This window comes from Paramormyrops kingsleyae, chromosome 15 (genome assembly GCF_048594095.1).
Source record: "Paramormyrops kingsleyae isolate MSU_618 chromosome 15, PKINGS_0.4, whole genome shotgun sequence".
Lineage (NCBI taxonomy): Eukaryota > Metazoa > Chordata > Actinopteri > Osteoglossiformes > Mormyridae > Paramormyrops > Paramormyrops kingsleyae.
The window spans coordinates 21,370,523-21,651,591 of record NC_132811.1 but is presented as its reverse complement, the minus strand read 5'-3'; the positions used below and the strand labels follow the sequence as shown (position 1 = coordinate 21,651,591).

The 281,069-nt window shown below is 44.4% G+C and overlaps 5 protein-coding genes and 1 long non-coding RNA gene across 9 annotated transcripts; 1 reads left to right on the top strand and 5 right to left on the bottom strand.

Moving 5' to 3' along the window:
• Positions 1-45,444: 45,444 nt before the first annotated feature.
• efna2b (ephrin-A2b) lies at positions 45,445-150,970 on the bottom strand. Of its 2 annotated transcripts, none has more exons than XM_023795795.2 (4): positions 149,618-150,969; positions 61,226-61,518; positions 55,451-55,516; positions 45,445-49,100 (listed from the first exon to the last, which is right to left on the bottom strand). In XM_023795795.2, the coding sequence occupies exons 1-4, from the start codon at positions 149,755-149,757 to the stop codon at positions 48,976-48,978; spliced, it is 624 nt and encodes a 207-aa protein (XP_023651563.1). In that variant the 5' UTR covers positions 149,758-150,969; the 3' UTR covers positions 45,445-48,975. The 2 variants fall into 2 exon arrangements, with proteins under 2 accessions (XP_023651563.1, XP_023651564.1); XM_023795796.2 differs by lacking the exon at positions 45,445-49,100 and adding an exon at positions 49,769-50,623 and having other exon boundaries at positions 149,618-150,970.
• LOC111835454 (uncharacterized) lies at positions 149,643-166,477 on the top strand. The gene is made up of 3 exons (XR_002836226.2): positions 149,643-149,733; positions 164,763-164,819; positions 165,336-166,477. It is a non-coding gene; the product is annotated as an uncharacterized lncRNA (long non-coding RNA).
• A 6,870-nt stretch (positions 166,478-173,347) lies between these two features.
• Positions 173,348-177,856, bottom strand: fam174c (family with sequence similarity 174 member C). The gene is made up of 3 exons (XM_023795797.2): positions 177,443-177,856; positions 176,022-176,150; positions 173,348-175,629 (listed from the first exon to the last, which is right to left on the bottom strand). The coding sequence occupies exons 1-3, from the start codon at positions 177,691-177,693 to the stop codon at positions 175,626-175,628; spliced, it is 384 nt and encodes a 127-aa protein (XP_023651565.1). The 5' UTR covers positions 177,694-177,856; the 3' UTR covers positions 173,348-175,625.
• Positions 177,857-179,847: 1,991 nt separating this feature from the next.
• On the bottom strand, positions 179,848-198,947 carry ptbp1a (polypyrimidine tract binding protein 1a). 3 transcript variants are annotated; one of them, XM_023795785.2, is made up of 16 exons: positions 198,842-198,947; positions 197,671-197,724; positions 196,066-196,096; positions 188,788-188,860; positions 188,529-188,701; positions 188,291-188,437; positions 187,198-187,353; positions 186,532-186,642; positions 186,228-186,408; positions 186,064-186,144; positions 185,824-185,972; positions 184,298-184,331; positions 183,321-183,413; positions 182,923-183,139; positions 182,760-182,837; positions 179,848-182,678 (listed from the first exon to the last, which is right to left on the bottom strand). In XM_023795785.2, exons 1-16 carry the CDS (start codon positions 198,847-198,849, stop codon positions 182,546-182,548), a joined length of 1,719 nt encoding a protein of 572 aa, XP_023651553.1. In that variant the 5' UTR covers positions 198,850-198,947; the 3' UTR covers positions 179,848-182,545. The 3 variants fall into 3 exon arrangements, with proteins under 3 accessions (XP_023651553.1, XP_023651554.1, XP_072555627.1); XM_023795786.2 differs by lacking the exon at positions 197,671-197,724 and having other exon boundaries at positions 198,842-198,927; XM_072699526.1 differs by lacking the exons at positions 196,066-196,096; positions 197,671-197,724 and having other exon boundaries at positions 198,842-198,930.
• Positions 198,948-205,265: 6,318 nt separating this feature from the next.
• On the bottom strand, positions 205,266-210,724 carry LOC111835452 (solute carrier family 46 member 2). The gene is made up of 5 exons (XM_023795793.2): positions 210,308-210,724; positions 208,932-209,888; positions 208,392-208,475; positions 206,664-206,820; positions 205,266-206,232 (listed from the first exon to the last, which is right to left on the bottom strand). Exons 1-5 carry the CDS (start codon positions 210,366-210,368, stop codon positions 206,142-206,144), a joined length of 1,350 nt encoding a protein of 449 aa, XP_023651561.2. The 5' UTR covers positions 210,369-210,724; the 3' UTR covers positions 205,266-206,141.
• Positions 210,725-210,805: 81 nt separating this feature from the next.
• Positions 210,806-258,751, bottom strand: palm1a (paralemmin 1a). The gene is made up of 13 exons (XM_072700092.1): positions 257,833-258,751; positions 243,718-243,763; positions 241,695-241,775; positions 238,197-238,324; positions 237,316-237,424; positions 235,250-235,271; positions 232,627-232,692; positions 230,615-230,746; positions 228,643-229,172; positions 214,631-216,779; positions 213,636-213,871; positions 212,785-212,823; positions 210,806-212,605 (listed from the first exon to the last, which is right to left on the bottom strand). The coding sequence occupies exons 1-13, from the start codon at positions 257,835-257,837 to the stop codon at positions 212,516-212,518; spliced, it is 3,633 nt and encodes a 1,210-aa protein (XP_072556193.1). The 5' UTR covers positions 257,838-258,751; the 3' UTR covers positions 210,806-212,515.
• Between the last annotated feature and the right edge of the window lie 22,318 nt (positions 258,752-281,069).

The following is a 281,069-nucleotide window of genomic DNA, read 5'->3' as shown; positions in this document are numbered from 1 at the left end:
CCTCAATGCATGTTTTTGAACTACAGGAGGAAAGTGACCTGGGGATAACATGGAAACTCCATACACACAGACTACATGCATACATCATAAGAAGTTAGCTATCCGGTATAGAATTTCTTCTAAGCTTCCGCTGTGTGTTACAATAAACTATAATTAAATAGCTGTATTTAGATTTTTTTTTGTTGCAAACTTCATGATGGACGATGACCCACTACGCGGTGTACAGACCAGGAAAGTTTATTACCAACTGAACTCAACAATAAACAAAAAGGACCATGAGGGGTCTAAACAAAGGCAGGTAGGCACTACAAGAATTTAGCAAGGCTTAACTAAACAAGGGAACATACTGTAGACAGAACACATGGATTCAAAACAGGGTACTTAGCAGGGAAACATCCAACAGAATTATGTTTGGGTAACAGACACTCGCAGGTAACACATGCAATGACGAACAGAGGAACAGGGCATGGGCAGACATGTATATTCACAGAGAATGACGTCTAAACAAGAAACAGGTCAGGGTCATTGACAGTTACTCCAACACTAGGGACTAGGAGCTACCGGAATGACAGGAGATACTGTACAAGGATTACAGGATGTAAGCTATAGAACTGAAAACAGGGAGGAATAACCAGGAACAGATGCAAGGACCTATACTGAAGTACATAAACACAAATAATTAACATGGGGTTTACAAAAACCAGAGCCCAAGACTGAAAATGTCCATGGTATGGGATGCAGTGTTAATAGCTGCACGCTCAGCCCATCCAGCCATGTGGTGGTCCAGGGAACAAGCAAAACACTGAGAGCTAAGACTGGTGTTAAAACTAGAGAAACACAAAGAAAAGAGCGAGATGATCAGCGGCATCCGCTGGCCAAACAGAGAAACGTGAGACAGAACAGGACAAGGCAGGGACTGATCCTGATAGTACAGAGGAGCATTTACTAATCCAGCAAATGTGTTTGAAATCCTGTTAGGAAAAAACTGTAAATCCATGTTCCAAAAAGTGAGGCCAAATTGGTTAAGTATAGTTTGTTTACTTTTTATATAATATCTGGGGCTGGGAGGAAAGTCCCCTGAAACTACAAGGGTTACAAGCTCTAACACCAAGCAGAGTATCAGAAGAGTCAATTGGTGTTCAGCCAGCAAAGAGAAAGAGCAGAGCTGAGTCTGAGAATGAATACCTGAAGTGACAACAAAATGTGACACAACCAAGCCACTCCAGATGCTAACAACAGTCATTGTGAGGCTTGTTATTTTAAGGTTCAGCTATGGAAGTGAAAGAATAATCCCAAATCAGGTTAAAGACCGGTATTAACAAATACAGTGTCCTCTCACAGATCCTGTATCGTCTACTGGTCTATAAAATTTGAACTGCTTTGAAATGAACATCAAACATTACATCTTTAGGCTGCTCAAACTGCCTAAACTGAAATGGATACAAATCGTGACTCACAACGTCTCATAGTGATAGCAAAGACTAGATTAGCCTTACAGAATCAAACACATAATCTAGACATTATACGACATTCTACTTAATCCATGCAAGCTGTTTTTCTGGGGTGAAGTCAGTGAATCATTACCTGGATGGCTGAATGCAAGGACACTTGAGGACATCCTCAGCAGAAACCCACAAGCTCAGTTCTGCTGGCACCTTAACTGGGTGCTGAAAGCTCTATCTATAGTGACATTAGTCTACCGTAAGCACATCAGCCCAGCAAGACCATTATATTTGTCAGAACAGCTACTGCCCAGAGCTACAACAGGTCTTCTGGTGACAGCAACTGAAGGCTGACCCTAGGAAAGCATGTTAAGCTCACAGATGCCATTTCAGCGACTACACAGAGGCCAGACATCATACTCTTGTCAGAAACAACTAAGCACTCGGTCTTGCTGGTAGTTACTGTCCCTTGGGAACACTGAATGGAAGAGTTCGGCGAGAGAAAGGGAGTCGGATTGAATGGCCTGGCGGGGTAAAAATCATGGTCTGTGCCCATCAAGAAGAGCTGTAGATGGTGTGCTTGAGAAATCGCTCTGCAGGGCCTTTCGCTTCCAGGGTGTCACTAAAACTAATAGATTGAAGCCCATGAAGTCCATCACAGGCTGCAAAAATGCATGTAGAAGGCTCATGACCAAGAGCTTGGTCACCTGGCTGTCTGATGCTGGCAATTGAAACACCACTAAACTGGTCAATTATATCAAAAAACATATCTTACAACTATTGAAATAAAGAATGATATCCATCTTACAAGCACTTAGCTTGAGCAGGTCCACAGGAGAGCCTGGAGCTTATACCAGGCAGCACAGGGCACAAGAGTATGGTACACCCTGGATGGGATGCCAGTCCCTCACAGGGCACAAGAGTATGGTACACCCTGGATGGGATGCCAGTCCCTCACAGGGCACAAGGCTATGGTACACCCTGGATGGGATGCCAGTCCATCTCAGGGCACATACACTACATGGACGATTTAGGGATCCAGATAGGACAGCAACATATCTTTGGGTCACAACAGACAACTTGCCTGTTACAAGGAGGACTCGCGACCCCCACCACAGAACAGAGGCGGGATTCAGCCCAGGAAGTGCCACAGCACCACCCTCTGAGACACCAGACTGCCTTTAAAAAAAAAAAAAATGTATACATTTCAATACAAGTCAATGGTGTCCTGATGGTTAAAGAAGTATATTTGTGATTGAAAGATTGTTGGTTCAAATACCTGATCATACCCTGAAGAAGGTACCACCCCCAGCACATTTTGTTGTGGTGTGCCAACAACTTTTTACTATATTTTTAATGAATTTGTCTGGTAAAATGATCTTTGCAGTTTATTTCCTCACAAATAAACAAAATACTGATAATAATGTTGCTGAGTGAGCAGTAGTATTCAGATTAAAGGCGAGGATTGGGAACCTAATGCCTTTGGCTGCCTTAGTTAGCTTTGTTTCAGGCACCTATTTAAGCCTAAGCTGAAATGTCTCTTCGTTTAAACGATTTTATTTAAATGCTTACGATCCCTTTTGCTTGATGCCTGCACTGGAAAGTAAATCAATCCGTTGGTTTCACAATCCTACTGTTCTGTGCTTTTCACTACTGCTACTGTGAATTGTTTATAAAATACTCTGTTTATCGAGCGTAAGATATTATGTGAATTTCTCTGTTTGAGTCCTGTCGTTTTTTTAAAAAAAAATTATTAGTGAAGAAAAAGGTCAGACTACACTTGTATTTCTGTTTCATAGTCAATGAAATACAATCAAAAAACACTGCCACCTTATAATTAGTACTACCAACCGTGCCAAAAGATAAGCAATAGCTTATATGAGAAAATAATATGCACATATAAATAAGAATGAAACATGAGTTTGCTTGGCCACTATAATTTGTACAATACGTATGTATCTAGTCCTGTAATCATAACATACTACAGCTATGCTTTTTCAGACAATTTGTCTCAGTAATATATAGCCAGTCGAGCATTTAAGAAATGAACCTAAGATTCTTTCAGTAAATGAGAAGCCATAGAAATAGGGTAAAATTCGATACTTGGAAAGCAGCATTAAACCAATGCATCCCACTATTTTGAATATATTTCTGTCTTACCACCAGAGGTCAGCAAATACAAAGAGGAACATGATATGTCTGGGGCATCTTTAAAAAAAAACACACACACGCAATTCAATATTGAGATTCAGAAGTCTGTCTTTCATGTTTTCCACACCAAAACACAGAAATGCTTACAGGCGTTAGCAGTATAAAACAAAGCATCTGCGCCCAAGTGAGTTTCAATGATGCATGTCAGAATGATGACGGCCTTTTAACATTCCTGTGTCTGGTTTCTCTGCTTGGACCCTGGTATTAAAGTAATCCCAATTTTAATCGTATGCATTTTGCAAGCTAGTAGTTACAAGACCATTAAATTGCATACACAACCACATCATATGTTTAATACTTTAACTAAATTAAAGTAAACCTTCTGTATATACTGTATTAGACAAGTAGGTGAGATAAGTAACAGGCCATGTAGGGGGATGAGATTCAGATGAAGACTTGTCTAAAAGCAAATATCCAATACACAAAAATATGAGTCTATCTATCTATCTATCTATCTATCTATCTATCTATCTATCTATCTATCTATCTATCTATCTATCTATCTATCTATCTATCTATCTCTTCATTACTGGGATTCATTTAACAACTTTTGCTGTATAATAAAAGCCCTCCAGACAATATTATACAAAAATTAAAATATCATGTATTTCATACAAAATTCCATTAGAAAGTAGACACACACACATATATAGATACATAAAATGAATATAATATTTCCGCTTAATTTGACAGCTGTTTGAGATTTCGTACAGCGGACTGTATAACAGTCCACAGGGACTGGTAAAGCATGTCATCCATTATCTCTGTACCGCACTTTCCTTCCCATACTTACCAATATGTTATAGTTAACAGGATTTTAGCGGTTCATTAATAACTGTAATTGACTCCGATGTATTATGGAAGTGCACTCCCGATTCGACTGTCATGGGCCCATCAGAACTATCTATTGCAATTATCCATCTGTTTGGGATTCTCTGAATTAAATGACTCCATTCTGGACAGCTATAAGTGCCTGGAATAATGCAGCTTAATTTGATGTAATGTAGCTTATCTAAGGGTTTACAAGGATGGACGGTAAGGGCAGCATGGACTTGGTGGTCATATCATTAAACAGGCAAATTCCAAACTGGGCTATTTTCCATTACTTTTATATGTGCACATATTTATTAACAGCATACTCATTTTTGCGTGACGAAGCTGGGTGAGATGTTAATCCACTGGACAGTCACAGTGCTGCTTTGATGGGAATATAACCATCCAAAAAATGGTATTTTGCACCAATAAACCCAATTTAAAAACAACAAAGGATTTTCTCACCATCCATGAAGTCGGAAATACAGGAGAATATTGAAATTTTATTACCCACAGATTGCAAGTATATGACTATAGTCTGTCTATGAAGGTATTCTGTCAAAAAAGTATATTATGCATGTAATTCACATAATCAGAAACTGCACCACCACAAATAATAATAATAACAATAATAATAATAATAATAATAATGATAAACTACATATAATATCCCAACAGATGTCATGTTTTTACTCCAAGTAATGAGTAATCAGTGAGACTGTCTCCCATTACGGTACTGAGTCTTGCCCCTTCAGTACAGCTGGGTCCAACTGTATTGCTTAGAGTCTGAGGTTTCGTGTGGTTATTTGGGTGTTATTCTGACCAAACTAGACTATTTGCATATCTGATAGCCCCATCTGTTTGTCTGCCGTCAGGGAGATTTCTGCTTTGCCATGACTTTCATGGAGCTGTGTGTATCAGAGCCTGGTCTTACGCCGCACAACTGTGACTAATGAAGCGAGTGCGGTAAGACAGACCACAGAGCTTCTGGCTTTCGTCAGACCAGCATCCTCTGTCACGGACTATTTTCTAGCCAGGCTGACATGGTCACCTCATGCCAAGCTGACAGAGTCACTGCAGGTCATGCAATCTGGCTGTGTGTTTAATTCCCACCCACCCGCCTGTGTCTGGTGGTCTTCCTCCATTTACTCCAGTTTCCTCTCCCAGTCCAAAGACGTGCATCTGAAAATGCCCATTGTATATTCCTTGTGACAGACCGACATCCTCCTCGGAGTGTACCCCATACCCTCTGTGACCTTGTCCAGGATAAGCGTTTGGAGGTTGGATGAGAGATGGTACGGGGCCAGGGATCAGCAGAGCGAGAATTAAGATGCCATGGTCTTATCTATCAGTTAATCTCAGATAATGGGGTGGAGTGTCTGGCTAAGGCTGTATTTCGGGTTATGGGTTGACTTTATAGTGGCTACACCTAAAATAAACACCAGCCTGCCAGTGCAAGCCGTCCTCGCACGGTGGGGAACTGGAAGGGTGATGGGATTCTACACAATCACCCTAAAAGCCCGTCTACCCTATTAGGCCGTCACATTTTAAGGACCAGCGACGTTTGTTGTATTTTGCATCAGCGTTCCATTCGGCAAGGATTTTCTGTTAGCGAAACCTGTGACTAGAGATGCAGGAGGAAGACCTAACAAAACGCACACAGATCTACTATAATGATGGCGTGTTTTTGTTTTTTTTAATTCCTTGTGAAAAAAACAATCTGTTAAATAAGTCATCTGCAACAATGGGGGAGTGCATCAATCTATAGGAGAAGAAGATTCAACCTGGTACCAGGAGAACTATTCAAATGAAGATCAGTGCAGATAATCAAGCCCAATTGTCAGCTGTTTATTGAGGCATCCTTTGCGCCTTCGGAGGAAATGCGTGCATATTGACCTCATAACTGGATGTTAAGCAGCCGTGCGCTTGCGTCTCTTCAGGAACTCCACCATTGAATTTTTAGGAATTTATTAATTACAGCCTCCAATTGACTGCCTTGCGACGACACTCACCTCTTCCTCTTCGTTGGCCCATGCGGGAAGGCGAATGCGGTGAGAGCTAATTAAAACCCACAAGTGTTTCATGTTTTATTTCAGCGCGTTTAGGCTCGTCGGCTTGGCGAATAATGAACAACGCAAAGCAAGGAAATCAATTTTCCAGTTACGGGAGCAGAATAAATAGAGCGAGTGTGTTAAACTAAATTAAACACAGTCACACCTGAGACCCAAGGATAATAGGCTCCGAGAGCCATTAGAAATGCATTACATGTACATCCTCCCGACCGCGCCTCGCATCCGGCAACGCTGCAGGCCGACCTGCCCGTCATCGCTGCTGTCCTGGCTGAGGGCTGAGCCGGCGTCCGCCGTTCCATCGCTAACCTCCGCTCTCGCAACATGCAGACACTTATTTTTGGTCCGGCGTTAGCTTGCCCAGGGGCAGTCAGTTGACCTTGGATTCCCAAAGATTTATTTTTCTCTTCCTATAACTCACAAGAGACTTTGCTTTCTGTCTTCTTGTAGTGCAGCTTTTTAACCCCTTACATTGTTGCCACTGTGTAGCTATAACTGCTGTTACGTCCCCTGATGCTGTTGTCGCTTAATATACATACATATTATAAGGGCCGGGGGGGAGGGGGGTGCACTTATGAAATTGAAATTAATGCTACCAACCCCTTCATGGTGCTATTCTTTAACTAGAATGATTAGCAAATATATCTAACAAACTATCGAACATATATATATATATATATATATATATATATATATATATATATATTAAATATAGACAGTAGCACAAACAAGGATCGTCCTTTCATATGATGATTTGAAAAATTGATATCTAATGAAGCACATTAAACACTCTTAATATGTAATTATTCCACCTACAATATCGTGTTGCAGTTGAGCGAATCCCACCTTGTACCATGAATGCATAGCAAACACTCACAGATTCCTCTGTTTGAGATATATGAGTGGTTTCCAGTACATTTTGGCTGCTTGTATTCTGTGCTTTTTTTGTAATAAATAAATAAATAAATAAAAAGATCAGGATTACTAAAAAGATCCCACACAGTATCTCACTCTCCTCCATGACCTTTACATAAATCTTATCAGAGGCGCCACTGTCTGAGTCTTACATGGGTAGATGCTGCTGGAGAAGGGGGTTAGATAAATACTGGTTTCCTAAGTCAGTCAAGTAAGCTTCACTAAGCTCCGGGAATAGGGTATAATACACTCCCTAACATTACAAGAGAAGAGAGCGAGCGAAAAATCAATTCAGCCATTTAAATTGTTTTAGATTTCCCAGCGACAGGCCACCTAACTAAAGACTTCCATCCTTCTGTTTAGGGAAAGAGAGAGAGAGTGTGCATTTGCATTTATATAGTTTCAGCATAAAAATCGCACAACACATTTTTATCTTCATTAGGAGCTAATAAAGAAAAGCTATCAAAACAGATCCTGCATATTAATACAGATGTGACAGCTAGCAGAGGGGTGAATTAACCGCTTCGACAGTCTGGACCTCATGAACTGACTCCGGACTGACTCCTCACAAACTGCTCTCGTGGTCTTTCTCTGGACGTTCCACCCCTCATCGACCTCAGACAACAGCCAGAGCATGGCTGTCACCGTCTGTTTCTGTTGGATACGTCTCTGCCATATTATGGGGATTTGCAATGCTATCATCTCTCCGTTGTTCTTCAATGAATCTTTTATTTTATGTGTTTTCCTCTCAGTGGAACAAAAATCGCCCGCTTAAGTGGCGGCATTATAATATGCTCTCGATCCGTTCCCAAAGCTATACATCGTATGTTACGATTCATCTGAAATCCGTTTCCCCACCCTGAGAAGGTTTTTCTTGGCCTGCGACAGCTGGGTGTTTGCCTTGTGATCGCAGTTAAACCTGTTTCCAGACATGCACACACACACACACACACACACACACATGCACAAACATACACATGTACATATATTGTGGGAGTTCCCACTTGTTCTGTTCCACAGGTGCAAAGTAGAAACTGGGACCTTTAAATAGTTGAATAATATTTTTTTTATTGTATGACAGATTCTGTTTACAAGGAAAATTGCTTTATCTGATTACATATAAGATTACATTGCTGTGTGTTACTGAATTTAATATATTCACTATAAATGTCATACATTATACGGACAAAAGTATTGGGACACCTGGCCATTACACCTACTGTACAGGAACTTTTTATAACATCCCATTCTAAATCTATAGATGTCAATATGGAGTTGGTTTCCCCTTTGCAGCTATAACAGCTGCCACTCTTCTGGGAAGGCTTTCCACAAGATTATGGAGAGTGTCTGTGGGAATTTTTGCCCATTCATCTAGAGGAGTATTTGTGAGGTCAGGCGTTGATGTTGCAATGGCCTCGCTCTTCTGGTTCATCCCAAAGGTGTTCAGTGGGGTTGAGGTCAGGGCTCTGTGTGGGCCAATCAAGTTCTTCCACATCAAACTCACCCAACCATGTCTTTATGGACCTTACTTTGTACACTGGGGTACAGTTATGCTGAAACAGAAAAGGGCCTTCCCCAAACTGTTCCCACAAAGTTGGAAGCACAGCATTGTCCAAAATGTCTTGGTATGCTGAAGCATTAAGCATTTCCTTTGCTAGAACTAAGGGGTGTAGACCAAACCCTGAAAAACATCCCCACCAAACTTTACAGTTGACACAATGCAGTCAGACAGGTAACGCTCTTCTGGCAACCGCCAAACCCAGACTCGTCCATCACACTGCCAGACAGAGAAGCGTGATTCATCATTCCACAGAACACGTTTCCACTGCTCCAGAGTCCAGTGGCAACATGCTTTACACCACTGCATCTGACGCTTGGCATTGTGCTTGGTGATATGAGGCTTGCATGCAGCTGCTCGACCATAGAAGCCTATTTCATGAAGCTCTCAGCACACAGTTTTTGTGCTGGTGTTAATGTCAGAGAAAGTTTGGAACTCTGCAGTTACTGAGTGTTGGCGTCTTTTACGCATTATGCGCCTCTGCACTTTGTGACCCCACTCTGTCACGTTACATGTTTCTGTTGTTCCTAAACGCTTACATTTTGGAATAATACCACTTAAAGTTGACTGTGGAACATCTAGCAGGGAAGAAATTTCACGAACTGACTTAATGCAAAAGATGGCACCCTGTGACAGTGCCACACTGGATTTCACTCAGCTCTTCAGAACAACCCATTCTTTGGCAAATAAACCTGACCTCTTGACTAGGTGCTTGATTTCACACACCTGTGGCAATGGGTCTGAATGAAACACCTGAATTTAGTGATTAAAGAGGTGCATCCCAGTATACTTTTGTCCAAATAGTGTATATATAATGCCAAGTGTGTGTGTTTATGTGTGTTCTTTACTATTTACAAATATAAATAAAAAAAAAAATAAGCATAGAACCAGAAAAAATATTCATGTGCAGGGTAAAATTATATTTTTTTAATTGTAATGCGTGTTACTTTTTACTTCACAACCATTACATGTGAGACTGAGTGCAATCCCCCTGCCACTGATATATCTATTTGTTTTGTGCTTTGGAGTTTGGCCCTGGGAGGTTTGGCAAAAGGTGAGGGCCTTATTAATGGCTTAGCGGGCTACCGCAGTGCCTGTCAGGGGCTGGGGTGACAGGAAAACCCCAGTGACAGATCATCGGCATCGCTCAGCAGCCCAGACGCGCCCGGGGGATACGACCGGATCGAGGTCGCCACCCCTGACGGGTAATTACACTGAATTTGTCACATCCGTCTACAGAGGATAACAATATTAGGCTCATTTGTAGGGGGTTCTGGAAACCAGGGCCTTTTCCTGTAAGATCTACTGTGTGTAACAAACACTAATGTACAGGACAGTCGGGGTTCTGACCTCACAGTTCATCGTTTTCACCTTACAATTTAAAATATGTCTACTACTAGCGAAGCCCTAGCCCCGTCAATTCTAGAATCATCCGGATTATTCTGTTTATGGTTGTAACTACTTCAGCTGGAAGACCCAGAAAGGAGTGAACCACCAATTTTCTAACAAATCCGCTCATTTTGCAACCGTCCTCTACCGTCTGTCTCTTGTCATCAGGCCAGTGGTTAGTCATTAGACTGTCTGCTAAAAGAAACTCGATTTTCTAATAATCTTTTCTCTGACAGGAATTTGCCTACCGACTGGTGCTGTGCCTTATAGTTCACACAGGCACAATGAAACAAATCAGCTGTAAGGCATGCAGCATGCGAGAATCGCCATTCTGGCAGATATTCGTCGTCCAGAGATAAATTCCACCCATCCGTCTTCCTTAATCGCTCATCCAGAGCAGCATTGCGGTGAGCCTGAAGCCTATCCCAGGATGCACTGGGCATCAGACAGCAGACACCCTGGCTGGGATGCCCAGGGCACAGAGTCAGAGTTACCCATTTGTCTAACCACATGTTTTTGCACTGTGGAATGAAACATGAGTAAACATGGTCAGAGCATGCAAATAGGGCAAGTAAGTCGAACCTGCAACCCTGAGGTGTGAGGCAACAGTCTCCGAACCCCCACGCCTCCCTCATCACCTTTCTCATTTGTTCCTTTATAATTTATTTGTAGTTTGTCAGACAGTCTGGTTCTAGTGGTGATTTCGAATTGCAAAAAAAAAAATAATGCTGGTTTCATAGCCAAACCATCTGAAATGGTCCTTAAAAAACTGGCTTCTTACTGCAAAACAATCTGGCACAAAATAATAGAATTTAATTAAAAAAACAACAGGCAGTAACTCATCTGGCACCATGGCATTTATATGAATGTAATCTCTAGTACAAAATGCACATGGCCAGGTTTTTAAATGTCGGAATCAATGTAATTAGAAAAAAATGCAATTGTAATTGTAAAAAGACACAGCAGAATTCAGTGATCGTGGTCTCAGATGTACATTTTTGTGTGTTCAGCAGTGTGAGAATTTGCAGCCAGGACTTAAAAATGGCTGTAACAGCAAAAGTCCCCAGCGCTTCCTTCATATTAAACAGCCTCAGAGGCCCTTTGTAGCGCAGGAGGGAAACATCATATAATCAGGCCTGTTTTGCATTCGGGCCAGAGGGGAGGCGGAGTGCCGAGTGCAGCCGGGCCCCATAACACAGCCAGGTCACGTCTTTTGTCTCCTTCCCCATCATTCCCCGGTAGGTTGGTATCGATTGCAGCGTTTCCACAGCATCCCGTCCTCCTGCCTTCACGGGGTGCTTTATACACGGACCATCATCTCCAGCTACGTGCTACATGCTAATATATTAGTGAATCTATTGATTGTCCAAGGTCTTTTGTCAGTTAAACCGTGTATTCCGGTTTCCTCCTGATCGAAAGACCTGTAGTTAGGTGAACCGGTGTTCCTGCGATGCACCCGTCCAGGGTGTCCCCTGTCTTGTGCCCTGTGATTCCTGAAATAGGCCCCAGGCTCTTTGTAACCCCCTATACAGGATGGGCAGCCATGGAAGATGGATGGATGGATGGATGGATTGATGGACAGACAGATGATTACTCGTGTTAAGAAGCAGCGCAGGGAGGGCATGTGACCAAAGGAAACACGCCCTTTGCCCGTTTACAGAGTCCGTCAGGGCTGGATGGATGATCCCATATGAGGCCCCCCAGACGAAACCAAAACACCAGATAACAAATGAACTCCAAGAGCAAGCGTTCAGGGAGCATTCCGGGGCCTTCCACAGACTTTATTTATATGACCGGTCTGGCTCACAAATGAACCTGAACATCTAAAATGTAACACGTCTCTGAGACGATATCTGAAGTCTTTAATAAGTTTAAAAAAGGGAAATTTCTGTGTGTTTTTTTAGCACATTTACTGTGCATTTACTGGATAATAGCATAGACATTAATTCATGTATTTAATATTTTATTTATGTATAATATCTTATATTAATGGGTTGAGTTTCTTTCTGGTGCCACTACAAGTAATTAGCTGCTCCTGTGGTCTGATCACTGTGATCAGTTTGATATTGGGGCTTTGCGGAGAGTAGAGTGGAGATGGGTAAACGGTTCCGGGGGGGGGGGGGGGATGGAGATCGGCGGCCTGCGAGCTCAGCAGTCGGGGCCTGTCGCCACATTGCTGCTACCAGGTTCTGTATCTGTACCCTGGTGTCAGAGAAGAAGTACAAGAGCAGGCCCACAGTGATGATGATGTGTTGCCCCCCCCCCCCCCCTCACCTAGGGCCAGCCGGAATATGGGCTTCACTTTCACAATTGTTTTTGTTAGATGACCACCTCTTAGCTCCAGTCCCTGGGATGGGAGGCAGCAGAGTCCCGTTTCTCCTTGGGGAGGGCCATTCATAATGCTCTGGGTGGCCGTTAAGAATCATATCGTAGTGCGTATTGGATCTCATCCCCTTCTGGTGACTCACGGGTAAGGGAAGGCATCACGGCGTCCCCTCCAGCCTGTCAGTGAGGTCCTGTGTGGCCTGGATGGTGACGGCCCACTTCAGGAGCTTCTTCCATGGGAGACCCCGGTGCTCCGCTTCCCGTACCCTAGCGGTTACCCCCCAGTTCCTCCGCGAGTCGTCTTAGCGATACACGCGGCTTCAGATACCCAAATTGTCTTCCATTTTAATGCATTCTGTCAACCGAAACGGGCCACTCTCCGAGATGTATCGACCGGGTGGGCTTGTTTTTCCCTGCAGACATCATCTTTTTTATTACATTTTGCCCCAAATGGGAGTCTGTCTCTGAGCTGTTGTGTACTGTCCCTGTCTCACAATCCAATATGGCTGTGTGCTTGTGTGGAGTAATTGCTGTTCGGACCTCTGGGACACTGTACGGAGACAGGACTATAGAATTGAAATCATTTTTCTTCATTCTCCACCCAAACCTCCCTCCCTCGGTACAGGGACCAGCTTCTTTCTTCCTGTGCAGATCTCGACTTGAAGGGGAGGGGCCCAGAAAGTAACAAAGGATACGAGGGTCTCCCCGGACAGAAAAGTAAGGAAGAGTAAGACAGGCCGTATTCCCTGTGAGTGATGTACAATGCCGCTCCCTCCCCGGAAACTCACAGTAACTAAAGCAGGAAACACTGTACATACAGACAAAGCACACGAACAAATCACATACAACTCCTTCAGTCATTGAGGAGTCTGTGTATGTATCAGATAAACCGATTGCTATCCAACACAGAACTTTAAGTCCTCTTTCTCCTTAGCAAAATCTCACGTACAACTAATATTTCCCATCCTGACATCTAATGCCAAATTCAACAGATCTTGAATATTAATCCGAGACCGTGGTTTACACAAATCCAGTTCAAACAGAAAGGATACAGTGCATTTGGCATTTATTTTAATTCGTGTAAGATGAATGTTAACAAAGAAACAGAATCGGCACAGGAAATAGAAATCCGGCTAATTATCGCGGCTTAACGTCCGCTATTTACAGGAAGACACGTGAGCTGCAGAGCGAGGTGATATGAGGATCGTATCTCGGCTGAGCCTCGTTTTAGCAGCGGTGACTGGCTCCCAGACCTCCGCTCTCTGTTTATTGACATAAAAATAAATATCTGAATGCATAATGAGCCCAGCGCTGAACTCAGAGTAGGCCGGCAGCCCGGTGCCAGGCTAGACGCGCCCAAAGGAGGCCTTCAGAAAGGCGCAATTATGCCAGTGGAGGGCAGGGCCCCCCTCCCCGTGTGACCCACGTCCACGGACCTGTGGGGTGAAATACGCAGGTAGCCGTAGTAACTTTTGGCCACATAGTTTCTGTATTATCCTGAGTTATTTTTAAAGACACATTTTGTTCGGATTCCGCTGTAGACTTTGTCTCGGCCTGCCGATAAGGGGGAAGCCGATGTTCCCCACCGACGGTTTTAGCCCCGAGTCAAGACGCGCGTGTTTGTCATGCAGATACAGACAGCAGCCCACCAAGCCGCGCCAGAAACGCGGCTCCCAAACACAGGCCTGGAGAATTGATATCGATAGGCCGGCATCCATTAAAAACGCTCGGCCATTTGGTGCTCGTGATTATATTGAACCGTGACGAGAGACGGCAAGGAAGCAATGGGATCTAACGTCACCAGTATCCCCAGAACGGAGCGTGCTGGAAATGACGCTGGGCGGCGTGTTACCACGCAGCGCATCACAGCTGAAGCGCCTGCCCGCCTTGGGCTCTTCCAGCGCATGTATTTTGCATTATGCATAGTCTACATTGCATCAATAATTCAGACACTACATCCAGATTTGCTCAGGCCCCCGGGACCGGAGCCCCTGTTCCTTTAGTTGACTGAACATCCAGGGCAAAGCCTCAGTCGCACCTTTGGAGGGGGAGAGAGGGACTTTGTGGGTTTGTTGTGGAGCTGGGGGGGTGGGGGGTGAGAGGAGTCCGGGGGCCTTGGAGGCACTCGAAAGATGAGGTGTCCATATGCTGGTTTCTTCTTTTAGTGGGAATGCTCAGTTCTGGGCAGGCGCTGAGCTGTTTTGAATACGTTTTTCAGCACAAGTGGGAAAAAAAATACCACAAATTAGCATCGGGAAGGAATAATGATTTTTCCTAACGCGGTCGCCTGCATTTTGGGAAAGCCTGGTAATGCGTCTCCGGGCTGAGCGAGATTTGCCATTCATCAGCCCCCACCCCCCCCCCACCCCCCAACCCACCCCTCCCGCCCGATCCTGCCCGGAGATCCGGCCATAATCCGCGAATCAGCTGCGAGCTTCGCGGCAGCGCGGCTGGGGATCAGACCGTGGGGGAGGCAGGCTGTCCTCGACGTTTACGTCGTCACGGAGACGGGCCGTTTTAACAGCCGGCGGACCAATTAAAGCCAACAGCTCGGGGAAAAAACAAGGGTGGTCAGGGGCCGGCGTTCTGACAAGCGGCATCGGGGTCGCGTGCCAGCCTGACACCTGCGCCGGGCCATGCAGGGAGGATTAGCGATGCACGGGAAAGGGGAACGGAAAAAAAAACGCAGGATGTATTGTTTGACCGCTGGCCCGGGGATGAGGCCCGATTATTAATGAGCACAGGCAGGAGGCGCACCTCTCTGTGCCCCCCGGGCCTCTCTGGAGACCCCGCTACACGTCAGGCCTTGTTAGGGAAGCGCCAGCCAGGGGAAGGAGAGCAGGACGGCGGTTTTGGGAGCGGGAGCCTCAATCAGAGAGGCAGGGATCCCCAGAGCAGGCCGCCGGAGAGAGAGAGAGCGGGAGAGAGCGCAGTGACTGCGCGTCATATGCGAGCCTCTGCTCCCTCGCAGGTAAACTTTAATTGACAGGTTAATGGGGGGGAAACACCAGATGGGGAGCAGTGCATCGTTAGGAGGGCCTGCTTATAATTGCGCCCTGTGATGGGGGGGGGGGCAGGGGGGGCTGACACTTGGGTTACCGTTCCTTAAAAACAGAGACCTGGAGGCACTTTCCTGACACGGTGCGGTTTACAGGAGATCGCCGCACGGCCTGTGGCTGGTCGGGCACTGAACGCACACGCGGCCGCGCTCAGACGCCATCCTGCCAATTTCACCAGAATTTTTTTCTCCCCAGTTCTTCCCCCCACCCCCCCAACAAATTTTCTTGATGAGGGTTAGGTCCACTGCCCCAATTTACACTGGGATTTTTAAATATCACCCCCCCCCCCAAGGGGTGAAGGACAGCGGCTTGGACACCAGGGATATGGGTGTTTGTTTCTCTGCCATTTCCCGTCGTTCGGGGACGTTTATCGACACTTCCCCCCATTAACGAGGCGCGCTGTGTTTTTACCGACAGCCTGATGATGAGGGACCCTCCAATGAAAAGTACCGCAGGACTAATTCTAATATATCTCAGCTTGCAGCATGTTCTTCTGAATAAAGGTATATGCTAACTAAATAAGAGAATAAATGAATGCTAATGCGCTAATGCGTGTGCCAAAACGTGTGGGCGCCACGGGCTCCGCGTCGCTGATGAACCAGGCTGCGGAAGTGATGCTGCTGCTGTGCTATGTGCAGAAAAGAAATTAACTAATGAATTAAATTAGGAACAAACATAGTCTTTTTGGAAAACTCAGGCAGTGGCTGTCTTCCCAGTGGACCCCCAGAATATGTGGGAGGGGTGAACGTTGCAGTCAATGCGGCATTTTAGACAAAGGAGCTGCCCAGCTGGCGCCCCCTTCGGGAGCACAGGAGAACACCTCCGCCCTGTTGGGCAGCCTTCAGCTCTGCTGGTGGAGTCACCGGTAATCAGGCTGCTGGTTTAGGATCGAATCCATTGTGAGTTCGGGACAAACTCAATATCTTTTTAATTTGAAATAACTAATATCGCAGGACTGCACTTAATCATCCGTTTGTAGGATATTACCGTTAATCGAAGACTATGAGTCTTAATAAAGCTAATGCAATCCTACCGTCCTGCATAGTCATGAGTCATTGTTAATGTACGACATTAGCTAAATCAATAGTCTTTGCTAATGGCTTGTGGAGGGAAGTATACAGAGCCTCCGAAAACACAGAAACTCTGGAATCCTTTATAGTAGGCCCTAAATCCACTGCATCGCGTTACCATTTCCATCTATTAGCTATGGTGAAACAGCTGGTCTGGGGTCCTCTTCCAGAGGCACACGGAGGAAAACGGAGGCCCTGGGTGTGACGGAGCCTTCTCCCCCCGCATTCCGATCGCAGGTCCAGGGCCTCCAAGGATGCAGAAGCCGGTTGCTGGTGCGCCGTGCCAGCTCGAGCCCCCCCAGCCAACTGTGAGCTGCCTACTAAATGGCTCATCACAGCGCTTCCTCCTTTCCTCATGCTCTGCCGGTGGCCAGATTGCATTACCTAATCATCCCCCCAGACAGGCCGCCTCTCTCGGGTGTGGCGCGGCCTTCAGGATCAAACGAGTGAAAACGCTTCGCTGGGGTCCTCATTAGACCCGCCAACTCTCCTGGTCCCAAAGACACTAATCATTACACTGAGTTTTTTTTTTGTTATTTAATTTATTAGATGGTTTAAAGTCACTGAAAGAGAACTCAAAGATGTCCAGTCAAGGGTTAATATCAATAAATCTAAGGGCCATAGTGAAAATTTAACACATTTTAATTTCTACTAATATTGCTGCCTACTGTTTATTGTGTGTGATTATCACTATATGTTACTTGCTTAATAATGCAGCCCAAACATTTTAGCACGACTGAATATTAATTGAATTACTAAGTTATTTACACTGTGATCCTGCATAAATGGTTACAGAGGATGGATGGAAACATATTATTTACTTATATAGTACTGACAGAAAGTCTTGGGATGCTTAATTCAGTTAAAATATTTCAATTTTATTGATTTTATAACCAAAACGAATACTTTATTCATTTGTTTACAAAAAATATATATCACATTAGAAACAACCAGCAGTTTTATGTAAAATAATAGTTTCAAGTGGTAATGAATTGAAACCCAAATTTTAGCTCTAAAGCAGCTGTTCTGAGTTAAAAAGTTCATTGACAATCAGACTCATTTGTTGTTTCTCAATTAGTAACACCTTTGAAATTACATAAAACACCAAACATTTCTGTTTAGTATTCCTTTGGGAGTCAGGGACTACAATTGCAATTAATAGCAAAATGGCAAAAACAGGACTGAATGAGTCAGTTAAAAAAAGTATGACTCTTAATAAAAAGAAAATGTCTGTAGGGAAGACATGAGGAGATATGTTAAACATTTATGTTAAACATCGCTTGTCAATGGACTTTTGTTATGAAGGCAGTAAATTTGCAACATTTTTAGAGCTAAGCAAGTTTCCCAAGACTCTCTGTGAGCAGCGTATTAGCAAAGACTACTAACAATTTACTAACTATTTTTAATGTGTTTTACATCATCAGCGCTGTATTTTGGGCAATAAACCTCAAGGCCAAGGAGCACAGTTTCAGTCAATCTAGAACAAAGACTCGAGTCAATATAAATATTTAATCTGCGGCCGGATGTACCTCGGATGCAGAAGCCTGGTCGGACGGGGAGCAGAGAGCAAATTCTGGAGGTTTGTTTCTCCACATGTTAGCATACAGGCCTCTTGGAATGTATCCACCTTTACGCTCTCATAACCAGCAAGGACGCGTCAGAGCACATGGAGAAATGGATAAATCCTCACTAGTGATTTCAGATCAACTTGCAGCTGTAGATTCCAATGTGACAAAATGTGATTTTCGCTGAATAAAAACATCAAGGTCTCCTTTTTTTTTTTTCATACGGTCGTCTGTTCCAGAGACGCTGAGTGCTGCTTCAGTTGAGCACCCTGTCTTTTTCTGAAAGGGGCTGATTTATTTAAAAATGGATGGGATAGGTCATACCCCCCTGAATCTGCACTGCTTTTTAAATAAGAAACATTGATTCAGGCAGTACATTGCTTAGCCTTTATTCATTTCCCTTTTGGATCACATTTGACAAAGTTAGTAAAATAACAGACTTTATTGACTCTCACAATATTTTACGGCTGTATATTTCAGGCACATTTTCCAAGAAGTGTTGTTCCGCAGCACCTGCTGACAGTTTCCTGTGACGAGAGGACACATTTGTTCGATGTAGATGTCTGATGCTGATTTGTTGCTTAGTTGATCTTAATAAAAGCAGCCCGATCTTCTAAAACAAAAAAACATCACTGCAAAGATCATTGTATAATTTTCTATGAATTGAGTGTTTAAAGCAAAGTACATATCCTCATTAAACTATTATTGTTTTAACACTCCTGACAGTATGGGACAATATTGCTCCTTTAAAGAATTCTCCCAAAATATAAAATATATAGTAATTAAAATTAGCTGACTCATGTCCATTGGTTCCACATAATTGAATATATTTCAGCAGAACAAGCACCAGAACTAAAAGTGAAAATCCATGCGTCATATTTAGTTTCACACAAGTATTACAGAAGACTTCAGTCTCATAAAAAGGCGCAAGTACTCAGTGACCAACCAGCAGCATTTACAGAAGCTAAACAAGTGCCATGCCACCATCCATCCATCCATCCATCCATCCATCCTTTCTCTAACTGCTTTTCCAGTACAGAGTTGCTGTGAGTGCGGACCCCATCCCAGAAGGCACATGGCACAAAGCAGGGGACTCCCAGGATTTTATATGCCATTCAGTCTTTTATATGAAAATACTAAAGCTGTCTTTTGTTTTGCTGAATCTGGTAGAAAATGTCCCCAGTAGCTTAGCCAGGAGGAGACTGGAAAGTTAATACATTTTGATATTTACTTTGTTAGATTTTCTGCCTTTATAAGCATATATTATTTGCCAAATATTTGTTAGCAAAACTATTAAATAACCATGAAATTATATTTAGGATTCCTTCTCTCTGCATTTTAATCTTTTTAGATGACGCAGAGTGAGATTAGAGTGTCCGCAGACCTTGTAGGCGAATCGTACATACAAGCACACCGGCTGCACGGTCTGGGAGTTTCGGATGAGTATGCTATTTCTGCCCTGCTTCCTGAAAAAGGAAACAACATTTCAGGATTGTTCTAGAATACTTATGGCACACATAGGCATGTGAGACACATCATGGGATGGCATATAGACACCATTATATGGGAGCCTCTTAAATGACTTATTGGGCGTGGTAATGATTTTAGATTAATCCTGGAATAATCACTATACACTCATAAATAACGGGACAAATAGGAGAGCGCTGAAGTGTGCCTCTTTTCTGGTTATGTGCCATGAACAATTTTGGAAAGCTTTCACATTTTCAGAACGGTCTGGGGACACGATACATACACTGATTTTCGAATGTATTGCTTGGCAGAAGCTTCCTAAAAATTTTTGTTAGAGTTCAAAGAATTACAGAAGATGTATTTTTTTAACCATGTGACTCCTTTGTTCTGCCAAAAATCTGTCGCTTCAGTACATTTTTGAGTAATGGGTTACTGGGCCTGTGCGCAGACCTTTAATGCTGGCATGTACAGGGTATGAGCTGAATATTGTGCTGTTTTGACGGCAACCTGCAAACAGTCAGGAATAGTTTAGCAGGAAGCGGACAGAGGTGTCCTCAGTGCCGCATCCTGGGGTGGGAAGCTGGGGCTGCCCCCCCCCCCGTGGAGCCACATTAGCTGTCGGCAGCGAGGGGGCCCAGCGAATGCAAATTGGCCCTTGTTCTGTGAGCTGCGTTAGACGCTTGGGTTCCTCTCCCCCCACCCCCCCCATCGCCGTATGCCCATGTCTGCTGTCAGCTGGGCACCTACGGGTCCGTGGGAGGAACCGAAGGTGCGGCGGGCGCGCCGGGGCCCGCGGAGCAAGCGAGAGAGAGAGAGGACGCGGGTGGGTGACAGCGGGAGCCTTGGGGGGGGGGGGGGGGGACTCCGGTGTCCCTCCTGAGAGCTGGCACAGGTGTCGCGCGTCGAGGGAGAGACGAATGATGGGATTAATTGGCCGTTCCGAACTGGAGGCGATGCAAAAACAAGAAGATTAAAGGGTCAAAACATGAATCAATTACACACTACACCCAGATTGTGTCCTGATGGCATTCTTAGTTAGTTTAAACTTATCTTTACTCAGATTATTCTGCTTTGGTTAAACGCTTGCTAGTCTGGCATTTTGAAACGGCCGTCAAAGACATATTTGGTTTCGTAGCCCAGTCCCGGATGGGCCTCCTGCGGTTACCAGCCCAGAGGAGAGCTCGACACCTCCTCCCCCCGCTCTTCCCACCCCCGGGCTCCGATCTCGCCCTTCTCCTCTTGCCGGCGATGCGACGCCCTCTCCGTTCCCCCGTAACGCGCCTGTTATTACACCTCCCGTGGGAGGGGTCTCCATATGCTCTAATATAAACACATTTGCAGCTGGAGAAAAAATGAGACCAGTATACAAAAATAACATCCACGGAGAACCCAAAAAAATAATAATAATAAAATAAAAAAATGATCCTGTAACCTGAGCCAAGGAGAACAGAGAGCAGTGAGACATGTACAGTGAGCATCCCTGTGGTGAGGCTGCAGTAAGAACAGGGCCTATCCCCCCTGCCTCCCCCATAATGGGCTTTGCAGACTAGCTCTAGCATATATATATATATATTTATATATATTTTTACTTATTAATTTTCACACAGACTGGCCCTCTCCATTATTTGGGGCACAAGGATCATTCCGGAGGTATAACTAAAGAGCGAGCTTCATTTCCGAATCACACGCTTGCTTTAATGCGGTTGCACAGGACACGTCTGGGCAAATTCTGGTTTCCCCGTCGCTGCGGTTTCTCGACCCGTCGTCAAGGAGCTAGAACTAATTACTCCAGGTAACAAGCACCTTGGGTTCATGTTTTTACAATTGGTTTAAATGGTGCACGGCGTTTGGCGAAGGAGTTCAACCAGCAGGGCCCCCGCACGCAACCCCCCCACTTACAGATCGGGTTTGGACCGGAGGTGACAGCGCGCAAGGGCCTTGATGATAATCTTGGGAGAAGCCGGCGCCCCCTGTCTGCCCCGAAGCCACGGATGGCACGGATGAAAATGAAGTGGAGAAATCTCATCAGTTTTCCCTGCAGACTGTGAGCGCACCCCGAGATAACTGACAAAACGTGTAGGGGGGAGGAGCATGAAATGTACCCATGTTTATGAAAAGTCCTGAATATACGACTGAGACCGGAACCCAGATTCCAAAGTATCATAAACAGATTAATTATGATAAATGATGCCCATTTTTGGTATTTAAAGGACCAATAAACTAAATGTGTGCATGTGTATGTATAATTCAGCCTAAATAACTGAGAATAGCATGTATCAATGGCTGCCCTCAAATACAGAAAAAATATGAATTCATCTAAAGCGTAGTACATGACCAAACACTCATGGAATATAAATATGAATCAGAATATTACGAAAACAAAGTCTAACTCCAATATAAGCAGCGAGCTTCTGTCAGCTTGTGTTGCAGATGTGTTTTAATGGGTTCAGTGTGTGATTTCTGCCAAGTCCACCACTCTACACGTTTGTTCCCCTGCTCGTCTGGTCGGGGAACGCTTGGACGTCTATGCAGACGTGTCTGGCGTCCAGCCCCAACAAAGGAGATGGGGTGGGCTCACGGTCAGGCCCACAGGAAATGGCTTCACTCACCAGCCAAGTGCTGCAGGGACACTTTACTGCGTGTGGGGCGATCAAAGCATACAGCAGAGCCTGAGACCCAGTAAAAATAAATAAGTACCACCTCTGACGAAACCCATCTGGCGAGGAGACTTAAGAGAGAGGCTGAGCTGGGAGCTGGGAGAGAAATGGCCGCCGCAGCACCGAGGGCCGGGGTGTCGGTTTGCGGCCGGTGTGCAAGAAGAGAGAAGAACGTGGCGTGGCCTTGAAGTGCGCAGGAGACCTGGGGGGGACACAAAGGGCCCCACACAGGAGACCTGGGGGCCGGGAATCAAACATCCGTCTGCAGCTTCTCGGGATCTTTCAGCATGTCAGTTTCCGTCACTCATTTTGATGATGCCGGTTTTAAGGGGCCACATGGACACGCTGTAGGAATGTGAGGGTCAATTCCAGGCTACCTCAAGGATGGAGCCGAGTAAAAATAAAAAAAATTATGGTATTTAAAAATGATAAGGAAGAGTGACATCCGAATGCTAGCGGTATGGCTGGGAGAGGCGGTGGAATCTTCTCCAATAAGGATATGGGTGCTATGGAGCGAGGCCCAAAATCGTAGCCCTCTTCCTCCACCAAACAGCCCACTGCTATACCACGGGAAAAAAAAAATCTCAACAACAAACGTGCAAGCATAAATATTAATCCCTTCTTAAATATTAATTTTTCAGTGACATTTGCATCATTCTTTGATCATATTTGTCTGACACCCCTTTTTTGTTCTAAGCCTCTTGCCTCGTGTCACTAAAGCCAATGAAAGATTTATGTCGGGTCTCTCCGGAGCGTCCCGAGGCAGAGAGCCCCCCCACGAGAGCGCCAGCCATCCTCGCTCCGAGGCTCGGTCGCCTCCCCGGTGACTGCCAGGCCGGCAGCTGACACCGGGACCCAACATGCCGCTGACGCCGGCCCAGGTTTGCACCGGCACCACCATCACCTGCCGGCAGGTTTTGATTGGTTGGAGGGTGTGGCCCTCCCCCTTCCCACATCTCCAGGCTGAAGGGTAACACATCGCATTGACTCCCTCCCGTCCTGTGCCAGTTTCTCTTGCCGAATCTCTGATGCCGCCCCCCCCCCCCCCCACACCGGCTGCTCCAGACTTCCAGCTGCCCTTCATCTGGCACATCGGTGTGCCACAGAAGCCATAAACAATCCAGCAACTAATGATGAGACTACCTGCCTGTTTTTCTCCAGCTACACAGTGCACCAATTTTCCCTCCTGGTTCCAGCGGCGGCCCTAATTTTCTCCCATGAAGCTACACCCGCGACTTCCGCACTTTAAAAGCTGGCCGGCTGCCTGGCATCCCCCCCCCCGGCGAGGCCCAGCTCCCAGCTCTGCGCTGCCCGCCTTACAGAGTGGCGTTGTGCTCTGTCTCTCTGTGCCCTAAATTAAGCAACATATTTTCTCAGTCCCCAAAGCTCTAATCATCAGACCAAAGGTACCCTTCCTTCCCGTCCCGGACAGTCCCTTGGCTGCGCAGGAAGGACCGCAAAACAGACGGCAAAACAAAACAAAGTCATGGCGTTTTTGGGTGGGATGTAACAAAGCCAGCAGCCAATTCTCAGGCTACAGGAGTCCGTGTGCCTTATTGTTGGAATATAGAAGTATGAGACCATACGCATGCATCGTGGCAAACCTATATTAAAATCATCAAGATAAATATAGCAGTGTGTTCAGTGTTCGTTTTATTCATTTGGAGACATTTTGTGGATTTATCAGGATCGCATATAATTTATTTTTACGTAACGGGGACATGCTATATGTTTGCTTGACGTAGATATTTTGCGAATTTACCCATCGCTAAGGTATACATATAGCTGAGCCGATGAACTCACATGTCGGATTTGTCTGACTTCCGGTGATTTCTATGCCGGCTAATTAGCTAACCGTGGCATAGCGCCGCAGCGGTCGGCCTCCTTCTTACCGAACGCACATGAACGTAATCACAGTTAAAGGGGAGGCGGGTTGTGTGGCGTGACACAAACGGAGAGCGACGGGATAAAGTGGGAGTGTGGCGTGGTGCCAGGGCGGCCCAACGCCGGGCGAAGCCGCCTCCCCTCCACGGAGATGCGGCCTTCAGTGCTTCCATCTCAGAGGCACCGATCCACCCCCCCCCCCCTTCACCCCCCCCAACCTCCAGCACGGTGCTGATAGGACACACACATAGGTGGAGAACTCAGGTGTCGGAGCAGGCCGTGCGTGTCGCTGTCTTCGGATCATGTTCTGAAAGCATATCTGCACCCCCCCCCATCCCCCGCCCACCCCCCCTGCCAAGCCCCTGTGTTTCCTACTGAGGAATGTGCTGGGCTCTGTCACAGTGAATAAACACCGATACTGTCCGCTTTGGCAAAGCTCGCTCACACTGGATGCAATTAAGCAGGTGATTGACACCTACTGTCTTCTTCTGCGTTCTGCTGACTTCAATCACGTCAGGACCGAACACAGCGAGTTATGTTTAAAAGAAAAAAAAAACAAATTTACATTTCCTTCCTCCATACTTTAACCCTCTGTAAACCCCCACCCAGTTATCCTCTTATTCAGCAGCTGGGTGGGATTATGACGGCCCACTGATGCCCCCCCCCCACCCCACCCCCCACCCGACAACGCAAATTGGTTATCTAATGTTAAACGTCAAGGTTAAACGTCTCTGTCTCTTGTGGGGCTTTCAGTCTCCGAAGGGAGCTCCACATTAACCAACCGCGCCGCTGATCTCTCTGGCTTCCCATCGATCGTCCGGATTTTCTCCCGTTTTCATTTTATTTTCGCGGATATCTCGGCATTTAGCGGCTTCATCGTGCGTCCTCTTTGGTGACAGGACGGCCTTGAAAAAGAGAAAGAAAAGAAGAAATTTTTTAATTGTGCCTAGAGAAATGGTAGAGAAGTCGTACTGTGGCTTTACACCAGCAGGGGTGTGGGTTTGAATCCAGCCTCGGGCTCTGTGTGTGAGAGGAATGGGTTCCCTGTGTCTGTGTGCGCTTGCTTGCAGTCCTGAAAACGTGTGGTCAGGTGAACTGGTGCCGTAAGCATATGCCTCATGATGGACTGGCATCCCGTCCAGGGTGTCCCCTGCCTTGTGCTTCCTGGGATGAGCTCCAGGCTCTATTTGACCCTGTCCTGGATATGGAAGATGAATAACCTCAGACTGAGTTTGATTTTTCATAGAATAAAATAAATTTTGAAATCTTGGCGGCCAAGAGGTAGGGGAGGAAAAGCATCCAATGTGGGTCATGAGGAGGGCGGGGCAGTGGGAGTAATGAGGGGGCGGGGCATGTTTGAACTGCACCAATGGGAAGCCTCGTCAATGTTGGTGAGCTGCGGCTAATATGCAGGCAGCAGCGTTGCCCTCCTGATAATCAACGCTATCGACGGGGCAAGAGTCCTCAGGGTTCGAACTTTGTTTAGCCCCAGACTTCAGTGGGATCAATAGACCAGCAATGAATATCAGTACCCCCCCCACCTCCAAGCCCACCCACCTCCCCCAGACACCTGAACCCAGTTCAGTTCAGTTCAGAAGCCGAGAATAAACAGATCAATGCTTCGATGCACAGTGGTGTTGTGACACAACGTCCCACTGTCATTGGAACAGCAGACTGCACCAGCGGGGTACGCATGCCATGCGCTTACGAGACCTACTGCATGCTTCTACAAAGCCGGTGGCATTGCCCAACATGTTCACAGCAGGAATTAGCAGCGAAATTAGACCTAAACTGCGTGCCTTGCTGTTCTATGACTTCACTGTGGGGTGACGCTTTTTTCATATCTGCGGGAAAAGCACGCATCAACACATGCAAATAGTTATGCTGCGAAATTCCTTCCACTATAATCAAGCGGAGTGTTATCTTATTCCGTATGCTGAACGGAACATTCCGGAGAATATTGACAGAAACCTAAACCAGACCTTAAGTCAACCTATTCCTGCCGTTGGCTTCAGTGGCCAGCTGTACCAAAACTTTCTATTGGATCCCTGCGGTTCTCCATATAACGTTAGGAGTGACATTCCGATACTCTGAACCCTTCAGTGTCATGGGAGAATAATTTGAAAGGATATATAAATAAATATAAATAAAACAATGCTTTGTGTATATGGGAAGCAGGGGTGGGAAGGCTAAGCAGAGGAGAGAAGGCGCATGTATGCACATATAATCGACTGAGTCATTTAGAAAAATTGCATTTTTTTCATTTTAAACATAGAAACAAAGAAAAATCCTAAATGAAAGAACAAAAAAAGCATCCCAAACTCCCAAGTCAGTGTTTAATCACAACTTCAAAGAGTAATTGGGCTTTTCATCCGTCCCTGTAGAAAAATAATGGTAATGAGGTAAGACAGGTCTTAAGATTAATTGGGTTTCCTTTAAAGTCTTGGCTTGTCCTTGGTAGGCCTTCACATCTGTGAGTCATTACCCTTGCTGGTTCTGAACCTGACTTTGGGGGCTCTGAGTGCTTTGCCCGGGACAGACGACCGTGGCATTCCCAGTGCCCCTTTCACCGATGATGCCACACAGCCCCGGTCCCCTTCCGAGGGCAACGGGGAAATGCCAGGCGGATGCCGGATAATTACCGCCCACCATCCTTGTCGTGTAAGTGCACGTTCTGCCGAGGCAGGGCGATGGGGTCTGAATTCCGTCACTGTCCACTTCCTCGGCGCGGCTGAGAGTCATATCGAACGCCGGCGGATCAAATTCTCAGCCAGCGGATTTGAGAAACTTGGGGAGGATGAAAGTCAGATCCATATTATTCGCAAATGTGCCCCAGTACTCAGCAATGCAGATGTTTTCCAGTAGCACAGAATAACTGTTATCCCATTAATACTATTGAGGAGGAGTGTATCTGCTTGTTTTGTTGCTGAATAATTTATATATTGAACCACATGCTCATATTCACCATGTGGCAGTGATTCTGAAGTTGGATTGGTCTGGAAAGTTTACACGCTGCTCCTACTGGATGCGGCGCTAATCCCCACCCCCACTACACCCTCAGACCCGCTCGATTGTTTCAGCTTCCCTGGTCCTTCTCTGTCGTCTCAGTTTTCCATACTTAGCTGTGTCCTGATATATTGGTGCATAACGGATTCAAACTGCCGTCTGTCTGCCTCAGACCATTAACACAATACCTCTTAATTTTTTTTTTGGGTCAAGTACCCCTTTGAGAATCTGATGAAAGCTAAGGACCCCCACCCATAAAACACACATACACACACACACACACACAGAGGTTTGTTATTATATCTTTGTGGGTACTCTCCATTCATTTCTATGGGGGAAACTCTAATCCCAACATGACAACCTTAACCTCTACCCAACCCTAACCTTAACCATAAAGAACCAAACTAAATATGAGACTTAGTTTTTTTATTGCATTCACAGATCTTTGTGGGGACCTGAAAATTGTCCCCACAACGTCATAATAACAGGTTTTTATTACATCGTGGGATGACATTTGGTAATATAAACCTAACCCCCCCCCCACACACACACACACCTAAACAAACATGTGTGATGTTATACATGCAAGTGATTTTGTTGCAACTGGTTCCCTATAAAATGAACAGCACTTGCCTGAAATAAAACAGTATCTTACTAGCACAACATGGTATAAGTAGATATTCTTCATGCAGATGGTTTATTAGAAAGAAATAAAACAGTTTGCAAGCTCACAGACCTTGTGACGCCAATCCACGGACCCCAAATTAAAAACTCCTGCATTAGCATAATGACATCAACAAATATGTTTTTGATGCTTATATTTCACATTAAAAACACATGCATCTGCACTAACAAGATGGGAAAACAACTTTATAAATGCACTTTATAAATGTTTACAAGACTATAAATGTTTAAAATACTAATATGTCTGTGATGTTTCAAAAAACAGAAAATCTGCAGTGGAGGGTTAATTACATGTAACTGCTGACCTACAATCTATAAACAAACTGAAATAGTATTTATAGTAATTATTATTACATGCCGTAAGGCAAAAATATCTGTCTTCTTTTTTCTAATGTGAATAATTTATAAACCTATAAGTTTATACATTTATGAACTGTAACCTAAACCTATAATTTATAATCTTATATTGTTTAATTAAGTATCATATATACAAATATTTCATACTAAAAAATGACGGGTGGTTCGCCTGCTTCTTGAATATCTGTGATAGAATATAGAATACTTGAAATCGACCGAAAAAGAGGGGGGGGGGGGGAGGATGAATAATACCCTAAACATCAAAATGATTGCAGGCCTCAGCTGGATCCGGGCCCCTGTAGGTCTCCAAATAAAAAAGAGAAACGGTCTTGGAGCCCCGAGGCACTCGTCTTCCAGCTCGGATGCAGACATCCCGCTCGCACGCGTGTCACTGAAAGTGCATCACTCATTCCGTCAGGAAATCGGTGAGGGAGAATGAGGTAAGGACAATTGCACTTTTAGGATTTATAATGGTTAGATGCCCATTGTTCAGCGGTTAAAAAAATGTGTACCCTGCCCAAGCTATCTGGAGGTGGGGGGGTGGGGGTTACTTGCTGGGTGGTCAGAGGAAATTACACCCACCATGTGGTCTGTGGTTTAAAACTTTGCGAACACTTATCTGCAGGAGACCTACTTCACACTGCCTTCCATCTGAGGGGCACAACCCCCCCCCCCCCACCACACCCACCATGGACTCATAGAGCTCTTGACATATTCTGCACACTATCACTCACCCTGCCCTGTGGAGTCCAGTGGTGCCATCACGTAGCACGTGGCTCGCTCTGGGAAGCTTTCCATTACCAGTCCTCCTGCCTACTTCATTTCCTCAGTGGAGTCCCATGCTGTCCGTGTTAATTTCTCAAGTTTTTCCTTGTTTCCTTCCCAGTGTCTGAGATCTTCGCGCCATTTTTGGCCCGGCCTGGTGCCATATTTGGTAACCTTGCTCTGATCTTGCTTCCCCAGGGTAAAGAAATTCACAGCCTACCAGAAAGTTGCACTATTGCCGTTGTCTGGGGTTTTTTTTTTAAAAACACCTAATTCTGTCTTTCCTCTCTCTCTTCAGCCAGATGAGCTCTGCATAGCTAATGTCACTGCTTCAAGCTGCAGCGGCCAGGCAGTAAATACTCCAATAACCACCCACCTGTACGCATACAGGTAAACACTCTATTCTTCTTCCTGTTCATCTGCCAGATCATCTCTTTCAGACCTCCTCCACTTGGTGACTTTGGTCACTAAGGCACTCCGTCCTGCAATATCTTGAGGTTCAAAAACTAATGGTGAAACTTTTGGGAGCATCTTCAAAAAAATGGTGATGCATGGTTCTGTCCTCGGCCCCAGTAAAGTTTCTCTTTTCTTCATATTTACCCTTTTCCCCTGGCACTTCGAAGGCCAACGGCATCAATAAGCATTAAAAACTGAGCTTGCTAAGATTTTGAAGATTCAAATTCGAGTCAAATTCTGGTTAAATTGTTTTTTCTTTTATTTTCAAAACATTCGTATTAATAATACTGCTCCGTACCTGAAAAATCATTTTGTTTAAAATTGTTTAAACATTTATCTGAAATGCCTTCTTCTGATAGTACTGTCTGTACTAACTAAACTCATACTTAATTATTTGTAGCAGTTTTTAAGCACATCCATCTTCCAAACAAGAATAATTACCTAAGTATATTTTTCTCATTTACAATGATAAAATATAACAAAAGACAAACAGTCGCAACTTAATATTATGGAAGCTGATATGATAGCTAATCAATGTCAGAACATCCATTAAATGAAATTTAAATTGAACAGTTCCCTGTCAGAAAATATAAAGTGCGACTTTCATTCATGATAAAGACACTGGAATGCTCTACCAAGGCAATCAACACAGGTGAATTTATAACTTTAGTCGTTTCACCGATCATTCCTTGTTAATGGGGGGTCGATGCCAATGCCGACCCCCGCGTCATCCTGCCAACCACGCAGACCCAACACCTGTCGCAATTTAGCGTGTACCAGTGGGTTTGTCTTTCACCAAGGTTAGCTATTGGCCCATAACGACGTCTGTTCACAGTCTGTTAATTCTCTTTATCACCCAGAGCTGCCAAGCGAGGGAGGGGTTTTATCTCGAGAGCTTTCATCAGTTAGCGAACATGATGGACAAAAATGACTCCAACCATTTTTTTTTTTCCTGGGAGAAGGGTACAGGGGCTTCAGTTACGGAGGTATGAGCAGCAGACCTGTAGAGGAGGTCCCCCCGGCACTGATCGGAATAGTAATCAGCCAAGCAGCTTCTCCTTAGCATTGAAAGAGTGATTGGAAATTCAATTGTTTTCTGTGGAGAAAAAAAATGGCTACCTTGTTCCCACTGCCTGCTTGTCTCTGCCACTACCGTCAGAGGACATGATCCAAAAAGGCACTCTTATTTGTTTCCTATATAAATGATTAATTTACCTCCCTATTTGTTGTGAGACCTGTTTCAAGAAGAAGGGTGGGTGGTAGGGTGGGCAAAGTGGATCATTTTGCCGGTAATTATGGAATGACCCCATTTCTGGGAACTCCACCAATTATTCTTCCACAGAGTTATTCCTCATTTGTGAGCGGTCATATTTTCTGTTTAATTATTTCTCCAGCCGAACGGTGCAAAGTAATTACAAAAATGCTAACGTGACATTTAATTACAATAATTGGATGTTAGGAGGGAAAGCCTACGGAACTTGTCAATACGCCATTTTTACCAGCTACGGCAGTTATAGACAGTACCTTACACGGGTTCCCGAAAAGCACTCTAACTACACTGAACAATAGCCAACTAATGAAGGAATTTGCATAAGAGAATAAAAATGATTAAATTTTTTTTCCTTCACCATTTTATACTGCCGACTGGTGAACGCTTACAGCATCTGAGCCTGAACTTTTCTCATTTGGGGGTCTGAGATGATCGCTGTTAAGGGCAATCCACACTGATCACACACAGCAACCTGCTGTCTGTTCCCATTCCCAGACTAATATCAGGGAACTGCTGCGAGCGCTTCCACTATCCGGGACACTTTTAAAATCTAGGTTATTTTATTTGAGTTAAAAGATAAATTTAATTTGACCAATTCTGACACGAGACCCTTGACAGCTCTTCAGAGGGGAACAGCCCAGGACAAGGCCCGTATCCCGGAGTGGGCCATCAAACAGCCTCAGCAGGTTGTGACCTCTCATGTGATCAGATGTCAGCGGGCCAGCCGGGAGCAGCTCGGAATGAGTGGTAAGGAGGTTCTCGGGTGAACGGTGAGAAGAGCAAGAGCAGGCCAGGCACATTAATCCAGCGCTGACCTGACCACCTTTACTCACGACTCCCACCAGCATTTGAATAACTGTCAAACATAAATATATATGCATGTATCTCTGTGCGTATACATATATTTCTTTTTAATATTAATTTAGGAAAACCCTGAAAGTGCCTTGTAAGAATAATTTTAGATTCTCCTATAAATATGGATGGACTGAGCATAACTGTATGTGATATATATATTATTCCCCATTCTTGCTTTAAAATCAAATGAAGAATTCCAAACATGCAAAACTGGGTTCTTTCAAGCCCAGAATATTAGTGTACAGAAGAGGAGTGAGCGTTTATTTGAAGACTGTTCCCTGCTACACAATGCACGTAATTAATAATGGAAGATCCTCAGAAAGTTAAAAAAAAAACTGGCCAATTTGGGCTTCAGATTCCTGACAGAGCTCTTAAGAAACAGTTCACTCATAATCTATGACCGTATCACTTTTCAGGAACGGTTTTAATCAAATTTAAATCATATATAAATATTAGCTGTATTCCTTAACATCTCTAGTATATACAACTATTTAAATGCAAATTTGACTCCCGCACGAATATTTTCGCGCTATGTTTGAAAAACACTTTCCTTTTAAATTTTGCTGCTGACGGCTGATCTGTGCTGCAGTTTCTACATGCCTCGCATGCCGATTTAAGTTACATATCAAGAGCCTAATACTCTATAAACATAAACCATTGTACTCTTTGCTTAAACAAGTCTGCAATCCACACCAAACTCCCATTCTGACATAGTGGGGCAGAATGATACCTTTTCCTCAAATTTTGGGAGAATCCCTGCATACCATACAGAAACAGTGAAACACCGCGGTTTGTTAATGCAAAGTAGTTGAGCATAGATGGTTGTTCAGAAGTAATGAAACAAGACAAGGGGCAAGAAATAAAAATATATTCAAAGAGGCTTAAATGACAAAGCCCCTGTGAGCATTTGATTCACATTTGGCCGCTGCTCTAATTTAACTCAGTATTGAAATTACTTTATAATTATGCAGAACTATATTAATACACCCCGAAGGAGCTTTGCGGGTTAAGCACAATTTACTGGGGAAAACAATTATGTTGAAACTACAACGCGTGGGTTCTCCGGTATAGTTAGCACTAAAACACATACCTGATAATCAATTGCAATTTTTTTTCCTGCAGGTTTCAATCATTGGTAGTATCAACTCGTGTTGCCCCTACAACATATTTAACCCGAAGCATGAAATCGATTTACAAGCCCTAATATCAATTATGACAAATATAACTTGCTAAACCCTTACACGTTAAACCTGACAGGGTGGGCGCCGATGAAGCAAAGCAACGCCCATTGATTCAGCAGTTTAGTTGTCCTGTTCAAACTATGTCAAACCTTGTGTTATATCTTTAAAAATAAAAACCTGTTTAGCACGGCTAACATTCAACCCACAGATCAGGTTTCTGAGCCCGAAGCGCCCTCATTCATTAAAGTGAATGAGGAAGGGGGGGGACATCTGCTTGCACTTATAAACGAGTTCTTCAGTTCGCATAAAAGATACAGAAATAAATCGTGGAATTCGTGGAAATAAAAGACTCCAGGGGAAAAGGGATGCAAAGAGTCCTCTAAATAGAGCAGAGCAGCCCCATAGCCCGCTTCAGACGAGCTGGATCTAAACGCTGTCCGAGCTTCACCTCCTGACGTTTATGGACAGTTTATCCACGTTAAACACTGAGGTCTCGATCGATTTATTTTTTAACTCGCCCAGTCCTCTCTCTCGCTTGCTCAGCTACAGCACAGATGGCTTTCATTAATAAAGCAAGCCGAGCCCATCACCCTCTTGCGTTCAAGAGAGAGAGAAAAAGAGCGAGCGGAGAAAAAGGGCGCAGTGAATGTGAATCAGCTGCCTGAACGCAGAATCAATTAGCAGCAGATTGTCTCGCTCCTGTTAATTATGCTAAAATATGTGTTAAACGAAAGAAATTAACATTGCAAACAGAATGTATTGTAACTGTTTACCACCAGCTACGTGTTCCGAATTTCAAGAAAGGTGCGATTTCTTGTCCTCGAAATTAAGCGTTGCATTAGTAAAGGTTGTTAAAGTAGAGAAGTAGAAAAATGAAACCTTTACTTCCTTAGTGTGCAAAATATCTATAATTAACGAATGTGGAAACGGCGAGTGATCGTTGGTTATCCCCGCATGTTAAGAGTAGAGTTTCGCTAATTAATTGGCCCTGTCCTTTCGTAAACTATTACTCAGCCATAGGTAGAATGCGATTTATGATAACAGCTGCTACCGTGGATTCTAAATACGCATAAAATATTTTAGCTGCTCATCACTCTGTCATAATTCGCTTATGTTTTAAGATCTTAAATGCAGTTAGTTAAACTCTGAGCACATGAGCTGTACTGTACATAACTTCAAGAACAATTATTTAAATAGAGGGGTCTACAAAAATAAGATCACTTGAAAATATGTCTCACTTGAAATATGAAAAACAATTAGGCATTAAACAGCTACACACTGAGCCAAATCAGTGTGTAGCTGTGGGCCCACATATTTGCAGATGAGGCATTCCAGTGGTTGGATAAGGCATGACCAAAGTTAGAGCCGGCCATTTGGTTGATCATGAGCTACAGTCACCTCAGGATTAGGAGCTGAAGATAAAGCCAAGAATATCAAGAACGGCTTCCACAGGTCTGCCAACCATGAAACTTCTTCACTGGGACTGAGAAGGAACAGGTGCAGGATTGAGAACCACGTATTAAATAGGAAAAGTCCACCATCTCATTTTGGAGACCTAGGTCTTAAAGTTTAAATCCACAAAGACTTGCTATTGACCTTTCTTGTTGTTATTGTTGTTTGTCTAAATCCCTACTGTGACAACTAAGCTGGACCTACCCTATGGCACTACATCTTAGGGCGTGTGAATTGCGATTCTACTCTTTAAAATGCATTACTTCCTGGGGAGCTTCTCATCACTGTGTCTGATGGCACTTTTATGTTCATTGAAGTGAGCCTTCAGCTGCCTGGAAATGGTACCTGCATGCGCTTTCGTCACGGGGGGCATGGCAATATTTAACCAACATCAGTACTGGTAAACCATGAGTTGTGCAAGATTCAATAAAACAGCATCCACTCGTCATGGTAGCTACTGCCCACTGTATTCCAAATTTTTAAATGGCCAATTTCCATAAATAGTGCTGTATTTTTCTGTGACAGAGTGCGATCTTTCTATTAAAGCATGAACTGCCAATAGAATCAGATGGGCTTCTGAACTGGAAATTGCACGCTTGTTCATCCAAGCCGCGGCTGCTGTTGCTCACAGCTCTAAGAGCACTTTATGAATTCATTACCAGTCCCAGAATACCTAAGTCGAGTCAGTCTTCCTGAACCTCTCGAGCCAAATGTATGGATCTCGGAGAGATGAATCTGCCGGGAAGCCGCACGTCAGCATTGTGAATTAACACTCGTTAATGTAGTAGAAAAAAAATCCATGAATATATATAAATAATAATATATAATATATGCTCGTTCCACTACGGTGTGCTAAGACCTGCCACTGGGGATCTTTTCTGCCTTCTGCCATCAGGCAGTACAAGCCCCCCCCCTCCCAAAATGCCACCCTCACCCCTCACATGCCAGGACAGCCTTTAAAACAGATAATGACACCCCACATAATTATATGTTTATCCACATCAAATGGCTAACCCATATCAATTTATATTTATTTATATTTTCTATTCATTTTTGGACTTTGTATACGTTTGTATCTGTGTACTTAATGTTCCTTTGCTGCTTTATGCAAATTAATTTTCATTGCCGGGTCAATAAAGTATCTGTCTATCTGTGTGTCTAATACACTTGTGAATTAATTTGAAAAAGGGCTGAATTAAAATGTTTCAGGTCAGTCTTTAAACATTTTTACCTTTAAACAGCAGTTACCACATTTACCCAATACATGTGCAACACTGTACAGAAATACGTCATGAAATCCTGTGGCCTTTGACCCCAGATCAATGCCGGACTTATTTAAATGCTAGAGCTGCAGGTTGCAGCTATTTCCCCATTCAAAGCAGTCTATTTTCAGCATCTAACCATAATAATAAATTTGTTTAAACTATCAGCTAAGAAATGTCTTTATGATTTACAGCTGCTGGTTATGATTGGTTTATAACTCTTTGTGAGTTTTTTCCTGACACACAGCGGTGTCCTGAAGCATCCCTTTGGAAAAGTTAAACCAGAGAGAAAGAGAAATCAAAGCTATTTTGTAGCCTATGCTATTTGTGGCACAGAGCATTATTTAGCGATATTGTGTTGTGGAGCTGTCAACAGGTTAGGGTGTAGACCGTGAGTCACGATTTTCGGTGAATGAGCTATGATAGCAGGCTGTTTTATCTTGTTAGGTGGTACCCGTGGTGCAATCTCCTGGAAGCCCACTGCAGGAGACGCACTTCACACCGGGGGCCTGATAAGCCACAGCTGTTGGGCTTTTGATTGCGAAAAGGTCAAGCCCAGCCTTGTAGTATTGGACTGGGGTTCTGCTGCTGGTGCCCACACAGGAACACGGACGGGTGTAGCTATGACTGAGGAGGTGAGGCAGGAAAAAAGAAAGGGTTAGTGGGACACCTTCACTGTTTTCCGTCCTTCAAAAGGTGGACTTTGCGTATTATGTGAAATTTGGCATCATGTTGTTTCACATAAAACTAATCAACTCGCACTTCCAAAATCACCTCAGCTGATGAAGGAAGAAATTCAGGAGTTCATGAAATTCACACTTGAATTGATGAAATTCACCCAGCTGACTCCCAGCTGCTCATCCAGTAGCGGGTAACAGAGGGCCGGGAGCCTGTCCCAGGCAGCACAGGGCATGGCCAGGGGGCACCCTGGACAGGATGAGAATTTATGAAATTACATTCAGTTTTTTTAATATAACTATCTATGGTTTATAATGGTGATACTTCACTTGACGGGGCACAAATAATATAGTACTGTACTATTATCTATGTATTAATTAACCACAAACTTAGTCTTAGTTACATACTGATCTCATGTTAATTGATTATTGATCAATCGTGATGCACATTTTATCCCAAGCAATTGATATATATGCTACTATATCTGTTAATTCTGTAAACCTTTCCGAACTACTGTGAACTACTGAAGGAGTAAGTCATGAATAGCACAAATGTAAGTCATATTTATCCATCATTAATAAATCATAATTTATCTTTCATCCCAAGCAGTTACTTTATTTTTTGCTATATCTGTTAATTCTTGAAACCTGAACTACTGAAGGAACTACTAAGAAACTCCTAAGGAACAACTAATGAATAACACAAATGAAATACTGATCATGTTTGTTCATCATTAATGAATTTTAACATGTTTTATCTCAAGTAGCGACTATATTTGTTCATCATTTGCAATTCAATAGTTACTAAGTACAGACGCTCCATCTTCTGAAAATCTATTACAAAATCTGTATATTTTCAATTAGTTTCATTACCTACCCACCCAAAACAAATATTTGCTACACATTTGAACTTACAAGGTAGTATAGTAAAGTGTAGTAATAGTATAGTATAGTACATGTTTGACTTGCTTTGAGTGTCTTGACTTACAAGCACTTCTTTACTTCCAGTAGTTGCATCAGAAATGATAAAAGAAGATGTCTGTGGCTAACACAAGTCTTCATACCCTGTCTATGACAGAGAATTTAAGTTTAAACAGGTGTAACAGATCGGAAAATACATTTTGACGCAACTTTCCATTAAACAGCTGCAGTTTGAAGTGTTGCAGTAAGCTGCCAGCAAGGATGTGACGATATATGCCATAAGAGGCAAGCACTTTCTTCCTGTTTCATGTATGTGCTTACTGTAATTCATATTCATGTCATGGCCAACTGACCTATCGCAGTGCATTTCAGATTAGAATACAGAATTATAATCAGTGGTCCATTATCACTGTGCCTGTTCTGTAGGGGCTATTTCTGCAATATCCCACATCTAAATATCTTTTAATTGAGAACAGATGAAAGACTGAGGGGACATGGTTATGCTGGCCAATTAAGCAAGTAACCAAAGACAGTAAACCACTGAGAAATTGCCCCGAAAGAGCTACATTTCTCTAGGTTAATGTTCTCTAATTGAATTATTAAAAAGATGGATTTGCCAGAGTTTCACCCCCACCCGTGTCAACATCTACATGAATTAGGTGACAAGTGGAAGGTGAGACCTTCTGTCAGTTCAATTATATTTTAAAATACTGATGTGCTTTATAGCAGCCAAGAATGTTACATTTCTGAGGTCAATTTTAAACGATTTTGGTCAAGTTCAAACGCTTTTCCCCTATGAGAATAAACCCCATTACCCACGGTGAGCGAGAGCTGTGCTTGATAAAAACGTGTGTTTCGTACGGTTGAATTAAACTGCGCTCTGTTATGTGTCCTTTTTTGGTATAATGTCAACTAATTCAACCTCCTGTGTATTTAAAATAGCTCTAAATAATTGATTGGATAGCTAGATACGGTAACTGCTGCTCACATCCCATTTCACCTGGACCACTGCGGACCAGCAGCTGTGTCCCCTGGAGGGATAAGAAAGCCTGTAAGGTTCAACAGTTCAAGAACAGCTCAAGAAAATAGGCCCGCTTTTCATTAAGCTTTATTTAGAGAAGCTATGCACTTGTGCGTGCATCAGTTTCCGTATATTACAATGTAAGGGAGAGCGGAGTGTGCAGTGTGACTGGCAGGATACTACCAACATCTCATCTGCGGACCCAAACGTGTGGTTTGTGTTCATATAAACCAGTGTTTCCCAACCAACATTTTTGCTCCCTCCCAGCTTCCTGCCAGACAGTCCATATTTTTGCTCCCTACTGGATCAGAGAGGGAGTAAAAATGTGGACTGTCTGTCCCCGAAGACTGGATTGGGCAACACTGATATAAAGCATTGAAGTCTAAACTAATGACTAAAACATTCATCCGTCCTCCAAGTACTTCTCTAGCACAGGGTCAAGGAGAACCTGGAGCCTATTCAGGAAACTCAGAACAGAAGGTACAGCGCAGCCTGGATGGGATGCCCGTCCATCACAGAGAACATACACACTATGAAAGACTTAGAAATGCAAAGTCTGTTAAATATTTTTAGACTTCAGGGAGAAGCTGGAATACCCAGAGGAAAATACACTGGACAGAGGGAAAATATGCAAACTACACTCTTGTAGTGTGGTAGACCCCCAGCCTTGCAATAGCAGTATCCATTAAGTCCCTGGGTCACCAACAGACACAAACATCACCCCAAATCCACAACACACACAGTTAGGCAACTAGTATTAAAGCATTTCTGCACTGAAGTGCTTGAGATTAATGGGGGCTCGTAAAATCCTGCGATTTGTGAACTGATCGCTGTTCAGAGAATCCCGAGCTGAAGAGAAGAATGCTAAGATTGTTAATTGCTAATTGTCATTTGCTTCATGGGGTCTGCGTCACGAAGCCAGATTTCTTGCTTAGCCAGATAATGTAGGATTTAAGGTGGTCTGGGCTAAATGTAAGTGAACAAATATGACGTCCATTTATACTGGGGTTCCTTAACAAGTAATATCTGGCTAAGCAAGAAGCCTGGTTTTGTGTAACAGGCCGATGACCACAGTCCGCGGTCATGACGTCAGCAGGTAACCGTGCAAACAAGCATGTCTGTCTTGCATAAACAAATTACTGAACTAATAAGCAAATGGAAATCAAGCTAGTAGTAGCCTTCACTGTTCATTCACCTATAATCTAGTTAGAATAACTCTGTCTTGTTCCACTGCAGAAAAGTAATTTTACGCCTTTAATGTCAGCTAACCGTGCTAATTGTGCAACAAAGACATTACTTTTAAGGTCCTGCATTGTGTAAAAATAAGCATGGTTTGAATTACATATCTCAGGTATACTTTTTTAGTCAAAGGGCATGAATCAGATTGTGAGCAGATGTTATTTTGCGTTTTTAATACACGTTCACTGGGAGTTTTGAAACACTATCTCTTGGACGGAATCGTTGTCTGGACGTGAACTTTATTTTGTTTTCACGGCAGGAGATTTCGATCGGTGCCTGCCCAAATCGAACGGAAACATGGGGGAAAAGTAACCCCAGTCTCTGACAGACAGCTGTTACATTTAAACGAGTGTAACTTTGGTTAATTATAGCCTACTGATATATAAAAAAAACACTACCACTGTGATGAAAGCGTTTGTTAAAGGTCGAACAGCTGCCTATATATTTTGACTTTACATATAATACATGGGGGAAAACATACTAACTTGCTTACTTGCGTAATTGTTCCTATTTATCAAAAACAATAAGGAAATCTCTTTGCACGTTCTTCCCCGTGTAGCCCGTCTAGTAATAGTGAGTGGAGCCTCCTTTTGGTATAGAATGAACAAGGGGTCGCTTAGCTTTTCACTGTGAACATATTTGGCTCAGTAAATGTCATCCGTTTTTCAATGGGACAGCGGAGATGTACAGCTGAGGCAGCCAATATCTCACCCTGACAGTGTTTTGTTGAGTTAAAATAATGATTTATGTTTCTGTAGCGCTCATTTTCCTGTGGGTGCAAGTCCCCGCCTATCAAAACGAGCCAGCCAGAGAGCACGGTGTTACTCGGCTCCAAGCTCCATTTCCTTAAGATGTATATTGGTGTTTTAGAATCAAGAGGCCCAACGCTTCAGCAGATACGAGCTATGAAAGTACATTTCATTAGAAAAAGCCTGGAAACAATTTTAGCCCTTTATTTCCATCCATGAGTACCCCCCAGGTTTGCACCATGTAATGTTGCCTAGTTTAAACACTCATCCACGTGGCCACTCACGGGAGAGCCTTGTTTGAGCTGTTCCGCCTCGGTTACTGACAAACTGAGATAGCCCGGAATTTTCTGACACCGAAGTTACACCATAGGAAAACCACTGTCATTGTGTTGATTACTGATAAATGATGTACGTTAAATGGGAAACTGGAATTGCAAATGCTCAATGTCTCAATTAGCAGTATAATGTGTAAATTGTACTTGTACATTTTTGTTTTACTCTGAGAGCCTATACTGGATAAGCAGCAATAGGAGATATATGGATGAGATTTGTTATATGTAAATGTGGATTTCTTAAATGCAATTATTGTGTAGTATGTATCTTATGTAGTGAGCATGATTCTTGTTGACACCAAAAACAAGCCTTGTAAATTAATTGTGAAATCCCCTGCGGAAATGGAAGTTTACTTTTGTGTCTGTATTAACATAGTTATTATCTGCGGTCCGAGGACCCTGTCGCCCACATTGGGACCTGTGCTGATTTAATCAAATTTGTTTTGCAGGTGGGCGGCCGGCTGAGGGAGGCTTTCAGTTCAGCGAGCTGCCAAATGCAGTGCAGATGCCCGTTTCTGACGACAGCAGAATGTGTTTCTTATCACAGCTCTGTCTGGTGACCAATTGTTATAAAGCATCACTCAGATCGAAAGCCTTTGATTTCTGATTTAATGCACAATGTCACATGTGCATAGGTAGGATGGCATTGAAGTTCTGGCAATATTAAGCTGCATAATAAAACGAACAAGATCGCAGGCAAAAACAGTGGGTTGGAAAGGCGGCCGAGAGGGAATTATGACCACGGTTAGTGTGTTCTGCGACCATCTGCGATCTGTGTGCGAATGCAGACATGGAAATCGCTCTTCAGCATCATATGCATGCATCAGCATCACACCCCGCAGCCTCATGGGCTTTTTTATGTGAAATGCGCAGATGACGTGAATCGTCCGTATGAGCGAAAAAAGGGAATTTTCATGAAACCCAGTGACTGCAGTATGATTTTGCCATTTTGTCATTGCCAGGACAGTCGCATCCAGAAATGAGTTATATTACACCTCTGCATGTCGCGTCAGTAATGTTGGAAACCAGGAGTGTTACTTCCGCTGACTTTACAGTATCAAATTTAGGCCTTGTGAAGAGTTTTCAAAGGAAGTGACTGGGACGCAGATTGTCAGCAAACAGACAACAATATCAGACTTGTTCGGTAATTATAGCTTTGATCAAGTTTCGACTGAGTTCAGCTGATAATATATAGAAAGTTGGCGGTTCATTCTGTTTAAGTACCTTCCTGCCATGCAGCACAGAGATGTTTCAAAATATTACAGCAAATACTAAAACCATAATTTTATTTTTTGCTAATTTCAATGTTTAATCATTTATAAAGCACTACATTTTCCCTGCTTTAAGAATGAGTTTATGTTAGATTTTTTTCCCGCGGTTTTTTTTGCAGCTATTCTTCATGCTGTCAGTAGGACCTCATTGTGTATATGAAACAATCGGTGTGTCTTAACGGTAGGAGGAGTGCAGCTTTCAAATCCGGAGCAGCTGCGATCGTTGTCCGCTGTCAGTCACTGCCTGATGCGGCCCACCTCCCTTTGTTTACTTTATTAGTCACTAATTGTGTTATCAGTGATTAACAGCGCATGCTAATCACGCCCGCGGTGGGTGTCGAGGCCTCACCCCTCCCTGCAGCGGTGTGCGTGTGCTTCTCTCAGGAGGTGTCCTGATGTTTCTTTTGCCTGCATTATTTCAGCGCACCCTGTTGACAGGGAGGAGGATGCATGTCCACTCTGTTCTTTTAGCTGGGTGACAGTGACACCAGGCTGTTCAATGGGATATAGTTTCCTCCACATTATTCCCAGCATTTTCATTAATGCCAGCGATGTGGGATCAGAATTACCAAACACAGGAAACTTTACTCTGGAAGCCCCCTGGAATAGGTGAGGCTGTAACCATCTTCCTGTGGCCTCTGGTGAGCTTTCTGCAAGAATATGGCCAAAGAAGGTCTCTCCTGGGGAAAAGAATACCTGGTCTCCCTGGAAGACGTGTGGCACAAGCCCCAGGTGGTTAAATTTTTTTTTGCAGCATTAGAAATAGAAAGCATTTATTGCAATTTTAAAAATGGCAAAAAAGAAAAATCTCGCGGGGAGATTTCCAGCATAAAGAGTTCACATTGACAGCAGCTGCTAGACTGCCATCACCGGCAGCTCTCCTGCCTTCTCTCCCTCAAAAGATCGCCTGGCGATGTCACATTTTGGAACTGCCTATCATTTTCAGCTCACATTATTGGTGGTACTCCCGTGCGTTCCGCAACATCTCTCGCCCAGGCTGGCAATGGAAAGCGTATGTGGTGCACTTCTTAGAGTAATGTAGTATTGTGCTAGCTGCAGCAGCTTCTGGGCCGCCAATCGAGGCTCGTGGGAGAGGAGAAGGCCGGCTCTCGCGTGCCACCAGGAGGGAGCCATTATGCATGAACACCAGGCCCAGACCCCAAGAAGGCCTCAGGGAGGCACTGAGACCCATACAACATGATACCCCGACGTTGCCTTGAGGGTAACAGTCCAGTTTTACTGCGTTGGCTAAGCCACCTGAAAATAAAATTAAACGTGTTACTCGATAACTACTCAGATATGTGCATCTTGGAAATGTCATTAAAACTAACAAATGTCTGACAGAATTCTGAAATGCTTGAAGATTCAGCAATTTTGCAATTTCCTAAATGATTCAGTTGACTTTATGAATTTAAACACAACCCTCCCATCATTTTCCAAACTATTAAAAACTCGCCGAATTGATGCTTATATCTGACTCTTACTTTTCTAGGCCAATCTTTTTAGTTTCTCCCTTCTCTTCCCATGAATGTTCTTAAAGTGTATCTTGATTTTTTTAAGCGCTTTTTCTGCCATTATCATGAAACGGTAAGAACTGTTTACCTTTCTCAGTTTTTCCTAATTTTTACATGGGATGATTACAAATAAAAATCTACTCAAATCCTTGCTCCTCTGGGATGGGGCAGAGCTGGAAGGGGCAGGCGCCCAGCTGGGACACATGTGACGCCATCTTCTGTAAATAATATTAAATTTGTCGTCCAATGGGAGATGAGGCTGCAGGAAAAGCCACAGGAAGTCCTGTATGTGTGCACTGATGGATTTCCTCTTGGGTGTTGGATGAACATTCATACCTCTTTACTAGTGGTTTTTATAGTTGTTACACCTGTGTAATAATTGGTTATATGATTAGTAATTAAATTATGTATTTGGCTACTTATGGTTACTAGCTATTCAGTTTGACAATTATTTTAATTCCATAGCAGCAGGCCGATAGGCGTGTGGAGGAGCTGACTGGACGCCAGTCTCACACATTTCTTCTATTTCTGTTTGCACATGGGCTGCAGTTACAAAGTTCCACATAGAAGTAAACAGTCTTAATGATCTTCTCATCTTCTTTGGAAAATAGCAATCGAAATTCCCGAGCCGCTTCTAATTGGCCAATGGATGCAGACGGAAGCTGACGAAGATTGCTTCCCGTCAAAAGTTCAGCTCCGTTAAAATTTTTAAGCCTGCAGAAAATATTTGGCTATCCCATCTGATCAGTGTAACACATAAATATAGTACATCTATCTCAGGGCTGGACTGGGATTAAAAATTGGTCCTGGAGTTTGGTTCCTGCACAGTAAATTATGGTGATCAGGCAGGTTCTCTACGATAAATTTTCCCAGACGTTCCAGCTCTGGTATATCTAGAACTAGGGATATATTTAACTTTTGACAGATAAAAGTAGGTCACAGCGTAGGGTAGCATTTAAGATGAAGATTCCACTTTAGCACAGTACCGGTATATTCCAAAATGATCTAATTTGTATGACAACAGTGTGCTGCAATAGTTATTTTTCACATTACAAACTATTTTTAAAAGACTGTGAGCATTTAAAATCAATACTGCAGCAGTAATAAGAACAGCCAAAGATAATTAAAAATAAAAACTTGTAAAAAAAAATGACAACAAATGTGTTCAGGAGTATTTCATATACAGATTTTAAACACAATTAAAAGTAATAATTTCATATACTGTTACACTGCAACAAAAACTTACCTACTTGAAAAACAAAGTTTCCTGACAGACTGTGTATAAAAAACAAAGTCAACCTGGAACAACATGTGCATGCAAGGTACTTTTTTAAATGGTTGAAATTTAGCTGAGTGTTTTATGGAAGTTGATGCAATGTAAATCTGTATAAACAGTGGGATACTTGTTAGCACTGGGGTTAAGCAAATGGACTTCTGACCTGTGGGTCAGTGGTTAGAATCCCACAAGGAGTGCTGTGTTGTACCCATTGTTTTCATAATTTATCTGAAAAGCAACAGGACATTTTAAAAATATGTGTCATTCATACAAGCATTTCCTTTTAAAAATAATCTCAAAAATATACTGTTAGGATTAAGCAGAGTCAGATCAATCACTGAGGAAACAGATCATGTGCTTTTGATGTTGTCTGTAATGAGAGTGCTAAAATATATGCATTAGATTTGTTTAGTCATGTGGACATGCAAGCAGAACACGTGAAATTCCTGTAATTTCCCACTTCGGGACTAGATTGAAAGCCAGCCATTTATTTTTGTTTGGCCACACTTATATAAACCTCTGACATTAATCTGGTCATTTTTCCGCTTAAATATAATATTGTATAACATTACATTTTCTCACGCTGGCCACTGGGTACCCCTGCCTATATCCTTACACTGGTGGTTGGAAGACAGATGGATAGATGGATTAAACTGTCTCACAGCTCAGTCCTGCAGATTATGCCACAAGCGTACCTGAAAAAATGTAAAATACAGCTTCTGATCTGAGTGATTATACAATGGTTTCGTGGTGGCTGAGGTATACCTTTATTATTATGATGGGTCACAAATTTCAAATTGAAAACATATTCAGAGTAAGCAACAATTCTAGGGGTCGATATGGATGATTAATCATCCTGATTCATTAAAGTAAAAAATACCCTTCATACCCTTTTCAAACTAAAATGTTTGACAGAAACATAGGACAAAAAAGAACATTAGCACACCATGAAATAAATATTTGCTGTTTGGCTATTTTTTCCCCCCTTTTCGCATTATGCATTTTTGCTGCAAATTCTTGCAGGTTGATATTCTACCGGAACAGAAAACGAAAAATTTCACAAATACAAAAAAGAAAAAGGTTAAAAAAAGAGAAAACTTTTTCAGTTTTTTTTTTTTTGTTTTTTGAGAAAGTCAGTACGAATTTTTCTGCAGAGATTTTAGGGAATATTTGATAAGACGTTTGTGTATGTTATTCCTGCAGCGGCTGTGCTGGAGGACCGTAATGGTACTCCTTGCTGCCAGTCATCAGCTAACCCATTAGCAGTTGCAAAGGACCATGGGGGTTTATCTGGACACAAACAGCGGGGGCCGCCTCCATCAGGGAATTAAGGAGAAAACACCGCCATGAAAACATGTCCTTCTCTACGGCCAATTATCCCACCTCCCACTTTCCAGCCTCCGAAGGTAGCGGTTGTCCCCACAGGTGGATCCTTACAGAACTCGGAGCCATCAAACCTCATTTCCTGATCTCGATTCCTTTTACACGGCAAACATCTCTCTCGTCTCTCTTTAGACGTGAGTCTCCCTCTCTCTTAAGGCTTATGCTTAGCTAAGCTGACACATGAGCCAGACCGTGAAGTGGTATTTCATTGCATCTGCTTCTATATTTTATTTATTTTCTGTTTTTTTTTTTTCTATTTTTGTCATTAATCTCCCAGCTTGGACTCTTATCTGAAAAACCTGCCCCAGCTTCCATGGCAGTGAAATATCGATCCTTTGAAATCGCTTCTGCGAGTTTCTGCAGATATCCCCTGCACGGTAAAGAGTTTGACACACACACACACACACACATGCACACGAACAAACACACACTCCTCACTCCAGTGACGGAATGACATGAAGTAAATCAGATGATATCTCTGTGATTCCGAAGCTGACATTAAAAAATCTGTAGCAGCTACTTTTTCAAGCCTAGAAGGATCTATCTGCACAGGTCCATAAGTACAGAAACTGATTCTCAGATTTTTTTTTTCATGAGATCCAGCTGGTAACATTTGCTATTTAATTCATATTTAAACTTACCCACTGTGTTGCTCAAGTTGTTGATTCTGGCATAGGCCCCTACAATTAAAGCTAAAGTCTTTAACAGTATTATGATGGCGTGCTTAAACCATCATTTTCTTAAAATATATATACTCACAACAGATTTCATTTAAATCAAACTGCCACATGTGTCCATACATCATATGATCTGACAACATAACCTTGTAATTTGACCCATTTAAATACATAAGAAAAATGAAGACACATATTTTTATGATTGTTTGCGACAGCTGTTTTTAACATTCTGACATAGTATAATCATTTTGCATTTTCTAGGAACAGATGCCCTAGGCACATGGTGCAAAACAGTTTTTACTGCTATAGACAAAAAGCTTTATTTGTGTTTTTCATTTTTCCCCCCGTTGCTTTCCTTTGCCAAAACAAAGACATTTTATAGGAAATCAAAACAAGTTTTTACCCCCCCCCCCAACATGAACAACTTAAAATGAATTATTACAGGACTACAAGTACCAGAATGCATTGTGACACAAGCAGGATAACAACGACAATAGCAAAACAGTTGATTTCTCTAAACTTCAGAGACTGCGGAGACTGGATCCATCATCACTCTAATCATTCAAAGGTCTACATTATATTTTCATATCACATATGAATAATTATGAATAATTTCTCCTGTTTTTTTTTGAAAAGTAAAAAGTAAAAAATAACAGAATAAAGCAAAGTACAAAAATTGTATTTAGGTAACTTTTCATTACATTTTTGTTTGCATGTTTTTCTTTCATTATATCGGCGTTGCTGTAATCATTCCACTGATCTATGTTACAGAAGAATGTTTGGTCAGAGTCCACTTTGCCTCAGTCACATATAAATTCGCAAAACAGGTGTCCATTTGTTTAGCCGAAGTGCTACAGATATTCAAAACAAAAAAAAATGAAAAGCATTTTTGTTTGCCTGCCTTACGTTCCCAGAGAGAGGGCTGGGTCCCTCAGTCCTGCACAATTACCAGCAGCTCATGGGCTTCCGGCTGTCGCCGAGTGACTCTGATCACCCAGCGCCAAACACAGCGCCGGACCTCTCGCCCGGGACTGCCATGCCAGCTTGCGGGTGGGGAACGCGAAGCAGGGGCTGCGTGTGAAGGCAAAAATTCCACATTCAGAGCGAGAGAGAGGAAAAGAGAGAGCGAAGAAGAAGAGAGAGAGCGCGAGCGAAGGGGAACGAGAGAAAGAACAGCAAGACCTATAATTCACAAAACACTTCATCACCACAGGATGTCCCCCTTCCACCTGGCACTGCAGCTCGTGACAAATAGATTAATATCTGATTCAGCACCAGTGAAAAAGGCAATTTGTCGAATCATTTTTAACTAAACATTCTTTTTTTTTTAATATATGAAAAAAAGATCATTAAAAAAACATTGTCCTTTTTCTGCGAGCGCTGTGCTGTGATTCTGAACGTCCACAATGCTCTCTGGCTGAACGGGGCAAATTACCCCCACCCCCTACCTCGAGTTTAAAAAAAAAAAAGGAAATCTAATTGGGCGTCTTTGGCAGATTTACACAAAAAGCCTGTACTGGAGGGTGAATGTTCTAATTTTATGGAGACATTTCAGTGAGTAGGTAGGAGGGATAAGGGCTCCACCTGCCCAGGCTCAGCTGGGATCACACGTGAAAGATCGAGATCTTATCCACGGCAACAAAACTACACTACAGGTGGACACAACCCTACGCTAATTAAAACATCACCACCTGGGCTAAAAAACATGAGAAGAACAAAAGATGCTCTTTTACGGGACTCTTGGGGAAGAAAAGTAAGTACTGATGGTGTGAGCTGACCATCGAGACGCAAGGGGAACAGCAGAAAACTGAAAAACCCTTAAACTGAAATGACTTGTATTTCTAGCTGAATTGCACAGTTATCCATCAAGATGACAAGAGCGGGGATGCTGGGCGTGGTCACCGCAGGGGCTCAGTCCCTCGTAGCTCTGCGCCATCATTCCGTCCTGCTGGCTGCTGCATGGACATCCAGAGCTGACGGGGGCATCAGCTGTCCTGCGGCACTGAGCAGCGGTGACAGCAGCGGGGGGGGGGGTGGGGGAGGTGCTGTGAGTTAGGCCAATGCGGGTTTGCGCTGTCCAGATGGCTCCTGAGGAGCTGGGGGAGTCCGGAGGGGCGCCCCCTAGAGGTGGGGGCTGGGAGGCAGGTGCGGAGCTGGTGATGGGGGTGGTGGGAGGAGGGTGCAGGGTGGGGTAACGCTGCTATGAGTAGACGAGCAGCATCAGCAGCATGGCCAACATGAGCGAGAGGCAGGGGGCGGCGGCAGAAGAGCCACCCGTGCTGTCGTCTGTCAGGAAGGGCTCCGGAGACTCGTACACCGAGTCATCTGCAAGCGGGAGGATGAGGAAGAAGAGGAGCATGTGTGAGCAAAAGCACGCAGCTCGGCGGATAGCTCGAGGGCTCGAGAGCACCCCCTCCAGGGGACAATGTTATATCACCGTTCCTCAAGCTACCATAGACCTGAAATTTCGCTAAATCCATTCCCGAACGTCCACCATCACCCGCATGCCAAAATCACAGCCTACATTCTAGAAAATGTATTTGGGTTGTTTAGGGTGGATCGTCACCAACTTGATGGTTTCAGCCTAGACTCCAGATTCTGCTTTTGGTAGATATTAATGTACATCAAGCAGAGAGCCAGGAGAGTCAATGTAAACTCTTGGAGGCTAATGTAAGGATGAAAAAAAAATATTCTAAACTATGAGTGAAAACTTAGCGCTATGTTATGGTGAGTTTACGGGCAGAACTGGGGAGACCAGGGTAAATAAAGTAATTATGCGCACTGTACATCTTCAAAGTGAGACCTCCATTCTCTACGGCACATGGACTGTAAATTCCGGTTAATAAATACAAATATCCTGATCAATACAGGACACAGGGTACACCCCTGGGAATGGGACAAAGACCATTTTCCAAACTCAATTGGAAATCACACAAAATCCTAAATAATCACTCAGCATTATAAACTCGTATTATCGGTCCCACTGGACTTACCTTTAATTAAGCAGGGTGGTTTTTCATTATTGGTATATTAAGGGACCAATCTATATAATAAATTAACATAAGCAAGTTGTGCATTACTTCTGTGCTAAATTAGTACATTTGTTTGCCGTGTATTTTTTTTTAATTCCTTGGAAGATTTTATTTAACACCTTTAGGGTTCATGCTTTAAATATAACCCTAGAGTCTTAAGAAGCAATTAAACATTTGCACTTTTTAATAAACCACGCAATTACTGTATTAGTCAATGTTCAAATTTCATTTTATTGGTGCTTAGGTGAGACCTGCACTCATTTATACACAGGCTTAGCTGAAGACTGCCAAGGCGTCATAGGAAAGGTGTCTATAGCTAGTCGTAATTACAGCTATATTTATAAGTCACTATCATTAACAAAAAATTACTCTAATCACAGAGTTCCTGCATACAGCGATATCCATTACAAGGCATTACTAATAAACACATTGTAATTTCCCTTTGGCCCGTTAATAAACTACATTGAAATATTAATCTCTACTTGGGAGGCTTACAAATACCACACATAAAATTTAACTTACTGTACATGTAATTGCCCTGTGGGCCCCATGCAGTGCCTGGCAGACCTATGGGAATAACTCTATTCTAAATAACACTATTCTAAACACTAAACACAAACCCGCACTACAGCGGGACTGCAAAGATGGAACACCTCATCCCCACTCGCTGGAAACTCCCTGAATATCTGGTTTGAGCTACAGAGTCACCCGTTTCCAGGCCGATTACAATTTCTTATAGCCCCTCTGCTTTATCCTGCCGATGTGTTAAACTCCTGCTTACAGCTTGGCTCTCCAGGTACCTCCAACCCTAAGTGACTAAAATATGAGTAAATAAAAACACAACACCGTCCTGACAACAGCATAAAATATTCCTGTATCGGCTGTGAGCCAGTTCAGCATCTGTGGACACAACATTAGCCTACTAGTGTTGCATGCTGAGGACAGTAACACTAGCTAGCGGTGGGCGATATGACGATAATTTATTGTGTCCGGTTGCAACTTTGCCCATGATAAGTGTTTCAGAGTAATAGAGAGAATTGCGATAACTATATTTACTTTCATTTACCAGATGCTTTTGCCTAAAGCGACACAGGCCTACAAGACAGTGGAATAGCACATTATGCACATATAGCTGTGGAAAAAATTAAAAGACCAATCTATATTTTTAAACAAATCCGCATTTTTATACCCTGCTTTAACTATAGTTCTGCTGGCAGAAGGCTATGCTGAGCAACAAGTTGATTCAAGGTTAAAAATTTCTAAGACCGCAATACACAACAATAAGGTGAAGCAGGAGACACTGGGAACAATCAGAATCCAGCCAGGTAGAAGGCAGAAGCGACTTTCTAATGCCAGAGATGACTGTCAACTTATCCAACAGTTTGTCATGAATCATAGGATGACATCAAGTGACCTTCAAAAGGAATGGGAAACATTAAGTGCAGGTGTGAAGTGCACTGCTAGGATCCTAGAAGCAGGACTGAAATCCCATAAAGCAGGGAAGAAGCCCTTCATTATTGAGAAGCAGGGAAGAGCCAGGCTGGAGTTAGCAAAACAAAAAACGTATATCATTCACAGACGTTCACTCATAAATTGAATAATGAGTGAAACAAAAAATTGTGCTGTGGCCTCTTCATTTTTCCGCGGCTGTACTGTATGTGCTGTGGAGGAGTTACCTGAGAAAAGTGTGGCTGCGCTGAGCTTCCATTGAAGGCCCAGTTAAGAAGGCCCTACTGAGCGCTATCATTATAACGGCAGAACAAACCAGCAAGACACAACGTAATAATTTTAAATAAAAGGATCAATTTATTGGGGGGATGTGTAAAGCCAAATTAAATATTGGGGGGTACACGTCCCCCCCGTCCCCCGTGGTTCCTACGCCACTGCCTGTAACAGTACTGCAGACAAAAATACCAATGTGAAACTAAGTAGCTTCAGCCTGCGTCTATATTTAACTTCTTTTTCAATTTCTGTCAACTTGTGACTAGATTGTGAACTAAAAATGTATTTGATCTTTTCTAATCAGTTAACTTAACGTTATCATCCGAAAAAAAAACGTTATCATCCGACCGCTAAAAATATTATACTCGTGTCACGCGGTAAACAAATTAACATTCCATAGCTAGGCAGTCGAATAAACAGGGTGCGAATGAAGAAGAATTGCTTCCAAAAAAGGTTCTACTTCGATTGTGTGGAAATGGTCTGGATTTTCAAAATTCAACGTAGACCAATCTGTCGTAATTTGTAAATTTTTTAAAGATACCATTTGTCCAGCAGGGGGGTATTCCAGAAAGCAGGTTATGTGACATACCCGGGTAAGTTTAAGGGTAAGTTAGTGGATAACCTCAACTTTCGGTTCCAAAAACGGAGGTTAACTTTCTGGGTATGTACGTAACCATAGCAGCTTACTCCCTGAAGATAACCTGCTCAGTAGCAGGTTATGTTCCAGGGTAAGTTTGTTGCAGAAGGTTACTGAGCATGGCGTGCCCTTTTGATGACGATCCTGTGAACGTGGAGGCATAAATTATACAAGGTTTTTTTCGCCGGGAGAGAGTTATAAGACCGCGTATTGATGTCTTGTCATTTCCTAATGATTATTTGAAAAAGCGTTATCAGTTTTCAAAAGAATCGTTCATTTACTTAACATCTCTTGAAACCGCATATTGCAAATGTCACAAACCCAAACCGCGGGTCTGCGCTTAGCACAGAAAACATTCTGTGCATAGCACTTCGGTTTTTTGCGTCAGGGCATTTTTTGTACAATATGGGCGACGCAGAGCATATAGGAAAGGCAACTGTGTGTAGAGCCGTTCGCACAGTATGTCTGGTACTTAACGCTTCTTACACACGTTTGTACAGTTCCCTGTCCATAAAGCTCTGCGTGTTATTAAAGAGGAATTCCACAGAGTGGTAGGTTTGTCCTTTGTAGTAAAATCTATGATGCATATTTAATATATAGTCATACTATTTATATCTATAGCCTACATGTATTCATCCTGCACACACACACTTGATGCTTCCCTATATGACTTTCTATTTCAGGGTTTCCAAATGTAATTTGGAATACATGTAATACATGTATAGTGACAATAAAAGGCATTCATTCATTCATTCATTCATTCATTCATAATTGGGTGCATTGATGGCACCTACATTCCTATTAAAGCTCCTTCAATAAATGAGGGAGACTATGTTAATAGATAGATAGATAGATAGATAGATAGATAGATAGATAGATGTCTTTATTGTCACTATACAAGTACAGCGAGATAGCGGAGGAAATCTAGTCATAGTATCAATGTGCAGGTAACTTGATTTTGTATCCTTAATTTTTTGCCTTGTTAAAATCATCAAACTCATTACTTTTTCCACTAACTATAGGTAATCAATTATCGTGTAATCAATTACCTTTTTGCAGAATGTTTTTGTGTTTCATTTTGACTTGGCTCAAAGTTCTTCTGTCTCCAGAAGGATTACACCTTATTAAATAAGAAACCATATATTCCTAGTCGATACACATTGTTATTTTAACCTAAAGAAATGAATGGCAGGAAAAGTAAATGCTTTCATAGCGATTTAACAGTAAAAAGGATGCGGAAGGGTTATGTGTTTAATTATTTTGCATTATAATAAAAGGGGAGGCGATGTCAAATTTGCAATTTAATACACACGCATTTACTCTGTCCGTTATTTTTTGCCAAGCCAACTCTTTCTTTAGCCGATGCAGCCGTATTGCTTTTTTTCATTATTATTGGCTTGAATTCCTCATATGCGTGCATTAAAACTTCCAACTCCGCCTCTGTGAAGTATGCCGCTCTCTTTTTTTCACTTTGATTTTCCATTTTGACTCATGAAATCGGCGATCAATTGAAAGCGTCTTTATGTATGCACGGTGCACGCGCATTAACTCTGGGTAACCAATAGGAGGTTGATTGAACTTACTCTTCTCAGGTGTTTTGGAACCGACATACTCATGGTATGCGGGTTTGGGGTATATCAACCCAGAGGTTAAGATTTACCAAATGGTAAGTTAACCAAGCTTTCTGGAATACCCCCCAGGTGGTTATATATTATTATTATTATTTTGCATTTGTTGTGAAATGAGTTCAGAAGTGTATGTTCCATTTGTATGCAAAACTTTTGAAACGTAAAAAAAATTCAAATTTGCTATAATGAGTCAGTTTCTTTTACATGTGCAGTATTTAATGTACCTTAGTGTTATTATTATATTCTGCAAGGAGTGTTTCTCATAAGCACAGAATTTCTGCTTAAGTGGTTAAATGGTAAATAACATTTCTAAACGTATTACAATCTGGCTGATTTGTAAACAAACCGAAAAAATTGTTATCTATATCATGGATCGTAATTCTAAACACAAATATTGTGCTCGTATTTATTATATACATACAGCTCTTGAAAAAAATAAGAGACCACAGCATATTTTTTTGTTTCACTCATTTCTCAATTTATGGGTGTGTGTCTGTGTATAATAGATATTTTTTTGCAAACTGCAGCCTGGCTCTTCTGTGTTTCTCATTAATTAAGGGCTTCTTTCTTGCTTTATGAGACTTCACTATTACCTATTTTTTCAACTCAAGATGTTTAAAAGTGGGTATTTTATTGTATTTTACCATGTCTTCTTACTGCTTATTTTGTGTCCTTATTACCTTTCCTGGCTTTTAATTATTTCTCTTCTTTACTGCTGACTGTGTTTCTATGTACCTCTATTGTCTGTTTGTGTACTAATAGCAAATAAATCTTCTGAATCTTGAATCTCCAGTCCTGCTTCTAGGACCCTGTTATGAACTGTCCTAGCAGTGCACTTCACACCTGCACTTAATGTTTCCCTTTCCTATCGAACGTCACTTGATGTCATCTCTGGTATTACAAAGTGGCTTCTGCCCTCTACCTGGCTGGTGTTTGGTTATTGCCAGAGTCTCCTGCTTCACCTTATTCTTGTTTAGTACTTTTTAAGAAATTATGAACCTGGAAGCAACCTGCTGATCAGCGTAGTCTTCTGCCAGCAGAACCAGATTTATACCAGCATTTTAAAATGAAGTTTGTTTTTCAATATAGAGTGCACTCTTCATTTTTTCCAGAGCAAGATAGATAGATAGATAGATAGATAGATGCCATATTGCCCATTCCCAGCCCTAGCCTGTCAGCTTTGGATGTTGAGGGTACAGCGTTAGCATTTTGACGGTGGATACTGACTATATAGCAGTAGTGTCTTCACGTTGGACGCTGAGGATGCAGCATTAGCGCTGAATTGCAATGCTTAGCCTAGGATAACCCAATACATGAAAAGGCATCGTGGCACAACACCTACAGCTGTAAAAACTGACCTGAAACACTGAATCTTCCAATTAATGGAACGATACTTCTAGTGCTAGAGAATTTTCCCTGGAAAGACAGGCCTTGGCCCAGAGAAAATGGTCTGGATTTTATCTCGGACATGACAGATGGACGTGTCCCCCATGACCATGCCCTGGGGACAGCACATCCACACCTAGCCCTCCTGCCTGAAAAGGTCAGCTCTCCCTAGGTTGAGCCAAAGGCTTGACGTCGCGTGAATGATGCACCAGACAACTGCAAATATGGGGATGAAAGTAGACAGCCGTGAGACGGAACGGCATCACTTACTTGTCGGCTTGACGTACACTTTCAACTTCAAGCAGGGCTTTCCGGCAAGGTTGGGGTGAGGAGATGCTGGGGGGTGGAGAGAAAGATGAGCAGCCATTAACAGTGATTTCAGTTGGTGGGAACTTTGTTGGTCAATGCCCGTTTCCTCTGGCACTTTCTCATCCCTTTCAGAATAATCTAAGAGTGAACCAGCCAAAACATTCTTGGATGCACATGAAATCAAGGTACAAGAGGTGGACAGGTAGGAGTTCCAAGTCGGCCCTGCTGCTGGACCAATAGATGGTCCTGCAAATATCTAGCTGCTTGTGAATGAGAGCGGCTGGAGATATCGGCCTGAAATCCCCTGGATGCCAGAGTCAGCCACGCGGCGCTGAGGGGACAGCTGCCTGCTCTGGTTCACCGAGCCCCTCCCCCCGTCTGCCGGCTTGGCCTGGTCACCCGTGACGAACCGGCCCGGCTCGGCAGGGCCGCCACGGGAGCTGGAGCACCGGACCTGACCCGTGCGCTCGACGGGAACGTCCGCGCCGCTAATCGCTCATGTGGGCTGGAAAGAAGAGGACCACGGCGTGCTCCGATCCAGGCCGGCAAGCATGTCCGTGCCCCACGAGGAGGCAGGAGAACCCTTCCTCCGGCTGAGCTGACATCAAGCCGACAGCAAGGAAGAGGAGGCAGGCAGAGGGAAGTTTCTCCCAACAGTTAAACCCTTAAACCTAAGAGATCAGGTGGGTTTTCTCTGTAAAACTTCACTACGTTTTTTCAAATGGTAGAACCAGATGCCATTTATAAATTAACTCAACAATTAATTAATAAAAGCAGATTTGTGAAGTTCATTTTTTGACAGCTTCTCTGTTAAAGGCCTTTTATAACAGGCGGGTCAGAGAAGGAGCTGTATGAAACATGGATGTAAGTTTGTACTGTTTAAAAGCATGTTTGAATGCATTTGCTCTGCTGTTCGCTGCAGACGCTCTTCAGGTCTATCCCACCTTCTATCCCTTCCTCTGATCACCCTATCAGCCCCCCCCCCCAAGCCCATGCGGCATGAGGTCACACCCAGCAGCAGGAGTTTAACGGGGAAGCTGTCAGACCGTCATCAATGCCCATCAATGTCATCCTGTAAGAAGCTAGCAGGGTGGGGGGGGGCTGATCTTTTGTCCCCGGGGGACCGAGCTAAGCCCCCTATCCTCCCAGAAATCCATCCTTCCCTGGTACCCACCCCGCCTCCCTTGCACCAACACCCCGGGGGCTGTGACAGCAACAATATTGGCAGTAGCCAAACATTTCTAAAAGGGGGGAAAAGAAAAAAAGGAATGGGGGGGGGGGTTTGAATAGCAGGCCAAAAATGCTTCCCAGCCCTGACCGCTGCTCTGGACAATAGGCTGTTCACTGTGGCGTTTGGCTGAGAGCTCTGGGGCGGAGTGCATTAAAACAGCTCACCACGGGAAAGAATCACAATCCTCAATGCAACCTTTGAACTTCTCCCCCTTTTTATTGCCTTTTCACCATGCCCCCCCCCCCCCCCCCCCGCCTATCCTTCCTGAAGTGACAACAGACAGAATAAGCTCGCCCCCCGCTGGTTAGTAGAACACGGTCGCCTCCCAGCTTTTTTTTTGCAGTTTAAATACGCGGCTGGCTTGACAGGAAAGCACACTGTGCACTGGACATGACTGGCGTGTGCGTGTATCGCAGTGACGGAGCCTCGCACGCCCCGTGGGGGGGTGGGGGGGGGAAGCGATGCACTGCCCACAGGTGCCTCAGTCACGTCTGAAATCCCCGTTTCGCTCTGCGGCCCCTCTGTGTCTCGCCTTTCTCAACCCCCCAAATCCCCAAGATTGTAGAGTGGAAGAGATCCAGAAAATAAAAGACACACAAGTTTCAACGGGACTCCGATAAGACATTAAAAACCAGATGGGCATTTCTGGGTGGGGTCTCGCTGCCATGGGAAGCTCTCAGGCTCCTGCACATCTGCCAGGGACGCTACAGAAGAGCTGCTATAGCAGGGGTCCACTTGGGGTCCGGCTGGCCAACCCCGGAACCGGCCCTTGGAAACGGCGAATGCTCAGCATGGCTAGACACCATTCTGATACACTTCGATTAGAACCTGGGCTCTACCATAAAAGCTGGAACATATTATTTGCTCTGTGACAAATTATCAATAGACAGCGAGGAGACCCTCAGCCTAAATCCAGAGGATCAGCTTTCGCTCAAAAGATGAACAGCCCATTTTCTTGCAAATCGCATCTTTTAAACTATCTTGTGTCTGTCATTTCTCGCTGGGGATTGAGGGCCCCGTCACACCGTGGGTGTCACTTCTCTTCTTATGCTGTCGATGAACGACGGCCTCCTAGCAACGGAGGGACAGAGAAGGGGATAAAAAAAACAAATTGCACCATTGCGGTTAATGAGCTGTATTAATTTAAGATGAAAAGCCTGATTCATTTTTTGGAACTTTTTTTTTTCCTCTCAATTTCACTAAAGTTAAAAAAAAACAGGAAAAAAGGGAGGGAAAAGAGAAAACAAAAAGAGGTGAAATTGCCTCATTAATGCAAGCGGCACGCTGCCCCGAGCCCCGTCTCTGCCTCAGCCCAGCGGGGGACCTTTTCATCAGGCCAAAGGACACCTTTCACAGGGCCATTAGCAAAACAGGGACAGATGCACCCTGGCAAATTCAGCCTCTCATGCGCACGGAGACACAGGGCTGGCGGGAGGGGTAGCGTTGGGGGGTTAGGGGGGGGGTGGTCCGATCGGGTGTGCCGTACGTGGTGACCTTGAGGCGGTGGGTGTGGAGCACCCGGGACGTAAAGTGCCAGGGCTGTCGGGAGATAAACGCCCAGAACCCTGAACGCTTTGAGGTTAATGGATTTTAGCTGTTAAAATATTGCACACAAAAAAAATGTATATTAATAATGGATACCAAAGCCAGGAGGACAATACCGCCGCCATCAGGGTTTCCTCCGCTAAATATAATTTAGCCAATCAGCGCAAATTGGCGCGTTCCGCATGGCGGCGCCGGTAACTGGGTTTGCGCTGATCTCGCGCTGGGAGGCTAAGTACCCGGTTGGCGACATGCTAGCCATTTGACAAATTGACATTTTCATTCTGGGAAAGAAATGGAGACAAAGGACGAGGGGTCAGTTGTGCCTGCCCACCTGCCCACCCACCCACCTGTATGCAGCCCCCGAAAGACGCAATAGGAGCTGTGAGGCCCTGCTGTCCCTCTCGACTCTCCTTGAGTTGGTCTATTGATTACGTCCCAGTCTGTTATGGCTTCTGCCACACTAATACAGTACATTCTTGTCATTCAGGTATCTGGGCTCTACTTTTTGAGATCATCTGCTACCTTTGTACAAGCGGGTGACAATTAAACCATGGGCGGAGAAGGACTTGCAGGGGATACTTTGGGGTCTCACGGGGTGGCAGACGGTAGACTGACTTCTTAACTTCTTCATAGAAACACCAAGGATGTGTCACACGTGAACCAAGCAAATGCTAGAATAAATAGCTAAAGTCGCCCAGACGTTTCCAGCGTGTGGGTGTCTCATCTCTCCTTTAGCTCAATATTTTCCTCTCGTCTTGAACCCAGTCACACAGGGCCAATTCTTTAAGTAAAGGCATTATGAAATATTGCTTTTTGATTCTGAGACAATGCGTCCAGACTGTTAATCCCCACGCTAACCCAAATGCCAAATAAAACCATGGCAAAGCCTATTAATTAAATCCCAAATGTTACTGTGCTAAGTGCCTCTCACTCCACATAAATATAAATATTCTCAAAAATTCCAACATATATATAGATGTATACTTTTTAGACATAAGTAACACATAGCTTTTAGCTGTACATTGAGGGCTATCTGAAAAACACATATACCCTTTAGCTGTACATTGAGGGCTATCTGAGAAACACATATACCCTTTAGCGATACATGAGGGCTATCTGAGAAACACATATACCCTTTAGCTATACATGAGGGCTATCTGAGAAACACATATACCCTTTAGCGATACATGAGGGCTATCTGAGAAACACATATACCCTTTAGCTATACATGAGGGCTATCTGAGAAACACATATACCCTTTAGCTATACATGAGGGCTATCTGAGAAACACATATACCCTTTAGCTATACATGAGGGCTATCTGAGAAACACATATACCCTTTAGCTCAGGGGTCACCAACCTTTTTGAAACTGAGAGCTACTTCATGGGTACTAAGCCATACGAAGGGCTACCAGTTTGAAACGCCCTCCTAAATTTATCTAAACTTCATACATAATAAACATATTTTAAATGCTTTATTTTAGATATTGTCATTTTCAAATCTATATAAATGCAAATGTGATTAAAGAAGAATAGCAACAGGATAAAATTCAATTTTAGACGCTGCTCACTGGTGAGTTGTGCTATTTTTAGAACAGGTCCGCGGGCAATTCATGTGGTCCTTGGGGGCATCCTGGTGCCAGCGGGAACCATGTTGGTGACCCCTGGTTTAGCTATACATGAGGGCTACCTGAGAGACACATATGCCTTTTAGATATATGTGAAGGCTATCTGAGAAAAACAAATACCCTTTATATATATGTGAGGACTATCTGAGAAACACCTATACCCTTTACATACTAGGGATGGTAAGATTCATCGATTTGCATTGCACCGGCATAAAAGTTCACAATGCGATTGCTCTGATTAAAAATGTGTGCACCGGATACAATCTGGGATGGATTTGCGATGCATCATTTTCAACATCTTTGCATTGGTAAAATCCAATTTATTAATATATAATTCTTTGTAGAGACCTCTGCCCTTATTATTTAGAAATGTGACCAATAATTTTATATTTAGATTGATTCCTCCCCTCTAAACTGTTTCTTAAGCACACTGTCTCATCTCCAGTTCTCCATTGCTGTCAGTGGCCAATTCTTGTCAAGTCTCTCAGCCAAGTCTCACGCGAATTGGTGCCGTGTCCGGCGATGCATCGCATCACGTTGAATTGCATTGTGGTGAATCAAATCATGTCGTATCGCACTGCATCACAATAGGGATGAATCATATTGAATCGCATGAGTAGTTGCTTCATATTTATGTTTAATCGGATCATTGGCAATGCATCGAGAAGTTTATCGCATCGACCTCAGTGATGGAGATACACATTCATATTATGTATATCTGAGGGCTATTTGAGAAACCCATACACACTTTATTTATACTGGAGGGCTATCTGAGAAGCACATATACTCTTCAGACATACGTGAGGGCTATGTGAGAAACCCAAATACCCTTTAGATTTACATGAGGGCTATGTGAGAAACCCATATACCCTTTAGATTTACATGAGGGCTATCTGAGTAATACATACACCCTTTAGATTTACGTGAGGACTATCTGAGAAACACATATATCCTTTAGATATACATGAGAGCTTCCTGAAATACACTAAACATGACAGTAGGGGTGGGCAACCCTGTTTCTTGAGAGCCACAGCCAATACATATTAATTAGCACCTGAGTGACAGCTGAAACACCTGAGGGGGTGAATTACTATTTAAATAATTACTTCAATAAGGTAATCATGAGATGAACTGGAGTGAAAACAGCACACCCTGCAGCTCACAAGCACAGCAGCTGTCCAGCTCACATCCAGAATGAGCGAGCAATGTGTGAGGAGATAGTCAATGCTGGAGAAACACTGGGATGGGGGGTGGAGGCTGTGCGTGCAGAGTGTATAAAGGCAAAAGCAGTGTATAAGAAGAGCTGTCTACGGAGGCCACGGCATGCTCACAGATGTAGTAGTACTCGTGCCCCGGGCGGAACTCGAAGCCCAGCGAGAAGGGGGTGAAGAGTTGGAACTTCTCTGAGAACTTCAGTGGCCCGTTGGGACTCTGGGGCCGGTTGCACTCCCAGCGCTTGAAGCCCTTCATGTGGTGGTCGCAGCTGGTGTAGCCGTCGTAGTTGACCATGAAGAGGATGTAGCGCTCCATGCGCTCCTGCGACAGGGGGTCCTCGTAGTGCGGGCAGTAGATGTCCAGGTAGTCGTTGATGCTCACCTCCACGGTGTACTCCCCATGCAGAAACCTGCAAGGAGGCCACAGGACAGAGAAGGCCATCAGAAAAATGCAGGGGCCGATCTCCAAACAATGTGGGTGATGTTTCTCTTTAGAGCAGCGCTTCCCAATCCAGTCCTTGGGGACCCTCAGACAGTCCACTTTTTGCTCCCTCCCGGCTCTCTAGAGAGCAAAAATGTGGACTGTCTGGCAGTGAGCTGGGAGGGAGCAAAAACGTGGACTAGCTGGGGGTCCCCGATCACTTGGTTGGAAACACTGCTTTAGAAAGAGACCAGGTGGGGTTTTTTTTTGGCTAGTCTGTTGATTATTCCATGGATTCTGACAGAGATCTGAGAGTCACTTTGAATTATCCTGCAATATACAGACTCAGGTTCAAAGACAGCTTCTGTGAGTAAATGTTTCAAAGATGAGAAAATGAGTAGCACCGTGGCGAAACACTCCAAAGGATTTCTCCTTTTCTACAGTAAACAGTCATTCAAAATAACGTGATCAAAAGATACAAGAAATGTGTGACGCCATTTTGGGGAAGGATGTTCTCATAGTGAGGATACCATTTGAGCGTATGCCAGCACAGGGAAATGGGCTTGGTGGTCAGGACAATATAGATACAAATCGAGCACCTACCACAGAATGAAGAAACAGCCACAGTATGAACCGGATTTACTTCAGTAACTCTTAGCCAATAACTCTGGCCTATGGAACATCGTTTCAGTTTCACGGTGGTCGAGGTCACGCCACGTCGATTCCTCACTCTTTCAGAAATCCCGTTCCCCATCTCTGCGCTGCATGTATTTTACTTTCACACCATTTCCCACACAATCCACAAAAGTGACGAGTCATGTTCCTTCCAGGAGTACCTTTTAATCTTTTCCACCAAGCACATATTATCGGGATGAAATGTGACGATTCCAACTGGGAGACCTGGAGCGGCCTTTTATCAGCTCTGCATTATGCTACTTTGCGATGCCGTTAAGCTGTTGCTGTGGCAAAGCAAGTATCAGATATGCAAGATATGTAAACACGGTGATGGAAGCAGAGAATGTGGCTATTTCAGGATGGCTCATGGGGGATACATCACTTAGGCTGCTTTTCTGGTATTTAGTATGTGCAAGAAACTCAGAGGACTTGACATGCAAAGAAATTTTATATTTAGTTTCAGTAGAATGATGTTAATTAGAGGTGGTGCGCGGTTCAGAAGGTCGGAGCCCCTAAGCAAGGCCCTTAACCCCTAATGGCTCTGGGGGGGTGGATGCTGGCTGACCTCGTGTCGGGACGCTCAAACTTGTATGTGTGTCTTAGCTGGGATAGGTGAAAACCCCATGGAGATCAATATAGTGTCACTACTCTATAATTACAGAATCGTAAAATGAGACAAAATAGTAATTATTATTGTTGTAATGTGTCTTATTCCCCCCCCCTGGGTGCTGAACAGTTGCTGACTGGAGTTCAGAGCTACAACTGCTGAAGAATCTGAAGGATGAGTGATGGGAGAGAGAGAACACCCGGACAAGTCAGCTACTTTGTCCATTGGGGGGGGGGGGGGCAGGAAAGGCATCAAATAACAGCTAATCTGGGTGTGCAGTTACCACCGGGGCCACGTGAATCATGGTTCCAGCAGCTGCATGAGGATCTTCGCCACAGCCTGGAGCCCCCCCCCCATTTCAGCCCCTCCGCCTTCTCCTTCAGCCTGACGCTCATATCTCCCTCCATCATCCCCACACTCTCACGGTGACTCATCATTACCCTTTCTCTCAGCCCCCCCATATCCCCCCCCCCCCAAATGACCCACCAACCATCGAAAAATATAATCAGAATAAAGCCGGCCGGATGCTGGTGCATGAGATAATGTGCTTTTAAAGAAGAGCATTAGCCCGCACTGATGTGGTGAAGATGGCAGCAGGCCAAGGCGTTTTTCCATTTTTATTCTTCCCACCCCTGGTTTTTTTAAGCGTGGCTACAGTCCGGCCACCGCATCTCCTTATGCGGAGGATGAAGCCGCGCTCCGTTCAAACGAGACCCAGCGCTAAACACAGCAGCCTGCGGACAAAACGTGCGTTGGGAAGAAACCCTACCTTCCATTTAAATTAGGAAGGAGCACCAGGTCCACTGCTACAGGCCGTCAGGCCCCGGTGGGGGGGCAGCGGCCACAGTGCCTCATGTGCGTTTTCATTCAGATCTTCAACACACATGATATTCGGTTCCCTTATGGATGGGAATAAAAACATACTTCGGTAAAAAAAAAAAAACCTCTCACTGATAAACTGGATGAACGATATGCCTTAAATGTTCCTCAGCATCTGCTTTCATACTCATTTCAAGGACGTACGTATTCCCTCAGAACCATAATTACTTTTTCCCCTCATGGCGAGAGGTTACACAGTTATAAACGGATCGGGTTCGGGTAAAAGTCCGCATCGGCCTGGACATGGCAGCGGTTTGAAGACTGATTTACTGTCTTGTCATAACGAGCTGAGCTTGCAGTGCGGTTTCTCTCCTTAACCTAACGGGGGAGATGTTTGACCGTGATGCTCCTCGCTTCAGGGGGCGGCGCAGGAAGCGGGATGTCGGAGCCGAGCGGGCCGTCGTCACGGGGCGGAATCGGTGATTTATCACGGCGCTCAGTGTGCCAAAGCCCGGCCGCCACTACCAATCACGTGTCGGGTCTGCCAGCTTAACGATCCGCCGTGACTCAGGCCTTTTTGTTGGCCTGTACAATCGCTCCATTGAGATCTGTGGGACACCTGGGCAGCCAGGCAGAAGAAGGCAGAACTGCTTGACCCACCGTATGCTTTTTAAATCTTTTTTTTCCTAGTTCCCAGAAATCCCAGTATATGCATGTATAAGCATGGCAGAGCCCTGTGCTGCCCCCTACCACCTGTGCCCCCCCCCCCCCCCAGACATGGGGCTCCAGCTGGCTGTTTATCTGTGCAACACGCCATACAAGATAAACCAGCTCTAAGGTGGAATAAATCAGCGTGTGCAGGCCGGGGGGATGCCTGCGTGGGGGGCCACTGTGGATGTGGGGGCACGACGGGGCCCAGGCAGAGTGCGCCCCCCCCCCTCATCAGTACTGGCCCGGCTGCATTTTGACACGCTTTCGAATACACGAGAATGCTAATGAGTCTGCTTACATCTCGGGGAATTCGGTAAATATGTCAAAAGTCTGCGTCTGAGCATCGGAAATGCGACTGTTTTAAAATGCTGACTCACAGCCAAAACAAGCGGGTAAATTTATTCTGCAATTAACCGACGACCCAGAAGTGTTGGCTTAATATAAACAAATCAAGTTAATAACCTTTCAAACATGTTTTTCATCAGAATCCGAGGGTTATATCATCTTAAAGATTTCTTTAACGTTTTAGAGATTCCTAGGCACAGCTCTGCGAAACCGCCTGGGTGCTGAACTGTCAAGATTTCCGAGCTTCGCGAGTCTGCATCTGGAAGGGCCACAAGTAAGAAGGCAGCGGCACGTGAGGCAGCGGCACGTGAGAATGGGCCATTGTGCCGCGGCCTGTCTGGAAGCCATTTCCCCGAGTGCACCCTGTACCATCATCTGGAGCCCAACTCACCCCATGTGGAACATGTTTATTGTTCTTTGTGTCAAGCAGGCCTACAGACCCTCACCCCCCCTCATTCTCCCCCAGCCCCCCGCACCTTTTCGGGTCCACTTGTTATTACAACTCTACATGGGCAATTTTCTTATCAGGGCGTTTATACAAACTTAACCTCCAGCCGATACTTTAGCGACACGAAAGGGCAACTTAAAGCCAATAAAAAACAAACAGGGCGGAGGAATTTCGGGACCCCTTTCGGCGGGGACGGGGAGCACAGGCGCGCCGGCGGAGATCAAAGTCTCGGATCTCCCCGTCATTCCTTTCCAGGCCCCTACTTTTATTTTATAGCTGGAAAGGCCAGGAAGTAGCATGTATTATAACCAAATGCGTCAGAATACGCTCCACATTCCGGCCAGATTCCCAGGAACAGCTTAGATTCACTCAGATGAGCATCAGAAAAAAGGAAGAGCTGAAAATCTGACCAGGAAAATTTACATAATAACCATAAAAATGGGCAAAAATATGCAGAAAGCAAAATGTATAAACTATAAAATATCAGATCCCTCACTATAGATATATTTTTATTCTAATTTATAAAACTTTTCCCAACAATAAAAGGTGCACTAATGTCAGAGATATCAGATATTACAATAACTTAAAAACAGCATGAAGGAGAACTAATCGCATTTTCTAGAGCCAAAAATATACCTATGAACGAGGTGCTTTTGGTTAAATAGTCGAGACCCAGTTTTGCATGCGATCGCTGGACATGCGACGAAGGTCTGCTGCTAAATGAGCTGCTTTCGGAGGAAACGCCTTCAGGCATCTGTTTAGGAACCATGACGGTTTCACATCCTTCTCTGCACATGAGGAATAATTACAGCACTGACAGAATAAAAAAAAAATCAACATTTATTTTCCTGAAAACCCCCAACACAAAAACAACCAAAATACACAAAACACATCTGTGTTGGTGGGTTTTAAAATTTTTTATTAAATGAAACCTAAAAGTGGCCGGGTGGGGGGGCTCCGGGGGGGCTAACCGGAGACGCTTGAGCATCTTCAGAAGCAGGTGTAGTCGCCACATCCTCCCTATAGCTGTCTATGCTTCTCGTCGACATCGGGCGGTTCTGCATCAAACGTCGCTCTGACAGTCATCGTGATCTCTGCCTCCCAGAATAGAACTGTGGTCCACGCTGAGGAATCATTAAACAGGAAAGGAAGAGGGCTGGCGAACGCACGGGCGTTTCGTATGGCTGGGGCTCTCGGCGGGGGGACGGCGCAGTCACCGAGAGTCACTCAGCGCGGCCGCCTCCTGACGGCTCTGTGAGTGTTTAGCGTTAGCGGGCCTGCAAGGCTCCCGCCAAACACACAGCGACACTCAATAAGGCCGCTAGCTTTCATATATGTGAACACAGAAACCGAACACAGAAAACGAACACATTTCAGGGCTTCATAAGACTTCAAGGGAGGGTCTTGATGTAACCAAGCTCTTCCCTAGGCATTCCCAAGGATTCCATGCATTATCTCCCCTGATGTTTTTACCACAACCCCCCTAATCTGATTTATACGCCATCATCCCGGTCCTGGATTACTGATGACAAACCAGCCCTGGAGAATTCACACGGCTGGCTAATCTGGTTCCCGTTAGTAAAACTCTAAAACTTTATTACGCAGGCTCCAAGTAAAAAAAAAACAAAAAAACAAAAAAAGTTTTTGTGCTGGGTATTTAGTTCGTATTTCCATACATAATTTCTTTTTTATCGATTAACAGCATGTTTACATATCAGTTGACCAGCCGAGTCCAACAAGCCAAAACTGCTGACACATCTTGGTCATGGCGTCCCGTCCGGGGTCTCGCCTACATTTTGGCCTGTGCGTTTGCTGTGAGAGCATGGGGGTTTTTCCCGGTCCTGTACAGGATAAGCGGTCAAGGAGGAGGGATGGATGGATGGGTTTCTGTTGTGCGCAAAAAGAACTAGGTCTTCAAATTCATAGCAGTTCACAGAACAGCCGTGGCACGAGCATCTCCAATCAGTGCCGCACAGCTGGGTAACTGGTTCTTACTGGGATTTTTAGCTTCCTCCTAGCGGCTTGTTTTGCATATTAACACTGAGTAGTAGCAACTTCACTCTAAGCGGCTGCACTGTTGGATCAAGAAGGACTATCTAAAGAGCGAGAAAACCTACTGCGGCTAGATGCTACGGAGGCTCCCTGCTGATGCCACATTCGTCTTTTTTCACCACGTCGTTAAGATTTTATTCTGTGTAAACAAGGCTGCATTATTCAACATGCTGCACGTACGCATTTTACCCTGGGTGGCAGTGTTTGATACATAAAATGCAAATGTATTTTTAAGTATAACTTTTGCCTTAATAGTATGAGCAGTAGTGATCACTCTAAAAAGTCATTACATCCTGTCTTCAATTTATCAGCACATAATTTACATAATGGCCTTGCATGTCCCATGCAGAACTCATGGTAGAAGATGGACTTTAACCACCATACTGTCGTCTTCTTCGACCAGAGAATTTACTGTTGCTGTTGCATGGCAGCTTTTTTTGGATAATTGTATCTACCTGCTAATCGCAAAAAGCTGGCATGGATGCATCTTTTAAAATGATCAAGAGACCGTAATGAGCGGAAGACTAGCTGAAGTTAGCTAAACTGTCATCGATAATGTGTTATGTGAACTGCGGGACGCCGGGCAAAGCCAAAATATAAGCGGCTTGTTTCTTAGTTTTACTATCAAGTTTGACATTCATTTTAATATTCAAGGAGAATTTATTTGTATAAAACCAAAGATGTACTGTGAGCAATTTTGAGTTCAAAGGCCTAATTAGATTTCAGCAATTTTCGCGTGATATCAAGATACTAGTATAATCTACTAAGAACATGAAGAATATTTTTTGAACTTAAATAAGGTCATTAACATAAAAGAGGTTCATTTTCTAAAATGTTAAACATCATGTTACTTCAGTTGAAAGTTTACAGTATTTCAGTCCTCGATTTATGCTTTTTTATTTTGTATTGTTTTACAACACAGAATAATCACGAGTCACTGAGCATTGTTCCAAATGCTAAAATATCCTTATTATTATGCCTTATCAGTTAATATGAATATTGTTTTGGAATTATATAAAATGGTGAATGTTGAGACCTACATTTCTACTGCAATTTTTCCTACTCATTAATGCCATTTTAGCGGCTGAAAGATGGATAGATTTTATTGGATTGGCATAATTGAAATTCAATAATTGAACTTAATGAAAATATAAGTAGGAAGGAATATCTTTAAGTCTATTGCATGTTGCAATTTTAAGAAATAAAGCAGTATTTGTTTGTATCTTTTTAAATGAGTAAATGAAAATAAGTTGACAGCTGCGTTGAACTTCATTTTACTAAGTTAATGCAATAAAAGCATGAAAAACAAGAGTTCATATTTATGTGTCAACTGTTTGGAATTTTACTTAGGAAATATACCTTGTAGGTTTCCCTACAAAAAACTGTTAACAAAATTTTGACGTGCATAACTATATATAATATATACAACTACACATAACTTATGAACTCATATATGTACTGTAAATCACTAGGCAATCTGGCAACTAGATCTTAAATATTTGGAAAAAAAATAAGTATAAAATTCATTTTATATGGAATATTATGTCCTGAAGTTGTTCTTTTTCCGATTAATTTGACTGAACAAGGTTGAAATGAAAAATGTGTGCATGCGTGACACAATATAGTTGCTGTGCAGCGTGCGTGCGTGACACAGCACAGTTGCTGTGCAGCATGCGTGCGTGACATAGCACAGTTGCTGTGCAGCATGCGTGCGTGACATAGCACAGTTGCTGTGCAGTAATGAATCAGCTGTACCTTCTCCACAGTGTTGCCGCTTTACTTTTACTTCCTGCGTCTGCAAAGTTTAAGGCTTCGTGGCAGGTTATCGGATGAAGTGGATCTGAAAACTCGGAATCTGGAAGCATTCTGTGGACATGCCTCTAGGGGGCTCTGCTGAGACCTACAAGGATCCACTCTCACAGAGCGCTGAGTATCTGCTCTCCCACGAGCCACTGCACCTGCTTTACTAAGGCAGCACGCACACCTGCTCAACAAAGCATGTGAACCAAGGTCCAGAAGTGCAGGAAACACACGCGACAGACGGACGGCAACACAGACGCCCGTGGGACACACTTCCGGCTGGGCGAGGCCCTCGCCGCATGCGACGAAGTGTTGGGGCGTCCCGGACAGTGCCAGATGGAGAAACAAACACGACGTGAAGTCCACCCCCCCCCCCCACCCCATCTCTAACCTGTGCTGTCGGCCGTCTCGAGTTTCTCTCAGCGCTTCGCTTCACGTGGGAGGAGAAGCATTAACGGAGAGATGAAAATGACGATGATGGTGCACTCAAGTAGCTAAGTGAATGCCCCCCCCCCCATTTGGCTCGCCCTTTATGTCTTATTTTAAACACCATTAGTGAAGTGCTGAGTAATACTCTTATACCCGCTGAGGGTCCGCGGCCTCGAAGCTGCCCAGCTCTGTCTCTGGGTAAACTTCACACACTCACTTTCCCCACCTGAGAATTAGCAGAGGGGCTGCTGGGGCTTCTGCACAAATCATCATCATTCCAGACACAACGTACTGGCCAGTCATCCATCACGTGATCACGTGACCCGGTCGGGTTGATATGGCGCCTTGCGGTAATCATCTCGATGTAGACGGGGGCCTTGGCATGAAGCAGTGAGATCTGAAAGATGGCTTGGACACTCTTAGGACATCTTGGGTGTCGTCATGACGATACGCCTGTGTTTTCCCAGGATCCCCCCTCCCCCCACCCAGAACAAGGGTTGAGAAAATAATCGTGGGCCTAGATCTACGGAATCACACCCTAAAGAAAAACAGCAGAAGCACAATCCCGCTGTGCCGTTACAGCGGCACCCAAACGTCGCTGCTCATGAGCCTGAACTACATGGATAGAACCTCCCGGATCTGTATACCATGGGCAGGCGGGCGCCTCCTGGTGTACTGGGTGCCCGGCAGTGATTAATGGTGAGGTCCGTGGATGTCGCTGATCATATCGGTTAAGATTTTGGCATCCGCAGACGTCATCGGTTAAATTGTCAGAGGGATCAAACGTAGGGATCAGACCCCACGGCTGAAATTTGACGACTTGACGTATCATATCGCTGGGAGCGATAGCCAAGGCCTGCGCTCTCTGTCACATGACCCTGCGGCCAAAATGCCAGTGGCACAAGGCAGCGTGGATGCCAGAGTGTGTGAATCGGGCTCACCGGGGCACGGCGATGCGCACGCACTGCTGGGAAAAGCCTGACCCAGAAATGACGCTGTCATCCATCTCTCAGAGCTCATTAGCGGGCCGGGCCGCCTATCAATAACCGCGCAGATCGCCTTCCTGCCTTACGGGAAACGGGGACAAGCTCCCACCCGCCACGCCGCAGTAACCGCCCCGGCAATTTGTAAAAGGCTAACAAATACTGTCACGGGGAGCCATGTTCCCAGCCGGTTAGCTGTCAGGTGTAAGGTAAGCCACCCACGAGGATGCAGTGGGTCCCACCCAGCGCGATCCGCCGCCGCCGCCGGCCGCCGCAGGCGGAGCTTCACACCCAGGCGGGGGCCACGATGCTCCAAGGGCCGCCCGCCCTGCCCGAAAGCTGATACTTGTCGTGACAAGGACGAGGACAATGGCGGCAGTGTTGGGGCAGTGCTGCTCCCAGATGCGAGATAAAAGGAACAAGCAGGAGGACAAAGTTATCAGCCGCCCGCATCGGGTGGCAGGCCCAGGAAACGGGATCCCTCTGCGGTGGCGGCGGGCCGGCGTGTCCCGGCCGCCCACGGGGGCAGCAGACGGTGACAGAGCAGCACGGCCCCCGGCCCGGGAGGCAGGGGGCGCCGGTAACCTGAGCCCCCTCCTCTGCCCCTTTCCCAGGCCACCCCCCCCCCACCCCCGTAGACCTACTTCAGGTGTCTGTCTGGGCGCGCCGATATGGCGATGTGACGGCAGAGGCCTCATATGCGCAGCGGGCATTTTGTCGCTCTCCGAAGGTTTCGGGTTTCTCGGCTACCCCCCCTGCCCCCGCCCCGCTCTGACAGCCCTGCCGACGTCCCCAATGAGCGATGGCTTTGCTGCTGTTAATCAAAAAGGCCTGAGTGTCCCGCCGGCGTCATGGCTGCTGAGGGCCACAGCACCTGCTCAGATCCCAATCATCCCCGGCAGCTCGTCTCCCAAGATTAAAGCCCAAGTCGTGCAAGAGCCGCACTTCCGCCACCTGCCCCCCCCCCCCCATAGTGTCTTGGTCTTGCTGCCTGGACTGCACCCCCCCCCTCCCCCACCACGAAAACCCTGCTCCACTGTACCAGCTCCTGGAGCGGTGCTTGTGGGGCCCGGGTATCAAAGGTGTACCACATCAAAGGCTGGGGGGGCACGAGGGGCAGACAGAACAGGAGAGAGGGAAAAAAAAAAAGGAAAGAGGGAGGGGTGAAGTGGACGAGGCGCTGAGATAACTGTCCTCACCGCAGCCACATCTGAAGACACACCAGAAGCGTCTCTCTGATCCGTCTCTCAGAGGGAATCTCCCCAAGTGTGATGGAAACACCCCCCCGTCTGTGTTGGTACGGCCCGCTCCAGGTCGGCATGTCGCCCCTGCTGATCAGGGCGCTGCCCTCATCCATGGGATAGCCGCAAACAGGAAGTGTGAGCGGTGCTGGTCCGGGGATGCCGGCGGGAGTCCGTGTGACAGCGGCCCGAAACCTCGCAGCACCTCCGTGTAAGGGGCCGCATTAAATATGCAAACAGCCTTTTTTAGACTTTTCTTATTAATTACCTCTTGTAAACTCTGGGAACATTCTCTTATTTTATACCATAAAAAATGTACATATAAAAATAAATACACGGAAACAAATTGTATGAAACTGGAATGAGCTCCGTTTCTTTCTAATGCAACCAGAATGTATCAAAGATTTGTAATTCTTTGGTCTCCTTACTACTTCATTTATCCATCCATCCATCCATCCATCCTTCTTCCATTGGAATAACGTTGTAATTCTGTTGTGAAAGTTCTTCACTGCTCATAGTGTATAGGGGATACATCCAAGTTTAACAGTAAAGCTCCGAGCCACTTTATTGGCCAACACAGCCCCGTGAGTAAGACCAAAGAAACGCTGGAGGTAAAGTGGCACGCAAGGCTGAGGCCGGGACAGTCATGTGACATTTAAGATGGATTCCAGACTCTGGGGATGTAGTCGTCAGCCAGGGCCTGAGGACGGAATCCATCACTGGGCCAGACGGTCTCTGCCGGGCGGATCAATGAGAGGTCGCGACCCCCAGCCCTCACAGTCGGTGCTGCCAAGACAGCTGTGATTGGACCATCGATCTGGACAGCCTTGACGGGGCTGGTAGGCGAGGCCGTTGGGGGAGGTGCTACTCGGGAAGGGGTCTCTGCAGAGCCAATGTGTTAATCAAGGGAGACAAGGGCACAGCCAGGCTAGACCCGTGGGTCAGGGACGCCGAGGGGCTCCGCTGAAAGCCCTGCCCCCTCCTCCTGCTTCCCCCCAGGGGCACGGCAGAGAAGCAAATTAATGACAGGGGTTAAAATGCTCACGCTGGTCCGATGGCAGTGAGGGGCTCTCAACGAGGCTATTCATTCTGCGCTAAGGGATCTCCTCGGAGTGACCCCTGACCTCCATGGATTGCTGCTACACGCACGTCCGCGCTGGTGCTGGAGAGAGCCTGCGGTTAGCGACATGCTCAGCGGCTATCAGCAAAAAAAAAAAAACACCACAGCCATGTCGTTTGCCTGCTGCTAAAGTACACGCACTGGGTCTCTAGCCTGCCGCTAAAACACACACTTTTAGCTTTAGCAGCCCTGCAGCCTCATAGAGGTTACAAGGGGCGTCTGTCGATATCAGAGGTTAGCTGAGAGGTGCTTTAAACGGCCCTGATAAATCGACACGGCCCATCTGTCACCGTCCCCAAATCTGTCATTACTGTCTGTCACGGTGAGCTCAGTGCGGCCTGGGTTTTACTAGCTCAACAACGTCAGAAGGACACCTCATCTAAAAGCAAGTTAAACTACGTTAAATACCCCGAGAGTTTTCTCTGGAATGCCTTTGTAGTAAGTAGCAAGGAAATAAGTAAGCAAATAGTAAGTCATATAACAGTGTGTAATGTTTTACAACCTGCCGATTTCGACATCGCACGGTGCTGGATACACACTAAATCAAACACAAAGGGCATCTGAGACGCGTCTCCGTCACAGCACACGGCCTCTGATTAGCTAATACGGGACAATGGGAAACAGATGTGCCAAGTCCAGCCATCAGAGTTGCGGGGTGTCAGATGTTAATCAGCCAGTGTGTTGTTTTAAAAGAGCTTCCCAGTGACCAACGAGCAAGTTTCTGATTCAGTCACCATCAGTTATTCTGAAATAGTTTTGTAGGTTTCTCTTTTTTGTTTGATGTACTAAACACTGAAACATCCCCCCCACCCCCCCACATACACACCTGCAAATAGACGGGTGGAAACCGAACCTTAATGGCTGAGGAATCCATAGCCCAAGGTTCCCAAACAGACACCAGCCCCCCCCCCCCCCCCCGTTCCTGTGTGCTTCCTGATTGGATTCAGCAAAGTGTCTCCGGACCGAGACGGCAGCTGCTCTGTGTGCACTTTCCGTCTGAAAGCAGATACCGGCCTGCTGTGGACAGCTCCATCTATTACAGGCCAACGAGGCCGCTGGAGGGCTGGGGAGAGAGTGGCGGGGGAGTGGCCAGGCCAAGCGGACTGCGAGCCGGAGAGCGCACATAATGGACAGATTGTTCAGCACCTTCTCCTATTTAGAGATATCTGTTGGCAGGATTTGTGGCTGGCCTTTTAAAATGACGAGCAGGACCCTGTATTCAGTTTCTTGGGGGGCTCAGAGGGATACGAGTGCATTTTGATACCCAAACTCAGTCATGGGCTGAGTGCAGGTAGCCCTGGGAGAGATGGTGCTGAGAGCGGGACACACCCCACAACCAGGTGCTGAGAGAGGGACAGACCCCACAACCAGGTGCTGAGAGAGGGACAAACCCCACAACCTACCACTGAAAGAGGGACAGATCCCACAACCAGCCTCTGAGAGAGGTACACACCTCAGCTGCCGAGTCTGAGGTGCACTCCACAACTAGACGCTGAGAGCGGGACATACCCCACAACCAGCTGCTGAGAGAGAGGCAAATCCCACAATCAGCTGCTGAGAGAGGAACAGACTCCACAACCTGCTGCTGTGAGCAGGACAAACCCTAATACCAGCCACTGAGTGTGGAACAGACCTCACAACCAGCCACTGAGCATGGGACAGACCCTACAACCAGCTGCTGAGAGAGACACAAACCCCACCACCAGCTACTGAGTGTGGAACAGACCTCACAACCAGCTGCTGAGAGAGGGACAGACTCCACAACCTGCTGCTGAGAGTAGGACAAACCCTACAACCAGCCACTGAGTGTGGAACAGACCTCACAACCAGCCGCTAAACGTGGGACAGACCCTACTACCAACTACAGAGAGAGGAACAAACCCCAATACCAACCGCTGAGTGTGCGACAGACCCCATAAGCAACTGCTGAGAGCAGGACAAACCCCACCACCAGCTGCTGAGCACGGGCCAAACCCCACAGTCAGGTGCTAAGAGCAGGACAAACCCCACCACCAACTGTTGAGCATGGCCCAAACCCCACCACCAGCTGGTGAGGGCAGAACAAACCGGACAAGTTACCCATTATTCTCATCTCTGCAGACACATATTCCCATTCATCTTAGCTGCGAATATTCAAAACTCAATTTTTTTCCAAGTGACACACATTCTAAGGACTCCACCGCTCAGCACAGCCGGTGTGTTCTTGGTGCGTTCTGCAAACCGAAAGGCGCTCCCGTACAGTGCCGAGAACCCAGAGGCGAAGCAGGTCCAGCCCACCAACGCGCCCCACTTAGCGCACAGCGATTTTCGGCTCCCAGGAGCCCGCTCTGCCTGGTGGGGGCTCGGCCCACCACGCAGGGAGCCGCTGTCACACAGAGGAAGCCTTCTGGTGTTGTGTGCCTTTCCAAAAAATATCTCAGCCTGCCTGCCTATCTGGAGACGTTTCAGATCCTCCACAAACTGTGCCGTTTTGTAGGCAGTTTAAAAGCGATAATAAATGAACTAAAACCAAAAACATCTAAGGCTGCAGCTCCCGTCCCAACATACCAATGCTGATTAATGTAAATATTACTTATAGTAGTATAATATATATAAGGGCAACACTGTGGGCTCAGCAACCTGCAGCGTTGAGGGTTCAAATCCCATCCACACTCGGTGTGTGTGGATTTTGCATGTTGTTCCTCTGTTCATGTCTGGTTTCCTCCCTGTGTGTGTGTGTGTGCCTGTGTATGCGTGTGTGTATGCCTTGCATGGATTGCAATCCCATCCGGGGAGGTCCCTGCCTTGCGTCTGAAGCTGGCTCTAGGCTCAGCCATGTGCTGGATAAGCAGTTATGGATGGTCGGATGGATGGACAGAAGAAAACAGGAAGAATAAAACATGACAGGAATGGAGAGGCTCTCATTCTGTGCATTTATAGCAGGCGATGACAAAGCCAGCCGTGGGGGCCTCTCGCTGGAGCTGTGCATTTACAGCAGGCGATGACAAAGCCAGCCGTGGGGGCCTCTCGCTGGAGCTGCAGCCCCAGACCAGCTGCAAAGAACTTCTCAGGAAGCGGTAATCGTTCCGAAACAAGGACGCTTCTTTTTTTTTCTCCCAGGCTGAACCTTAACCTCCAAATAGATCTGGAAATAGGCGCCACCCCGAGGGAAATGTGGAGCTCTGTGCTACCCTAATTTTGTACAGAACAGAATAAAAAAGATATATATATATATATATGCATGCAGCCTGCAGACTTCCATTTCAAACGCATCTTTCCCTTTTCCTGGTTTGTCACCTGGAATCGGTGCATGCAGCCGGATCATGCCTCCCGCCCACGCAGTGCCCATGGTGTCCCCAGCCCCCAGGCAGCTCGCCACACATGGAAAAGGGGCGGTGCCGTTCCCAGCCCCCCCCCCCCCACACACACACCTCGCAGTGGCCCAGCATGGCCCAAGGCGGCTGGAAAGGCACAAGGCTACCACTCGGGATGACTCAGCGGGGGGAACCCGCAACCTTCAGCTCGCGGAGAGGACGGCAAGGTCACTGAGCGGAGGGGGGTGGTCCGCGATGGCAAAATGTCTCTCTGCGTGCGTGATATTTAAAAATGTGAAAATGTGATGAATTCACAAAGAGGTTTTTGTTTTGAGTAATAATGCGACGCCTTATATAAAACGCACTGAAGATGTTGTGGGGGGTGGGGTGGGCATGATTTAGAGGTGGCCGCCTGTTTGTCTAGAAGGAAAGGTAAATTCAGCCTCTTTCTAATGAGGCTCGGATCAAAGTACCACAGGAGGGAGATTAGGGATGAGCATTGTATTGATTTTTAATTGACGGTGGGGGGGGCAGGAGCAATGGGAGGCCGGCTGGGCTAGGTTATAAAATGAGCGCCGGCTGTCAATCACAAAACACTCATAGAGAGATACAGTGGCGACTGGGCCTGGAGAAGGGAGAGGATTACTGCAGAAAGCCATGGGCTCAGGCTGGCGGCTATCGATAAACTGCGGAGAAAGGGTTCGGGGGCCCGAATCCTGCTTTGTTAGCACACAAGCTGTGGTGATTTGGAGATTGACCCCCCCCCCCCCCACCCCGATGGGTCGGCAGGACTCGGGGCAGGGGGGGCAGATCTGGGAGATGGAGCAAAAATGGCCCTTTTTATGAAGAGGAGAAACAAGGGACATGGTGGTTCAACGGACCTGTACACGTCACTCAGCGTCACCAGGATGTGATCTCCCTCTCCTCCATTTTCCTCTTGCCTTGCCTGTCTCACATTCCCCCCCCTACAACCCCCCACCCTGCTCTCTCGCTCTCTCTCTCTCTCACTCGTCAGTCTCCCCGGGGTAAAGAACTGAAGTCTTTCATCTGGTCTTGCTTTTTTTTCAGAGGTTGAGGCATCCTGAAATGGGAAGTGCTCTCCAATTAGTTTGGGTTAAATATTTCAGAGGCTACACTCTGCCCCCCCCCACCTACCCCCCATATACAGCCGCTTCTGTCTCCTCCCCAGCTGATGCTACAGAAGACTACAGAACCTTCCGGCTTGCCTGCTTAGCACTGGCCTCCCGGTAAAGATGGCTGGCTTTACAATTTATATCTGACGTGAAACACGGAAGACAACAAGTTAGCGGCCGGGAAGCAGCGGCCGTCCTGGGACGCCGTTGACAGGATTCGGTGGACAAACCGAATAAAAATAAAAAGAAAACAGCAAAAATAATCCCCGGGCAAAGACCGGGTGTGTATATACAAATGTGATGTGCTGGGTGCAGCTGGGGGCTTCGCTCGGCTCGAATTTCTCTTTAAAATATCAGAGATGGGTGCAGCAGGACCGCGTCAGCCTACGGGAGGCTCCTCCAGCCCCTCGCCGTGTTTGTTGCGCATTTCGTGCTTCGCGTTGTGGCCTCGCTGATGCCCCACTGCACCTGGCGCCCCCCTTTGGCGGCTCACTCCTAACGCAGCTTCTTTTTTTCCCCTCGAATTTTCTAAAATGAATTAAAAAGAATATGCAGCTGTGCCCACGGGCTAAAGTGTGAAACTGACACATGCCCCCCCCCCCTCCTGCCCCCCATGCCCCTCCCCCACCCCCTCTGCTGCAGAAGCCAGGAAATGCAAAGAAGGAAGGCGCAGGAACGAAGCAGCCAAGGGCCTCGTCAAGATCCCGGCTGCTGTACCCTTTCATCCTGGCCCTTTTCCCAGCAGCCCCCCCCCCGCCACATTTGTTATCACCCCACTGACAATGCCACGGCCGGGGGAGATTCCCCACCATGCCCCTGTTGGGCGGATCGGCTGTGGTGGGTCAGGGTGCGAGAGACACAGGCCTTTACATGACAGAGCGACACATTCCTCAGCGCGAGCCAGCGGCAATCAATGGGCTCATTTCCATCAATGGAGGATTATGCTGCAGGGGGTCTAGTGGCCCCCCGAGCCACAGTCAGCGCCTCGTGACTTCTCAACCTTGCGTCGGCCCCCACTTACAGACCCCCCTGCATGTGAAACACACCCTGGCACTACCCCTAGCCTGTGGCTCACACACGTACCCACAACAATATGCACACTGATGCTCACACATGTGCATCTGCGTACATATACACCGTCAGTGCTTAATGCACTTCTATGGGACTGTGGCTAAGCATACCAACTAAATTATTTAATTTACCCAAACTGTTGCTCTGACATAAATTTTTTATACTTGCTTTTGAAGTGTGTTAATGAGGTTTGCAAGCACTGCAATTTCTAAAAAGCCCCCCCGTCTCATATGATGTGTAATTAGTTAATTATTATAAAAGAGGAAACACACAAGAGAGCTTATGGCCAGGGCACCTTGAACACGGCCTCTTTGGAAGGTGAGCGTTTCTGACCCCGTTGGGGGTGTCCATGGCTGCCCCCCCCCCCAGCCTGAGATGCTTTGACTTTAAGATGTGACAAGCCTGGATGATCAGAGTGGGATTAACGTGTACATTATTGGCTTCCGGAAGCTTCTTTCGGACGGGGGAAAGTGGAGGAAATGGGAAGGTAGAGCGGGAGCAGCCTGGCGCTCAGAGAGACGAGGAAGGAGGGAGAGCTTCGAGGTGGGGGGGGGTGAGGGGGGGGGAGCGAGAGGAAGGCTGGCGCTCCTGAAGTTCAGCACGAGCTCCTGGAAGCCGGGCAGCCTCTAATAATTCATCTGGCTCGGTTAATGGCCACATCGATCGCTCCCACCGGCCGCGCTAACGAGCCGCTAATTCCAATGCGGGTGGAAGGTTGAGCCGAATTAAGAGGCTTTCAGGTGGGGCTTGCCGGGGGCCCCAAAAGGCTCCTGGCTCCGGGGTCCGGGCTCCGGGCCAGCTCACCACCAGATACAGGGTCCACATCCAAGGACACGCCCGAGTACACAGGACCCCCCCCCCCCCCCGACAGACACAACTCGAGGGCGTGCCAACGAGCGAGACCGTGCAATAGTCCACGCCCACCTGCAAGCGCCTGGTTGAAGTTTCTGGGAGTGACATCAGTTTCCACTTAGAGGTAATGGGTGAGCCAGGTTGAAGTCACTGTCGTCTTCAGCAGAGACAAGGAGCAGAATGAGTGTGGCCACGCCTTTGGGTGCTCCTATGTACTGTCACATTGCTTTAGGTACGGCTGACTCACACCGGTGAGGACCGGCGGTTTAAAGATTAAATAGGGCGGAGTTGCCATTTTTAACCGCTTTCCTTGGGACTTTTACAAATTAATACTATTATCCCCCAAGAAGAGGGGGGAAATGCAGTCGCCGTCCACGTTTTAGGAACTGCTGAGGAGATGGGCAGCCTCGCCGAAGCTACTTACCCCACCCGGGCGATGCGGATGCGGCTGAAGAAGGAGCAGACGGCCGCGGGGAGCGGTGGGATCAAACCGCAGATGCTAACAAGAAGCAGCTCCTCAGGAAAGTTTTTCCAGTAGGAGGAACAAATAAACGACTAACGTCAGGCATGTGTTTGGATTCGGTAAAGCCTCCCTGATCTTGTGAGCTCACTTCTTTGGGGAATTAAGATAATTCAACCACAGCATGCGTGGCAAGCCCGGCCTCACCCCACCCGGAACCTTCCGGATTCCTGGGCTCAGAAACGGCAATGGAGAGGCCTGATGGGGAACTCTCAGCCTCACGTCAAGCTACACGCTGCCCTTCTGAGCCCAGATTCCTCATCCTTGTGATTTTTAGCCAAAGTCGGGGGGGTCGGGGGGGGGGGGGGGGGTTGACCTCCAGGCCTGGGAGTTGCAGGTTGCATGTTCTCCCTGTTGTCTGCAGGTGCCCTCTGGGTACATCTGCAGTCCAAAACCACGCAGAATCTCCCATAGTGTGTGACTGTGAGCCCTGTGATGGACTGACGTTGCTTCCAGGGTCTTTGCTGCCCCGTGCTGCCTGAGATAGGCTTCAGGCTCTTGGAGACCCTCTATTGGAAAAGCGATTGGAAGATGGATAGATGGGTTTTATACCAGGGAAGCAGGGATCTGAGAGTATGATTCAATCAAAAGGCAATAGTGCTCTCAGCTCCTGCAGCACAGCTCCAGGTCATAATACAGTCAGAAAGATGAAAAATGAAACGTCCTGTAGGGAACGGCCTGTTTGTTTGGGTCAATATGCTCCAAGATACTTTCCGACCCGAGACGTCGAAGCCTATTTCTCGACAGCGGAGGGAGTGCAAGAGCCGGCTGGCGTTCAGGGGGCGGCGCGCTCCACAGAGTGGGCAGAGGCAGCGCCTGGATACCAGCGCGACTCCTAATAATCCGTCCCGCGGAATTAACACGGATCGATGCTCCTCGGCGGCGAGAGCTGAAGTCGGGAAAGCACTCCCGTGGCAGATGGCGAGCTGTTTATCACTTCAATTAACTCAGAGGCACAGCACTGACATGGCAGATTGGGCTAAGTCCAGTCACTTATCATGGCAGCAAGACCTAGAATTACAACGTCCCCCGAAAATAACACAGCCGCTACCAGCCAACACTCGCCGGTCCCTGGAGCGGGCAGCACTCAGTTCCAGTCCTCCAAATTCTGCCCTGATTACTTCCTTGCCGTGCAAGGAATTCGTTTTTTTTTTTTTTTTTTTTTTTTAACGAAGACACATATACGTCTTCGTATTCGCTTCCAGATGCCAAGCTATTATCTAAATATGCTACAGATTATGTCAAAAAAAACTACAACTGGAGATTTTTAATTGAATTACAGATAATTCTGGGAATATTTGTTTTGGAGATCACTGCATCATCTTTTATTTAAATATCTATACTATTCTAAATTTGTATTCGTTCCGTTTCAATTAACGAGAGCTTCCCAAGAAGATCCCCCTTTCTGTCTGTCAGCCTGTGAAACACAGCAGCTCTTGCTGATTTGACTCAGCAAAATAACTTCCATCAGCCCTCATTTTAGTCAGGAGGCACATCCCAGCATAATTTGCATCACTCCTACTTCCGTTTCAGCTGCAGCCTCATTCCCAAATTTTTGCCACCTGAAGCCGTCACGAAATTTAAAGTGGAGATTCCGCCCAGGAATGACGTGTCCGTGCTTACGGGGAGCGTTTCACTCGCTTCCTGAGCAGATAACTCGCTCCCCTCTGCAGAATCTGGGCAGAGGCACTGCTCAATCTTTACCGTGGTCTATCGACGGAGAGTAACATCCATGCTCCTCAATAATGTCAGTTTGCTTCTCATCTCTGGGCCAGCACCTGCCATCTGTCTGCCCGGAAATTATTTTTTTTTTAAAACAAAACTCTCACATCATCATTTTCACATCTTCTTATTTTGACTCTCTTTTAAAAGACGTTTTGAAATATCGTTGTTTTATAAAGGATGCCCCCCCCCCTCACCCGTCTTTATAACCGTGAGCCTACTGTGGCCCCTTAAAATGCAAAAACATAAAACGACAGCGGCTTCCTCCCTGCAAATTCTGAGACCATTTTCAGTGTAATTTGTCTGCATGAGACAGGAAATGGAGGTTTGCTCACCGTCGCCTTCCTTACACGTTTATATCGTTCCGTAAGCCATTATGTACGATGTATCGCGCGCTTCTTGGAATGTTGGCTAGTGGCTGCACATGAATATTCAAAATTTCACTGAGAAAACACAACCCTCCCTGACCTCTTGGGGGCGTCTTTGACTCCCGCTCAACAGTGTTTGAACCCGCTATCGTTGCCCCGGCGTATTCAATCGATACGCACGCCTTGGAAATGGGGTTTCATAGCGGGTGCGAGAAACCCAGTAGAGATAATTTACCGGCACGGAGAAAGAGAGATACTGACACTTTGTCGACTTTGACCTTGACACAAGCTCGTTTTTATTGAGCCCTGACACGCGGGAGCTCGCGGTGCTCGGTGGGGGGGGAGGGGGGGGGTGTTGGCTGGAGCCAGGGCCATCGCTCATATGCATATACGGTAAAGAGGTCCCGCTGGGAGCCGGAAGTGCGTGGGTGTCCCGCAACGAGGTCCCACGCATGCGGCCGGTCTCTGCGATCCTTCATCTTCATTCTGCATGTCCTTCTCGAATTTCCTTTCAAAGAGGCCTGGAGTGGATAATGTATTCCCGGGCTCGCTCTCTCCCAGCGCCCCTCTACGCCCGTGGCTAAGCGAGGATAAGACAGGGAGATCTATCAGGCCCATCCTGGCTGCGCTGGCATGCTGTCTCTCGCGGGGTTCTGCCGTTCTGTGTTATGTAAACACCCAACTCACACTGTCAAAGAATAAAAAACACTAATTTCCACATCAAAGCAGGCCCAGTCACCGTTCCTCGCTGGGAAAGTGGCATGTTAGGTGTTGTGTAGGTTAAACTTGCCAATAACGGTAATATTGAAAGTCTCCCTACGTCTGCTTTTTTAAAACCAGGATTGGAAAAAAACCCTCAGCGCCTCCGTGCCGTAATGAAGGTCTTAGGGCTTTTGGACATCATACCTTCTCAGGCGACTCTTCTCAACCGTCCGGCCCACCAACTGTTTACAAATAGCTATCGGCAGAAGCCGCAGGGATGGGGTAAGACGAAGGGTGAGCTTAAGAAACATGTCCAACATCGTGGCAGGAGCTCGACGAGGTTCTGGAAGTGTCCCGTGCGGAATCTGGCACCGCTAATCCGCAGCAATTCTTGCCAGTCGGACGGACGCAGGAAGCAGTGTTTCAGGCCCCGTTCCAGACATTTTTACAAAAACATCACATGACCGAGGCGTGGCAAGCCGGCCGGCCCTGAGAAATGAGTCCTGATCTACTCCTCGGTGATAATGACATACTGATACGCTCATTTGGATTCCAGTGCTATCTTTCTGACACACAGCAGACCCAGGCAGAGGGCTGAGGAATAGGAGGAATGGGAACGACCTCTGAGGGTGGCCTAAAACGTACCGGCCGACCGTGCCCACGCCGTAAGGAAACCACCCGGATGCACTAGTGCCGGATATAGCCCGTGGGTCTCATCAGGCCACATCTTCATACTGCCTGCCGCCGGAGACGGGACGGCGGACAGGCCGCTGTTACGGCCGGCGCGCACCCATTAACCGTGTGATGTCACCAAACCGTGAGAGGTGTTCCGGTGGTAGAGGACATCCGCGGCCCCTGCTGACATCTGCCCCCCCTGCCCCGCCGCTCGAAGTGCTGGGAACGGTCGCTGCCACGTGGACATGTGCCCCCCCCGCCGCCCCCCGACAGATAATGGCCTCCGCGGTGACATGTTAACACCTGACACATTAGCAGATCCTGCGGCCTGGCCGCGGTCGCCTCGCACGGCTGTGTCAGCTCGGCACACCGGCCCGGAGCGGGTCCCACTAAAATGTACACGACGCGGCAGAGAGTCGGTTTCACGTGTCAGTCATGTCATCCCTTCCTCCCCACTGGCAGGCAGTACCTATAACACGCTTTCAAGTGACACAGTAGCCATTTCCTGCCTGGCAAACGTGCGGCAACAGCTACATGTCTCTCCGAGTCCCCGGGGTGTCCTCTCGCAGACTCACGGCACCACGCTCGTGCCGGAATCTTCTTAAATAGACACAGAAGATTAAAGCACATGTCACACATGGGTTTGCAGGGATTGCGTCATATGCTGCTGATGCACTGCCTGCATGTCACTCTGGACAAAAGCATCTGCTAAATAAATATTAATGTAAATGTGCACGATCAGGCCATTTTAACACAGGGGTGCTGCGACATGGTGTGCCCCCTACCATTCTTCGGATTCTAGTGCAGGAAAATGCACGCTCCTTCCAGGGAACATCATTTCTGGTTTTTGCTACTGTGTTTTTTCCCCTCGTAATGAGTAAGGAAGGTGCTGAAGTTTATAAAGTTCTCGACAGCTCAGATCATCCCCGTTCACTCTCTCTGAGGCTGTGAAACCCAAATGACCTGCAGAATGCTACATTATCAAGGATCTACTAGTCATTTTCAAGGCAGAAAATATTAAACAGCGTCTAAACCATTCTTCTTAGCTCCTATAAATATTCACTGCGCGAAAAACTGAGAACCACATATTCAATAGAATCTTTCGTTAATCATTAACCAAAAAAGTGATTGCATAGTGAAAGTACAGAATTCAGCTTAGCTATTTAAACTTAACTTATTTCACCTTTAATGAATGTTTTGACATTTAAATAAGTCTAAATATGAAATAACTTTTCTCGGGTATTTAAAAGTCATGTTAAGTATCTAATCACTATATAAATACAATAACAAAAAATGTCCCAAAAAGTACTTGGTGCATTAGGCACCGAAATTAGATGAGCAATATTGTAACACACCCAAGCTATATTGTATCTCAGCATGTAATGCCCACGTGTAATAAAAATAAAGTCTGGACTGAGTCGTTTAAGATGGTTTAAAGCCCATATATCCTGAATGTCAGACATCTGTGATTAGTGGGAAGGTGAACATGCGCTGAATGTAGTATAGCATATTATTCTGTGCTATGCTAACAGCCATACAAAGCAGCATTCAGCCCTGTCATATAGCATTAGCAGGCGAGTGGCATAGGATGGATCCCTGGAGGCCCCCTGCTGGATGATCACAGATAAAGCGGCGTGGAATCCAATAACATGCATGACCTCACTATAGCTAAGAGCTGCTCTGTTGACCTCAGCTGGGAAAAAAATAAAAAAAACTTGGCTCAGGTGAAACAGAGCCAGCTTAGATGGAGTCTAAGTGAGAAAATACACGGCTCTGAGCCAATCATGCATCCCGGGCGAAGGAGACCTACGCATTTTCAGCGCGTCCTTGGAAGCGGTCTCCCCCGTGGGTGCTGGGGTTAGCGACCGCGCGCGGTCATGTGCAGAGGAGCGCTGGGCGGAAGGAACGGGGCGCCGTGACGGATATGACCGTGGGATGTGACAGGATGACAAGTCCTGGGGCGGAAGGAGGGGCCGCGGCCCGCGGGGGTGGGGGGCGACGGAGCGATGGTGAGTGGCCCATCGCCACGGACCGGCGGTAAACAGGAGTGCCACGCAAGGGGGGGAGTGACAGGCCTGAAGCAGGCCTCCCGGGTTGGAACCAGCAGGTGTAGCTGTCAGGCCTGCTGGGGCTGGGGAGTGAGCAAGCAGAACCAGTGGAGGAGTCCCGCCTGACAGGCCGGCGGGCAGGGGTGCGGGGGCGGGGGGGGGCAGGAGCGCAGAGATGGATCGCTGTCAAGCTGCCCTGCCTCCTGGAGCATGGCCCTCCCCCCGTCGCCGGGCCCCACTGTCACATCACATCTGTATCAGTCATACCTGTTTACGCTGTCAATACCTCATTATGGGACGCCGAGGTGCAGGGAGCCCTGGCGCTAATGCTAATCCCCGCTAATTCTGCTCCACTCCTGTATAGACTTCCTAACAAGTGTTTTAATCAGGGCCAGATTTAGTCATTGTTGCAACTGCTGCAATAATCGGGGGGAAAAAAGTGTTGGGGTCCCCTACAACCCGGGGTCCGGCTTTGATGTTAATACGGCCCGAGATACCTATCCATCGTCTATTATAATTATACAAGCATTTTATAAGACATCAAGACGGCATGTCATTAAAGTATTATTTTCAATCAGGTTAGTATGGGGTGGCAAAGTGGACAGCTCCTTGGCTCGGGGGTTTGCCCGCTCTCCCTGTGCAGCATGGCTTTCCTGCGAGTAGCTAGGCCGCATGTGCCCTGTGATGGGCTGGCGTCCCTCCCTGGGTGTCCCCTGCCTTGGAGGGGCTCCAGGACCCCGTGACCCTGGACTGGATAAGCCCTTTTTTCACCAGCGTCCCAAAAGTTTCTAATAATACTTTCTTTCTTTCATTCTTTCTCATCCCTTCCAATGTCCACAATAAGAACACAGATTTAGTCTTAAAATATGCTTTTAAGAAGGATTGTGGTATTTTTAGTTGGTTCAGCAGACTGAGACACACAGCCTCTGAGTCATTTTTAAAAGAACAGATTTTCAAAATGCTATTTTAAATCACGTGGAGCACAATTCGATTTTACTTTCAGATGTGCGTCTCTGGGCAGGGCTCACGCTTCGAAAACTGGGTTAGGTTCCGGAACTATCCCCCCTTCATCCCCCCCCCCCCCCCCCAAGGCCACACGTACCCGGCGCTGTTGTTCAACGTCGATATCGACACGGCGACGGGCTGCTGGGGGGAGGGGGGGCCTGCGTAGGGAGCAGGAGTGACAGATAGCACCTCAAGGGGGATTTTGATAGACAAGGTGGGGCGCTCAAAGTGCCGATCAATCGGGGAGGAGGCAGGATGGCAGAGTGGAGCGGGGGCTGCTTAGCCAAAGAGCCCTGCCTTTGGAGAAGAGAGAGGCGCCTAGGGCCACACTGTGAGGCACGCGGCCCCGAGGATCCGCATGCTGCCCCGAAGATCCGCACGCTGCCCCGAAGATCCGCACGCTGCCCCGAGGATCCGCACGCTGCCCCGAGGATCCGCACGCTGCCCCGAAGATCCGCACGCTGTCCCGAAGATCCGCACGCTGCCCCGAGGATCCGCACGCTGCCCCGAAGATCCGCACGCTGCCCCGAGGATCTGCGTGCTGCCTGGCCTGCTCCGCAGTAGCCATTAATCCCCATCACAAAGAGGCCACCGCTTATGAAGGCGGGACGTTCCGGAGCCCTCACACTCGCAAAGTGAGTAGGGCATCATTACGATTATCCGTCTTGAAAAGTAATTCCAAAACGAGATGGCGAGATGGCCTGAGCGAGCCAGAAGCTCTAGCCCAATCATTCTCCAATTGTTCGTGCAGAAGTTTGACGACTAGACCAGCTGATGGCAAGATTATATGAAAAGTTTAACGCAGGCGAAGATGCGGCATGTACCTTCAAAAATCTGCAGCCCTTTTTGAATATAAATGCTGATTTCAGTGTTTAATTCTGTCTAAAGGATTCAGATGATATCGCAAAGCACCTATAGCTGTCTGCAGCACCTGGGCTTCTCCTTATAACACACGTCCGACTCTTTGCCTCCTTTCTGTGGGCCCCCCCGGCCTCCCCGGCGTCCCCCAAACACGGCAGTCAGAGAGGGGTCACTCAGGCTTCCACCGATCGGACTAAGCTTCCATTTCCGGGCCACAGGTTTGCTGGTAACTCTGAGTGGAGAGACGCGCACAGTATAGAGATTGGGGTGGGGGGTTGGAAGGTTTATTTTTCCTCCAGTGAAGAGGGGGCTGTAATTTTCAATTCAAAATCCTAATAGCAAGCAAGCTGCTTTTAATGCATATTTCATTTGGATTCCCTGCGGTATTTCAGAGCCAGCTCTGTTTTGCTATGAAACGGCTTCAAAAGGGAAGTCTTTAATATTCCTGGAACCGGTGCCATTCTTAAGCATATCTAAAGACCCCGAGTGTTAAAAGCCAAATGCATCTTTGAAAGGGAACAGCAGTAAAGCTGCGGGGAGCAGTGTATTAACCAATGAGATGCACGATAAAAGACACGGGGACTTAGACTCTCTGCTGGAGGTGTGCCAAGGTCAGGGCAGAAGTCCGGGGAGCTGAAGAGGAAACGACGGAGGCGAGGGAAGACAAAGACCCTCTCGCTGGTTGGCACGTCCATACCCTGGGGCCACAGCACGCAAAAGCCGGTTATTATTATTATCATTATTATTATAAAGGCCTTTTCCCGTTAATTAGCATTCCATCACAATAGGATGGTGGGTGCGGCCGCTGCAGTTTGCCAGCTGGGAGGTGTGGCACCACGTGGCATGTTTCATGGGGGCCGCCCTCGACCCCCCCAGGCCCTTCCCTCCCCATGCTACATGCATCTCTCGCTGCACATGGTGCTCTGACACAGCTATTCACCCGTGGCCAATTAGAGACATGAAGGGTACCCAAGCTACCCCCCCCCCCCCCCGATTCCCCATGCCAATCCTGCCTTCCATGGGGGACAGCTTGCAATGGGGAAGGGGGGGGGGCAGCAGGCGTGAAAACGGCGACACGGCTCAGCCCTCCTTTGGCTCTCAGAAACAGGCTGGGTCTCCATAGCGCCCCCTTGCTCCCAGGCCGCATAAACCCAGATGGCACGATCAGCCCTAATCCAGTGTTTCTCAAACCAGTCCACTGGGACTCCTAGACAGTCCACATTTTTGCTCCTTCCCAGCTTCCAGCCAATAAAAAAACCAAATACCTGGCATGGGTGCGCTGGGGGGGAGCAAAGATGTGGAGGGTCAGGGGGTCCCTGACTGGGTTGAGAAACGCTGCTCTAAACCCTCTGGTGAGTCTTAGATAGAGCGCGACCTCAGCCCCACCCTCGCCGGCCTCCCCTGGCATTTTGCAGTTTCGAAACGCGGGCTACGATATTACAATAACAGAAAGTGATACATTACATTAATTAGTGCTGTGTGGCGCTGCTCTGGGCGGTCGTGCCTCCAGAGCCCCCTCAAATCGAAAGTAAATAACCTGAACGAGACATATCTGCATAGATTATGAGGAAGAATGCAGACCTGGCCAGCAAGCACAGAGCACACGTCAGGAACGGCGGCGATTCCCTTCGTTGTAATACACGGCACAGAAACTGTTACTCACCATCACGCATATTCCCTGTCACTCTTAACCTTTCCAGCTCCACAGCTGATTGGCTGTGAAAAAGCATGGGCAGCATAACTGTTCCAGAGGGACGACACAGCAACCACGGGCGCTGTAAATGTGCAGCAAGTTTTTACATGATTCGCTGTTTAGCGCATGGGATAAGGCAGCCAGGTTGCCTTGCTTTGTTGTCTGGGGTCTCTGGTGGCCCTAAACTACCCACTACAGTTATGAATAATATAATAAACAAACAAAAAAAAGCACTAATATCTAACTGTGGCCAAAAATCCCGGTGCAAGTCGTGAGCGTTTTGTACACAGTTCAAGCAATTCGCAAACTATTTCATGCTGCCTCTCTTGGTTCCCCCAAAGCCATGTTGTTTTGCAAATAAAATAATTGACATTAATTCACAGATTGAACAGCAAATCCACACCATAACACACATAATGTATCACAAGTAATTATGCTAAAACGACAACCAAAAAAAAAATCCATTAAGGTAATATTTCCATTTTTTTCTCCAAGCATGCAGCTTGTATTTTAGATTTTCGTACTATTTATCATACAAATCACAATTTTTAATGTACATTTTTTTTTGATTCTCCAAATGCTACTAAAAGCAATTTTCTTGAATCACACAGAGTCCTGTATCTTGACATTATTTTGTCCTTTTTCCCGGAATTGACCTTAAGAAAAAGTCATAAATGGCACAACAGCAGTGGTTTATTTAATGCAATGAAACCAGACGGTCGGACGGGAATGTTAATCAGGATTCCTGCTTGTTTGCCATGTGAAGGCCGTGGGACACAGGCTGTATAGGTGCGTGGAAACGATCGCCCGCGAGGCTTCTAGCCCACATGTGTCACCGGGGCGTGACAGTACGCTGCCTGCAGTGTATCGAGTGTCAGGTCACCAGCTGGGCCTCTGTTTTCATCTGCACGTAATTCAGTTTTCATACGCGACCCAAAAACCACATGCTGCAACTATAAGGGGGCGTGGCCAGGCCCGGCAAAGAGGAAGAACCAAGATCCCGATGCTTTTCAAGCTCGCCGATTTTCAGGAGGGAGTTAGGAGAGGTCGGATCGCCGCGAATCGATCGCCACGATGCACAAATGGGCCTGAAAACATCTGTTACACCATCATCGATTCACTATGCATCGTTATCCACGGGCCGTGGGCCGGCCGGCCCCGCAGACTGCTGTCCGGAACCCATTTTCTCTTCACGGCCCGGGCGGCCAGCCGCTCTCATGCTCGCTTCACACCCGGCCGATTACATCTCCGTTTCCCCCCCAATGAACGGCTCCACAAATTCCTGCTTCCGTTTTCCAAGCCATGTCTTCTAGGTTCTTCCACTAAATTAAGTCTGAAAACCAAATGGTTGCGAATGTAGATCCCCGGCTACAGGTAAAATACTACAAGGGCCCAAAATAAACAAGCAGGCAAACAACCAAGCAGATAAATAAATAGTCATGCAGGGCTGTGATTCATAAATACTTACTTGTCCATATATGACTTTCATGTATGATTTTGGGATAAAACACATAAAAAACACTATGGACCAAAAAAAAACCAATAATAATAATAATAATAATAATAATAATAATAACAATAATAATAATAATAATAAGTTTGTGTACATAGTAGAGCCATTTTTATTTTCACAGCTTTCCAGTATATATATTTTTTAACCCATGGATGTCAGCAAATAGTCAAGTGCAAGAAAAGCAAATCCATGAGTAATAAGGCTCGAGTACATAAATAAAAATCTGATGGAAACTCCCACACAGAGAAGGCAAACAGGTGGATAGACATACACAGTGAATCTCCTTAGAATGACAGATAGAAACTCCACAGCACCGCGTGCAGTTCTTAATCTCTCCGGGCTTCTCTGCATGCTTGAGATGAAAGCAGGCCCTGAAACGTGAGATACCAATTCCCAAAGATACGCCTTCCCCAGAGCTCCTAGAGAACGTCAATACAGCCTCCTCCAGCACGTCTAACAAGAGGCAGAAATCTGCGAGCAAGGAGCTGAGAAGCCAGGAAGCCGACGATAGTAGCAACACGGCAAATCACGGGTCATAAAAAGTAAACGATCGAGCAAAAACGTAAACAAAGATGTAAGCAAAAATGTAAATTCAGAAAAATAATTATTTGATAGAAATTAGTTCGGGTTTCTGCTTCACTAAATTTGGCTCCTTTTTTTATAAGAAACACAAAGATTGGTCACAGGGATCAAAGCGGCCATCTGGTAACGCTGCAGAATTGTAATTGTACTAATTCACACACTTCTCCCCAGAGGACAGGAATCTGGCCTGAAATTTGTTTGGAGAGTGCAGGCCCGTAGTTGACAGTCTTATTTATTCAGAATTTCTGCACATCAAACCAGTTAACTCATTCTCAGTAGGTCTCCTGTATTTACAAAGATGTCTTTTTACTAGCGGAAGATCACATGGCTTCTCTTGACGGTGAGGTAATGAGACTGCTTAATGAGGCTGTGTTTCCTGCCCTGGCCTTCTGTCACAGCGTCCTCCAGGGCCACTCGTGCCGTTCCCTTTAATTCTGCCCCAGCCCAGGCTTGGCAAGGTCTCCTTGCCGATGAAGGCGCCTTTCTCCGAGAGGCCAAGGCTGGGCTTCAAACGAGGAGGACCCATCTGCCTGGGGAGAGACCACCTCCCTGGGCTCCTGTCAACGCCGGCTCCTCGAGAGCCCGATGACACCCATCCTTCTGCCATCTGCCCTAGCCAGCACAAACTCCCTCCCCCTTGCCCAGTTCAGTCCAACACTCCAAACGCTTCCCTTCGGCCGAGGGACACGGAGTTTCTCCTCATGTGTCTGATTCTGAAATCGGCAGGTTGAAGAGGTGACCCTTTAGAAGCAAGTTGGTGAAGACGAACACCTGTGATCCCTCCGACCTCTTTGTCAGCACTCTCAAAACAAGTCCCGGGCGTCTTTGGAGGGCCCTTTAATGTCATCGTTTGTGTTGACAGTCTTATCTGCTGATGGCGGACCTGCCCACAGGGGTAACCTGAGCAGGACCTTGTTTTGAAGGAGTACATATACCGTGTATTAAGCACTGCTGAAAGGTGCCTTTCTGAGGATGAATTACTCCTTGGTCTTTCTACAAAGACGAGCCCCTGAGCTGACCCTGACCGTGCTTATGATTTAAAAGGTGCCAAAGGATAAGAGGTCCTAAAAAGGTCCCGCGGAGGCCGAAGTCTGTCTTTTGTGTGTCTGACAATTAATTACCCGGCAGCTAATGAGGAGCCCTCACCTGCTGGGAAGAGCTCTTGGCTACAAGAGGGGCCTGGAGAAAGGCGCCAGCAGCAAAAGCCAAACGGCTGTCATGGTAACTGGCCTGCCGGCGGGTTCTCGCAGAGTCCGCGTCTCGCCGAGGCCCAGCTCCGCTCACGCTGCCTCCGTCCCCAGCTGACTAATGACGTGTCAGAACACCTCATGTTACTCTGCTGAGTAACAAGGACCCTTTCTGCACCTGAAATCTTGAGATCAATATCAGTCCGGGTTTAATTCCTAATCGCATACGTTGCATAAGGGAGCCATGAACTTCATAACATAATTATTCTTCAGAAAAAAATGACAAACAGCTGAAAACGGGCCTAATTGCAGGCGACACAGGAATGAGTCTTCAGCTGACAGCTCACTCCACACCGGAGCTGGGATTTAATTCCTACCTCAACACTACTTCAGTTTTACTTCTTGTCAAGACACTTTCCTTCCCCAGCATCAGATTTCATAAGCACTGTTCCTGTGAAACCGAAGACTAAATTAGTGGAAATTACACGGACGCTCAAACTGGGGGATTTGGAAGCTGCAAGTCAAGCACCCAAGGCAGGGCGGCTGGGGGCGGGGGGGGGTTGGAGGCTACGGAGGGTGTTTGAAGACTTCGAACCACAGCCAGGTTTTCCCAATTACTGGTTTCTGTCAAACAGACTGTTGTCTGCCAACCAGGCGAGAGCAGACCAAATGATTTACACTTTTCCCTGTCAGTTTAACCCGGTCCACAATTAATCTCTCATATATGCCGTTCGTTCTGTCTAAGCCACATATACATGTACTGCAATTTTAAAATAAGATTTATGATCTGAGGTGTGTTCAAGGGCCAGCTGTGCTTAAGCTGCCTCCTTGTCAAGCTTAAGTAATCCAGGGTGTCCATGTGGGGGGGGGGGGGGGGTTGCTCACTGGAAGCTTCACCAGTGCTCACCAATTTCTGCGGTATAGCAGAAAGGCTCTGGTTGTTTTGTTGCCAAAATGGCATTGTACTTTAGGTCCTGAAATAGCTCTGGGGTAAAAAAAAAAAGTTCTCGTTCAAAATGTGTGAGTTCCACAAGGTCATTGTCCATGTTCTCAATGTACCTCACCTTGGCTCTGGTTCCTCCCACTATCAGAGGCCGCTGCTGCCTCTGTCTCCCACCTCCCATGGAAGATTCTGGGGGGTCTTTAGCATGTCTCCATGTCTCCAGACCTCTTGACCTGCTGCTCCCATCACACAGAACCTTATTCCCCTGTCATGCATATCCTCAACGACCCAACTGCTCCGTTCTCGGCTCCAAAAGAACCTTTCGAGCTCTACTGTCAGTATGTAGTTCCTCTGCTTTGGCTGGTTCACAGTGAAATATAGCTATTAGCTAATATTTCAGGAAACTCGGCACATTGTTTTCTTAGAATGTTAACATAGTCCTAAAGTTGGAAAAACATATTTTCTCCCCATCGTAAGAATTATCTTGGAACAACAGCTGAGCACTCTCACAATTACCACTCTCCAAACATTATTCTGTAACTCAAGCCCTGGTGTTGGTGTAATATAAGGCCCTGACAGTTTGTTTTGGTTTTGTCATAAGCCATTGCCGCCAGAACACTTTATAACCTGCAAGTTACTACGATGCAGGGCGGTTCGAAAGCTGCAGCTTGAGTTATGACAACACTAGAGGGTCAAGCCCTATTTTCAGTGTTAAATGACTTTCTCAGCGATAACACTGTTCCATCGTGTGTCTTCCACAAAGTATTCAAAGTGCTGTCAAACTGCAGTCACGTCACAGTACCTGAAATGCATACCTCCAACCACCCATGAGTCTTTTTTATGATATGGTGGCTTTATTCCCTTAACGTTAAAGGAAAAGAAAGTTTTTCAAGGACATTCAGGTCTGACAGGAGTAGTCTAGAACCCAGGGAACCATATCTGACTTGGTGCGCCTGTCTGCTTCTTCTCTACGCGTCCGTATATTCTTGAAGAGAAACTTCTAGTATGTCGAGGTGCCCATATCTCTCCGACAAGAGCTCCTGCGGACCTGTTGCTCCAACAAGCCCGGCCCCCGGCATTCCCACTCGAATGTTTCCCAGGAAACATCTGCCATGGAAGCGGGCCCAGAAATGTGCCATTCTGTCGTTTAACCCATCGAGCCTCCATGACCAATCGATTGCATCGCCAGCAGCCCGGCGGCCCCCGTCCCCCCGCAGAGGGAGGGTCAGGATAGGGTGGGGAGTTTATCAGGAGGACAAGCTCCTTTCTGTAGCCCAGTGTGCAGCGAGGATCCCCTACTCTGACTCCACCCCCCTCGTCGGCCTCACCTTGGTCACTGCTGGGGCACAGTCTATGACTCTTTTCACTTTTGGGGTCCCTGCCTCCATCTTCGCTGATTTATAAATGAAGTACTAACAAGTGCAACAACCCATTCCTCACTCTCCATTTTTCTTCCTACATTCAGGACATTAAGCATTTTCTGGGGAAGCCTGAATAGGCCGTCTGCTCATAAAGACTTTTATAGCGCGAACAAGGGAGTTACTATAGGTTTGTACTCTGCGTTGATGGTGTGTGGGGGGGGGGGGGGTGGGCTGACTCCCGCTGAGGTCTTTTTTTGTGCATTCCACTCGCAATCGTCATTTCCAAAGGCTGAAAATGAACCCCGAAATAAAAACATTTCAAAAACATCATTTGGTTGTGATTATGTGGCATTCCGAATTTTAACAGTTCCACATGTGTGACAATGAAAACGAACAAAAAAAATGCAAGGAAAAAGTGCACAAAAAAATTAAGACAGCTGAAATCGACCTCAATTACTGCTCACGGTACATAATTACTTTAAAGACCCGCTGCTTAAGACTGGACCTAGTTTCAAGTACTCAGGACACGAAATCTCAGTGACAGAACTCAAGCCCGCTGTAATAGGCAAAGCCGTCAGGCAAAACTCAGGCAGGCCTGTTACTACAGCTGCTGAAAGGCCTCTGCTTTGTCATGACAACTGGCCTGTGTCCTGTTATGACATTTTGCGTGCATCATATTCAGACATCTCATCTCTTGCTGTAGGATAGTATTATGTTATACACGCTATGTACTGTATTTGAGAGTGCAGGAAACATGAATGATGAACCGACGAGAGCGAACGGTACTGACCCAATATGATCAGTCAGTATACTGGAGAGTCAAATCCTCCGGGAATACGATCGCACCCATACCTTTGCTTTTAACATTCAGGCTTTTCATTAAAAATTGCACTAAAATATTTATTTTTACCAAATGAGACATCATAGGGTGCACTTGTAGGGTCCTACATATTTTTTTAATATAATTGCATGGTTTTGATGTTAGTATATATGCAGATACCTTGTAGAAAGGATGGTTGGAAACACTATTTGTGGGGGTGGGGGCTGGGTGGGGGAGTCAAATGATCACGACCGCGGAAATTAATTCAGTGTACAGTACCTGACCTCATTAGCAATACAGATTATAATCGGCTGCATTCTATTTTTTTGTCCTCGGTAACTTGGGCCCATAGTAGAATATTATCTGCTTTGAATATTTCTGCTTCTGAATCACTCTTCTGCCCCCCCCCCCCACCATAACTGCTGTCCATGTCGCCACCCCTCTGCCTCAAAAATTAGAAAGTCACCAGTACATGTATCATTTAAGGTTGGGTGTGAGGACTCCTATATATATATAATTACACACACAATACATTAACAGAGCAAAAACAATATATTCCACCTTAACACTTGTCATTTAATTGTGTCAAAGGAACACAATTAAAATCACCCACTCAGTCACTCAAATCACACAGCACTTGAACCTTGCCTGCTCTCCAGGTACCTCACTAGAAGTTATATTGCTCTCCATAAAAGGTGGATACCATTTCAGCTGCACGCATGCTCGAGGTCACGGGTCGACAAGGCGACTCTTTGGTCCAGCATTGGCTGGAACGAGACACCTGTCACAGGTTACTTGCTAGGCGACCTATCAGAGCTTGGCGGACCACAGAACCCAGGCTCACAAAGACGGACTCACCCCGGTGTTTCCCGCTGCCCCTGAAAGGCCTCCGGAGTCAAATGGAGATCAAACAGGTTTCAGGTTTCTTCCAAACCTTTCATAATAACTGGATGAGGACCGAAGGTGAAAATAAAACTGGGCAGTTATTCAAAACTAGGGAATTTTTGTCCTAAATTTGGAGTTTAATTCAACAAAAGAGTACTGCTCTGTATATTAAGAAAGAGATGCTTAATATAGTACATATGGGTTTGTTTTTGATTTTCCAGTTTCACGGTCTACAGTGAATGTTGATTTTTTTTTTATTGACCAGTTTCATGGTGCACAATGAACCTCACTTTCACGAACGATGTTTTGCAACTTCCCTTTTTCACAAGTGTAATAATATTTTATTTAAAAAAGTCTAGTGCGGTGTTTTTAATGTGCTGTCTAGAGAACACATAAATTTTAAATAGAGGTTAGGGCCATTAAGGTTCGACTTCCTGTGGTTCATACATAAAGGTGCCCAAATCACAGGCCCCGGGTGAGGGGGGGGTTTAGTGCCGGGATCCTGGAGTGGAGTCGTAATGGGACAGGAATAGGAGGAGAATGCAGAGAGTTTCCCTGCTTATACGCAGTCTTGGGCAGGATGCTCACCGCACACTGAGAACCGGAGGGCTGTCTGACCCTTACTGGCTATAGGACGCATGCTGTGAACGTTATTAAATTTTCAAATTCGGGGAGCATGAATGTTTTATGGCGTCTGTGTGCCGGCGTCACAAAGCAGTGTTTATTTTCCTTGTCCTTCACGAAGAGCACATTGCTGTTCCAGAGAGACAGGTCGTTGCCAGCATATAAAAACAAGAAGAAAAAAAAAAACACTCCGTGCAGATTTGTTAAAGTGCCACAAAGTGACGAAAGGCGATATGATCAGCGTTTAGCTTCCCGGTCTCCCTTTGAGGGCCATCATCTGGGGCCTGTAATATTCCAACTTTTTCTGCACTTCAAATGAACAATGCATTTGATGATAATGAAAAATTATTTGAGAGGCTATTCAGCATCTTAAAACTTTTCAAGGCCTAAAAGGTGAATGTGTGACCCTGGCTATTCTCACCCGTGCGAACACAATGGGCACAGAGATGGCGATGACCGGCACCTCGAAGCTGTTTGTAACTGCGGTGAATCCTGCAAAAAAAAAAAAAAAAGAAAAAAAAAAACAGAAAAAAAGACAAACAGCAGGCACTGGGGATTTGTTCTGCTTGGCCGCCCCCTGGCTTTGTTCTCATAACCCCTGAAGTGGCAGCCTGTCAATGTTGGATATGGAAGACAAATCAAAGAGGCTGGACAACAATAAAAATTCCCTATGAAATGAGCCAAGGATTTTCCCAAGGAGAATTAGCATAATGTAGCAGAATGACAGTACCATATCCCAGTGAGTCAGACACATTCTTCACTCTCTCTTCTGCCTTTTCCCCCTTAAACACCATCAATGGGGAAAAAAATGCACCTACAGCTATTTATCAGTTGCCTTAACACCCTGAGTATGGGACAGTCTGAAGTGCATTCTTTCTGGCTCTGTATTAATCATTACCCCCTGACGACCACCGGTCCCTAAGCTCCTACGACAGCATGCTGTAAGGTAACCTGGAGCCTGCCTATTTTGTCTAAAAGCTATCATTAAAGATTACAGTACACACTACTTATATGATTCTGTGGAAGATATCATTGCGGAAAGGTCACTCCAGTGATATGCTGTATAATCTTCCTATATAAAGATAATTCATTGGTTTCTTTATCGCACTTCTCATCGACATTTTTACAGGTGACAACAGCTCACAATCTTTAAAAAATGTTTGCCAGACACAATGGGGTCAGCTGAGAACCGGTTTTTTGAAGCAAAAGCTTGGTTTTACCTTAAAACTTCTTTTTAGTAATATGGGGGGGACAGCAAAGTATAAAGACTGGCCCCCCCAAACATGGGGCCCATTTGAAGCAGCAACCCTGCAAGGGGACAATGCAGCCCTCGCAATTATTAACCCTTTTCACATAAGTGATGAACGGCACCATTCCTTACATCTACTGAAAAGGAGAATCGGCACTTGCTTTACTCAGCATGTAATATGTCTAAATGTGTTATTTTCTCCAGGTCAGTCAACAGGGCATTCTTAGAGCGGGATGATTACATGACAGACGTTCACAGTTAGGTTAGAATCGCGTCGATAGCAAAGCAGCGATCTACCTGTATCGATACCAAGGCAGCACATCGATCCACCCCATCGATATTGGCAGAAAGGCCGCGGTCAGGAACGGCTCCGCTCTCTGGTTTCCCACGAGCCCCATCATTTAGCATGGTGAGGCTAAAAACCTGAGAGCCCCCGCCATCGGCTCAGGGCTGCCTCGATACGTCAGCTGCAGCAATGCCGCATCAGGCCATCATCAGGCTCGCGGTCCCATATCGCATCACCGGACAGCATCAATTGGCCGGTATCATTTCCCTCAGCCTTCACGTGAGGCCTGCGTCTGCCACATCCCCCCCCCCACCCCCACCATGAATGGCTGCGAGTCGCCTTTCCGTCCTCCCGGACGGGCCGCGTCTGTGCCGGCCGCAGCACTGCAGGGAATACGCGGCGCGGGCGGGCCGGCGGCAGCAAACCCCAGTAATGTTAATCCGCTCGCTCATTAATATTTCATGCAAATCCTGCAGAGAGACAGAGGAAAAGCAGAGAGATCGGGACGATTAACCTTCCCGCCGTTTGTGCAGTCGCTTTCCCGAGGCAATGAAGCGACTCGATAAACCTTTACATACTGGTGACATTTCTCCGTCGAGGACCCCCACCGTGGGGAAGTCGCCCCCAACGGCCCACATGGACCATAAGCAGCCGCTCTTGGTACTTCCTTCACAGGACGCGAAACCCCCCACCTCATGCCAGTACGTCATGTCACGTGACTTCAGTGATACTTTTAATAAACCCGATCCCCCCCATTCCAACACAGAAGGTTAAATAGTCTAGTGTTGCTCGATTCACCTCAGAACTCAGAGTTCTGGTTATCCCTGACCTGTTTCGGATTCTGTGTCCTTCTTAATGCACCCAAGAAGAAGAACATGCAGAAGAACCCAATTTTCAAGCCAAATCTGTGTTGGTATGGATCACCAGTCGATGCTGGAGAGGAGACGCCCTTCCTCGAATGATTTTTAAGGGACAAAAATAATACCGTGGAAAACGATTCTCGTGCACTTACAAAATGTGCTTCTTCATCCATACGGATGAATCCTTGATGCCTAAGTGGAGTGTCAGGTATCTGCGGGGCTCGGAGCCCTCGGCTCCTGTGGCCGACGACTTCAAAAGCACATTTATTACAAAGCCACATAATGGGTCCCATGATATATTGTGAACTTGCATCTTCCGGGCCGAGCGGTACAGCGCTACAGTCGAGAGGTTAAATAAATAAATAAGTGGATAAAAAGCCGGAGGGGGTTGGGTGTGGGGGGGGGGACGTTCACTAGCAGATGGGCACTCATAATGAAAGGTTAACAATGCGTTTTAATAGGCAGGGAGGGGGGCACAACTTCAGCAAAGCAACGTGGGAATTCCTGGAGGCAACTGCTCTTGACTGGCGTTCCAGCTGAGCGCTCTGGCTTTCCAGCGGCCCCGCGTCCAGCCTCCGTGCCCAAACGGCTTGCTCAGTGCTCCGGCCCAGAAAGCTGGGATGACCGTAGAGCCACTGATCCCTGAAGGGGTAGGGGCCCGAAGCCTGCTGTGGGAAGTGGGGGTGTCTTTTTGGGGTCACAGAGGTGCTGGGGGTCATCTGTGACCCTCTGATCAGATCCTTCAGGCCTGTCTGAACCGTGACCTGCTGAGTCTCATTCATGCATTATAATGGCAGCTGAACAATCCCCTCCCAAGCCAAAGAGCCCATTCCCCTACCACCCCCACTGAAATCAGAAACCTGGGGGGTAATTACCTCTTGGAAGCAGGCGAGCGAAGGTAAGCTCTGCAAAGGCAGGCTAATTTACGTGCTATCCCTTTCCCGAACCCATAAGTGCAGACATACATACAAACACATGTAGGATTCCGGGCCTAACAGGTCTTGGAGGTGGGACCTTTGTCTGAATGAATGGATTTCGTCCCCATTCAGAATTGGATTGCCTGCTTGAGCGATAAGCCTGGCTCATTTCTACAGAACACAAAGGAACATTACTGGGCAACCAGACACTTTTAAGAAACCCAGAAAACAGTAAACATTAAAGATCTCCTTAAACAATATTTCAGATGTCTTGTGGGCCGTTGTGTCTAGATACACAAGAATTCTAAGCACCCATAATGGTTCCAGCCAGACACAAGCCAAGTAACTGTAATACATACAACACATAAAACAGAGGTTCATTAATATTAAAATGATAAACAATCTTGATAAGCAATCATTGGATGTATATTGTGGTAATAAGAGACACAACAAATAACTAACAGAGTGAACAGGGACTGATACTGAGTATCAGCATGTTGGCCCAATTTATCATGTAATCATAACATCATTTTGTTTCTGATGAGTCTGATGTTACATTAAAACGTTATTAACCCAGATACAAGTTGCTCCCAAAATAAGTTAGAGGCCGTAATAGTTTTCAAAACTTTGAGTCCCATCCTTGTGTTCCGACTGACAGCACAGTATCTGCTTGTATTTTATTTAATTTCATTCAATGCATCTTATAATTTAATAGGCTTAATAGACTTGCCATTGCACCATGTCCCACTTGAGATTGAGATAAGGAGGTGGTGAATTGAACTAAAAAAAACAATCATTTTGTTGGCATTTTGTGTAAAAAAAAAAAAAGAAAACAACCACAAACACAGCTGAACAGTAAGAATTAGCTAGCAGAGAAATGAATTAGCAAACAATGAGATGAACTGGCTATCAGTTTTACAGGGCAAGTAAGTTCTGCTGTTTTAAAGCTGGGATCTCCAGAGAATCCAGTAAGCTGGAATCCACAGAGTTATGGAGCAGTGAGTAGGGCCGTGTGAGGTTTGGGTGGGTTATACAGCTGGAGAACAGGCACCTCGGTTTCTTAAACACCCAATATCCAGCTTCCTGTAAATGTCTCACACTCGAGCGGCTGCAGAGTCACCCATCAGCCACAGGCCCAGAGAGCAGAGCACTGTAGGGCATTGTGGGTAAAACCGCACACGCTGACACTAGGGGGTGTGGGGCCTCATGACATTACAGAAGCGAATGCCAAAAGAAACACATTACTGTTTCGAACGCTTGTCTTATCGAACATCAGTCAGTTATTACAGAGGAATGCTGGGTGATCAAAGCCCAAGACTATTTCGGTACCTTGATTTGTCTCAAAGATGGGCAGAAATCAGCATGAGACTTACCCCCTCAGGGAGCTTACTTACCTGTAAAGGGTCCACATCAAACACAGACGTGGTACTCATTCAGTACTCATTAACTACTCATTCGCCAATCCATCAGGACCACTGTGAGTTATACTGAATTTGGTTTAATAAAAATAATGGGAAGATTTTTAAAGCAAAACATGATGCTTACCTGGTCAAATGTTTGGTGGAGACAATCGGAACCAGGCAGAACCGGAAAAAGAAAGAAAAACGAGATTACAAAATTAATTTTAAATGGTCACACTTAACAAGAGCTTAATTTTATTTTCAGTCCTCAAATTGCATTTCGCTGCTGCTGCTTGAAGACGGTCATGTAAGAAATGAAAGAAATGAATCTCTAATTCTTCTGACTGGTAAAAGTCTGGTAACAATTACAGTTTTTATTTCACTGGTTAGTTAAAAGAAAAAGAAAAACCTTTGTAGCAGACAGTCTCAATTTACTTCTCATGTACCAGATGTGTGTCAAAATCTGGAGCGTCATACTTCTCTGAGAAAAAGCAAAATTACCCACAATCCTTTGCACCCTTAATTCACAGCAGGTAATGTGAGCCACAGATGTCGTAGCACCTCTCTGTCTTCTGCTTCCATCACTGTCTATGTGCTCATTTGAAGAGATCAATTATTGGAGTGGTTAAGGTCTTTCTCCCCCTTTTGCACTTAATGAGACATTGATCGGGAAGAGATACGATTGAGTGCGAACAGCTAGAGTGGGAAGTCTTTGCTTCAGGAGCTACATAGCCCCTTTCATACAAGCGCTGGGTTTTCAGATCCGACAAGGTAGCGATCACAAAGCGCCTGATACAAGCGCTTATCATCTTCTGACATCACTTCCTCAACCTGCCATCGATGTTTCTTCACTGGGGTAAAACGCGGTTCCTGCGAACGCAGAGCAAACGGCCAATAACTCTCAAAATCAGGCACGCAAGCCCCCCATTCCGGGGTACCTGGACTATTCAGGAGACCACAGCTAAAGCTAAAGCACTGCGGCCTGCTACCATCATTGGGCCGCCAAACACGGGGTCTTCAGCTGCCCCCAATGTACTCTGATACTATAGCCTGTGTTGTTGAACAAGTTCTACTAGAGAACGTGGAGCTGTTTTGTGAGGGAAGAAGGAGCGTAAGGAGGAGAGTAAGAAGAGTGTTGTACAGCAAAGACAATATGCGAAGCAGAGACTACTACTGCTTTGTTCTGCCCAATAAAACGCTAATTGGTCACAGAGCTCGTATCCCGTGAAACAAAGGAGGGGGGATCTCTCAGGAAAAAAGGTTTGCTGCTCTCATGGACTTGCCATTATTCTCCAGGAGAAGCGAGGCCACTTGAAGCACGGCTGCGAGAGTGGGAGGCTGTACACGAAGCAGGAGTTTGTTTATATTCTTCACGGACAAAAAAAAGGGGGAAGGAGACAGGAATGTAGGCTTGGGTTAACAATGACAAACCTCGCTGCTTATTTGAAGATGTTTGTTCCCCCCATTCAAACAGCCAGGCAGGACTGTCAGTGAGAACTAGCTGTTTTCTCACGTACATTTATCAGAGTTGTTAGAGCGGAAATTTATATGCCTCTCGATTCCCGGGAAATAAGCGCTCCGTCTTACACGCGGTTTAATATTGTACTTTATATTCCGCGTCCTTCATAATGAATGCGTCTTCACTGCAGCGATCATAAAAAATATTTGCGGATGCTCGTTGGAAACGGCGGCGGGAAGGGAGCCTGCTGAGCATATCGCGGGCCGCCGTTAATTCTCCCGTTGTTTTTCACCTTCTGAAGGTGACTGGCGGAGAACCACCGCAAACAAAACAAATCTATCCAGGCTGAGCAAATCCCCGTCGTTGATAACTCTGGCGTGAGACGGCACGCCGACCCCCACCTTAAACATCTACTAACAGCCGCAAGAACAACGTTTCCGGCGAGAGTGCGTAACGCTCAAAAAATCACGCGAGAACGGTGAACGGAATACGCAAGCGGTGCTTCATTTACAGTTATGGAGAAATCCAGTGGCGACCAACAAAGGAAGATGCTTTAAGAGTCAAAGAGTCAAAGATATTTTTATTGTCAATTCACATTATATGTGCAAGACATACAGGAGAACCGAAATGCCGTTTCTCGCTCACTGGTGTGCGTAGCGCTTTCGATATTGCTAGCTAATTGCGCCGACATGTTTGGAATAACAGGCTGAGTGAGTTGGCTGTGTGAGATCACGTGGGGAGCCAGCCTTCAGTGGACAGCACCGTGAAATATCGATGCATAATGATCCCCACTCACAGCCGCTTTAAGGCATGTACCTGCCATGCTTGCAAAACTTCACACGTCCTCTCTCTCCCTCTCTCTCTCTAACATGGCATCAGCAATATAATGGGGGGGGGGGAGAGAGAGACCCACTCCCAGGACTAAATTTCCCCTCATGGGATACTGTAGGCCAAAGGCCCAAGTCGTGAATTTACTGCAGGCAGGCGCAAGTCAGCCACAGAGGGGCCCAGGAGGCTGCCGGCACTTCCTGCTGCAGAGGTTAGGAGCTCAGGGCCCCAAACTGCTGCCGCTGATCCGCTGCTGGCCAGACCTTGACAGTAAGAGAGCGGGAAGCTGGCAAGGAGAAAGGCGTGGGCAATAAAAGAAAAAAAAAAAAACAGGGATTGTGCACCGGGGTTTTCATTGGCTTCCCCTCTACCTCCTTTCAGTTCGCCTGCTCTCCCTCTCTCTGAAGACAGGCTGGGATGTGGGTCAATATGGGTAAACAGAAACACAGGCACTCTCTCCAGAGGGCTCCTCTCTTGCTTAAAAAAATGTAAAAGCCTAATTTGCCATGATATATTGAGGTCTCTACTCAGCTGGGCACAAAAGCGGATGGGCGGGGGGGGGGACAGCCTCCGCCACTCCCCCCCCCCATCCTTTCTCTCTATGCACTGCTCAAAGGCTAATCAGATTTGAAAAAAAATGAAAAGGTTTCCAAAGGACGAGCCCCCATAATCCCCCCCCATTCCTCTTTCAGCCTTTCATATAAAACAGGGTGAAAAAAATCCACAGAGGCCTAAATGCCCCCCCCCCCCAACCTTCCATGACCTCATCTCGGCTGGCTTTGTCACGTAGCCCGGGGCAACGTCAGGCGGCCCATGAGTGGCAGTTGGCTCTATGAAGTGCTGACCCCCCTTTTGAGCGTAACATGCCCCCCCCCCACCCCCCGGCCCCACGGCCCCCTCCCGGAGCTCCCAACATACCACCCCCAGCAGCGCAGGACGCGGAGTTGTGTCCCTCCCCCCGAAACCTTTGCACGTGCCTGCGTGGGGCAGCCAGGCGGGCCGGTGGGGAGCGAACTGTCCCCAGCACCCTCTTCAGCATTTCCCAGCATCCCACCATCTGCCCTGACGTCCTATCTGAAGCGCCTGGGGTTCACAGAGATGGCACAGTGTCCCCCCCGGCCCCGCTCCATGGCCTGCTGACGTCAGTCGCTTTCTCCAATGCCAATGAATGCTCAACCCAATTTTTATAATAACAAGTATGGTATGTTACTGAAACTTATTAATGATCACAAGCGATTTTAATCATTTCTATAAATGCCAGCTGGTTGCATGCTGGACACTGAGGACACCCTCTGACATCAGGCATTGGTTTCACCGTAACTCATAGATAAAACAAGTCACTATTCATTATGATGTCATAGTTCATATGTTTTCAAATTTGCTTAACATCCACTAGATAAGTTAAAGGCTATTTCTTAACGTCCCTGTTACTGAATCATTCTCGAGGGCCAGTACTGCACTCGTTCCATACCTCCAGACCCAGACACAGCGCCTCGGAGCATCGCTCCCTCTCTCCGTCATTGCCTCTCCCACCGGCAGACCCTAATCACGCCATCAGGCCCAGTCTCGCGACGCCGTTTCCCGGATAAGCCCATTCATGCCCTGTCTAGCGAGAAATCACGGCCGCCTCTCGGCCCGCGGACGGGCACAAAGGCGGGCGCCGCGAGGGGCCTCGCCGCCGCGCTTTCGGGGGGCCGACTATCACAGAAACAAAGAGCGGCTGGCTAATCGGAGCCCAGCGTCACCGACACCACTTTCTGTGTTATATTAGCGGCGATGACAATGGAGACCCAGTCGGCGCCCCTGCTGCTCCACATGGACAGCCCGGCTACGCGTCCGGCAGGCTCATAAATCCACATCACGGTGTCTCTGTATCTGCCGATTAATATCGTTTTCACATCATTCGGCTCTTTCTATGCAAAAAAAAAATCCTGCCTGTGATACTTGAAAAACCTGCCAATTATATATTCAGTCGAATATCGAGCCACAGAAGTGAAAAAAGCAGGAATATTCACCTCTCACGTGCAGCCCCTAAAATCCGAACATATCCGCTAACCAGCAGCCTCTAACCAATTACCGTGCGTCCTATCGACCGAAATCAGCGGCTTTCGGGGGCCTGCGATGCCGCGGGCCCCAGCGAACAATGGAGAGGAAGGGGGCAAATTCTGGAGGAGTAGACGCCATTCAAGCTCATCAGAGACTTCTCATCATCGTTAGGAGTTTATTGATTCAAGAAGCTCATTAAGGTTTTTTTTCCTCCCCTGGCAGATCCCAGCAGCCTCAGCGTGGCTCTGTAATGCGTTCCACACAGAGGCCACGCCCCCTTTTCTCCGGAATCTGCCGTGCAAGGAATGAAAGCCCAGAGGATGAATCTCTTTCAGCAATCAACAGCTCGACGAGCTCACAACACCCCGATGTCTTATTTTTTGCACGTTTTGTGACACATCCACCAGATATCTCTTTATTGTGCTCTACATGATGTGGTGTTCAAAGCGAGCATAGTGAAATTAAAATAAAGGATGATATTAGACAATCGTTTCTGTGGGAGAGTAAAAAAAAAAATTTGTTTGTACGACCAAACAGTTTGTAACATAAGACCCTGTTTTTCAGGGGAGATAAATATATCCAGCAAAATATACTGCAAATTGGGGAGCAGATGCGTCGTTCAAGGGTCACATGACAGAATCCCCCTCAGCTTTTTGGCCTCAGCACTTCGATTTCATTTCGGATCTCTTTTCGCATTCCAGAAAGACACGTTTTCAGTCCTATCATCAATTCATGAACTAATACCCAGAAATGAAGGAAAACAGTGCAGAAGGTTATTGACGATGACATCACTTGCCTGTCCCTGAAACTGTCTAAATTTCACCCAAAATCTATTCAAATTTACTTGTCATGCATAATGGAAGAAGCATAATTGATGGCCTGTGTGGAATGGCCAATATTTTGTCACCCTCACATATTAGATATAGATTATTTAAATATTAACCTTGTGCTATAACTTTGTCATTCTTTCACTTTTGTGTTCAACTGCTCTAAAAAAAGACATTTTGAAAAAAGAATTTATGCTGAAACACGAACATTTTACTTTAATTCATTTAGCAGGCACTCAATCTACGGGAACTGGGGATGTCAAGAAAATACCAATAACACAAATGTTATTTCCTTCTAATTCGAGTTTCCTTCTAATTCCAAGACAGTGATGCATATAAATTCTGGAGAGTATGATGTTGCTCTTGTGCAACAAGGTGGACTGGCAATAAGCACTCATACTCATATGTACCTGACAATGTTTTGCAACAGTTTACCTTGGTTACTCACGTTTAAAAATGTAAAGCAGAAAACTAACAGAGAGCATATATTTAATTCTCCTTTTCAGCACAAATTATTCCCAATGACTTGCCTTAAAAAAGACAACAGCCAAATGTGACCAACTTCCAGCCAAATACGATGCAATTTCCATATGATGTATCTTCCACCAATTAACTAAATGACCTCTGACTTTTGGGTAGACGTCCTTAGAGGAGAAGGAGTGTCTAACTGATAAGAAGAGTCCCTGCTGGATGAAAAGAGTCCCTACTAAATAGGTCCATGATAACAAGAGTCTGTGCCAGATGAGAAGAGTCCCTACTAGATGAGAAGAGTACTTCCAAGATAAGAGTCCCGTCCACATGAGAAACATACTTCCAAGATAAGAGTCCCGTCCACATGAGAAACGTACTTCCAAGATAAGAGTCCCGTCCAGATGATCAGATCAGAAAACTACTTACCACCAGATCATCCCTACCCCGTGTAACAAGAGCTAGAAGACTGAACAAAAAGGCTGGCAGCAAGCAGAAGAGTCAGCAGAGGACGGGAACCACCTCACTCCTCCCTCATAATCGCTCTGTGTTTCTTCAAGCATGCCCACATCTCCATCCAGCTGAGTTACAACAAGGCCACAAAGCCATCCCAGCAGAATCTACTAAAAAACGAAACAGCAACCCAAGATTGCCTTCTGACCGCTGCACAAGAATCAGCGAGAGTCTGCTTCTCAGCACAGCGCTTTGTTACCACTGGTCACCATTTTCAGCTAGCAGCTGGGGACTATGCATGAGATATACCACCCCTATTATTCCAGCTCTTCAGCAAGCTGAGAAGATCTGCCTTGGGTTAAAAAGGTCATTTCCCCCCCCCCCGAAAAAAGAAAAAAAAAAAAATCAGTGGCAGAGTTAATCTTCAGCAGACCATTAAAAAGGTCATGAATGATGACTCAACTTTGAGTTGACTGAGCTACTCTACAGCTCATGTGTTCCTACAGCAGATGAAGAAGAACATCTCCAGATAACTGATGGCAGTAGTAGACGCCATTTTGAGAACTCTGTTAATGACCTGCTTTGATTTACTGCCGGAAATGTGGCAAACCAGAGATAATTTGTGTTTGGTGTTGACTCACAGTCGGACACGCGGGGGCCGAAATGAACACGACGGCGTGATCCTCTCGCTCCCATCGGTGTGCGTGTCTAAAGTCGCCAAACAGCCGGTTTGCAGTCACTCACGGGCACCAGTTCATTAATCGACCGTTGGTTCTCCTGCCTTCATGCCGGGTGAGGTTTCGTAAACCCGTTTGCCGGAGATCGTGGCTTACAAACTACACAGCTTAACACAGCAGGCCAGGGGCGGGGTGTGGGGGGCATGGGACGGAGCCCTGCGCCAACGACGATGACACGTGTACGTGAATTAATAAGGAATCAAACACGTGTTCTGCGGTTTATAAAAAGCCTTCGGGTCTCAGCAGTACCACGAGGGCACCGCAGTGCAGTAATTGAGATTCCGAAATCAATATGCATTTATTTTTCTCCTTAAACAACGCATATCTAAATCCCCCTTTACTTTATGCTCTGAGCCTCACTCTGAGTCTGTTGACACAGCTACATTATCAGGAATTCTTTTTCTTATTCGTTATATTGTGAAAAAAGGGTGGTAATGTCATTAGTGAATTCAATTTAAAGGATTAGGGTAAAACTGAAACATTGTAATCCCTACAGACCCACAGTCCGTATCATTCCGGTGTTTCTTCAGGATTAGTGTTCTTTCACACTCCCACTTCACGTACGCCATAGTTGTCAGTCGCATTTTAAGATAATTCAGAATGGCGAACGTGCCTTTAGAGGGCAGTGCTGTGACCTCACACCTTGAGGATTATGGGATTGACTCCCATTCCAGGTTGGGAGTGTGTGGAGTTTGCATGTCCTCCCCCTGATGTGACGTTCTCCTCCCGCACACATAAAACTTGTGGTCAGGTGTCTCTACCTTGCCCCTAGCGTGTGACTGTGTGAGTGTGTGCCCTGGCATGAAGTGCCATCCCTTCCGGAACTTTCTCCTCCCTTGTGTGCTACACTTCTTGGGATGGGGTCCAAGCTCCCTGGGAACCTGGAACATAGTTATGGAAGATGGATAGATGGATGGAGGGATGTTACACATCCAGACAAGAGGAACGCCTTCAGCTGATGCCACAGAGCCAGGTCCGTGACGGACGTCCAGCTGGACGTTCATCAGCTTCGTCGGGCTGGAGATGCTGGCCGGGGGCGTTCCATTTGTACACACACGGGTGGAAATGAAGAGGCTCCCAAAGCACCCACCACCCCCCCCACCCCCCCGCCCACACACAAGCACAGCTGGGTGGTCTCAGCGATTGGAGCTCCTTTGCTTGCTCTGGCCCATCAATACCGCTTTCAGCAATGATTGGGGTGACATCACAGAAAGGGGGAAAAAACTCATTTTCCTTTGTTAGATCTACACAATACCTTCTAAAGGGAATACGAAGCCCTGAACTTGACAGTTTGTCCGAGACTGCCCATTACCTAAATGTGCGTTCCTTTCATCTTCAGCAATCAAGATCTAAGTCCTTATAGCCAGAGATAATCAAAAGACCGCTGAACCAGGATTCGACGTTCCTTCTAAAATCAAAGACATCACTCAAATAAATGCTGACTGTTTTAGGAAGCAGTTTGGGTATTTCCATGGCATTAGGTCTGTGTGTTTGCCGTTCTCTTTGGTTTTCTGATTGGCATTACAGTCTCACTTGTGCAGAAAAACCAGCAGTCAGCGAAGAGATGGCCCTCATCTCCGCATTAATATTAAAAATCTAGCCTGTGCGATGCACATGCCTCTCACACAGTTTTTCTTCTCTTTACCCTTTTCAGAAATACACCACCGCCCCAAATTAAACATGTAAGAAACTGGAATTATTCAGCAAGCGCTGGAACGCAGCGGTGTCTGGCAATCGGAATGCTCTTTCCAACAAGGTACTGGGCGGCTCGATGTGGACACTGGCCCAGGCAGCCAGGAAGCGGCCTTCTGCCATCGCGCTCGGCCCTTAATGGATGACCGGCAGCACCGCTCACCTCCCCGTCCGCCGTATTGCCAACCGGCGCCGCGGGCAACCCGGCGTAAGCAAGCAGGAATGCCGCAGAATAACGGTGGCATCCACGTGTACTTGTATCGACTCCAAATGATCGGCCGCCTTGTACCAGCAGCCCTTTAACCCCCTGGCATTCGTCTGGCACGACGCCCCGACTCCCTAATGCTCAGACCTTCGGAGATCTTTTCTCCAGGTAACGTCGACTTCCAATTGCCATCCCACTTCGGGTACAACATTCGATTCATGTCAAACATGCCAAAAACTTGAAACGCTTAAAACAGCAAAAATAGCTGTACTTTTTCTTTCCTCCTACGTATATAAAGTTTTGTATTAAATACAATTGCACTGAATATTATACTGGATTTACATTTCCACTGAAAGGCTGATAAAATTTAAAATAAGATTTAATACACACGACATCATTTCCAAACTCAAATACCCATTCTGAAAGATCATGTCTGGAATAAGACTGGAACAGTCATTTGCTATCAGTGCGTACATTTCCCAGATATGACAAAAAAAAGAAACTAGAATTCTACTGTTGTCCTTAAATTTCAGTGCATTTATATGACTGACTTTCACAAAAATGATCAACCGCAGACCTACATATCAGTGAAAAAATGTACCTGGAATAGTCTGGCTATATCATTCTCAATTATTACTAAATTAATTTCATATGTCCCTGAGGCTGGAGTTCCATGACAATAACTATATAAATGTATATAGCTACATAATTTACTAGATACTTTATTATACACACACATAATTTAATATATGCAAAAGCAATGGTTATATCTTCTGAACACTACTTAACACAACATATCATTTAACACAATAAATATTTGTTTGACATTAATCAAATTCATTGCTGATGATTTAAATTGAGTCAGTTAGAACAGGTGAAACTTTAATAATCGCGGTAATATTAATGTAAAATATTAAAGTCTCTGTAGATATCTTGGATGCTGTGTTTTTGTGATTGTGTGTGTCATAACGTAGAAACGTTCCAGACGATCAGTCAGACCTATCCACGGGTATAGAAATAGCATCATCCAGACTGGCCGGGACCCCACGAAGAGGATTCCAGACAGGACATAAAGTTTGTCTGTCATCTTCATGACCCGAGAGAACCTCCAGACGACTACAGCTGATGCGTTTACAAGCTGCAAGCTACACTTCCAAATTTAAACAAACCTCCTGCAAATTCTGAGCCATCTCTTTCCCGTTATTATCACTAAAATTGTCATCATGCGACTGTCAGATCCCGAAACGGTACGCATTCATAGCAAATGAAGTAAAACTTTGCTACTTATGAAAGTATTATTTATGTGATTTATAAGATTAAGTTCTGGATCATAGCAGGTTGCTAAAAATTAATGAATCATGCTTTACCTCATGAATTCATTGTGGACAGCAATATAGTATTGTTAATAGTATAATTATGAGAATAAGCAGCTGATAAATTGATCAGTTCTCCGTCCTTCTATCTATATGTGTTAGCAGTAGCGCTGAATGTATCTGTTTGGCAAAAAAAAATGAAAAATTAAACGCATGTTTTGTTTATTGAATGAGAAGTGTATATGTCTATTGAATTGTTTTTAATGAAGTTTAAATTAGTTTTCCCTCTTTTGTGTTTTCCTTAGATAGTTATGAAATTTTGTTCATATAAAAAGAATGATACGGTAGCATTACCGAGGCAACGCGCACCCTCAAGAATCACAGCATGACAACAGCGAACGAAAGCGAACGCGATTGGACAGTCACGTCACAACGCGGGGCGCTCAAAGCCAGCGACATCGATCACGGCGACGCAGAGGGACCACTTTCCTGCTACTAGACGAATCACCAGTTTCACGTACACCGCCCTCAAGGGTCTCTCCCGGATGGGTGGTTTTCACAACACCAACAAGCCGCACGGGCCTCCCTCCCCGAACACACTTAATACAAGTGTCATTTTTAAAGCACGACAGCAGGACAGACGAGCAGAAGGGAAAACAGGAACTTTCCACGACTGTTGCCTTGGGTAAGTGCTACTTCTGCTATCCTCAAACTCCAAGGGCGGTTTGCCTCGATGGGCTGCCCTCAAATCAAGCCGGACCGCTTTCCTGAACCAGAAGTACTACAGATGCATTTATTCCCCGTTTTCCTAGTCACCTTCAGTCTGAACACGTTTTTGACCAACACTTCACAGATGTGTCATGCAGGAGAGCGTGGGTGCGGAGGGGAAAGCAGAACACACGGAAAAAAAAATTCTTAACTAGGCCTCCGGGTGCCACAGTCAAAAATACCGGCAATTCGTTTTTAGGTTTGCCGAAAATTCCCCAAACAACACACGGTTCCTCCTACATCCCCACCCGTCATTAATGTCACGTTTTTTGAGATCCATTAGCCTAGAAGAGGAACCCTCATTACGCCGGCGAGTGCCGAAAAGGCGAGAGCGCGCACTGCGGTACTTTTAGCCATCTCATCGATTTTAATAAGCGGCCTCAAACCCGAAGATGAACCATAACGCCAGCACCGCCAACCCGGCGACAGGAGCCATCGTGGAGATACCTCAATTACATATGGTGGCAAGGAAAAAAAAAAAAAAAAACGCTGAGAATGAAGTGGTGATCAAAACCATTATTCAAACATGCTATTTAATCAAGGAAAGGAGGGGGGGGTTCTAATTATTATACAGGAAATTATCAAAGCACAGCCTTCCAAATGAGATTTTCCCAGGGGAAACTGAGGTTAGCAACTGCATTTGTATAACAAGACCGCTTAGTGGTTCAGCCCACGCATGCAAGGTGGAACCGGGCCGCGGTCAGACGGGGCCACGCTCTGAGGCGGGCCGGGCCTCGTGGGGGGAGACAGGGCCGCGGCAGTCAGACAGGTGGGCCTCGTGGGGGGTGACAGGACTCCGGCGGTCAGACGAGGCGGTCTCTCTGAGGCAGGCCGGGACTCACGAGGAGGAAGCACGGGGCCAGGGGGCTGCCGGCTTGTGTCCCGCCTGCAGCAGCAACGCTTCCAACATTATGAGCCAGAACCTGTAATAGCAGGAACCTGGCCTGTGATCCAAAATCACCCCCCACCCCACCACCTCTGCTTTTCAGCGAATGGGCCACAATTAAGCTCTGGCTCTTAATGTTCCTCTTGGGAAGCGGCTAATGCACTCCTAATGACCAAGAGTCACTGCTGGAGCACAGAACGGGGGGTGGCGGAGGGGGGGGTGCATCCGGCTTCAGAGCGTACTCCGTTGTACTCCGCGCACAGCAGCGCAGCTTGCTCCCCCTCAGAGGCAACGCTGTCCACTGCCGCCCTTAATGAGCCAGAAGGTCACATGCTATGCTATGCTAAACTAAGCTATGCTAAGCTAAGCTATGCTAAGCTAAGCTGAGCTGAGCGTGGAGCCACATCCCCTTCAAATCCCCTCTCGAAAGCACCCGAGTGTCGTCGAGATGTTTGTAGAAGACTAGGGCCCCATCGTGAAGCGTGGCCAGGAAACCAGCCGGCCGCACACATCCAGGCAGAAAGGGTTAGCGCAGCGCTGCGGACCGGAACGCGCGGACGGTCCGCCCATAGAACCCAAAAAAGTATTTCATGCAGATAAAAATGTTTACTTAGCATTATGTTCAGAATGTAAAGGTTAAGTTTTGAGACAGTTCACATTGATTTTCATCCACGTCATCTTACACTACATGTAATGCAGAAATATTCATTTTAATTGCTCTGCTACGGGGCAGCTTGACTCCCATAAAGTTTTTCTTCTTGTACTTTCTGTAATAGATGAGAGGAAGAAATCGGAGCAGCGCCTTGGTGTTCCGGCAGCCTCCATGCTGCTGCTCTGACGCGTCACGCCCAAAGCGTCCCAACACAGTTCTGTCATCATCACACAAGGACAGTCCCCGAGTCGGCACACGGGCCCAGTGAGCGAAACAGCAACTAAATACCCCTCCGCATACATCCCCTTCAGAACGAGCCAGGAGAGAAAATACAATGACGGCACTGCTGTATAAAATGTTTTCTTGTAACAAATTAAAATAGAAAACAGATTTAGAGGGCAGAAGGAGAATTATTCTCATTCATTTTAAAGACTTTTTATTAGTTTTTTTTATCCTCCTGCTGCCTTGTTGTCATCTTTAATTAAAATGAATTATTAATTTAAGACTGCTGTATTAACAGTCCGATTCATTAAGACAACTATTTAAAAAATACAGATTAAATTATGAGTAGTAATGTACTGAAATCAGAATCAGGAACGCATCCCTTGGCAAAACTAATATTAAATGATAATTTTTAAATGCTGTGTTTTGGTGTGTGTTTTAATCATGAAAATAAATTGCGCGTCTTCTCCCTCCACGTCTGACCGGCCACGGCTCCCAGTGCCGGCGGGAAGTTTCGTGTCACGTTATCGCGCGGCCAAACCGCGGCCCGTGGGGGACGGGTGTAATCGCCGGTGCCATGGTGCCCCCCGGCCCCCCGCTTGTCATCCCAGCTTGCGGGCTCAGGGCCCCATCAAACGGTGGGACATTTGCAGTGGACCTGTGAGCGAGCGGCCCATTTCTGGTTCTGCCCGGTCCTTTTTAACGTCGCCGACGGACTGAATGTTCGCATTTTTGTGGAAAGAGAAGGGTTCGATTGAGGCCAGTCATACTCGTGAAAGGTGGGACTGGGCAACATCGTCATTTATGAAGCAAATTAATTGGTGGCCATAATCACAAAAGGAAAATTCAAAAATAGGAGAGAAGAGACCTTCGCAATCCAGCACAAATGGCGAAATCTCTAGAGTAAGAGACTGTTTTTCATTCACGTGCCTTAAGTCTTTCCGCCAAATCTTGAGCAGGGAGTTTTTCACATCCAAGAGCTCCACATTAGCCAGGGGGAGTGGCTTGTGCCGCAAACATACACACAGACGCGCGCATGCGCGCATGTGCACACGCATGCCGCTGCTCTCCAGGGACGCACATTTACAATGCTAAGCAGTGACCCTATTCGGCCCTGCTTTCGTTAGCTGCGCCTTTGTAGCCGGCTTACAACCCCCCCCCCCCCACCACCACTACCCCCCAGCCCAGACCGTCACTAACACTCGCACCGTATGCAGAAAGAAGGCTGGCGGAGGGGGGATGAATTATTTATAGTGGCCTGTCTTTCAGAATTAAACCGTGCAGGGTGAAAGTCTCACATTGTACGACGTAAACAGGGGAGGGGGCGGACTCTCGGGGGGGGGGCAGGAAAGAGAGCGAGGGAAAGGGAGGCAGAGAAGGTTGGGGGATAAAAGAAAGGTGGGGGGGGGGCTCATATACCAGTGTGGTACGTGATGGGGGCAAAATTTGGGAGAGAAACAATTATTCTCCAACAATGCCCCCATGTTATAGCTCTCCAGTTCATTTTTAGTCTGACCTCTACCCTGAGCTCGGCCTCACACTTCAGTCGAGAGATATCCTGATTGTTCTACACTGCTGGGCTCCCCGTCCTCCTGCTTTACAGGGGTTTACCCGAAATTCACTCCCGAAACTAGAACCTCGTTGCTCCGTGGCCACCTTGAGGAATATCGGAGGGAAATCACAGGACGGAGCTGTAATATTTAGGGGGAAGGTGGCAGCCTGTAGCCTCCGCGTCCTGTGCATCTACAGCATCCTTTAGAACCGCTAACCTGGCACCTTCAGAGATGCTATCGGACTAACAGACAAAGGAGTGCCAGGGTGAGGGACGGGCACCTAGGCGACTCTGTCCTTACACGTGGCGATACGGACGTCCTCCCGTAGATAAAAGGAACATTAAACGCTGCAACAGCCCTCCCAAGAATCCGGACTGATTACAGCTTTGTTTATTCTTAACGTGGATTAATGTAAGTCAAACAGCAACTACAGGAGATAAAGGTAATTGTTTTCCCTTCATTGTTGTATATCAAAATTAATATAATACACATATGGGGGTCTGGCGCAGTGGGGGGAATGCGCAATTTACTGACATATCTACCTTATCAAAAAGAAAAAACACAGAAAAACAGATGGGGAATATACCCAAGCAATAATAGCTACAGGGTAATTACAGTACTGTTTTACAAGGTTTCCATTTGCGTGATGGTCTGTTTTAAATTAAAGCCACAAACAGAAAATTAAAGCAAAATGAGCTGCGTGTTGCAGTGATTTAGTAAGAAGAGGGATTCAAATCCCCAGCCTCGTCTGAAAATGGTCACCACAGGCTGCGGCTCTGCTGAAAAATGCCCTTTTCAGGGGAAGCAGGTCACAAGAAAGGAGTCGGAATACAGAATAAACTATAAGTATTCAGGGAATGTGGGCTTGAGAGTGCAGCTTTTTAGGCGAATGAGGGGGGGGGGGCAGATGCTAAGATACTAAGGCCACAACAAGACGTGTGTGTGTGTGTGTCTGTGCATGTATAAGTCTGTGTGTGTGTGTGTGTGTGTGTGTGTCTGCATATGTCTGTGTGTGTGTACGACGGTCGCCTCACATCTCTGGATGTGTGCCAATCTGAATGTATGTCTGTGTGTGTGTCTGTGTGTGTGTGTGACAGGAAGGGCTGGGGGGGTGTTAGAAGGTGAGTGTGTGCAAAATGGGCGAGGGGGCAGAGAGGGCCCTTGTTATGTATGGATAGAATAAAAGCCATTTCCCCTGGCCAGCAGGTATGTGGGAACACCCCCACCAACACCGACCCCCCCTCTCAAAACTGGGCGGAATAAGGATGGAAGGCAAGTGGGGGGGGGGGGGCTCAGCAGCAAAAGACATTAAAACAAAGCTGGGGAGGACATCGGGGAAAGTTTTAATGCACTGGGGAGGGGGCCTCACAAGCACGGCCGGGGCTCTGAATTCCCATGATGCCTCGGGCCGCTCTCCGTGAGAAAACGCTTTTACTCACAGCTTGAGGTCCATCTCGGCCCCCGAGCTGGGTAATGTAGCAAGCACCACATCTCCCAAAGATTACATTTCTGATACGGGGCTGGAAAAAAAAAATAACCCACATCTCTGTTTGTGGAGCCACTGGTGCGTAATTAGCGTGAAAAGGACAAGCGCGACATCAAAACGGCTTATCAGCCGCTGAGCTCGCTGTGATTTTTGCCTCAGATGCAAATCTAACTTGATTCCTGGTAGATTTTAAAGAGCACCCAGGTATCGATTTAAATTTCGCCATTTCGCTGTATAAAGGGGCAGCCCTGCCTCAACACAGGGGGGCAGCGCATTGGGCCGCGTGACACAGAACCTGCGGAGTCCCTCAAATTTAACCCGTACAATTCCCAGCCGCCCGTTAGAGCATTCCCCCCCCCCCCCCGTTAAGTTGGGCCTACGGGCCCCAGCATCGCTCACCAGCAGAGGCCGGCAGTCAGCCCATGGCCCCCCCAAGCAACACGGATCACCCTGTGACACCGATTCACCTGTGCAAAATTTATACCTTTACCTTTCCTCAGCAACTAAATGTTTTAATGCACATTTATAGGGAGATTATGGATCAAATTAAAATATGAAGGAAAGTTCATGGTTTTATTTTAGAGTCTGTTTTCATTCCGCAGTGAAATAATACATGCAGATTTCTCACCAGCAGAAAGTCTAGGGTGAGGATGTGGCTGAATTTCCAGGCCTTCTTAAAAAGGAACCAGGACAATGTTTCATTTGGGGGGGGGGGGGGCATTTCACAGGAAACCAACACCAGTCAATTAAGTGTGTGGGGTGATGTCAATTTAGGTGGTTTGCCTTTGATCCAGCTCACAGTGAGGAGGGGGGGGTGATTACTGAAGGGAGGGGAGATTCTCTGCATACAAGTCCTACAGGACGACACTACAGCCCATAATATGCCTATCTAAGCTAACAGTGGAGCTCCCTTATGGCAAAGACAGACGTTGGATAAAAATGCATCAAAAATGTTCCCATTATTGGTTTGAAAACAAGTAGCTGTAGGAGCTTATGAGCAAGACGCAAAGAGCCGGTCAGAGTCAAAGGAGCCTGACGGAGTGGAGACAGCCGGGGGGGGGGGACGCAGACCCCGGCCTCCTGAGGAAAGCAGCTCGGCGCTCTGCCCCCAGCCCATCGCCACGGCAGCCATGGGGGAATCGCCATGGCAACACCCACCTGGGAACACTTGTTAACATGAAGTCGGAGAGGCAAGGAGGCCCATCTCTCTAAATGGAAATGCTCTCCCCCCTCCTGCATGCGCTCTCAACAGGTCGCACGGCGGCGGGAGAAAAGTTTCTTTATTCCGCTTGGCTTCCCGGCCGCCGCTCTCAGCCACCCGTCTCCCCTGGAGCGGCTGTGTTGCGCACTCGCACTCGGACACAGCAGCCAGAAGAGGGAGAAAAACATGTTAATTGCCACTCCTGTCCTGGTGGGGGCGTCGCCAGCACCTCGGCGGCTTCCCGCCGGGTTTAGGTGCCGGTGTGTGCGACCAGGGACCGGGCACGCTGGGACTGGGGGCCCCGCTGACTGGCGTCCTAGCTCCTCAGCAGAGGTCGGAGTGATGCGATGGGGGCACTGGAGATGTTTTTGGGGTGGGAGGGTTCCCCGTAGCCTTTGGCATGGGCCCTGTGGCATTATCACAGCAGCAATGCTATCTCTGCCCGCCGCCTGCCCGTTCCACACTTCCCAGGTACAGAGTCCCTTGGAGGAGAGAGAGGCCTACTCACAGATAGGCCAGCAGGACCGAGGGACAGCAGGCGAAATCTGCAGGCCTCCTTTAATTAAATACCCCCTGAGAGCCTGGCAGTAACTAGGGGGTACGGGCGTCAAAAAAAAAAGCTCTTAATCTGAAGAAGGGTGCCGATCACTGGAAGACGAATGTAGCCAAGCTGGCTTCACACTCTCCTTACTCTCCCGTAGCCGAATTCTCTGCTCAAGGCAAGAGAAAGAGATTCCATTCGGCCGACTCCTATTGATAGGTTCATGAAATAATTTTTTCTTGCTTCCTACCCGACCTGCTCTTACAGGTACAGACTTTGATGTTAAGTGAGCAGGAAGTCTGAAGTGGCCTGAAATTACAAATGCGCCCCCTCCGACCGACGGAATGACGTCCTCCTCTGACTGATTAGTCTTAATTTATCGGGGCAGTGGGAGAAGAGGAACCCTTGTCCCCCCCACCAAAAAAAAAAGAAAAATGGCAGGCAAGCAGAGCCCGCCGGTGCTGTCGCTACCAATCTCCCGTTGAATTAAATAATTGCGGCGGCGCTGAGCTGCTTGCTGCCAGATCACAGGGTGGGAGTGTGACCGCTGGAGTTAGTGAGAGCCTCGCACCTAGAGCCACACGGACGCACTAATTAAGCGTCCTTTGACTCATCCCAAACTTACACAGACATGTACCCACAATGCAATGCCACAAACAATACGACCCATAATGCAATTTGTCGTGAGAGGATTTAAGGCACCGCATTCAAGTGAGATATAACAGATGACTTTGGGGTCCCTGTGCTCGTGGTGCATCTTAAGTGTAATAAAAGGGGGTGTCCTTTAAGCTCAATGACACTGAACATGGGCAAGAATGGCCTGCACACCCTCCCAAGTAGGTGTATTTGATGAAACCGTGGACGTTACGGTGGCTGAATGAAAAATAAATATATTGATACAATGCCAGGATGTATTTTGCTAATTTGTCCTCCGCCATAACTAGTCCGAGTGAGGCGCTGAGAGTCCGCAACGAGGCCAGGGGTACGAGCACGCCGGGGGGCCTCCATAAACGGCAGACATATTATCGTTCAATGTAGCTACCATATGCTTTATAATTACAGTAACACGCTAAAGTGGACACCAGTCCCAGGAGGAGGAGCGAGCGATTGCCGGCCTCGCAGGCTGTCCCCGGCGCTCACCTCCTGCTGGACCACCTGGCCGTAAAGTGCCGAGAGCGCCTCCTCCTTGCCAGCATTAATGTCTCTCTCTGTATCAGGACAAGAGCCTTTAAAATGGGGGGGTACATGCGCTGCCATAAAGCAAGGTTACAGGCTGATGTTTATTTTATTGTCTGTGATATTATATTACGCACATAAAAGGCAAAGTGAGCCATCCGTCATTACCGTTAAAGCCATCTTCTTGGCGCACAGTGCCCAGGTCCACCTACAGTAATGCCAACAGCAGTGCATGCAAACGTAAAATAAAATACTTTAGCCTATGGAAAAATTAAGTCATTTTATGGGTGTCTTTCCATTCCCAAAGATTTAAGTGCTAAAATGAACGTTTTAGGATTTTAAAGCCTTGAACTCTGTGTACAACTAAGTCAAATTTTGGTTAGTAAAAACCAGAATAAAACTCTGTAGGGCTATTTGATTTCATGCATATGCTCTTTTAATGGGTGACTTTCTATACAAGCGAAACAGGAAACCTAAGAAGTTTATTAAGACTCGTCATCGGCGTTCGGCTCCCCGTGTACAGATGTGATCCCTGGGCTCCAGACATGACCCCTGCGTCGGCACGTCGATCCGCATTTGTGCCTTTCACGTCACACCCCAGCTCTGGCCTATACCTTAAGTGGAGCCTCAAAGTCTCCACAGATTAGCTGGGAGCTCAGGCACCTGGATGGAATTAGACGTGGTTTGCCGTTTTCCAGCAGCGTATACTGGAGAACAGGTAACACCCTAATCCGTTCACATCTCGGGTAGAGTTCCTGCTTTGGGGCGGCTTCACTCGAGCCCCGTTACCTTCGCAAAAATGTAGAGCCGCTCTATTTTTCAATTAAATCAAATTATTTTTTTTTCCTACAGCTTTAACCTGCACGGACTTCTCTGTGAGGTATTAACATACCTCTACCCCCGAGACCACAGCCCCTAACCTTACCATTCACCCTTTCGGCGGTCTTCAAGAAATGCTGATTTCAGAAAACACGTTAAGCATCACAATCTTATATAATATGCCCTTTTAAATTGTTTACTGCTATGAAAAAATCCTAAACAATAAACAAAGCTTTGCACTCAGAGTTTGGTGCCTTCAGTTCTATGCTTTTTCATTTAAATTGTTATGAAAATCAAAGACAAAGTGAATGCTAGCTGATCAGTCTACTTTCTTTATAAGATTAGCATATTGCTGGGATTTGGCTAATATGTAGCATAAAAGCTAGCTAGTGACTTTTTCCACACTACGCTTTGCCTGAAAATCAACCTTGGTGCTGGCAATCAAACCAGACTGTTACTTCCTGCAATGCCGGCCCCTCCCAAAAGCGGATTTTATGAGACGTTCTTTCGTCTGAGAAATCAACAGCGAAAACCGACGGGATATTAGAGCTGTTTCGAAGTTATGGAAAAATGATTGAACTGAGAACATTCATACCCTTGACTCAGAGGTGCGACACTTATCCTGAGAAATGCAATCACACTTAATTTGTCTTTTTTTTTTTACATTGATAAATTCAAGACAAAAACAAGCAGCTGCAAAATAACACATTAAAGGGAGTATTTATGAAATTAGACAATTTCATATGTCGCCTGTCAAGATTACTGCAAGATTACTAAGAATCCACAACAAACTGTACCTATTTCATTTTTAAGTAATAGCATTTGCATTTCATCTCTCTTTCATGGTGAGTGGGAAACAGTCGGTTCTAAGCAGTTTCATACAATATTCCCAATGAGCGAAGATTAATGGAAAATGAAAATTATACTCCAGAAAAGGTAAAAGTTTTTTTATGTAACACATATGACTTACAGTACAAGAATGTTGTTTTAATAAGTCAAAACACAATCAGAATATACATGGAACAATCAGGAATTCAATGACTTGCAAAGCAAATCAGTTTCAATCTCCTCCAACAGAAAATTATACATATAAAATTTAAAATACAAATTAAAATGAAATGACTCCTAATGTTGCAACACAGATGACAAGCTCTCTATTTATTGTGCATTTAATACCATTTAGATACAATCAGCCAGAACATTGTCTGGTGATAATTTTGTTTATCTCTCCACCATTTTTTCCAAAGTACCTCGTTAAGAATAAGAGACAAACACAAACAGGCAACACGTTTTTAAGGGACGGGGGGAGACCCAATCAGCTCAATCACGTGACCAATCAGCTGCTTAACCGTGCAGTTAAATGTGCATCAAGGTTCTGACCCCAGCAAAGAAACGCCTCAGGAAGCTCAAGGGCATTTGGCAAAACCTGATTGTCCAGAACACGCAGGACACACTGCGAACTGCTGAATAACGGCGAATTTCAGACCCGATGAGTCACGCTTACAGGCGAAACCTCGCAGAACCAGCTGCAGCTTCTGCCATTTTCAAAGAATACCGCAGTTTTATCACCATGAACCAAGAGGACAAGGCCCCAGACATTCCTATTTTTGCAAATTTCTGCTGTTTTATATCATCTTCATACTGATGGCCATATTTAGGTATTTATCTCCTTCTTGCAGTTGGGATTGGGTGGAGATTCCCCCCCAGAGGGTGTGTGAGCTGCCCCCCCCCCAGTCCACCTCCACCTCCCGCTCCTTTCTCCGCCCACCTGTTCGTACGAGTGTGAGCCGCTCTGCATTTTGGGTAACCCCGCATGTGTGCTGGACCCATTCACCATGGCCAACTACATGTGCGCATATCTGTCCCACCCCCACAACAATGCCGACTCGTCCCCCAATACACTTTTCCTGGTGTGTTTCTGTTTATTGTATTACTGTGTGTTGCAGACCCTCCCCCCGAATGCTCTGAAACATGGATTAACCCCAGAGAGACCTCCAGGCCTTTCCGCCACCCCCCCATCTTGTGCTTCTGCCCCAGATCCCCACCTGCTTTCCCACACTACACATAAAATCATACATGCCAATATCCAGTTACACACCCTTTTTCGTGTCGTACAACCTGAGATACTATTTAGGCGAGTCCTGCATTCTTTGCACACTCTTTGTGTACCACATCTATCCAGTGCCCCCCCACCCCCCCGGCCCGCCTTACGTGGCGCGCTCCATTCACGGTCTCGCTATCGCTGACGCGTCGCCTCACTCTTATTTATTTATTTTCCCTGCTAAGCTCCTCCCACCTCCTTTCATTTCCACTCCATGCGTCTAAGCCAGTGGACCATTTCCATAATCTCCATTAACCACTTCAAATGGGCCCTTTAAGAGTGCTCCAATTTGCATAATCCCATTAACTCTCCAGTTATTGCAACGCCTTTACCACAATCCGCTGCTCGGCACACAGGAAAGAAGGCGGAATAAGAACGTGGAAGATGTGCACCAGTAAAAGGACTGACACCAGTGTGGAAGGGAGCATCTTTTGTATGAAATAATCTTATAAATACAGAGACACAACTGGACATTTATCACTTTGATGAGTAAAAATTAAAGATTTTCTTTTTTAAGGATTTGCATGGTGCATGTGACGTTTGGCACGGAAATGTCATCGCCTGTATGTGAGCGAGTGCATTTCCTTAAACGGCGTTCTGTTGTTCTGACGATTCCACATTCCTTGGTTCCTTCCTGGCACCTTTATTTTCCAAGCGCTGAGGTCCAACGCAAAACGGAAAAAAAACTAAATTCATAAAAAAAATTCAAAAAAAAAAATTAAAAAAAAACCCGAATACTGAAAACTTTCTTCTGTACATCCTACTTCCTGTAAAAGTAATGTGTGGTAATTCTGCACCCTAAGTTGAAATGAACGATGGCCGAAGTCTCAGAAACGTGATTTTTTTTTACAGCCAATCGAATGCATTTTCATGGCGAATCAATTTAATTGAATATTTTTTAAAGCTTCCAGCTCCGGCCACGGTTTCCAGAATATTTCAGAGGACATGTGTGCATATATACGCACATAACTTAATTCCTTTTCCAAATCTGAAATTCCATTTCAGCCTTGTATAACTGTGCCTGTATTAGCCAGGAGACACCACCAGGTACAGTGAGTATGGTGAGCGTTTCAAATCTACTCATAGATAGAAGCAGATTTTGGTAACGATTCTTGTGTGCGGAGTTTCTCCCTTACTTTTTTAAGAATAACATGAGCACTGCAGGGTTATCAGAAACACGTGTGTGTTAAACAGCGCGTAATACATCAAAGAGACAACATAAAGAGGCATGATTTCGAAGATATTTCCACCTCAGAGCCACAGGGTGGAAATCGATATATATTTTGTCTTCCACAGTAAGGAAAAAGGGACGTATAAACTCATATTTGAGAAAATGATTTATGCACAACTTAAAAAAGTGGCATATAACGACACACAGAAAGCGAAGTATGCAGAAAGTGTGTCCCCTCCTGAACTCACATTCACAGCTGCTGTGGGACCTTGTCTTGGAAAAAACCCGAAATCCACAAGTCTGTCCCGGAACAAAGGTGAAGTTGAGGTGAAAGGAGACTGCTTACAACATGATGAAGGTAGGCCTCGCGCATCAGGACGACTATGGCCAGGCCTGCAAAAAGAGGTCCCACCTGAATACCGCCAGCCAACCAACACGTTTTAGGTGCATTAAGCGCCACAAAGAAACCACATGAAGGGATTTGGGAACACAGCAAAGGTACAGGGGTAGGGCGCTGGACACGGCACAGGTAACAGGGGGAGGGGCTGGACACGGCACAGGTAACGGGGGGAGGGGCTGGACACGGCACAGGTAACGGGGGGAGGGCGCTGGACACGGCACAGGTAACGGGGAGGGGCTGGACACGGCACAGGTAACTGGGAGGGGCTGGACACGGCACAGGTAACTGGGAGGGGCTGGACACGGCACAGGTAACTGGGAGGGGCTGGACACGGCACAGGTAACTGGGATGGGCTGGACATGGCACAGGTAACGGGGAGGGGCTGGACACGGTACAGGTAACTGGGAGGGGCTGGACATGGCACAGGTAACTGGGAGGGGCTGGACATGGCACAGGTAACGGGGAGGGGCTGGACACGGTACAGGTAACTGGGAGGGGCTGGACATGGCACAGGTAACTGGGAGGGGCTGGACATGGCACAGGTAACTGGGAGGGGCTGGACATGGCACAGGTATGGGGGGAAAGGAAGCACAGCCAGGTGGTCCCGGGCCAACGAGGGGAAAGGGGCCTTGCTATTTTGCTCTCCTAGCTTCTCCCTGTTTGGCTCCAACGCCGATCAATAAGCAATCTGTTAAGGTTTTATTCTGTGAAAATGTTCCTAATAAAGAATCCCTCTGGGCACTTTGTGAGCGGCACAAAAAACGAGAAGGGAAAAAAAAAGAGGAGGAACAGCAAACCAGTGTAAGGCCGACTTCTACTGGTGTAGAGCGTGTTGAAGAATTTAGGGCAGCCTTCGGGTTACGAACACGGGAATCCGGACCCGGCCGACTCATTAGCGATTTCAGGCTTGGGATAAAGAGCAATAATGCACCACATAAAGATCAGTGACGGACAGTTTTCCCTGGATTGCATGAGGGCAATACGCATGTCCGGATAATGCACTGTGCAAGATGTGCGTATTTACAGCGATCGATACTCATCAATCACATAAACACGGTTAAGAGCTTAAGGTAATGGGCTTAATTTGCAGAGATGAGACTGATGTTGACTAAACACAGGACTGACTGAAATATAACGTTGTAGTGAAAGTACAAGCAAGTCTATTGAGGGACACAGCAAGTCTCCTGAGTATGATGATGTCATTTAATTAAACTTCATTATGTTAAAAAATATATAGTTTAAATCCTATTTTAGTACATTATTCTCTGTGGATCCAGTGACCCTGCTTGGGATAAGGGATAAGACAGATAGATGGATGGATGGATGGATGGATGGATTTTAATTAACCATTGATATTTTTTTTTTTTAGTCAAAGGTGACATAAATTCTGAAGTGATCAGAAAATTGCATTTTAACATGATGATGTACATTCCATAGATTGATATTGAGGTTTATCAGAACAGTAGACAGAGCAAAGTGAACGACCTGAGAGCTTGTAACAGGCTCCAGAGATGAGTAGGAAATGCCGAAAATTACGAAAGACACGGAAATGCCCCTAAAACATTTCCTGTGTTGGCCCACCATCAAAGGTTTGTGAAAAACCAGGTCACAGTCTAACATGAAATTATCACAGGCATGAAAGAATATATGACAGAGAAAGACTGGGGAGGAGGGGTTTGGGGGGGGGCACCGTGTTCCTAGGAGAAATGAAAAAAAAAAAATGTAACGCACAGAGACTGGCTTTGGGTTTAGACTATGCCTGACCTTGACTGGGACAGGACGTCTCAGGGCAGGTGCTTGGCCACTTTCAGCCCCCATCATGTAGATGGGGGGGGGGGGGATGGTTGTAGATTCCAAAATGGGGAGTCTCGCAGAATAGCCCTCTGGAGAAAATGGGATTAAGGGCGGCATTAACAGGCCAAATGAACAGCGCCACTGTGACCCCCCCACACACCCCCGGGAGACCACTGCTGTTTCACACACGTTACTTTCTGAGGCTCGGTGGGGGAAGGGTGGACAATATAGGCTAGACCGGGTATTTTACAGACCCCCCCCCAATAGAATGCCCAGCACACAACAGGGACATCCAGCAATGAAAGGTAAAAGGAGACAAAGACACCATTATGACTAACAGATGACATGTCCTTGTCTATTTTCTCTGCCTCCTGGTAGCATCAGCCAACTTTGGCGTGATGCGCTTTTAACTTCGGAAACTCGAGTTGGCCGCGGCAGGAAAGCTCATTTCGCCGGCCCGTAATGTGCGTGAGAGCATTTGGCCATGCCATTCAAAGCTGGCAACATCTAGATCTCCAGTCAAATAGACTCCGTGGTCCATTCAAACAAAATCCACATAATGGGTCGCCATTCTCCCTGGCATATTAGATACAGTTGGATCATCAAGTGTGGGCTTTTCGCATTCAAGCCCAGCGAAGTGCTCCTGGCGTCTTATTGGCTGTGTCTGTGTACCCCTGCCCAGGCCACCATCCCGACCCAACAGCCCGTTCAAGCTGACCAGCCAAGCAGCCTGGTTCAACTAACAAGCCTTCATTTGCCACAAAGAGGCAGAATAAAAGCCCAGTCCCCCTTTCTGTGCCTCTCACCCCCTACTCCTCTCCTCTCTAATTACACCTCTAAAGGGTTAGGGTGTTGCATGAAGAGTATACTCATATTGACTGACCCCTCAAGTTCACTTTCTATGGGACAGGCAGTTAACTGCAACTACGGAGCACTGGCAGGGACAGGGGGCGGACGGGGGGGGGGTGCCTTTCCTACACCACAGTAATCCTTTTTGTTGAAGCTAATGTGGCAGAAAAGACCCTTCCAGGAGAGTCCCTCTCGGCCAGTTTAATCCCTGTGTGCCGGGTGAACTCCACAATAAAAGGTTCACAGGCCAAAAGCTTCCGAAGATTCCCTAATTGCCTGTTCCACAGACAGATTAAAATGGTCCCGGTCATCTGCTACCCCTTCCCGCCACCCATCGGGTCACCATCGCGACACCGCCGCCTCGTGCGGCGACCTGCCTTGGCCGACCTTGACTTCCAGCAGATACCCCCGTTATCGCGGGGTTGAATCGGCGCGGAAATCCCCCACTTCCAAAAGCTGCAGGATGTACCGGAGGATAGTTCATCATTTCTGAGACTGCTTGTCTTGTGCAATATGGGCAATTAAATAAAACTACTTTCAGGATGGCACCACCAGATGAATGAGATGATACACGCTTAGGTGACGGGCAGCATGAAAGTGAAGAAGAGGAGCTGTGGGAGAAGAGTGTGACATCTAGTATGGAACTAAAAAAAACTCAAACTTTAACTACTGCAAGTCATCACTGCTGCATCCAAATAACCAGGACTCAACAATGGAATATCTGACAATCGGCAGGAGCCAACACTGCAGGCCTTGTTCTTTTCCAAGCCCACCTCAGGCTTGAAGGGAGATGACTAAAACCATCACAAAGCACCCTTGCCTCTCTCCCCTCCATTACCCCCTAGCTGAGCTCGTCTACGGGGCACCAGAAACCACAATATGTCTGTGTTTTGGTTTTAAAAAGCTAACAGATCTAATGGCCGGTCCACCCACCACAACCTCAGACAAAAACCCTAAAGGGCACTCTAAAGATTACATCTTGAAAAACTCCTTTTCATTGGGCGTGGCACTTCAATTTGGTAATGAGCTCCAAAAAAAAAAAATCTCCCAAGCAGAAGTCAGCTTGAAAGCAGCAGACGTGCTTGTTGACGTCTGTGCACGTAGCCAGTGAAAAAAAAATGGAAAACAAAAATCAAGGAAGCCATTGAGACAAGAAAAACAGTGACCATTTTCGGGGGGCACGGGGCAACCGACGTAATCGTCCGCTAAAGATTTCCTGTCGCAGGTCAGGATTTCATGTGAACGGCTGCTTTATGGGAGGAAAAAAAAAAAGAAAATCACATGGCTTTGTTTCACATGGCAAGAATCCGTTTCGCCCCACAGAGAGTAAACAGGACTCAGGATGCAAATCGAATTTTACCCGTATTCCTGAATTTCAGAGAAAAATCTATATCAGGAGAATAAACGGGGTGCTTGAGGAAAGGGTGATGTCTTTTATAAATAGCTAAATTCCACTTTCCAGTGCACCTCTGCACTGAAACATCGACTTGATGATATTTAATCGTTGCTACTTTTTCCAAGACCTTGGTATGACTTACAGTGAGCACTTTTTCCCCAGATGAATAGATGCTTTAAGGGAGCAGTTCATTTAGTTTTTGATGACCACAAGTTTACGGGTTGAGGTAATTGCCATGTCCCAAACTGCTATAAAAGGGGCAGTATCAGCGGGGGAAATTACACAGAGACTGGCCATTTGAACAATTTTGCCAAGGAAGTACTTTTGGTTTTGTTTCGGGCTTGTGTTTTTGTCCTCGGTAATAGATGCAATAGATAAGAAACACTGTGAAATAACAGTAAAAAGTATGGCTCCAGGGTGGGTGGAAAATTGCTGTCTTTTTACAGTTTGAAAATTACCATCATTTTATAGTTTATTGTGGAAAATGCAGCCTGCCATTAGGGTTGTAAATTTTGAGCAATATTCTTAATATTACAACTCCGACTCACTGATCTGAATGTGAAATCCAGCTCCGTCTGTCGCATAGGCCTCTCCCGGCCAAATAATGCGCTGCTTTCAGTTTCAGTCAGCCTTTCCTGGGTACCGCGCGAGGTGGCCAAACATGGACACTGAACGCAGGAGGTGAAACAGAGGCTGGACATCGGGGGACCGTGACCCCAGGCATGGAGTAATATCAACTCTGGTGTCGCGTCTGTTTAACACTTAATGGTGTTATTTAACAAGAATTCACTTTGTACGAAATACGAAACACACTAACGACTGGGTGTTTGAGGGATGGCTGAATATTTCACTTTATTACTGATGTTCATAACTAAACAATATTCTTGAAAATCGTATGCAATTCCAAGTATATTTTCACGCTTCTATTTGCAGACACCGTAGTTTCTTGAGTACCGGAAAAAAAACGCTTTTTATGTTGGAATCTGACGCATCTGGCGAGAGGGAAAAAAAAGCTTGTCCGCCCGATTAAACGCTTTAAATACTTTAGAAGGAGTCACTATAATAATTAACTCTCTGGAGACAGCAGGTCATAGAACAGATGAGGCTGTGAAGAGTTTGAAATGTGAACACTGAACCTGGGTCGGGACCAAACTTATTCAGTCTGGGCATTTGCCAGTGCACTGATTCAACGTTAAAGAGATTTTGGGGAAAAACATTATCGTTAAAAAAAAAGTTGATATACATCCATCCATACACAATGACTATTTAATGAGTAAAATAAGAATAAAACAAATTTAACCTACTTTTCATTTGAAATTTCATTAAATTGAGGAGAACAAATCTAAGTATAGCTACGTATATAAGCTATTAACAAGCAGAAAACTGAGCAAACAGGGGGTCAGAGGAAAGAAATATGTTGTGTGGTGACTGGTGCTTTTTACGGGTCCCAACCTACTTTTCCTTCATTTTTCTCTTCCTTTCCAAAAAGTGAATGACTGTTTTTCCAAATGATACTACGGCAGTACTTACTGAGCGTGGGTATGGGGCACAACAGGAAGACAAACTCCAGAACAGCTGGAGAGCAGCGGAAGACTGACAGCGTAAAATTAAACCACATGGACCATCATTCTTCTGAGGTGCTGCTGGAATAATAAGTCAAGCTCTTTAGACTTGTCATGGTGGCATTCACTGGGAATCCGGCCAAGACCGTGATGCCCGGTGAGGCACAAGGTCTCCGAAAACCAGTGGAACCAAAAGGTGCAGCGGGCTGTCAGAAAGAGAGGAAAATATGTACTACACACTTTTCATGGCGGATAAACAAGACACAACAGCTCAATTTTATGAGATGTGCTTCTTGGAAAGGGCCGGGACTTACACCTGTACGCGCACGCGGTACCGCGACACCCGGCCGCTACAGGCACGGTGACCCACGACTCGCCCGGCGGCGAGCATCACGTACTGAATGCCGGTGACGAAGAAAACGCCAACGCTGGGTTTTGAAAGAGCTGAAATTCCTCTGGAGGGCAAATACAAAGCGGGAGCGGGGAATCCCACAGAGGACATCAGCAAAGGCAACCCTCCGAGGAAGACACATCAGCTGCCTTTAAATTCATTTCTCAGCTGCTAAATGAAGCCTCCCCAGTCCCCTCCAAACATGCTGAACACTGGTCTAGAGCACTAAGAGCACAGGGATCTCTCACAGGTCTTTACTTATCTTCTGGAGGATCGAAACACAGCCAAAGTGTCTCCCACCCCCCCCCCCCCACCCCCCGCCCCCAACCCAGCCGTCTCTCCTTAGGGTATAACCCACTCCCACCCTATTCTCCACACCCAGATACTTTAACTTCCCTATTAGAAAAGGCTGAGGAGCGGAGAATTCTGTGAACAACCTCAAAGCCTTCTAGAAGAGATTGGCTTTTGAAGGATAAACCCTGGGATTAGAAAGAGATCCCTTTGGATTGGTGAGCTCTGCATTTTTCCTGTGGGTCCCCACAAGACTGGCACTGAAGAGATATTCACCAGCTGACTGCAACAACTGTCTCATACAAGAGTGGGGAAAAATACATTGGTAATAATGCATATACAGCATAACACATATTCAAGTGGATTTACATTTTTGTTCAGAGCTGCACTGGAAGCAACAGACAAACAGCTCTATTTAGGTGTTTCACATAGTGACGAATGCCCCTGAAACGTGTGCCGACTTGACTTCCTGCTTATCGCTGTCTTGCAGCGTTAGAATTAATCTCTTTAGAATTTGGAGTCCCCTGGACATGTCAGCAGAATACATAGGATGCTCAGAGTCCAGATCCCAGATAAGTGGAATAATAACTTTTGTCGCTTGACTTATTCTGACCAGGAAGGTCAGCAGATCATCGAGCCTGCACTGCAGAGCTGGAGAAGAACAACGCTTAGACAACTTCCCATCTCACCTGGCCCCAAGGTGTGGGGCAGCCACAGAGGCACACATTCCCCAGTGTGCCTGACAATACCTATGCGTACCCGCTAGTTAAGAAACGCACCTTCTTTGTTTTCGGCCCGTAATTCGGCTTAACGGTGGGTGAACAAGAAAAGGAAGTCCCTAATCCTATTACGGCAGCACCTGAGCCGAAATAGCTAATCCTGTTTAAACTGGCAACACAGCCACTGTAATCTCCCCCTATCCTGATGTTCAGCCTTCTCCACCGCCGCCCGCAGGTGGGAATGCAGTTTATCATCACACAGGAGCAAGGACACTGCCATGAGTCACACCACTGCCTGGATTACTCCACAAAGACAGATTATTCCTTCGTATTTCTTCCTATTGCTGCATTACAGAAATGCATGCATATGCAGAACATAAATGTTAAGTGACATGGTGCCCAAACTAGAGTTGCACCGATCGGCCAGGGATTGGAATCGTCCTATTTTCAGCATGCTCGGCCTGGGCCGGAGAACGACCGATCAGTCTCATGTATTTCCGATACTGAACGAGTCGGTTTTACACATGCACTACACATCATACGCACAGCTGCGCAGGCAATAGCCTCACAGCTGCCTGCATGCTCACAGCCACATGCTAACATGTTGTTAGTGTGGAAGTTCATCACTGTAAGTGAAGGCGACACAGAGCTTGCAATTTGTACATGTAAACCAAAGTAAACCATGGGGGAACCACCACGAAAACGTGGTGAAACATCGGTAAACTTCACACTGATTATTAAACATATACTAGATAATCCTGAAGAGGAATAATCATTACAATTGTAAAGCTAGCTAAGGTATTTTCCCCATGACAGAGAAAAAACATTTTCGAGAAACTTTAAACCCCTGCGTTATAATATTTGTACAGTATGGAGGTATGAAAAAACCTTAATCTAGCTGACTAGCAATGTAAGAACTGTATGTGCATAACATGCGATGTTGGTATTGATAATACTACGCTGCACCTATTATTATTTGGAAGAGTATAGTACACTTCAGGTTTACTTGGTGGTTTGTAACCTGTGGATTTTTATTTTATTTTAAGATGAGTAAAAGAGAGAAAATGGTCAGTGTCATGTTATTTGGTCAATTTAAACATACTGCAAAATGATATAAGTAACTGACATTTGTTTTGTTATTTAAATCTGTTGCACCTGCTCTTGTTTGGTAAAGTAAAATATGTCAGATGAAGTTGGGTGTACAGCAGCGCATTTTTAGTTAATTGTTATTTGTACTACCTTCCAGTCACAGAGCACTTTATTTTGAGACTTAAGTAAGAGAAGATCATGTAACTTGCAGTTTGGGGGACATTGTATATTTAATAATTTCTTTTATTATGAAAATAAACTTTTGCATTGAAGAAAAGCTGATTTTGGTTTGTACATGCTGTCAATTATAGTTCTTAGAAAGAAAATTGGAATCGGAAAAAATCAGTATTGGCAGGTCACGTTTGCAAAAAAATTGAAAATCAGAATCAGCCAAGAAAATTGCAATTGGTGCATCTCTAGCTCAAACACATTACATTTGAAATAGTTTAGGGATACACTGCCGTCTTATACATTTCTACAAAATGGTATTAAAATTCCATGGGATCTATTATTGATGTTATTGATGTAACTGGTACACGGTAATAGTGTATACTGTATATCATATACCACATAACAAAAAGCATAAAAGTGATATGTAACATTAAGTTGAACAAAACTATGTATGATATTGTGTGATCTGGTACGCATGAAGACACGCTTTAGCATAAATATGTTAATAGCTAAAGGGTGGAATCTGAAATAGGAGCTGTTAGCTATGACACCATTTTCACTCTACCAGGTATAGTACTTTTGGTACTAATATTTTGTAGTTTCCCCTTTTCACTGATTTCTGGTCAGGTACCATTAGCAAAAGTACCAGTTCCAAAAGTATCAAACCAGCTGGGGTCCTTCTTTGGCAATTCGGTATTTTGGGGTGGGACTTGCAAAGTATTTTTTGTGATTTGATAATACAAATAACCAGCCTCGCAGATACAAAAAAAAAAGCATTGCTACAAATTCAAAAAACAATGATAAAGTAAAAAATAAGTCATACTATTAGATGCATGGACAAATGAAGAGACCCAAGCTTTAAATGCGATCTGGTTGGAATATCAGATTCAATGAAATGTGGACGACAGGGCAAGACATAAAAAAGTATTTTCTATAGTATCTAGGGCTGGACGGTGCTGGAAAAATTTCTAATACTGCGATGTGATTTTGTAGCAATAAATATTGGCATATTTATAAAGCAAAAAGGAGTTCAAGATAAATTTCTCACAAACCCGTCTAGGAGTGATTTAAACAGCAAGGATGAAAATGATTATGACAGGCTCAGTGAGCGCAAGCAGAGTTTACGCAAAAACAGCAGCAGTAAACTTTAAACTGATTTTTAAACATATACAAGATAATCTGGAAAAGGAATAATCATTAAAATCACCGGGCTTGCTAAGTTTTGTTTCCTATGACAGAATATAACTGTTTTAGCGAAACGTAAACCCCACCAGAGCTATAATGTCGGAAGGTATGAAAAAGCATCATCTCAACCCAGAAGACTGTTGCGATGTAAGAGTTACATACGCATAATATGCGATGTGGGTATTAAAATCGCACATTTCTCAGTCCTACATACTGTAGTGATTTTTCGAATTCCGTACAAAATACGGATCACACCACTTATCATTCAGAGCTGAAACCAGTTTTTACGGCAACAGAAAAACAAAACAAGAAGGACCACCCTTTTGGTTCAGTAGGCCCTAAATTGGCTACATTGACGATATGACCTCCCCAGGTCTGGTTATTTGGTTATGTAACATTTTTGAAAATTCACCAAGCTTTTTAAATAATAAGAAATATACTTAATTAGCTGTAATGTGGCAAACATCATTGTGGCAACCAGAGTGATACTGATAAACATTTACCATGAGCCTATAGCATTCAGCTATTATACATAGTAATAAAATAAATGTTATTTAAAAATCGTTAAAACGAACTTGAATAATGCCATTGAGAAATAAATGCAGTCTTGGACATTTGCTAGTCCGGCATGGTTTTGCTGACGCGAGATATTGCGGAGCTTGTCTTTTCCATGGATATATTTTTTTGCTACCTAGGACTTTGTCATTCAAAAATTTTCCACTAACCGACATTATTTCCCTTCCAAACCGGAATTAACAAAAATAGCATCTATCGTATTTTAAAATTCTCTGCACATGTAAATAATGCTACTGCAGCAACTATTATTACAAATAATATTAGTTAGAAAGACACCAAATAATTAAAATAATAATATTAGTGACCAGCAAATCTGAATAAGACAAATGGTTACAGAAAATAGATCGATAGATGGGTGGATATGAGTCATCGATGAACATTTGGAAGATGTATGAATGGAATTAGACAGACAGACAGATAGACAGACAGATTCTGACCCGCATCTAGCATCATCGGAACCCCTATACTTTATCTTTTTCATACCTACCACTCTGCATAGCTTTAGCAACATTTTTGCAGGGAACTTGACTCCCATGGGTCTCTTGTAAACCAGGTCCTGTCATTGTGATGCTCAGGCCTTTTCAGGTGAAGGTAAAGGGCAAGGGGTTTTTTTGGAAATGACAAATATTTCTCCAAAAACCGGACACACGATTCCCCTGTTGTACATACACAAATGCATTCCAACTACCCACTCTGCCTGCTGATACAAAGCTAGGGCAGCTTACTTCTATCCATTCTCTCGATGACCAGCCAGTGGTATATCTGAATTTCCCCATGACCAAAATGCAGCAATATGCTAAACCACACCCAATTAACTACGCTCTGCAGTGTGGCTATATCCAGGAACTTGACTTTCAGGACCTCAAACTATGATCTGATATTGTTTGTGTGTCTTGTCACAAACCTTTCACCTGAACCCTTTCGAAACTCCAATGAAAAATTTATTTGAATTGGTGTTACTCTGGAGACTATGACAAGCTCAGTGGAGGGTCATTGACACACTGATTCCAGCCAGAATAGACTGCTATGTAGCTAGTAATACTGCTGGATACTCCCTGCATGTTTATCTAGTGCCTATTTCAGAACTAATTCATTACAGTTCAAAGCCCATTTGGTTTACTAAACTGTTTACTTTGTTCTAGCATATTGCTAAATTCCGTGCTAAATCATGGCACTTCTGTATTATGACACTAACTCATCCAGGATCTTATCTAGGAATATAATTTAATTTAACCTAAATTTCCCATGTACGGTTATCTAACCAAGAATAAGGTGAATATAATATTTTGTGGCCAAGAATCCATTTAACTATTGCTTATCAAGCAAAATACTGTTTTGAACATTGACTATAGTAAATATTGATACATTTAGAAATACCAATGATACACATCAATAAAAATTAGTTAGCAGTGATATGGCCTTAGTGCCAGAATTTTTATAATTATAAAAAAATTCATTAGCAAAATAAATTTGTGTCATTAATGTATTTCATTGATTTAATTACAAAATGTCATTCTGTAACATCAAGAAACATCTTCTGGTCCAGTTTATTACAGATTACAAGTGACAAAATTTTGTTTTTCAACTCTATTCATTGAGATATTAATAGCTATGGTCCAAATTCTGAATTGTCTTCTATAAATCAATATTGCTGACTTTTTTAGTGCAGTAATTAATTTGCTGATTCCCAGTTTCCCATTTGTCCTTGGTCCCATTAAAATGTGAAGGTAAAATACTCAGTGAATATTACATCAAATCCCAAAGTCATTTAAAAACTTATTTACAATTAACAACGCTGCATGCTGTGAGTTCATACCGAAGAAACATATGAAAAAAAATCAGTGTTCATTAATAGATTTGTTTACCTCTGTTCAGAATATGCAAATTCATTTTTGTCAGTTGAATGCATCTCAATCTGATTATAGACCTCTTGATTGCAGGCACATAACCTGTCTAATGTATAAATCAGACCATCGATAATAAAAAATATAGATTTTTTTAATTACGCAAAAGAGTAACGTTTTTAAGCTGAACATAATACAGCAATAATTTGATCTGTGTGTATTTTTTTATGTATTTAATAAGGTAATATTGTTGTTAATGAGTAAATTACAGGTTGCGCATTGATTTTATGATAAAAGGATTTACATTATGAAGTAATATGTGTGGCAGCCAGAGTACCACATAAAACATTATGAAGGCTTTCATGCAATCGTCATAAGCAGAAAAAGTAAATTAATTCGATTGACAAGTTTACCTAACACTTGATTGTGCTCAATGTAAATACTGTTTTGAGAAATAAGCGTAAAGGTTTGAATAAAAACGGGTAAGGTATTCGCTGTTTGCAAAACTCATTTAGACATTTTACATTATAAATGCAAACAAAAATATCCTGAAATCAAGGCGGTAGATTTTAAGATGTGTGTTATGAACAAAATATGGATGAAAAGACAATTCACTGATTGAAACAAAGGACACTTCAAAGTCTGTTTACTGGAAAAACTATGTTCTAATAAAAAAAAAAAATTAAAATAAACAAAACATTATTGGCTATTTATTAAGGTTTTATGGAGAAAAAATAAGCATAAATAAGGTGCATACATGCATATTTATTTCTTTACCTAATGCCGTTATAAAAATTATATAATGTAGACAGACTGTACAGCTTTTTTGGATAACAAGCTAAATGCCAATGTTCTCCACAGTTAAATCAACAGGGAAACAAATGATGACTAAAGTGCTGCCATTCTCAGGGCCCAGGATAACAAATTACAAATGGTAAGTACAACTGAATGCACAGTTCGGTTTCATTTCACTTACCTTTCTATCTATTTCTTTTTTGCCACATCTCTTGAATATGCACATCCCTGTATAAACCACAATGTCACCTATGGTAACTACGATAAGGTTATAATGTGAAAACAACAATGTTCATATAACAAGCCCAGTTTAGGCAATGTGTCATCAACAGCAAGCTTAATTTAACGAAATCAAGGTATAAAAATTTCCAATGCACCTGCTGAAGGAGTAAAATAACGTAAACTTTATTTTTATTTTATTGATTTGCAATGAATGGACCTACACCAAATTGCTTTATCAACAAATATTAATGATCCCTAAAAATGCTTAAATGAGAAATATAACGTTGGCTACATGGCGTGGATCAGAATGAGAATTTATTTCTTTTCGAGGTTCTCCAGCTACGCGTTTCAGGAGTAGAAGGTTGAGAATTCTTGTTTTTAAACTGTTCCAAACCCCAACCACACACAACTCCCAAAAAAACAATAAACCCCCAAACCTCTACACAAAAGTCTTTCCTGTAGTCAGGAGAATGACAGGTCTGACACATCTGCGGTACAGGAAAGACCCCTCCCAGGTGTCTCACGAGCAAAACACTACTCTTCTCCCAAGCTTTCATCTTTTCCATTCTTCTTTTTTTCCCCAAATCTCAAATAAGTTGAACCGTAAAGCCTGTAGTATAAGAACTCTTCAGCAACTCCTTTTTCAGCATAAGGAAGACTATTTGTATTCAATGCAGATGTTCGCGCTCTGAATTACACCTTAAAACACTGTGGGGAACATGGACAAACCAGCCGTGTGGTGGAGAAGAAATTAAACTGATTAATGCATGATTCTTAATTATAAACCAGACAATGATGGTTAACCATCATTTGATAAAGGCGGCAGACTGTTTTTTCCCCGAATTTACAGAAATACCTAAGAGACAAATGTAATTTTTAAATTATTTTTAAAATATACTTCAAAATATACTTTAAAATGACATGAAGCAAAGGGAGTTTACATTAGTATGAAAACATAATCGTAAATAAGAATCTGTTTAATTTTCTTAACATTTAAATTCCATGGTGCTTTTGTAAAAAAAAAAAGATATATCTTCATAACTAAACTGAACGGACTATGAATTCCTTTTCAATAATCAATATTGTATATTGCACATATACCATATTGTATTTTTGTACATTTTCTATCTTGCCACCATAAACTAAATTATACTGTACACATTATGTACTGTGTTATAAATCAATGAGCTCCGATTTCCATGCATCATTATGGCTTATTACTTATGAACCATTACCCAAGTAAATCAAGTTGAGAAAATAGCTTTAATCAGGGTTCCAGCAATCTTGCAAAAGTAGTAAGCTTGTTGTTTAAAGATTCTTATGAAGAATGCCCATTTATTTAAGCAATACCTGCTGGTAATGACTTAAATTATCAGAAAGGCGCCACCAATTTCAGTAATGACACCAAAAACTTCAGAATTATTACCTAAATGACTTACATTCATAATATCCATCATATCAGGAAATAATGTATTAATGTATCATTAAGTTTATGGGTAAGTGTGCATATGCTTAAAAATTAATTATACCTCACCTTAGCCATTCCCTTAATGTACCCCTAGAATGAATGAAGCTTAAAATGCCATCATTTGTAAAATGTCATATTTTACAAATACCCTACAAATACTCAATAGAAGGCCTTCATGTGAAATAAATTGAATTTAAGTTCTAATATGAGACTGTCCTTGTTACTATTTTTTTGTATTGTAGTCATTACCCAGAGTGATCATATGGTAAGCACATTAGCATTCAGAATGTATATTTCATACAACCATGCAATCAAATGCAATCACTCCTTTGTATACATTCTTAGTCAAGTTTCATACTCCAACATTATTCATGATGCAACATCACCTTTTCCATACTCGGTATTAATCACCTTTAACATTGTACCACAATTACATCAGCTTAACAAAAGAAAAATCACTGCTAACTAACTAACGAGAAATATCCTGAGCGGGATTATATTATTCAGATTTCTTAGCTATTCACGTTAGTTTTAAAAACTAGAAGGGCTATTTTAAGAGCAAACACCCTCTATATATAATAAAAGGATCTGGGGCACATTTCCCAAAAGAATCACAGAGCAGAGATGATCGTAAGTTGTACTGAGCTCCACTGAACTTACAATCATCTTATTATCACTATCGTGCTTTTGGGAAATAGAGCCCAGGCCAGTTCTGTTCCCAAACAGGAGACACACAAGGTGATTAATTGATAGCATGCATAGAAGACAATGACCTGATAACATGCACAGTGTGCACTTCGAAAACCGAACAGTTAGAAGTCAGGATTCAGGGTGTCCATTAGTCACACACAGGCTTGGCGGACTGCCAAAACCAAAATGTGCTCAAACATGCAAATGTTGACAGCTAAGGATCCATTTTACAGTAAGAAAGTTTAAGCTGTTTTTGCAAAACTACCAACAAAGACTAATACAATTACTAAAGTCAATTTTATATCTGAATTTATCTACGCTACCTAGCAAATATATTCACTTAATGTTTCAAGCAACAAACTGTAACATGAATAGCAGGCATGGCACAGTATATGTTAGGCTAATATTGAAGAATCTGTGCTAAACACATAGAATGGCTTACGTGAAAATATACAATAACATTTTTAGTACATTTTTTTCTTCAGAAAGATTTTTGCTTAGTCCTACAGATACCAAGTGATAACATTAGTAGCTCATTAACCAATGGTTACTGAAGATAATTTTAATAAAATTCACATTTATTGATATTAACAATAATTACACATTGAGATGAATACCGAAAGGCTAGTAGGCAAGTGAATTTTTACTTCTGACTACATTCTAGGCATTATGAAATATTTTCATAATATCCATATTTGTGCCATTTAAAAAATATTTTCAAAATTCAATATTGAATAATCGCATGTAAAAAGGAAGTTTCGTTTATTTAGTTATTATATCTTTATTGATTTTTGGCAGAGAATATAAGGACAGCAAGTGAAAGAGCCAGGTAGGATTTGTCAATACTATAGAAGTACTTCTACTATTTGAAATTTATGTAACGGTAAACCCAATTTCATGAGTATGTTTAAAATATATTGCTATTAGAAACAACAACGACCACAAAAACAATATTTCTGTTTCCGCATTGCAGAGATAACACCACATAAAGCGTTCAGTTCGTTTACTCAATAATACTGCGTATAGCTAATGTTTGCATCTTTCAGAAATGAACTCCAGGCAATGGTAGGTTAAATACTACCTTCATTCCTCTACAAACAGGGATGTTTTTTGTTTTTTTTTAAACAGAATAGAATAGACGAGTAACTTCAACACAAACAAAAAAAAATGCAGTTTCTCAACTGAAATTTCTGATTACTCATCCTACCATCACAAATGTGTTGAGTCACTAATTCAGAATTATTTTCGAAGAAATTATCAAAACATGACTAAATTCCAGCGCGAGCTAACACTGAGCTTCAAAAATGTCATGTCTTAATCAAAATAAATAATGAACCGCTGCAATTCTGGAATGTAAATTAAGTGTATGACTGAGCACATTCTTCTTCAGTCATTCAGTATATCTATGTTTTTCCTTTATATCCCTCATAAGGACCATTTTACAGGGTACAGTTCATGGTAGCAATATGCACTGGTTGTTGAATAATACGTGAGCACACAACATTTTAATATGCTTAGCTACCATTTATTTATAAGTCTATTAAAATGATTTAGTTCATAAATGTAGCGAACCATGGACCTATTCTAGCATTTTTTTTTCAATTTGTTATGCAGCAGGTAAAGATATTGTAATAATAATAAATAATAATGATAATAAAAATTCCAGAATTAATTCAGGACCTCAGTAATAAGTCACTGCAAAAAGAAACAAATAATGATCTTCAGCCAAAACTCAGATTGTACTAAAACGCATCTGTCTACTCAAAGGAGCAAGTTTGAACTCCATTAGAGTAATTCGATTAATGTTTTTATATCCCTAAAAGCCAAATAAGAATGTAGGGAAGCAGTAATGAATAGGACAAACTAATGTACCATGCGTACGCATCAATAAAAAAAAAACAACTATTTCCAGAATCTAATTACAGAAACACCACCAATACTTTTATATGCTACCACACCGACAGACATAGGACTATTTATGAAATGTCTGCTTTTAGAAATAACAAGCCATTAACATGTTTAACGATTAGTCTAACGGTTTATGGCCTTACACAGGTTAAACTAATGTTTAACAGTGCTATAAGATGAATAATAATAATAATGCATAGCTTGATAAAGTTCGTAACATAATCCATAATGTTATATTATTGGTCGTATGGGATTTTAAAATGTAAAGAGGTGTGTGGATAAAAAAAGAAGTAAACACGCATCCTCTATTTGAGGGACATTTTCTTGACGTCTTTGAGGGTTGTTCCAAATAAGGGCTTCAGCTGTAGTCCTGTCAGCTATGGCTCTATAATGTATGGCAACATTCAGCCCAACATCTGGAGAGAAAGATGAGAGGGAAAGTTCAAGCGGAAGACTGGAGTCTCCTCATTTAAAAATGAAAGTGAGTCTATGTGCAGTGTTATTCAAGACTGTCCAGGTCCAGAACTCAGAGAGCACACATAATGTGCAACAGATTTCAACGCGCTCAGGTACATTTGCGACCAAATCATAGAACGACTAGGACCATGTCAACCGTGTAGGCTGGCCATATTCAGCAGAGCTTCAGAAACATCTGGTCAAAGAAAATTTCCCAACGCAACTTCATAAACAAAAGTTAGAACTGAACTATAATGCTGTTTGTTTGAAGACTGCTATCCATATTTCTCCCTTTACAAATTCAAAACCCACAAAAAATACTGAAGGTTACATATAAAAATTCGAACATGATATGTCGATGTAGGGTTGATAAACGATAGTAGCCTCGAATAGGATGTCTCAAAATAAATGTCTGTATATTCACACCACCGTTCAAACTAAAATCAATAACAGAAATAGAACACAAGCCATTACTCATTATGTCATCGATATTTGAATATTCAATATTTAAATGACTAAACAGCTATACTGGCTGTTGCATACAATGTACAATATGCTAATTAAACAGAGTCTGTCATTCTCAACATAGTGAAATAAACAGATGAAAGTATGCAAAGGAAAGTTTATGAAAAGTCACTGACGTGCACATCCATGAAGCAAATTGCATACTGACCTTGACCGCCAACAAAATTAACAGCAATCAAACAGGAAAACTAAATAAAAATTAGTTTTATGCATTCTTATTAAACAGAGCAGTGTTGTAATGTTATGCCATTATTTAAAAAAGCACTTGCATTTTCTAATGTAGCGCTGAAATCTTGAATTATAATTCAAATGCAGATATAGAATAGTATGTAATATTATTGGTATTGTAATTATATTATGTGTTAGCAGTGCAATATTGTGTTCACTTTCAAAGGCTTTAAACAGAAGAATGGTATCTTTTACTAACTACCATAAAACAATTGATGTGTTTTGCTCTCAAGAATAATAAAATAGTACATTCAAAATACCCAAACAATAGATAAAAAATAATTCTGTTGTACACCATAAGAGGTAAACTATTTGCACAATAAATGATTAAAAATGTTCAGCATTACAATTTGTCTAATTTCAGAAAGAACATAAAGTCCTTTTTAGAATCATGCAGGATTAGCCTTGATATGTTGATACCTGCAGGCAATTTCTGTGACAGGGTGAAATTTCTAAGAGTACATATTGCTTCCCAATCCTTACCAGCAAAAACTGTGCCCTTGAGATGTTCAGTAAATATACTTTATTTACAACACAATTACCTATCCATCTGAAAAGCATAAAACAAAATGAGTGATCCAATAAAAAACAGCTTGGCCAAACTTTAAATGACTGTATTATTGCTGAAAACATCCACAAAAAAATATTCTCAATGTACAGCATGTCCAACCAAGTAAAAAAATACACACAGGGCAGATAATAGTCTTATTAATTATGCCTTGTTATGCCTTGCATTGACAAAACCTTACTTAACATTGGTGTAGAAACACTCAGTCCCCATATGCGAAGTTACCCATGCTCACCTCAGGTCATTTTATTTAATGAAGCTTTGAACCTAGATTACTGATGAGAGAATTTCCCTTTGATAGCAACTGTTTCTGTAGACATTATGCACTGCTTTAATCTTGAATGAGCTAGCATACCTTTGTCCCAAAAAGAAACAAATTTAATTTTTAAAATACTCCATTCAGTTTCTTCATATGGCAAACTAAAAAATTTAAAACAACAGCAATGCATTTTTTTCTCCAGAATTCTTCCTTCTAATGTTTTTTATTATTTTTCTGGAGGGGGGGGGGTGACACTCAATACTAAGTAGCTAACAGTTATATTTGTAGATATGGTTATACTTCCTTATGTCTGTTCTTCACTGGTTTCTCTCCCTCCAGTGCCTCGCAGTGTATAAAATACCTGAACCACCAGTGACCAGAAGACATTAAGCTGACTTGGCAGTGACACAAAGCCACATCTACAGAAAGAAAGGCAGTTCATTATAAGAATGTTATGAATTTCTTATTTATAATTATAAAATTAAATAGGGCAGTTGACCCCACAACATACTTCATGTATGGAAAATGTATAGAGGCTGTACTGGACAAGGAAAAAATAATTGTGAAAGAGTGGTGTTTATTTTGTCAATGAGATTTTCCCCAGCTAGGAAAATAGCTTTGTTGATTTACTTATTTATTTATTTTGATAAATGAATACACAAGTCAGGCTTGTTAAAATACATTTACATTTTGCAGCATAAAAGATTATCATTTTTGTAAAGTATTGTAAGTAACTTTTACCCTGGATAACCACTGAAAAACCAACACAGCTAAAAGCCAACCAGCAAGATTTGGAAAAATCAAAATAACTAGGCTGTAATATTTACGTCTCTACGGGGATTTTACATTCTCCCATATTTTTCTCTCTCTTTTTTTTTGACTAACGAGAGGATGATACTTTTGTTTTTAACATTCCCCCCAAAAAAGGTACCCCACTGGGTACATGGAGAATGCAACAATTATAATAATTATCATAATGTTATTACTTCATGCTATTCCAAGCTAGATTAATTTTTTTACAAGCAGGCCCAAAATCGTACTGGAAGCCACTATTGTGATACTGCCGATTAATTACAGGGTTGCATATAGAGAAGGTTGATTGGTACACACATAGGCCAAGTGACCCCCAAAGTGCTGCCCAATCAAATTTGAAAAATTAATTAACATCAAGCGCCTGGGTAGATAAACTAAAAGCTGACTTGCTGTTGGGAAGTCCAAGCGACACAGTCATACGGACCGTGTTCAATGCACCACTAGAGCAGTAACCATATTTGCTCATGCAGAGCTTTGTTATCAAGTGCATTCAAAACTCCAGCAGGACAGAGAGATAGCCAGGCAGAAAGTGCCTCCCCATAAATATGATTTTTATTACGCAAAATATTTTAATAACTTTTCCATGTTTAAAAGGGCACAAGATTCCCATTGATTCCAACATGCAAACCATTTTTGAATCATAACTGAAGAAAGGTATAAAAAAAAATCCAGTATTGTGAAAGTGCAGGATTCTCAAATGCAGATTTATGAATCATTGCTAACTGAACGTAGTTTAATGCAACGTAAATCTCAACGTGATGTTTTCGAGAATTACAATTATAAAAGATATATTCTTAAAATTCTTACGGTTATACTGGGCATTTTAAAATGACAAGAATGACTCCAAGACCTCCTACTTTTCTATTTCCCCATATTCTACTACGTTGTTAATCAAAAAGACATTTTTGAAGCGAAATATTACCAGCTCTTATTTGTTTCGTTAAGTGCATCACATTCCGGGTTTAAACAGTGTGAATCGTTTGTAAAAAAAACGATTCTTTTATAAATCACTGCTTAATCGCAGAGAAGAATTTTTTATTAAAATTAAAGAGCTAGCTAAATGTCTATGACGGAAATATTTCTGCTTCCATCTTGTTTATTTGTCTTAATTTGCTATTCTCGAACAAACTACCGCCGCCTTTACAATAATCAGAAAATGGCGGCGAGAACATTCCCCAAGCCAAAAAACAAGCCTACGCCATCTAGAGGAGCTCAAAATAAGTACGCAGTTGCCATTTTGAAATGGATCTTCAAGGTCAAAATTTCAGAACTCGAAGTCAAACAAAGCTTTAACAATGTCCTTGCTGGTCCCTGTCACACTTGATAAGAACATCTACATTATGCAAGTACACAAAACACACTGTAAATACAAACATAAAAGCCTTTCAAAGATATCACAAAGGACAGTCTCGGTTGACCTTTCTCTTCTCTGCACTTTTTTCAGGCTCATATCCAGAAACCTCCGTAAAATAAAGTTCGTGAAGCGTATCGTAAAGCGGAAAAGGCGTGAAAGGCTTTACGGTGCATAAAGGAGTACAATGAACAAGGGTAAGCAAGAAATGAAGTGCCACAGAAGTATACCTAGTGCAGTGTAATTCCAGCCACTGATTAACGCCGTTTCCCTGTGGTTTTCTCTTAAGTTGCCACACAAGTAACAAGATTCACCGGAGAGTAATCAATACAATCCTGATGTTTTCACTAATGGTCCACAGCATAGGCTTGAAACCAACTTTTTAATATATTTTATTCGAAGGGGGAAGGGTCCATAGCGTAAAAAATAATAGCTAATACTGCTGACCAATTCATCTGCCAGCCAGTGACATGAGCCTAGTAGACTGCTTGCTTATAAATGACCCTATTAGGTCAAGGAATGCTACAGCACAAGAAGAACTTAACATTTCGTAAAACACAGGAAGTCAGTATTTGCCAACATTATTAAAATCAATCAATATTTGGCCAACAAGACTGAAAATACAGATAAGTGTCTGGGAAAACAAAAATAATTGATGTCTTTACATTTAACATGCACATTCATCCTACGGTTATCAACCAATGGGTCACTGAAGATCAGCAAATGTGATGTGAAAACAACTCCATATATATATATATATATATATATATATATATATATATATATATATATATATATATATATATATATATATAAAAGTAAAATAAATTATTAACATAGAAGCCAAGTGTGACAGTTGTTGCTAATAATTTTATTTCTCCAAACATGTAATAGATGCTTATTCTCAGTGTGGTCAGTGGACCTTAATTTCAGCTTTACTTGAGATTTTGTTATGGATTTACTGCCCATAATACATCTACTGTCCGAAATTGTGAGCATTTACACTTATTTTATGTCGGGTGGATGGTCTGGCAACAAAACATTTTACATAGAAAACTGCAAAGCTGTTAACTTTTGAGAAAAAAAAAAACTTAGAAAACAAAACCAGAAGTGTAATGCTGGATTTTTTTCCAAGGCAAATAGTTTATTATTATATTTAAATCTCAACCTAAATAAACTGCTGAGGTGGGGTACAGGATTTTAAAAAAAAATCACAATTGAATGGAAACTGTCAAATATTATTGATACGAATATTCAATTTATTAGCCTTAAAAACCTCGTAAACAAAAAATAGTCAAAGATAACTACGTTAAAATGTACCACTGAGGACTTTTACATTTGCATACTGCTTGCAGATACTCGCAGAATGTTGAAATGCAGTCCGCCATCATATTTTATTACCTCAAATATTCAGATTACATTTCAAATTCAAGTTTAAAGCGTAATAAGTCGTGACATTTACAGCCTTGCAAAAAACTGCGGCAGAACTCACTCGAACCCGCATAAACAAGCTGATGAACACTGTCGTTTCACGTCTAGTGCGATGGGAGTGCAGGAGGAACCCGACACCCAGTTCGTGAGGTTAAAAATCGAAAGCCGTCAAAAGATGCACCTGGCCCTTAGCGGATCAGAGGCAATATAAGGCAGATTAAAATAACCTTCCTCATCATGTTGTTTTTGTCTGTGCAGATGTAACAAGGAGGCCTCATTTTGGCACTTTATAAGCCATTTTCGTTCCCTGTGCAGGAGCAGCTCTTTTGTGGAGTTGATGCTTCCTGCAGCTGGGTCTCCAGCACCCTAACTTCTCCGCCGTTCAAGTGTACACGTCTCGTTATCAGTGGAGCGCTCCCAGTAACAAAGCCTTAAAAAAGAGCGCCGGAAAAAGGCACGAGCCGCCAAATGCATTTATGAATATTTATAATTTACAACTTTAAACCTATTCACCATAATTGTTTTACTGACGTGCTCACTTCTTTTTGGACTTTTTGCAGAGAAAATGAACATTTTGGATGTATCCGTAAAGGCGCGCTATTATTCATCAATGCTGAAATAATACATTTGGCAATCAAAAAACAGGCAGGCAATAATGGGAAATTTCCAGATTAACCAGATGAAATGAGTGAGGGGGAAACCAACAGCCCCCCCCTCCCCCCCCCCCAAGGTTATCGGCAAGACCGAAATGTGTACAATGCGTCAACAACGCAGAAAATATATTAAAATTCAAGGCATGAGGGATGCAAATGCACCAAATGCGGAAATTAACTTTGTCCATGGCGAAACTGTGAACAAGGTCGTTCAGAAGTCTCACCATCCGGCGCGTTAATACCGGGCTTCTGGAAAACTCTGCCACATCAATGCAAATCTCACTTTTCGCCTCCCTGAGGCATGTGTTAATCCACAGGTTTCTAATGAAACAGAATTCTCAGGATCCAGGGAATCTCTCATCCCAGCACTTAAATCGTTCCCAGCTAAAACATGAAGACCAGCAAATGCAACATAACCTTAACAGTAAGATGACGACAGCATGGCGTATGGGCCACAAAAAGTGAATAGTGGTTAAAGACGCGAAAGAAAAGTGATTGTGCAACATAAAATACCAGGGTATTTGAAAAGAGTGCAATTTAGACTAAGATTTGTGAGAGCAGGCATCCCTAAAGTGTTTAATCTGGCAACTTTCTATGATCAGAGTGCAGCGTGTGAAACGGCTTGACTGATGCAATTGTGAATATTCACAGATCCATATAAACCATGTTCACATTTACCCTGCCAGAACAAGTCACCCCTCTGACCATACAGTGAGCTTTTCTAGGTCCTCTATCTACAGAACTCATTTTTAACAGAGACAGCAGAGTGCTCTTTTCTCTACCTGCTCTGCTAAGGTGCTGTAGATTATTGCAAAGCATAATGCTGGCCTCCTCTTCATTTAAATAACTGGACCCAAACTAACAGCATTCTGTGCCATATCTGTGCAGCCTTGCTCCAGATCCTCATTTTCAATTTCTCAGTAACCAAAGTCTGTCTGACATTTTAGATTATTTTTTTCCCCTCATACAATAAAGTTCACCTGAATCTCTCTTCACGCCCAGTACTTAATAAATGCTGCCTTTAATTGCCATTGTTCTGGAATTCAGAACCACATGAATACAATACTTGCTTGATTGCAAATTGGACGAACTGGGCCCAAGAATTTCGTTGGAAGGAAAACCAGCATATGTACAACCTTCAGTTAGCTTTAGTGTGAGACCCCGGATCTAAAGAAGAATAACTAGTTAATCTATAATTGAAATAGACAGATTTGATAAGAATCATAAATTAGACAGAAATAGTTTTGATTTATGCGACAATAAGGTTCCCCCCAGATAAATTGCAGATAAAATCTTCAAATCTTTTTACAGGATTTTCTTACATCACAGGATAAATTTGACTGAAAATTGAGGAGCAGATGAAACAGACGCAATCTATACCTCATATTCGACAGCAGCCCATGTCGCAGAATAGAAACAACCCAAAACCGAAGGTTAGGTTACTTTTTTGTACATATTTTTATCATGATACTTTATTATGTAACATTTAACTCATAGAGTACTGCAGAATAACTCCTGGCGAATAGAATAATCAAAACATTTAATATTTGTATAAATATGTGCCATAAGTAAATAAATAAACCATATTCATAAACGAAAGACCGCAAAAATCATTGAGTGCAGATATATGCACTCAAAGACATGAGAATACAGTGGCGGGAAAAATGATCAGGAAAGGCACAGCTGGGAAACAAGCGGTGGCCTTAGCAAAAGTTGTTGATATAACCTAAAGTCTGTAAAGACACCTTCAAGGCAACTTGTGAAACCGCAGTCTAACGCTCCCGCCCTAAGTCTCCACGTCGCTCAGCTGCGCAAACTTTAAGTAGCCGCATCACTTGCGATCGATAAAACCATCGCAATACCCCAGACTGCAGACTGCAATTAAAACCTGTCCGGAAATATGGAAAACAAGCCAATAGATGCAATAGCTTTAAATGCTGGCGAAAATTATTTTGAGGGGATGCATTTCCAGGGCATATCTTATCAGCTTAAATGAACGCTGATGTTGTGTGGGGTCGTGTTGTGAACGCTGGCCCTTTCCCATCCTTACCTGGGATTTGAGCTGTTCCAGTAGACTGCATATCTGTCGGAAATCACCTTGCTATCGTCCGCCCACACCGAGACCCAAGATATGAGGGCAACAGCAAAAAGTGACAACTCCATTTGGTAAGCTGAAATGTTCTTGTCCATAGGGCCAACACCGATCGGGTGCCTTTTCGAGCTTCTTTCCCCCCCAGTCGATTTAATGCAGTTTTCACCAGTTTAAATGCGTTTGCTTTTTAGATGATAATAAGGCTTTCGTGGTCTAAATTCCAGTACATACATTTGGAATCCTAGTTTTTCCCACATCTAAGAAAACGATTCAAATCCTCAGTTGTAAATGTACCGTTTACAGATTCCTCATTCGTATAATCGGCAATGAAAACATATATCAAAAGTTTTTACAGAATTGCGCAAAAAGGTTTAAAGGTAGATTAGTCTTTGCATGCCAGGAAAGTCCCACGTAAGTAAACATAAATTCCGCGTTCAGACCGAAGGTAATAAAGGTCTCTATTTGGCTGCTCTTATGCACTGGTTAGTCGGACTGTTTCTATATCCAAAAAACTCCATTCTCCAGATTTGATTCACGAAACGTACTCTAGTCATGTCCTTCTTCAGACTCAGTCAACGAGCAGATGCGTCGCTTTATCTTCTGAACCCATTTTCCTCCCATAAACTTACTTAAACTTCAGCCTTAACGATCAGACACCATCCTCTCACTGACTCGTCCGTCCTCAGGCTGCGAACAGCGATGCATCCCATACTTTTCCCACATGCGGCGCGGATCTGATGACCACTCTTGGAAAGCGAATTACGCTGGCGATTGAAAATGTTTATTTCATTCAGACGCCTCCTGGTTTTGGAAAATCCTCTTCTGGAGAAGTGAGAAACAACCTTTCATCATTTCTGCAGCACAGCAACACCGAAGCCAGCTAAAACGACTGGCTTGCAAGAATTGTCCGGTTTTCTCATTACCCCAAGCGATATAGACAGAGCAGGGTTGTATTTATTTCTTATACTGTCCTGTGCTCATACCTTTCGCTCCACTCCTGCTTTCTCGTAAAGTATGAGATGTTTTAGTTTTTCTTGCGCCGCCGTTCCGCGTCCTCCTCCTAAGGACACAACAAACGCCCGAAGTGGCTGCGTGAAGACAGCGCGTCAGTCGCAAAGTTGCTGCCGCTCCTGCGTTTTCTGCCGAGAGACGGCCAGTTCCGCTCCATGCCTAAAGGTTTTCTCCCCCCTTGCCGGCGTGTGCTGCGCAGCCCAGTTGCGTTGACATGAAGGGAGGGTGGGATGGGGTGAGGTGGGGGGGGATCGCACGATGGTTTTCTCTCGCGTCCTGCCCGTCTTTCGCCGCACGTCTCACTCCCCCTGGCTGCTCAGCCTCCATTCACAGCGTGGGCTCCGCGAAGGGCGGGGCGCCGCGCCGAGACCTTGCCTACTTACTGGGCTTTTTCAATCTCGGATGATTCAGTTTTTTCTTTTTTTCCCCCCCTAGATTGGCAATTTGAATCCGAGACCGCGGTGAGTGTTTGATTTATATACCACGATGATTTATGACTGCGGATTATTCTGAAATTGTAACTGAGGAGCGCCAGAAAAAAAAGTTTCTTTTACGCCACGATTTACATTGTCATCCTTGCATGGAGCCATACCAGTGGCCTGTACTGCGAAGCGGGGTTACTGGCTTATCGGGGTAACTTGTCGGATTTAAGGTACCACAGTTTAAATGGACTTCATATTGGTTCACTTACATTTTTCCCAGACTACCTTAAATCCGACAAGTTACCCTGATAAGCAAGTAACCCTGCTTCGTAGGACAGGCCCCAGGATGCCTCCTGAGTGTACTTAGGGGTTACAGCAGGGGGGAAAAAACTGTTGCTTTCAGACACATTCATGAGGCAGTAATTTTGTTCTTACAGCGCAGAATTTGAAGATTCCAGGTGGTAGCACACACTTAAATGCTGTATCTCACATGCTGGAGGTCATCTGCAGATTCTGGATCTGCCTGTCCACTCTTTACCTTGTAATTTCTCCTTCCCTTCCCTTCCCCTTTTCTCTGGTCCCTTGTGGTCGGAATCTGAGAGCGGTCCCGACTGTCCTTAGGAGAAAGGAGACAGAACATTCCACAGCGCGTGATTCAACATCGATTAATATTTAACTGTCCAAGGGTGGTAAGGAGTTGAGGAGGAAGATGGAGATCGGAGAGATGCTTAAGAAAAATACAAATGAAACTTTAATCCTCGCTTTACAAAATGGCAACTAGATTAATGGTGCAAACTTATTAAAGTTTCAGAAGGTTTTCATGCATAAATGTATGTGCCGTCGGGCGGGCGGCCGGCCTACTGCGATGTGGCTGAGGCCTCCGCAATCGTTACTCTCAGTCAAAGAGTCTCGCTAAAGGACTGAGCCAATCGAGGAAACGTGTCTGATCAGCAGAAAGTGCCACTCTGTCAACATCTGAAGGAGAGTGTCTTCGGTTTGTACCCGGCCTTGTGCAAACATTCGTTTCAGTGTCCTTTGGTGTCCTCCTGTGGTTTTCCCTGAACTGTGGGGTTCTAGCTTATTTGGTGGTTTATACTCCCTGGCCTGGGTCGATCAACCAAATGGCACATTGAGAAGGCATCTTTTGCTCTCTTCTTTTGTGTCACAGTTATCCGGTGCGGTACTGTTTTTACAATAAAGGCTTTTCCGTTTAACCTTGACATCCTAACAGTTTTTTTGTAGCTGTTGTTTATTTGTTTGTTTGTTTGTTATCATGTACACATTTTTTGTGCTAGACTTTCTGCTAAATTATTAATGAATGCAATAAACTGCATTCTTTAAATTTCACGGGTATAATGTGTTTTCGAATGTATCTGCCCCCCCCCCCAAAAAAAAAAGAAAAAAGGTTCCAGAGAAACTTTGTCTCGAAAGGCAGGGTGGAACCACACATTAGTGTCAGGCCTAGTTTTGGGTTAACGAATGAAAGGGCTCAGCTTAGAGAGCCATGTCCCGTCTTGCAAACATACAGATAAATGAACCAATAAAAAGTGAGTGGTCCATTAAGATGGGGGGTGGGGGTGCACCAATGGGGGGAGGGTGTCCACCAGTGCAGCAAATCCCTGTGCAGGGCACCATCCACACAAGTGGAGGGCAGGCATCTGCGTTGAAGGTCATATTTCTCCCCACTGTTTCCCGTGCCCTGAAGGTTTACGAGACTAATTACATCAGTTCTGGTGTTACATGAGCAGAGGGGGCAGTGGTTTTCTAAATTATTTTCAGCGAGGCCCCCGTTCTATTCTGCCCAGGGGTCCTGCTTTATACACGGCCCCAGTAAACCAGATACGATAAACACCTTAATTCTTACATTGCCACCTGCTGAAGAGGGCAGGTAGTGCCGGCACTGGAAAATTGACTTTTTTCAGCTGTCGCGAAAGAATTTTTGCGGTTTGCCGAGTTACCCACAGGCCGGCTCACATGCTGGTTTCTGAGCTCCAAAGCAAACGAAATGCTGCATTTCGAGAACCAAACGTCTAGCTATGTCACTACATCTGACCAGCAGAGGTCATCGTTGCCTGTTTTGGTAATCGAGGGATGCTGAGACATCCACAGTATGTTTCTGGTTTCACTGACCGCATTATTTATTGTTAATAATCTTTTGAGCTTTTTTGCTGTATTCATACACATATTGGATTATTTATGTGGTCTGCACATTTTTAGGACATTGAATGTATTATATACTGTACACATTTAACCATTCTTTCTTCAAGCAACATATGACATTTGAAAGAAAAAAAATCTGTCAGCTTAATAGGTCACTTTCACAGCAATATTCAGGTAAAAATATAAACAGCTCAGGGGATACACGTGTGCAGCTGAGAGACGGGGGGCCACATCTGGTACTTCTTCTCAGAATGATATCTAGCGCACGCCGTCGGCTGCAGAGCGTAAAACGATCCTGGAGGGATCACCGGTACCTTTTTAATGAAAGCTAAGATGAAGTTTGTCATTGTACGGTCATGCCGTGTGACAGCTCACGACGGGGCAGAAGGTGTGAAATGGGAGAGAGGAGCGTCCGCGTGCTGTGGGGGGCAGGGATATTACACGTTACACTGTGCTGTGCAGACAGCCACACCCTGATATAAATCTGGAAGAGAGAATCAGCACATGTCAATCAGGAGTGAGATTCTTCAAAGACTTGCCATGGATAATTCCATAACTGCTTAGTTATTCCTGTTTTTCTTCCGGTTACTGGGCAACGTAAACAAAATCGGGCCACCTATTGCTGCTTCTGTTGAAAGAATTAAATAAGCTGGCTGACCTGATTGGTGTAAGGGCACTGAATAAGTACTCGAGGCAAGGCGCCGTTAGCCTCTGCTGCTCGTGAACAAGGAGAGGCTCTGGGAGAAGCCATACCAGGCCGTAAAAATACCACACAGCACATAAGGATTATACTGCGCTACGCGCACGACTGCTGGAGTCGTGTGACTGCAAGTTTCACATGCATTGTTGGCACTAAGCTGCAGGTTAAAAGCGATTCTGCAAATAAAACCCAAACTAAAGTGGACTCCGTTTCATAGCACCATGCCAATATCTACAAAATGTACACAATCCTAGTGTATAAATCTTATCACACGGCTCGGGGGTTGCATCTAACCCTTGCTCTGTGCCCACAGGGTTTGCGTGTTTTCCTTGTATTACATGGGCTTTCTCCAGCAACCAAGAAGATTTGATGAAGTGGTGTTTTTAAACTGCCATTAGGTGAACTGGTGTCTCTAATTGCCCTTAGCGTGTGAGTGTGTACCCTGTGATGGCCTGGCATCTTCTCCAGAGCGTCTCCTGCCTTGTTCCCGTTGCTTCCTGGGACTGGTATAAGGCTCACCTTGACCTTGTTCTGGATAAGCGACTATAGAATATAGATGGAAACATCCTCACATGTGGAGTGGCTGCTTTTAAAACACACGCACGTCTTCAGACGCGTATCATCCCTGTGCGCGGTGCGGTTAACAGCCCTGTGGATTAAGTTTGCAGCCTGAAAGCCAATTAGGACGCTTTAGGGAAACAGCAAGCAGGGAATCCTGGGTCACAAAGCGCGAGCCGTGCTAATCAATTCCACACGATTAGCCTTTGTTTAGCACAATTAAGGAATCTTGGCCGTTCAAAGATGTATTGAGAACATACCAATTATTTAATGGGGTTGACTACCCCTTCAATCCTCAGGGTCTTGTGCTAATGTGTACAGTTAGCAGACAGGACACGACCTTCCTTCATTTATTCGGGTCACTTTGCCCCGAGCTCCTCGTATCTGGAATCCTAGATATTGTCACGTAGGGTAATAACCCATGGGGACAAGCTCAGACCGGCCCACGTTGAATGTTCATGGGAGCCTCCAAAACTTTTCCTCTAATCTTGTAGACTCCATTGCAGCAGCGGATGGGTTAATTTGGCCCATTCCAGCAGAGTTCAATTCCAGGGAATGAGTCAGTGTGGTGTGCATCGAGAACAGGCAAATCTAATTACGCCCTGATTCCAGGGGCTCTCACAGATTGCATTAGTCCTGCTCATATGAGTTGGGGCTCCAGCACAATTGTTACACCATTAGATTAAGCAGCTCTGAGTTGCAGGGCCGCTCTCTGTGGCCATTGGGGGGGACGAGTGCCGGAGGCAACCATAAGTAATGAATATCATTGCCGGCTCAGTTAACGATGGGAAGACGTCGAACTTAAGCTACGTCTGTCTGATTCTTCACCTCCCTGTGAATGTATTGTTGTCGGTTAATGACCAGGAGGATAAAAGACACCTTGTTTTGAAGGCATTTCGCCTGCATCGTCCCATGGCGTTTGTTTGCAGCCCTCTTTCCCCGATTCCGAAGGCATTTTCTGTGGAACAATGGGGGAGGGTCGTGAATGCTTTAACGAAGAGGATCTGTTTTTTGGGCATTCATGGTGAGTGTAATGAAAATTTGCAGCACCAGGGGTGCTTTAATTGGCTCGTGTTTTACCCGATTGCTATGACCTGCCGTCTTTAATCGGGTTACACTTTCTGATTTCCTCTTCCGTCACTTGCATTTCTTCTGCTGATTGTCTGCTTCGGTGGGAGGTTCCCTTCTCCCGCCCCATCGGTGGCCATTTCTCAGTGAGCGGCCCGCACTATAGAAACTACACACAAGGGTTTTTCCCTGAGCCGTTGTGATTGGCCAGTCACGTGGGTCCTCTTACCAGCAAGGGCCAACAAACCCACAGTGCCCTCAACCCAAATCACGAAGCGACAACCATAAAATAAGGCTTAATAAGCAAGTGCAGTAATGTTGAACAACAGGAAATTGACAAGAAAACTTGGTGCTTGGGGCCCGGCGGCCAATAAACTAAATGGATGGGCATGGTTCTCACAAACAAAGGCTCATTAAAGTAAAGCGATGGCTTTCTTCCCGCACACGCTCGGAAGTGACGTCTGTGATTCTCAGGGCTCCTTGTAAAGGAAAAACTTATAAGCCCCATCAGCGGAGCCATGAACTTCCACTGGTCGTCTTCAACTTTCCGCAAATGGCCTCTTTGCGGCTAACTACAGCTACGTGCAGTAGACCCATCTGCGTCAAGGTGCACACGGCACTTCTGTGGCCTCAGAACATTAAGCCGGCATGTAATTTATTATCGGGGCGTCGGTGCATCTCAGTACACTGCCTTTGCCCGTTGTGCCGGATCCTCAAATACCCAGGCCTTCATCGACCAGCATCGCGCCAACAATAGCCTTGCATCATTTCTCCGACAGGAGGGGACTGGCACTACTCCTCTGTTCACCCACAGGACAGCCCATTAGCTGTTCTGGCCATAGTGCGCTGGGCCTCGCATCCTCTGACTTTCGATACTACTGGCCCGGATGACCTTTGGATCCTCGTTTTTAATCAAGGAGAAGTAAAACGCAGAGCGAGGGGGAACAGGGGAGTTTGTACGCACAAGGGAGACACGGGCTGATGTGAATCACCCTGCCTCGGAACAGGTTGTGCTGTCTGCATGTCTGATCACCGGAGAGAGCGGAGACCAGACGCTCTGCTGCATCGCCCACCTGCCACAGGATCCAGATCTCTGCCAGTGTCGTGCATGACTAACCGTTGTTTGTTCTGCTCCCAGTCATTTGTCATGATAAAGTATCTCCGTTAACGAACCCATATGCACAATTTGCTGAAAACAGGTTTATCGAACAGATCACTCTACTCTCTTACAGGACTCCAGCTGAGCCCAGATAAGATAATTGGGTTAATTGTCCTCCTAACCTGTTTAATCGTTCTTTCGAGCCATTCTTCAAGTTATTCAAGCTAACATTAAAGGTTAAAGGCATAAGCTTAGACGGGGAAAAGGTACATGCATACGTGCACATGCATGTAAAACGCCAACTGCACTAACGGCACCAACCTCCCAAACAAAGCCAGAGACACCTATTAATACATTCACAGGCCCTCTCTGATAGCTCGGGAAGTTCGATCCTTTGTCCCATTTGGCCTTTTAATGCCTACATTTGTCAGCGTTAGAGGCACAAGCAGAGCCAGGCAGCACTTATCTGCCCAGGATCTGCTTTCCTGGAGGGCTTCCAAGGCACTAATCTGATACAATCATTAGAAAATGTGTTGAACGCTGCTGTCGACAAGAGGAGGACAGCGACCGCGGAGGAGAAGAAGCAGAAAAATGGACCCATATGCCGAAAGTCTTTTTTTTTCAGATGATACATGGCTGCAAGAGAGACAGGGAAGGAGGACGGGAAAATAAAGCACATGTTTGATTTTTGGAGGCAGCAATGCATATCTGGGCTCCAGGTGCAGCTATAGCATTTCTTTATAGACACAGTGCTGCCCAGTCATGATGTTTCCATTTGTTCACCATTGCTTCCCTAGTTCATATGGAGTTTCATTGTTTCCACTCTGCATTCTTCAGATCTTATTTTCAATGGGCGTAATAAATATTTTTACACTTGGAAGCTGTAAACCTCCCCCCGAGTGTCTTTTGGCGGCTACACCTTGACAGGTCAGTTTTCAAAGTCCGGATGGCCGTGAGGTAAATTGAAAACCTTTTTTTTTCTCGTTATATATGATATTCCAGAACTTTTTTTTTTTGGGCCGTGAGTCAACAAATGCATTCTTTACAGCGCTAGAGAATAAATCCCAGGGGATGGATGAACTGGCATACTCGTCTAACGTAGAGGCGCACGCATATCTATATTTCAGGAATATTTCCACAGGTGGGATAGCTTACAGCTCATGTTCCAGTTGACTTTTTTACAGCTGTTTCATGTAGATGTAATACGGGACTCATCTTTTAATCACGCAGTGCAAATATGGTGCGAATGATAATATAATGAATTTTCCTTGCGTGCACATTTCAAGCCTGCCAAGTTCATCTAGAACACAAAAACTGGCAGAAAAGAGAAAGGCCTGTTGAGTCAGCAGAACAGAGTTGTAACAGAGAGCTGATGAGAAATCATGGTGGTGGGGGGTAGCTTAATATATATATTAAACAGCGACCTATATCACCACTGCACACGTGGGATTTTCAGCTATACCGCAGTGGAGTTTAAAGCTCTGAAAATTCACGCTAACTCCACAGAGCAGAACAGCGATACTTATTTTGGGTGTTAAATTCCACTTTAATGGCGATGTAAAGAGTTAACGACTCTGATGTTCCGTTCCCTTAAGCTCAGTGTAGCTATAGCGTTTCACAGCTCCATAATGACGCCGATCAAATGCACCCACACAAAAGACAAAATAAATACGCTGCTCTCATTTGAAAATGACAAAGGACAGCGGGGGAAATGGGCCACTTTCAGAGAGGATGCGTTTTTCACGCAAATGCGCAGACAGCTTTTCGGTTACAAAATATAAAGCGATGGAGTTTTCTTACAGACGTGAAGGCGGAGGCGGGGGGAAAGCAGAGATGACATCATCAGATTTGGGCCTCGGTGTATGGGTGGTAGGGCCGCTTTGGCACGGCGGGGGGAATTAAAACAGTGTACAATTGCTACCAGATGGAACATGACCACAGACGACATGATCAGAAACAGACACTCGCTGGCATGCAGAAAAGAGGGTGACCATAGACACGCGCTCCCGGGTCAGGAGTACGACAAAGGTAGCTTAGTAACTTCTGCTCTCCATCTGAGAGTGGATACTTGCTCCAGGCTGTAAGAAGACCACTTTGCACGCATACAGGCACAGGAATACAGAGCTGATCCGGTATAATGAGGAATATAATGACCTTCTGACAGTGAATTATGGCGAGCTTTATCTCCACCTAACTGATCCACCTCTTCTAAACCTCCAGAGGTGGTCTAGGGTTTCATCACCCTAGTCTGAACTTGCAAAAGGGTGTCATATTAAGTAGCTTGTTTTCTTAATTGGCTGTAGAAATTTTACTTCTTTGCTGCTTAAAGAAAAGCAACCGTCTTCCTGCAACATTTCCAGCAGTTTGATCAAAACTTAAAATTTGACTTAAAATGCTGTCAAGTAAAAACACAGAATTATATTAATGATGCATAATATTAAAAATTACTTATGTTATTATTTCAGGCATGACACAATTGTTCTTTAAAGAAATATTTTTAACACCCTATCATTAATTCATATGTGTCATTGGTACAGGCATCTATCCAAACGTGTATTGATCCTTTATAAGAGATACCTGAACGTTTGCTCTAAGGAGCTGCTGTTGGGCTGCTGTTGACCTGGGTAATGTACTTCACTGTGGTGGACGATGGATTCAGTGTCTGCAGAAATAAACCAGAAGCTTCCGCCTGCCCCCAGGCATGCAGCGTAGGGCAGATGGCGTGAGAGGTCTGTGTGTACGCTCCCCTTCGCCTGTTGGTCTATATGCTTCTGTTTTGATCGTTTCTTTTTTAACATGGAAAACTCTCTTGTCGGGAATCAATAACATCTATCAAGCTTTCACATTACCCCTCGCCCCCGCTCCTGACTGCGAGAGCGGGTGGGAGTTTCCCGTAGCGTCTGCCACGCTTTCTCGACACTCATGTCGTTACCTTGAGGGAAATTGATGGCGAGGCACGCTGAGCCGGGCCGGCGGAGGTGTCTGACAGCCGCTGATCTGCTCGTCAGCTGTCGGCCTGCCAGGACGCCACCGCCACCGTCATCGCCAGTTCGCTTCAGATGCTAACTGGGCTGCCCGGGAAGAACGTGGTGCACTTTCCAGGCGTGAGGAGAGTGAGCCTTCCTGTGCCATCAACCGACTGGCAACGTGCATTAACATGAAGCCCCCATGACGAATGGAGGGCCTCCATCTCTGCCCAAATAAGGCCCAAGGACGGCATATCGGGTCACAGAATCAAGGATTTCACATTTGAGTTATCAGTATAGTCGACACATCAATGTAAGTCTGTCTCATGCAGCCGACGTTCCGTGATGTCATGGGGATGCACTTTTCTATCTACCAGTCATCTCAGGTTGTACGTTACTATGGCACAAAGGCCCAGGCATTCATTTTAAACAAATTAAAAGCCTTTAAATCTTCTGGTAGAGGACGAGGAATCTTTGATAAAAGAGACTGTTTTGTGTCCTCCATTACTTTAGTCAGATGCTGATAGGACGTGCAAATATACCGTCCTTTTTGCTCACTGTGAGGCATATGAGTGCAGCCCAATTACAGTAATCGAAAGCAGAAGATGTGTCCAATTAACAGGTAAAATGGGAACGTAAGCGGGAGCAGCAGGAAACAGTTAGCGCACGGCAAAAGCGGGGGGAAATTGGCCATTATTTACGTTTCACATGCCAACGCAATTATCTATCAGTGCCACGCTGGCAGGGGGGGTGCGTGTGAATAAACAACAGGACAGGAAGAGCTGGCAGGTGCTGGGGGTGGAATCTGACCATCAGAAGAAAGCTCTTGCGATGGGAGGCGTTGAACCATATCTTTGCATAATATACTTTTAAGGAAATGCACTGAGCTGTCAAAGGAATCCAAACTGCGTGTTTGGTGTAGTACATGAAGTATCTGTCAGGATGGGCTTCGCCATTAACATTATCGCTTCACCCTCTTCCGCCTTCTTTCCCCCTCATTCGTATGTCAGCCCATGCATGGATGCTCATCTTTCTGTTGCTTACAAAACGCACACATCAAAATGTTTCCCTTCACCTCCACCTTCCCACTGACTCTTCACCGACCCCAGACAACAATTTATAATAATCGCGCTGACAGTCTTTATGTTGATGTGATCATTGCACAAGGCACCCCGATGTGTGAGGTGGAGGACATCCCGGGTGTGGTTAGCACCGTCCAGGGTGGGGGTGAGGGGTATGGGGGCGCAGAAAGAAAGCCTTTCCCCACCAAGAATTACCTCACCTTGTCCACACAGCCTACATGGACCCTTGCCCTGTTAAAATCACTGCACCAGATGATTCCAACTTCATAAGGCTTTTATTTGCCCTTCTGTACTTTCCCAGGGTTGTTATATATGAAATGCCGAATTTTGTCTTCATAGCTGTGGAGAGTGACTAATTTTACAAGAAACGGGATTTACAGTCAAGGAAAGTGGGTGAGCAGTGAAGTTACAAGCTCGACGTGGCGTCAATCACCAGCCTAGGAAGTCAGTCAGGTAACACAGACGGGATGTTATTTCGATCAGCAGTGCTGCCATTCGGACTCGATCAGGCACCAGTGCTTGCAGCCCGCTGCACTTCCAAACCTCTTTAGTCGTTCCGCACAGAGTGTCTCTTAGACAGCCTAGTGACTGCCACTCGGTAAGAGCTGTCTTCAGGGCTGCTGGGGGTGTGGCTGAGGATGGGATCACATGACCGGAACGACCTGGCGTGCCCACAGTTCTGCCTCTCTTACTGATTATACGACCTCAGCATGTTCCCATTGTTTATGTGCCCATAATGGTCTTGGCTTTTTAGCTTTGCTCCAAGAATTAATGACCGAAATCATATGCCAGCACTACATTCTCTCCTGTCACTCCTTTGGCTCTGTATTGCGGCGGCAGTTACCGGAGAAGCCCAGAGCATTCCCATGCCGGCTCCACGGCGGCGACACTCAGCTGCATCCGCTCCTACGGTCGGACGTTAACAAAGGTTAAACGAAGCGGCATTTGCCGTGTCCCGTGTTGCTCCTCGTTGCGTCAGTGATACCTAACCGCAGGGGCGGCCCTTCCAACAGAGCTAGCATGACTCAAGGGGAGCAGGGGGTTAAGAAATGGAAAGAGAAATTAACTTACAGGATCTCGTTTACAGCTCATAAGTCCAGGGCCTGGCAGCTTCTAAGTTCAAGGACAGGATCCAAGATTTGCAGTCTGGCAGCGAGACTCCGCCATGATCCCCGTGTGTGATTATGTTTATGGAGAGCGGGACCTTCTCTTTGGCCTGCCTATGATGGAAATTTTGTACTTTCCAGACTACGGGAAAGTAATGTTTCCTTGGTTACATCTCTCATATCCTCTTAGTCTCCTACAGCTTAGGAGCAGCCAGGCCAGCTGCAGGACCAGGGATCACTTTACAAAACATTGGCAATCACTAGTTTAGTTACTACTAAGGTGTGTGAGAAGGCCCAGTCATTTAAGACGTTACATCTAAAACAAACAGATTCCAATAGTAACACGCGCAGCCAATACATCAACGCGTGTCGTGAACTGCAGTGCCTCAAAGCGTGAGAACGTCCATCCATCCATCCGTGTTCAATACCTGCTTGAGCAGTGCCCGGCTCTGATATGCGTGAGAACACGCCGCCTCGGCCTGATTATTGCTCTGAAGCAAAATCTAACATAAACTTACATTTACTTGTGTGGCTTATGCATTTATCCAAAACAACCCTCACCCCCCCCCAGCCCCCCCCCCCCCCCCCCGGCTGGATCCCTCACTTAGGCAATATGGCAGGATGCGAGCCAATCGTCTCCATGCTTCTTCTCAATCTACATGACCCCACTGCTACCCATTTCCTGCAGCACGTACAAAGAACTCTTTTCCCAGCTAAACTAGGTTATTGTCATCCATATGAGGAAATTCCATAACCCTTCTTGGTTGAATAAGTTAAGTTAAGCATTCATTCATTTATTCTTCTGTGACTTCATTCTGATTTAAGCAATGAAGACAATTACAATGCAATCCTCAAATGTGCTTATACATTAATTAAACTTGGTTGCTTCCCTGCTAATTAAGCCATGGATGCTGTAATGTAAATGTGGAAGAAGGCAGGCTGCACGACTAAAGGACTATTTGTCCATCTTTCAAATAAGAAAGGGCAGGTCGTGGGGAGCTATTAAAGGAGATCGACACCCAGAGAATTGCGAAGGATCCTGAGAAATACAGCAGTGCTGCTGCCAGATTCTGCTTGTTGACCTGATTATCGGTGTTAACTAATAACCTGTCTGACAGAGAATCACAGGCCCGCCGTGCACAAATGTTCATGGCACAGGGAACAGGAGATGCACTCCAAAACACACCCACCAAAAGGTTTCATGCTCAACTTTTAGGCCTGCAAATGTTTCTATCAGGATGGAGGCACCCGGGAAATAAATAATTAGGGTAAAACTGTGTTGGGTCTTCACTGCTCTCTGGCAGCAGGAAACCTTGTGGCCAAAGACACCTCTAACACCAGACTGACTGGTGTCTTGCCCCCCCCCTCCCCCCCCCAGGAGGCCGCGGTGCGCCGGTGCGTTCAGCATGGCCGATTCTGAAGATCCAATCTCACTAAGGCGTGTCGGGAGAAATGGACGCACAAAAAGACACTCTGGGCCGTTTCCCTCCTGACAGCTTTCTGGGGGAAAACCGGAAAGGAAGACGAATGAATAGAGGAAGCATGAGGCCTGGAGATCTCAATGGCTTGTGAAAGGCATCTGTCAATGGGCAACTTAGGGAGCAGATGAATGCGTCCCGCCTCCAGCAGCCCCTATCAGGCCTGCTATTTGACTAAACTGTTTAGGCACCAGGCCATTGTTGTTATGGCAACACAAAATGACCAATGGGTAAATCGGGCCCACGGTCACACCGACCAACCACTTTGCACAACGCAGTACAAAACCATCCAGTTTCCAATAATGCTAAACTAAAAAATGCATTTGAGAACTAAACCATTAAGTCAATAAAATATTATTGGTGGGTGGAGGGGCAGGACAGTAATTGCTGTATGAACAGCCTGTTAACCACCAAGGGTCCCTAATTGCAAGTCAACCTCTGCAAAGTTGTTTTTATAAAAATTTAATTAAAAAATCATTAGGCGCAGCCCATGTGATAATGCGAAACACACTTACATTCTAATTCATAGCCAGCAGGCACTGGCCAGATGCCCAGGCCAGGACTAAATGTGAAGGAAAGGGAAAAAATCTACTGAATAATTTCATGCGTCATGATCCTTTACATTTAGATAATACTTTCACAGAGTCAGGGCCGGATTAATATTAGAGCGATTCTAAACGGTGTGGTGAGAAAGGGTCCTGACTACACTACCAGTCGCTACGCTACCAGTCGCTACACTACCAGTCAAAAGTTTTTGCACACACTGAGGTTTTCTGCATTGGCATGTCACTCGCTTAACATTTACTAAAAATGTCTCAATATTCTTTGCTAACAAATATATTTACAGTACAGTATATTCACCATTATTAGCATGAAAATGTCATATCTTTGAATCATCAAAGTAACCTCCTCTAGCAGTTATAACGGCAGAGAAAATTCGAGGCATTCTTTCTACAAGGGACATTAAATACTGCTCTGTTTCATGGGATGAAACAGGTAACTAGTGCATTTAAAGTTAAAGGACGGCCTAGAGTTTGACTGCCATCACCACACATCCAGTTAATAGGATGTCAGACATGCACTGTTACATACTCTTTCCATGTTATAAAGGAAACTTATTTTATCTGACTTATATTTTCATCTATAGTTGTTCACTCAACTTTCCAATCCTTAAAAATAAAGAATCAGCACTTTATGAAATAAATGGAAAAGTGGTAAAAACCTGTGATGTGCACAGACTTTTGACTGGTAGTGTGTGTGTTTTTATTATTATATAGAAAAGAAATTACTTGAATATTGCAAGCAAGAATTCACCTTCGTCTAAATATTTGCTGTGATATTAATGACAGTGAACTTCATGTTAAACGACGGAAAGGTGCCTGATAATGAATCCAGAGAAACTGAAAGCACACGCCCGCCATATAATTCTCCTTTTATTTTTTTTGCTTGACAGGCGACAGCAGGGCGAGGCCCTTGGTAACGACACTCTGCTGAAAAGGCCCACCATATGGTGAGTCAGTGGGGTAGCCTGTTATCATAAGCACCGTGGCAATATGGGTAATCAATTAGAGAGGGGATTTCTAACGAAAGCTGAGCCGCGCGAATCACGCCCCACGTCGGCAGTCGCCACTGACATACACCCACTCTCTGCTAGCCCATGAGCGGAAAATGATGTGACCTCCTTACATGCGTACCTCCCTCTGCAGGTCTATAAAAGAACTTGATGGGCGCTCTGGGGTGGGGGGGGGGGGGGGCTCAGCAGTTTTAATGGAAACATTAGGGAAACGTTGCCTGGGGTGATGTTGGCTGGACAGAGGTGCCTCGATGCAGGGGCCACATGAATATGCTTCTGGATGCAGTAAATATGAGCTGGTGGTTTTAGGCTTTTCACTTCTGTCTTTGGGAAGGATTTTTTTTATTCAGTCCTGGAACGATTTTGATTCTACATTAATTTAAGATGAATTACAGAGACTCATATGGAAACTAAATGAACAGATATGTGCTTGTTGTGGTTTTTTCCTTTAAGGCTCTGAATTATTTAAAGGAAGGAACACACATCCTGAGTCGCGGCACACGTCCGGTCCGCATATGTGCCGGCCGGGTTAACGCCGGATTCAGACACCAATTCCTGGCTCGCGAAGAGAAAAATCGGGTGACGGGAAGGTGAGGAGGAACCAGCGTCTGCGAGCTTGCGTCCGGGGCCAGCGGACTCCCGCGGCGCCATCCGAAAGGACAGACGATAGTCCATTAGCGGGCACGGCGGGGAGCAGGGCGGGGACCACGGCTCGGGCCGGGGGCCGGGGTACCGAATGGGAAGCGGCCCTGTTCTCCGCGGAAAGAAGGAGGGGAAGGCAGAGGAGCATCAGGGAGCGGGTGTCGTCTGGATAAGAGGGGAGTGTGTGGATTAGGAAGTCTCCCTGTCCTGCCATAGAGGGGGACGATAAGAGTAAATGCACGCATGAACGGGCACTCTCTGGTCATGTCGGCCTGCCGCCCAGGCCTGTGTGGCCTGAATGGGGAATGAGGCTGGGAGGCTGTGAGGGGCTGGGGCAGTAACCTGGGCCGGCTGCCGGGCTGGGGGGTAATTGCAGTCCTGATGCAGCTCTGGCCTCAGCGACAAGTAATTACATCCTTAAAAGGCCCTTAAAAGCGACCCAAGCGCTGCCAGGTTTTTTTAACCCCGTCTTTGTTGTTCTTTTTCCTGGGGTATAAATGGCCGCGCTGTCGGTCCCGTGTGTCCTGAAACGAGCTACATCTCCACCGAAGACGACCCGAGCTGGGAGTGACGGGTCGGCCTGCCGGGCCGAATCGGCGACGGTGCCACTCGCCTGCCCCACATGCCGAACACGCCGGCGGACAAGACGGACGTACCTGCAGATTCAGAGAAATAGCTAGAAACACTCTGTTCAGTGTCCGTTGCTTAGTTTTCACATCAGTTGCTGTTTAGTTGGTTATTAAATAAATCATTTATTTCATATCAGTTTATTAAATGTTGAACGATGTGCCGCTGCGATTTCCACCGATGTCTTTGCAGGTATGTTAGGTAACTTTAGTACTCAGTAAACAAAAGGAAAGGTGAAATGTTTGATAATCACCTTAACACTTATATCATACATACATACTGTGCATGATATACTACAAGGACCGATGGAAAAATTTTGGCAGAATAAAAATGTGTCTTTGTCATTGTAATAAGTCATATAGTGGTCGTGTTCAACAAAATATCTCCTAGGAATGTTCTGGACTGAAAGCTGATATCATCATTAATTATTAGGAGCATTATAAAATTAGGAAATAATTACAAATATAATAGAACTGAATTAAATGAGTGAATTTATTATGAGGATTTGGATAGGGCAAATTTTAACCCTCCCCCCCCCCCACCACCAATCAAAATGGGTGGATAATACACACATCTCACAGGGGCCCAGTCAGTCATATGCAGCATCCTCTCACCTACCCGCTGTCTTTCTGACATCCCAGGGGGGAGGGACCTATGTCATGCCGGGGGGGGTTATGGGCACTCATAGCCAGGCTTTCTCCTTTCTCACACACCGCAACATACTTCAGCTATTTCGATGGGATGTAAATTAGATTGCAAATTATGTTACATTGGGTCAGAATGCAATTTGCATAAATACTTGAATTAATGTACCTGAACATCAAAAGCACAAAGTAAATTCTGTGGAGGTTCCTTATCACGCATCCTGCTCTAGAAGACGAAGCGCTGCAGTAACCATGGAAGCAGTGGCTAAGCTAAACCTAAGCTAACCTCGATAAAACAGCATTTAATAAACACCCAAATAAATGCTTAGAGCTAACAGTCATGTTGCAGGGGGCCGAGAGGGGCATCACTTATTCTGCTAATAATTATGCTCCCTCTTTGTTAAATCCATCGGCCGTACAGCAAAAATAACAATATATCATATAAAGAATAACAAAACAAAAAAGGCCTTCAAATGGAACGCGCCTCTTTGTATGCCGCAGTCAGCAGAAAACATCAATCCTGCCATCGCGGCCTGGCCTGTTGCTGGGCGGCAGACGGCCATGAGGACGTTGTCTGATTAGTAAATACGCGCATATTTCCAAATCGTATCATTTGAAGTGAGCTTTTTAAGCTGTTCTTTACTTTTTTTCCCCGCAAAATTACAACCCTGTTCGAGTGTTTCCCAGGATAGTATCAGCTTGAATTTTTCTGCAGTGCTCACTTATCGGCGAGGTCACTAGCTAACACTGATTCCCTAGTAGCTCTTTCTTTTGTTCGTTCGTTCGTTTTCTTTACACCCTGTGGGTCACGCGGGGCCAGAGCCGGCTACGGGGACGCTGTCTGGCCTGTACCTGATAGCTATGTTAACACACCCCAGAAATTCGCATAACAGCAACAGCAGCAATCCTGTCCCGGCCACAAAAAAGTCCCTGCAATAATTAGCGAGTGACTTTTATTTCTTAATTGCCGTAAATGTAGCATAATGGATTAGTCTGAGTGCGGCTGGCACCGGCTCGCGTGAGCTGAAGACCTTCCACTGGGAAGCTATCTGAAGCCGTCTTATTAGCGCTCAGGGTCTTATTAGCGTTCAGGGTCTTGTAGCTACCTGTACGACATGGCGTTCAGGGTCTTGTAGCTACCTGTACGACATGGCGTTCAGCTGCTGAGCAGTAGTGTTAGTATTTCTGGCACATTCCCCATGCTTTAAATGCCCCCCCCCCCGCCCCGGCCCCCTTCCCCGAGGTGCTTTTAAACACCTTCAATCACACGGTGGTTGACATTCTGTTATCTGTCGGACCAGAAATTACAGTTGTTGCCGAGCGAGAGTCGCTAAAATAAAACATGGAAACTGTAGGAGATTACCGGCGACCCGACCAGGTGCGTATTTAAAATGGATCTCGATATGCACCCGCGATACGTCTTGGGCCTCGCCGCCGGCCGCGCCCTGCTGTGAATTCCGCCTCCATCATTTGCCGCCTCCCAGACCTTTCAAGTCACTTTTTTTTGAGCATCGCTCTGCCAGGCCGGTCCTCCAGGGGCACAAAAGTAAAGTCAGATTTCCAAGCTTAGATTGAAAGTCTTCTCTAAACAATAGAATCAGGCGAAGAGTGAATGGGGCTGAATGGCCTATTTATACCTGCTTAGCCTTTTGAAATTATTAAAAAAAAAACAGCATAGGTCTTGGGTTTAGCTTTCCGGCCAGGTCTGTAAATGGCTTTTTCATGAGCCTAATAGGAAATTATACGTTATTATGTTCCGGGCACCTGACACACTGATTATAAAATGATAGAACACAAAGACAAAAAAAAAAGAAAAACAAATGTGTAGGAACACACTGATTTATTCTGAAAAGAAATACATTTTAAATTCATTATTCTTTCAATAGGCAATATACACCTCATTACATTAAATGAAAAATAGATTGTTTTCCTTTCTCTCATCCCACCAGTAGAATCCTTTGAAGAACCAACATATTCTCCCTGTTTTTCATTCTGTCCCAGATGGCCACCTGGAAAAAGAGAAGAAAATGAAATAGAGTGACGTGGCGAAACAGGCCCATCTATTTCAAACCATCTTGAATGTTGAACAGATACAACAAAGATTAAATCTAATCTAAAGATAGTCAGTCTCCGCATAAAGTATTTAACACGCGGCATCAGATACACCAGGGCACGTTAGGAGCCAGCCAGCAGTGCCCCCTCATTCCCTGCCCCCCCCCCCCCCACGAAACGCTGGAAGACGACAAATGCATTTAATCTCCCAGATGCCGCATTTACAATCTTTCCCCTTTCAGCCACTTTGGAAGACAAAGCATGAGACATTACTCTACTTCCAGGGTGGCAGAGATCATAAATTAAGCACAGACGAGTCAGTACCAGTCAGAACAAGCAGAATTCTTCCTTCAAAACCTGCGCCTTAATTTATACATTTCCATTGGAATACTGGGTACCTTTTAGGTTAATTATACTTTTATAAGCTCTCTCCATTATCGCTTTCAAACAAGCGGTACTCTATCACAGGCAGTTACAGCAATTTTACATTCGCAGACTCTTGGCATTTCCCCTTCTGTTTCATAAAAGCACGTCCCCAATCTTTGTCCGATATCTCTATAGCAGACGTTCTCTAGAAGGTTCCCACATGCAGTAACCATATGGAGGTCCGAGGAGCGCTCCGGTATGAATTATTCCGAGGCCGTTTCATGCAAGCCGGGGTAGGGTGAAAGGTTCTCGTAAGAAATGGACAATAAGTCTTACTTTCATTCAGCGAGGTCAAACTTACAGCAGCGCCTTTGGCCAAGGGAAATTCTTCACAAAATATGTGTGAGAGAGGTCACTGGAATAATGCCTCACGACCAAGCACACCACCGTCCCTCACACCGAAGAAAATGTATGTTCACAAACACCGGCTCCATCTTTTGTTCAATGGGGACAAAAACGGCAGTGAGAACTACAGAATGGGGTAATCTTTAATCACCTTCCTTAAAGGGACCATTGAGTGTGTCTGTGTTCCTCTTCTCCTCTGAACTGTCCGTCAGCCTTTTTTGGGAATTTGGGGAGCCATCAAGGATTGACAGGCGGGCCTGCAATGGGGGCGGGCAGAGCAAAAGAGGGGGGGGGGAGGTAAGAGGACATGGGCAGGGGGGATTATGCAAAAAATCTGTCCAAAAATGACTCAAGTGGAACGCTCACTGCTTGACTAGCGTGTGAGAGCGCGTTGGCATGCCGGCGCGTTCCCACAATCCCGTTTTGTTTCGCTCTCTCGTCACAGCGCAGGGCCTGCGGTCCCAAGCCTTTGGGGGGGGGGGGTGTTGATAAGGTGTGCTGGGCATGAGCTTTCCGAAGAAGGGTATTTTTTTCTCCTTAACAGCTAAAATCCTCTGGGCTAAAACTCACCAGGATTGATTTCGGAATCTGTTTTACTTCCCTTTTGTCCCGTTTCTGTCTTTCCCGTTTTGCATCTGAATCCCACCGTCACACGTCTGAGAGGTGAATGTAAGGCGTGAGCTTTGGCTGACAGCTGACCTCCTTGGCCGCAGTTGGCCTCCCTCTCCGGGACGGCGCCGGGTGTGACCCACATGCGCATTCACTCGGCAGGTGCGGCTTCATGCGGGCCCCCTGGATCTGCCGGCCACGCGAGGGCACCTCGCCCTCCTCTCGGACACTTCTGCTGCGGGAACCTGCTGGATTCCGTCTGTCGGCTCATTCGCATGCGCTGCGCATCCTAGAATCCCATTAAATGCGCTGGACGCCGGCGACAGAACCGAGAACGCTGAGCCGCTCGGAAGAATCATCCGTCAGGCCTCCGCAGCCATGGGAACGCGCCTTTATTTAATTATATTTTGCCAGATTTAATTTCCCTTGATAAGGACTATGCAGGTGACAGCTAATTGATTAAATTAAGCTCAAAGAGAAAATGGATTCCTAAATATTTCAGAGCAAAAAAAAAGAAAAAAACAGGTTTTGTTGCTGGTTTTAAAATTACCCCCCGAACATAATTGCAAAGGGTTCAGCTGCTGACAGTGCAGCATTAATTTTATTGGACATTCTGATGCACTTGCAAGCAAAAGAAATACAGGCTTCCCAGGGTACAAGGGCTCTGAAACTGAGGGGGGGGGGGGGTCCCGCCCGGCTGCTCCGCTCCTTTCCCAACGTCCTCAAACCCGGTACCTTTTCTCGGCCGCTTTTGTGTCCCGGAAGGAAAAAATGGGCCAATTTATTATGTCTCCCAGATGTGCCTGATTCTTCAGCTGGGGGGGGGTGGGGGGTACAGGCTGTTTCTCTGAATTTGAAAGTGAATGGAGGACAGGAAGTATGGAGGTGAATGGGAAGAGGTGAAGAAGAAAAGATGGGCACAGAAAAATGGGCTGCTCCGGTTCTGCTTCAGCTGTCCGGCTCTTGGGGGCCACTCGGTCGCCGGGTTTGACCTCCAGCTGAATCGAGGTATTATCCCGCTTCCAGTGTCTTAGTGCCGTAATGTCGGCAAGTTAAACAGAGCCCAGGATGGCGGGGTCACCCGAGTGCCCCCCTCATGCATGAGATCAACGCCCCGGACGGAAGAACCGGACGTTGCATCATAGCAAAATACATCATAGGCTGCAGCTATGCAAACGACGGCAGCATGCACCATGCGCCATGCACCTCTCATGGCCGTGATGCCTGCATATGGTTCATTTTCCTTTTCAAAACTTTAAAATTAAAGAATTTGTTTGGCTCTTTGAGGCATAATGTTCAGTCACTTCTGTCCTGCCAGGCCTTTTTAGCAGTCATTCCTACACCCTCTCGGATTGCTCCAGCTCCGTTTACCCGTTTCATCTCTCTCCCGTGAAATTTCGCCGGGTTCCAAGGGGTTCCTCAATCGGCCGGAGGTCTCCTAAGCTCTAGAAGGTTCTGACGGTGGCTCTTCTCAGCATAAATGCCTCCTTTTCATCCTGGCATCACCGGCAGTGAGAGACCATCGCGCCGCCCCCGCTACCGACCTGAGGGCCGCCGCTGACTTGCCAACGTGCTGCGTCGGTTCTGAGCCAATCGTGACGCTTAATGACGCCACCCAGAAGTTACAGGCCGCCCTCGCACCACGGCGACACCTGACAGGTCACCGCGGGGTACCCTGGCTGAGGTTTCGTTAAAATGAGCTCGGGGATTTTTGGTGACAGGTACCGTCGTGTCGCCCCTTCACCCACGGCGCCACCTGCTTTTGTTTGCGAATCTCTCCATCTCTCGCCGCCGTTGGCCTCTCACCCCTGTCTACCTCCCCCCGTACGCGGCAGCTCTCGGTGACTGCCTGGCATGGGGGCTGCCCAAACCCCGGCACATACCATCCACACCTCCCTGATTAAGCATCCCGGAACAGTGATCTTTTTGTGCCCTTTTCCTGATTTTTGCTCCTCGGTGACTTTTATCCCTCATTAGCTTTTAAAACTCCCCGGGCTCCTTGCCTGGGGGTCGACTTCATATTCATTACCTGACCAAAGCAGCACAGCACCACAGAAAGAACCACACAGACCTTTCAATATTCTCAGCTACTTAAAATAACTAAATGAAACAGGCTTGCCACAGTGTCTTGATCTGCTCATTTGTCTGTTCTTGCTTATTGTCTTATTTACACACCAATTTTTGCTTTGCATGTGGAACAGGGGCTATAATGCACCATAATTCAAACTTCTGCAACTATACATTTTTAAGCAGAAAAATATGAAAATTATGGAGGGATTAAATACATTTGAAAGCAACAAAATTGCACAATTACTTTTATTATTTTATAACTTTGACCTCAATTTCTACCATTCTTCGGTTGCCAGGCGGCATAAAAGCACAGCACAACGACCAGCCGTATCTCAGACGTCCAAGTGCGAATAAACCAGGGCCTTCCTGAATGGGAGATTTCTGTAGTTTATTCATCATATTTCGAGTGGATTTCTTGGAGACGACTTCCACTGGTTCCAGCTGAGCCACTCGATGGCACTCGCTCAACACATCATCTCCTGCACATTTTATTTTATTTTTTATAGGACAGCGAAGCAGCGTTGGTGCTGTTTATCGAATGCAAATGAAATGATGAAAGCGAAAAAAGGCCACACAGCTCCCTGGAACATTTCCGCAAAGATATTACTCTGCAAATTGAAGAAGCACGCAGCTGCCAGTGTGAACATGGGACTGACTGCGCTTTGGGGAGATCGGTGTGCAGAGCTGTATTAACTCACCATTGATTCACAAGATTCCAAACGTTACATTGTCTGTCACTGGTATCTTTATTGCCACTCATACTATGTTCAATTTAATTTTATTCTGAAAAAATCAACAGAACTAAACTGAAAAGTTTGTGTTGTGTGTTTTAAATAAAATGCTAAATACGTTAAAGACAATACACAGCTGGAGTAGACCAGACCCACTTAGAAGAAATCCTTTAAAATAACATCGTTTAGAAAAAATGGGTTTCGTCTCCATCTGGTGGCCAGTTTAGGTCATAACATCACACACCAAATAAACATGACTACCACGAACGATTTCGACATGAAACGATGAGGTAAGAACCGAAGACGGAGCCAAAACAAACACGGCTTACATTTTATTAGAAAAGAGAGAAAGAACAAGATGCATTAAGCACAAGACAGTGTCACCCAAAGGTGTTCATGGTGAGAGGCACAGCCCCTGAGAGTCCAAAAACATAGCACTTTCCAAAGAAATCCAGACATTCTTAATCAAAGCAAAATACATTTGGCCCCATTGTGCAAAGTTACACATGATATGTTTTTTTTAATCCACAAATGATCTGACGGAATGTGACATCATGGTTAAAAGGTGCAACTGGAATAGTCCTATTCCGTGTCCAAATCAAACATCACACAAACATTTGGCATAATTTTACATTAGATACTTGTTCACTTCTGTCAAGCAAAATACAAAATGGATGATTTTACACCATTCATTTATGTTATACTGACAATTGTATATTGGCACATGAGATACAGCAATTCACTCAAATACCATTTAAATTAAATTGTAACCAATAAGACACAAGCCCAGGGAGGCAGAGAAGAAAGTGTTTATATCCTCCTAAAAAAACATGAAGAGCAACACTAAATGTGGGTGAGGAAACACCCAGAAATGGCCGTCCAGCGGAACTTGCAAGTCAAGTCCATGTTATATCCGCAGCCCAAGGTGAGACCCCCAAGCGAAGACCACGACTCTGAATCAGATCCGGCTACCGGACCCACAATCCCCGACGAAAACACCATCTTTGCACTCAGTGCCACTTTGTAAACATAAAATAAAGGCACGTGTGGAGTCAATGGACATCGTAACTGTACTACAAAACTCTGCCGAGAGACGCAGCCAGACACCACTGCATCCTGATCGTTTGTCTTGCAGTGAGGCTGTGAGCCAAAACCCTGTCTGTGAGCTCGCGGTTCTCCCAGAGCAGGCAGGCAGCCAGGCAGATGCCTTCAGGGATGGTCGGGGGTTCCAGAGGCCATGCCTCGCCTGGCAGCTTCTTCAGCAGTCACCTCCAGTGCCGTGGGACAGTCACACCTAATTAAAATTACAGGCGAACCTCCACCCCGAGATGAGGCACCCGTAATAACAAATAATCCAATTAACAGTGTGGATGGCAGTGTCAAACACCACTGTTTCCCACAGGATTGTGTGCACTGCAGAGGTTGTTTACCAGGGTGGAGGACAGGGGTTCATATCATTGACACTGGATCCCAGAGCCTGTTTAAGGGTCAGCCCCCTGCATTTGGAGAATGGAAAATGCCAGTTGTCTCTTGTCAACATGGAAAGGGAAGTGCATTCTTAATCTAATCAAACGGCTATGCCGATGTTACTGCTCACTTCTAGCTGCAGACTTGCAGAAAGTCACACGGTTAAGGGCCCCAACAGAGCTCCCCCTCATCAGCTACCCAGCACCACTGCAGATAACCAGCTACATTGTTTAGAACAGGTAACCCGAAAGGTTAAGCTGGTGAAGTGAGTGGAGAACCAAAACTTAACTACAGCATAAATGTGGGGACCGGCGCAAAACGCTTTCAGTGAGAGTCAGTGATCAGGCAGTGGGCCAAAAAAGTGTGTGTGTGTGTGTGTGTGTGTGGGAGGGTGTGCGTGTTACTTCAAAAAGGGGAATCATGCACAAGGAGCTGAGGGGAGCCTGAGCCGTTTTGTGTTTCAAACTCTGAAAATCCATTTTTTTTTCTTGTTCTGTTACAGCTTTCAGACCTACAGAGAAAAACAGGGAGGCTGAACACCCAGACAGCTGCTCGGCATAGCAGTATAAGGAGCTCTCTCGGCCTGAGCAGTGTGTTCAGGAGATCATCAGTATGAAAAGAAAAAAAAAGAAAAAAAAAAAAGGATCAAACCCAGCATCAGCTACACACACAGGCATGCCAAGAGAAAAGACAAGAATACAGAAAACACCTCTCCATGATTTCAAGGGCAAAACAAATCAAAGTAGGCAAGAGTATAATGTCAAAACAGAGAATTTTAAGGCCATGAGATACTGCAAGGGCTGCCCTCTTCCAGAGCTTCAGATGAATCGGCACACATGTTCAACGCAGCAGCTTTGGCACAGGAAACAAACTCCGAAGTCCCCCAACAGCTTGCAGCACCTGAAGAATCATGTAGGCTGCAGCAAAGAGTCACCACGACCTCCACACCCCAGCCGGTGTGGCATGCATGTTAAAGTTGATTATAGAAAAAATATCAGCAATTTTCTTCAGTTATGGGCCGGAAGATGGAGGGAATCTCAAAATCCGGCATTTGTGTTGGACAAGGAAACCAGGGAATGTTTTCATGGCTTTCCAGTCTTCTGAGCAACTTCACCTTTTAACGGCACAAATCATCTGAAAAGGAGGTGAGACAGATGTGCTTTGAGTGTCACATATCCATCTTTGCAGACAGAGAATGATTAAAGATCAGATAAAACCAAAAGATGACAGCAAAAGGACTCTCATGCCTTGTTTTGAGTTCTAGAAGTGTTTGGTTACTTACTTATCTGATTCAGCAGCAGGCAAGATGTCTTTGGAGGTACAGAGAGAAATAGTGTGTGTGTGTGTGTGTTGGGGGGACTACCACATGCAGGCCAAGGTATGTCATATGGGATAGTGCAAGGTCCAACAAGTTCCATAGCATCCAACAAACAGATCATTCTACAGGGAGATTAATCTATGACTAAGTGTTTAAGTACCGCTGGGAACCTTAAATGGAACCCTAGCTTTTCACACGGCAGCCTCACCTTCTCAGAGCTTTGGCCTCGTAAACTGTCATGTCCTCCTCATCACTCTCCAGGTGTGCAAGCTCCATGTTGTCATCGTAATTCGAAAGAAGGCCATACTTCTTCCGGCGGGTTGAAGTTTTCTTCACCCTTAAGATGACAGGGACATACATTATAAGAGGAGGGAAGGGAAGAGCCCAGGCATCAAGCTACTTCGTCGTCACTTTTGAGAGAACAGTGGCCTGTACTACGAAGCGGGGTTACTGGCTTATCGGCGTAACTTGTCGGATTTAAGGTACCACAGTTTAAATGGACTTCATATTTGTTCATTTACATTTTGTCCAGACGACCTTAAATCCGACAAGTTACCCTGATAAGCCAGTAACCTCGCTTTACAGTACAGGCCACAGGACAATTACTGTGTTATGGGAGCTGGTAAATAAAACCAGTCTATGACTACGGATAGAAACAGCATGCAAAAACAGAATATCCATAATCTGGCAACAGTAATCACACAAATCAAGACAGGGCATAATAAGATGACAGCTAACAGCAACAACAATGGTCTTGTGAGCATATGGTCCCGTTGTTACATCTTAAATAATCTAGTAAATCCTTCAATTATATGACAATGATATAACCATGTGATAAAACTGGTGAAAACATTAAATGTCAATAAGTACTATTACATGGTCATTTGCTATGTAAGAAGCATTACAAAATATTAATCTACAAAATGCAAACCAAGCACAAGGGGAAGTCTTGTCTTACAAAGCATGTAATACACATGTGGGCTTGGCATCACTCACACTGGACTGCAGGGGGTTATTTCACAAAGCAGAATTTTTTTGCTTAGCCAGATAACTTGTTGGATTTAAGGTAGTCTGGGCTAAATGGACTATGTTTTCGTCCAATTAAAAGTAGCTCAGACTACCTTAAATCTGTGAAGTTATCCTGCTTCGTGAAATACTCCATAGGGCTGTAAAGTGACTGTTTAAGGGTCAGGAGCTCAAAGGTTCAAAGAGCGGTACTCTGTACCTTTAAAGTTAACATCAAATAGTTCGGATAAAACGGGAAGGTGCTCAGGCACCCCCAACCCCCTCTTCTGCACGGGCCCGCTATATCTCGGTCTAATACTTTTATAATCAGGCAGTGACACACTGAGTTTTTGTAAAAAAGCCGAAGCTGAATATCGGAAATCGAAATTAATTAGTTACTAAACTAGTACAGATTAGCTCCTCCCCCCCAAAACAAGTATTTATGACCCATAATTTTATATAAATAGATATCAACAACCAGAGCATAACGCAAGACACATGGCAAGTTCACAACTTCGGCGCTGTACCGCTAATGCTCCACCTCGCGCATTAGTTATGCCTTCTTTGGTACAAGAAAGAGATCCAACGCCGATGCCAGACATTTAGCGAAGGTTTTCCACTCACCGGACCGCCCTCACGAGGAAGTAAAGCAGGCCGATAAGCGTGATGCCTGTAAGCACGTAGAGGGCCCGCTGTATCATCGAGCTGTCGATGTCTGGAATTAAGCTTCTTTGGTTCGTGTTCGTGCCGTTCTCCGCCCTCGGAACTTTGGTCATGGCCGAGATGGTGTCGTTATCGCTGCCGTCCGCATCGCCGAGCAGGATCCAGAACGTCCAGGCAGTCTGCGCGACAAGCAGGCATTTCGTACGCCACATGGCTACAGGAAAGGCGGCGAACAGGACAGCGACGTGGAACGAGGAGTAGGAAATTCTAGGAATCAGCTTTGGTGCTGCGAGACACCTTGTCGTAGCGGATGTTTGGCAGAACAGCGCGAGACACTTCCTACTTCCGGAAAGTGGGCGACCGCGCGTCACTCTAAATTGTGACCGTGGGGAAACGATCAGATGACAATCAGTCTAAGCAAAACGTGGCGAGTAGGAGACGCTGCGGATTTTGCACTTGTGGGTCATAGTCGTTTCGATGATCTTTGTCTTCCCATGTCGTGGTGCTTCTTTGTGCTGAGGTGGACCTCAAAAACATGGCTGTATCCCAGCCACAGAAGTAAATATGATTCAAGAAGCGTCTAATATAACTTGAACCAACCAGTCGGGCAAGTATGGAGTGGGAGCTTTTTGGAGACGACTTCATTTGGATAAAGACCAACTGTGCAAATAACATGAAATGAGAACACTTATGCATTCACGTAAATTAAATTTGATACGACAGGAGGAGTGAGTGTAACCAGGTGTTTTCCCATTTTATATGCCAGAGTAAGGGTTTTCAACCAGAGACCAGCAAATGAAAATAGTTAGGGACACACACTACTGGAGTATGATTTTTTATACATTTCGGGATATTTTTTCAAATTTTACATAAAGTTTCTTCGCAGCCCCCGTTGAAAACACCAGCTGTAACACTTCAACCAGTGCCATTGTAGGAGAGCAGCAAACTCCACAGGGCTGCAGACAGGGTGGAGCTTCATTCTTGTAAATCCACTTACCAGAAAATGGAGGGACGGCTCCCCCACCATGCAGGTGTCAACGGAAATGTCGGCTCCTCGCCGTAGTTAGCCGCTATGCGCATGCTCATTGCGGACTTCGGGTCGCGTTTGACAAGCTTTGAAGCGCCGTTTACCGCAGTTTGTCCTGCGTCGTATTTCACATTCGTGTTTTTATAATTTCGAAATCGAAAATTAAATAGAAATAGTTTTGTAGTATTTCACAAGACTGATGATGCGACGATACATGACAAAACCAACTACTGAGGCTTTTAAACATTTCAGGGCCGCAAGTAGGTTGTCGTAAATTTTACATTATGGTGGACAGTTATAAAACTCGAAGAATAAGTACGAAGGGGTTTTAAAAATCTTTAATGCCGTGTAGCACAAACTGTTGTCAGAGTGTCTGACTTTAAAATTCGTTGCGCGTACAAAACACAGATATGGCAGTTTTGGTGTCCTCCCCCAACCTAAATCCCTGGTTTCGGAAGTGTCACTTGTAACCAAGCATCACCTGAACAGATAGATTAGGATTTCCCCTTCACTGCGTAAAGCTCCTATTTAAGAGACTGGTGTTTTACAGGCCTAGTAGAGGTCTATCCGTCAGGCTCAGTGACCACATGGGGACCCAGAGACTGCAAATTACATCTCGATACAAGGTTCCTCTGTGCCATTATATCACATTGCAGAAACAATTGTTCTTAAGTCAAAAGTAGTTTAAACCAGGGACAGATTATAGGTTGTGTGGACCCCTGTGCAAAACATTCGCGAGGGCCCCCCCCACCACCACCACAACTCAAGGGCCCTTGGCAGCCAAACGCCCTCCCTCCATGTTTCCATCAGAGGCCCTATAGGGTCAGGGGCCCTTGTAGGCAGAGGATCAAAGAATGTAGGCCCTCTAAAATAGACAAATGAAAATACATTGTTGATAAGCGTTGCAAATTGTTTTGGGCTAGGGGCCCCCTGCACCCCAAGGTCCCCTGGGCAGCGGCCCCGCTGGCCCGGTCCGTAATCCGTCCCTGGTTTAAACCATAACAGAAATGGTTACAAAAGTAAATCTGGACTTTAAAACTAGCCCACATTTAGAGACCCAAGTGTAGTCAGTCCGCACCGTACGCCGATTATATACTTAAGTGTAGAGTAAACGGTTTAGGCAGCTGCGTTCCTGACGCTACAAACTAGATTTCTGGTGAGATATGCGCCGGCTACCTGTGGCATCAACCCTACGCTGGAATGCAGAATCAGCTTTGATTCTTACTACAAGATCAGGGTGAGAATAAACAAATGGAAAAGGGGGAAGCAGGAACTAGAAATGCAAAAAATGTTAGAGGTCAGTTATGCACAAAATATGGAAGGAAGAAAGGACAAAAAGTGAAAGCAGGAATAAATGAGAGATTTATTGAAGGCACAAGATCCAGGAGTCATTTCAAAACAATGGATGGGCGAGATTACAGAGAAATGCAGATTTTGTTAGAAAATATGTTTTAATTTTTCTTGTAATACAAACTCTTAACAGCTCCATCGTGGTCTGAAAAACCTTAGATGTAATCAAAATATACATTTGTTTTATAGATATAAAACCTGTATTGCTAACCAATCTGTGGTACAAAGGAAAAAGGCCACCCCCCCCCCCAATCTTGGTTACAACCCATTCTTTCCCTTCACGAAAAATTAAGGGGCACCAGGAAGGGGGAGGACTCGCAGCTTAGGATAATACATTTAAACAGGCTGTGATATGCTGTGTGCTAATCTGCATAAGGTTTGCAATGTCAATATTTCTGGTCATGCCTACGTGTCAACTGAGAAAATGGCCAAGACTCAATCCTAGTCTTAATCCACATTTCAGCATTTTCTGTACAAGTGTCACAGGATGAAACACCATTTAAGGTCTTCTTAGCCATTCAGATAAACCAAAGCATTACGGACACAATCCAAGTCCAGCATCGCAACCAACCAGCTGTCCGACATCCAGGCAGTGGTTGTATAGGTTGACTTGAAGTGGTATAACAGCAGTATATACAAACACTAAGCCTTGAACTAAAGATCCGATACCCAATATGTAGAAAAAGTAAACCAGAGGCAATTCAAAGAGAAAAAATTTAAAACTGCAGATTAAATCAGAGGGAAGCTGGAGTATAACACTTTGGTCCAAGAAAGGATGTCATTCTGAAATATATCAGTTATTGCTGTGCACCAGGCCCACATGTTAAAGCAGTGTTTCCCAACCCGGTCTGCGGGGACCCACAGACAGTCCACATTTTTGCTCCCTCCCAATTCCCTGAGGACTGGGTTGAGAAACACTGCATTAAGGGACTTATTTGCAATTTGTTGGGTAAATACATGGAAAAAAGTAACTGATCCACTGAATTGTATAATAAAAAATAGGAATGTGAAAATTAAGACTCTGGAAAGGGTCACAGTGACCATGGCATTCAAGCCGAATGCGATTACTAAGGCTTTACACTGTGGTATGTACCACTTGGTGTCTGGGGGCTTCTCACTATACCTGGCATCTGCATTTAGATTGTAACATACAATACATAAGCATCTATAATAAAAAAAAATTGAGCGAATATATGAGAGCAATGCTCTGCGTTAGCCAGGATTGGATAGGTGCACCAGACAACATTAACATGAGGCACTTGTCCCATATATAAAAAAGGACTACAAAGAGAAAACCTCATCCTGAACTATGGGGGAAGGGAGGGGGGGGGGGGGGGGGGGGGGGAGGAGGAAGTCAGCCACTGGAAACTGAAGGCTACAGAAGCTGGGGCCTTCAACTCGTGTTGAAATTATAGCCCTGTGCGAGTTTCCAATCCATCATTTGCAAATGCCCTTTAACCGAAACTTCAAATGAATTATTGTAATCTTTAGGAATGTCTATGAGGGGGCCATTATTCCCTATAACATGGCCTTTAATTTAAGACTGAGCTTCTGGGCTCTTTTAAGGCAAGCTGAAAATGGTTTGTGCCCACTGGCTGACAGAGCGATTTGCAAAGGATATATTTGGTATTGAGCTGTAGTGTACCACTAAGTGATACAGAAACTGGTTGGGTATTATCACAGGCCATTGAAGACGGAAAAAAAAACCCCAATGTAACTGACACTTCTAAACTACACCTTTGAGAAACACAAGACTTTAAACAAAAGGCAATGTAATAATGCAACCATTGACCTAACTATTACAAGCTACAGTATAGGAATGATAATTGATACAATATTGGATTTGTACAAAACTGATTGCATAAATTTAAAATGGAATGTCCTACATCTATAAGATACAGTAAATACAATAAAGGATAAGACTGATGTACCCCAGTACAGAAGGGATGAAATAAGGGGGGAGGGGGGGGGGGAAGAAAGTTACATTTCATTACCTCAAAATGGCTGCCATTCTCTTCAAAAGTGTAGTCACACAGCATGACACGAAATTCTCTCTCAATTCTAATTAAGCAGTATTGATTTAAGGGGCAGCCATGTGTCAAATTGTCAAATGTGACCTACACCAAAAAAAAATGGGTGTAGATCAGAAACAAGCAGGGAAAGGGCACATTTTACAATGCCTGCGTGTTTAGCTACGGGAAGATGCCGTGAGATAGTCCCTATGAAGGCACAGAATCAGGAGGGGGCAGGATGCTGAAAGTAGTGGTACAATTCCCCTACAGCCAAAAAAAGAAAAAAGCTTGTCATCACGTGCAACCTGAGTTGAGTGTGGAGATTCTAGGAGATGGCTGGTGTAAACAACCTACTGATCTATACTTTGATCAGACCAATATGCACAAACATGGGACCAAATGAGCTTTTTCAATATAAAAGGGAAACTAAAACATGCTTAAAAGCTCAAATAAAATCTGGTATGTATTTTCTTCCATGCTCCATGATTCAAATTGGCATTGTATTGATACAGATCCATATAAATATCTTAAAGGAATGATGGAAGTGGGTCTTGTGAGGAGCCCCTGGGCTCTAGAGACTTAATCCCACAAGGTCATACATGTGAACCCTAAAAAGTGACAGTTCATCCATCAGCATGTGAGCTCCTCTTGATTATTCCTCCTGTTTCCACGCTTTCAGATGGTGGACTTTGAGAAGGACACCCTCAGGTGGTGATTCTCACCAAGGTCATGGTTGTGGAACTCAATAAGAGACTGAATGGCCTCCTCTACAGATCCCATCTGGATCAAGGCCATTTTGCGATCTTTCCTAAAATGGTTCAAGAGAGAAAGGGTCAGGCCAAGGAAAAATAAACAAGTCTGCATGAAACATGGGGGTGGGAGATCTTACTGGAAGAACTTGAAGGCTTTGACCAAGGCACCAGAACTTGAGAAGAGTATCTTGAGGTCATCTTCAGTCACTGAAGGTCTAGGGGAAGAGAAAAAAAAAAAAAAAAGTTCTAAAGAAGCCCTTGTCAGGATGAACACAAGCAAAGGAGAACCTGACAACTTACGGGATGTTGGAGAGGTGCAGGGTTGCAGAAGGTGGGAAGATATTCTGATAGTTTTTGGAGCCTGGCTTCTTGAAGCGGTGAAGTGGCGAGTTACTGAAGTCCTTTGTGAGCCCTTGGTCCTCCTGACCTTCACGTGGAAGCTGCACATTTGTGTGCTTGGATAGCGTGACACGGATTGCCTTCCCGTGAAGCTTCTGTCCATTCAGGTGGCTCATAGCTGAGAGAACAAAAAAAGTCATTTTAGTTGAGCCCCCACCCCCCCACCACAGGATACTTAGAAAGGAAGTTAAAGAACATCACTGCCCTCTAGATTGCCACACATATGCACACAGGGGACCAAAGAAAGCTGTCCATCAACAGTTTAGGTCAGATAAACATGAGAACCTTGGGATAGTTACCAAGTTGTGCCTGGGTTCCATCTGCCATCTGTACAAGGGCATTCTCCTTCTTGTTGAACAGAATCTTCACTCTCATGACATCACCATACACACCTTGACAATGTTGGATCGGGTGTGTGTGTGGGGGGGGGGGGGAGTAGAGTGAACAGTTAGAAACTGGCAGGCATTGTACTGCAAACAATTTCAGCATCTGATAATGCAACATGGTCAAATTAACCACACAACATCCCCACAGGATATGTTAATACTAGCTGGTATATGCACAGCTCTCTTCCTATAAAAGGTCTCTGAATCAAAGTACTAAACAGCACATTAAAATTGCTGAGCACCTAAACCTTTGCAATGCCGATACAAGTACCCCATCCTGCTACAGCCATAAGTTAAATAGCTGAATGCTAAGGAAGACGAGCCAACATTACATGTTAACGTACAGACTAGACACTGCAATACTTAAAAGGAGGGGGGAAGCACACCAGTCGTCTTAAGACATGAACATATTCCCTCCCACATAGGTCTTTTTGCTTATAAAAAGGGAATCTAATAGTTTATGCAGAACCATATGTAAGGGCATTAAGACCAAATCAGAATAACTGATTTCAGCCAAATTCAACTAAATGCATTGTAAGATTTGCCTAGTATTTTAAAAAACCTACAATAAAGCATGCAAAACATGCAGATTTACAGTATGACTAAAGTATAATAAACTTTAATGGCAAATTAATGTTGAGGCAAAAAGCTACAGCATCTTATGGGAGAAAATGCATCGTTTTTTGTATAATTTGGCGGCAGCAACTAACCCACAAAGGGTTTGCTACCTTCTACAAATGACATTTCAGACAGATCAGTAAATGCTGCAGCTTTTTGCCCAATTGTGGTTGTAAGAAACACGCAACACAAAAACCCAAAGCAGCACTCATAAGGCTTTAAAAATGAACTGTAACAAACAAGTAATAAAAAAGATGCTAATGATAACATACCGAAAAGAATAAAGAGGCATTGGGGCGTAACTCTCTTTATAAGACAGCAGAAGAAGGCAGCGGAGGGAGGAAGGGACAGGAAAAGATCGGAGGCAGGAGAGTGCAGGTTCAACATATCATCCACAGCGAGGCAGTTCCACGGGGAATGGCCAAGAACGGCGGTCGGATCATGAAGACGGTTAATATTTTGGAGTAGAAGGTTCAGGGTTTGGGGTATGGGCATCCAGGGAGGTGGGAGGGGCAGTGTGTATATTTAACAGTTTGTTGTCGCAGTATTCCAGAGTTGTTGGACAATTGTACACAGAAAAGCACATGGGAGGGCAAATAAATGGGCGTGCAGTCAGTCGGCAAAAGAATCCAGGTCAAGGTACACAAAAAACACAAAAACAAAAAAAGGGAGGGAGAGGGGGAATGGGGAGGGAGAGAAACAAGGAGGAGGTAAAAAAACAAGGTCAGTATACAAAGAAATGTAGTGTTCCATTCCTGTAGAGTTTCTGCTTCTAAATGGTTTAAATGATAATGGTTTTTAAACCTCGAACACTACTGAGGAAGGGGAAAGGGGGAAACCAAAATAAACTTAAACATGATGACACAGATGCTGAGACAATATGTACTTGTAAAACTGTTAGTACTATAATTAGATCAGTGAGACTCACTTCACTACTTTAGCACTGCAGAACATATATGATAATGGGAGATTAAGAATTGCATTTGGATTCCAGTATACAAGACAGACGGGTGCCGAGTGCCAAGTGTATTGGATGCAAAAAAGAGAACAAACATTAAAAAAACCAAAATCAATCTGAGACAAAACACAAGCTGGGGCTATGAATGACACCTAAAAGGTAAGACAGATTAGGTAGTGTCTGTCCGTCTTTAAGGACGGTCCCAGATCAGAGGGCGTGGCTCCAATTGGTTTGGCTTAACTTTTTTTTTTTTTTTAATCCATTACCACAGTGGAAAGGCAATGGTAATATGCAGGCAGCCTGCAGTGGGAGGTATTAAAAAGAAAAATACTGCATAAACAAAATGTACCGAGTTACAAAAAAGTGGCACATTTCAAATTCTCCAAATGCAATTTTCATTAACTTTTGTGACTTGTCACGTGAAGTAGCCCTAAGTGCATGTTAAAATCCTCAGCTTAAAATTTGGTGGAACCATGCCTCAAGAAATTGGAAAAAAAGAACGGTACAATAAGAGAACAGGGAGCAAAGAAAAAAATTAAGGGGAAAAAATGCCACAAAAGCTTGGTTTTAAAAAAAGATCGAGGAACTGCAACTGGAGGAAGGGAGTGAGGAGACACTAATACTTCAACATAAACCTCAGCGATGGCAGGCGGGTCCAATCGCAGGGATCTTCCTGGGTATACCTAACTCCACTGTGTGCACCTACAGCTGTTAATCTATTCAACATACACCAAGCCCACTTCTAGTGAAGTCTACAGCCCAATCAATGCTGACCTACACAAGCTAAAACATGTAGCAGGCTCTCTAATCCCACACTGAAGATGGAGGATTAGTACTGACCTCGGGGTTGAGGTTGCTGACAAGCAGGACACAGTGGCCAGCAGTGAGACCAGAGAAGCCGAGGCGACCAGCAGCTGCAGCTGCTGCCGCCGCGGCCCCGGGGATGGCCAGTGAGGCCAGGGCACTGGGAACGCCGGGCACTGAGAGACCTGGGGGACACGGATCAAATCAGGGCTTTCAGGGTCAGAGGGAGGGGCAGCTCTAAAAGCCACTGTGATGTCAGAGGAACACCGGCCTGACCTGTCGCCTGCTGAATGGCAAAGGCAGGAGGAAAGCCATGAGCTCCTGTGTAGGGGTTTGCAGAGATAATGCCTGGAGCACCTGTAAGACAGAGCACTGTCAGGAACGGCAGGAGCACTGCGAGCGGAGACACTGCGAGCGGAGACACTGCGAGCGGAGCTCACCGAAGGCGGCAGCGGCCATGGCCTGGTGCTCGATGGAGGGCTGGCTGTCTCCGGAGGGCAGGTCGGGCCGTGTGTAATCCCGGCTCTTGTCGTTGTTGTATTTCACGTTAAGGCTGGTCAGTTTTGAGAAATTGATGCGCAGGGTGCAGCAGGCGTTGTATATGTTTTGCCCATCGAGAGACTGGGTGCACAGAACGGGTTAAAATGGGTCTTTACTGAGACCCAAATCGAGAATTCCGGAGGATATGGAAAAAGCCACACTAGTGTTTTAGTAATACAGACGAAAGTAGAGGGCGCTACTCACCATTTTAGCATGTTGAGCAAGCAGGCCATCTGAATATTGGAGCAGGGCTTGGAACTGGTTGTTTTTGGTAAATGTGATTATCTTCAACACGGTCCCAAATTTGGAAAAAATCTGAAAATGATTAAGATGTAGTAAGACTGCACCAGCCTGCTTAACTGCTTCCTGTTCGTACAGAGGCAAGAGGAGCAGTGCCTCAGACCCCCCCCCCCAGAACAAGGGCTCCCCCTGGTGCTAAAAGCAGGCAGGATATTGCAGATTATACCCTTTCATTACACAGTGAAACTGACAAACCACAGCATTGCATTTACAAAGAATGCCCTCAAGAAATATTTAAATTTCAGCCTCTATTTCTGAGGTGCATGTTCCTTTTAGAGCAGTTCTGATCAAGAGCACCAGGACCAGTGACATACCTCACCAGTTAGCTAGCACACTCATTTATTTCTCCAAAGCAATTGTTTGTTTTTGATCAGTGGCAGAGAAGAGGGATAAAGGACATTAGATCTCTCCGCTTGCACACAAACCCCAGATGTATAAAACAATTAACACTTGCTTAAAGGTGTTAGACTTCTTCCAGTGTCTTAAAATTCCAGTAAGAGTTCTCCTATGGTTTTCCCATGCTCAAGGACTAGCGGCTGACAGCAGGCAGCGAGACCGATGGAGCCATACCTGATGCAACACATCCAGTGTGACCGGGTAGAAGAGATTCTCCACGATGATGCGCAGGACAGGGCTGGGGCTCCCCAAGGCAGAGGGGTCCACACTGGCCATGGTCATGTTCCCCGTCTGGACGGCATTAACCGCCTGCAGCGCGGCCTGTGCCCTCTGAAGAAAGACAGGCAGGCAGGCAGGACGAGCACTTAATGAACAGCTAAGACATGTTTGCTGTAAAAGGACCGGACTGAGTAAAGCGAGAGAAAACAAGGAAACCCATTTACGCAGTGCTGTTAATGCCAATTGTTCAGCTTGATTTGAGTACATCATGGCATAGACAATGCATCTGTCTCACACTGGAAAAAAAACCCACCACACTGTGGCAGAGGCTCCCATTGAATTCACAAACACACACTGCAGGTGTATAAGGTTATGAGCAGATTTAAAAGTCCTGAAGTACAGGCCTGGCAAACCTCTCATGTGGGGATGGGTAAGGAGGAGGAAAAAGGTTATGCTGGGAAAATGGGAGCCATTTTTACGGTGCTAATATATAGGGACTATCGAACAGACACAGGCATACAATTACTGTGCTAAAGTGGAACACAGAGGGCTGATATGCTAATGTGTGGCATCCATTACAGGCTTCAGATGGCTTGCCAAACAGCATCCAAAAATATTTTTACTTTAGTGAGACAAGCACAAAATTCACCCGCAGCCGGGGTTTTCCCAGTTCAGTGAAAGCTGAAAATCCCTATGAAAACACCAGGATTTTTTTTTGACAATTGTAACACCCAGTAGTCAGAAATTGGTTTTTGAACTTTAAAAGATTAGCTCACATCAGGTAACATCAAGGCATTTTAAACACCGGTGCCACCTTGTCCTCGGAACCAAAAGTACTTTTTAAAAAATAAATAAATAAAAAAATCAGTGGGGTGGGGGGGAGCAAACACACACAGACCAGCCGATACATTAGGCTACAGGTTGGAGACAGCTTGGTAATGGCAGTTAAGGTCCGATATAGGCTAACCTAATACACATCTGGCACCCGCACACACTCTGTGGAAACATCACTCATGTGGGATATTATCGGTGGGTCGATCAGGCTCACCACTTGATTGGGTGAATTGTCCGTCTTGAGCTCCTTGTGGTTTGAGTACTGCATGAATATGGGGTGGTTCCTGATGACTGGTGTGACAGAGGAGTAGTAGGTGACCATTGTCTGTGCAGCTTCTTCTGTGTTCATTTCAATGAAGGCCTAGGGAGAGACGGCAAGGTCATACATAAGCAGCGGCATGGGCTCCGACACTGATCTTAGGCACAGTGACACGGGTCACTCCTGCAAATACCTGGTTCTTTCCTTTGAGCATGAGCAGGTTGGTCACTTTGCCAAAGGGCAGCCCCAGGGATATCACTTCAGCTTCGTTGATGTCATTAGGCAGCTTCCGCACATGTATGACGCGTGACGGAATGCCGGGGCTCCGGATGTCACCTTTGAATTTTTTGCTGTCATTGCCATTAGCTGAACACACAAAAATGGCAGAGATTAAAATCAGCCCTCAACACCCACTGATAAGAATACAAAATCAGGAAAGGTGACGCGCTGACCTGCTCCAGACGAATTGCTCATGATATAGGGTCCGTTAGAGACGCAAGAGGAAAAGAGTTCGTCAGATCCTCTCTGTAAATGACAGGAAATGAATGCCACCATGACCATCAAATCATAAAATTACAGCAAGAGGGATGTCAGAAATTCAAACAAGCAGCTTTCAGAAAGCAATTTATACCTGAAAAACAGTCCTAACAAGACCACACTACCACAGACATTTATCAAAACTGAAAAAACGATGCATTGCAGCTGTATCATTTCAACCAGCAGAGTTTGAATTTCCTGACCCATATCATCTGAAACAATCCTATAATACAAGTTAACCCTGTGTTGTATGCAGGCTAGACACGAATGGGTGAATGTGTCCAGGTTACTATTTAATACATTGAAACAGTATTGACATGCATCTCCAAAAATGTCTGGTGGTGCAGAATAATACTATGTTAGGCATAATTGTGTTTGAAAAAGTTGCTAAACACTGGTTTTAAGCCTTAACAAAAATTAAAATATTTACTGAAGATATCAGGTGGCACAACTGAGAAAAGGAGTTTTAAAATAAAAAAAAAAAATTAAATTAAAACCTGGACATTACATCAAAGACAATCTTTATGGTGCAATGAAAAGACGCTAGATCTGACTCGTTGACAAAAAGACTACCATTTAAATCTAAGGGTTCCGCTTGCACAGTTTCCGTATCAGGTGGTACAATCCAAGGAAAACCAACAATTACAATTCTAAAGTTTCATCATATTGCATGTATAAACTTGAGATCAAGCACAAATGTGTGCGCAGATGCCCAAATTGATGTTTAATAAGAAAACCTTGTAATGTCAGGGGATTCAAAGTACTTCTAAATCATAAATGCAAAACACAAATAGGAATATCTGACAGACTAAGTTTTCCCATTTGGAAAAAACTGCTCCTGAGTTTTTGGTTAGCAAAAGCCTATTGCCATTCACCCAAATGCAATCAAATGTGAACATGCTTTCGGGCAAATTTCAAAAGGAGCCAAGTGGGTTCAGCTGTTTAGTATTAAACGAGAAAATTTCAAATGACTGAGCATTAGCTAAAAAATGATCTGCTAAAGATATATCTACACAAATGTGAAAAAATCTGTGTATAAAATGCACCAAGCAAGCAGACAAATGGCAAATGACAAGCACATTTTACTCCCTTTAAAGGGGGGGGGGGAGGGGTTCTGGGTCACAAAGTTGCAAGAATGGATTGGAGGGAAGGACCTGATTTGCAAGTCATCCACACCTCCCCCATCCTCCTACCAAAGACTGAAAAAACAAACCCAATTTCCCTGAGAAACTGAAAAATCTGAACATCTAAAGGGTCAGTGCAAGGAATGCAGGAAAGGGGTGGAGTAAACAAACTAGAAGAAGAAAAAAAAAGTTAAGTTTTGTTGCCTAAATGCTTAAACACACGGTGCTGAAATGTTTAATCAAGACAGGCAGACTGCTTTCATGAGGTAAGCACCAGCACTGAAAAGAAGGCCCACAACAGAGCTCTTTCATTAACATTCCAGAGTTCAGAAACCTACCCAAACCAAACACTCAAGGTTAGGCTAACGCAGTGCGATGTTTACACGCACTCCAGTATGATTACTCAGACATGCGCACACTGCTACTTCCTAGTATATCAACACGTACAGGCCATACACACCTGGCATTTTGTTTTAATATCTCCAGTGATACCTTTAGGCTAAATGTAGACATTTTATAATATATAACCACACCCTTGGATGGCAATTAACTGGTTGCCTTCAGCTGTTAGTTACCGTTAGCCTGACTGCAGACACGATGTGTGTGTGTTCGGGAAGGTGATCCTGCTTTCACAGAAACATTTAGCAGATGATACCAAGGCCAACATCAACCCTTCACAACTCAAGCCTAGTTCATGCTTCACTTTACCACGTATTGTTACGGCCCACAGTCATGTGCTCGGACTCTGGTACATAGTATATTTGCCAGTTGGCACAGACAGTCACGGTTGGCACTGTACAGCAATCCTATTCTGACAGACTAAGAGGGCAGATGTATTGCAATAAATACTAGCAGTATAGTTAAATTAGTAAATGTATTAACCATTTGAAAACTTATGCTTGGGCAGTATTACAGTAATATGATAGAGCGCCATTTTGAAATCTTAGACAAAAATTACCCCCTCCGTCCCCCAGCAAATTGCTTAAACGAAAAAGGGATTTTAGAGTGACAGAAAAGCGGTACTGGACAATATGAAAAATTAGACGCCTCCAAAGCTCAGTCATTACAGAAAAGGAACCAATCAACCAATGAGATCAAAAACAAATTGCATGCTAAAATGTACACATACCACCACTAATGTGAATTGTATATGGAAAGTTTGTGTAGTGCAGGACAGAGAATTAGTCTTTCTACGCCTTCAAATAAGATACATCAACTACTCTTTCTGCCACCTAGTGGAAACACTCAGGCAGTGTCCTTGCAGAACGATGTGCAAAATGTCTGCCTGACACCAAAATCTGGGCTGCATGCAAAAAGTCCAGTGGATAGGCCTGACGACAATTTAAGGTCACTCAACCTGTGCCCAGACTAATGGCACGTGGAAAGGTGAAGTATGAATTGGCCTTTAAAGTCACTGGACCTCAGGACACGTCACATCTGCAGCCCGAAATCAATTAGCCAGCAGCATCAAATGCTTATTTCACTAAAGCAGGCAAACTATAAACAGAGACTTGAGTCATTCTGAAGCTTACTGAACAAAGTAATTTCCTGAAAGATTTAAGTTACCATTTGGGGACGAACAGTGAAAGAGAATTAGATGTAGGTGTAACTATGGACACACACACACACGACTGATGTGAGAATAAGAATGCATAGGGGATCTTGTATTACAAGCACAAATGGTAGGCGTGTCACCAAAATCAAAACACAGTGACAATCCCACAGAGAACAAAAATACATGGAAAAAACCCAAAAATCACACAGTCCAAGTGTAGATGATCTAGGAAGGCTAATAACTGGAACAGCCTTATTGAACTGTCTGAGTAACTAAGGGAAGCAGCTAGTTTCCCCAAGTAGAATGACAAACGAATGGTGGACAGCAAGCTTACAGGTCCAGAGCAAATGGTACAGTGTAGATAGCACAAACATAACTATACACTGACAGTGCCTTGGAACACAGACAAATATCTCTAATCCCTTCCACAGAAACTCCAAACCTCCACTCCATTCTTCTTCCCAGTACAAGGCCTTATGGTTAAATCAGAATATAAAGGGATGTGGTCCACTGGAAAGGTGAGCGCCTCCTGGTTCACGGACGAGCACATTTCACCAAGAGATGGGGGGGGGGGGGGGTTACAACCCTTGGTGGCCCTAGGTGATTCAGAATTTATGAGTGGTGTCACATTACATGACGTGCCTTGGAATGAGTTCAAGAGTGGAAACAGAAGACTATTGTGCATTTCTAATATGAAGCCAATGTCGACTATTCTTAAAAAGAAATTAATGACTCACTGATAGATCTTTTCCAAACTCACTCATTCCACCACCATCGTTCAGGTTGACCTACTAGATGGTTCATATTCAGGTTATAGTTCAAGCAGCAACATAGTAGACTTTGCACTTGATGAATAAGATGATTTAGCATGGCATAAAATTGAGACCAGACATAGCCTTCCCTTTAACAAGCAGATTCCTCTAGATTTGCTGATAGTCCTAATTCCTGGCCTGGAGTCAGTTTTGCACAGAACAATGCCATTTGTAGAAAGGCAGCTGCCCAGATTCTTTCCCTGATAGCTGAGGGTCATTCGGCCACAGAAAAAACCTTAATATACCACAAAAAAAAAAAAAACCAACACACAGACACCCCAATAGGTCTCTGAGCAATTGTCTCAAATGTCTGCTGGGCAGCACAGTGTCTCACTTAGGTACGGTTAGCAAGAGTCACACAAGGACTGAATTCTTATGAAAATCACTCATTTAAAATTAACCACTACTACTACCTGTATCTTTTAAAAATGTGGGGGTGCATTTCAGGAAAACTGCTACCACTGCCGGCTGGAATCACACTCACCATGGAAACCCTAGCCCAAGGCTGCAGGAGCACTCAACCACACCCGACATTATAAACACAGTCCTGGCAAACGTTAAGCAGCACACACTCAAGATCTGCTGAACTGGTCAGACCAGTTACTTGTGATCGTTAGGGTAAGTGAGAGCATATTCTGTGGTAAACACTGCAATCCAAAGTGGAAAAGCTGCAATACAGCACAACTAATTTATTAAGCACAAGCACAAAATGATAGACTACTTTGTAATTTGTAAACCAGCAAAAGCTAAGACAAAGGCTTTAAAAAAATAAAATTAAAAAAAATTGGTGTTTTACTCGAATGTTCAACAAAAGCCAATTAAAGCCTAATTACATCTGGGATATGTAATGCTTTAAGGCAACAGGGAGAACCACAACCTTTCAGATTCAAGACAAAATGCTGAACTAGTATCACCACCACCACAAATTCATTTGGGACAAACAGAGCACATGTTAAATACAACCAATCAGACCAGAGGGGGCACACACCCTGCCCTTACTCTTTAGAATTCAGAAGGGGGCTGATAAATCTCTGCATACAATGAATAGGCCTTCTTTACACATTACCAATGTTTCTGAAGGCTACCAACTCGCACACAAAAAGGAAATGCATGATTTGCATTTAATGCCCAACCCAACCAGTTATCCTGGGATGCGCATGACTTTTTATAATCTGGTAATTCAGAGCATTTCGGAAGGACTTCCTAAACCCAAAACAACGTGTGCAGCAATCAGCATTTGCAGAACTACACTACAAAACCCCATTGAAAACGAGGGGGGAAAAAATCCACTTGCACTTAAAGCACACAGCTCGTAATGGGACAAAGTTACAAGGAAATGCAACATTGAACAGAATTACAGGGCAAAAAAAGAAAAAAAAAAAGGCATTCCAACAAGCTGTCAAGCAGCCCATCACTGGTAGGTAATGATTTACGACAACTCATCTACGCAAAGGCCCTCCCTCTCCCCAGATCCAACAGTCAGGTCTTCTTCCACAGCATTCTGAAGGTCAACCTGGGCTGCTATGTGAAACCAACACTTATCTCTGCCAAAGACAACCATGGAATGTGAGAACTGTGAAGGCGTTCGAAGACCGAAACTCATGCCCCAAAATCCTCAGAATGCTCTCGAGTTTAAAGCAGTAGTTACTATGGCAGAGAGCTACAGCTGGCATTTTGCCCCGTCCCCACGCAAAACAAACGTAACGATTACGATCCACAACTAAGGATGCAGGGCACACAAGTTCATAGCAACATCTTAAATGTTTTCGAATGAGAGACAAACCAAGATCTGGAAATGTCCTGGGAATGAAAGCCCTGAGAGAGACAAGCAGCTCAGGAAAATCTAGGAGCCATGGAGAAAGGAATGTACCAACAGCATTCTTGGCACACAGCCAGGCCAGCAAGTAATTAGTTTCCAAAGCAACAGTCATGTTCTTAGTCCAAGATTTAGGCAGAAGCAGCCTGGGAGGGGGGAATAATGTGACGCCACATAAATGACCTACTTTATCTGATAAGGGAAACTTAAAGGCACAGCGCTACGTTCAAAACTGCCAACATTGCCAGGTAAACAGGCTCATGGCATCCGTAACCCATTAGCAATGGACTAGCCAGGTACCCTAAACTGGACAGCAGACTGTACACCAACTCAGACACCGAGCCATCAAATGGCATAAATTCATACAATCAGAGAGAATACAACTTGCAACCCCACCTGAACACCAAGCATTAAGATCATGGAATTACACTAGATGACCCACAGAACAACCCTGAAGACTCGATAAAAGCATATAAACAGTATACCCCAGTAAAGAAATGTTTGTGTGGTTAGTATTAAGAAATCCTTTCAATCCTGTGGATTTACGTTAACAGAGTAAGACTGCCACACCAGAGCTGATCTTCAAATAAACTGGTTCTGCTAAGCCACCTACACTGATAACCCATAAGTCAACTGTATTAGTATTACAGCTAGTAGGACTAATGAGTTTAGGTACAGAATCCACTTTAAGGCTGGTGAGCCATCTAAGAGTTTAACAGTCACCACTAGCTGGGTAACACAGCCAATAAGAGCAGCACGCAAAGAGATGATGTGCATCAAGGAGTACATGAGTGGCAATGTTTCACAACTCATTAAACCCCTAATTAAATACTTTGGGGGACTTCACATTAAATGCACCACATACATCCATAACTATACAAATCAAGTTTAAAAAAAATTATTTAAAAAGTTAGTAAACAAAGTATTCCTGCTTCCTAACCGCTGTCATTTTCTAGATTAAATCATATCTGAAAAGCAACTACGTTTGAGCAAAGTGCTAGAACATAAACCAGGTGGATAGACCAATGCCATTGGTACACACCATGAAACAATACTGCAGTGCAAGATGGTTCCCAGCCAATACCCTCAAACGAATTGGTGCAGGGGCAAGCTACTACAAATACAACACCAGCAGGCATAGATACACTAAGCAGGCCAGAGGTTTCTCTAAATGTCACATGTTACTTGGGTTAGTGGTGGATCGATGGGGAACTTTTGGCTGATACCAAACAAACAATCGCTTGTCCAAAACCCAATAATTGGACAACCTCAGAGCTCCATAAATCTGTAGGGAAACTGACATCACAAACGTGACTTCCTGACATATTGTGAACGTGTGCAGCAACCACACTAATGTGGGCAGTAAGACAGTAAAGTAACTGGGAAGATTGTAGTGATGTTGTAAGTGGTGAACAAGATGACAGAATCACTCTTCCTCCACTACAGAAAATGGGTGATCACTCAAAGCAATCATCTCCACTAGTTTAGCAGTTGTCTTTAGCACATGTAGCACATGTGCTGCCTCCTTTGTATACTGGCTAAAGTCTAATTATCAGTCACCAGTACCGACCAAGACTAACACATAGGAAGGATGTCAATGTCTTGATTTTAAATGTCATGTGAAATGGTATCACATCAGTAACTGGGGGGGGGGGGGGTGTATATGTGTGTATGCATATTTATATACGCTTGATATCAAAGGACAATACGTGTTCTGAAATTAATGACCCAAAAACTTCATAATTAAAAAGCTGCCAATCTATAGAACAGAAGACAGGCTACGATTTAAATAACAAACCATCCTTGTGCTACTTGTTCTTTGGATTGATAAACATACAATTCCAAGGCAGAAGACAGCAGAAAAATCAAGAGAAAGTGGTGCCTACCTTTGTACCAACTGTAATATCGTGGACACTGCTGTGAAGAGAAGAAAGGAATGTTAGAAAGCAGTAGAGATGAGAATTTAAAATCATAAGCTATATTTAAAGGTTAGAGGGTCATTGTCTGATAAGGGTGGAAAATAAAACGGATAACAGGTAAGGTGGGAGACAGCTGGTGAGACTTAGTGCTATGTAAAACACGCAAAGCATCAAAACTTTAATATAAAGGCTGAAGCACAACCTGTTTAAAGATGAGGGGACTAATCCAAAGAACCAGGTAAACTTCAGATGAAGGATTAAGTAGCCCCTATATTTACTTTCAAGACAAAAGTTAGGACAGGGGCACATTATTTGCTGAAAAGGGAGCCCCTCCATAACACAGGATTCCCCATTTGAGTTGGCAGAATCAGTAACCTTAACAGCACCACATAAACACACCTGGCCAGTGGGAACACACCCGAGTGACTGCCATCCCTACAAAGAGGAGGTTCAACATGGCACCACTGTGATGTCATAAAAAAACAATCAAGAACCTGGTACCTAATGTATCTTGCAAAATGGCCACAAGGTCAGTTTAATAACTTTTTTTTTTGTTCTGTTCAAACATCACAATGCAACAAGTAAAACCAGAACAACTTCTTGGGGGGAGGGGAGAAACCTGAAAGATGGCAGTCGCATGTTTTTTCCCCTTTTCTTCCCAGGGAGGCTAAAGTACACAGCAATTCCCTTCCTTTCCCACAGCCCTGCTCTGCTCCTGGAAATATGAGCAGTGTCTCAGAGTGCTTCCCTGCCCAACACTCATTACAGATTAAGCTCATATCCACATCCTGTTTCTCGTGGATCTCAGCAAAAAAAAGCCAGTCCTTCAGTTTCATAAATTGCCCAGGAGCAAGAGTGGCTCACCACTATTTACAGTTCCGGCACTGCAGTTAAGCATAAAAGGTCCAAAGACAACTTCATAGAACATGGCGAGGGCACCTGGCTACAATGTTGGGAAGGATCAAAGGTCAGCGTCACACCAACAACCCCAATAAAATTACAGAATCAGTTCTGAAACACAGAAAACTGGTGGGGTGGGGGGTCTAAGGGGTTTTGTGAAAATAAACACTTAAGTTTGGTTACTTCATGAAGCTCAAGGTCTCCACATTTTGCACAAAAATGGCCACTTCTTGACATATTCCCACAAATAAGCCTCAACATGGGTAAGCATAGCAACTGTAGTGAGGCAAAAGCAGCACCACGATCTAATCTACACCCACGGGTGTTAAAGTCAAGCGATAAATACTACTAGGATTATCACGGCGTTGGCGATGAAAGTCAGTGTTCACTTCAACAAGTTTCGGAGACTCAAAATAAGGAATCACTGGTAGATCCGCCAATACCCGTATCCTACGAAGGGGTAGAATGGCAATCAAACGCAGAAAGAGAGTACATGCTGCTTTGTTTCCTGCGAAAACTCCTGACCGAAAGCTTAGGAATGCCGGAAGAGACGCCGATTAACTAGTAATCCACACCCAACTAAACAAGCGAGTGGATCTAAAAAAGCTGGCCAGCAAGTAACCACGCTCCCTCGATCTGAAACATCACAGCTTAATAAGAAAAAACACTTACTCAAGTTCAGTGGTGTAGCTGGATCCCAGAGGATACAAATCAGTCTCTAAACGGCTATTGGAAACAAGGAGGTGAGTTCCATGTAAAAGTGCATGACAAAGTGAAATCCTTGCAGCAGATCAACACATCCACTCAATCAATAATGGCAGCAGTGCTTTACTTAACAGCTCAACCAAGCATTTACACGCTTCCTTGACATCTTACCACAAAATAAAAGCAGACCTGAAACCAGTGCGACATTCTTACATCCATGCCAGGGTACCCTACATCGGGGTAATCGCATCGCCCTCCTTCAATGAATCTAACTCCGGTAACGAAACGCGGCCCTCCATGTACCTGAAGTTGGCGGACACTTTGAAATGTCCACCCCTGACCGGTGAAAGCACGGCTAACCTTAACTAAGTCACCCACACGTTACCTGTAACCGAAGGCTGCGCTCTTCCCGATCGCCCGGTGATCCGGACTAGACGGGGCGGCTACCGAGGTACGTATCGAGTTACAACTCCGCGTGAAAAAAAAAATTACCTTAATCAGATGGACATCATTAAAAGCGAAAGCCAAGACTGGAAAAAGGTCACTATCTAATAAGTTTATACCCGACACGGAAGTCAGAACCTCTTTATTCACCATTTACACGATTTAGCCATGAGAAAATTGTAATACCAAGAGCTGGTCGTTCACATTTTACATATATGAAGTCGTAAAACCGCCGAAATCCCTTCTAATTCAAGTAACTAGCTTACTAATTGGGCAAATCCGGACGCAGTGCCTCCATGCGTTAGCGAGGAGCAGCTAGTTATCGAGGTAACCGCAGAGTAAGGAAATCAAAGTTTGAAAAAACAGCTACAGGTGGTCGCGCTGCCCTCAAACCTCCGCCAAATCATCACATACACGGCTACCGTACATGAAGCCTTAAAATAAAGTAATAAAACCTGGCTAACTAGTCACTACCCATCGTTAAGCCAGCGGAACGCACTTCGCTAAAATGTTCCTAACTCCAAGTTTCCATCGCAACGTAGTTAGCGCGGTAGCGACCTACTGACGGCTGCCTAATACTCTCGGTAAAGGAAAAAAGAAACTCGTTACATTTATTAACAAGTTATTTTCTAGCGTGATTACGACTAACTTGGTTATCGTTTAAAACATGATTAATTTCCTCATAATTTCTTACCCGTCCATTGCACAATACAGAACTACAGGTCAGAGCAGCGGGACAACAGCTTGGCTGACTTTTCTTATACCCCCACAAAATGGCGGAATACGCCAAGTCGCTCTCTGATTAGCCCGACGAACGGGGGGAAACGAAAAAGGGGCGGGAGCTGAGTGTCGGGGACACAGCCGGTTGGACAAGATGGCGTCCACTCGCAAAACCACGTCGGAAAAGTTGTGCGTGAACCTTTATTGGCCACAGTGGCCGTCGGTCATTTATTCTGCTTCCCTGTTAAAGGCGCTGATTGGACCATGCGCCATTCAATCGACTCTGGGCGGTTCTTATATGTAAGTTTTACTGCCAAAATTTCAAGAGAAAGAACGTGACTAGCAATTAAAAAATGTAAGAAATGGGTGTGTCTTTAGTTTAGCAATGTATCATGTGAACTAACTTAAAAAGGTGTTCCCTTGACGTTAAAGACGACAGATCCTCTATTAACTACTATTGCCCTGATTTAACATATGTTTGAACTATTCTAGCCTCCTGTAAGTACAGTAATTACTAGAAATTTTATAGGTGAAATACGAAGTTTCATTTCTACACATTTTCGGAATTTGTTTTCCGATTACATCAAAGATAAAATTGAGAAGTGTACTTCTTTCCCTTTTATTTACATCGTTACAACCAAGTGTATTTTTGCTTTAAAACCTCAGAACTTTGTCTTTTTTTCTAGTGCTCTCAAAATGTCTTCAAACTTTCAGTTCAAAGGCCATATGCCTTATAGGAGTGTCTCAACCAGCCTACTCTGTAACTCTGGAACCCTTGAAAAGAAAGGCGATACCGTAGTACCGTTCAGCTATAAATATTTCAAAAGGTGCAGTTTCCAGACTAAATTATTGGATATAGCAACACCATACCATACTTCACCATTCTTCGATAGCAAGTTCACTCCCAGCGAGCAGTATAACTATTCTGCTTTTTCCTTCTTCTAAATAATGTACTGTGATATTCATGTCTCCTCACAATTTCTTGTCATTCAAAATCCTATAAGACACTGTGAATAAGAAAGTCTGCTAAAAATAAAATTACACTGCTTTGTGGATCCATATACATTATGAATCCCAGAGGAAGTTCTGCTGATGTCTGCAGTGCATTGAACCAGTGCTATGTGTAACACAAATATACATATTTTGAAGTATCTTTATATGAAAACATATCTTGTGTTATAGTTTTTTTAAGCTTTCCACAAGCTTCCTTCATTACATGAATAAGCTAAGCATTTTATATAACTTAAATAAACCATAATGTAAATGTGGTACATTACAAATGATCCTTAAGAGTTTATTTAATATTAAATTGTTAATATAAACAAAATATACTTCGTATATTGTGATCAAATGAAACACGAGAGGGCAACTTTATGCTGCTGCTTCCTTTGAACTCACTCAAGAAGTAGAGCCTTGTTTAGCATTTGTAATATATCGGAAAATTCCTTACAGACGATAACAAGGAAGACTGACACCAGGCAGGGAAGTGAGGAGCTGCTGGGATTTTTAAAAAACCTTTTAAGGGCTTTGTGGTGTCAAACTCTGCCTGTCGTCGACACAGTTTCCTGATCAGATCCACTTCTGGCTGGATTGCTGTCGATTAGATTTCAGCCTCGGCGAGCATCAAAGACTCAGCTCCCTTTGATGTTTGAAAGCTTCTGGAAAATGCTTAGTGTGGGATGTATGTTCCATAGACAGCGAGCAATGGGCTAGGAAGCGTGTGATAAAAGCAGGCCGAACTGAGGGGCATTCTCTGACAAACAGCATGCTTTTCTTACAAAAAAATATCATAATCCAAGTGTTGGATATTACTGATTAACATCAATGATTTTAGCAAAATAATGCCAGCAGTTTCAGGTCTTCCTGAGATGGGCACTAAAAGGAAAACGCTCAGGATTGCTAAACAACATGTGTGTACCTACAAGGAAGTCATCATGTTACCGTGGTGACCGGAGCTCAAATGTTGAGAAGTCACCTCCATCATGCCTTTGTTTAGTGGAATAATTTAAGAGAAACTGGATACAGTTCTTCATAGTTCTGAAATGAAATGAACTGTGCCAACACTATATTCCATTCACGTCTGAATCCTTGAACACTTGTTGAATGTACCTGCATATTTTGTTTTCTGTGATGAATAGCACAGAAGCATCAAGAACACATTGTGTCTGCTGTCTGTTGATAAATATCAGGTGGTCCAAAGGACTGTATTTTCCTCCTTGCAACAGTTTTCTCATTACACATTTGTAGTCTAATTTTATGATTTTTTGCATAATTCTTTTTTCAGCTTCTGCAAATTTTTTGCATAAAACTCTCTTCTACAGCTTTCAGCAACAATGAACTGTTATCTGTGTGTTGCAGACAGGATGTGTGCCAGAAGGAACAGAAACCAACAGTATCTGCTCTGGTTTGTATTCAAAATTGTTTTGCTGAAAAGAGGAAATGCCTAATAATCAGTGCTTTTAAAAAAGTGTGTTATATTTTTTTGCGTACTTACACATCATAGTTGATTTCATGTCAATGTATTGTTGGTAGAACCAGTACTACGGAAAACATTCTTCCTGGTGTTTAAATCCCACATTTGAGTTCTTGGGTAAGCTTAGCTTTTGGCCCTTAACTGTCCTTTACAAGCAGCCCAGTATATATCGGATAACAGCATCAATAATTACTTCACTAGCTTGCTTTCAGGAAATTACTTTTCCATGTGGGTGCAGGTGACACACCTGCTTGGAGATAAATAATTGAAAGGGTCCCTTGGAGACGGGAGCGAGCCCATTGTCTCCAAGGTAGCAGGCTATTCAGCGCATTCTCAAATAACTGCTGGGAACAACAGATGACTGTAGCATTACCAAAATGTTGTTAGTAAATAAAGAAGACAAGAATTTATACAAGCTGAGTCACCTTTTCTATGAATTTAAATTGACTTTAAAAACTTTAATCTTCCTTTAATTTTAATAATTGGATTAATTTTTCCTACCAACAGACCAAAATGACATTACATATAAAATTATTTGCTGCTTCAACTTAATAAATATTGCCTGTATATCTATTACTGGTTAACGGTATTAATTGCAAAATGAAACATAAGCCTAAAATTACAGAAACCATTTATTTAATTATAGGTTTTCATAAGCATAGAGAGAAATCAAGAAACAAGTATAGCCAAGCGCTATAGGCCTGTTTAAATAAAATTACTTTTGTTTGCTTTTTATTCTACTTCAATTTACGACCATATAATCTTTACCTTCAAGTTGATGTTTAGTTATTTTCAACATTTAGACACATTTTCAAACGGTATATCAACATTCTGTACCCTATGGCTGAATATACAGTATAGTGATCTATTCCGAACGGTGCTTAATGTGTTTTTTTTTCTCATTCTTGTGTGTCCTGTAACTAAGAATTATTTAAAGAGACGACTTATAGGAAATTACTGGCTAGCTCTAACCAGACAATTACAACACAGCACAAAGTGTCTAACCAACTGTTTCGGTGTGCAGTAGTTTAGTAGGTTGTGCGCCCCCGTGTGGAGAAAAAATATTTGCAGCTTCATAACTTCGTGACGATTCGCCGACTGGGTGATAATAATAAAAAAAAATGAAAAAGCATGATATTAGTTAAATAAATTTACACAGTCCTTTAAATCTAATATGAAGTAAGTTATAGCCTACTTTAAAGTCTACCAATAACTGCAATGAAGGGAACCGTACTGTTGCGTCTCAGAAGACTAAGCCAGCCGCAGACGTCAAACTCAGTATTCAAAAGGGTGCCGTAATGAACGTTCAAAATAATCACGTACCGTAATTATTTTACATTTTTCATTTAACGTAACGCAATTAATTTAACTTTCTCAAGGCAGCGGACTCTTTCAAGGCAGCAGCGTTTTCACTTTCTGTTCCGTCCTCTTATTTGTTATTCTTATAGTGTTGTCTCAGGAGCGATAACAGGAAATAACACTTCTGCATGTTCTTTCAAAATCAACATTCCCGAATTATATAGGTGGCGAATTATAAGGATGGGTAATTCTGAGCTGTAAATCATATAGCCGATATTGAGACTCTTTTACACGATTGCTTGCTTTTTTAAAATTTATTTAATTCAAAGGGGATGCGTGCAAGGTAAATAGAACAATCGACTAAGGCTATATTCATGTAGCCTATGTATACAGATGCAGATTTCAAATAAATTTATGTTTTAAAACGACACGATAGTTATTATTTTCAATTGACTTATCTTACTTCCTGATTGTTTATTTGGCGTTTTATGTATTTTGCGCAGAGGACTCATGCGCCTGATCAAGAACCTTTGCGTTCATTCCCAATAATACGTAAATAACGGCGACCATGGATTCACACATCACGATGGTCACAAAATATTGTGAAACACCTGTACATAGTTTCTTTCTGTCGTGATGAATACCCAAGGACATTTTCCTTTTATACACCAGCACTTTATTAAACCAGATACTGCATGGTTATCCGAACTATAACAGCTAGGGGTAAAAACGGGAGTTAAAGTGTGTTCAGAAAAAAGCAAAATACAGTGGTACCTCAGAACTCGAACTTAATCCGTTCAGAACTCCGGATCGAATCCTAAATAGTTCCAGTTATGATCGAATTTTCCCCATAAGAAATAATGGAAAACCAATTAATTCTTTCCCGGTCCCAAAAAATTACACCTAAATATATTTTTTATCATTTAAACACAAAATGAACCGGATAAAACAAGAACAGCATATACTGTACTTAACACATCTAAGCACATTTATCAAAACAGCAATTTGTAAAGTAAGAAAATAAATGTATCCAAACAATGTGTAAAGTTAAAAAACATTCAGCTAGTGTAAACATGCACGATGCTATCATAGCAAATTAGAATTTAGTGATCAGTGGTCATTGTCAACACACCACAGCACACAGTGCGCAACAACGAAATGTGTCCTCTGCATTTGACCCATATGTGACTTTCGTGACATAGCAGGGGGCAGCTAATTCAGCGCCTGGGGAGCAGTGATTGGGGACGGTACCTTGCTCAGGGTACCTCAGTGGTGACTTGCTGGTGGTGAAATGCAAGGCTGAGACTGAAGCGTTACCCTTCGTTTCCGCTGAGAGATCCTGCGCATACAAATTATCTTAGGTCGGCGTTCACGGTTTGACTTCTGAGATTCAGATCGAGCTCTAGGTAATTTTTTTCTAACTGGCTGGTTCGACTTTTAAGAAATTCGAGTTCTAATGAGTTTGAGAACTGAGGTACCACTGTATATATTTGGGTCATTTTCAGTATAGGGTGTCTTTGGAACCTCGTAAAAGACATGTGTACCCTGTCAGGGGAAAGATGGGATAAGCATCCTGTTAGGGAAAGAAATACAATAAAGTGGACAATGACAGAGTGGACATTTTTAGCTAAAATGAACATTTGGTGAAAAAAATGATTAACCTACAGTTAGCAAAGTTCACAATTGTTCAAGTTGGCATTGTGTTTTCAAAACATATTCCTTCTCTGCCTTGTGCCTGTGGCTTCCAGGATAGGCTCTATACAAGCCTGCATATGACAAGTGGGTATAGAAGATGGATGGAGGGATGAATGGATGGAGGGGTTGATTGCAATGGATTGATGATGGAATTGGATATTCAATCATGACAGGGTGGGCATGTTAAGCTTGATCACAGCCAACTTCATACAAAATAAGGATTATGTATTAGGGAAAATATGTATATAAATACTTACTGAGCATGCAGAAGTTGTGCGCACTCCATCAAGGGCAGGGCAACAAAAGGTCAGTCTCTGAAAGTGTCAGCTACCCATATATGAATTAGTGGACAGCAATTCCAAGAATACACTTAAAATGTTTAAAATTACGATGACAAATGCAACTAAGTTATCAAAAGACTTGAATTATGAAAAAAATTGTTTATACAGTATATTAAAGAAAATGTGTAGTTTCTTCTACATTTCTCTCATTTAATCATTTAAAATACATATTGAAGATAACCATGCAGTCCTGGGGACATGTGAAAATCTTCTACATCTCATCAAACGAAATGTATAAAATGCATTTTACAACAAATGTTAATATATCGGCATATTCATAATTGTTTACCCATCCAGAATGATCCTTGAAAAATATTGCAATATTTGTATGAATTTTGTATCACTATACTGAGGTCACAAAATGCACTATGCTGAGAATAGCCCATTTATGAATATGGGAACACAAGTATCTTTTCGATAACTATGTGCTGAAATTACTGATTTGTTTTAGTCATAAATAAAATGCAGCATTTCTCTTCACTGAGAATGGGTTTATTCCATTTAACCTTGTGTTTGCTGTTACGGAGTCAGAGGTTCCCAAACAGTTAGTTTCATTTGCTTTGAGTAGATTGACTGGTAAGATAAGGTAAGATGACTTTTATTGCATGTAAAGTGCAAACAATCAAACATATAGTGCTAAATGAGACAGAGTGCAAAGACAGTACACATTATGCAGACATTAAATGTTGTGCAAACAAATTTAAAAAGTAAACAATAATTTGCACCAAAACTGCATCGTCAGGCGGCTCCATGAAGCCAACCATGCCGAGATATGGTCCTTCACCACAGTGACAGCTCCAACTGCGGTGGAGGAGCCAGGCAGGAACCAAAGAATAAGCACGTGATGGAAGCGAGAGCATGGAATGAAGGAAGACATGAATGTGGCCCTCAGCTGGTAGAGATGTTAGTCTATTGGCTCCAGATGGAGCTGAGCAAGATGTCTCAACTGTGGATAATCCTCCTGATTCTGGGGTCTTTTTCAAAGGATATCGGGGTCTTTTTTTTTTGTCAGACTTCGAGGGTTTTTCCAGCATCGTCAGTCCTGCAAACAAGATGCCCAGCACTGCCTATAGTCCCGGAAACAAACATGTTCAAGAAAAGTTGTCAAAAAGTAGGCTAGCAGCTAGAAGTGCGTGTTTGAGATGTCGTCACGGTGATTTTCTGGCTGAACCTTGCTTTGTAATCTTTAAGGCACTTATTCCTTTCATCTTTCAGTCAGTGTCTCAGAACTTGTTCTAACACTAATATGCAAATTAAAAGAAACTACAACAGTACACAGAAACATCCATATTCAGCCTCGTCATGGTTGTTCATTAATTCAAATAAAACTTCTTATAATACTTTTGGAGAATTGAGCATAGCTTCACTGAAATACAGGTAAAAGAAATGAAAACCTTAATGAAATGTTGTTTCAAACATTGTTTCTCTTTAACGGTGTGCTTCCAGGCGAGATGTTCTTCAGACATTTAGCCCTCTGCAGTATTTATGCTGTGGTAGGAATGGTCAACATCCAGAATTGCCACATAGCCATGCCTGATACCTCTCCAGTTTAGGTAACTGTTGAAGACAATGAAATAGGGGAACTGATAAATAGAACCAATTATTTTTTCAGTATTTCGGTAAAATATTTAATCTTATTCAGAACAAATTTTCAAAACTCACTCTATCAATTTTGGTGTTTTTGAGATGAGACCGCCAATGACCTAAAGTCAGGCTTCCTCATGATGTGTAACAGTGTTGGGAACCAAAATTCACTCAGTCCTCATGTAATCCAATGAAGAATTTTCAATTGGACTGAGTAAATCCCATGGACTGAGTGAATTTTGGAAATTTGCAATTAGAGGACTAAGACAAGCCATGTGAATTTTCGAGAAAGCTAAGCATTTTGTGCAAAATTAAATGACCCCCAAATATTTGATGTGAATATGATTTGTCATACGGTACACAGAGGTACAGAGTTCAGCTTCCGTTTTTGCAGAAACACTCACAGAATTGGAATGACACTGAGGTAGCTGATGGTGCAGGAGATAAGGAAGCAGAGTCCAGGGTACCAGCTCAGAGTTCGAGGGTAAACAGAGCTGAAGAAGACGGTGGACAGGACCTCAGTGACAGCCAGGGCAGACTGCAGCAGACCGAACACGCGTCCTGGGCAGAAACACACGGACACACATAGTAAACCATGTGGTGTTAATGGACCTACAGAGGAAAGCTGTGTGACACAGGGGGTACATTAACACCCCCCCAACCCCGGAAGAATGAGGTAACAGTGTTATCAGCCTTTTCAAGTATTAATTCAGTCATTTTCATGCCCACCACCATCTTGATGGAGTCATTGAGTAAATCAGGGGTATCAGATGCATTTCAGTCGATGGGTCATACATATGTTGTAGAAATTTCAGCTGGAGATTTGGTTTATATATGAACTGAATATTTTTTTCTACTTGGACTAACAGGCTATGGTAATTCAGCTCTGCATACAATGTCTAATTCACCCCCACACTGTCAGAACAGGGTAGACACACACGTTAACAGGTGTCGAGGCAGTGAGCACAGCTGATTTTTCAGGGCAATTTTAGGGCCTTCGGGAAGAGTCAGATTGCTGCATAATTCAGTGAGACTATTGTCTAAAACTTCCCATTTTGCTATGTCATGTTTGGGAAAGATAGGGGAACAAAGCAGGGTTTCATCTTAGCACGTAAACAGGGTTATATATCACAGCCGCATACCTTTAGCACAACCTAGTGTGGGTGCAGGCAAAGACGACTTTAATAAAAACAGTTTATGGCTCTGATACCCTTATCTTACAGCTGATCAAGAACACTGAAGACCTGGTACAGGTGTTTTGGGAGCTGGGAGGGAGCAAAAATTTGGAATGTCTGGGGGTCCCCGAAGACTGGTTTGGGAAACACTGACTTATAGCACTGGAATTACATCAAGCAGAGTCTCCACATTTAGCTGTGCTAACTAATATCCCTTGGTTTCTGTTTTTCATCCATAATGAACTGAATCGAGTCTGAAGGTGGACAATACATGTGGAGCAATAACAAACATCTGCCCTGTGAATTGTCTTTTGGTGCTTAGAGGCAGGGGCGTTGCTAGAGATTTTGGGCCCCATGAAAGCATATCATATTAGGCCCCCCAGTCCAAACCAATCCAGTTATTTTCCTAATTTTTTAGGGCCCCTGTCACTCAGGGGCCCTTGGAATCGTCCTAGCTTTCCTCCCCCTTACGGCGCCCCTGCTTAGAGGATATTAGAAGTTAGGCTACAAAATGAATGAACAATGGTGCTTAACAAAATCTGGCTACGGCTAACAAACTGCTGCGCTTTCAGTAAACAGAGCTCCACCTACCTGTGATCTGAGGTAGCTCTATAGTTGCAGTTCAGCACAGTCTATGTAGTTAATTACCATATAGTAATTCACCAAGTACCAATCCAGTTAAATATACATTCCATTGTATGTAAAGGCACAATGGAAAAAGATGTAACACCTGCCATTGATTGAATTATAAGTGATATCACTGACTCATTGATCTGCCTTCTAATTTCTAATGATATTAAAAACTGAATCCTGCCACGTTGTTCTGATAAAACTTTGGCAGAAATGTCCTCTGTGGCATTGCTTTCATCTGTTCTCTGGATTCTGGCTGCCCTTCTTATTTAAAGTTGTTCTTTGTGTCACCTCTCTGATCGTTGTCGATTGTTGATACCTACTCACCGTACATCTGAGAATCCATGATTTTGGAGAGTTGGGCTCTAATCGTCGGCATGGGAATGCAGGCAAACATCATCACTGCACGCGCTACAGGCACAGAGGTAAGGCTGTCAGGAGGTGAAACACTTAGAAAAGCAATAATGTGAAGTTCAGTGGATGGATTCACTGGATACAAATGGACAGCACTATAATAAAGCCAAAAAACCTGCTTATGCCTTCTTGAACAGGGTAACAGTGCATGCAGATGATTTTTAAAATATTCTAAATGTTGTCCCCACTAGTATGACGATTTGTTGAGCAAATGCCAAGTTAACCAACCCTCTTTCCACCCCCATAGTGGTATCTCACTGTCTCCATCCTGCCTGTTTGTTTTTCAATTAGATAGTGTTTCATTAGTCAGGATTTTCAAAGTGTGTATGTAAGAAAGGGCGTAGGTTTAGTTTCAACTTTGTTAGGGACCAAATCAGCTCCAAATCAATCGGAACATACATATTCCTGCCATCCATACCCAAATCTACACCCTTGGTTGTAAGAATGACCCACCGAAGAAATAGATCCAACTGCGAGTGGCAAAGGCCAATATGGCCATCCCAGTGCAGTTGGACACGACGCCCAGCAGGATGAGCGCCATGTCCCCTAGAGGGCGGGACAGCAGCAGCACGCCCAGGAAGCTGCTGAGGTACATGGCGCTGGTGGCGGCCCTGCCGTAGCCCGTCCACACCGAGTCCCAGCTGAGGGGCGGCTTCAGCACGAAGAGGCACAGCACACCCTCTGCCCCGGTCATGCCCAGGAAGAACAGTATCATGGCTGAGAAGAGCAGGGCCACGGCACCGCGGTCGTATGGGGCCGCCTTTTGGGGCCCGGAGTGGCCCCCAGGGACGGACGGGCTGGGGTACGACAGCAGAAAGGCAGAGTAGAGGAGTCCGAGGGTGCAGAGCGCCAGGCTGGTGAGAATCAGGGCCACGCCGGACTGGCCGACCCGATACACATAGCCGGAGAGCAGCCCCCCCAGCACGCCGGCCACCCCACTGCAAAAGTCCACAACGTTCAGCTTGAGGCTGCGGCGGCCCTCCTCCGAGCTGAGGGCGGCCAGGGACACCACCCCCCCCCAGTAGCCTGGAGATCCGCCGCTCAGGCCGTACACGGCAGACCCTGCATAGAGAACCGCCAGGGGCAGCCGGAAGAGCATGAAGAAGAGCAGGAAAATCTTGGCCAAGACGGAGCCGATCTGCGGCACCACCAGCAGCACGCGGGGGCCGAGGCGGTCGGAGAGGTGTCCCAGGAGCAAGGTGGACATGAGGGACAGCAAGGAGGCCAGAATTTGGTGGATCAGGAAGAAATGGGTGGAGAGTGCCTGGGCGCGGTCGCTCTGCCCCTCTGCCTGCTCCAGGGTGCGGTTATAAACGGCCAGCGTCAGGGCCGTGTCAAAGAAAGAGGTCCCCACTGTGTTTATCACCACAACGGGCTCCACCAAGGCCCAGGAAAGCCCCATTGCTCTCCCTGCAAATGGAGAAGAAGTTACGGCTTGTTATACTTATATAAAGTTTAATCACCACTTTACTGTCAGGCTCATTTCACAGTATAATGTTTGAGTGGCTTAGCTCACCACACAGAAGGCTATACAGATTGTTTGCACAAAACAGGCCATATTTACACATATACATCAAGACATGGGTGTCTTTAGGTCCGATCACTCGGAGCTACACCCCCAAGAATTTTAGCCCTGATGCCATCTTCTTTAAAAAAAAAGTCAAGGCCCAGGTAAACTTGACTTACCCCCTGATCTTTTCAATAGCTAGAAACTGCCCTGCGTCGAGACGTCAATAGAGACGTCCATATTCACACATATACGTCTAATCCTTCGTGCTGGTTTACGGTACAACGGAGTTCTTCATTGTAGTAAATCGCAACATACATACCCCAGCGACGGATTCCTCCTGCGTTATGCCCCAGTGTGAGTGAACATGACGGATCGCTCATCTCTGCTCTGGAAACCTGAGACTAATCACGACATCCTCGTTCGGTGTGTACCGGAGCAAAAAGGGAAGAAGGTGGCAACATGGAGAAGTTGGTATAAAGCAAAGTGAAAGTGATAAAAGAGAAGAAACGGTATCAATGCCAAGGAGTCATGGAGACGAGAATCGATGCCACGGACCTGTGGACACATGCAGCGTTACAAACCGATAAAAGCTCGGATTCGGAACTCGCACACTCTTAGATGAAATATCTCTACTTTCATATTCTGTTCACCGTTACTTGCCCCGTTTTAGTGACTTTCCCTGCTGAAATACTCATCACACCATGAACTCTATATCTCCAGGTGACTTTTGACTGTGAACATTTTGTACATTATTAACAGTGAAAAAAATCCTGCTTTATCTGCCATGGCTTGAAAAGGTTTTATTGCAAAGACAGAAGAGTTTCAAAAGTTTTATTTATTCAAACTCATGTATCATAATCTTATCCACTATAAATATCAACAATAATGCATTTAGTACATCAAGGCACTATATATACATTCAAAATAATTTAAAATAAATTATGCAACTATGCATGTCATTATATTACCTTGTAATTAAAACGCAGGGCTCATTGCATAAAAGATAAAGTTTGTAGAAAAAAACTATTATACTGATTGAATAAGAAAAAATAATGGATTGTTCAATCAAGAATCTAAACGTTATGCTATTTCACCATACCTTCAATAAAAAATCTAAACTGTACAGGTTATTAAAAGAAAAATCTAAACACTACATTTAAAACTTTGTCATAATGTAGCAAAACACCATTAAAACACATCAGAAATTACATAAAATATTGATGTCAAAAGATACCTTTCACACTATATATTCATTAGCCTGTCCGAAATAAGGAAATAAATCCTCTCTTTTATAATTTAAGAGTCCAGTTGTATTCAAAATTAACAGTATCATTTTTGGTTAATGTGAGTTGAAACTGAAGTTACAAAAAGAGTTGTATAACAAAAATATGTTGTTTTTATGTAGTCTTGCTGTGTATCTTTAGTATGCAGACTCTCATACTCGTATTAAATAATATATATCAGCACTAATGCTTCAGTGTCAAAGTAATTGAGAGTGAAAGTATTAAGTGCATATTCCAAGTCCTATAAATCCCTTTAAAAGATGTCACAAGATTAACGCCACAAGCTACAACTAAGCACATTTTAAATACATTACCTAGACACAGTATGTTATTAATGGGTGTGCTTATCTGGTATACAGTAACTGTGCTTACAGTAAGCCAAAGGCAGGTGGGGTAGCTATGACTCACTTCCGGATTCAAATTTTTCATTAATTTAATTAATTCTGTTTCCTTAATTTAATTTTTCTGTACCTCCCTACAGTAAACGATATTCTACATTCGCAGTATTTTTGTCATTCTACTATTTTTCCTTAACGTAGCTTATTCCCTTCACTACCATATGTTGATTAGCCTTCTTTGGAATTGCAATAGCGAAATCTGTTTAATTAGCCAAAATGTGCTCATATTAATTTTCCTCTGATCAAATGATCATATCCTGGTTCTACTTTCTCTTTTGTAATAAGAGCAGACAGCTGCTGCTCGTGTTGGGCTAATCTCACAGCTATTCTGCTCTTACTAGCTCCTTGCTCTGTAAGAAGTTGTTGTGTAGCTCCTGCTTCAATACTGCTCACACTCATACCTGGGTACTGGAAGCTCAGCCTAGCTGCACTTATGCCTATTCAACTGCATGACAGCATGTTTGCAATGTACTATTTGCCCGACTTGATCGGACTTTGGACTTAGGTCTGCTAAATATGTAAAATATAAATGTAAAATGAACATGTACACAATGACTTTAGCAGTAGTTATGTAGTAATGGAGAAGGGGGGAGAATTTTTAACTATTTATTTTTGTTAACTTTCTGTAGCTGAAATAAAACCTCATGAAAACCCTCAGTGCAGTAGGGGCTGATGAATAGACTGGGGGGGGGGGGCACTCACAGAGGGCCTTTAGTCGACAGTGCGCACGTCTGTGGGAGGGGGGAATGCAAGAGGAAGTTGGGAGTGGAAAGGAAATATTCCCTTGGAGAGTCCCGGAGAAGGGGCTGGTGGAGAACAACGCCCTTCTCTCTCTTGGCAGAGGACTCAGTCGCAGTCTTTGTTGGCGAACACTCCTGCTTCCCACCGGAGGGCGCGCGTGTTTTTATGCCGGGTAACTCGAGTAGCCTCCAGGACCTTCAAGGGGAGAGCCAGACATGACAGCAGAGGTGAACCTCACATCTCGTCCTTTCACAGCCAGATCATAGGGATGCACAGCCTGGCTGTAGTGACTGGACGGAATGCAGGCTGATTTTTGTAAATCTAAGGAAGCCTCACTAGGTCTTTACGTATTGCAGGTTACAATGAATAGTTACCTCACTATTTACATCATCAGTTGGATGGATTCCAGCGTACTGCAAGACAAAGAAGATGTATAGTCAGGAGTTTCCAACCATGCTTCATCATCCGGTGAATCTTTATCAGTGCATTATTTACATGGATGTTTTTATTTGCATTGTATCTTTTTAGCTGAGTGTTTTATCCAAAGAAATGTAAAACTGTGAAGGTAGGATCAGCCAGTTGCTCTGCCCACCACAGAGATTTGAACTGGAGATGGATAATTCAGGTCCAGAAAGTAAAAATCCAGACCAAGATTTTGTTTCAGCCAACTGGTTGAGTACTCTGTGACTGTGACTCTTTATAGTGAAGTGTATGGTTGAAACAAAATCTTGGTCTGGATTTTTGATTTTCTGGACCTGGACTAACCACCTCTGCTTTCTGATCACAGGCATGGAATCCTAATCCTCTGGGCCACACATTACCCTCATTTTCAAGCTGCTGACAGCGAGTAAAACAGGGGGAAAAGGTGTCACCTCTGTAGGCCCTGGAGCTGTAAGGTTGTTCACATCTCCAGCTCCCCCACACCTCTACTCTCAGCATATATACATCAGAACTGCAGCACCCACTGTCAGATGTGCGTGGGTGGGGAGTATGAAAAAGGTGTCATTTCCTCATAGAATGTTTTGTCAGTCGATACGTCACAGGGTACAGAAATAGATGTGGATAGCTAGTGTGAAACTGAAGTAAAAATATAATGTGTAAAAGACCGCTGTCCCTGTACAGCAGTGTTTCTCATTCTATTCTTCAAGGACCCACAGACAGTCCCCATTTTGGACTGGGAAACACTGCTGTACAGGACAGAGCAAAGCCCCCCTTTTCCACTAACCACGCTCTCCTCCAGCTTCAGCCTGGGGCTCCTGTCTTCCATGTCCCCCAGCAGGGTTTCGGTCAGGCCCTTCTGTGCGACTGCGCCACCTGCCCCGGACCTCATTGTCTGCGGCTTCTGGGCGTGGACTCTGGCCGGGCTGGGTGAGTCTTGCCAAGAGGAGCTCCAGGGTTGGGCCGTCACGACAGGGATGGAGGGGAAGCTGGGGACTGATGGGGGGGGCAGGGCGGAGCTAGCTGTAACCGAGAGACAACGAAGACAAAAACATTGTTTTGCGTCACTGTGTCACATGGCCAAGATGTTCAGTATAATATAAAATACAATATATTAAACTGTATTGTCTTCTACCATATTGTAGTCTTTTGAACTTCTGTAATTTTATAGCTTTAGGGAATTGATATTAATCTGCATTATAATATGAAACAGAAAAACAGATATCCCTATGCCTGGTAGTTTTGTGAAGCAGCGACTAACACTGTAGATTAAAGCAAAGAATGGATGGTCAAACCCATTTCCAAAAGCTGTAACGAACAGTGAAACACATTGCCATACTTTCACCAGCAGATGGCGATATTATTCTGCCATGGATGAGCTAATGCTGAGTGTGCAGTCTGGGAAACACTTTTGGGTGTGTTACCAAGCCCTTTGTGACTTATTTTAGCTGTTTCCAGAGAAGGACGGTGCTCTCTTTCAATTATTAACTGCAGCACAGCAAAGCACCAGTTTTAGTCTGTATGACACGTACAAAGTTCAAGTCAGTCATTCCACATGTGAATAACATAAGAGAACTTTACCTTAAGAATTTGAAGATTAAAGTACTGATACAAAAAGAGAAATGGTAGGGTGCAAAAATAATAAATAATAGAGTCCTGAGATATACAAGACATCTAAGGATGACAGGAATAACAGCAAGACTGTCATCATATAACTTCTGAAGTTACGTGATGGATGTACATTCTGGGCACAGATGACACAAAGGCATCAACAGCTCATACCTTTTGTTGTCACCAAAGTCGCTTGGGTGGCTCTGAGACCCCAGGGGGAAGACAGGCCTGGCCAGCTTTTGCCTGGCTGTGCCTCAGGGGACATGAGCGTTGTACCAGTAGAGGGTGCTCTCTTATCCACATTATCCAGGCCCTCATCATGAAGCTGGGCCAAGCTGCCGCCACCCCGCAGTAGCCGAAGCTCCTCCTCTCTTTTGATGTCTTGCTCTATCTCTTTGAGAATTGCCTCTGGGGTGTCCACCTTGCGAGGCCTCAGACTGAACTTCTCATGGGACCCTGCCTGGGGCACGATGTACCTCCCAGTCAGTGAAGGCCACAAGAGTCGCAGGTCAGTGGGTGTGGAGGGAGTGGATGGAGAGGGACTGTAACTGTTTTGCACCGATCTATTGTCGAGTATCCACTGAGCTGTTTCCTCAGGGTGCCGGTGAGGACAGCAAGGAGACAGGACATCTTCTGTTTTGCTGTCACGTCTCCATTCTGCTGGGGTGCTGCAGTCTGGTGTCCTGAGCGCCTCCTCAGCACCTGTTTTGATTTGCATCGCATCAAGGTGGTTTCCTGTGATGCTCGTCTTGGGGGGCGTGACTGGAACCTCGTCTGCTTGCTGCTCAATGACCTCCATCCTATCTCCCAGTTCCTGGGGAGCGCCATCGTTATACAGACTCGACGCTCTCCCTTGATGGTGCAGCTTTTCTTCTCGCTGGCTCTCCAGCTCTATCTCCCGCTGGAGGAAGAAGCTTACTCTGCCCTTATCCCTGGCCTTGGTTGGTGTGCCGATGGGTCCTGTCCGAGAAAGAAATGGCTTGGTTTTAATTTCCACCATCTCCTTTATGTTTGTGTGCTTGATGCCTCGCTCTCGTCGCAAACTCTCTTCCCTCTCCTGGGCGAGACGGATCTCCTTCTCGATGGGTGTCTCGGCCTCATCTAAAGGTTGTGGCTCCTGACCGTATTCCTGCCCCATGAAGGCATACTGATCACTCACATGGCCTGGTGGAAGCATGGATCCACAGCCAAGCTTCTCATCACAGCAGCTTTGGTTTGCGGTTGTTTCCTCTGATGTGTAAACTGTTACGCATTTGTTATCAAATAAGTCATTCCTAATTGAATATGATTCTTGGTTTTGACTCCTGATTGGTTTCTCTCCAGTGAGGCTCTCATAACCATGTCTCCTCAGCATGACCAGCCCTCCCTCAGCTTGTGGTGGTCGTTCTTTGTTTGCAGATTGGTAAGGTTCCTGAGGAACATTCTGGAAGAGGTTGGATCGGGACTGTTCCATTGTGAGGAACTGTTGCCGTGCTATATTGAAGTTAATCTTCTCTGTGTCAATGGCGCCAGGCTCTGCCTTGGCTGTCTCTCGATCTGCCCTGGATGGGCTATAGTAGAGGCTCAGCCCATCCAACACCCTCTGGGGCGGATTGCTGAGGTCCAAGTCTTCAAGTGCCTCCCACTGCTCTATGTCAACAGGTTTCCTCTTCGGTGCCTGGCTGTGGATGATCTCCAACCTTTGCTGAACTTGCTCCAGGTCATCTTGCACTATCGCAGGCACAGCGGCTACCTGGGAGAACGAGTCCTCCTCGCCATCCTGGAAGAGCTTCTCCGGCTTCTTCTCGCTGTACGCCTGCAACTTGAAGCCATTTGCCTCCTTGAGGGTGGCTAGTTTGTTCTGTCTCTCTGGGGAGACCATCCAGGCCTCTGTCTTCTCCACGTCTTCGCCCATGAAGGAGTAGAAGCCATGCCAAGTGCCTGAGCTACTATCACTGCTAATGCTAGTAGGACTACTGGGATGGTGGTCCTTGCTGTAGCTTCCCTCAGAAACCTGCACCTTCCAGGGCCTTTCAAACACGTCATTATCACTCTCCGTCTCCTGCAATGTCACCGAGGTTAGTGAGTCATTCAGGCCCCGTCTCTCACTGCAGGTCCATGTGCTGTCCCAACTGCTTTCTTCTCCGCTAGAACAGAGCACGGTTCTTAAGTCTGCTGGTTCCAGTCTAGGGGACAGTGGCTGCATCACCCACTTCTTGGGCATGCTCTCCATTAGTGGTCTGGATGGAGCACCTTCCTGTGGAGATGGAGGTGCTTGTGTGGCAGGGGCTTGGTGAGACGGCATCGATATTTGATCTTCTTGCATCACTGGCAGCACACCCTGTCAGTGGTTTGGTGCAACAAAGAGTAAATTAATGCAAATTTATAAAAGTACAAGCCCAAACAAAACTTGCTCGTTTGTCTTGTAGAATGCATCAGTGTGATTCATTATTCAGTATGTTTAGTAGGAACTATTCTTTTAATTTTTTTTACACCCAGCATTCTTGGTATCAGGAATATGGATATTGATTACGTCAATGTACAACTCATTTGTTAATTTTGTACAGTGTCCATCAATAGTTTGGAGGCACCTACTGATAGAAAGGGTTTATTTGTATTCCTCTCTACATTTTACAATAATTATAAAGACATCAAAACTATCAAATAACATTTATGGAATTATGCACTGACCAAAAAAAATTGTTTTGGGGGGGCAGCTCTATGGGTTGGGACTGCTGGTTCAAATCCATGGATCAGCAAAGTTATCCCACCATTGGGTCCTTGAACAAGGCCCTTAACCACAACTGCTCCAGGGACTGGCTGACCCTACTGTCTCCTCTACACCAGTTTCATGACGTGGCCTCCTGGGATGCTTTTACACATGCTGAGCACTCATTGGCCGCTTTTCCTTCACTCTCTAGTCAAACTATTCCCAAACAATTTCTCCTGTGTTTAGGTCAGGTGGCCAGGTCATGTGATGCGACACCATCCCCCTGCTTTGTAGGTGGCTTGTCGTCCAAACTTTTGACTGGTACTGTATAAATGAGTTATGTTATGATGTCTGATCCAAAAGATATAAACAGAGAAACTGACTTGAGTAAATCTCTCTCTCTCTCTCTCTCTCTCTCTGTCTCACACACACACACACACACACGTAGGGTAAACATATCCTTATGGGGACCGCTCATTCATTTCAATGGGAAAAATGCTAACGCTAACTATGACAACCTTAACTCCTACCCTGCCCTAACCATAACCATAAGTAACCTAACAAAATACAAGAGTTTTTGCATTTTTAGTTTTTTCATAGCAGTCACCGATTTTTATAAAATAAAACACACACACACACACACACACACACACACACACACACACACACAAATATTTCATATCTTTAAAAGAGCTCTCCATTAATTTTTGGGGGTATAACCCCAATCCCAGCTATGATGACCTTAACCCCTACGCAGCCATAACCTTAGCCATAAGTAAAGATAACCATAAGTAACCAAACAAAGTACAATAGTTGCATTTTTAGTTTTTTCATTGCAGTCATGAAATTTTATAAAATAGAATTTTCCCATAGGTAAAAAAACGGGTATTCATCACATAGTGGGAACATTTGGTTCCCACAAGGTAAGGTATACCTGGACCACACACACACACACACACACAGAGCAGGAACACCTCCACAGACACAGGGGTACGATCTGAGCCCCCCACCCTAGGGTGTCAGCCTACCGCAGGGTGGGCAATCTTATCCGCAAAGGGTCGGTGTGTGTGCAGGTTTTTGGGATAACCTGTAGGTCAGCTGTTCAAACCCAGGTGTGAGGACTCTTCAGCCAATCAGTCCTCTAATTAGTAATCTAATTAGGGAGTTTCAGCGAAAACCTGCATACACACCGGCCCTTTCTGGGTAAGATTGCCCAACCCTGGCTCATGGCATTACCCACTGAGATACTGTGTCATCCTGGTCACAGAGCCTCATTGTACTTTAATTTTTGCAGTGATGCAAAATGAATTTAATGCATTCATTGAATTAGATTAATTCACATGGATTCCAAAATGTCTATGGAGCGGAGTAATTTCAGACATTTTTAATTACAATTCAAGGTTCACAGCACCAGGAAACAGAAGCAGCCTTTTCTCAACAAACACAAACTGATACAGATAAAGAGGCTAATTGCACGTATAATGAACATTCCTAGCATGGTCTAATAACTGGGAAACAGCAGGAATCACAGTCACAGATAACAATGCTGGCAAACCATTGGCATGTCATTATCTCTCATGATGAGTTCATATAATAAAAGCCAAGACTGAAGAAAAGTCAGATAAATCCAGCATGCCCATAAAAACAAGCAAAAATAATTTCATATATTAATGTTTGCCCACTCAGTCAATGGACACAGCAAGCAGCAAGACAAAAGCAAATCAATGAGGGAGTTGCAACTCTGCAGCTTAATTAATGGGCTGGCCCTGAGTAAAGCAGATATACTCAAGGGCGTAACTTTGGTTTGAACATTGGGGATGCAGAATTTTAAGTAACCTATTGCGGTGTTTCTCAACCCAGCCCTTGGGCACCCCCAGACAGTCCACATTTTTGCTGCCTCCCAACTCCCTGCCAGACAGGCCCCATTTTTGCTGCCTCCCAACTCCCTGCCAGACAGGCCCCATTTTTGCTGCCTCCCAACTCCCTGCCAGACAGTCCACATTTTTGCTGCCTCCCAACTCCCTGCCAGACAGTCCACATTTTTGCTGCCTCCCAACTCCCTGCCAGACAGTCCACATTTTTGCTGCCTCCCAACTCCCTGCCAGACAGTCCACATTTTTGCTGCCTCCCAACTCCCTGCCAGACAGTCCACATTTCTGCTGCCACCCAGCTCCCAATGACTGGTTTTATTAAACTTGATAATTAACATGCTGACCCTGAGTACAGCAGGCATACTAGACAGCTACGGTCCCACTGAAAAGTGAAAACTGAAGCACGGCTTTATTTTATTTATTTTATTAAGCTTGGACCTCGAGCTGCCCAGCCTGTGTATGATAATATGGATCAGGTGCACGTTTAAAAAGTGGCCCAGCGTTGTTATGCAGTAAAAAAGCCAGCACTTTCTGGGTGATAAACAGAACGGTAGCAGGGGAGTAACATCACCGGGTGATGGGTGGGCACAGCACGAGCACAAGTGCAATATTAAACCTAACCCACAAGTAAGCATATAGTCACATTTAGCTGCAATACCAAAGCTGTGCTGAATGTAGAAAAGAACTAAGAAAAGTCTACACTTGACAACATTCTGACAACAAAAAGCATGAACCTGTACTTATATTCTGTGACTATTACATAACAAGCTCACTCAGATGATCATAATCATATAGCAACATATCATAATTTATCCATAACTTACAGCAATGTCATTTTCTTTTGTAGGACCCTTTGCTACAAATTATTGTGTAACAATAGAGTTGATTCAAATAATACAAAGTTTTATGTGGCAGCATGTTTTCTGCAAGGCTGGTATATCCAGAGTTTAGTTAAATCGCAACTGTTCTTTCAACCCAGTTACCGACTACATGATTCTGGCCAGAAAACCTTAACTTAAGCTGTAGAGATGTAGGGATTTTTTGGTGCAGTTTTCCATCACCCTCTCACAGTTTTACAGCATAATAAAAGGCATAAAAGGCATTAGAGGTGGATGTACAACATCATGCTGGGCCCCATTCCTCTGTCATCTTCGGGACTGTCAGACAGAGCCGAGCTGTGTGGGTCAGAGATGCCGATCTATAACTCAGTGTTCCCTGAATGTAATCAAATGATTCGTAAGGCACTATTAGCCGAATGGCAGGTAGAAATAATATTACATTCAAAATAGTTGAACACTAGATAGGCCTCATGCACAAGAAATAAGGCTGTAAAAAGGATAAACATACAAGATACTGCATGATTTGTTTATTCTATTGTGAATTATGTACTAATTAAAAGAACGGTTATTATAAAGATTCATCTGTCCTTTAGTTTATATATCCATGGAAAACAATAACTAGAGTTCACATTATCAGTGATCAAGGATAAAATTTTGGGTTTTGTGTGTTTGATATTATTAAAATATCTCATACATATCTTGTAATGTTTTAAGAAAATTGTAACATAACTTCTTTCACGTTTACCATGATTCATGTGACAAGTTTAATGGCACATAATGTTCACATAAAGTTGTTTCAAAATAAGGCAAAAGGCTAAAATAAATATACAGCAATGCTCAGCACAGATGGAGGGAAATAGGTATTGCATTGATTGATTGAATTAAAGGAAAAAGTTCAGATGATTAATGTATAAAATTGCACAGGAATGTACTCACATAGATCTTCTGAACATTGCTAAGCAGGGTCTAAGTACAGAGTATGTCTCCTGGACCTTCTGGCTCTGTGTGTTTGTGTGTGACTACCCTCACATTTAAAACCGGACTGTGTATCCCTGATAAGCCCCATCCTTCAACTTCCAGGAACTGGCACCTCTGCCAGCCCCCATTGGCTGAGCTGCGAGGGGGTGGAGCTAGTGAAGCCTGTTTTTACCAGTCACACTATCGTCCCCCAAAGAAGCTCAACACCGATAGGCAGAGTCCTGCCAACCTGTAGCCTCAAGTCAGCTAACCCGAGTAGTGAAGATTAGCCATGATAGAAGTCTGTCTTTGCTATATGGGACATGATGTCTAATATGCTGTAATATTTAATCAAAATATTCAAAATATGTGTTGAATGATGAGGGTATAGTAGTGGTGCCTTTGATTAATGAACCTGTACCATACATGATTCATTTGTAACCTAAAGCCTATGAAATAAGTGTCAAGATGCAGTGCGAACATGTATAAGCAAAGTTAAATTAGACACCTACTTCAAATTTACTCCATTTATTTAGGCTGCTGGCCCTAATATATTATATTTATGTATGTTGGTGGGTAGCTATTGTGATAGACTTTCTAAATGCAGCTTAATAAAGCGTTAGAGTCACATAAAAACCCAGAGCTAAAGACAGAAAGCATTGCATTTACCGTTAAGGAAACAATGTCGGAGAAGATAAATATTGTCAGACCTTTGGAGAGGCAAAGGGAAGTTAATTGGTGCCCCTCCCATGAAATTCCTCATTTGAGAAGCAAACCACCCTTTTGTTCAGCATAAATTTATGAGAGCAATAAAAGTGTGTAGGTGGCTAAAACAGTCAGAAAACGGTTTCTTTCATGCTTTCCGTTACAATGCGTAGTAGACCTACCTCAGAATTTGCATGAGGTTTAGCTGGGAACTGCAGCTTGACTTCAGTATTCAGTCACCATGCCCAGTCAGAAATATGTTTATCTGCACATAGAGACAGAGGTGAGATTGCACACCCAGGTACATAGAAAAGAGACGCCTGTATCTAGGCTTTTACTGCTCATAAATACTCAAGGTCAAATGGTGTGAGGGAAACCAAAGTTCAAGAGGGAAGCGGGAAGACTGAGTTCAGCCCAGGAATGGGATTGATCATTGGCTATCCTGATGGCATGTATGAATAAGGCATGAGTGACGTGAAAAATCTGTTAATGGCATAAATAACGCCAAAAACAGAAGCTTGAGCCATATGCAAATTTCGCAAAGTCAAGAGCACGTGAAGATCCAGTTGGTCTGAAGGAATCTCTCGTTTATGATTTACTGACCTCTAGTGGTATGAAAAAAAGTTACGTAAATAAGTGTATGGGCTGCAAGGTGCAAAATGCGTGTCAACTTCCTTAATCATTTCTTGCATTTCTCCTAGCAAGAGTAGAGAGGATTTTATCATGTCTTAATGTACAGTTTTGCCATTCTTCCATCTCCCAGCTGCATATCCTGGTCGGGCTCCCGGTGAATCTCTGCACGTTATCCAGAGGCAGCCTGGCATCCCATCCCACTTAGACTGTAACTCAATAAGATGAATTAGAGATTGGGCAGAGTAATTCAAGGATGCATTTAAGATGCATCTGCCCACTCAACATCATCATAACAATTTCAATTACCCAATTACAACACAGTGCAATTCTAAGAATAATTCAATGTGAAGTTACGGAACTAAATTTATAATAGAGTCACTGGACATTTATACACAGAAAGTAGCATTCTATAGGCTACCTTGCCTGAGAAATAACCACATTGCATGTACTTGACATAAGGGGTGTGTGACGCACCATGTGTCGCGTGAGTGGAAGGGGTTGCATCAAAAGGAACTAAAGCAGAAGATGGTGTGCAGGCCACCAGAGGATGGGACACCCTTATGGGGACAAGCACAACACGTTCCAATGAACAGCATGGCAGGCGCAAACCACAGCAGATTTAAATATAAAAACGGAGGAAAATATACAGAATAAGGTCTGTCACTTTTTTCCTGGCTATTACTGCAAAGTCTTAAAATAGATGTACACTGCTCTGTTTGCACGTGTAATTCACACATTTGTTTAATTTTTTTAAGAAAAATTATGCTTGAACAGAAAATTATACAAGAAAGGCATTAAATAATTGGTGTCAATACAACCTTACTTCAGCATTTCAACTGTAAAGAACTCGACACACCTTCAAAGTTATATAATATACATAGCAGATGCACAAATGCTGAAATAATGAGTTTTTGGTGACAGGATTTCTAATGTTTGATGAAATATTAAACTGCTGAAGTGCTGAACATTCAAAGATCACCTCTATAGCACACGTAGTAAATCACTGAATAAGGCAAATATGTCACCAGTAGCTGGTGTATATTTGCTTCGGTTCTTGTCACAGATGATTTTGCCAGCTTACCTTGGTCTGTTAGGTGCTTCTTATGGCAACATGCACCTTTAGGCTGCTGCATATCTGAGTGCATGGACTGCAAGGGTGGAAGTGACCCAATGTCCCCCACCTTAAAATGTATTGAGCAGGAGGTACGAAATGTATGCAAAAATATGGGATATATGGTTTTGAAAAATTATTCAGGGGGTCTGAGACAAAAAATAAGGTGTAGAATCGCCAATTGCCAGAGATCTTGTATTAGCATCACATTCACTACTCAATCTTCTGCAGAAAAACAAGTCGTCCATGTTTTCAAACCTGTATCCTTTCGGTTTTTTATTGGTGTGGATGGTTTACTTACTGCTACAGGCCTGAAGGCTGGGATATATTGGCCTGATATTTCTACCTCTTTGCATTTGTTATGAACCAGGTATCTTAAGCACTGCACTGCTGAACAGCTGAAATCGAAGGCAAGTGAATCCTTTACATCAGATGTTCTAGGTGTTTCTAGTCTAGGACGAAGCGCCAATGTTAGCCTAGCCCCCTGGATTCCGGTGTGGGGCCAGCCCCTGAGACTTTGGCTGACCGGTTCTCCCCGCTGTTCCTGCCTCCGTATGTCCCACCCTCTCCAACCCTGTCAACCAACGGGCACAGTTCTGGAGTTATCGCCCGGGTTCTATAGGGGCCTACGAGAGATTGGATGCAGGAATGGTGTCACTGAGCCCCTGTTTATTTATTTTTTGTGTCCTGCTGTCACAAGGCCTACGCTGAGGGCAGGGGACTCGCTTCGGAATGCGGCTGTCAGCGAGCGCATCACAAAGGCAAACAATGCTCTCTAACACCCACATGTGACAATAAGCACGGGAATTTTCTGCCACGCTGCGGAACCAATTAAGGGGAGGCGTCACACACATACTATTGGGGGGATATTTTCATCTTTTTGTGGGAGTCTAGTGAGAAGACGATGGGGAACAGGCAACGCCCTGCTGAGGCTGGTTCTCAACATCCGGAATTTGAAAAGGAGAGATAAAGAACAAGAGAAGAAGCGGTTGCTTTAAAGCACGTTACATTTTATTGTTTCCAACACTTTCTACATCACTTGCCAGTTTGTAATAAAGAAAACCTTGACACCTTATAAGGCAGGAGAAACAACAGCAGTTTCACTGCACCGTTAGCTGTGCAGGAACCAGACGTATGGGAGAGATGGAGGGTTCACTATAATAAGAGAAAGATACATTTCTTCACAAGGACTTTAATAGGTAGGGTTATATACTTATAAAAAGCATGCAGTTACAAAAAGAGGCCTGGACTGAACCAGACTACAAGGCATTAGGGTTGTCTAACGCGTCAGAACTGGAATGTCAGTACAGAGTGTCGGGGTGGGGGGGGGGGGGGGGGTTGCTAAGCAGGGGCCTGAGGTAACTATGGCAATGGATGCCAGCAAAATATGAAGGGAACAGTCATGTGACGTCCACTGCAGCCACACTAAGCCAAGCGCTACTGAAGATGTGTGCCAGCCGTAACAGAACGGCGAACATATCGTGTATTTCCAGAATGGTCACTCCTCTAATTTTTTCGATGCTGGAAAAGCATTCCGCACATGATGATGTCACGTCAGCGTCGCTTTGGCCTTGTGGGAGTGCATGGACTGATTCGACGCCGAGAACGTCTGACTCACCCCATGCTCCATCTGAAGGTGAGTAAGCATGTGTCAAGGACTTAATTACAGAAACACCTCTTGCCTTAAATTGAAGTTGAGTTTCAAAGGGAGTCTCCAGAGTGGATTTGAGCACTGTAGCTTTGAATGACAGTTAAGCTTCCTTAAGAGATAAGCCAAAAGCTGAGTTGAACCAGCCAACTGAACCTACGCATACAGATAGGAGCCGGTTGGCTGTATCAATTAGAATATAAATTTCTAAAAATTGTGCCATGTCCCATGGAAGGTTTTACATTTAGTAAATGTGCATGAAAAGATTACTGCAATCCCCAACAAGTCTAGCACTCTGCGAATCTCATTTTCACAATGTGTCCAACTATCTGAATGAGGCTTCCCAAAAAAAATAAATAAAAAATTACACTGTACTGAGGACCTCTGTTCCAGGCTGTATTCCAGCAGAGAGTTAATGATCTTGTTTTTTTCATAGCAGAAGAAAAGACAAAATAGTTTGGAGATTTTTTTTTTGGAGAACAGGCAAAGAGGAGCTATGAATAGGTAAGATCTCAATTTCAAACCCGAGGCCACTGGAAGTGTCTCCACCAATTAGCATATTGTGGAGTGAACAACAATCTATATATAATATTCCAGAAAAACACCTCTGTGTTCGTACAGCGTACACATTCAAACATCTCCTTGTAATTCCTACTTTCCTACTCCCTCATACTGAGCCTAAACCTGATGTAATCAGGTCTAGGTGAGTCCACACACAGCTTCAGTCACCCAGTACTCAACCCTTAGGAGGCTCCTGGGTACAAACAGCACATTTCAGCATCCTTGCGTATCCACCTCAAACGTTCATCTTGGCTCTGTCCAAAGCTGCTTAACTCTCCTGCTTGAAAGATCCCCTGTCCACATAAACTTCTGATCTCGAGCCTGCATTTAAAAGTGGCCACACCTTACGGTGAGCGGGAATATATATGTGAAGAGTTTTAAATGAAGTTTCAACAACATAAATGATTGCAGACTTTAGGAAGGTGGGCGTTACACTGATAAGCAGATTATTTTAGAAATGCAGGGATTTTTGCATGTAATACAGTCAAAAACATTTTTTTTTAATTTGGATCATGTAAACATGCATGCAGATATTCTGTTGCATAGGTTTGAGAAGCCCGCTGAGGGAGTATTAGATATGCGATTACCAGTGAGTGGCCACCGTGGGGCGCTATGCCAAGGAGAACGGGGACGCTATCACTGCATCCGGCCTGGCGCTCCCACTCTGAGGGCCAGAGGGGGCACTGTGGGGCCCGAATTCGACATGCCGATGGCTAAAGAAGCTAACGCAGATGACTCTGCCTGACTGATAAGGGGAGGGGGATGGGGAGGGTGTCAAACAGAAGCAAGAGAGAAACAGATTTGCTTTCAGCATATGCAGTCTGGTTCTCCAATGGACACGAAACGCATTTACCAACAGTGCATGAATACCAAGACATTATTTGCTTTTTTGGACTGGTAACACACTTCAAGCACCATTTTGAAATTTGGATAAAACACCACTTTAAAAATCTACCTTCACAGAAATGACCAAACTACTCCTTAAAACCCATCCTACAGATGTAGAGACAATAGAAAAATGTAAAAGTGTTGAAATATGACCGTCCCTAAGACCGAAGCATTTTTATTTGTATTTTTGCAAAGAAAGACACGCAGCATAACCAGTGCAAGCAGGAGGCACGACAAACTCACAGGCCGTGGGATTTTTTCAAGTTAAAAGTACCAGAGTCCACAGAAACCACTTGTTGTTCGGCCAGCTTCCCAAATAAAACTTTTATTTTGAAGAAAAATTACACACGGACCAGCAGGCACACTGGGGTTTGTCAGCAAATTGGTGGGAGAAGCACAACACAGGCAATTTGCTTGACAATCCGTCTCATTATCCCATCTCACCATACAAAGGACAATAATTACAGGACTTTTTTAGCTTAGCTGAAAATTTAGCTCCAAATACTGCTAATAAAATAATAATAATAATAATAATAATAATCCATAATAATAATAAACCCAAGCTTCTATATGTCTACAAGGCAGCAAAACAAAGAAACAAAAAAAAAAACAGGATGAAAAGAACAGGCACAGAGAAACGAAAGAAAAACAACTATCGCTCTCTAAGTGCGGGAGGGGTGACTGAACAGCAACTGGAGCAAATATCACCACTTGGGGGGAGGAAAGAGGTGGCAGCATCCTGGAATGTGAGGAGGGCTTGCATCCCTGTTTCTGACGTCAGGGTCCTACACGAGCCAAAGAGCTCGGGGGCCCGGCGATGGGGGCGACTCGGGGCCGACGGCACGGACTGCGGCGTCGGGGTGTTCCCCGAATGACGGTGAACCCCCTCGGGAACTTTGCAGGGCGGATTATTTTCCCGCTTTTGCTGTGGGTCTCTTTCAGAGGGATGTGGGGGGTGATGTGGGGGGTGATGTGGGGGTGGGGGGGGGCTGCACATAACAAAAAGCCATCCACCGCATGCCGATTCAGGAAAATGAAATACTCCACGAATGATCGCAGCACTGTGACATCGAGACGGCATCACACCAAACTGGACGCTCGTTATGACTGCTTGGGTTCAGCTGGATCGGCGTCCAGCTCTGCTTAGACCTCACTGATGCTGGCCGTCTACTACAGACTCCAGGTCGATAATCTATGGTGGGCATCACAGACGATCCAGAGACTTCTCATTGGAAACTAAATGGATTTAAACCAGCAAATCACTCCCTCCTTACACAACAGCATTTATTTCTTCAGAATGGGTGACGTTGGCCAGGTTATCGTTGTTATTCTCGTTCTTACAATCATGGTTCAGTCCCCATTCGGCTGAAGGAGAATTGTTTCAGAAAGAAAAGCAGTGAGTTTAATGAGCCGGTGTGACTGAGATTGCTGGCGTGGACAGAGGTCACGTGAGGTCACGTGAGGGCATCACGATGACATGGAGACGAGCACAAACAGCACGAGAGCTTGGCGGCAAACCCTCAGTTGGCCTCGCATTTAACGCACTGAGCTGCTCAAGTGTCCAAATTTACATCCGCTCGTTTCTCCACACTGCACACTGGTAATAGCCTTAAGACACCATCCCTCTCCCCGTATCTTAAGAATAATTCAGGTTTTTTTCTTTCTGGGAAAAAAAAAACCATGACAGTTACCTCATCACAGCATTATCAGTCATAAATATTACAACACGGTTTTCGAAATGTGTGTTTTTTTTTTACCCGCTGGCTCGCTGAATCTCTGAAAAACTGTGACAGCAAAGAAAACACAGCAAGCTGGATACCTTACGTCTTCACCCACGGTGACCAGAGGGATTTGTCTAAAAAAATCCAAATAAATATATCTTTAAAAATAAACAATTTATATATAGATATATATATATATTTATATATGGACATCTGTGTCCTTCATACGGTAAGATAAGACTACAAAATTCATGACACTGAGTAAGTGATGTCATTTACAAAAGAATCCCGTTGGATAATGTTGGATGACCTTAGCGCCGGGTGGTTATGGGGACGAGGCCCTCCGCTCCCGGTTCCTGAATGCCAGGTGGGAACCGGTCTGACCGCATCGGATGCAAACAAAGTGGAAAAAAAAGAAACAGAATTTAAAAAAGTAAAATAAAAAACCCCTAAGGATGATGACGGAGTGGGGGTGTCGTAAAAAGATGGTATGTTTCTGTGGTGGGTGAGAGTTTCTGTCCGGCGGGCTCGTGTCCCGGGGGGTGCTGGCGGCCCGCTCACATGATGGAGCAGCACTTGCAGGGCTGTTTCTCCTTGGTGTTGAGCTCCGCCGCCCCACTCTCGGCCTCGCCCTTACCCCCTCCCTCCTCCTGGACCTTGACGGGTTCGGCGGCGCTGCCGTTGGGGGGGGCCTGGTCTTCCTTGGCCCCCTCGACGCCCCCTTTGCTCTCACCGTCCTCGATGACCACCAGCTCTGCTTTCACCGTCCCCTCCAAACCCAACACCTTCTTAGTCTCCGTCTCGTCCTCGACGCTCTGGTATCCCATGAACACCATGGTGACGGGGTGTTCGGAGCTGGCATCGCCCAGTGCGTCCTGGGTATCGCCGCCGGGCTTGGCTTCCATGCCTGTGATCTCCTTCTTAGGGGTCTGTGCCGCCTCCAGGGGACTGCCCGTCGCTCTAGGTGTGCCCCCCGCCTCGATCATGGAGACCTCGTCGGCTTTGTGGATGAGCTCATCCACCTCCGTGGAGCTGAGCAGGTGCACTCCATTCTCCACGGCGCCGTCGATGCCACGCACCTCGTGCACCACTGTTGGGGGGGGGGAGAAAAGAAGGTGGAGTCAGGCAAAGGCAGCTTGGTGGAGGCGGGGATGGAGAGGACAGGTGGGTGGGGTTGCTGTGATCAAGCTTAATCTGCCCATGGACCAGGGGTCACTCAAGCAGAGACAAGGAGGCCAGGAAAAGCAAGCAGGTGACAGGAAGGCCGGCAGTGCACCGTGGGTATGAACCTCACATACGCTCGCCTGCCTGGGGAGGCAGGCTAACAGAAACGGGGTCTACGCTGCACATGGGAAGCGGCGCAGGCGAGAGGGGCAGGCGTACAAATGCGCGAGCCTGACCCACCGTGGCCTCGGCAGTGGTCACAGGTTTGACCTGCCAGCCGTTTCCCCGGACGCCGGGCCGACGCGTCATGGCGACGGCGTCACATTATACACATGGGCTTGAATTTTCACAGCGTCGCTTCCAGCGACAGGAAATGGCCAAATTCCACTCCGGGACACTGGCCAGCCCTTGCAGGAACGAGATCCAAAATCCTCACTATTAAAGGCGTTAGTCCACTAACTTTCCAAAAAGATTTTTGGCTAGAGAGGGCTGATTCCAAAATTACAAGGAATGATATCACTGCCTTTTCATTTGGATTTAAAAGCAATACAGTCGTATTATCAAATCTCGAAATTATCAGCTAAATATTGCAGATGTCGTGTACAGAGCTTCACTTGAGGTGGAATGAGCCCATATTTCTCTGTCAATGTCGGTGTCGGGGGGCCGAGCAGAGTGGGGGGGAGCATGTGCCCGACTCGCTGCTTTGCAGAGCTGATGGTGGTGCTGGATGGGAAGAGCAGGGTGAGGGTTGAGGGGGCCATGCCCCATTCTGGCTGGAAGCAGGGTGACCAAGTGACACATCGCAATACAGAGATGCAGCCAGTCACCACGCTACCGGCTCCTGGTGAAGCATCGTCTCTTAGCATCAAGAGCCGTTTGGCTGCTTCCCTACAGTGGAATGTGGGCAGGGGATACCAGGCAGAATAGTCCATTCCATTTAAAAATACTCATTAGTTTTCACGTCAATCTTTTGGTCACCCTGCTAGAGGCGCTCATGCTGAATTTTCATACTTTACGAGAAGTGGCATTTTGCAAGTTGCTCCGGCGTGCTAACCTGCCTCCTGCTAATCACCTCGTCGCTTTGCCGTATCCAATGACCCCACTACCTATGCGAGCAACGCTAACTTTACTGCACTGCGATGTATGTAATGCACTTAGCAAGCGGCTCATTGCCGATGGTCTTTCTGACACACTTTCCTCTTGACCTTTGGGGCTCAGGCTTGGACATGCTAACCCTCCGCCATAAATGCTGATGTTTCGACCAACGCCCATCTGCGAGTGTGACTGGCACTTCTCGTAAAGCAAAGGGACTGCGCAGGATGGGTTTCCGCCCGCACGACGCTCCACTGCAGACTATAGCAGAGTCACCTTTCTGGTCATCCTCATAGACCTTGACCCCCTGTTGAGTGAGGTCTTTCGGCAGGAGCGTGTTGGTGGATAACACTTTAGTCTCGCCGGTGAGCCTGTCCCTTTCAACGGTGATCTCGACCGAGTACGTCGCTGGGCGTCAACGAGAGGACACGTTAGAGTCCTGCAGATGCTCCTTGTAGGTCACCAATCAGCACGCACCCACACTCTCCTTTGGCAGTCAGCCAATAAACCCACAACATTGCAAAGACATCACGATGCATACATCCTAATAATCTGGCAGGGCAGCTTTCCCTTGATAGGCCCTGGAAAATTACACCACTAATTTATACCTGCTGACAATTTTTGGTTCTAGGAGGTATGGATTTGATTTGGGCTTTTATATATCATAAGGGTACTATTACGTTGTCAACAGAGGCACAATTACCTATGTACAAAATGGGGCAAATAAAATCACCACCAGGTAATCCACTGACCACTTACTGTTACAATTTTGGAAACAAATTTGAAAGGATTTCTTTGTAGTTAGTACGTACAATGAGCTCACGGCTGCCATGGCAACAATGCATAGGAGGGCACAGCACAGCCTGGCAATATTTCTGTTGTCATAGCAACAGCAAATCTGCGATCTGGATATATATATATGTTACTGTAATATACAGAGTAGCCGTAGGTAATAATATTAGGTTTATACTCTACATGCAAACGCAAGCTTTCACTTTTTCATATCTACGTCTTTTAAGCTAAACAATGTGGATTTAGACACAAAGACACAGGCATGCGGAAAGTAATGGTGTTTTGGAAATCTAGACAGAGAGACAACAAAAATTAAAGGTGAAATCAGGTAGACAAATACTGTACAACCAAGTACATAACAGTAACAACATATTGCGGTATTTAGTCAAAAAAGCAAATAAATGCACACAGGAATGGAAACATAACTTACATCAATAATGTCATAATTATATATTAGATATACTATTGACTATTCATTACTGTTTTTAGGTTGTGACTGAGTGATTTACTGTTTCATTTACTGATCATCTCACAAAAAACAACCTCATTGCAAAATAATCTGTTACATTTTATTACATTTTATCACACTGGTTATTTAATTCTCCTACCTGTGGCCATGTTATGTTAATGGACTTCTTCAAAAATAATTTTGAAAAAAAAATCATAAATGTTTGACTGCAGACTTTAATTAATGATACAAAAAAACTGTAACTGTCAGATGAGTTGGCATTATGTATTTATGGGATATGAGCAAAAATAAATAAAATTTAGAAATATTTCAATTATATAAGCATCAAAATGATGACATAATTAGGAAACAGTTGTAATTATGAAACACTGATTGTTAATTACGATACAGTATGTCCTAATTTTGACATAGGAAGTCTTCGGTATGAGAGAGAAAATGCAGCATCACGAGATAAGTGTAATTATGGGATGTCAGTTGTAATGGTACAAGAAAAGCAGCATTATGAGACACTAAATTGTAATGATCAGATATAGCATCACACAGCTAAGGGCACCTTAAGTTTTTTTTGCCACATATCTGAGATTTGATTGATTATTGGGGAATAACTTTAAAAATGAAAATAGTTTGCTGCTAATGTAAAATCCTGTTAAAGGATATATTGTGCTGTTTGCCTTTCTAGGGGCAGGGGTTTGAGATTAAAGTTACATAAAAGCACAGGATGCAGAAAATAAAACTGGAAAAGGCTCCCTTTTCAAACAAGCTACGCAACATAAAAAAAACCAATCCTCTCAGAAAAATTACAGCAAAAGATAAAAAATTAAATTATGACACAGTACTGTGCTATTTAACACACGTAACAGAAAGACACTGGGTTTGTTTTGGCCGAGTGCACAACTCAAATATCATGGTATTTTATGGCCCACAAGGCTGCAAATATTAAATGAAATGAAAGGGGAAAAAAAGATACTGAAGAAATCTTATTACAGAGGGAAGGATTTCCACCAAAACACAGGCTGCAGAGACTCACCTGTTTTGATCATATCTGAGGAACTTCCGGACATGTCCAGACGTGAACGGTTGTGAATTTTGACCTCTAAAATGGTCAAGGAATAAGGAGGCGGGACAGGCAGGAAGGAAGAAAACGTGATACAAACGGTACCAGCCCAGGACGTGCGGCCAGGGCACAAAGGGAGCGAGGGAACCTAGCGGCGCAACGAGATGTTTCTCTACATCCAGGATCATGGTCGGATCAGACATCTCCTACAGCCACAAAGCCCTCCGGCCCGCGGCTCTTGTGACCCCTCGGGAACCTCCAGTGAGCCTCCTTACCTCACATCCCACCACTGCACACTGCAGGACATTAGCCACACCCACACCCAGTGATTCCCATAAACTAAGGCCAGGATTTTTCTGCTTTTACTTGGTTGGTCTAAATTATATAGAAACATCTGGTAGTGGCCAAATGAATGGTAAGGTCAAATTGACTACATGCTAAGTGAACAACAAATAAAATAGTTTGGTCTCTTATCATACACATGAAATAGTTGTGCAATGGATGAGAATTATGCAGCTGTAAATTGCTTCCAAATGTCAGCAATGATGCGCATATGATGGCAAGGCTAGCAATTGCTGTCACCAGAAACATGCTAAGAATGATATTAATACTGGATGTAGAGAGAGACAAACAATCTTCAAAGTGCAACAATGGGCTGAAGTGCACACTCTACAATCAAGATGCAGAGAATGGAATCCAATCTAGTATGTAATATCCCCCTGGGGACCAATGAGGTGTATCTACCTACCAACCTATCTAGGACGAAAAGCAGTAGAACGGCACTAAGCAGGCTAAGCTCTAAGCAGACTAAGAGACCATATTAACGGAACTTCACAGACAGGGTCTACCCAGACAATTCACTCACAACACCAGGCCATGTCCTGTTGCTGGTTCACTGGTGCTTGGAGTATAAGAAGAACATTGTGTGATCTGGTTTGCCATTAAATTGATCCTCGTGATGTTCCTCACTGGTGTTCAAGCCATTCTACACCCCAGAGTGACTAGTCATACCCCCAGAGGGACAAGAAAAGATCATCTTTGTTCCAAGAGAGCAGAGAACACAGTTTCCAAGCGGAGTCTGCGTTCACTCCTTCCATGAGAAAGCGTGGTTGCACAGAGCAACATCATACAGGCCACAGCAGTCAGCTACAGCCTCTAAAGGTGCCTTCCGAGATGACGATGCAAGGAATTGTGCTGCTGGTGGGCACTATGAGAAGCACGAGGAGCAGGTCTCCCTCCACATGATGGAGGAAGCCCGGGCAGGTCAGCTAATAGAAACATGTGACATGTTGTTTTGGAAAACACCCACATTTTTATTTGGGGCAAGACCAGGGCAGGATAAGAGTGAGAAAGCAAAAAGCCTTAGGAATGAACCACAGAACCTGGATGCCGAACACCATGGCCCAGGATTATGAAAACAAAAACAAACCACAGGGACACCTTCAAAGAAAAACATGGAATTGCGTGTGAAATGTGAATGACGACCGTTACCTGACTTTTTCTCCCAAGGTGAATGCTGAACTATACACAGTGTGAATTTGAGAAATTACTTACGATGTTTTGACCATTTCTCTCACATCACACCAGGCTCCCTCACTTCCATATGGTCCTGACAGCATCAGATACACTGGGAACTGATTGGCTTGTACTGGCTCAAACTTTTTGTCCACTGCCTACAGCAAATGTCTTCTGGAGTGCACTTTTATTTTCTTTGTAAATAAATATGTCCAGTATAACTGTTTTTTTGGGTTACAAATATTCCTTATATTAGTTTGTGCTTCATTTTCTGTTTCACTACTAAATAGCTTCAAATGTTTGCAACAATTTTGTATTGTGACATTCTGTATCAATCACCAAAAGAATTTATTTATTATGGGAAAACTCAGACTATCCATCTCGGTGTAATTAAAAACAGAAGCATTAACAACGTATTCTAAAAAAGCTATTAAAAATTAACTATTAAAGGTCTTTTACTTTTATTTTGTATATTATTTGTATTGCAATATTTGGCATGATGATACGTTTGAACTGGTTATGGCAACAGAGAATGGTGAAAAAAATCAACATTAACATCAAAATGGATAGGATTGCTGTAATGGGAACTGGGCCCTGAGGGTTAGGGTTTAGGATTAGGGTTAGGTGTAGGGGTTAGGTTAGGCTTAAGTAATGGGAGGATCAGGGTTAGAATTTGAGTCAGGGGTAGGGAACGGTTGAAGCTACAGATAGGATTATGGGTAGGACTAGGTATAGTGGTAGAGGTAGCGTTACGGAAGGTGTAGAGGTAGGTCTAGAATTTTGGAGTAGGGCAGGGCTAGGGTTAGGATTTCATCCAAGGTAAGGAGTAGGGTTAGTTGTTGAGGTAAGGAGTAGGCATAGGGGTAGGGATATTGGTAGGAGTATGGTTAAGGTTAGAGAATGGTTAAGGGTAGGGTAAACCATAGAGTTAGGAATTACGGTTAAGGTAGGGATTATGCATAGGAATTGGAACACCAGAGAGAACAGTGTGCACCTGCTAAGCATTCAGGCAGAATGCTGACAAGAGACGCAAAACTGAGAGACAAAAAAAAACGTGCTGAAAATTTTGGAAACGTCTTACCTTTGACAGAGCCTGCAGGAGCCTGACAAGAAAAAAGAAAAATGGAAAATATGTGACGTTAAGCTGTGCACCACATGGTCAAATAAAACACAATGTAATGGACTGATCTTTCATATTACATAGGTACATTTACATTATTGCATGCACTGAACTCTGAACCCCTGCGAATGCAACTTTGAAAGATACTTTTTTTTGTACACTTTTAGGTTCAGTCGCAAAGATTTTTGCTGACATTTGCTGGAAATGCTGCAGGAGACGCAGCAGTTTGCTTTCCCGAAACGGGCAGAGGGCTGGAGGGAGAGCTGCAGAAGTGGATATTGACAAGAGAAGAAAGAGCAGTCAAAAAGCAGCTGTCAGAGCGGGCGGGCGGGAAGACAACGTTTCAGTCTGTTGCTAAGGGACTCTTGGAAAATGGGTCACACAGAGCAGCCCTTCAAGCCTCTGAAAAAGCCCCCTGTCAACAGCAGTTCCGAATTGGGTGCCCATCTCCGCCTGGGACCGCTTCCCCACAGCAGGTCCAGTCGGCCTTTACGATACGGGTTGTCGTGTAACGTCAAGACGGTGACGTGACGCCCGTTCACGCAGCAGGGATGCGCCAGCTTCAACATCGTGCCACAGAACTCCATCCAACCATCCGTCCATCTTCCTGATCACTTACCCTGATCAGGGCCATGGGGATGTTCGACGTGGAGTTAGTCACTCTGAGCCATCGTTTGAGTGTGATTGTATTGAGCAATGAGGGTTTATGGGTGGCTCATTATGGTCTGATCCCATTCCCAAACATCCTAGCCCACCATATGCCTTAAGGGTCGGTGAGTTGACCCTTATTGGATGGTCCCAGATGGGTGGACGGATTGACTGCATAAAGGTGCACGTTTCTAAATAGGGTGATGGAGAAACTCAGCAGTGTGGCGGATAGCCAGCTGGGGTCTTACTTTAAGGTAGCTATATACTTTAAACGACGTCTGGATAAAACGAAATTGAGACAAACGTGTTGCATACTTAAAACACTGAGGACACCTTGTTCGTTCAATGTTGTGCCCCAATCCTAGAGGGCGCAGAACGTTTTATATGCAGCAGTCCCAAAGATAGAGCGCAGATAAACATATTGCGGCTATTTGTTTTAATAAAGGAGACGGCAGCATTTAAAATGGAAGTCACTCTCTTTAATAATAACCACTATTGGCTTAATACTAGCGGTATAGGGAAGCCAGCAATTTACTCGACACTCACAGTTGCATGCTAATGAAACGCGCATTCCATGGCAAGCACTACACGGTTACTACATTTACTATTAACAGAAATACACCAATATACATTCATTTACAATATTTAAAGTGTATTGCAGTGCAAAGCACACTGGTAACTGCATGCATAATTAGTCCTGCTGGCCAACCCCGCGGCATCACATTTATGTCAGCCAATCGTGGACAGTGGAAGGGATCAGAAAAAAACAAAAAAGTTTGCCTCAGGGGCCCCGTATAGGCGGTATGCTGAAACGCTGATCACTGCGGTGATTATAGCTCATAGAAACTGCTACAACGACGTTGATTCCATCTTAAGTATACAGCCACCTTTAGCCTTCAATGCTTCATGCTTCGCTGCTGATGTTGACGACAGGCCTGTTTGCAAAGTGCAATTTTGCTGCAAATGAAGTGGTGTGCGGCAAGAATGCGGTCCAAGCTGTGGTTTGGGCACAGCCGTATTCTCTAATATATACCGGCACAGGCTATTTATTTAATTCATGTGACACCCATGGCCCGGGGCCCTGGGAACGGAGAGGAGGGGAGGGTCTGGAGCCACCCTTCAGCATAGTGGTGTTACATTATTTATATTCCCTGCATGAATTTATGGAATGTTTGTGGGCCAAAAGAAGGTGTCATGTGAGCCAAATGTGGCCCTGGGGCCACGTACCGAGATCCCCATGTCTCATGTCTGGGGAAATGAAGCAGGAACAGCCCAGAAATTTCCCCCAAAGCTTCACAACAGTATTTTGGCTGCCATTTCAAGCATCAAAAATTGACTTGTGACTCACAGAAGAGGGCGGAACCCCTGGCGAGGCTCACCTTGTTGTCTCCCGTTTTCCTCTCTTCCTCCTTGTCCACATCGGATAAGTTCTCTTTGGTGGATGTTGCTGAAACTCCAGTTTCCAGTTCCTCCAGCTCCTGTTCCAGCCTGTGAGAGATGGGAGCAGGAACATCCATCCAGCCACCCTCCAGACACTTATCCAGCACAGAAACATTTATCACTTTAAAAATCATAGATAAACTAACACAAAAATGTCTATTACAGGTGACCCTATATGTCTGATTGTTTTCCAGCTGTTTGGGCTTAAAGCGACTCACTAAACTCACATTCTCCCTACAAACCACACAGTGTGATATTACACTACAGTGATTCAGGTTAAGTACCTTGCCAGGTAACTGTACCAGATGACTAAACACTCTCCTCCGCTCAGCCTCCCAGATAATTAGCGATATTTAGGCACTGATGCGCCGGATCTGCCCTGGTTTTCCAAGCAGAGTGACGGCCGCAGCCCGCCAACTGCCATTGAGGAATTTAATTGGGCCTGGAGCAATCGCAGCCTGTGGCAGCCAGGCGGAGGACTGAGGCCACAGCTTGCTGCTGGCAGGAAAGGCAGGAGGCGAAAGGGGACTATGCCGCCGCATCTGCCCATTCTGCAGATATTTATGGATCAGCATCTTACCAAATTGTAGTTTTGGGCTTTGAACAGCTGAGAAAGCTGGAGAGCAATTCCAGAGACTCATAACTCTGGTGACGTATAACTGAGTTTTGCTAAAATGAATTAAACTTTTTTTATACATCATCTATAGAAATTGCATCTCGGGGGGAAAAAAAACATACATGTGGTCAACAAAACAAAAGGTATTACTGTATTCTATTAAGTACTGCTTTCTTTAACACTTTCTAGGTTCATTTGCTTGACCTTAGAATAGTCTCCTCCAGACCCTTGGTCTTGGCCTCGTCTTCCTGAAGCTGTCTCTTTGCTTCGTCCTCCTCCGAGCCAGCAGAGGGCGCTCCATCCAGCAGCCATCTCTCCCGCAGAGCCTTTGACTGCACGAGGTACAAAAGCCACAAGCTGGTGTGTTCAGCGGCATTTATGCATGCGCGAAGAGCCATATGGATTTGAATCTAACGGGAACAACAAGCAGAGGCATATTACAGGGAAGGTGCAATGATGAATAAAGCAGCACTGGAGCTAAATACAGTGTTTGATACAGAGCATCGTCAAGTGATTTCTGGCTGACTGACAAACAGACGTTGCCGTCAGTTCAATGCCACAGTTCATTCTGTTTTTTTTTTTACTACAGGAATGATATTTATACCAAAAACACAATATAAGATGGTGGGCAATATAAGCCTGATGATAACTGCTATGTTCACATCTTCACTGAGACGCCATCCTGGCTGTACCCCAGCCATATGCCCTAGGCTGCCTGGGATCGGCTCCTGGCCCCCCCCCCCCCCGACCCGGACTGGGGTTAGCGGTTAGAAGACAGATGGAAAGATTGATGGAAGGGCATCTTCATAGACTAAATGTACTTCAGTAATATGGCCAAGATGTCCTACATTCTACGCATACAAAACACGGATTTTCTTTTTAAATAAGTCTGGTTAAAAAATATTAATGCATAAAATATGTTTAACCTAAATTTAAAGCAAACTTGTTATTCAAACAGTGGGTTTTTAAGGAAACAAAGAGGCGCATTACTATCAAAGAGATCTCCTCTCCCCAGACCCTGATAGCAGTGGATGTGACACAGGCCTCTCCACGCTTAAGTAATCTCGTTAATTAGCAATGAACTGGAGCATGTGACCCCAGCCTGTGTCGTTCATTTTCCTGACCCACCCCAGAGCCGCACCCCACTGCCTCGCCCTTGCCGCGGACTGGCGCGGCACATGTGCGGTCCGTCCGCCCGTCCCACTCGCCGTCCCACTCGCAGACCCGGGTCTAATCTGGGCATAGTGCCCACCGACCCTTGGCGCTACACAAAAAGCATGACAGGAGGACGGGGCTACAGCATTGCTGTCTAACACAAGTGCATCTGCGAGACTGTTCGGTGGGGGGGGGGGTATGGGGGGCTCCAGGGAGAATGAGGAATATAACCTCCGGAGAAAGCAGCTGCGTCTTCCTGTAATCAAACCGGCTAATTCTGACATGGGCCGCATCAGCGAAAAAGATACGCAGGCAATCGACCGTTAAAAGCCTCACCCAGTGCAAACCCGCGGCAATGGCGGCTTCTAGAAATGAGGGGCATCCAATCCTCAAGAAAGTGACCATGGAGGGTGGAAGATGGAGCCTTTAGCAGCTTGGGGTCACAGCGGGACACAACAGTGAGAGTTAGACCCTGTAACAGGGTGACTGTTGTTCTGAAATGCTGATGTTTGGACTGTTTAAGGTCTGCTTGTGGCCACCTGTCGATATTTCTGAGGAATGACGAAGTGAGAGCCTGGCCACCAAAGAGGACAGATCTTTGCGGACACGTCTCTTCCCGTAAATCAGGAATAACGTCAATGACACCCCCCCCCCCCAGGGTATGGCTGATGTGGCGGCCCTGTGTGCTTCCTGATTTTCCCCGCGGCCTTATCTGTCTGACATGAGCTGCTCGCAAATGCACTGCTCTGTGGGGGGGGGGGGGTCGACGGGGATCCAGGCGAAGGGGTGAAGGTGCTGGGAGGTAACCAATCAATTTCCAGAAATACCTGCACCCCACAAAAAGGCTAATAAAATTATATGACTGTATGCATATTTAATAAGCCCAAATATACTACAGTGATTTTTATATTCTCTCAACGAAGGAGCATTTTATCTCATCTCATTTCTGGCTCTCTTCGCACTCCCCCCTCCACCCCCCCCTGCCCAAACCCAGGGGAGATGCAGCAGGGAGCGTCTGCCGACACAGCGACGGGGTGAACAACATCCCAGTGTGCCGACACCCTTCCACACACACACAACACAATGGAGGCAGGAAGAGCGCGAGGACGGAAGCCCGGCAGTCGGTCCCCGGCGTCGCGTGGTGCGTGCTGCTCGCCGATTGTCCGCGCCGCTTCTGCGCTTTAAACGGGGGACAATAGGAGGCGAGACAAAACCCCACGGGGCCACGCGTTCCCACAGATACCGCCGCCCCTGTGCGTGTGTGTGACCCCCAGCCCACCAGGGGTCCACACAGGAAATGCAATGGAATTAAACAAATCGACCGGCGTTAGGATGACGGAACCCCAAAGAGACGGGCGGACCGGCTTGACGTTTTTAAGCTAGCCGGTTTTGGCGACCTCTCGCCGTCCGCAGGTCAGGCTGCCCCGCTCTCCTCTGTCACTTCTGCAACAACAAGGTTTTGCGCCAGCTCCTTCTAATTACATTAATTACACGGCTGCAAAGGGAAGCTGTCTGTGGCCTGACAGCCGGGTTTGTCTCTCTGACACATGCCGACTTTCTCCCACTTCTCCTTTCCCACCGCTGGTGTAACTGGAAGTGTGATTTGGGGTGGGGGGGGGAGTGCTGTCCAGCCCAGCTAAAGGCCAGCACATTGGCTCTCTGTCTCGAACGCCCACCCCCCCCGCCTGTCCTCCCCGGCCGCGCTCCGCTGGGCCTGCAGTGGGCCTCCATGGAAACCGCTGACGAGGACGGCCGCTCTTGGACCTTATCTCAGTCTGGCGGGCCTCTGCCAGCTCGGTCTTCTCTCCAGGATGTGTGGTCCGCTCTTCCACAATGGCTTCGTCTCTCAGGCCATTTCTCTCACGCGATTTACGGCCGTCTGGAGCCACAACGGGGACGCCGTGTCCAAGCGTCTCGTGCCGTCGTGGTGATCTCCCGCCTGCCTATTTCTGCACTGCCACCCACCGCCGATAAACACCATGACACCTTTATATAACAAGCTAAACAGGAGTCTCTGAAGCCGCCTTTGCCTTGTTGTTGCTCAGATCAGCAGGGGACGATGTGGGACACTAGTTCAACAGTCTCAGTACTACCCGGCTTGAACCCCCCCACCACACACAGCACGTCAACATACCCTCCACCCTCCCAGGAGACACACTCTTTAACAGCCCCCCCCCCCCCGCCCCGCCACAGCAGCCCCTCCCCCTCCAACCAAGCACTTAAAGTCTTATGACTCTTGCTGGTTCCTGCCTGCCGCTCACAGTGCAGGTTAAATATTATACAAATATAATCCAACAAAAAAACGATTAAATAGATGAGAAATCCCTGAAATTCGATAATAGTTGGGGACTCTGTGTACCTTTCCAGAACATTCTGTATCATCCTGTCACTTAGCACATTATGACTGAAGACGTTCCACTTTTTTACGCAGTAGACACAAACAGGTCAGTAAATTGCCTATTATCATTCATAATGCATATGGGCTGAGAGCAGCTGCACCCGGAGTGGGCGGAGGGCCACCCCTGGACACGAGGCGGCCGGCTCTACCTTGAGGTGCTGGAGCTGTCGGCGGTCATCCTCCAGCTGCCTCCTTTTGTTCTCAATCTCTGTCTGTTTCTTCCTCTTCTCCTGCGAGATGATAATGGGACCTGAGGTCAGCCGGGGACGTGGACGGGGTGCGTGCAAGCGAAGACGCAGCTGGATGTGTTTCTGGTAGGCGGCCCGCGGGGTACTTACCTCGCAGTCAAGGACTGAGGCGCAAGAGAGACATGCTACAAATTCATCAAAATCAATCAGTGCACAGAACGGGACCCACAGGACACACTGGTGCCTCACATCACTGAAGTTTAGTCCCACCCTGCTGTGTGTGTGTGATCATGTACATATTACATTGCAGAAACCAAAAAAAAAAGACTGGTGAACAAGGCTCATGGAAACATATATTGTACCAGTCAAGTCTACATACACCCACTGAAAATCATTTGTTTTTCAATAAGACCCTACACGTACCTCGGGTTTTACTACTGTCTTGTGAAAAGGGAAAGAGATGCAATGCTGTGACAGATGACCTGGCCCCCACAATCCACCGATCCAAACCCTATAAAACTGGTTTGGGATCAGTTGGATTGAAAAGTAAGAGCAAGGTAGCCAACTTGTGTGCAGAACCGGTGGAAATTCCTCTAGGACCGTTGGAGAAGCATTCCAGGTGGCTACATCTGGAAGCTGGTTGAAAGAACGCCAAGAGTCTGCAATGCTGTCATCGAAGCAAAAAGGAGCTGTTTGGAAGGGTCTAAATAGAGATGGTGAACACTTCTCTTGGTCGGTGACATCTGATACTTTACCCCATCGCCTTGAGGTCTTTTTGTATAAGGTGAATAGCGTAGCATTAAAAGCAGGTGTGTCCAGACTTCTCACTGGTACTGTACATTCCAAGAAAAATAATAAGCAGAATGAAGAGAACTCTCAAAACACAGAACGAGGTCATTAAAATGCTGACGTTCCTATGTGCCCGTGTTGCTAAGCTATCTAATGTATCTTCAGTAGATAAAGCAGCATTGCAGCTCCAGGCTAAAGCAGACGATTGGGACCGACTTCCTCCGCCAGTATCAGCAGTCCCATCTGTTAGCTTTTGCTAATCAAATTCGCCTCATAAAGTACCTTGGCTAGGCATTAGGGAACAAACACCCAACGCACCGCTACGGAGTCAGCCGTGTCGGAACCAGTCCTTTGCTCTGTTTTTTTTTTTTTTTTTTTATCCATGTGCTCCATAAAACTTTAACTGGGTTTACTGGGGTGTGTTTCAGTAAGGATCTCTCAGTTTTGGTGCCAATTTAGACATGTACAGCACTACTGTGCTGTCTGGGTGTAGCAGCTGGGATCGGCTTTAAAACATAATAGGCTGGAACAAAGTGCAGAATGACGGGCAGGAAGGCGAAAAGTGGGAGAAGAGGGTGATTTAGGAATGAATGAGGAAGAACCGGCAGGGTTTCAGGGAGAGAGAAAGTAGTCAGAGGCTGGATGCAGACTGCATTAGCTGTGGCCAGGAAGATTGTTTCTGGAGGTGGGTGTGGTTGCGCAGCATTCTGTGTGCGTGTGTGTGTGTGTGTGTGTGTGTGCGTGTGTGTGTGTGTGTGTGTGTGCCTCTGGATCGATGGATGCATTAGAGAGCACATTACCTCTCTGTGCTCCTTTCCTCTGGAATGATCACAAACGAGCTGAAGGGGCGGGGGGTGGGGGGCAGGGGAGGGGGAACTGGGTCACAATGGCGGAGGAGAGAAGGCTCGGGTCTTTGAACTACAAAGTGAGAATCCAGATGGTGTTTGTGTGTGGATGGGGGGGGCGCTGGGCGCTGGTGTCACGTGGAACATCAGGGTGGCACTGAGGGCCACGCTGGCTGTCGTGGGCATCACTTCCCGCAGTAATGGCGGTTAGACACCAGCAGTTGGTCACATACATATCAAATACGGCTTGCTGCCTGAGACTGTTTAAGTTCCGGAGGGCAACATGGCAACGGCAAGCTGACCACCTCTTCATCGAACGCAGAACGGCTGTGTAGACGGGTCTCACTCACCGCTATGGCCTGGAGTCTCTCCTGGTGCAAAACCGCTTCAGACTTCCTGCCCGGGGAGAGGCAGAGAGAGAAAGAGAGAGTCAGAAAGCACTCAGCTGAGGAGTGGGACTGCTTACACCTGGGGGGGTGGGGGGGGCTGAAATTACCGACTCAGGGGATGAGGAACAGAAGAGGAGTCTGCAGAATGTGTCTGACAGACCCTAAATATTCACCCAGTAAATAAAACCAGAATAAGCACTGTATACCTAAACAGCTGCACAGACAATCTCTAATAAATTGACTTGATTCAGCTAGGGCTGTCACTATCGATTATATCCAGCAATCTACCGATGAATTTGAGGATTAATCAAGTAATCACTTGTATATAATATAATATATTTATTGCAATTGCTGTGAGGCAGGAACCAACTCTGGCACTAGTCCATTGCAAGGTACTCACTCACTCACTCACTCACACACTCACTCACTCACTCACTCACTCACTCACACACTCACTCACTCACACACTCACTCACTCACTCACTCACTCACTCACACACTCACTCACACACTCACTCACTCACTCACACACTCACTCACACACTCACTCACTCACACACTCACACACTCACTCACACACTCACTCACTCACACACTCACTCACTCACTCACACACTCACTCACTCACTCACACACTCACTCACTCACTCACTCACACACTCACTCACACACTCACTCACTCACTCACTCACACACTCACTCACTCACTCACACACTCACTCACTCACTCACACACTCACTCACTCACTCACACACTCACACACTCACTCACACACTCACTCACTCACTCACACACTCACTCACTCACTCACTCACACACTCACTCACTCACTCACTCACACACTCACTCACTCACTCACTCACACACTCACTCACTCACTCACACACTCACTCACTCACTCACACACTCACACACTCACTCACACACTCACTCACTCACTCACTCACTCACACACTCACTCACACACTCACTCACTCACACACTCACACACTCACTCACTCACACACTCACTCACTCACACACTCACTCACTCACTCACACACTCACTCACTCACTCACTCACACACTCACACACTCACTCACTCACACACTCACTCACTCACACACTCACTCACACACTCACTCACTCACACACTCACTCACTCACTCACACACTCACACACTCACTCACTCACACACTCACTCACTCACTCACACACTCACTCACTCACACACTCACTCACTCACTCACACACTCACTCACTCACTCACACACTCACACACTCACTCACTCATACACTCACACACTCACTCACTCACACACTCACACACTCACACACTCACTCACTCACACACTCACTCACTCACTCACTCACACACTCACTCACTCACACACTCACTCACTCACACACTCACTCACACACTCACTCACTCACACACTCACTCACTCACTCACTCACACACTCACTCACTCACTCACACACTCACACACTCACTCACACACTCACACACACGGTCAATTTAGGCACTTGCAATTCACTTAAGTTGCATTTCTTTGGACAGTGGGATGAAATCGGAGGATCCGTTGTAAACCTCCGCACACATGGAGTGAACATGCCAACTACCCACAACGCACAAGAGGAAGGTAAAACTCCACATACTGAGGGAGGTTTGGCACTGGAAGTATGAGGCACCGGCACTAACTAATGCGTGAAATTTGATTCGGTATCGCCATATACTGTCATTTCCAAAGACACTGCTGTTTTTCACTTTAACACACACACACACCTACATGTGTCCAAATTTCATAAGGCATCTGGACAGATGTTTCACATCTGACTGTTCAGATAAAACAGAAAAGCTGTCCAAATACACGGCTTCATGGTAATACCATATGGAATACATGTAGCGCCCCCAACCTGCCTTTGTCCTGGGCACGTTTCCCAACTTTATGAATTCTTAAAATATTTTGAAGCTCTCAACTGGTATGCCGTACAATACGGCCAAATGTAAATAAATCTCTGTATTTCTCGACTGTTCTTCGGTATGTATCTTACAGCCTGAACAAACTCTGTTAAAAATTAGCGGTCTATCCTTCCTCATTGCAACATACAAACAACTACATTTAAAACAATAAACGCTACATTGAATCATGCTGTTTATGAGCAGGAAGGTTTTTCATAAGCTCATAGGATCTGTCATGCTGATCCAGACCCAGAGCAGCTCTTGTCCATGATCCCCTCTCCCAGTTAGTCCCAGCTCTCCTGAAAATGAAATTTGTAATCAACCCAGCAAGATGTCTTTGACTTGACCGCTGGGACAGTAAGGAGAACACAGGAAGAATGGTAAATTCTTGAGTGTTTAAATAAACTCTGACATGACAGGCGGGATGGTGAACTCACGAGCGTTTGACTAAACTCTGAGATGAACGGCGGGATGGTGAACTCACGAGCATTTGACTAAACTCTGAGATGACAGGCGGGATGGTGAACTCACGAGCGTTTGACTAAACTCTGAGATGACAGGCGGGATGGTGAACTCACGAGCGTTTGACTAAACTCTGAGATGACAGGCGGGATGGTGAACTCACGAGCGTTTGACTAAACTCTGAGATGACAGGCGGGATGGTGAACTCACGAGCGTTTGACTAAACTCTGAGATGACAGGCGGGATGGTGAACTCACGAGCATTTGACTAAATTCTGAGATGACAGGCGGGATGGTGAACTCACGAGCGTTTGACTAAACTCTGAGATGACAGGCGGGATGGTGAACTCACGAGCATTTGACTAAATTCTGAGATGACAGGCGGGATGGTGAACTCACGAGCGTTTGACTAAACTCTGAGATGACAGGCGGGATGGTGAACTCACGAGCGTTTGACTAAACTCTGAGATGACAGGCGGGATGGTGAACTCACGAGCATTTGACTAAATTCTACAATGACAGACGAGATGGTGAACTCATGAATGTTTGATTAAACTCTGAGATGATAGGAATGGTGGTGAAATGATGAGCGCTTGACTCAACTCTGAGATGACAGGCAGGATGGTGAACTAACAAGCATTTGACTAAAGTAAGACATGACAGGAAGGATGGTGAACTCATGAGCGTTTGACTAAATTCAGACATGACAGGCAGGATGGTGAACTCACAAGCGTTTTTGACTCTCGGGTGTTTGACTAAAGCATTCCTCCTTAATCAAATCCAGCCATGCCGAGTATGCGGACAGCTTAGGGAGTCCAATCCGGACATGCATATGCGTCATCAGCTAACATATAGCTCAGAGTCACAACGAGGCATCGGAAATATCATAGCACTTGTGCCTCATTCCCAAGGTAACAATGGTGCTCCTACGTTTATCTCTGACTTTGACTAGGCACTGAACTAAAGAGGAAGAAGAAAACAAATATTTGACTACTATACAGTTCCAAAAACCACTTAGATTCACAGTGATGTTGATGGAGATGAGAATAGACAAAGAAGGCAAGAAAAAAGACAGGAAAAAAATCAGACTATGTAGACAAAGCCAGGATTCTCAATCATACAACTGGTACATATGTTGAATATTATTAAATACAGACTCAGTACTCATGTGCCGCTCAGAGAGGGGATGACAGAATGGTGTCGTGAAGAAGTGGTTCTGTTTACAGCTGTTTTGTTCTCACCAATAAAAATTGCGGATTTTATCTTGGAAATGGCTTCAGGGCACAGTCACGTGATGACTTTGTGAATTAAACGCCTAACCAGGCCCATACAGGGTCATTTTACACTTTTATCAGATATCTGTATGCTGCACCCTGTCTGGGTTCATCACACACAGTTGCATCACACAGTAAAAAAATCTATTTGTGATCTGTGAAATACGAACATTTACTCTGTATAACCAGGCTAATATATTACTCCTATGGGGGTTATCTTACAGCGTACATTTCAATTAATACATAGCTCTGAGTGTGAAGAAGGAAACGACTGTCAGCAAAGGGATGCCGCAGAAAGCTGGCAGCAGAAGCAACAGGCTTCAGATAAATGGCACGTGTCACGAAAAGGTTCCAGATTATCACAAGACGAGGAGCCCCCAGTACCACTCAGCAGCTGGGAAGCACGGAGTGGGGGCTCCTCTGGGTGTCCGTATGAAAGAGGAGAAGGTTGACCACAAGGGAACAGAGGAATGCCAGGCCTCCGGCGGGGCCGCCTCTCCCCGCCGTCACACAACACATGCTTCCCGTCCCCTCAGATCTTGCCTCTTAACATGTACCACCTGTGAAAATATGATGGGAATCTCAGACATGTGAAGCAAGTAGCTTGGCGATTCTGGCTGACGTACAGAAGCGAGGATCACACCGCACCCAGAAGCCAGGCAGATCCTGCACGGACTGCTATTTTTATTTTTCGTTAGATATAGCCATTAGAAAATGCTGCTTGTCACATACTAGTTATTATAGGTTATTAAATGTATATTCTATATCTTTAGCATATCAATAACCCATGTTTCTAAAGCCAGTCATTCTCCTGGACTCTAAAGCACACACTATATCACAAGGACACTTTGCAAGGCATTATGGGAAGGACAATTATCCATCCAGGCCTCCACCCAGACTCCCTGTGGTGGTGAGCCAGACGGCAGAACTTAGCACAAGGTAGCTGCACAAAACTATTTTCAGGGTTACTGGGTCACACTAACATGGGCAGTGTTACCTAACCTACCATTTCTGCCTAAGTGGTTTGAATGTAGCCCCCGTTATTTTCACGTGACGTCCTTTTGGGCTTCCAGCTGCAGGTAGGGTCAACGCATGTCTACAACGCTTGGACTCCTCAAAGATAAATATCACATATCACATGGCACCCGCAGCCTAAATCTGTCACGGTCACATGCACGCTGCTGGGAGCACTAACAACTGCAGGGATTCTGTGTCTTCTGGAATGATGCGATTGACGATTGGGTCATGACATTTCACGGAGTATCGCATGCTCAGCTTGTGCTCCACCAAAGTGTTGGGCGTAGTACAACAGCCCTCTGTGGAATGCGCTGTTGAGGGTTTCCCCTTTGAAGGACCATCTGGGTATGAAAGGAGTAGTAAAGAGGTACGTAAACACAACATGTGCACACCCTATCGGTGTCCTCAGATGCTACCACTACACCAGCTCGTGCCAGAGTCCTGCTATCATGACGAACGCATGAAAACTTGAAACAAAGCAGGCACTATTGTTTCCACGGCGCAGGAAAAAGGTGCATGCAGTGTCTAAAACTAATAAACACTACAGAAAGGTAACATCAGCTAAGGAATGTTTCTAGTAAAGGAGCTAAGTTTTGCTGGACCAAGAACTACCAGTGGAAGATCAATCTGAACTGATCCACTGTTGAAATTCACACCGAGAAAGAGTAGGACAAGAATAGGGTAGCAGGCCCAGCATGCTGGCGGGGACTGGAGGGACAGAACGAGAATATTAAGTGGAAACATGAAAGGGGAGCACATGTTGGCAGCAGCGGGCCTGCGAGTCAGATCTCCCAGTAAAAATCACTGAAGTTCGCTCCAGCCTTTCCAAATCCGTCGAGCATAGATAACTCGACTCACTGCTGCTGTCAAATGTCAGCCATTACAAGAATCCCTCAAAGTTCTGCTTAGTTCAGGAATTTCTACTTTACGCAGCGCACCCTGGGGTGGTCATCATGAATACTCAGACATTCCAAAGGCCTCGCTCTACACTTCTCCTATAACATCATTACACATATAACTAAAGAAAACCAACATTATCACTGGACTTACTCCAAGCGCTACATAAGCCCATTCTTGACGTGTGATCATTTACATTGAGCAGTACAAAAGAAAATCAATCAAAAAAAGAGAGTGACATTGCACAGCTGTTGCACTGGTACTGGAATGGACTCTATTGCATGGGTGGTGCAGGACGCTTTACGCAAAGCGCTACATCTGATATACAGAGACATTCTAAAGAATGTGATTGTATTAAACAGTCTTTAAATGGGCTACTCCTTATGATGGTGATGATGGTATTTCCTGGTTGATGTCTGAGTTAATCAGGAGTTCCTATTTTATCTTACTAGCTTGTAGAAATAAGAACACCTCAAAAATGGCGTCGTTAACTATTTCTTTGAGATAAATTAAAACAACAGTTTTGGTTCCTGTAGAAATTACATCGTGTTTTTCTTGCTCCGGTAAGTTCTTTAAGGCATTATTCTTGACATTACCCTTAGCTGAATCTCTTAACGCAGAAAGACCATATTACGGCTATCGTTACAGGTTGTAAACATTACCGAAAGGAAGCTCCATACTCCTTTTATCACTTTCTCGCCAGAGCAGGATAACAAAACAAAACCAGCCACGTTCTCACAGGGAGCAATTGTATCATCTGAAAAGAATGCATATAAAACAGCAAGTCGGCATCAACTCTCAGTATACTTCAGCAGGCGTAAGATATGTTACTGAGAAAGAGCTCTAAATTTGTAACTAATGCAGCTTGTATGGTGGTACCATAACTTATTGGGTAGGGTAGTTGTCTCATACTGCTAGAGTTAGGGGATCAAATCCAGCTCACACAGTGTGTGTGTGTGTATAGATTATGTTCATATTACATTGTGGGGACCAATTTTTTTTATTGACTTTGTGGGGACCATTTTTTGGGTCCCCATAAAGATCTGTAAATGCAATCAAAAAACTAAAAGCATTTTGTTTGGTTGCTTATGGTTAAGGTTAGGGCTGGGTAGGGGTTATGGTCATCATGTCAGGATTAGAGTTTGCCCCATAGAAATGAATGGAGAGTCCCCCCAGAGATACAATTACAAAGGTGTTCCTTTGCCCTTTGCTTCAGGCTCCCGGTCTCAGATAACTGCTTGGAAGATGGATGGACACGGCCCAGTGTTTAGCTGTTCTGATGCTGACCTCAAGTCCAGTGTAGGGCAGCCTTCCTGTTGAGAAGCTCCTGACTCTCAACAATGTGCTCAAGGGCAACATGAGCGCCACCAGAAGGCTGATCTCCCCAGGGGAGGCAAGATGTCACAGCCCAGCCAGTCATTAAAATAAATAAGTAAATTCGTAAAAAAAACTGTAAATACATTTACTACAAGTTATTATAACAGTAATGAACTTACATATTAAAATAGCATTTTCATCTCAAGAGCAGGAAGTACAAACACTCCCCCTGCACCCCCCAGGAAACTCATCGATGCTTCCAGCAGAAGGCCACAGCAGGCTGGATGACACCTTTTGACTCGCCTTTGTCAAAAGTTCAAAGAGCCATGTTGAAATAACAAATCATCAGAAGCCAAGCAAGAGACTGAAAATGTCACCCTCCCACACTGAGACTGGCAAAAAGGAAAAGAAAAACTGAAATAAATAGGCATCCAATTTCTGTAAGCGGCATTTTAACAGAACAGACAGAATGTCTCAAAGCAAGGCAGGTAAATCAAGAACTCATTTCCATCTCAAAAATGAAAGGAGGATTACTGTCTTCTGGCAGGAAAACATAACGTATTAAAATGGACGCCTGCCAGCGCTGCCATTATTGGCTATCCGACTGATCTTCCGATTGGAATCAATGGATCCACGCTGACGTACAAGCTTCCTTGGACTCTTCCTGTTTGTGCAACAGGATGAAGACACAAGGGCTGAAACTCGCCGCAGCGCACGTCCAGTGATGAATCCCGTGGGCCCCATCACACACATTTGTGAAAGGGCACGAAGTGTGTGCAGATGCACTATTGTCTCAGATTTAACATTATGAAGCCATTTTTTAAAGCTTCCTTACACAAAGGCTATAGCTCCTTTTGAGTATATATATTTATTTTTATTAGCTATTTATCTTAGAATGTTTATGGTCTTTACCACATCTGGATGTTTGTGTAGAGAAAGACGTTCAATGGAATCAAAGACCTTCGTCGTACTCTGTAACGAGACCCAAAAATCAAAACACATTAAGGTCTGTTTCCTGTTGACGTAAATGGACTCTACAGAGTGGGATGGCACAATGTTACATCGACCAAAAATAACCGTTGTCTACGATGTCACAAAATTCTTGCTATTTTTTTTCTCCCTGAGATTGTGCCGACATGAGTTAGGTTTAGCTTTAGCTTTAAACTGAGCCTCAACTTTTGTATGCAAATTAAAGGCCTGCGCACCGAACTTGAAATCAGCACTTTTCTCCTGTCATGTGCAGAACATACTTCAAACACAGTACTATACCCAGGAATGACACCCAATAATTAATGGAAATGAATTGCAGCAAACACAGTACGAAAGCAAATTTATTTGAACATCAATAAGAGTTAAAAATGTAACTAACTGCATTGTTGATTATCATCAGTAGCGCTTTTGAATTTAGGGAGAAGGTTTCAAGAGGTACAGCTAACGGCACAGGAGACTAATTTCCTCCCTAGTAAGGGATGATGATACGATGGGTGAAATGTTCAGATACCCCAGGTTGACGGCTTACTTCTTGAATGAGGTACCAGATAGCACATTAAATTTAAAAACAATGGAAAGCCATCCAAACATCAGGACACAGTTTGTACACCAACGCTGAGTCATTCTGGTGCAGGCCAAGGCTGGCCGATGCCCATGTGAAAGAGGCTTTCATGAACAACCCAGCACATCCGAAAAGCCCTGATGATCACATGATAGTCTGTCCCGAGTGCACTTCAGAGTCCAATCTATTCCCTGCAAAGCTTAAGGGCTTATAAACACAGCAAATGTCTTACATTTGCCAATTAAGGATGAAACTGCAAGGGTAGCGGGAAAACAACACAGTCCATTAAATATAGGCTGTACTCCTTCTCTCATACCAGGTGACCCAGGCTAGCTGCAAATTTCCCTTTTTTCACATTATTGCCCTAACACAGGGTTTATAATTTAACTGCACATTTAGATATTAATGCCCCCCCCCACCCCAACACTCCTGTCTGGATGCCTCTGGGGCAGCTGCCCATTTGTTCACTGCAACTTGTTTTTTTTTTTTTATAATCACACCGCTTGTCATGCAGTATCTCGTGTCCAATAGCGCACAGGTTCGTAGACGTATTCATGCGGGAGCCAAATGAGACGTCCTGGGTCCCGCCAGCCAAACCACCCCCCTTTCCAACATCAACAGTCTGCATGGGGAGCTTGTGTTATGCCCATAGCTCTGGAGCAAAAGGTAGAGAAGAGAGCGGGTGGGGGGTAGCCTGATCTTGAGAGCTGGGCCTTCGGTACAAAGAGGCCTCCATCTCCTACAGCTTCCAGACCGAGGGTTTACATCCATGAGGCCGCAGGAGGGGAGGCATCCCGCTGACATCTCCTACCGTTACGGTGTCAAACGTCACCCCAAGCCCAAGGTTCAATGGGGGGTCAGAAATTCCTTGCTAGGAAAAACGTGATTAAATGTTTATGTACATATGTATCTTGACCAAGGGAAGCAGCCTTCTGTGTTATGCACAAAAATTTCATTCTTGTTCCGAAAAATAAAGATAATGCTAGCTTGACCCCCCCCCACAATAACAACGAATGCTTGGAAACAGCCGTCTGAAGAGGCAGCCATTCCTGCCACTTGCTATTCTTAGTTGAAGGGTCATGCAGGTTGAATTCTATTGGTGATGACAGAAGTTCTCTGGCTTCAATCATCTAACTGGTTTCACATTTTCGAGATGCTGCAAGCCCCCCAAGCTGCCCCCTCCCCAGCACCCAGCATTCTCCTTTATCACAATAACAGTCTTGCCCCTTTCCTGTAGCCTGGATGTCAGACCTTACGAATAAAGCGCACTTCAAAACCCAGGCCTTTGAACATCTGTAGCTGGAGGTCTCACAGTATCAGGAACAGGAAACATTAAGGAAGCTGTATTCACCCCCCCCCCCCCATCCACCCCTACACCCAACCACACCCAACAGAACACAACAGAAGAAGCCAGCTTCCTTACACAAAGTAAGGAGGGTGAATCTTTGCAAAGTTCTCTTGGAATTTGTGTTGGATTTCTTGAAAGTCATGGGTTATGTGCATTGCACATGTTTTTTAAATGCCTTAAGACTGACCATTATCGGAAACAGTCACCAAGGCTGCTGCCACATTCATTTTAAAAATGAAGAATCCAAGTTACGTCTCCAAATTCTCACATTAGTCCCTGTTTTCATCTGATGGATTCAAGCTGCAGACAGGAATCCTGGATTCTTAGCAGTGTTAGAAAGTCAGATACTCCAGCGGATGATTAGACACCTATTGTTTACTCAGATACACCTAGGAAAGGCAAGCATATCTTAAAATAGACCAGCGTGTCTGCAAAGGTATAAGGATGGACAGAGAGGAGAAGAGCTGGTGACATGTCTACGGCACCGTTACCGTGGAAGACGGCCGGCCTGTGACTCATGTTTTCGCATGCGGCCCATCTGCCGACGCCTGCTGTCAGAGACTTCTCCTAAGCTATTTTAATCTGGAGTATGGAGGACCTTCATCCTCTTCGCTCACATGCTTAATCTTAATATATCTGCCATAAACGGGGAAGGTAGCACAGTCTAATTCCAGCTAGAATGGCAAAGGGCCGCCTTCCTCCTTAGGAATCGCCCCCCAGAGAAACCAACAGAGCCATGCCTGTCTCAATATCCAAAAGGAGGGTGAAATCGCATGGGTTTACTGAACGGAGACGTAGTCTCCAGCATAAAGAACCTTATAATTTAATACGGCAGTTTTTATAACCATCTTACCTGGATGGAGCGCTAGCACAAAAGTAACTTTTTTTTCATACTATGTAACACAAAGAAACATTCAGAGATGCAATTTTAACGTAAAACGTATTAAAGCATCACCATGATGTAATACTATTACATCATTCAAGATTCCTTTATTTGTTTTGTAGATAGTTATACAAATACAACATGTAGTGGAATGTACACCAGGTCACTCTGAAGACTGTGCATAAATATATTGAAAATATAGAAGGTGTAGAAGGTATACAGTGTGCATATGTTTAAGTAGTAGTATACCTTGTACCTAATACATGTCAAAGGAACAGAATTATGCACCTGTCATCAAAAATAAGATAAAAAGTAGCAGAAGATCTTGTCAGTGTCTACAGACTATTTGTCAGTTGATATCCAAGCTAAAGTAAGCCATTTTACTGTTGTACGCCATGCTAATAGGCCTTACAATCCTTTCACTTTCAATATGAGAGACAAATGGAACCATGGAATCCCTTAAACCATTGTTTCTGAGGACAGGCCTTTGCACCCCGACTTATTGGCCTTGAGTAGCACAGCCCAGTAGCTGTTCAAAGGTGCCGCCCTGTGTGTAAACGCTGCACTGAGAATCGCCATCTTGCCATGTGCTCCATAAAGCTGTTTTTCAAAGCATGAGAAACGAAACAGCTTGAAAGAGTCCGGCTGGTTTCTATGGAGACAACCCCTGCAATAAAAAACACCCAGGAGAGCAGAACCAGCACTAAGCAACAACAGGAGCAAAAGAAAAGTGAGATCATATTTAAAATAATTCCCTAAAAACGCTAACTACCGTAATGATATTCATGAAGCAAATCTGTATCGGAACCATAACTTTTGAAAAAGGCTTCTTTAAAATACAACTTCAAACGTTAGAAAAAAAATAAAACATTTTAACCAACAAACCACGATAAGAATGGAAATACTCTCAAATATTAGAAAAGCAGCGTCCTCAGTAAAAGACACAGAGGGGACATTAAGCTATGATGCCCGTAGGCTGCGACAGGCCACACCCCCCTGCTCATTAACGCATTTCGGTTCATCACGCGCGGGGTCCTGGGAGGGAACTGCGTCTAGCCATACCCAGAACCCACAAGGGGCAAAGGGAGCAGGGTTAGGGAGGAAGGAGTGGCAGGGGAGCAGCAGGGCGGGGACTATACGCCCTGGGTATCTGCAGGGCAGCCCGACTCCTAAAAAGAGACTTTTAATTAAGAGAAATGTGCTGGCACCATTTTCCTCAGCGTCTCGCCTTTCCCTGCTTCACAGTAAAAGCCCAGAGTGTGCTAATTGTTCGGGGTGCCGTTCATGCCTTAGCATTGCAGGAGTGTTAAAAAATAATCCAGTATCTCGTAAAGGAGAAGGAGAATGTCTGCCGGAGAGTAAGGTGAGTGACCGAAGGGGACTTGCTGGCTAACTGAAACGCCAAAACACGGATGAGGGAGAGGGAAGCTTCATGCAAAGTCACTGGCAAATGGGAATTAATGGAAGTACAGTATTCCACACCTCTGCACTCCACTCTGCTATGAATCCTAATTCAGCGTTCTAACTGCTTCAATTAAGCACCCCATCCAATATCAACTAATGCAATCTGTCATATGTACACTGTTATTTTCATGGACAACTGGAAGTTTGTAACTTTTAACTCATTTATTTATTTGACAGACACTTTGTCCAAGACATAAGCTTGGAATCACAGCACAGGGTCAGCAAGAGTCCAGGACCCCCAAACAGGGTAAAGAACCATGGTTATATAAAGCCACAGGATTCGAACCCACGACTTTCCGGACAGATCCCTAATCCACTGAGCCACACACTGCTCGTGCAATGAGCCATAATTTCTGCCAACATACTGGTGGAATGTTGTTCTTCCCTCAACAAAAATTACTCATGAACAGACTGCATCCATCTGAGAGTAATTAAAGCCATACATTTGTATCAATTACCTAAACAAATCTACACTGACCTGACCTTACATCACCCAGTTAACAGGACACCCAAGCATGCCACTTGTTCAAACATCAACGCAAACTCTACTCAGATTATCCAGCTGACCCCGGAAATTGCCTACTGCCCCCCAATCTACATCGACCTCACAACATTACCCACTATCTTTTTCGCAGACTCACATACGCTGTTCAATACTACAGGCAGAGCAAAATGGGGGGGAAAAACACAAACATTCATGCATTAATCAATAATTACGCTGAATAAGCGCATACTGTTACCAAGTAAAAGCAGTCACAATTACTCAAGACTGAAAACGGAGACAGAGGCAGGCAGGCAACCAGCTCTACAGGATATAACAGCTGCAGTGCGTGACATTTTGAGGATACAGAGGTCTAGCATCACACAATGGGATTCCTAGAGAAAAAAATCACCATTGAATAACAATGGGAAATGTTTGGGAAATGCTGCATTTTTTTGACCTGCACAAATGCTTATACCGGGTGGGCAAATGGATTCTACATATGGAGAGTTATGAGGACAGCAAGCAGAAATAAAAGCAAGAAAAATGTTTTTAATGATCTAGCCACATCCAATGTGCACATCCTATGGTCTGTACAGCCATGTTGGAAGAGCCCATTTTTATCAACACATCAGAAAATGCCTGCTCTGAATGTCTACACATTCACGGCCACTGGCCGGACATTCAGGACAGATAATGCCCTCGTCTCTCCACTAATTCCTGCCTAAGCAAAATACCCACCCCCGGGGGAAATAAACAGGACTCATGACTCCTATTTGCAGGAAACGTGTTTTTTTAAGTAAGGCATCATCAGCAAGCAGCACATCTTAATACCATCAGCGCGAACAGCATCATGGAAAACCTTAAATCAATAACACACATTATCAGCGCGCGCTGTTAGGCTTCAGCAGATGCATGCCAACAGATGATAATATGCTGTGCTGATAATAACTGGGCCGATAGTAATAAATGAAACACAGATGATGCACGTAAAATCGTGTTTCATATTTTCAAGGTGTAAACAGCCCTGTTTTACTGGCATTAACGCCGTCTCATTGTCATCAGTATAGGCTGCAGTTCGTCCTCCCATGTGCAAATCTGAAGGCATCCCGAAATATTACACAATCTCTATGCTGCAATCGCCGCAGTACTATTATTAAGAGCATATTCAGACACCGACGCACTGGCGAAACGAGGCTATGCCCGATAAAATGGTTACGACGCGTTTTTGCAATAAACTACGCAGACCCGATGTATGTTTTTATGGATTTTTAGCGATGCAATCTAAGCCATTTAGACCCAAAGGGCGTGCATGTGGAGTGACGCCAGTCTCTCCCCGAAGGTAAGGCGAGCCGAAGAAATGAATAAAAAGCCTCATCTGTGCATGCAGGTCAGATGAACATGACAGCAGTCCGTCATGGCTCCTTGTGCACTTACTCCATGGTATCAGCACTCTCCCCTCGTTTTCAACCTTGTCTTCTTGTCTTCTCCTTCTGGACACAGACGCGTTTCGATCAGCTCTCAGCCCGCAGCGCACTGGAGGAAAGCGATCAATCGCAGCCCCTCTTCCTCTGTCTCGGCGGTGGTCCTCCTCCCGTCTCCTCCCGTTATTCGTGGGCAGCGCCGCTCGCCCGGGCTGATCGGACAGCCTGACCGGTGGGAAAGGGTGGAGTGCAAGTGTACGACGGCAAGCCAAGCTGCCCCCAATATCCCCTCCTCTTTAAAATACCTTTTGTTTGCGACTAGTCAGTGATAGTGAATGGTTGATTGCGGTATGTTTTGCGCCCTCCCGCGCCCATGTGCGATTTGACAGGCAGATACACCCCCTACTGGTGAAGTATAGGACTTGACTGGGAAAAGCTAATGTGTTGCTAGAAGGCAAAGGGAGGGGCACTTGGTACCCAGCGAGGGAATGGTATTAATGATTTATCATGGCGCCTTTGGTTTTTTTTTGTATTGAACTGTCTACGAATGACACCATGCCTCTCGAAATTCCTTTTACGGTATATTTGCAATTTTACGTCGTATTATTCTGGTGCTTTTTACGCTGCCTCGCTTTGTTTTTGTCAGTTGAAAGAAGCCATGAATCGGATACCTGTTGTATCCGAAATATAAACGTGTTAAAAATGCAAGATTTCTAAAAAAAATAGAAGCATATGCACAGCCGATATGAAGAGCGTGCATCATACAAGTTTACCCTTTGGTTGTCCCATTGAAATTTCAAATTTAAATATTACGAGTGATTTAATTGTTCAAACTGTCAAATTTGAGATTTCTAAACGTGCGGTTAGTTTTTGCTGATATCGACTGAGTAATACGGGGATGATCAGAAGGTAGCAGTGATTGTCCATTTCGTCAGCCTGCTCTTACCTAGGCTACATGCCCCGCAAAGCCTTATGGGTAAACACATGGTATGCAGGTGAAGTGCTAACTCTAAATTTTGCCTAATGTGCTACTGTGTACTTTGCATTATTGTTGTTTTCCTTGAACTCTAACATGCTCACCAGTCCATATAAAGCAGGAGTACTCCTATATCACCAAGCTCCCTGCTGTGCTTAATGCCAATATTAGCCTTCTGAGTCCTGGGCTTTTGTTTGGTGTGCATGTTTTATTTCCTTTAGCTGTTTGGGATTAGTAGGACCTCATAATCATAAAAACCAAACATAATTTTTTTGAACATTTAGTAGTTTTAAACAAAAATGAAGTCCTTGTATGAGGACGTGGGGTCTCAGGAGGTTAAGATACACTTGTATGCCTCCACGACAAATCATATTTCACTGTCTTTTCCTGCTTATTTTTAAGGTACTGGTTCATGAATGCTGCTTTTAGTCATTAAATACGGGAGTGTGACCAATTCTGGGAAAGCAACTAGTTTGACACAGTCAAAACAATCTGTTATGCTGGTCTCTGGGAACTTAATCTAATTTGGTTTATTGCTAAAATATCCCACAAAAACACTACCCAGACTGGACAGACTCACTGTAAGGTCTTCAAACTGACGGTTTCTGACAATGCTGAAAAAAGACTACTGATGGGGCTTTGGGCTCCTGGCAGGAGAGGTGGGTTCAGAACTAGATGTGCAACGGTGGATGTGTTGGAGATTGGTGAACGTAAGGGATGAAGGCCAGATTGGAGACAGGAGTCAGCCAGAAGCAGGCAAAAATCAGGAGACAAAAACCAGCCAGAATTTGCCAGAAAACTGGAGATAAAATGCACCTAGAATTGGCCAGACAACAGAAGAAAGGAAGCACCCAGAATTAGCCAGAAAACAAGAGACAGGAACCAGCCAGAATTTACCACAAAACAGGAGTCAGGAAGCACCCAAAATTGGCCAGAGAACAGGAGACAGGAACCAGCCAGGGATGAGACTCAGATGAACCAGGGATTAAAAATGAGTTAAAACAGGAAACTGAAACTCATAATCGGATGAATTAAAAGTAGGTTTTCACGAGAAACATGGTGCAGCCAACAGTGGTGGAGATTTCAGGTGCAGTTCAGTACAAATGAACTGAAATCTTAAATCTCCACCTCTGGTAGCCAACCCCTTCTTAATAAAAGCCTAAATCACAGGGAATGTCGACAGCTCAGAGTTTGTGGCCAACAGGGGGCCTCCTGCAGGTATGTAATTTGACTGGTGTTAAACACTGCCTCTGCCTGGACCCATTGCATCCCTGTTGGAGCACAGTCAAGAGGACCACCATCGTCTCCAAAGAGGGCATGGAAATTTGGCTGAGGGTATAGCAGAAACTCAGTCAAAATTGCAGCTGGAATGTTCCACCAGATACTGAGCAAAGAGGTACAAATACTAGTCATATGTTGCCATGTCAGATTCCCACTTTTTCCTATGCACAAAACATTTCTTGAAATCATCAGTTTGATAATATAGATTTTATGAAAATATTTGAGTTTAAGAAGCTGCATATGTGGCAGTTTTAGAAGACCGTATAGCTTGGCTAGAATACAAGTGCTTTATAGAAACTTGTCAGGGTCCTGTTATTTACCAGCATGCAGTCACTAGCTCTCTTCTGGGGTGCAATTTCGATGACATTGTGTTATACACTAGCTGGCTGTCAGAGAAAGCAGAAGAAAAATGTGCTCTGACTGTCCCACTGACAGCCAGAGCGGAGGGTCCCGAGGCAGGGGAAAATTCTTGGTCTGATACCAGAGGAACACTTAATTATGTTTTAACTGTTTTGTTTAAAATGTGCAGCAGGGGGCACAAAACTGTTTATTTCCCCTTTATTGCATTTTTTAAGCACTGGGAAACTTGCCAGACCTAAGTCAGAGCAACACATTTGGAGTGCTGGCATTCGGCATACAGCCTTTGGTGTGAATCAACACCATAAACGGTCCATTTTGACCTCCGTCCTTAATTTTACTACAGAGGATTTAATATTCCCTTTCGGTGAGCAGGTGGACCACACCAGTAGCTTTTCACACAAACGGTTCCTTCCTGATTCCCTGGCAATACATCATTCTCCAGGAAAAGTCCAGATTATACACCATCAGTTCATCGACAATACAAACACAGTCAGATTAACAATAATCAGGTCTGAATCTGGATGGCTTAAGCATGCTTTTTTATTAATAATCCACCATACTATACAGGTGGCACAGACATACCTAGGCTTTTATAAGTATATGCTTCATCAGAGATTTAAAAAAAATGCAAAACCAACCCACCTTGGTCCTAATTATTCTTAACAGATCCATTCTCCACCTTTGAAGCCACAAACACACACTTTTCATACCACACATTATTTTCAGTCTATCTCAACTCTGCTTCTCCACACTATCTCTGAGATCCTTTTTTGAGCTTCAAGTCCACCAACAAGGAAGCAAGAGCTCAATTTCACCTCAAAAACCCAGATTTGCTGACATCCAAAGTCTCCTTACGTGGAGTACATGCCCCATACCTCTTGGTTACATGGCATGTCCTCTTTCCTACATTGTGTTGTTGTGTTGTTGTCTACCAGGTCCTGACTCTGCCCCCAGACCACACTTACTCACCCAGAACCCCACAACATGCCTTGCCATTGACCTTTCAAAATGCTTGCATCATCAGCCATCCTGTTCTTTTACTACTTGCTACCCCATTCTACTTAAAACCCTTGAAACAGCCATATCTTTGTGTATAAACCATTACAATTTGACATTCCTTTGACTATCACTTGTCTTAAAGACCAGAAATAAAAATAATTTTTCAACCTTAGTCTTTCAATGGTGGAATAAATATCTCCTGTTCTACTGCTACACTTTATAGCATTAACCTTCAGGCATGTATTCTGCATTCTGATAAATAGCTGTTTGTTCATGTATATAGTCGTTAGTCTACTGAATGACCCTACATCATATGATCTTGCACTTTAAAGCAGAAGCCTTATTCCTGAATCATCTAATTGTGTTCATGGTCTGTTTTATTGTATGTGCAAACTGTACTTGTGTTGGAAAAATAATACAGTGTGACTGCTCCATTGATGCTAGAGTTAAAGGGAACACAAGACCAAACCACTGTCGGCAAATACTTTAAATATTTGCAGGGTTCAATGACTTGGTGTATCTCAGCAGAAGGCAGGATGTCAACATAGTCACATGTCTGTTATGGTTTAACATAAAGCCTTATGGTATAAGTTGCAATTTGTTACTACATCATGAATTGCATGAATGCTTTTATTAAAACAATAATTTCAATTGACAAAGTAATAAAGCAAATGTTATGGGAGGCTAACAATGTGATAGGGAGTGGGTGGGGTAGTGTGTGGTTCTGTGAGTTAAGCACGTGCCTGTCAGTGGAAGGTTGTTGGATCAAATATAGTGGTCAGAAGAGTGACCACTATAGGCCCTTGAGCAAAGCTCTTTACCCCAATTGTTCCAGGGACTGAGTGACTCTGCTCTCTCAATTGTAGGTTACTTTGAATAAAAGCATCTGCTAAATAAGGAAATGTATGCATGACAGCAGAATATAAGTGCAATAGTTTATAATATCCGTAGGCAGGGCTTGATAGGACATCCTGGGGTCGGCATTTCACTTCTTTAACCAATCACAGTTTTCATTGTGCGCCATCACCACATTGGACTGATTCCATCTCATCTTCAAGCTGGGGGGGGGGTAAGCATCAGTGTCTGTGATTGGAAGGTTGCTGGTTCAAGCATTGTTGTTATAATTATTATTGTTATTATTATTATTATCCATCCATCTCCCATCCATCCATCCACTTCCTGTTCAGGGTCTCAGGGGGCCCCCGAGCCTATTCCGGAGGCTATGGCTACACAAGGCAGGGAACAACCCAGGATGGGGTTATTATTATTATCGTCATCATAATACAAATATGCACCCTTACATTGCTCCTTTGCATGTTCTTATGTTGTGTATCTATGGAATATCCCTTAATAAAAGGCATAGACAGTAAAATGAGTACTTTGTGTACTTCACAGAAAACACTGGTTTTAATTAATGTGGTGATGTGGTACAATGAAGACAGTGATTGGTCAAAGGTGTGAAACACAAGCCCCTCCCTTGCTGATCCACGGCACGGCAAACTCCTCATATGCACATCCCGACATATGCGACAAACGTGGCCGGTTGGGTAGAGCGGGAATATGTGAAAGAGAGTGGTGACCTACAAAGGGGGGTTGGTAAGGGGCACCTTCCCTGATTCCCCAGGGGCCGATTGTCTTTTGATGTGCCGCAGAACGGCCTGCAGTTGCTGTGCTGAAGGCTGATTTTACCAAAGGCGGGGTGAAACGGCTGTGCACGAACCCGAAGCCGATGTCTTCCTTTCAAGCAGGACCAATGAGGACAATGTGCTTTAGTCACTCAAGCAAAAAAGAGACGGGTGTCTTCCAAAGGCCTTTGTCCTTCAAAGCAATTACATTTATATGACTACGATATTGATGCAGAGTAACACGTTGAATGCTTTCATGAATAGTTTAGTTGCACCAGCTCTAAGATTTTGGTTCTAGTTTTGATATTTAATTTACAGTAGCTTTGGGCTATGTGACAGTTTGTTTGACTTCCCCCGTCATTAACCATACGGTCCCCACGGGAATAATCCAGGGCTGCATGGCTTGTAATTGTAAACTGAGATTTAAATCAGCCATAAACAGCTTTACTACAGCTTTACTTAGTAATAATAAGAGTGGGGAGGCAATGCGAACTTCCAGACTCTATAGAAAAGGGAACAGTTTGATTTTTTCACATCCCTACTGATATCCCATGATGATTTGAGGGTATTTTGACATCAAAACACGTTTTATTAGTTATCAGTTACAATGAAGCCGTTTTCATTAGAATTGCAGACAAGGAGCAACAAAATGCATTAGCACCACATTACACCTATAGGTGGCGCTTGGTTGCAGTCCATGCTATGCCTGTTTCCTGCTGATTCTGCACAGTGGCAAATATCATACAGTGATTCAGATGCACACATGAGCACATGCACACACACACACAGACAAAAACATATGCACAGTCCACGTATTGATATCTTTATGGGGACTCTATTCATTTTTATTGGCATAACTGTAATCCCAACTATGACAACCTTAACCCCTATCCAGCCCTAACGTTAACCATAAGTAACTAAACAAAATACAAAGCTTTTGGCATTTTTAGTTTTTTTGATTGCATTCACAGATATTTATAAAACTTTCCCTTTGTGGGAGGTCAAAATAACAGGTTTATATCACTTTGTGGGAGATATTTAATCCAAATAATGTAATATATACATACCCCACCCCCACCACACACACAGGAACAGTATTACCGCCATTAAAATGCTCACATCTTGTCCAGATTTGTTACAGCAATACCTGTACATCATATAATTTTCATGGTAGGTGCTGTTCAGTTAAAATGTAAAGTTCTGCTCATTGCACCCTTACATTTGATATATTTAGCAGATGATCTTGTCAAAGTGACCCTGGTTCTGGGGACATGGAGGCCTGTTCAAAAAAGTCGAGTCCTGGATGCCAGTCCAGTTGATCCTTATCAGAGATGCCATTGAGGTTTTTACATGGTCTACAGATGAGGATGACTGAGAATTCCGTTCTGCCTGAAAATGGGGTTGTGGTGCTTCAACTACACATTCCTTCTCTTTTTGTATGTTTTATGTGTCTTTTTATTTACTTCTTTTATTATGATCTATGTATACTTTATGTATCTTGTTTCTTTTATTATGTATTTGACTTGTTACCATCGGTCCATGGACAACAGATGTAAAATAGCCATTTTGGCTAATTCTGGCACATTTACATTTTATGTTTATTAATGTGCACTGTCCATGTCAAATAAACCATAAATAAATAAAATAAATAAATAAATAAACACACCATGGTCAGCTGTAATCACACACATCCCGTCTTTACAGTGATGTGTGCCAATATTTGTTCCCATTTCCCAGGATCTATAAGCTCTGCAGAACCTGGCCAGGTTCACATCTCCTCCCACAGTCTGGCCAGGTTCATTCCACCTCTGGGTATAGTTGCAGTAACTGATTGTACAAATTTTAGCTGAGGTGATGCACTGTAAGGTAGAAAAGCAGACACAGGTTTCCATAAAGGCTCCGCGGCTCGGCGTTAATCTAAAACATCCTGCTTAATCACAGAATTGTTCCCAGCCTAATGTGTCAACCATCCACACCTGCCTTTGTGTATACAAGTGCCTTCTTCCCTATATTGGTCATTATGGTTGTCATTTATGTTAGCATGTAGTTCAAGTTTAGATCTTCTTGGTACCTTACCCGTTGATCTTACCCATGTCGTAGGTTTCCTTCAGTCCCTCTTTTAGTTCCTCCTCAGCTCTTGTTTGACCCCCTTGAGGTCCTTTGAGTTCCTGTTATTGTTTGTATTGCTTATAATACAGCCTCCACCAGCCCATGGATCATTACTCCCTCCCAGTTTCCGTTCATGACAAGTATCAGTTACTTGAGATGGGAGGGGCTACTGTGCACTCTCTTAGTGCTATACCTTCCCAATCGCCTCAAACCCCCCTGGCATCACCCCTGTCCAGGGCTCACACATTCCTGAGCGCTCACACACTGTCCCCGAGACGCTAAGCCAGTTGCTGTGGTAATTTGACACTTCTTTTTTTGTTGTTTTTTACCATGATCAATGGGGTTCACGTTGGGTCCTGGAACAGAGCCATAAGCTTCATAGAGATTCTCTGCACCTAAACCCACATGGCTTTGTTTGCAAGGGGAGTTTCAGGGGAGTTTTATTTCCACCATCATTTGAGTATTTTATCAAGATGCCAATGAGGTAAGATTCCAATGCAATTTGGAGCAATCATTAAAATGTGTTTGAATTGCAGTGTAAAAACAGTTGACATTTCTATCTTTCAAATTCACTGATCAGCGGTGATGGAGTTTGGGGGTGGTGGGGTCGGGGGGATTGGGGGGATGCAATGCACTGATAGTACTCACTTTTAAAATAGAGAGTACCCTATCAGATGGGATCGAAATGAAAAACAACTTGGGGTTTGTACTTGCAGTACCTGAGGCTTATGCCAGATCAAGAGCACACTACTTAATATGTACTGGGTGGGGGCGCAGGGACTGGAGGAATTATTCAGCACCCTGTTTACCTGTCTCTGCCTCCCAGTAATATCACCCCCCTCCCCACACAAATATGTGAAACCTAATTATAATACTCTACATAAATATTAATGTACTAACATGATCCCCTTCTCATTGTTTATCATATATACCTAGTATTGCTTCCACGTGTGAAGAAAAGTGAGGTGATGTTGTCTAATAAGAAGCAGATTGTCAGAACCTGTGACGGAAATGAGGGGGCCTGCAGCCATAAACCATGGGATGGACACCCTGGGGGACCGAAGTGCTGAAATACTGGCATGGCAGGGGGTCAGAGAGCAGGCCGCGGCGGCACCAGTATCACCTGGGGGCGCCAGAGAGACGATGATGTCGGAAAGGCTCATTGAGCGATTTTGGGAAGATTTGACGGGCTTGCTTGTGAGTTTTGCCCAAACATCTGGATAACCAATTGGGAGGGGGTATCAGGGGTGATTCACATTTAAAATTGTGAATTTAATTGGTAGAACATTAACCTGATTTAATATTTTAGTTTTCTGTGTAACCGACATTTTTAATCAGTTGATCATAAAGTTCAGCACTGGTCCCCTAGTTAGGATTATACCATAAGTGACGCAGGGATAAAAAAAAAAAAAAGGTATTCTAAATCAAAAAAGAAAACAGTTTAAAAAATATATACATAATTAGTAATACTTTACTTGAAGGGGCACAAATACTTGGTAGTAACTCAGTTACTACCAGAGTACAAATCATGAACAAATAGTTGGTACTTGAGACAAATGACGTGTCATGATTGATTAATGACGAACAAACATGAGATCAGTATTTCATTTGTGTTATTCATTACTTGTTCCTTCAGTAGTTCCTTAGTAGTTCACAAAGGTTTACAGTATTAGATATAGTAAGAAATATAGTAACTGCCTATGATAAAAGATGTGTCATGATTCATTAATAATGAATGCACAAGATGAGTATATAAGTAAGTTTGACTTAGTTTGTGGTTAACGCATACTTAAGTAATAGCATAATACTACATTATTTGTGCCCCCTCAAGTAAAGTATTACCGTAAAATTAATGTGTAGTAATGCCTAAAGTAATAATTCTATGCTGAAGTTTAACCCATACTTCTTTGATGTAAAGAACATAGAGTTATACAGTTTATCATTTATCATATAATCTATAAAAGCTGTGCATAGAGAAATCTGTCACACTGTACAATCTGGCAGCAAATACCACAGTACCACAGTGAAATGCCAGGCATGGTATTACAGTGTTTTGGGCTTAATAAAAAGTGGGACTTGAACAGCAGGATATGATTTACACCGAGGCACAAACAAAATCGGTATGTACTACAGTAGAATAGTTCATGCATGCTGCTTCCATAATCACATGACTAGCACAGGGTCACTGATCAGCAGTGAAGTAATGCATATATAGCCAAAACACTGCTATACGGGAAAAGTGGTTTTGAACATGGATAGACGGATGAATACAGACATAGAATATAAATCTAGCATCGTGCAATGCTGTAAGTGGTGCATACAGACTGCCGAAATGCCAGCTCTGCCCCGCTTATGTCCTAAGTTTATTCTGCAGATGGTATCTGCATGTCCAGGCACTCTGATTGCCTGCGAGGTGAGTGTGTTAGTGCAAACCTCCTCGCTTCCCCATTCCCAGCCTCCTGCTGCTTCTCCTCTCCTGGCATGACCGCTCCACCCTTTGCTTTCGGACCCTGTTGGGTACGATCTTCCGCCTGCATTGCACCCGGGAATCAGCCGCTCTGCCCAATCGCTCTTGGCCTCCTTCCCCATCGCAGTCACCGCCTTTTGCCACCCTGCCCACCTCGGTCCTGCCGCTCCATGCATCCTGCCTGCAGGCTAAAATTCAGGCTCCTCCCTCTTTCCATATCTGTTATTTTGTCATGTTCTCTCTACAGTAATAATTCCTGGGATAATGCCTCCCTGTTGTCCCTATCCTGCCCAGTCACCAGACTGTCCTCCTACTGTAAGACTCACTTCACTGATGCTCATCTCCACTGGTCACTTCTTCCCTAATCCTGTACTGATCCTATTCTGGGATCTTTCATTTGCGCTTCTGTCATCCTTGAATGTGTTTTCTCTCAAAACTCCTTCCTAGTTCATGGGACATTTCCATCCTTGAACAGATCCCTTGGGGTTCAGCGCTTTGTTGTTCAGTTGCTGGTCCCTGCTGAATATTTCCCATTTTTGGCCCTTTACTAAACAATAAATCAATGAGATGTTAGCCCAGCCCAGCTGTCTCATTTACTGGATTGAGCAAACTTTGTGTGACCTTTCTCTAAACCAGACAGAGGATCGAGGCTTGTTTGGGTATGCAGGCTCTACAGTGTAGAGCAGGGGTGGGCAATCTAATCCAGAAAGGGCTCTTGTGTATGTGGGTTTTCACTGCAACCCCCTAATTAGATTACTAATTAGAAGACTGATTGTCTGAAGAGTCCTCACACCTTGGTTTGGACAGCTGACCTAAAGATTATCTGAAAAACCTGCATACACACTGGCCCTTTGCAGATTTGATTACCCAGCACTGGTGTAGAGGCTTGTTTCCAGGTTTGCAGGCATGTTCTTAAACTGTTAGTGTTTTGTTTCCAGATTTCTGTCATGCCTGTCAGCATCTCATCTACAGATTTGTGGCCCTGTTTGCCGCCATCTTCTTTCTGGGTTTGTGGTCTTGGTTAGCAGGGATCCCGGAGCCATCGGATTGGGCTCCCAGGATCTTGTATTTGCCTTGGTTTGCTTGTTTTGTATTTCAGTCCCATTTCTCCAGGTCTCCACATCTGAACCTGTCTCTTGTGCACCTCAGTCTGGAACCGCCATCCAGTAGGTAGCCTCAGGTCCAGATTGTCTGACAGAAATCCTGCTTTCCTCAGTGTTTCCTGTCCGATGGTCTCACAGACCACTAGGCACTAGGGTGGAATGTTCTGGTTCAGGGTGTCCAGTCTTTACCTTGTCTGTTGTGGAAGTAACATGATAGTTAGTCATTGATTATTATTGGCAATTTTTGGCTTTCTAATAGCACAATTAATAAAAAATATCTTTTCCATTTTGCTATTAATATGTGATCTGTGTTCTCTTTTTAGCACATTTTTAATCCTTCTGGTAATTACGCATCTCGTTTAATTATTTGCAAGACTTATGATATGACATTCCAGGAATAACATTCCCAGCAGAATCAACAGTAGACCTACATCTGGAATAAACACCCGCTAAAAATAATTAGGATTTCTTGGTTGTATATTTGTCCGTCATGTAGATATCCAGTACAGGTTCGTGGTGAGTCTGAAACCAACCTTCATATGTCAACCGACTGCAGTGGGTGACAGACAACTTGTACATTTCACTGAAAACTGTGAACCACCAAAAACACTCCTTTTGCTTATATCTTTTGCTTTAATTTTTATTACTACAAAATATCCTTTGAAGTTAAGCAGACATGCCGACAAACCTAAACAAAACTTGTGACTTTCGCCTGTTTTGATTTCTCAATACAATCATATACTGAAGACTCTACTGATCTGACAATTTTGACAAATAATGCCCAGGGCGTTACGCTTCTGGTTGACTTGTCTCAGCTTTTTTAGGAGCAACTGTCTGCAGTATCACAAAACTACTTTACTGCCCAGGGTCCCAGCAGAGACACACATTTGCGTGCATGTCCATGCGTTTAGTGTAAGTATTCAAAGGTGTCCATTCCCCAAATAGAGCAAGTGCAGCTCGCTTGACCTGCACTTTACCCTCATTTTGGCAAATACCATGTGGAAGCGGTCTTCAGATAGGAATACAGACCACAATATACAGACCACAATGCACTGCATCAGGGATGACTAATAATATTGAAATCAAAATGTTGAAATAAAAGTGTCATGTCAGGGTTTGAGGGAAGGAATGATGATCCACTAGGCCAGTGTTTCCCAATCTGATCCTTAGGGACCCACAGACAGTCCATGATTTAGCTCCCTCCAAGCTCCCAGAGGGAGGGAAAATGTGGGATGTCTGGCAGGGAGCTCAGATAGAGCAAAAACGTGAACCGGCTGTGTGTCCCCATGGACCAAACTGGGAAACACTGCACTAGGCAGCTTGCAGACAATGAGTTGATTTTATTGAGAATGTACTACAGTGACACTTCAAACAAAGGGGGCCATGAGGTGTCCAAACACAAGGCAGGAAGGGGTAACAGCAGTAACAATGGCTACACTGACACTGGGAAGTAGAGGTGTTACGTCAGCTGCCAAGGCTTTGAAGCCAGTGTCGAGTGATGAGGGCTCTTCCAGATGAAGCCCCGTGCCGGTGCTTGAATCGTCTGGATCTGATGACATAATTGATGACGTTTGAAGCTTTATGTGTGACTGTCCACTCAAAGGTTCATGAAAGCTGTCAAGTCAAATAAGCATAGAGTCTAACCGAAATACCACTCTTGTGAGTTTGTATTGGAGAGAGGAGTGTGGATTATGAGTACATGGTGTTAGCATGGAGCCAGCTGTTAAAAAGACATATTCAATCAGTTTGGGAAAATTTCGAATTAATTTCTCAGAACATTGTAGGTGAGTTTTATTTGATATCCTCACATTACCACTCATGCAGGCTACTATAAAATGCCTCATATGTGTAATTAAATTCTCCATTGAGTGTTGCAATCCTAATAACATCTCATCTGGTTCCATAGGTATCTAAAAATATTGAGTAAAAATTCTAGGCCTTCCTCTCCCTGCATAATATTTGCCTTATAACACCCACGCTGCCCTCTCAGGAAGCACAAGTATTTTTCACTATTCTGCATTCAGTTTGCAGTAACAGCTTTGTTAACACCTCTCTGTCCCACTGCACATCCCTATATGCAGTTACACAGATTTTTATACTCAAAACTGTCCAATGACAACTGTCGGTCACAACTGTCATACATAACAGGGACATATGCTAGCGATGGCAAGACAAAGTGATGTTGAAGCTCTGAAGCTTTCCAGCCAATCGTGTAAAAATATGTCAAAAGGTAATAACAGGAAACAAAGAATTATTAGAATTAAGTGTCATTGTTGACACACCACAACAACAAAATGCATTCTCTGCATTTAACCCATATGTGACATAGCAGGGGGCAGCTAATTCAGCACCCAGGGAGCAGTGCCTTGCTCAGGGTACCTCGCTAGTCAGGGATTCAAATCTGCAATCTTTCAATTACAAGCACGCATCCCTAACCATGAAGCCATTGGTTATTTCTGTGATTTTTAACATAGTGCAGATGTGTTTTAAAAAACACAAACCCTTTGGTAATAACACTGTTAACCATTTTACATAATTTATATATGTAATGCTTGAGACCAGTGTGTCAAGGCCAGTACCATGTGACCCCGCCCTCCGTGACCTTTCCCTGTTTGGCCAACAGGCATTGCAAGTTGTTCCATCTTTTCCTCTTTGTCATACAGTCCTACAACCCTTGTCTGGCTTGTTCGCTTCCCACAGTGCTGCATAGCTCAGGGGGCTGAGTGTCTCATAGCTTGAGAACCGGCTGCTTGTGGATCCAAACCTTGCTGGGAACCAGCTTTACCTGTTTGCCCAGTTATTGGATTTTGCTCCCCAGTGTTTCTTATTTTCTGTCCTATAGTTTGCCCTTCTTGTGTTTTGTTCTGGCTTTGATCCTGTGATTAGCTTTGCTTTGTATCCCATGTGTCAGATTAACGTCTCCTAGTTTGGTGTCTGTTTAGTCTCTCGGTTCTGTGTTCATCTTTGTTAATTTAATCCATGTCTTGTCTGTTTTCACAGGGCCGGTGCTTGTTAATTGTTCCATTTGTTGTTCGTTGTCCTGCACCCTCAGTGATCGGTTAATTTTCTTGCATTCCTCACCTGCCCTCTCATTAGCCTGGTTGTATGTGTGTATTATTTAAGTGCCAGTTTCCACTCTATTCTTTAATCTGTCATTGTTCTTATTCCTGTTACTGGGTGTTTCTTAATATCCCTGCTCCCTTTTTAGTTACTAAATGGTTTCTTTAGTTTATTCTTATTTCTACCAGTTTTTTATTGATCCCTCATGGTCCCTTTGTGTCCTGTTTCTTTAAATATTTTTATTTTTTTTGCCTTGCAGCATCCAACATGGGTTAAGGTAAAGTTAGGTTGAATAATGTTAGGTCCATTGATTGACCTGGTCATAGATATCATGCCTGAAGTCGAGTCCCCCCCTTCCCCCACCTTCATCACAGGCGATAAATGGCTACATGAAACCAACAGTGACCCCAATCAGACAAATCACATTTTTAACATTCCGTCATACTTGGCTGTCCTGTTGGAAACTAATCGATGTGATACTTGGATGTTCAAAAAGGTAACCAATAATATATTAGTGTTGCTTGATCCTGTGCATAACTCTTATCTGGCACTAGGTCCTACTCTTCAAGCTGAAGTGCATATTTCATCCCACTCTAATCAGTGGGTGCTTCTGGCTGCAGAAATTCCTGCAGGGAAAGTATCTAAACTTGACTTTGGTGGCAGTGCTATGAGAAATTACACCATCCTTAATGTGGAAGAATGTTTTTATAGCTTATTTAGTGTCTTTAGAAATCAAACGGATGCAAACAATCATATAAGCACAATGCGAACCATCTTATAATTATAGATAAAATTCTGTTCTGTATTGAGGAATTTGTTGCTAATTTTGGTCTTATTGACCAAAATTATCAATGCCATCTTTCATCCTGTTCAGGAGGATTCTGTTGAATGTCTTACCTGGGATGGACAGCAGTGTTATTCCCCTGTAGTTATGACAGGATCTATGGTCACCTTTCTTTTGGAGATTAACTCTAAGAGAACTTGCTCCTCATCCTATATGTATTTGAATAAGGGGTAGAGCCACACTGGTCTCGACATCAGCTTTCAGCACTTCCCCATGAATGTTGTCTGGCCCTGCATTTTTCCCATTCCCATTGCAGATCTCCTGCTTGGAAATCACACTGGCAGCTGGCAGATCACAGTTTGCTGGCTAGATGTCTGTTCGATTCTGTGGAGCTGGTCTGTTCAATAATTCTCAAAATGCTCTATCCATCTGCATTTCTGTCCTTCCATATCTGGTGCATAGCATCTGGAGAGGGGTCACTGGAGACACGTCAGTTATGGTTACAGAGGAAAGCCAAGACAATAAGAACAGTACTGTATTATACACACTGTACTCTACAGCAAATAACAATGAAAATTATATAATCACAACACTATAATTCAACCCACAGCCCAACACTAGACTAGTCCTTGGAAGAGTTAGGGTTAGGGTGGGAATTAGGGTTAAGGTCAGGGTTGGAGTCACTAATAGTACTAGGGTTGGGGTTAGGAAATAGGTTTGAGATTAGGTATAAGGAATGCGGTTTGTAAATGATTAACAAATATTACAATATTATTAATATTACAGCAATAATAATTATTATAAAACGTTGGCGTGCATAGAAATAATCTCTTGCTTTACCGCGATGATATGAAAAAAAAACCTATTTTTCTGAATAGTTGCATTTAAAATCTGAGGAAACATCTGTATCCTGTGCAATGAGAGGAATCTAAGGAAATTTGTCCCTAGTCTGTACAACATTCCTAGGCTAAGATAATGCAATCTTCTGACTTTGGTTGTAGTGTTAATGCTAAAATGCTACTTTTGAGATGGAATTGGCTGGAATTATAAAACCACTGGAATTTGCTCTAGGGGGTGCAAAACACAGATGCAAGGTTTGAGCCCGATCCAAGCATGCTAAATGTATTGGCCTTTTAATCCAAACAAAAACCGTGGAAAGGCTGCGTCCATGGTCATTTTTGTACGCACTTCAATAGAAGATATTTGTATAAAGTTATTTACTTTATTGTTCCAAACAAAACCATAAAAAACTGCTACGTAAATTAAACCGATCTTTCAACTAAACTAAAATTATTTCAAAACGAACAACCAAAGCGATATAACTTTTACTTAAAGTGGTCAAAAAATGCATATGACCACACTCTGCCCTGCAGGCATTTGCCCAACCAAATTCGAAATGTGCTGCCTAACTTTCAGCCATGGTGTTTATGACATTTACGCCCACACAGCCCACCACCCACCAACCCCATCTCACTTATTATTATTTATATTCACATTTACATAGTTTCTGTGAGGAAAAATAGCTACAACACTAACAAATTAGCATGCTAATGCTAATGGATGCCAGGTGCCACGTCAGGCAAAGTTTAAGGCATGCTAATGTCATGCGACTGCTATCTGGGGGTGCAGTACCTGCCTCCAAGCTGCTTTGGGTCTGTTTGAGTCATAACATTCCAGTTACAAACAAGTGTTTTATTCATTACATGCAAGATAGAGTCAGACCATAAAAATAAGACTAATCTGCCACAAAGAGCAAGTGAAACTTGGTACCTAGGGGTTTTAAACAGTGATGATTCAGAATTGCCAAGTCTCAGGTTCTCCATGTAGCCGCCAAGTGGTGCTAGATCAATGGGACCACATTCCATTGCCCTCCTAGATGCCACAACTTGGTGGATGCAAAAATACAAAAGTGACTCTTCCTTTCACCTGCGATTCTCCAATTTGCCCACAAGAGGGCGACAAAGCAATGGTGAAATTTTGTATCTCAAGCACTGTAGATTATACAGATTTGAAACTCAGTACCTGGTGGTAAGGTTTAGAAGTTTAGGTCTAGAGATTCTTTTTTTCTACTGGTCTAGAAACCTTTTATTGACATGGGCTACAGTGCTTGTTTGTGTGAGTTCTTAATATACCGGTGTAGTATCAAGGATGTCCCCATAATTTATAATTGCTATAAATTACATAATTTACTTTGCACCCTTTATGGCCATATATCTTGATCTCCGCATGATATTCCAGGCACGATACTCTGTTTTTCTCTTTATCTTTAGTTCTTATCATTTTCTATTTGTGTCTGCAATACTGACTTCATAATGGCAGAGCAAGCCAGTGCTAGTTTTTTTGAGTGTTCTCCTGCATTGTACCAATTTACACTTAAGTCTCATTTTACAGAAGATCTGAGCATCTCGTTGAAGCTCCATAATTCATGACATAGGACACATGACACGAGGATATATTTTAGGTGAGGATGCACCAATCACTTGTAAGTCTGAAACGGATACAAAATATATACTTATATATAAATTTGGACACTGCTGGTCAACCTGGTCTTCTAGGATTCAAGGGTTTTATTCATCACATGCAAGATAGAGTCAGACCATAACCTGCAGTGAAATGCAAGGCGGTGAACAGTGAAAGCAAAAAATACATTAAAAGTAATAATATAATGATCATAAATAAGAAAAGTTACACTGTGATGTGCAACATAGATCATGTAAAGTGTGAAGTGCATAAATAAGCAGAGAATATAAATTAGGAGTACCAATCAAATATTGAGCAGTCTGATAGCCCTTTCACACCAAGCCCAGGCCGGTGCCGGTGCCAGTGCTCGGCCGGAGCTGGGCTGGAGCTCACGTTGGCCCCACCAAAGGTGGCCTGGTGGTAGAAGTTCCTTCTGAGCTTCTAAGTTCACACTGAGAAACACCGTTGCTTTCCAGACCTCAGCCTGGTGTAAAAGAAGTTGCTGATTGTCCCAGCTCTGTTCCTGTATTGTCTGAAGTAAATGTCTTGCGAGGAGAGGAGATCCATGTTTGTTCTTGAGTTTATGTAAAACACTGTGGAGATCAGTCAACGCCACACCTACACTACCAGTCAAAAGTTTTTGCACACATTGAAATATTTTACATTTGCATGTTATTCACTTTACATTTACTAAAAATGCTCTCAGTATTTTTTGCTTGCAAATAAATGTACAGTATGTTCACCATTTGAGTACCTTCATTAGAAAGAAAATGTCATATCTTTGATTCATCTAGGTAACCTCCTCTAGCAATTATAACGGCAGAGAAAAATTGAGTCATTGTTTTCTACAAGGGACATTAAATACTGCTCTGTTTCATGGGGTGAAACAGTTAACTGGTACATTTAAGTTAAAGAACAGCCTAGATATTGACTATGCCATCACTACACACCCAGTTATTAGGATGTCAGACATGCACTGTTACATACTCTTTCCATGTTATAAAGTAGTGCATTTAAAGTTAAGGGACAGCCTAGTAACTAAACTAGGAAATATATAATCACCTAAAGGATTATTAGGAACACCTGTTCAATTTCTCATTAATGCAATTATCTAATCAACCAATCACATGGCAGTTGCTTCAATGCATTTAGGGGTGTGGTCCTGGTCAAGACAATCTCCTGAACTCCAAACTGAATGTCAGAATGGGAAAGAAAGGTGATTTAAGCAATTTTGAGCGTGGCATGGTTGTTGGTGCCAGACGGGCCGGTCTGAGTATTTCACAATCTGCTCAGTTACTGGGATTTTCACGCACAACCATTTCTAGGGTTTACAAAGAATGGTGTGCAAAGGGAAAAACATCAAGTATGCGGCAGTCCTGTGGGCAAAAATGCCTTGTTGATGATAGAGGTCAGAGGAGAATGGGCCGAACTGATTCAAGCTGATAGAAGAGCAACTTTGACTGACATAACCTCTCGTTACAACCGAGGTATGCAGCAAAGCATTTGTGAAGCCACAACACGCACAACCTTTAGGCGGATGGGCTACAACAGCAGAAGACCCCACCGGGTACCACTCATCTCCACTACAAATAGGAAAAAGAGGCTACAATTTGCACGAGCTCACCAAAATTGTTGAAGACTGGAAAAATGTTGCCTGGTCTGATGAGTCTCGATTTCTGTTGAGACATTCAAATGGTAGAGTCAGAATTTGACGTAAACAGAATGAGAATATGGATCCATCATGCCTTGTTACCACTGTGCAGGCTGGTGGTGGTGGTGTAATGGTGTGGGGGATGTTTTCTTGGCACACTTTAGGCCCCTTAGTGCCAATTGGGCATCGTTTAAATGCCACGGCCTACCTGAGCATTGTTTCTGACCATGTCCATCCCTTTATGACCACCATGTACCCATCCTCTGATGGCTACTTCCAGCAGGATAATGCACCATGTCACAAAGCTCGAATCATTTCAAATTGGTTTCTTGAACATGACAATGAGTTCACTGTACAATGGCCCCCACAGTCACCAGATCTCAACCCAATAGAGCATCTTTGGGATGTGGTGGAATGGGAGCTTCGTGCCCTGGATGTGCATCCCACAAATCTCCATCAACTGCAAGATGCTATGCTATCAATATGGGCCAACATTTCTAAAGAATGCTTTCAGCACCTTGTTGAATCAATGCCACGTAGAATTAAGGCAGTTCTGAAGGCGAAAGGGGGTCAAACACCGTATTAGTATGGTGTTCCTAATAATTCTTTAGGTGAGTGTATATATTTGTACGCGAACGGCTGTGAAAGTGGTTTGTTAGTTGTTGCGCACGACTCGCTGTGAGTCTGACCAATCAGCGCTGGAACCATTGTAGTTCGAACTACGGTAGGTTCGCCGTGAGTCTGACCAATCAGCGCTGGAACCACTGTGGTACGACGGTTTTGGGAAACAGTCGTACTTCGGATGTTGGTTAGTTTGAACTACCATAGTACGATGCATCGTCAATGTTAACTTCCATCGTTGTTTGGTGTAGAAGTAAAATTGGACATTAGTAGGCCCGGGAGGGGAGGCATATTGGGTCCGTTATGTTTTAGGCCTTAGGTAAGAAGAGATTGTTTTGAATACTGTGTGACCTCGCTTTGTGATAGCTGCCTGCAGTTGGCTCCGCAGAAGCTCGGACCTTGAAGAAGCGCATCATGTTAATCATACTTATGTTAATCATACTAATCATATGTTAACCATGTATCTTCAGTGATTCAGAGACAATAAGTCAATGTGTTAGTCATTAATCAATGGAACACCCTACTTTGTGTCATGCACACTTTCCTCTCCACATATCCAAGGTCCCTTTTCCTCTGTTCCCTTAGGAATCTGAGATAGACCATCAAGGCCACACCCAGCAGCAGTACCACGACACATGCAGTGATAACTGCTTTGAACTGTACATCCCAGTACATGTCCTGGTAGTTCTCCTTCAGCATCGACATTCCACTGATATAGTTACTGACCTGCTCTGTCAGTTCCTTCTCACGCTCATGCATTTTAAGCAGCTGAACCTTCAGTTGCTGCTCAACCTCTTGCAGGTCTTGAATTCTGTTTGTTTCAGGCAAAGGTTCAGGCTGGAGGAATTCTGCATAAGGGTCGTCTAAGTAAAGGTCAATCCTATTCTTGGTATAGTACAATTTTCTGCCTCCAATGTTCATTGGGTAGATCACATGAATGCAGAAAGCATTGCTCGGTGCTCTGCACTGTAAATTGGTTGTGGTTAAACTATTGTTAATTGCATTAATGCAATAGGTGTTGTTACCAATGAACCTGATTTCCACATACTGTGGCTTCACCACTTCTGTGGAGATCACACAGTGTACATCACTCCTGTTCATCCACCCACAACCTAGACTTGGATGTAACCTATCACCTGAGCACATTATTATACTCCTACCAATATTGCAACCCTCTAAACTTTCTATTGCTAACATTGCTATTCCATCCTGTACTGTCATCCCATGCTCCCGTGTTACATAGATTACTTATGTCAAATTATTATTTTTTACACAAAGATCTCTACAAACTATATATAATTCCCAAATCCCCAAGAATACTCTCCCTCTGAATCACAATTCCCAACAAAATCAGCTTATAGCATCAATCAATTATGTGTGTAAGTTCTTCAGATCCTATTGCACAATAATATGGCTGTATGTGGTGGTAACAGGGATTATACAAATATTTAGAATATACCACATTCTAAGACAAACATTTACTTTTGATCGATTCTCAACCCAAGCTTACAGTCACACTTGTAGTTTCCCATATGTGTTAATGCAAATTTGGTTGACATGCGAGGTGGTTTTCTTCATCGCATGAGGTCTGCAGAGTCCTTGCATTGTCCCGAGGAAGTTCTCCCACTTATGGCACCGATGTGGCTGGTTACATCGTTGTTCCTGCGCTGGACATATGCTTCTCCTTTGCTGTGTACGATGCATCTGCCCCCCTTGATCATTTCTTCTGTTGTGCCGTGGTTTTCAGTGAGACTTGGAGTATGTAACCTGAAAGACATCAAGTGTAGCATTCATTCTTATGTCAGGTTAACATCTTACATTCTGAATCAGTCTGTATTGGTCACCATGGAACCACTTCATTACTGGTCCATTCCTCTCTTTGATTCTAAGCTTAAGATTGCCCTCCCCACAGGTGTCCACGGTTTCATGTAGCCCTGTCCAATTTGCATCCCAAAGCCCTTTCTGGAGGCAATTTTTGACCAATACTTGTTCCCCTTTTGTAAATTTGGCAATGTTGTGTTTTACAACATGATCCCATTGTCTTTTGTTCCCCTGGTAGGTATTTCCTATGGTATGATTTTCAGACAGAAAATCATCTTCTAGAATTCTCTGGACATTTTTTGAGAACATGTCATGTTCTGCCCAATCTTGGATGAGTTGTGAAGTGCTTTGCTGTGTTTCAGTGACTGCAGTGCCCGTGTCTGCTAGCCACTTGTCACAGTAGCCCCTAAGTGTAATTTCAACACTGGGTCTGGCAAATTCATCCGATTTCACATCATCCAATTTTTTAACAGAGGCCAGGTACCCCTGTGACTTCAAATAAGTATTCCCCTTGCATTTGATACATGAATCAGTCTGAATAGCACACTGATGTGCTACCACTTCTTTGATTTCATGTAATAATTTGTTCATATCTTCATAAGTCATTGCTGGTACTGATGGGGTTGGTTCTTTCTTACATCTAGATTCCCCATCTCTCTGTACCCTTGGCCTGTGTCCTGCTGCACTTCCACCCTTTGACCAACAATCCTTCTTAAAATGACCTATCTTACCACAATTGTGACAAGCATCTTTCCTAGCAGATTTAAGCCTACCTTCCTTAGTGGCTACTGCCGAAACCTTTTTCACCTTTCTTAAGGGAATTCGGCTCGTCTCGTTCCAGCTACCGAGGAGATTGCAGATGTAGGCAAAGGTCAAATTACCTTCTTTTTGTTTCAAATTCAACATTAGTCTTGCAGCATCATTTATTATTGGATCATACTGCTGCATGACCAATGCTAGGAGTGCTGGGTCATTCCTCTGTGGGTTGGAATTCCAGAATTCCTAGTGTAACACTTAAATAAGCGATTCACATAGGCCACAGGATTTTCCCCTCTCTCTGGCTTAGTCTCCAGAATTCTCCCCCAGTTTGGCTGTGGACTGCCAATCATGGCTAATAATACTGCCTCTCTCTGCTGTGCATTTGCCCATTCACCATTAACAGCCATCTTGAAATTGTCAGGGAGCAATTCTACTAGATCTGCAGGTATGGTTAACTGAACTATTAGACAGCAATCTTGGTCATCTAGACCATTTGCTCTGGCTTGTCTCTGCAACTCAGCTAAGTAGGAGTGAGGATCAGACACGCCATCCCATTTACCCACATTAGCACAAAAATCTCCCAGTTCAGACACAGCCAGTGGAATATGCTCACAAACCTCCTCATATTCATACTGTGCCGTGGCAGGCTGCCCGTCAACCTCGGCAGCTGCCCTTCTGCGTGTCCTGCGCTCTCTCACACGAAATGGTGCAACTTTAACTGGGTTCACATTAGCCCCCTCATATGAAGTGTCACTATCACAGGGCTAGACATAAGGATTTAGGAGGGCACAGCCACTTTGGCCTTGGCTATTCATATTTTTTCTAGGGCACAAGGCCATTAAGCCTGGGCACAAGGCCAAAATTACTGTAATTACCAAGTTTAGACAACCTATGCAATACGACCTTCGATTTGAGACAGAATATATATATATATATTTATAGATATATATAGCTTTATTTCAAAAAACAAAATCCAACAATAAAGGAGCCGTCAATATTTTTGTATTTGTTTGCTCAGAACACCCGTATTCTTTTAGTGTACATGACAATTGACTTGACGTTCGTTTTTTGCACACTGCACGCTACCAGTCCTATATCCTCCCAGCAGAGCTTGGTACTTCTCTGAGTCAAATCTGCTCTGCCTCGGCAAATGTTTTTTTACAACACCATCTGA

Coding starts and splice junctions, on each gene's coding strand:
- efna2b (XM_023795795.2), bottom strand. CDS start 149,757: ATGGACAAGAACATTTCAGCTTACCAAATGGAGTTGTCACTTTTTGCT. Junction 61,519..149,617: donor TGGAACAGCTCAAATCCCAG/GTAAGGATGGGA, acceptor GCCTCCTTGCAG/GTTTCTGCATGGGGAGTACA. Junction 55,517..61,225: donor GCACGAGTACTACTACATCT/GTGAGCATGCCG, acceptor TCCACCCCCCAG/CATCTCCTCACCCCAACCTT.
- fam174c (XM_023795797.2), bottom strand. CDS start 177,693: ATGTGGCGTACGAAATGCCTGCTTGTCGCGCAGACTGCCTGGACGTTC. Junction 176,151..177,442: donor TTCCTCGTGAGGGCGGTCCG/GTGAGTGGAAAA, acceptor TGTCATCTTAAG/GGTGAAGAAAACTTCAACCC.
- ptbp1a (XM_023795785.2), bottom strand. Junction 186,409..186,531: donor TTGCTCAACATGCTAAAATG/GTGAGTAGCGCC, acceptor CTGTGCACCCAG/TCTCTCGATGGGCAAAACAT. Junction 186,145..186,227: donor CATGGCCGCTGCCGCCTTCG/GTGAGCTCCGCT, acceptor TCTGTCTTACAG/GTGCTCCAGGCATTATCTCT.
- LOC111835452 (XM_023795793.2), bottom strand. CDS start 210,368: ATGAGCGATCCGTCATGTTCACTCACACTGGGGCATAACGCAGGAGGA. Junction 209,889..210,307: donor AGGAGGAATCCGTCGCTGGG/GTATGTATGTTG, acceptor CTCCATTTGCAG/GGAGAGCAATGGGGCTTTCC. Junction 208,476..208,931: donor CAGTTGGATCTATTTCTTCG/GTGGGTCATTCT, acceptor CTGTGCCTGTAG/CGCGTGCAGTGATGATGTTT.
- palm1a (XM_072700092.1), bottom strand. Junction 213,872..214,630: donor GACTTTGGTGACAACAAAAG/GTATGAGCTGTT, acceptor TCTCGGTTACAG/CTAGCTCCGCCCTGCCCCCC. Junction 212,824..213,635: donor TGAAGCTGGAGGAGAGCGTG/GTTAGTGGAAAA, acceptor TTTGTCTTGCAG/TACGCTGGAATCCATCCAAC.